The sequence below is a fragment of the Scardinius erythrophthalmus genome, assembly GCF_964197995.2.
Source record: "Scardinius erythrophthalmus genome assembly, chromosome: 13".
Classification (NCBI taxonomy): Eukaryota; Metazoa; Chordata; class Actinopteri; order Cypriniformes; family Leuciscidae; genus Scardinius; species Scardinius erythrophthalmus.
The window spans coordinates 19,107,682-19,351,474 of record NC_138233.1 but is presented as its reverse complement, the minus strand read 5'-3'; the positions used below and the strand labels follow the sequence as shown (position 1 = coordinate 19,351,474).

Below are 243,793 nucleotides of genomic sequence, written 5' to 3'. Positions count from 1 at the left end.
ATTTAGACAGATCTGCCAACTTGTTTGATGAAGTCTTTGAACAGAATCGACTCAAAAGAGTCATTCATTTGTGAATTGAGCATCGCTCAAGTCCAGAAAAAAGATACAGCGCGCTTGGAATAAACTACGCATTTAACAACACATATTGCATTAAAATAAAGTAACGAGAGGAACGTCGCCCAATGTAACGAAGTAAAAGTACAGTTTTTTCATTAGAAATGTACTCGAGTAAAAGTAATAAGTACCCACATTCAAATCTACTCTTAAAAGTACAATTTTTCTAAAAAAGTACTCAAGTAAATGTAACGAAGTAAATGTACTTCGTTACTACCCACCTCTGATTTTGATGAGCCTCCAGAAAACTTGTAATGATCATGTTTGTGGTGGAATTATGTTTCAGGTGGAAGCAGACTCAGTCAGGGCCCTGTACAAAAGGAGTCTTGAACTAGACTGCACACTAAAGAAGACTTGAACTAGACTGCACACTAAAGGAGCTGACTGTGAGCTGAGGAGGCTCCAAACAAAATCAAACAGCTGGATAAAACTGATCTCAGTATATATATATATATATATATATATAGTATAACTTATTTAACCAAGTAACACTTTAGTATGAATATTTATTAATGCAACTTTCTATTGCTCTCTTTCTCCCTCTCATCCCACAAAACCAATAAAACAGTTTGAGACATATCTGCAGTTTCAATGTGCTTTTATTAAGTGTAATATTGTATGGTGATTGCATCTACATCTGCACCAGCTGGGTGGTCAAGTGTGATCGGGTCAGTTTAATCGGGGAGAAGCTGGTTTTGTGGTGGTTCTCGCTCTGTTCTAATGGTGGATAATGTGCAGAATGGCACATGCAGCCACTATCTGTGATGCCCGCTCTGGTGACTCTTAAGTGCCGAACACAGTTGAAATGTGCCTTTAGGAGGCCAAAGGTCATCTCTATCTTCACTCTGGTTTTACTGAGGGCCACACAGAAGCGGTGCTGTGGCCCTGTCTGAGGGTCGTGATAGGGGGTTATTGTGTAGGTTTTTCTAGCTCAGTTCAAATTAACAGTGTTTTGTATTGTACCAAATTTAACTTGCTTTCCTCAAAGTGCTGACACAACACAGAATCATGGAAAATTTGTGAGACAAGCACTGGAGCCAGGCCATTTGGCATCCAAACTTGATCATATATGTTCATGACCACAAGTCGTCTGCAGATGAAATGTTTAGTAAATCATTATATCTGTTAATGTTACTATTAATTTAAAGATTCATCTCACAGAAAATAATCATCTCACATATTCACATCATCTCTACCTGAACTGTGATAGGACTTCCTATTAACATAATCTGCCTCATGTTCCCCTAGAGCAGTGGAGATTGGAGCAATAGACTGCATACATGTTGCAATGACTCTAGGGAATCCTATCATAAGATTAACAGAAGAATAATAAAAAAAAGATTCAAAATAATTCTTAACATGTATTATATTGTATAGTACACTTGTGAAATTTGCTTAAAAAAAAGTGTTCATGTGATGTCACCCTATCAATATATCTTACTGGCAATTTGATAAAAGCCCTCTTTTATGGACATGGTCGATAAATGTCTGGGGAACACTAATGAAACTTTTCATGTACTCCTGCAGAGCGAGGACCACCTTGCGAATGGTTTGACAAACCGTGTTTTCCCCTATAGCTTCTGTGCGTCACCCACCGTGCAAGAATGAACCACTTGCAAAAAAGAAAAAAAAAAAACGCAACGGAATACCATTTCCGGTACAGTAAGTGCATGAATTCGACGTGTTAAATTCTTTATATGCGGCTCAAGAAGTTCGCAAAGATAAGAAATTCCTTCCGCGGAAAATCGGTATCTTTCATTCAAGTATCAGTTAAGGCAAGGGGATTTTGTCTGGCTAAAAACTCTTTCTCTACGAAGTGCTCGTCTAACAATTTGCGCTGAGATGTCCACCGGATTTGGAAGAAAAGGTGAAGTCATTGTAACAGACGCTGGGAATAAGTTACGTCACCTATATGTTTCTTTGCTCTCAGCTGATTGGTCAAACTTCAGTCTGAGATCTTGAATCCAGAACATAACCTGCCCCGGAGCAGGTTAGCCGTGCAGCGTAAGATACCATGGCAACGAACACTGATTAAAGCCAAGCTACTTTCATAGTACCTAAAACCCAGGGTTGGCGGAAACTAAACTGAAACATAGCTGACTAGCCACCTAATCCGGCTTCATGGTACAGGCCCCTGTTTTCAGTCTGTTTGGCCAAATAATCAAAACCCAAACAAATAGTGTTCCAACCAATCACCGACAGGGGCGGGTGTTGTGAGGTTTTCGCGTGCAGCCGTCATAGGCAGCCGTGCACGAGCGCAAAACCTCACAACACCCGCCCCTGTCGATGATTGGTTGGAACACTATTTATTTTGGTTTTGAGTGATGTTGATACCAACTGTTTATGTGTGCAGATCTCTGAGCCTAGGCTACCTAGAGAGACGCGTTTTTTTGACAGCATGCTTATCGGGCGTGCAGCTAGCGAAATATTAGATGAATGTGATCATTTATGTTTGGGCCTGAAATCGCTGATACCACCTTTAAATATGCGCCCTGTCACTGATCTTGCACACACAACAACTCGCTGTCCCCAAATCGTCTCCGCTGTCGCAAAACCTCAAATGTGTGCATGCGTCAGTGGAACCAGACGATAGGTTTAAATGTTTCGCGGCTTGACTGTTAAAAGCAGATGATTGGCTTTCCAGTGGGAGGGGCGGGACATGTTCATACAACCGCCATCTTTGCCGTTACGGGTTTTCCTTATATAGTTCTATTGAGGATTGAGGAAGTGGCATGTCTCATATAAATTGTCTCTGGCCTCGTATACAACGTTATATATAAAGCTTGCAGGACAACTTGGTTGGCATTGCCTTTTCAGCGTGAGAAATACACGGTGTGGCGTGTGGGCTGCGTGAGACTTGAATGGAACCCCAGATGGAGGTGGACGCTGAAGTAAAGCTTGTTTACAAGCCCAGCTTGGTCCTTCTCCAGTGTCTCCTCTTGGAGTTGTATCTGCAAAAAAATTTGCAAATGTAAAGCATCACACAGGATTGCAGCCATTAAAATGAATTACACTAGAATCCTAAGCTTTTTCTAGTAAACTGCACTGCTCTAAAACTAAGAATTGTGTGGCTCAGAAAACCACGAATAAGACGTTTTAAAGTATAAAAAGTACCAAACTTAACGAACCAAGCAAATGTAAGTTTAAATGGTCACAAAATCAAGTCACTACCTGTATCACTTAAATGCATTGTTAACATTATAGCAGCAACAAAAGTACTGATAACAAGCAAGCCAAAGTTGCTTGATATGCATTTACATTTCTAATGAGGACTTTAATCTTTAACTTTATTTTTTTTTTATAATCCTATGAAATGTCTCCACATGACTCTACTGCAGATGATGCTCTCAGCAGGATAATGGCAGTACTCCCACAAAATTGAGCACTGTAATTGCGTTCTGCTTTCGTTTGGCTACTATAAACTACAGGGCAAGAAAACTAAAGGGCTACTAGCACTTTGAGACTGTAGTTGCGGGTGTAGTTTAGCAGCGGCAAATAAATCCTACAGCACAACCATGTCAACATACCGGATCTTGTTGCCAGTTTTCATCCTGATCCACTGTGGAATCGGCCTGTTCTGCTTCTGCTTCTTGGCGAGGAAGCGTTTGATTCTGAAGGTCTTGTGTGACGCCTGAAATATAAATGTGAAGCACACATGGTTATCTGCGATGGCTTAAGTTAGTCCTCCCACAAAACATCGTCGGCGAGATATTTCATTATTTATCGAACCGTAATCTGTTTAATATTAAACACCACCAACTAAGAACTTCAACTTGCACAGAAAAATGAAGAGTTGTGCTCTCCTGCAGGGCCTGGCGCTCTCCCTGGCAGTGGCAGGTCGGGTGGCAGCTGCCAGCTTTCTCTACGGGCAGCTGCCAGATTTCGTGACTGTTTCTGTTTAAAGTTGAACTAAGTAACTTTTTTTTACCTTAACTGAACAGCTTCGGAGTCATTGGAATGGTTATATTACTTATTTCGGGTTGAATGGTGGTCGTTTCGCACCCCCCTGGTGCCCGTGAGCGGAAAATACGCACTTGCAACTTTGAGCCGGCGAGCCGCCGGCCGCCGCGTCAGGAAGTCTCGCGTGATATCAGGTCTCGCGATGTAAACAATTGCTTTACGGCCAAAAGAAATCGGCTAAAATGCTGTCATTATTGCGCTCCCTCACGCTGTCCGAACCCGAATGAAGAAGACGTTTTAAAGAATGTCCCATCTGCTTTGATGTCGTTGATCTACTAGCCTCTAGTGTCTGAGAATCACCAACGAGTTTTTACCATAGACTGTAAAAAATAGGTTTTTACAACAGTGTTGTCAAATATCTATTCCGAAGCTGTGGGGGGAGCTCTAGAGAGAAACCTGCGAGCAAAAAGCGAGAATACAACGAAGAAATCCCAAAGTTACTGAGTGCTGACCTTACAGTCTATGGTGCTGACGGGCTCTGGTGCTGCTTTAAAACTACACTGTTCATAGTGGCGATCAATTTTGTTTTAATAATGCAAAGTTCACACAGGTGTGTTATTTATTATGATTTTTTTTATTATTATTATAATACATTTCTATGTATCAGCTGCCAGAGTTCGTATCAGGAGTCACAATCGTTTATCGCCGTTTCTGCTGTAAACTACAGTTTTATTTTTAAATGAAAGATTTGATGATGCATACTACATACCAGCAAGCAGATGCGATCAGAATATGAACCCAATAAGCTAAACAGCATTTTCCCATAAAGAACACATAAGGAGTGTTTAGCTGTATAAACAGTATGCACGTGTATACTATACACAGGTGCATAGCCAACATTTCAGAAGTGAGTGGGACAAAAATGTTTATGTGTGTATATATATAGGATATATAGGATTTGTAGTAGCTATTCACAAAAATGTATATAGGATACTGCTTATAAGAATATAGAAACTTTATTTTTTTTTTCTCTTATGTCTTTCTTCTAATTGGCTTAGAAATCAGATACACTGTTGGACAATAACCAATAAATGATTTGTTAATGTACTACAAACACTTTTTTAATTCATTTTTATCAAATATAAGACAATAGTTTTTGTACTGTAATAAATGCTATGTCAGGTAGCACTGAATTGTTCATAAACTTACCTGGTAATTTACCATAAAATGACCTGGAGATGATTGAAAAAAAGTACAAATAAACCATATGGTCGCAATCGTGTGTTTAATGCCTTCATGTTTCCAAAGGTTTCTGCCTTTTATTCAGATCATACAGTGATAGCTGGATGCTTTTGTCCATATTAGGGATTTCCTGGTACTTTGTAAATTATTACTTCAATATGAGTCTGTCTTGCACTTTCTAAGCCCTCCGGCTTCGTGTATGTGTATATGTTGTCACATTTCCCTTAAATAAACAATACACTAAAAAGGCCAAATACAATTATATTTTGTATTTTTACACTGTGTAATATTCTGTTTATCAAAACCAATAAATGTCATCATGTTAGTGTTTTTACGTATTTTTACATTTATTCCAAAATAATAACAAAAGGCAGAAACAATACAAATATTTTTTTTTTGTCAACTGATGTTCAGCTGTTCTTTTTAACTTTACCAGCGGGTGTCGCTGTTGGACAATTACTTTATACATACTAGTGACCCAATCGTTTTGGCTGAGGGCAAGTTTCATAACTTTATAAGCTATTTAACTTTACCGTTGTATGGTTAGACTCGCGCTGACTTTGTATGTTTGACTGAATTGTTTGCTTTATTTGTATAGCTTCTATAGCTTTTACTTATACTTTTATAATGGCTAACATTGATAAAACTGAAATTTAACAAAAAGAGACTGGGTTGAGTTTTGTCATTTTAAATTTTAATATAACGAAGATGATATGTAATGTTTACTGCAAAATCTGTTGTTTAGTACAAATGCACATATTGCCTGGACCATAAAATGTTTAATATTTTTATATTATATTTAAAATGAAAAGAGGCAGGTTTGTGTTTTATATATATATATATATATATATATATATATATTTTTTTTTTTTTTTTTTTTTTTCATAAATAGGCAAACGTTATGTGCAGTTGAATATAATCAATATGCGTTGCCTGAACCACATTTGTGTGGCTATAATGTTTAAGATTTCTTTAAATGAAAACGAAAAGAGTTAGTATGGTGTTTTATAACATATTTCGTTGCCTGAAATATACACAGAGATAACCGGAGTAGCAGGCGAGCTGAGTGACGTGCGCTGCGTTAGAAGGTGGGCGGGGTTAGGATTTCCCAAGATTTTCCAAGATGGCGCCGCCCATACCCCCCATAAACGGCTTCAAACCCGTTCTTCAGAAAGTCTATGGGTGACGTCACAGACGCTTTGTCCATATTTTTTACAGTCTATAGTGACTTTTACGCTTTTAATGTTATATTTTGTAATACTTGCATTGATTTTTTTGTAATATCGATAATTTTCTCATCCATTTTTTTTCTCTAAAGAGTCTCTGCCTCCCTTGCCTTGACTGATGGCAGGCAACGACTGATGACAGAAGCCGTACAAACAAACATCAGAAATTCAGTATCTTAAATTACACAGCAAAAACTCCAGTGTTAAATTAACACTCCTGGGAGTGTATATGAGTCCACACTCAAGAGTGTAAAGTGTTAAAATATGAGTGTTTAATTAACACTCAAGATAATAATACAACAACTACAACAAAAAAACACCACCGCACGCCACTGAGAACAGTGTAGTTTTTACCGAGCAAACAGCAAAAACAGCGAGAAAAACCATGGCATCTGCCGCGAGAAATCTGGCAGATGCCACCGGAAGTGACCTGCCACTGCGATTTGCGCTTGCCCTCTCTCGGAAAACAATCACTTGTTGGACAATGTTTTATGATTCTCACCATTTCAGAGACCGCTATCCGTTCACCACTATTTAATACCGCTGTGGAAGAAGCAGCACTGCTCTCAGAAGATTCAGACTGTAAAGCCTCAGGCTGGCATGGAAGTAACTTAGGCTAATTACCATGGGAGCAGTGTTGCCAGATCTGGCGAGACAAATAAGCAAACTTAATATTCAATAAAACAATATAAAATATGATTCGTTAACAACGGTCTCCTGGTGTTCTTCTAAAACGAGGGCGAGCCACAACAAATCCGTGAGTACAGTTTACAAACCCGTGGGAACGGATTGCTAAAGCGTGGGCACGGTTTATGAATTTGTGGGTAGGCTACAGATTGCAAAAACTGAAGGCACGGTTTACAAATCTGAGAGCGCGGATAAGAAACTCGTGGGTACGGTTTATTAATCTGTGGGCACGATTTGTTAAACCGAGGGTACAGTTTGAGAATTCGTGAGTAGGCTACGGTTTATAAACTGAGCGGACGGATTGCAAAACCGTCACCACGGATTGTTTTTTTTTTTTTTTTCCCAGAGGTGACTTCCCGGGCTCCGTACTTTATTGTAGCGCGAAAGTACATTAATATAAATGCGCGCGCGGAATATAATGTGCCGAGTGCGAATCTCTCTGCTCGCGCACGAGAACGGGGCACGCGCTCTCGGATACACGTTGCTCTTGTAAGAATTTTCTCTGGGCTCGCTCAGAGAATATGCTTGCACTTAAAACGTGTCTTCGCTTAAAGTAAGCGTGTATGTGCTTAGACTTTGTACATTTTTTAAATAAATGCCAAGGTATCAAAAATATAACTTACATAGCAAAAATATAGGGTGGATTGCCCTAATGTGGGACACTGCCTAATGTGGGACGCCTAAGGTCTAGTGTTTGTAGGTCCCCCATAAATAAATGAATGACAGTGAAGCTATGGGTAAGACAAAGCTGTGTTGTCATGTGATCAAAATCACATGACCTATCAAATGTCCAATCATATTTGAGGGTGGAGCAATCATCAAACAGGAGGCATCTTGTGTGAAGACCATCCAAAGGCCAGTGACATATACCCCTTTTCCACCAACAAGAACCGGGTGCTGGTTCAGAGCCAGAGCCAGAGCTGGTTCAGAGTTGGTTCGACTGACGAGCTTACTAAGAACCGGTTTGCCTTTCCACCGGCTAGAGAGCCACAACAGAGCCAGATCTTACGTCACTGTATACGTCTCATGTTGCCCAGCAACCGCTAGTGCGGTAGCGCCAAACACAAACACGGCAGGCTTGTTCGAGATGCATCGGCTTCTCGCAGATCGATCGCCGCATGACATCAAAGCACTGCGATAGCGATCTAAAAGCACAAGGAGTCGTATGCTCTCCAAACACTCCCGCAGCTCCGATCGGTCCTTGCCGCTCCGATGCATCTCGAACAAGCCATCAACAATAACGGACGTTGCAATACTATGGATGCTCATGGGTTTGCAAAAATACATCGGAATCCAACGCGTTCGTGCAGCTCGCCGTAACTTACATAGACGAATATTATAATCGAGCTGCTATTAGCTCGACTAGCTGCTATTTAAAAATGGCGGTCACAAGTTTCTATTCGTCTTGTTGGTCACGGTAACCCCGCCCCCAGCCCCTGACGCAAGCGGTTCTTTCTTGGCTCCGTTCTAGACCCTGCAATGATTTGGTGCTACTTAAGAACCAGTTTTACTGGTTCGGAGCTGGTGCTTTGGCGGTGGAAAAACAAAGAACCGATTTGAAACTAGGCTCTGGCTCCGAACCAGCACCAGCTCTGCCTTGGTGGAAAAGGGGTAATAGAGTTTTAACAAATTTGATATTAAGGAGTTAAATACATTTTAAACAAACCAATCCTGCTACTTTTTAGCCTTATATGCTTATGAAATGTTTGTCCATCAAAAAATAGTCTAACTTTGTGTGTATAAACTATATATTTTATATTTTTATCAAATTTCCTAGTGTCCCACATTAGGAAATGTGGTTTCCAAATCCGGGACAGCATGATCAGCATAATGTGGGACAGTACTTAAATGAGTCAAAAATGTGTGGTGGGGCATGGTTTGTGGGACAAACATGGTTATTTACATGGTTTTAGTCTTGTAATGCAATATTACAATACTGTTAATGCAGATTTTTACAGTCATGTGAAATTTTTTATTCTTGGAGGGCGGTTTGAAGGCTCTTTTTTGTGTGTATGTGTATGTGTGCATGTGCATGCATACGTACGTGTGTGTGTGTGTGTGTGTGTGTGTGTGTGTGTGTGTGTGTGTGTGTGTGTGTGTGTGTGTGTGTGTGTGTGTTTGTGTTTGTGTGTCATGTGTGTGTAAAAGGTAGGTAGTTGACTTAACATGAAAAATAGCTCTGAATCTGAGCACAGAAAACCAATAAAGCCATTCCACTTTATTTTATGCATCTGATTAATTCAATGAAATGTATTTCAGATCAGAATGGCAAAGGTGAGAAAGACAGGGACAGATTGACAGATGCAGAAAGAGATGCAGAAACAGGGAAAGGATAAGAGAAAAAAACTTAATCAGTGGAGGCAGGAAAGGATGAAAAGAGCCATAGAGGAGTACAGGCAGATTGTTGAGGATGGTGGGGTCCCTCAGATGAGACTGTTGGCCAGGGCAGGGAATGTCCCTAAATCTACTCTCCAGTGAATCTAAAATAAAATAAGATTTTACTATTCTACATGTATCAATGTGATTTTTGGTCTTTTATCATAGATTTTTCAGTGTCCCACATTGGGGGACACAACTGTCCCACATTAGGAAGCTGCAGATTTTCTCAGACGACTTTCAATAAGAGCACTAATATGTCTATAATTTCTCTTATGAATGGGTTATCTGAATTTTCTCTTTTGATTTGATTAGAAAACCCCCTGAGGATTCCAAAAAGGTATTGGATGTGGATTTAATGTATTGTCTTCACATCGTAATATTCTAGAAAAGTCTGAAAAGCAAAAAATGTCCCACATTAGGGCAATCCACCCTACAAATTATATACATACAGCCTGTATATGCTCAGGCCTCCACGACAAGTCACCTTTTCCGTACGCCTGTGCATATACACTCACCAGTACACACACTCACACCACTCAGCACACCACCCTCGTGAGGGAGACCACCACCAACAATCCGCCCCTGCTTTGTGCACTCAGCTCCTGGAACAGAATTGTCACTGTTGAAACACACTCAGAATTGTCACTGTTGAAACACACTCAGAATTGTCACTGTTGAAACACACTCAGAATTGTCACTGTTGAAACACACTCAGAATTGTCACTGTTGAAACACACTCAGAATTGTCACTCCAAGAGACAGAAATTGGAGTAGAGATGTTCAGTTTCACGTTAAACATTACAAAATTCTGAGTCAAAATCCAAAATAAAAACTAATACAAATGAAAAGAAAACTTTCCTGGTGTCACAGGACACAGAGACAACCCCGAAATAAAGGGCTCACATGAAGACACACACTAAAATAAACACAAAGGACAGTGTTTTCAGTCCTTTGTCCACAGCGGATCAAAGTAACAGCAAAAGCAGCAGAGCAGCAAAGCAGCAGAGCAGCAGAGCAGCAGCGCCTCCAGAAGTAGTCCCACGCAGTCAACCGCACAGAAACTAATCGGTGGTGCAGACAGAGCCGGTTCTAGACATTAGGAGGCCCTAGGCAAAATTCATGTTGGAGGCCCCCCACCCCCAATAAAAAAAACACTTGAAACAAATATGATTCCTAACCTTTTTATTTATACAACATTTAATTTTAAAAGCAGTATATTTTTACTTACACAGTACATAAGTTTGGACACATTACTATTTTTAATGTTTTTGAAAGAAGTCTCTTATGCTCATCAAGCCTGGATTTATTTGATCAAAAATACAGAAAAATAATATAGTGAAATATTATTAAAATTTTAAATAATGGTTTTCTATTTTACTATACTTTATATTTCTGTGATGCAAAGCTGAATTTAGTGTCAAGTGATCATTCTGATTTATTATCAAATGTTAGAAAGGGTGCTTAATATTTATTTTATAATCTGTGATACTTTTTTTCAGGATTTTTGATTATTAAAAAGTTGTTTTAAAAAAGTCTTCACTATCATTTTTTATATATTTAACACATCCTTGCTGAATATTCCTGTTTTTTTCTGTATTTTTGATCAAATAAATGCAGGCTTGTAGAGCATTATAATAAACTTCTTTCAAAAAACATTAAAAATAGTAATGGGTCCAGACTTTTACCGGTAGCCTACTGTATGTACATATTAATCAAACTTTATCTAAGGTAATCTCTTTTTTGTTTAATGAAGATGTTATTGTTGTTGTTGTTATTTTGCTGTTTTATTCAATTTATTCACAGTTCCAGAATCCCACTTCAGTAAATGAGCATAAGTGCTTTTATATCGCATTGCTACTTTAAATATGCTATACACAAATCAAGTGGAAGAGAAAGACACGATCGCTACTGAGCAGAAGAAAATGTATAAACTGATATTATTGGCGTAATGTCAGGGTATAATCTAATCATCAGCAGAATTTAGAAGATAGACCCATGAGATCCTTTATTTGAAACATTTAAAAATGTTGTAGTGTGTTGGCTTTTTAACTTAGAATACAGACGCCTTGTCTTTTAATTTTGTAGCTTTTTTACTAGTCAGCTCCCGACGCGATGTTATTCATTCATTGTACGCGCAAATTCAAAGCGTCGCGTCTGGGCACGTTAATGACGCTCGCGCTCTTTTAAACTCGTAATAAAGCGGTGAATGATTTTTACAGAAATGACGCTGATCTACAGGACAAGTTTATATTTAGAATACATTGCAATCACTCCAAAATAGATGACGACAACTCACACACCTGCATTTTGAGCTGTGCTTCTTTGTGTGCTTAGGCTTTTGCCTCGCAGCACCTGATGGATGCGTTCGTTACACATACTTTCAGAAGCCGGCACCCGCTTTGTAACGGACACATTAATTGGTTTAACTGCAGTAATGTAACAGTCTATGGTGAAGATAAACATCGTCACTATTTTTAGTTAATTAATAAATATTGAAATAAATTGTAGATAGGATATTTTTACATTATATTATTATTATTTTTTTTTTGTCCCTCTGTCTGGGCCCCATCCCGCCAATCGGGCCCTAGGCACGTGCCTAGTTTGCCTTTGCGTTAATCCGGCTCTGGGTGCAGATGCGACCCGTTGGTCCGTACTACATCTATAAATTTACAAATAAACAGACAAACTCTGATTTAACTGCTAACAATTAATAAAAGCTGTTTCTCTCAACAGATTGCCATTTAACGAAGGCGCAAATTTAAAACTACATACCTTTTAGGTGCGATCTCTGGGGACTAAATCAGTCAGGCAGACAACATGCATGTGGGCTCATCCCATCTATCAGGTGAACAGCGTGCGCGTCGGCAATAACTAAGCATTCCGGACATGAAGTATAAACAACCATACTCTGACCATCAAGAGTACAACCTCAGCCGAATGCCAGCCGCGAGAGCTTGCATGTCGCCCTGGAAATAAGCTAATGTTAGCTACAATATGCAGAGCCGGATTAACGCAAAGGCAAACTAGGCACGTGCCTAGGGCCCGATTGGCGGGATGGGGCCCAGACAGAGGGACAAAAAAAAAATAATAATAATATAATGTAAAAATATCCTATCTACAATTTATTTCAATATTTATTAATTAACTAAAAATAGTGACGATGTTTATCTTCACCATAGACTGTTACATTACTGCAGTTAAACCAATTAATGTGTCCGTTACAAAGCGGGTGCCGGCTTCTGAAAGTATGTGTAACGAACGCATCCATCAGGTGCTGCGAGGCAAAAGCCTAAGCACACAAAGAAGCACAGCTCAAAATGCAGGTGTGTGAGTTGTCGTCATCTATTTTGGAGTGATTGCAATGTATTCTAAATATAAACTTGTCCTGTAGATCAGCGTCATTTCTGTAAAAATCATTCACCGCTTTATTACGAGTTTAAAAGAGCGCGAGCGTCATTAACGTGCCCAGACGCGACGCTTTGAATTTGCGCGTACAATGAATGAATAACATCGCGTCGGGAGCTGACTAGTAAAAAAGCTACAAAATTAAAAGACAAGGCGTCTGTATTCTAAGTTAAAAAGCCAACACACTACAACATTTTTAAATGTTTCAAATAAAGGATCTCATGGGTCTATCTTCTAAATTCTGCTGATGATTAGATTATACCCTGACATTACGCCAATAATATCAGTTTATACATTTTCTTCTGCTCAGTAGCGATCGTGTCTTTCTCTTCCACTTGATTTGTGTATAGCATATTTAAAGTAGCAATGCGATATAAAAGCACTTATGCTCATTTACTGAAGTGGGATTCTGGAACTGTGAATAAATTGAATAAAACAGCAAAATAACAACAACAACAATAACATCTTCATTAAACAAAAAAGAGATTACCTTAGATAAAGTTTGATTAATATGTACATACAGTAGGCTACCGGTAAAAGTCTGGACCCATTACTATTTTTAATGTTTTTTGAAAGAAGTTTATTATAATGCTCTACAAGCCTGCATTTATTTGATCAAAAATACAGAAAAAAACAGGAATATTCAGCAAGGATGTGTTAAATATATAAAAAATGATAGTGAAGACTTTTTTAAAACAACTTTTTAATAATCAAAAATCCTGAAAAAAAGTATCACAGATTATAAAATAAATATTAAGCACCCTTTCTAACATTTGATAATAAATCAGAATGATCACTTGACACTAAATTCAGCTTTGCATCACAGAAATATAAAGTATAGTAAAATAGAAAACCATTATTTAAAATTTTAATAATATTTCACTATATTATTTTTCTGTATTTTTGATCAAATAAATCCAGGCTTGATGAGCATAAGAGACTTCTTTCAAAAACATTAAAAATAGTAATGTGTCCAAACTTATGTACTGTGTAAGTAAAAATATACTGCTTTTAAAATTAAATGTTGTATAAATAAAAAGGTTAGGAATCATATTTGTTTCAAGTGTTTTTTTTATTGGGGGTGGGGGGCCTCCAACATGAATTTTGCCTAGGGCCTCCTAATGTCTAGAACCGGCTCTGCTCACAGTTAAGACACTTGCGACTGCATTTCCATTAAGTGTCCCGCAATGAATGTAGCAAAATGCAATGTGCAATTTGAAAATGCATTCTGAGCCGATCACGTGCCCGCCCCGCCCCGCCCTGTCAATCGCTGCGTGAAGTTGGCCCCGCCCCCAACACAAAAGGCTCAATCGTTTTTACTTAGTCTGTGCTGTAATTTTTGTTTGTTTGTGCTGCTTCTGTTTTTTAGATAGTAAAAGAATATTTATAGGTAATTCTGTCACCCAGGCCGCCACATGCTCCAAATAAAATAGATCTTGTTCGGTTTGTGATGCTTCAGTTTTTGAAATATAGACCGAATTATAGACGATGACGTCACCTGCTCAACGTTCACCCAAAATTATCATATGTTTGTGCTAATTTGGGCAGATAAACGTTAATTTTGTGCTGCTTCGGTTTCTTAAATATTAAAATAATATTTATTGTAATAAACCTCATTCTGAGGTCACTCAGCCCCCCTACTGCTCCACATTCACCCAAAATAGTCTCGTTTGTTTGTGCGATCGTTTGCCGGTTAAAGTTTCGTGTGCTGCTTCGTTGTTGAAAATATTAGACACTGAATTATAGGCGATGACGTCACCAGCCCTCGACCTGCTCCACATTCACCCAAAAAAGGCTAGGTCGATGAATTTGACCCGTCAGATTCCGTGACCCTGTGTATTAATACCTTCAATATGCTTTATAAAATAGAAAGGGGATTCGCATGTCTGCCTCATATTTTATGATTATACAGCTGCAAACAAAGATGGTCACACACATCACATTCATCACTTTATTGAACATTACAGTCAGTTATTAAAGAGCGTTCGCGTTTTTCGGTAACTATTAATACAGAATACCAATGGAGCTTTGTCATATTATGTGATCACAGAGTAACAGTTAATAGGCCAATGCATTTGTAAGGAAAAACTAAAGGATCTCCAACATTATTGGGTATTAAAGTTAATAGTAATAAGAATAAAGATAAGCATGTATCAGACAATGATAATATTTTATACAAAACGAAACCATCAACACAGTCCAGCATCAAACAACAGCAGCTCAGCATAATGTTGACGCCTGATAAGGCAGAACATTCTCCCAGACCCAGATGGTCCAACATTGTACTGGTTCTATCACCTGCAGACGCGTAATAATCTTCAGAAACACTACCATTTCTCTGTCCACGCTCCACTTCATCTGCTAGTGAATGTAACACTCGTATCAGATCTGCCGCCGCCGTGTTTCCTTCCAACACCTCAAAATATGCACCATAGCCTATGTTTACCTGTTGCCGAGCAACGCAGTGATTGACAGGGCAGGGCAGGGCAGGGCGGGGCGGGGCGGGCACGTGATCGGCTCAGAATGCATTTTCAAATTGCACATTGAATTTTGCTACATTCATTGCGGGACACTTAATGGAAATGCAATCGCAAGTGTCTTAACTGTGAGTGTAAATGCAATTAAGAAAAAATAACATTTAAATTACAATTTTGCTACAGTTTTTGCTTGAACATGTTAAACATATCTAATAATTTCTGTAATACATTTTAATTTTAATTTTGCAACTTATAAAGCGTTAAAATATGTATTCAATTTGCATATTAAAACTAGTGTATGAAATGGCAAATGTAAATTATATAATTGAATTTTCATTTTCATTTTGCACCAAACGTTGCACAAATGTAATGGAAAATTTTAATTTAAATACAGAAATGCATTGCCATTTTACATATTGCATTGTCATTTTGCATATTACATTTCAAATTGAAATTTGCTACCCATATGCTTCCATACTAACGTAATGACTGTCTCTCATGCTGTCACTGAGCAAATATGAAACTGGACAATAGCCTATGTAAACCCCCGAAATTATAAGTTGCTTTAATTAATTGCGCTTTGGCTTTGCATATACTGCATACATACAGCCTGTAAAAATAGACCTTAAAAATAATCTAGCCTACAGAATACATTTCTTGCACACTGTCTGCATGAGACAACGCGTCTCAGGCGCGGCTCGAGCCATTCAAGCTAGAGCGCAGAACAGCTGAGTTTGTATGGACCGAAGTGCATGCCTGAGCTTGTGTTTTGGGTTAAGCTGCGTTGCTTTGACATTGTGGAAAATAGAATAATAGAAACAAAATGTATTAGCCTTTTTTACCAGTTAATTTCCCGTACCCGTTTTTCTTTATATAAATTTCGTTTTTCTTTATTAAAATTTCGTTTTTTCTTTATTTAAATTTCGTTTTTCTTTATTTAAATTTCGTTTTTATTTATTTAAATCTACCCTTTACTGTGTCAGTAATTTGTTAGTCAGAAAAATATTAGACTACCTTAAAAGTATTGCTTAAGTTAACAGACCTGTGTGTGTGCGTTTTATATCACTAATGCAGTTTCCGTTCTCGGAGCATATAAGCCCTGCCCGCGTGAGGCGCGCCGCTTCCCGCTCGCGCTGTTCTGTAGTTTACTAAAAGTTTATTAATTCTGAACGTGTCGCGTCTCGCGTGTCCATCTATATTGCACCAAATGCAACACTGCACTCCCTTGTGAACGGTTCTCGAAATAATCAAAATGCAAACGGACAGCCTTTATTAGAGAGAAGAATATGTTCAGCCCCCTCTCTCCGAAGCTTCGAATATTCGATGTTCATTACTACTGAAGCTTCGAAGCTCAAAAAATGGTATTCGGACCAACCCTAGCATAATGTTAAAAATTTCTTTGACTGAAAGTAAATTGTTACTGTAATAAAAAAAAACTCTTCGAATGATCCCTTTATTTACATAAAATGGTCTGGGCTAAGCCCCAGATGCGATATTTTTTTCCCAGGATGGTAGGGGAAGACTCATGAATATTCATTAGGGAAGTCATCCCTGATTGGTCTTAACCCCAGTGACGGGTAGGTTTAGGGCGGGGTTAGGGGTAGGTCATCAGATCCCCAGTGGCGGGTAGGTTTAGGGGTGGGGTTAGGGGTAGGTCATCAGACCAATCAGGGATGACTTCCTTAATGAATATTCATGAGTCTTCCCCTACCATCCTGGGAAAAAAATATCGCGCCCCGGGTCCTTCAATGCTGGAAATTCCCATGCAGTGTTGCCAACTCCGCTTATTATAAGCAACTTTGGGCTTGTTTTTCGCTTACAAATGTTGGTAGTCGCGGGTCGCGTTTTTTGGGGCTTGTTTCTAAAGTGTAGTTGCTTATTTGGGCTTGTTCCCAGCTCCATAATAAGTTGTCAAGCAGAAATTTTCGATATGTTTTTTAAACGTGGGAGTTTGTCTTGCCTGTTTATTATGGCGTTATTTTCCAGTCAGATGTCGAGAGCGCATTATTGTAGCGCGAAAGTACATTAATATAATGCGCGAGCGCGAATCTCTCTGCTCGCGCGCGGAATATAAATGCGCGAGCGCGAATCTCTCTGCTCGCGCACGGAATATAATGTGCCGAGTGCGAGTCTCTCTGCTTGCGCGCGAGAACTGGGCACGCGCTCTCAGATACACGTTGCTCTTGTAAGAATTTTCTCTGGACTCGCTCAGAGAATATGCCTGCACTTAAAACGTGTTCAGTGCAATCGCGAATCTCTCCTCTTTGCTTAAAGTAAGCATGTATGTGCTTAGACTGTGTCCCGTGCGTTCGCGCATACCTAAGTACTCTTCTCTTTAATTTTTTTAAAAATTTTATTCATTTTTTTATTAATGCCAAGGTATCAAAAATATAACTTACATAGCAAAAATGTACAAATGACATACAACGGAATAAAGAAAGCAAAGCAGCATATATATATATATATATATATATATATATATATATATATATATATATATATATATAGCCAAATACATTCATGTAGCCTGTACATATGCTCATAAAAAAAAAAAAACACAGAACAGAACAGAAAGCTTTAATGAAATAAATTAAAAAGTTGAAACAAGTTTATTGTCTTAAGAGCTTTAAGATTCTTAGATAACAAAATGCTTTGGATTGTTGGACCTCTCTTCTAAAAACAATGAATAAGGGATTCTGCTGAGTGAATTTACTAAGGTGAATGTGAAATTTTGCAAGGAACAATAATAGATTAATAATAAAATACTCATTAAATGTAGCTTTTGAAAATGTGGCAGGTCTAATGAGATATATCCTGCCTGCAGGTGGCTGATTAATTCATTTGAGCTCGTCCTATCAGTGAGCTGTATAAAAAAGCTGGTTAGAGTGTATGGTGCCATGAGGCACCGCCCCTTCCCGTGTCGTCATTCAGGTATGTTGGGTGTTGTGAGCTGGCCGATCAATGGCATATTGTCAGAGCCGGTTCTAGACATTAGGAGGCCCTAGGCAAAATTCATGTTGGAGGCCCCCCACCCCCAATAAAAAAAACACTTGAAACAAATATGATTCCTAACCTTTTTATTTATACAACATTTAATTTTAAAAGCAGTATATTTTTACTTACACAGTACATAAGTTTGGACACATTACTATTTTTAATGTTTTTGAAAGAAGTCTCTTATGCTCATCAAGCCTGGATTTATTTGATCAAAAATACAGAAAAATAATATAGTGAAATATTATTAAAATTTTAAATAATGGTTTTCTATTTTACTATACTTTATATTTCTGTGATGCAAAGCTGAATTTAGTGTCAAGTGATCATTCTGATTTATTATCAAATGTTAGAAAGGGTGCTTAATATTTATTTTATAATCTGTGATACTTTTTTTCAGGATTTTTGATTATTAAAAAGTTGTTTTAAAAAAGTCTTCACTATCATTTTTTATATATTTAACACATCCTTGCTGAATATTCCTGTTTTTTTCTGTATTTTTGATCAAATAAATGCAGGCTTGTAGAGCATTATAATAAACTTCTTTCAAAAAACATTAAAAATAGTAATGGGTCCAGACTTTTACCGGTAGCCTACTGTATGTACATATTAATCAAACTTTATCTAAGGTAATCTCTTTTTTGTTTAATGAAGATGTTATTGTTGTTGTTGTTATTTTGCTGTTTTATTCAATTTATTCACAGTTCCAGAATCCCACTTCAGTAAATGAGCATAAGTGCTTTTATATCGCATTGCTACTTTAAATATGCTATACACAAATCAAGTGGAAGAGAAAGACACGATCGCTACTGAGCAGAAGAAAATGTATAAACTGATATTATTGGCGTAATGTCAGGGTATAATCTAATCATCAGCAGAATTTAGAAGATAGACCCATGAGATCCTTTATTTGAAACATTTAAAAATGTTGTAGTGTGTTGGCTTTTTAACTTAGAATACAGACGCCTTGTCTTTTAATTTTGTAGCTTTTTTACTAGTCAGCTCCCGACGCGATGTTATTCATTCATTGTACGCGCAAATTCAAAGCGTCGCGTCTGGGCACGTTAATGACGCTCGCGCTCTTTTAAACTCGTAATAAAGCGGTGAATGATTTTTACAGAAATGACGCTGATCTACAGGACAAGTTTATATTTAGAATACATTGCAATCACTCCAAAATAGATGACGACAACTCACACACCTGCATTTTGAGCTGTGCTTCTTTGTGTGCTTAGGCTTTTGCCTCGCAGCACCTGATGGATGCGTTCGTTACACATACTTTCAGAAGCCGGCACCCGCTTTGTAACGGACACATTAATTGGTTTAACTGCAGTAATGTAACAGTCTATGGTGAAGATAAACATCGTCACTATTTTTAGTTAATTAATAAATATTGAAATAAATTGTAGATAGGATATTTTTACATTATATTATTATTATTTTTTTTTTGTCCCTCTGTCTGGGCCCCATCCCGCCAATCGGGCCCTAGGCACGTGCCTAGTTTGCCTTTGCGTTAATCCGGCTCTGACTGTGAGTGTAAATGCAATTAAGAAAAAATAACATTTAAATTACAATTTTGCTACAGTTTTTGCTTGAACATGTTAAACATATCTAATCATTTCTGTAATACATTTTCATTTTAATTTTGCAACTTATAAAGCGTTAAAATATGTATTCAATTTACATATTAAAACTAGTGTATGAAATGGCAAATGTAAATATATATTTGAATTTTCATTTTGCACCAAACGTTGCACAAATGATGGGAAAATTAAAATTTAATGACAGAAATGCATTGCCATTTTACATATTGCATTGTCATTTTGCATATTACATTTCAAATTGAATATTGCTACCAATATGCTTCCATACGTTCGGGGCTTGACTCAAAACATTCGGGCTGAAGCCCCGGCAAAATCGGCTGGCGTCGCCCCTTCCGCTCAAATCTTGAAGAGCGATTCTCAAGACATGGTGCTCGACCCGTGTCTCCTGCGTTCAGCAGCGCCTCCTCGCGCAGATCCAGACTCCAGAAACAGCTGGAGGTCTCCAGTGAACCGGGCAGCAGCAGCAGCGCCTCCCGCAGACTATCCGTCGATGCTTCGGAGAAGGGCTCCCTCACGCCCGCCATGCGTAAGAAGTATTTAAAAGAGCTGCTTCTGAATAACAGATCTGGATTGTCAAGTATTTTATCATCCAAACACAAATCGTCAAAAGAAGAGGAGGATGAGGCACCGAATGGAGACACTTTAAACTGCGGCACGCTCTGGGCTTTGGATCCCATGGAGCACGCGTGGATGCTCTCTGTTGTGGATGGGAATTATGAGACCATAGTGGAATTTCTCGCAGAAGATCGCAGTTTATTGAGCAGAAAAGACTTTATTAGTGGTTTTACAGCTCTCCACTGGTTGGCAAAAAATGGAAAGGATGAGACACTGATTAAGCTTCTCAGGCATGCTGAAAAAGAGGGGCTGTCAGTGAATGTGAATTTGAGAGGCAGTGGAGGTCTGACGCCTCTCCACTTGGCTGCCATGCATGGCCAGTACATGGTTATGAAGATTTTGGTTGGTGCGTTCAGTGCCGATGTAGACATCATGGACTACAATGGGAAAAGAGCATGGCAGTATCTTAAAGATAACACACCAAATGAAATTAAGGAGCTTCTGGGAGCCTGTGATGATGAATACTTCTGGTTTTTGAATGTGAATAACAGTGCAAGTCAAGCACAAGCAGTTGAAGAACATGCTCAAGAAAATAGAGTCGAGGTGGACGGCTCAGGAGGAATTGTACGCCAGCGGTTCACATCATTTAAGAGGCTGTTGTATAACGTTGGTCTACTTGAAAAGATCTGAGACTAAAGCCAAAAGCATGTTTGTCAGGTCATTAGTGTTAAACACCAAATGTTTTTATTAGTAACAAGATTTGTATGGTAATATGACAACTATTTAACCTGACAAGTGTTGTGTACAGATTAATTTTAATATTTTTAATAAACCAAATTGCAAGGAACTTGGGAGACTTATTTTTTATAAATAATGTTTATCCTTGGTAAGATTGAGCCTAAATGCTCAGAGAAAGACAATGAAAGGTGTTGATAAAACTTGATTCTTGTGCAAGACGACAACCTTTTGCAGAACCAACAATTGGAAAACTTTTGACTATGGCATTTTGCTTTTTAAAAAAACAGAAGGATCCACATAATTCTGGTTCGATGACAAATCTTTTATTTAGGAAGGACATAACCAGAACATCTGTACAAAAGAGACTGTTGTTCCAGATAGCATGGCATCTCTCCAGCTCTGGATGAGTTGGTGGTCCTGGCAAAGAACAGATGGAGGTGGATGCTGAAGTAAAGCTTGTTTACAAGCCCAGCTTGGTCCTTCTCCAGTGTCTCCTCTTGGAGTTGTATCTGCAAAAAGATTTGCAAATGTAAAGCATCACACAGGATTGCAGCCATTAAAATGAATTACACTAGAATCCTAAGCTTTTTCTAGTAAACTGCACTGCTCTAAAACTAAGAATTGTGTGGCTCAGAAAACCACGAATAAGACGTTTTAAAGTATAAAGAGTAGCAAACTTAAAGGAGAACTTCAGTCAATTTTAACATTGAGCTCATTTTTTTTGTACATTTGGAGTGCTGTCAATACAGAGAACAACGACAAAAATCGGTGTTGCCTACACCGAGTTATTCTATTTTTAAAATTTGCACCCTGTTGACTTCAATGGGGCAAGTATTAAACCTGCTTTTAGCCTGTTAACATCCTTTGTGTCATTACAAGTGCACAGAAAATGTGAGTGATTCCTTCTGAGTGAACACGAGTGAATCTGACTGCAGTAGATGTGAAAGATATGTATAAAAATGATGTTATTTAAAGCTGGTATCAGCGATTTCAGGCCCAAACATAAATGATCACATTCATCTAATATTTTGCTAGCTGCACGCCCCATAAGCATGCTGTCAAAAAAACGCGTCTCTCTAGGTAGCCTAGGCTCTGAGATCTGCACACAAAACAGTTGGTATCAACATCACTCAAAACCAAAATAAATAGTGTTCCAACCAATCATCGACAGGGGCGGGTGTTGTGAGGTTTTGCGCTCGTGCACGGCTGCCTATGACGGCTGCACGCGAAAACCTGAATGTGATCATTTATGTTTGGGCCTGAAATCGCTGATACCACATATGCCAGCGCAAATACCCGTGTTTACATCCTGTTTTCAGTTGAAGTCCAAAGTAGTCGATTGTCGAGTTCACGCGCGTGATCATAGGTAACTAAACCTATGGGTGTGAACTCGACAATCGATTACTATGGGCTTCGACCGAAAACAGGAAGAAAATACAGGTATGTGCGCTGGCTGAAATAATTTTTATTAATATCTTTCACATCTACTGCAGTCAGATTCACTCGTGTTCACTCTGAAGGAATCACTCACATTTTCTGTGCACTTGTAATGGCACATCAAGGATGTTAAGAGGCTAAAAGCAGGTTTAGTACTTGCCCCATTGAAGTCAACAGGGTGCAAATTTTAAAAATAGAATAACTCGGTGTAGGCAACACCGATTTTTGTCGTTCTCTGTATTGACAGCACTCCAAATGTACAAAAAAATGAGCTCAATGTTAAAATTGACCGGAGTTCTCCTTTAACGAACCAAGCAAATATAAGTTTAAATGGTCACAAAATTAAGTCACTACCTGTATCACTTAAATGCATTGTTAACATTATAGCAGCAACAAAAGTACTGATAACAAGCAAGCCAAAGTTGCTCGATATGCATTTACATTTCTAATGAGCACATTAATCTTTAACTTTAGTTTTTTTAATAATCCTATGAAATGTCTCCACAACAAAGCATTCACACGTCATATGGGAGATGACAGTACTCATGACTCTACTGCAGATGATGCTCTCAGCAGGATAATGGCAGTACTCCCACAAAATTGAGCACTGTAATTGCGTTCTGCTTTCGTTTGGCTACTATAAACTACAGGGCAAGAAAACTAAAGGGCTACTAGCACTTTGAGACTGTAGTTGCGGGTGTAGTTTAGCAGCGGCAAATAAATCCTACAGCACAACCATGTCAACATACCGGATCTTGTTGCCAGTTTTCATCCTGATCCACTGTGGAATCGGCCTGTTCTGCTTCTGCTTCTTGGCGAGGAAGCGTTTGATTCTGAAGGTCTTGTGTGACGCCTGAAATATAAATGTGAAGCACACACATGGTTATCTGCGATGGCTTAAGTTAGTCATCCCACAAAACATCGTCGGTGAGATATTTCATTATTTATCGAACAGTAATCTGTTTAATATTAAACACCACCAACTAAGAACTTCAACTTTCACAGAAAAATGAAGAGATGAGCAGGAAAACAATCACTTGTTGGACGATGTTTTACGATTCTCACTTACCATTTCAGAGACCGCTATCCGTTCACCACTATGGCGGTAGTCGAAGAGAAGGAACCATGGGAAACACAAGCGCTGTATATCCGAGTCATGAGCAGAGCTACTCCTTCACACCACAGCGCCGCCCAGTGGCTCCACGGCGCTCAAGCTACTGAGTAATGCTGACATTTCCCAATATCAAACTCGATGTTTCGCCTTTTGAAAAATAGCAGCTGTATATGCTATTCATCCAGCCAATTAATGTCTCTTTAAAACCGTAAAACCTCTGGCTCATTCCACGAAAAATATGCATTTTTCACTCCCTTATTATGTGTAAACAAACAATGATATTAACAATGGAAAAACTGACACCAACGTATATGTTATTAACGCCATTTTTCTTTTATATTTCATTAAAAATATAAAGATTCCTATGAGTCTCTTCAAAAAAGCATCTTCTCTTTTTTACCACTTTGTTGTTAAGCTTCTGTCAATCTTGTTACTGTGATTTTGTGCAGTAAACAACAAATAACTGAAACTTAATCATGTATAATAATCAGCAATCAACTTTAAATGATTAGCTATATTTCACCCTAAATATTAAATTTTACATTTAGTTTAAGATGATGTAATTGTAAATAACATTCAAAGACATCTTTGTCTGATACAATCTTTTAAAATAAGGTTTTTTTTTTTTACCAAACAAATGTAATATACAAATAAAACGAAACACCTGAAGTAACACATTGGTTGTTCATTTATTGTCTTTTTGGATTTCTCTACACATTTTGACAAAGCTGCAACTATAAAAGAAAAACAAGCTGTTTCGAGTTAAGGATTGGTTACAATGAAACGTACAATTGGATGACAGCACGTGTGACCATTTCCTAACCAGAGGATGCAGAGTGGTAGGATATGCTTCAATTCCAAAACTATAAAAGGCCACATCTGTTTTTGCATATAATTTAATCGACTTGCAGAAAACTAACAGTGATCAAGGCATCAGCATCATAAAGCATGGCTTTTCCCACCTGACCAATCCCAGATCAGAACAGAAATGGCTGCAGGCTACATCCATGCTCATAGAACACAAATTAATTACTGATTGTCTGAAGTGAAATGCACTGTATGATACCAGATAGAAGGGTTCAGGTAAGGCGTGAAAGATCTTTCTGAAGCGGAACAGTGAGAAATACTGAGCGAGCCAGATCACATGAGACCTTTTATTAACTATGAAACAGAAAAGCAGGTGAAGTAAAACAAGTTTGACTGTGTACCAAAAGTAAGGCCACTTTAAGTTATCATGGTCCAATCACTTCTCTCGTGGTTATGCCCCGTTTCTCAAATCTAACCGTCGGTTAGGACTTGCCTTGCTCATGAACAGGAACTCATTCAGGCACTGGAGGGCAACAGGTATGTTCTCCCGTGTCAGTGTGTTTTTATTTTATTTTATGTGTGGGGATTTCTTTTGCTGGCAGCACCATGTTTTTGAGGTGTTTGTCCTGACTAGAACAGATACCCTCCTCTCTTGAGACATCATTTCATCCTAGCATAGCTGCTTCCTCACTCGGCAGCTTTCTCCTGGCTATTCTTGGACTCCCGCTCAGCCCTCCTGTCCCCTGCCTGTCCATCTTCACCTCCTCCTCCTCGGGTACGGGTCCTCGCCCCAGGCTGGTACAGCTGAATCGCAGGCCGATCCTAAGTCAGAAATGTAAAATGAGCTATTAGCCATATGTAAATTAAATCAGTGATAAAGGATCAAAAAAGAGCAAGTACCTTATTTCTCAGACGATCCTTTTTGGCATTGTCTTCCTTTTTGTTGTCCTTTGATGGCTTTTCAGGATGAGTATTAACTGAGGACTCTCCAGAGTTGTCATGCTTTCTTTTCTCCCAAACACGCTCCTTGTCCTTCTTCCCTTCCTCCTCTCTCTTTTTGTAGGTGTTTTCTCCATCCTGACGTTCCCTTCTCCTCCTTCGTTCCTCATCCTGCCTTCTCATACGTTCTTTTTCTTTTTGTCTTCGCTCTCTGTCTCTGTCCCGGTCTCTCTCTCTGTCTCCATCACGATCTCTGTAATCTTTATGCCCACTATCCTCTGATCTGCATATTGACATAGTGATATGAAAATAAGAGAAGACGACTTGGAAAGTCAAAGATGGGTTGAGTAAGGCTGGGAATGTTTTTCATCTAGTGCAACCAAACTTACTTGCCCCCCTTCTCCTCTCTGTGTTCACCATTCTGTCGCTTCTTCATCTCTCCTCCTCCAAAAGGTCTATCTTCCTTTTGTTTCTCTCGGTCTAGTTTCTTAGGCTTGTCTTTTAGCTTCTCAGTATCACCGCTGTCTCCTTTCTCAGGTTTTCTTAAGAGCTAAAGGACAAAAAAACAGGACCTTATATTACTGTTCAAAAGTTGAGGTCAGCAAGACTTTTTTTAAGGAAATGAAGACTTTTATTCAGCAAGTAATCAAAAGTGACAATGAAGACTACTAAAATCTTACAAAATATTTCTATTTGAAATAAATGCTGTTTTTAACTTTTAATTCATCATGGTTTCCACAAAAATATTAAGCAGGACACATTTTTTTCAACACTGATAATAAGAAAAGTTTCTTAAGCAGTGAATCAGGATATTAGAATGATTTCTGAAGGATCATGTGACAATGAAGACTGGAGTAATGACGCTGAATAATCAATATTCAATCAATATTTTGTGCATAAAGTGTGTTCTTTTAGTAATAAAACTATAGAAATGAATCAAGGTAGTCAATAATATTTACATACCTTGATTTTTGGCTGTTCATCTTTAGGTTGGTCCTTATCCTTATCAGATGCCTTTTCTCCCTTTTTCAATTTCTCAGCCTCTTTTCTTTTTCTTCTGTCCTCCTCTCTCCACTTACGCCGTTCTTCATCTCGCAAGCGTTTGCGTTCTAGCTCTCTCCGTCTCCTCTCTTCTTTCTTCTCTTCTCTAATCCGCTGTGAAAGACAGGATGAGAGTGCATAAACACACTACACATACAGTATGGCATATTATACGTTTGGAAACCAAATTATCTGGTGAAAGGCTAATGAAGTATGCAATTACATCAGTAAATATTACACCCTCACTTTACCTGTTTGTTCTTAAGGAAGTCCAAGAGAGGTGTCGTTTTTTTAGCTGGGGAAAGAATATTTTAAAAGATTATTTCAAATGAAGAGTGAAAACTATGTCAAGTTTTTTGGTTTAAGAATGGAAGCTTGTTTCAATACGAAAAGTAATTGCGACTTTTTATCTCACAATTCCTACTTTTTTCCCCGCAATTGTGAGTGTACATCTTGTAATTCTGACTTTTTTTTATTTTTTTATCAATGCGATGCGAGTTATATAAAATTGCGAGTTAAGGCCAATTCACATTGCACAGACAAACGCCAACAATCTATCTGCGTCTGTTGGCATTGGTCGGGGTTTGTTTTCACCCGAATGAACATGTTCAATCAGTGTTTGTTGGTGTCTGTTGGGGCAGTGTGAGCATGACAGCTATTTTTCATGAAATTCTAAATCCAACTGCAGACTTGTTTGATGTTTTTTGGCATTCGTCTGTGCGGTGTGAATTTTTGGCCTTTATAACTCGCAATTGCGAGTTAATATCTCACAATTCTGACTTTTTTCTCAGATGTACACTTGCAATTGCGAGAAAAAAAGTCTGAATTCTGAGATCACCAAGAATTTTGCAATCACCAACTACCTATTTTTAGCCTGGGTTTCCACATACTGCCTTGCTCGCAGCGCAATTTTATTCACGCTGCTAGGCAGTCTGGACACCATGGACCAAATTTTCCCCTGAAAAAGGGAACCAATCACAGAACGGGGAGGGAGCAGCAAGACGATGACGACACCGAAGCAGTTTGTTTATATCTATGGAATATGGATCCAACATGGCATCAGACTCGACGTTACCTTCTACCATCATGTTTATCTTGCACAAACGGTAATATTCGCTAAACGCCATCGTGTACAAATAAATGTTTGACCCATCGTCTTTTTCCTCGTCGAATTTCTGTCACTCTACATTCGTCATCTGGTATAATTGAAGCGATTGGCTATGAGCTAAGCACAGGCGCATATGATAGACATTCATAGCGCCCAATAAACGGCTCTGGGCATTCGTAAACCACGCCTCAAACACGAGAAAATGAACACGTGGTTCCCAGACCAAGTCTCAAATGTGACTTGGTCTGACGTGAGCCAGGCTAACCTATTTTACAAGTTTCCATACTTTTGTGCTGAAACTCACCACTGAGTTCTTTCGTCCTGGCCTCTATTTCCTCAAGTAAGGTCTCAGGATTGGAAGGAAATTTCTCCTCATCACCATTGTAGAACTCCAAAAACTTTTTGTAATCAGCATCTAATAAGAAACAGGTATGAATCAGCATGAATCTGAAATTCTCATCATCTTTTCTCCCCTATTGTGATGTATATCCAAATGAAGCGGCTTCTCAAATGAGAAAATATTTTTACCCTCGGTTTCACAGACAAGGCTTGAATCTAGTCCCAGACTAAAATGAATCTTTGAGCTGTTTTAACTGAAAGCAACTTGCACTGACATATCTTAAAATATGTCAATGCCATTGTTTTGTCTCAAGATAAACACCAGTAATGTTTTTTTTTTCTAAGGCACGTTTATAAAAGCTACTTAAATATCCTAACTGAACTAAGGAATAATCCTGGATTAATCTAAACCCTGTCTGTGAAACCAGACGGTAGTGCGGAAATTGATTATGTCCATCGGGATATTGATTGGATCATTGCTGTTTGTGAAATGCTGCGATCTTGTGATAGACAGGTTGCTGGAGGGGAGGGGTTATTGTCCAGCCATTGCACCAGTGCCCACGTAAAAGAAGAGAAGAAAAGAGGTGTCACTGTGAGGGGAGGGGACTTTAATGCATTTGTAAGAATATTACGAGGGCACATCGATAAAAAAAGATGTAGATGGACAGATAATTTATAAATAAGTTATAAACACAGCAATATGCCATAAAAAAATAAGAATTGTCAAATTTGATTTCATGGTGACTAACATCTTCCCCGTGTTAACTTTTGTTTGCAATGATTACCATCTTCAATTGTTCCACTTTTGGCATCCTTCTTCTTGCTTCTTTTCTTAGCAACTTTCTGGAATGGTGCAAACTCAACAATGGCAGGATATTCTTGTCCTATAACATGCAAAAAACAACAACAAAAAAAAAAAGAAAAAAAAAAAGTTTTGTAGGAAAGGTTCACCAGCATAGAGAACATCTCAGTCTGAGGCATACAATTCTATAATAATAATAATAATAATAATAATAATAATGAATTATTAGAAATCTTTACATTTAAGGTAAAATGTCGCAAAAGTTTGATTCCTAAAACGATTAGTGAGTAAATAGTGAATGCTGGAAATAAAAGCCAAACCTCGATTATCAATGAAGACGTAGCCATCAAAACGGTCTCTGAAGAGAAGTACGTCATCTTGATTTTTGAAATTCAGATATGCTCTTGCAAACAGATGAGGGAAAAGACTGCAGATAAACAAACACCTTGATCAGCCATATAATACCTTTTATTTGTGTCACTTTTCTGCTTTCTTTTATGAAATACAGCACATACAAACCTAGTATCACTTGAGAAAAACTCCAGGTAATCTAGCTCTGGAAGAGGCTGCAGTTGTTCCTCTAAGTCTTCTTTAGTTAAACTCGGAGGCAGACGTCGGATCACAATCTAAAATAATGGTAAAGTAATAATCCTAAAAATTACCAGCATATGTTCAATTCATATATTTGTATACACTGACTGTAGAACCCATACGACACATAAGTCTACGTGGTTAAGAGCGAAAGAGTTAGAAGTGTTAACATAACATGTTGGAATAATGGAATAAAATAATGTCCATCTTACTTTACATGCCAGTGTATATATGATTCTTCTCTATTAACGTTATTGTTTTGGCCAAATCCCCGCAGTGATACTGATATAGGAAACTTTGACAGGAGGATTTGCTAACTAGACAGTTCAAGCAAGCATTTTCATCTGCAACGTTTAAATCAAACAGCGCCTAACATGTAAACATATTAGGCTACTAGAAATACAGCCACATACAGACATTTATAGTATTTCAAATGAAAGCGCCTAGCTGCTTTGTTCGTAGGATATTTGTAGCAGGAATGTAGCCAGCTAGCCTGCTAACTAACTAACGTTACCTTTGTCATAGCTTCCTTCTTCTCTTTATTTGGCTTATCTGGTTTGTCGTTTTCATCACATTTTATTTCCACTTTCCTTTCTCTGGGACGCGTGTTTTCCTTGTCCTCCTTCATGATCCCTTGTCAACTTTTGCAACGATGTCTGACTTCGTTTGTTTCTTGTTGTCGTGTCTGCTATCTCTCCAGTGCTCAACTTTCCGCAGTTGTTTCTCTGTAACACCAGCAGGAGTCTCTGATTGGCTACGGCTCATGACGCAAAGAGTCGCTTCAATTTATATCTGAAATAATTGTAATATATTTTTTTTTATTATAAGCATAAGAGTATATTTCTGGAAAACTTTGTTTGATAAGGTGATCCTTTTGGTCGGGCAGTTGTTGAATTCTCAGGAGTATTTAATGACTTATGACTTTTAATTTCCCTGTATCCCCCAAAGAATGTGCCTCTATAATTGGTGCAATCTCTCCCGGTGTCTTTTCCTTATGTAGAGATATTTCATACTCTACACATGTTTCTTTATTACATCCTTCTGACACTTTCTGGTGTAAATTTTATTTATTGATTGATTGATTTATTTATTTTTTTGACAAGAAAAACAATAATAAGGCTATATGTTCTCTATTTCACCTAATAAATGTCTTATTACAAATAAGATTAAGGAAATTTTACCTTGCTAAGCACAAATTTTACCCTGCTATTTTTTTTTTTTTTAATTAATCTTGAGATTATACTTGTTAAATTTCATATTCACCAGTGTAAATTCAATCAAAAATGCATCAAAAACCTCTCTTTTTCTGTGGTGCTGAAAGAATTAGAAAACGATATAGTTGCCATTATGGAGAGTAAAAAAAAAAGCAAGGCCTTTTATTATTTTGTTTATTTGTGTTATATTGGGAATAATATATCATTCTGAGCTACGCATGTCCTAACCATAGACTGGCCATTAATCTGTAGTAGTTCTTCAGGTAAGAGCCACCATGCGGCGCTGCAGTATTGCAGGCGAGCTTCTCACACGGTTTCACACGCGGAAGTGAATTATACACTTCTCGGAAGTTGTCTATGTGACCGTCATATCGTAAGGGCAGACATTTTGGCCCATGTAAACGACAATTTTGCAAGATTTTTTGGAAAACATTAAATAAACCGTGTCCGCTTCAACAGTTTCTTTGTGTTTTTACACTCATATTTCACCACAATCATGTGGTATGAGATATTGCCCGGTTTTGCCATTATGACAGTTTGTCTGATCATTCCTGGTGTTGCAACTGCTCAAATCCAGAAGTTCACAAACGGTGGAAAGGTGAGCGATAATGATGAACAATGTTTTGTTTAGTCTTTGAGTATATGCTTTAGTTAATCTTTTAATAGTTAGAAACGTTTATCTGTACGTTTATACGTTTATCCTGACATATGACAGAAAATTCTGTATGCCCTTGTGATGTCTGCAACACTTAATCCACTTGTTCTTTAACTCATAGGAAAAGCGGATAGCACGGGCTCCCTATCACTGGTATTTGATGGAGAGGGACAAGAGAGTGTCTGGAAGTGGTGAACATTACCGACCCAAGGTTAAAAAATATATAAATAAATAAATAAAAGTATTGTGTAAATATGTATCAGTATTGGCAATATTCTCACCAAACAGGTGTTGTAATATTTTTCTGTTTATTGTTGTTTTTTCACAGGGACTTGAAAACATCAAGTGAGGAGCCACCCAGATGAAACTGAAATGTACATTTTGTCCAGCCGTCTATTAAAATTCTGTCTTTAAATTATTAATTTGCTTGCTTTTGTCATCTTTTTTTATCTTATCTTATTTGAAATAGTTTCATAAGAGTTGTTACATTGTTCTGTTTTGATGCTGGTCCACTGCGGTGTGAATATACATTTCAATATGATTGTTTTGCATGGTTTACAGTATTAGATTTATGGAACGGGATCAGATTTGATTCCTTGACCCAATTAACTTAGATTTTTAGTTATTAGTAATTGAGTCTAATTTTGATGCCAGAATTCAAGTGGCACATTAAAAACATCTAAGTAAATAACTTTTTGTCACTTCACCGGTTACTCCAGTTTAATGATAGTTAAAATAGTGCATGGTCCAATCTTTGCAGTTTTAAGAGAGCGTCTACACACATTCTGCATAATATATACTCCACTCCACAGTCTACAAAATGTGCAAAGTACTTAAAATAATTATAATTGATCGATTTAAATGCGTCTACAGAATGCTTGAAAGTATACGAAGTACATGTAATGTGCGTAAACAGGTTGTAATAAGTTTATGTGCATAAACAGGCTGTACGAAGTCCTTTGACAGCTTCAAATGGAGTATCAGTAGACAATATACAGCATGAGATGCAATAAGCAGACAAATTGTGCTGAAGTAGAAACACTTATTTTGTAAAGAGAATCATTTATGCTTTTTACATCCATTTAGAAGTCCAGTGGAGACTATAAAAATGACGATCAAGAAGCAAGCAAGCACATATTACATATTATTTTCCAAACCACAATGCTTACAGCACTCTTTGTGGCTCTTACTGTCAGATAATTGTCACTTCCAGGCCTGGAAAAGTCATAAAAATGACTATTGTGAATGTGCATTTCCAGTTAAGCTCAGCTCTACTAAAAAATATCATTGTGTGTATATCGTTATTTGTAAATGCAATCTTAGATAAAACCCATTTTTAAAAATCCTTATCCAGCAGCTCACATGAGTTATAGAAATTTATTGGTCAAATAATAATGGAAACTTTGACTTTTATTACAGGGACATTTCCCTTTGAGCAGGAGTTTGTGACCTGTACATTAACTGATCTTGAATGTAAAAATCCAGTATTTTATAGTATAGAGAGGTGGACAGTAACAAATTTCACTACAGTTGAAAGACAAATATCGTACTTTTTACTCCACAACAGTTTTGTCAAGGTCCTTGAGTTGAAAGTAGTAACGTCAGTCAGGGGATGATTTTGGTTGGAAAATAAAGTCGGTTTGACGTCAGACAGACTTTGGATTTTGGTTGGAAATAATGGTTTCTGACGTAAACCCGATTTTCATTTTCAACCACAATATGTCTGTCCAACGTTAGAGATTAATGTCAATCTGGCGTTGGATTCTGACATCAACCTGATTTTCATTTTCATGGTTGGGTTTGGTCTTCTAAATGCAAATTTTGTCATTGTTTTGGAGCACACTAGCTTATAGATAACAGTAAGGCTAACATATTCACACTTAAAGCCAAAACACTATAAATAGGGCATTGTTTGAGGGAACAGCCATTTGGGTGTCTGAAGCCATTGTAGACGTTGTTGAGTGCACTTATTCAATCTCACATCTCATTTGATATTGATATGAGGTTAGGCAGGCAGGCATAGATTCAGAGGCATAAGGTATTGTAAGTAGTACATACAACAATGTAACAACAACAATAAAACAATGCATTGACATTTACTTTTAATAAGTAGGCCTACTTTTAAAAACAAGTAACTGTACTTTTACTTAAGTAAAAATAGGTCTTTTCAACTTTTACTTGTAACGTTTATATTTTAATATTTGACCAGTAGTATCTGTACTTTTACTGAAGTATGGAAGTTGTGTACTTTGTCCATCTCTGATAGTATATACTTATGTTGCCATGTAAAATGTTTATATGGGTGGTTAATAATACTCTAAATGCACAACATACTCAACTTAAATTCAATTCTTAAGAAAATGAATAGTGTCAAAGTACAGATCTTATAAACAAAGACTATAGTTTAACTAACCTCACAAGGTTAACACAGGGCTATTTATTACTAAAAAAAAGTAAATTCACATAGTTAATGAAAGTTCCAGCATGACAGTGGATCACATGACCATTCTGTTTATTTAGATGCAAAAACACACATCACATTAAGGGCAGTGGGTAATCATTTGAGTTCTACTGGTCACAATTTATTCCTTGCTTGTAATTAAAAATAATTTTACACAACAATATTAGTTCACAAGTGTATTACACAGGATGTTCGAGCAGAGAAAAAATGATTTCAGTAAAATCTTTCTTAATCATTTTTTCTTTAGTTTAAAAAGAAAAATAAGGACAAACAAACTGAAAATATAATTCTGCAGGACAGTCTACTTCTCATCTTTGCCTTTAGTTTTTCTGTACACCATTTCTCTGAAGCTTGAAAGGATTTTGCTCTCCCTCTTTCTCCTTTCCTCTTGGTTAAAGGATGCAAGCGCTCTCTTCTCATCAGCACTATAGATCTGGTTTTCCTTTCTCAGACGCACAGCCTCCATACGCCGATGTCTGAGGGAATAGTAGCATATAAAAATGTCATCTTTTCATCTTGTCACCTATTATAAAAGTGTTATCTTTTTAAAGGTATAAACTACCATTCAAAAGTTTGGGGTCGGTAATTAAGTTGTTTAAGTTTTATTACATTTATTTGATACAAATACAGTTAAAACAGTATTATTGTGAAATATTTTTTACAATTTACAGAATACCTGTTTTCTATTGTAATATATTTTAAAATGTACTTTATTCCTGTAAAGGCAAAGCTGAGTTTTCAGCATCATTACGCCAGTCTTCAGTGTCACATGATGCTTCAGAAATCCTTCTAATGATGATGATTTGGTGCTCATGCAACAATTCTTATTATTTTCAATGTTGAAAACGGTTGCGCTGCTTCATTTTGTTTGTGTGGAAACTATGATACATTTTGTCAGGGATTTCTTTTAAATAGAAAGCTCAAAAGAACAGAATTCGTTTGAAATAGAAATGTAATGTAACATTATACATGTATGTACACTTTTGATCAATTGAATGATTCCTTGCTAAATTAAAGTATTCATTTCTTTCAAAAAACTGACCCCAAACTATTGAACGATAACGTATGTACGGAAATGCATAAAAGCTTCATACCTGCTTCCACTCATGACAAAGCCAGATTTTTCAAACTCCGCAATCTCATCACTAGTCAAGCCGATTTCACCTCTTCTCGGAATACGTTTTCCTGCTTTGACAAACTCTGCCATGGCAGCACCTTCACCTGGTAGCAAAGCGTGGCCAAAACTATGGAAAAAATGATACATTCAGGATCAAACATGATATAAAAGCAGCGACTGTTATAATTAAGCAAAAATGTGAAGGAGGAATCAAATGCTTACTCTAAAGGTTTATCATCTTGGGACAGGTGAGTGAGAGGAGCTTCAGGCCCAACAACATTTTCTCCAACACCAGTCTTCTCCACCCATGAGATTTCATTGACATCCTCCTCTTCTTCCTCTGAATGTTCACTGCTAGAGCTACTGGACTCCTTGTGATTCTTCTTCGCCTTCTTCTTCTTTGACTTCTTCCTGTGAGGACAAAATCATGCAACTGTATAAAACGATTCAAGCCTTGCTGATTCAGTACACTTACTACAAATGAAAGCACGATTCTTACTTTTTACTTTTCTTCTTTTTTTTCTTCTTTTTCATCTCTTCTGCAAAACAAGCAAGAAAACATTTCATGTAATCGTACATATCATAAGAATAACACGCTTTAGAACAAAAACGTATGCCCCAAACCTTCCGAATCACTTTCTGACTCGCTGTCCTCTGAGTGCTTCCTATTTTTCCTCTTCTTTGATTTCTTCTTCTTCTTCTTTTTCTTTTTCTTCTTTTCCTCTGTGGGCATGAAATCAGTCATTTAGATGATTTATTCAACAACAACTTCCAGGTCACGTTCAGTTAACATGCTATAATGCAAAAACGCATTGTGATTTCAAAGAATCATTTACCCTCTGAACTTGAATCAGAGCTGCTGTTCTTCACGTCCTCTTCTACAGGAGTGTGTTCGTCTGAGCTATTACAAGAGATCAGATGAAAATGTTGAAGCACATGGAGTATATGACGAATATTACTGTGAATACACTATTTTAAGGTTTTAACTAAATTCTTGCTATTGTGAAAAGGTATTAAATAACTGATGGCAGATGTGGCTAGCATGAGTGTCAAAATAAAGGCGCATTTTAAAAATGTATCTACATTTTTTTGTTGCTTTGATTCATCATATTGTCATTTGATTGATTGACACCTATAATGCTTAGTGACACGTATATTAAAACAGTATAGACAGTGAGCAATGACATATGTGGTATTCAGTATGTACTCACTCAGGTTCTCTGACTCTTGGAGAATATCCCCAGACCTCAGGACATCCCAGTTCACCAATTCTCTCGCGTTCCTGCAGACGCCTTGATAGAGAAAACAGAAGGAGAATAAATGCCACCGCCTTTGTATGTTACTACAAACAATTTCTTGCACAAGAATAGAGAACATATGTGTCTAACCTTGCGATGAAGGCGTCTTGTCTCTGTCGTTGGACATCATCTCTCTTATCATAGTAATCAGATCTTGATCCAGCACCGTGTTCTCTGTCTCTCTGATCTGACCAATTTATCCGATCTCTTTCCCTTGACCTCGAGCGACTGCGAGAACCGCCAAATCGAAACCGGTTTCTGTTCCTGTCTTTATCGATGTATCGCGATTTGTGGTCGTCTTCGTGGTCGTGTCTGTGGTTCTTCAGCCCTCGGTTCTCCGGGGAGCGGCTGTTGGAGCGGCTGTCTCGGCGTCTCTTCGGGCTCACGGGGCCTGAATATTTTACGTCCAGCTCGGGCATTACTTTAATCTGTCTTATTAACTTTAACGTGTTAATTTAAGTTTTACTTTCTTATATAATGTTAGGTCAAAAACGTCGTGTTAATTACATTTTGTTGTAATGTCGCAGTTCACCAAGAACTAGCAAAGCTATTCTCGCTAACGTAAATCCGCGAACAGCGATTTCAAGTTCTTTAACTACTGAGGCAAAAAAATGAAATTTATATAAAGTATGGTTGTGTTGAGACTCACCACGAAACCTGTGAATAACTTAAACGCGGGCCATAGGAACAAAATTGCGTCGTTGCTTGTGTTTACGTTTCCGTTACGCTAAATTCTTCTATCATGAAGAATTGTGAGAAGACACACGCAATATCGCCCCCTGGAGACCTGGAAGGTGCGCATCTGGACAAAATGGCACTCCAATCTGTTCCTGGGAAATGCCCCATGGGAAATGCATGTTGATTTAATAATTTGTCCTTACAAGTATTACTATGACAGATATATCTGGGTTACCTTATAGCGTATTTGACAGGATGGAAGCTTTGCTACATGTGAAAAAAGATTTATTTCGTGGAAAAAAAATGAACAGACCTGTGTGTTCTCCATATTTTTATTCAAAATTGCATTTATTTATTTATTTATTTATTTTTGAAGCACCTGGCAGCAGTGTCTGAACGTTTATCTATGCTGTTTTATTCTGTTCACTGAGAATTTTAGTTTGAATACAATTATTTTAATATAAGAACAAGGTTTTTGAAACCAACACAAAACTGCTGCTATAGATCAAGCCAAAATGGGGGTCAACCTTGAACAAATTGCAACAGAAGCAAACTCAAGTGATTTTGTATACTCAATATGTCCTGAGTAAGGGGGGAAAAGCCCTGAAGAGTTAAGGTCTGAATGGAACCCATTTAGGCTACCCATGAGCATTAATACATAGAGGCAGGACTTTAGAAACCAGCCTTTACTAATTATTATTGCAGAGATGGGGTTTGGGGCTGGGTCCGTGGGACTGTTTCTGGGGGACGAGTCTGAGGCAAGAACAGGAGACAAGGGTAAGGAGAATGCAGAAGACAAAAGGTACTAAGCAAAATAAAAAGTGAACCCCCAGAAACAGTCCCACGGACCCAGCCCAAACCCCATCTCTGCAATAATAATTAGTAAAGGCTGGTTTCTTTCTGCCTCTATGTATTAATGCTCATGGGTAGCCTAAATGGGTTCCATTCATACCTTAACATTAAGTATTTTACTGTTATGTGTCAACAATATTCAAAAAGACATTTTCACCTGGCAAGACCCAATGTTTAGACCTGTTGTGGTATTTATGCAAATTAGCACATACATAATTAGATTATGCACCGTTTGTCCATGTTAACAAACCATTTAAAAAAACTTGTAATACATTTTTTTGTTTGTCTTGATGCAAGTAATCAACTCAGTAATTTTCATGGTGATATCTAAAGGTTAAAATTGTTACCCTATATTCACGTAAGAAAAATAATGAATAGGCGTATGAATAGGCTATATTTGGGTCTTTTTTGAAACTTTACCCTAATGGGATTCTTCGGGGCTCTTTTTTCTTTACTCAGGACATATTGAGGATACAAAATCAGTTCAGTTTGCTTCTGTTGCAATTTTTGTCAACTTTTTTTCATAAAATGACTGGCCTAAATAAGCATGTTTGTGATTTGGACTTTTGACTCAAAAGCTGATAGTTACTGAGAGATATACTCTGAGATTGTTAATAGGCCTACTGTAATAAAACGTTTACACACTATATAAGCCTATTGTGGGCTATACTTTATTGTCAATAAAGAATTTGGTAGCTTTTTAGTATTATATATATATATAATAATATTATTATTTGATTATTATGATTATGTTATATAGTACCTTACTCAAAACCGAAAATATAAACATACTTGGTTATTTTGTTTACAAAATGAGACTAGTAAAAAACTCTTGTATTACACTAACCTGAAAAATTATATGGAAAACAACAATGTAAAATCCCTAAAGCTTTTCAAATGGAGTTTTCCCTATTTTGCATATATTCTTAATCTTTCTTCGCTATATTATTGCATCATGTATTTGTTCTCTTGTCTCATTAACATTCATCACGCGTATGTTGTGGCAGACTGTCGCGCGCGACTCCTGTCGGCTGGTAGAGGCGATAGCGCGAGACTCGTTCATCTCACACAAGGAACTCGAGCTCCGTTGTGTTGTCCACGGCAACCGACTCTGTCATTATTGTTTCTCAGCAAAGGGAATCGTGGATTTTAACTGGTCGCTTTTGCAGGTATATGATTTTAAGAATTTAATCCCGAGATTGTGGTAGATTAAAACTTTAATTCATCTTTTTTTAGTTACATACGCGTTGTTCTGCATCATATAGACAGATAGGCCGCGCGCTGCCGCCAAACCAGGAAGGAGGGTTGCATTGAGCCATTTGTTTTTGTTTTCACACTGACCGCTGCCCACCGGTGTCCTAACAGTTCTGAGTGCTATCATCAAAAAGCTGTGGGCTCACAGGAACAATATTTAGTTTAATCACGTCAAACTAGTCAAAGGCATTAGTTTCATATTACTTTTCAAGCCGCATGTCTTTATGCTTGTCTTTTGTTGCTGTACAATTAGCCAGCTAGCGTGCCTTCGATTCTCGTGCTTTTGCAGATTCCATATTATGCTGCCGTGAATTTAGAAACAAAATATAGTTTTATCGAACTTTTAAAGTATGTTTATAACGACATAACAATATGAGAAAAAAGAATATATGAAAATATGATTTATTTTCCATTGCCAGACAGCTGAAATGTGTCTAAGAGTATATCTCTTGCATACTTGACAGCACTATGTAGAATGCTTTGCATAGTTCATTTAATTACATTTTAAGATGGTTTATAATAGATTTAATTTGTTATTAATACTAATCTTTTCAAAATGTCAAATTAAAGTACATAAAATTGTATTATACCCTTTTCCTCACAGGCATGTCGAAACTAAAGCTAATATCTGCCGCGGACACTCAGTATCCAGCATCACTGTTGAAGTCCATCAATGATGAGCGACACAGTGGTTTATTCTGTGACATCACCATAATCGTGCAAGACCGCAAGTTCAAGGCACACAAATGTGTGCTGTCTGCCTCGAGTACCTATTTCCGCCAACTTCTCTCCGTTGCTGGAACAGTTGTAGAGCTGAACTTCATCAAGGCAGACATATTCGATGTGATTTTGAACTACATGTACACTTCAAAAATCTACAGGGTTCGATCTGACAGACTTGAGGATCTCATCAGCGCTGGTAACGCTTTAGGCGTGGCGTTCATAGCCAATTTAGGAACGCCTCTCGCACAAGTCAAGGGATTACCCGGCCTGTCTAAAGAAAGTGACAACAACTGTGTCAATTCCTCTGAGAAAAATGAGACTGGAGCCGAGAATATGCCTATTATTACTGAGACTTTCTCACTGTCTGCTGAAGAGTTCAACATGGCAGGTGGTAATGCAGAAAAGGAAATGGACTCGGACGATGATGTTCTTTTTGTCTCAAAAACAGAGGCCCCGCAAGCTCAAAAGTCCAAGATATCCCATGTTAATGACACAGAAGGAGGACCAGAGGCTAAAAAACAAAAAGCCACAAACGAGGAAGGAATTGCCTCTAAAGATTTAACAGCCCAAGTTGGTAATGACAAGCTTCCTTCTGAAAAAAACACATCTCTTCAAAATAACCTTGATCACCAACCAGATGTTGTCCTTCTCTCGAACCCAGAAACCAGTAGCAGCATTCTCACTTCACCAGTAAAAACGAGCTCACACAGTGAGCCCACAACCCCATCTTGCGTGAAAAGCCTCTCTTCAGACGCTCATAGCACCTCGCTGCCTCTAGACAACAACGAAATACTTGGTGTCCAAAAGAAAAAGGTCCTTCTAGAGCTATCGCCCGATCATCCCGGAAAAATCAGACTGTCGGATGTAAGGCCGACATACAGCACCAATAATGGACCAAAACCTGCAATAAACATGGTCCCAGTAGTGTCGGCGAAAAAGACGATAACGTTAGACAAAGCCTCGGAAATCGATTCGCTATCGCCGGGTTGTAAAGTATATGCCAACATTGGTGAAAACACCTACGACATCGTTCCAGTAAAAGAGGATGCCGGGGAGGGAGTGGCTCCCGGTAGGAAATCGCAAATGCCACACGATTCTCCCGACATGACCAATAACTCGCCTCAAAGAAAGAAAAAATCAAAGCTGGATCAGGAGGATCACTATGAACTTATCATGGATGGAAAGACCTTTTATGTGTGCATTGTGTGCAAGCGTCCTTATGTGTGCCTGACGAGCCTCAGGCGGCACTTTAACACTCACTCGTGGGAACGAAAGTATCCGTGCCATTACTGCAGCAAGGTTTTTGCCCTGGCCGAGTACAGAACCAAACATGAAATCACGCACACGGGCGAAAGACGATACCAGTGTTTACTGTGTAGTGAAATGTTCCTCAATTATCAGATTTTGTCCACCCACTGCAAGCAAATGCACAACCAAGATCCTTCGGGAAGGAAAGAGAAAGATGACTCTTGCAACAACTTGTATCGTCTGTTGCCTTGTAAAACGTTGCAGTTCAAACCATATTCCTTTGTGTCCGAGGAGTCGGGGGGGATTCCGGTGATCAATGAAGATGGGATTGTCCAACATGTAAACCCTGACAAAGAGCACTTTACCAACCAGCCACTTCCATCTAGCCAAAGCAAAGCACTGAGCTGGGATGACATCTTTGTAGAATCCGAAGCACAAAACAGACCAATGGCTCACGTTCGACCAGGACCACGGCCCGTCGACCAAATAAATGCCGAAACGAACGAATTTGAGTTTGTTATACCAGAGACGTACTGAGCATGCTTGTTCACTCCTCTGGCTTAGGTGCCTTGTTCATTTGTTCGTGTTTAAGTTTGAGGTGCAGGTGATCTTGGTTCTCTGGAAACTCAACTCCAGTATCCATCAACTGAGGAAAATTGTTTCAAGGTGCTTTAATGTATATTTAGAATCATTTGCTACTTAGCACTGGATCACAGTTCAGTTTCACAGTCCATTATTGAATCGTAATAATTCTTCGTCAGGTAGATAATACAAATTTTATGTACAGCTACATTAGATCTGTGTAGAGCTGACCTGTTCCCTTTTATGTTCTGGACAGTACAACCATGTTGGATAAAATTAGTAGGGTTCAAGTACAGACTGTTGCAATTTATTACAGTTATTATTTTCTTACAGTTACGTAACTTTAATGTGTAAATTCTTTTTGTGTTTCATAAATCATAATTCCAAAATCAAATGTAACAGTGAAATCATCGTCACACTAAATTATTCGGTAACACTTTATTTTAAGGTGATGTAGTTACATGTTTCTACATGTACTTACTATAGTAATAACAGTATTTATGCATAATTACAAGTAACTAACCCTAAACCAAGCCCTAACCCTATTATTACTCAGTACTTATTTGAGTAAGTACAATTTAGTACAATGTAACTTCGTCACCTTAAAATAAAGTGTATCCAATTATTCCTTTCATTTTCGGTTTCATTTGAAAGAGACGCTAACATTGTTTAAATTTTCTTGTCGGCTTCTTATTGTAGTTTTTATATAATTGTTTGGTATTAGATAGATCAGTGTTAATGGCAGGTTCTGGTCCTGCAGTGAGAAATGGTTTGAATGTTTGTATTTATAGTTTTTGGTTGATTGTCAACAGTTTTTAAGAAGGATGGAGTAAATACATGAAATGTTTATGTCATCTGTCCATTAATTATGTTTTGAGGTTGTTTATTTATATTACATTATGAACATTGGGACCTGACTAGAGAAGTCTAGAGAAACAAGATACTGAAATGACCAGGGTATAAAGGGTAATGTTGGTGGTAATACAAAGGACCTCTCTTTTTCAGTTGAATATTTTGTATATACATATATATCATTTTTATGATTATTTTTTCAGCATAGTTTTATAATTATTTAGCTTTGTGGGCTGTGAGAAGAATCTGTGAAGACAAAGAGATTCCTTCAGTCAGAACTAGTGCTCTAACACCATAATCATGTATGGTACATAATAGTACTAAAGGCCTTCATTTTAACAGTTTCTTCTCTTTTGTAAACTATTTATTATTAGGTCTTAGTGTGATAGAATGAAATAAAACTTTGAAGAACATACACATGTATTTCTTTTATTTATAAGAGCATCGTGAAATTGATTAGTATTTTCCAGTATGATAACCACCACCAGTCACTGATATAAGCATTCCTGCCATTCTATTATCAGAGTGGATCTTGTCGACGATCACAAAGCACTAGTTCATGATTATAACCTGTTATGTGCAGGTTCCAGGATAAAATGGATTCAATGGTCAAATGCCGGTGGACATATTTGGAAATGCATGTGTGATAAGAAGCAAAAAAAAAAAAAAATCTATTCCAGCTGAACTATCAGTCTTTCATTTTAAGATTTTAACATCAAAGGTAAACAATGCTATCATATAACATGAACAATTGAGGCAAAGATCTTACTTTATAGCATGTGGCTGTAGAATAATCACCAGTTGCACTTAAACATCAACCAGTCATAAAATAGTTGAGTTTGTCGTAATATCTCTACTCACTTCAGTAAAGGACAAAGCTATTGATATAAATCAAGCACATCAAGTACAATGTATTGAACTGACACTCACAGTGAACACAAACGGATAAAAAGGAGAACACTATAAGTCTTACGACTCAATTACGAGAAGGCGGTTCGATTGTTCGGTTTATCTACAACATGTACAGCATTGCACACAGAGACACTGATATCATATTTGCAATGTGAAGAGACTTGTTGTAGTTTAGATCCATGTACATTTATACAATGGTAACTCCTTTTTTACATTCGGTAAGTCCTGTCATTTCTAGACAGAAACGACGGCAGCACAAAAGTGGCAGATAGGTACAGATTTCGAAAGTCCTCCTATTCTTGTAAGAGCTTATTAAAGGATATTGTTGTGATGAAAGATTATTTGAATTTGTGACATGATTGTGTACTTGACATAATGGAATAGAAACACCACATATTACAGGTTCGATCTTTGATCCTAATGAAGCACTCAGGACAAAAAAAATAAGATTCAGCCTAAAAATATGTTCTATACAATCTAGCTGCCTGAAACAGTTACAAATAACTCAAGTAATTACGTAGAACTGTGTGAATACAGTAAATTCTGAAGACAATAAAGTGCAAATCAATTGCAAGATAAGATACGAGACTCATCCTCGTGCTGAGGGAGCAGAGGCGAGGCAAAACACTTCGGGCCACTTAGGAAGGGAGAAGTTCACATTATGGACTTACTCAGAGGAATCACATGTAGGAGACCCACAGAGGTTACTTTTAAGAGGAAGAGGCTGCGAACCAGGTGAAGCTGTACCGGAAGCGGACACACATTTTAAGGCTTATCTGTGAACAGTCTTGATCTCATAGTCAGGCTAGTTGTTATAGTCCTCCTGGATTGAGGCTATATAACATGAATATTTTACACATCAGGTTTGTTGACTTGAGCGAATCTTGTAGGGGTTTAATGTTGCATATTACAATTGCTGTTTTGGTGATGAATGCCTGTGGTTAATGCTGTAGTCTCTCTATACTTAACCTGCCGCACAGGTGAGCCTCTTCTGCAAAGGTTGTTCATTCTGAACAATGATTGTTCAATGAGGTGGTACACTAATATCCCAAAATACCCAATGCCAGTTCTCTCTTGGCAGAAAAATGTCTTCCTCAGACTGGTCCCTTAGGGGCTGTATGGCGGGGGCTTCTCATCAGGTGGGTAATAAGGAGGAGAATAACGAGGTGGGATCATATTTGGCCATATGTGACTGGCTCCAGACTGGGAATCATCAGACAGACCTGAAGAGTCAGGAAACAAGCTGGCACCCTGTAAAGACACATTAGCAGATGACATGTTCTTAGCATACACACTCAAAACATATAAAAGTAAAATCTATAAGTCAACTGTAAAAAACGATCCAGCCTCTTCAGAAAATTTGGACTAAACCGCTCAATTCATATGAATTAATTTTACGATCTCTTTATGAACTTTTTGAAGTTTCAAACTGGTAGTTGCGTAGCTGTCAACGGAGGGAGAAAGCTCTCAGCTTCCATCAAAAACATCTATGTGTTCCGAAGATGAACAAAAGTCTTGCAGGTTTGGAACATCATGAGGGTGAGTAAATTATGACATTTTTTTTTCATTTTTTTAATTATTTGCACTAAGGTCACTAATTAAACTTGGTAACTGACAGGCATAATAAATAAAATTATATACTGTATATATATGTGCCCACTAAAGCATGAAACACAGCGTGGGCTGACAGCTCAAAGTGAATGCGATTACCTGAAGGTCATAGGCAGTGTATGGAGGTAAGCAGGGGGCAGTGTTGTAAAAAGAGTTGTTGGAGGTGGTGGGGCCAGGAGTCTCTCGGGGTGGAGGAATAGGGAGAGGTTCTGGCTCACAGGAATCTGGTGCTGCTGGCATCTTCATTAAACAGAGGCTCAATTTATGTCACAGGTTCTCAGAAATCATACAAAATGCAATACTATATGGACAAAAGTATTAGGACACCTGACCATTACACCTACAGTGACTTTAATGGCATTGCATTCTAAATACATTGACATTAATATAGAGTTGATCCCCCTTTGCGGCTCTTACAGCTTTCACTCTACTGGGAAGGCTTTCCACAAGATTTTCGAGTGTTTCTGTAGGAAACGTTTGCCAATTCATCCAGTAGAGCATTTGTGAGGTAAGGTATTGATGTTGGACTAGAAGGCCTAGCTCGCAATCTCCGTTCCAGTTCATCCCAAAGGTGTTAGATGGGGTTAAGGTCAGGGCTCTGTGCGTGCCAGTCAAGTTGTTTTACACCAAACTCCAACCATGTCTTTATGGACCTTGCTTTATGCACTGGGGCAAAGTCATGCTGGGGTAGACAAGAGCCTTCCCACAAAGCTGGAAGCATTGTGCAAAAAGTCTTGGTATTCAGAAGCAATAAGATTTCCCTTTAGTGGAAGTAAGCAGCCTAGCCAAACCCCTGAAAACAGCTAATATCTCTCCTCCACCAATCTTTACAGTTGGCATAACGCAGTCAGGAAGATAGCCTTCTCCTGGCACCCACCAAACTCAAACTCTCTCATCAAACTGCCAAACGGAGAAGCGTGATCAGTCACTCCACAGAACATGTCTCCACTGCTCTAGAGTCCAGTGGTGGCGTGCTTTACACAACTCCATCTGACGCTTGGCATTGTACTTGGTGATGCGAGGCTTGCATGCAGCCGCTCAGCCACGGAAAGCCATAATAATTAAGATTTGTGTTCCAATACTTTTGACAATATAGTGTATGTAAGTTGTTTGCACTGCATTTCAATCTTACCATATCCTTGAAGCCCCCCAGCACTGCGGCAGTGATGATGCCCAGAAACAGAGCTACGATGTTGAGGATAGTTGCAGACCACAGCAGGTGGTAAAGGTGCACAACATCCTGGCAGCTCTGCACCTCTGTGTACTCATGGTACCCTCCTCGCAGTTCCACACGACTGAGATGGCGAGGAGAAGAAACATTATTATAACAAGACATTCATGAAATAAATAAGACATATATGGTGAGAGGCAGAGCAACAAAAGAGGTAAAGCATGACAGAACAGTGACTCATGCAAAAGAATAGAACAAAACCATCTGCATACCAGTGCACATCACTCTTAAGAAGAGCATGAAATGGATAAATATATCCAATCTTCTTATTTAATCTCACTGTCATCAAAGACTCTTTACATGTAAACCTAAAGTATTGCTGTCTCTCCTCACCTGTGAAACAGGAACCAGAGAACACTGAATCTTAGTTCCTTTCATTTCATCAGTAAAGTAACTGTACATAAAGTACAGCCACTGTATGCAGCCACACTTAGTACTTTAACAACAACAAATAATGGGCTGTCAATGTCACTGAGGGGCTAAAAGTGGAAAGACCTACTTCCAAATCATGGAGGATTTCCTAAATTTTTTCAAAACATCTTTATTCTGAAGTCCCATAAGAGGATGCTCTCTGAAACATAAATAAACACAAATGTTCTTTCGAACAGAGCTGAATTTCAGGGATAGAAGCACACACCATACAAGCAAATATAAACCAGATCTTAACCAAGGTAAAACAAAGCATAGTAGTTATTTTTTAATAAATCCGCTTGTTTGGAGAAAATATTCTAGGAGGGATGTATCCAAATGGGACTCGCTCACACACACATACTTGCCACAGTTGTAAAGGTCGCAGCAGTAGCAGGTGTTGCTCTTCACACGCAGGTTACAGGAGACCCGAGATGCAGTTTGACAGTGGACCTGCAAGACAGATGTGTTTTCTAAATGGGATCCCACTATACTAGTACATAACCCTCATTCAGATGCTTGTAAGTTGGTGAAAGCACTTCTCTCAGGTTGGCGACTCACATCCAAATCAAACGCAGTCCCACTGGAGTAATATTCACATCGGCCAGCGTATACAGGTCTGAGGTCCTTTGAAACAACAACATCAGTATGCCATGACAGAGCTTTCACTGCAATGTTTATCTGAAGAAATGCATTTTACAATAAAATGGTGTGGAAGCACTTACTATATGTCTTGCAGCAAAGACGCCATCCACTATAGCACAACAGAAGGCTGCCACCACACCGAAGCTGATGAAGACAATGGAGGCCACCAGCTGTAAGCAGAACATCAATGTCAACCCATTCACCTGCTGTAGTAGCTCAAAGCACGTGCATTCACACCTGGGCACTACTATCTACGATTTTCTTATACTGTAGATACATATTAAAGTGGTTTGTCTAAGATCTTGTAGATGCGCATATTATGGGACAAAGAGAGGGTCTGCTTGGATTTTTCCTTAGTGCCACTTAACTTCACTGATTTATCTGCCTTTTCACAACCAGACATTTAGATACCAATCACACAATTCTGCCTGTAATCTAGAGCACTTTGCAGAGGCGAGGATTTGTATAATACAGGACAATTTAACACATTTAATTGCCCATATCTGATCAATGAATGATGCCATTTTGAGTGTTATTCTTCATATAATCTAATATAAATCAATCCATCTTAAAATAATGAATTCTCTCCTAGAAAGAAATTTTAGCCTATAATTAAAACTTTTGTTTCAAATAAATTAACTTTCTATTAATCAAATAATCCTGAGAAAATTGTATCACTATTTAAACAAAAATATTAATTGTTTTCAACATTGACAATAATAAGAAATGTTTCTTGAGCATCAAATAGGGATATTAGAATGATTTCTGAAGGATCATGTGACTCTGAAGACTGAAAATTCAGCTTTGCCATCACAAGAATAGATTACATTTGAAAGTTTTATAAAATAGAAAACAGTTATTTTAAATTGTAATAATGTTGCACAATTGTACTTTATTTTTGATCAAATACATTCAGCTTTGGTGTGCATGAGACTTGGTCACAAGAGATTATTTATATTGGAATTATACAATTTATGTTATCATTGTAACAATATGAGTGAAAAGTTGAATAAAAAATAATTATACATCTCATAATGTCTTAGCATTTGGTTTGTCTCCCTTTTGCTTTAATGACAGCAGCATGAACTCCACAAGCCTGGGTAAAACCTGATGATCATGTTCTCCAGCATGATTTGAAAATGATCTAAAGAACATCTTGTGCTTTAAAGGAAACAAGAACATCTGACCGTCTGTAGAAAATGATTTGACATGCTCAATTCTACAAATTTGCTTATTTGATTAGAGACCTAGAAATAGTACAGAAACACCACGTTCAAAAACCAAAGATTGTTTATATTCAGCAGTAATTATTCCTGTGTGTCTATGACCTGGCCAGCCATGCCATCCTCATGCATTCTTTATTTGGATTGTGGCACCAACGATTCCCTCTGCACTGCAATGGCTTTTGAACATTCCTGCCTGGACATCCATCCCACTCCCCTTACACTGAGCTATTTCTGGGTGCATCTCACCACAAGGCCTGCAACATGCCCTGCTATTCGAGCTCAAAACCATGCGCCCTTTCTGCCATTATGACACGACTAAAAACAAGCTGTTTGTGTGGGCATTTGGTTAAAAATGTCAATTGGATGATGGAATGCACAAGCACAAAATCCAATATAAGCAGTGTAATGAAAGACTCCTTACCATCTGCCTCTTATTCTCTATCAAATGGGCACCAATGATTCCCAGAAAGGACCCGAAGCCGAGCTGAAAATATCACAGGGTGAAACTCTGTCACGATGCAAGTCTATGTAAAATATGAACCTATTTCAATGTTTTAAAGGTAGATGACCTCACTCAATTACGCTCCCACATTCAATCTCCCATTGCCACAAAGCCTTTTATCTTTCTCCAAGCAGTAGTTAATTTTATGGTGTGTTCAATTGCCAAGTTAAGAGCTATATATGCAATCTGGCCACGTTACTTGCATATAGTATTTCAAAACAGTCAGTCCCTGTGGAATACCAGGAAAACACCTGTTACATGTACAAAACATTCTGTAGTATTAGTTAAGCTTGCATGTTTCTCCAAGAGTGTAGAACATAATGATACTTGCTGTTGAATAATAAATTGATGAGTTCACTCAATTCAACCTTACAGTAATGAGGTAATGGCCAACAGTCACCATAATGGTGGGCCAAGTGGAAAATAATTAAACATGAGGCCTTTTCCTCCCCAAAGTGCTTTACATCACAAACTCATTTATAGACCAATAGGATGGTTTGCAGTCTGTTCAGCACACGGCTATGAACATTAGCAACATACTCACAATGACTCCCGGATAGTAACCACCAACAGTGATGTTTTGTGTCCTGGTGGTAGCAGCCAGACCAAAGACCAGGATGAGTATGGAGACAATTAGGAGCAACACTGTTACTATGATGGACTTTCTTTTCCTCCTCTTAAATGATCCTGAAAAAGACAATGGAGTTGGAAGATGCTACAGCACAACACGCCCTTCCCTTAGGCAACATTTTGTTACTCATTGTCTTATTTTAGGCACGTTTGTTTTGGGGTAATGCAAAGCAAAGAAATCAGTGTATATGACCTCTTGTATGTCTATAGTATCTACAGCTGCAAAGGCACCCAGAAACCCAGATAAATATGTTAAGTAATATGAGGGTTTTCTATCACTAAACAAAAGACATTTTAACTAGGTCGCATGCAAATAATATTCCACATATGTTTGTGTATTTTCATTAACATTATCAATAAATGTTCTATCGACATTCTTTGAGGACATCCGAGACACGTACACGTATGAATGTAGGTTACGGGACGCTTTCTCTGTGGTGCAAGCCTGTTCTAATAATTACTAGTATGAATAAACGTAGCTAATCCAATTTAAACGAAAATACAAGCATGGATTGTGCTTCGTGAGACCATAATGGTCTGTAGACGCAGTGAATGCCATTGACCTTGTACTTACCCATCGCATCAGAGATAGGTATACCGCTGCCTTGCGCATTCAGCCCCGCTGGCATTGTAACGTCAGGGTCTGCAGCATTAGCTGCAGTAATTACTTCAAGTCAAAAACAAGAACGTAGCCAATGAGACAATGATGCCTTCCCTCTGAGTTAATGACTGGAAACTATTTTCTTGCCGTGGCATTCTCTGACACCATGCGTCGCTTTTCTTGCCGCTCTTCTCTCATCAGCATCTAGGTCTGTTGTTCTTGAATCTACTGCCCTCATCCCTTCAGCAGAACGCCGCACGGAGCACAGCACTGCGCATGCGCAAGGCAGAACCCCTCGCTGTTCGAGTAGGGCAGGAGCAGTAGTGATTGGGAGTGCGGCTCATGTTGATTCGGTTCTTTCGAACAGTCCGTTTCAGATAACTGGTTCAAAAAATAGATTCAGAGGTTCTTTACGCCATGTCGTGGTCACTGGCATTCATAACACGCTTTTAAGTTTCCAGCGAAGTCAGGCATGAATTTCTGTTTGTAATAATTTCATGTTTCTTATCAATAATTGCAGCCACGATTCACCTAATAAAAACTCACAAAGTCTTTCAGAACGTAAATATAATTTGCACTCACAATAAACAATATCAATGTACGTATATCTTGGGAATGTTTGAATAAAATGCTATTTACCAATAATAATACAAATATTTTGTATAGCCTAATAAAACTGTAAAAAAAAAAAATTAAAAAAAGAAGATATTTCAGCCTTATCAGAAAATCTCATGATTCACTTTTAAATGCTCTTATATCTCACTCATCGGCATTTCATAAACACTTTGACTTTGAAAAACTATTTCCCCTGCAACAATACAAAAACAAATCAGAGGTGGACAAAGTAGGCCTACACAAGGCTACTTGAGTGAAAGTACAGATACTGGTCAAATATTACTCTGTTACAAGTAAAAGTTGTAAAGACCCATTTTTACTAAGTAAAAGTACAGAAGTAGCCTACTTGTTTTCAAAAGTATAGGCCTATCCTTAAGTCAATGCATTGTTTTATTATTGTTGCATTGTTGTATGTAATATTTACAGTAGGCTACCTTATGCCTCTGAATCTATGCCTACCTAACCTCAAATCAATGTCAAATTTATTTCTAGAACACAGTTCTAGTAGTGGGATTGAATGTGAGATTGAATAAGTGCACTCGAATAACGTCCACAATGGTTTCGGACACCCAAATGGCTGTTCCCAAATAGTGCATGCCCTATTTATAGTTTTTTGGCTTTTAGTATGAATATGTTAGCCTTACTGTTATCTATAAGCTAGTGTGCTCCAAAACAATGACAAAATTTGCATTTAGAAGACCAAACCCAACCATGAAAATTAAAATCAGGTTGATGTCAGAATCCAACGCCAGATTGACATTAATCTCCAACGTTGGACAGACGTATTGTGGTTGAAAAGGAAAATCGTGTTTACGTCAAACACCAACATCAAGCGGGTTCTGAGGTCAATCCTTATTTTCATCAAACTTTATTTTCCAAAATCCAACGTCTGTCCGACATTGGATGTTGACGTCAATCTGACGTCGGGTTCTGATGTTTTCATTTCAAACCAAAATGCAACCAAAATCATCCCCTGACTGACATTACTGCTTTCTACTCACGGACCTTGACAGAATTGTAGAGTAAAAAGTACGATATTTGTCTTTCAAATGTAGTGAAGTTAAAGTAAAAACTTGTCATAAAAAATAATACTCAAGTAAAGTACAGATACTCAAAAAGTGTACTTCAGTATAGTACTCAAGTAAATGTACTTTGTTACATGTCCACCTCTCCAAATAGGCCTAGGTCTACTTAGCATGCAAAGAAAAGCAGGCTACAGACTAAGCTACATGAAAATACTTTAAGAACATTCAATAGGCCTATAATATATAGAACAATAATTTTGTGCAGCTATAGCTTTCTTGACTATTTTGAAAGTCTCCTCCTGAACCTGAATCAATATATCAAAGTAATGAAAGTGCGCCATCAACTGGTCTTGTGGACAAACACAAATAAGTTTAAAAATACAAATGAAAGTTTCTGAGGGGTTTTACAATAAGTTCTGAATACGTTTTTTTATAGGCCTTGGCTATAGGCTATTTAATTTTAGAAACCCGAATTCGTTGCAGATCTGCTGCATTTTTTGTTTATTTTACTGTCGCTTGACATAGGCCTACAAATTGTTCATATTAATAGTTGTATCTCTCACACACACACACTCGCATGAATAAATTATAGTCTGTTGAGGTGATGCAGATTTCAAAACGTGTGGAATTAAACACTGCGCCATATTTAAGTGATTTCAGTTTCATGGGGCTTGCTTATTTAGCCTACTATACTTGTTAGGCCTACCGAGTAACGTAAAATACATAGGCCAATAGTTGTATTTAAGTAAATGGAATTGAATGGAAGCTTCGATCACCCTTAATTTTTTACACAAGCAAGCACTATAGGCCTGCTTGTTTCTGTAATGAAATAAAACGCGGCGACATTAATATAGCCTATTAATCTCTGTTCTTCCAGCTTAGTTTTGTCACAAAGTAAATGACTGCATTTGCTCGTTTCAGTCCTTGATGGTCTTTCTTTGAATGACCTGCTCTCCACAGAAGAAGCAGAAAGAACCAGACAAGACCGAATTTTCCATGACGCGAGTTCTTTTGAGGTTTAAAAAAATCAGCGGGTTTAGGGAGCGCAACGTGATCTGTGTACAGATATTAAGCTTGATGACAACTTTCTGAATTTATTACGCTTTTGACGCCAACACAAGACCAAAGCGGATCCATATTTCACAATTTTGCGTTTGTCTCCTTAATGCGCGCGAATAGCTCATCTTTCTCCAGTTTAAACAGCCCAGCGAGTCAATGGGGGATTGTTTAGTGAAGTGCCCTGCATATTAAACCTCAGTGTTCTAATGTAGACTAGTTGCTGATGCAGTAGCCTACTTAGTGATTGACAACGGCAAATGCAGAACAGAACAGAAACTTATAAAGCTGTGGGTCTTTGCATAGAGCTTGTTTCAGTAGACAATGAGACTATGCGGTGTGCGTGTGCAGAATTCCACACAACACCAAACGAAGCTTCTGCCAAAAAACTCCACTTTGTATCCCACCCCCACTTTCGCTGTCCAGCTCAACTCCATTCACTATGATGCTCGACTCCTAGCGAGAAGCTCCTCCACACCCGACATCCGTTGTAAGGGGAAAACTCCAATGAAATTCACGACCAGTTCTTGACCAGAATTAACGTTTGTTCAGCCAGCGTAAAGTGAACTTGAAGACATCACACCAGTGCCTTCATCAAGAAGTTATTTTGGGGGGCACTTTGAGCATTAATGTTTTCCTTCCCCCCCTTTTCTTTCCTGAAGACATCGAAATATTATATTATCTTCACTTAAAAGAAGAAGAAGAAGAAGAAATAAGATTGAGCAATTATTTGACTAACTTTGGACGGCTGCAAACTTAATTCGTGGACTGAAATCTCTCAGTAAATCGCTTGGACCGCTCGTATATGTGATTGGTTTAACAAGTACCTTTATTCTTCAGTGAGAGATCATGGAGCGCGACTCTACCGCGGGAGGGGCGGAGGACCTGCTCCTGGAGGACAAAGTTTCAAAACTGGCAAGTGACCATAACCACAATGCATCAGAGTAATGTGGTTACTTTTGATTAGGGATGAGGGCATTGCAATGACCATATCTTGCTGGATTTAGTGCTCTATAGACTACAGTATAAACATTATAGAACCTAGATAACGCGGTTTTGTAGGTCATTTTCTTTTGTATCATTTTTAAAATTCACTTTTGGTACAGAAGGAGTGTCATCAAAAGCGTTTCACCTGTTCATAACTATTTTGGTAAATTTACACTGGCAAATATTCATCATTAGTAGCCTATACTATTGATATATTGTAGTGGAGGCACTTGAAATACCACTGGTACCTTAAAGGGATAGCTCACTTTTTTTTTTTTTTTTATTCTGTCATCATTTACTCATCCTCAAGTTGTTTCAAACCTGTATGAATTTCTTTCTTCTGCTGAACACAAAAGAAGATATTTTCAAGAATGTCGGGAACCAAACAGTTGATGGACCCCACTGACTTCCATAAAAAAAAAATACTATGGAAGTTGAGGTAAGTAGCCTAAATGATGACAGAGTTTTAATTTTTGGGTGAACTATCCCTTTAAGGAGCTGTTTACACCTGAACTGTTAAAAAAATAACTATTATTGATGTAATCTAATGTAGGCAGTTTGATTCAATTATATTAAATATATTTATTTAATGTTCGCTCACAATGCAATGATATTGAAATTTTTCTCAATGCAGAAATTAACACGAACCTATATTAATAAATGCTGCGAAAGTATTTTTCACCAGTTTTTAAAGTGTATTTTATGTGTGTCCTGATATTGAGAACGAGTGTGTAACATCTGGCTGAAGAGTGACCCTGCCGATCTTGTGCAGCTGTGAGAGGTTAGATCTCCCAACATGGGTCAGCGAGTGTGTGGGTCCTCTTCTGCCTCTCATAGATCAATGGGATTCTGAAACGTCTTTCATTCACACTGAATGAGATCCTACACTTGCTTTTAACTGTTTTGAAGATACATATTTGTCTCCTGGCCTTTTTTAAGAGCATCAGACAATATTATCCACATTAAAGTGAGTTTTTACGTTTAATGCTTGTTGCAGGGATCTGATTCAGAAACTTATTTGTGAATACTATTTTTCGACTTTCCATGTTATCTTTAGCGTGCAGGATCACTTCATAAACACGAACTAGCTGAGGCCATGGAAGTGGAACAGGAAGGACTGGTAGAGCATCAGCCTCTGGAGCAGGATGACCTAAACTTTGAGAAATGGAAGCCCAAGCCAAAGCCCAAGAGGACGCTGCATGAGAAAATCGACGACCTAAAGACTTACCTGTGGAACGCCGAAACGAAGGAGTTTATGGGCCGCTCGGGGAAGAGCTGGAGTGAGTAATGAGACAAAATTATATTTGAATGTGCACAATGAGATACCTGTTTTAATGGCAAAACAGAGGGTATTTGTCTGTGGTTGAGGGAGTGCATCTAAATTGTACTTGGACTGTAAACAAAGTCTTCAATTAGTGAAGTTCTGTCTGGCCGTAGAAGCAAAGGCAAGTGAGACCATTGCTTATTGTTTTTGCTCATTATTTTCCATGTTTAGTGGAGTTATTTGTAGTGGGAATGAGTTGTGGGGATGAAGGGGGGATGAATTGTGCTTCTGCTCGCTCAGACAGAAAGTGTGTGTGTGTGTGTGTGTGTGTGTGTGTGTGCGTGTGTGTGTGCACGCTGTCACTGAGGGTGCATGTGTGTGTGCATGTCCAAGCTTACTGTTTACTTAGGTGCACAGAATAGCTTAGAGACATCTTGACAAAAACAGACTGCCTGGGGAATGGTCCTCAGTGGGAGAGCGAATGTCACAGTCCCTTTGCTGGCCCGGGATCACATTCCATTTACCCCTACCGTGCTTTCCTCTCCCTCTTTCCCAAAGCCCCCTTGACCTCCAGATCTCCTCCAACACGCTCTCAAATCTACAGCGCAATTTAACATGTAGCGTTTTTTGTGTGGGTCCGAGCTCAGAACTTTTTTGGCAGTGAGCATTTCCTGAAGAAGTCCGATGATGACGGAGCGGCCAATCGCTGCAGCTAAACGTCCGGTTGCTGAGCAACACGGCAAATTCCCATTGGGACGAGTACTTTAAACAGCAGTATGGGGGTTTCCTGGGGATGGCAGAAGAAAATGTCAATGCACCAATGTCCTCGTATTGAGTGTGGATGTAATGCAACATCTCCACGCTTTAGATGGGCATGGTATGATGGGGAATGTGTTTGAGGTGGATTAAATAAACAGCCGTAGTCTTCCTTAGAGCAGGGGAGGGGCTGCTGGAGTGCTGTGATGCGTGTCCCATGAAAGGAGAGTGCAGAGGCCTCACAATGCCAGAATGGGGTGATCGGGCTCCTTGGAGCTGGCTGTGGCTCTGTATGGCTGCAAAAGACCGTCACTATGATGGCAACCGGAGGTTCACTGTGTTCCTGAGTGAAAGGACAGCTGGGAGAATTTTCACTAGGCTCAAACAGAAAGGCCTTTGTGGCTGGGGGCTGCAGCTAGTCCCTGCAAAATTGTCTGCGCAGCAAAAGCCTCCCCGTTTGACGACCCATCCCATTCGGTCAGCTGTTAATGGAGTCTTAATTGAAAATTAAAGGACAATGGCTGTGCCTCATTTTTTTTATTACTCTCAAAGGTTCATTGACTTTAGTGTCTTGAACTCTTCCATAACGGAAAGGTTATGGAAAAAGAATTACTAACAAATGAAAAAGTTTAACGTATTGGAATGGTCACTTGATTAAAATTCATTATTTTAAGACAAAATGTGTTAACCTCATCTCACATTCTATTTATGCAATTCCTCAATATGTGAATCAGTTATTTTAATAAACACACACAAGGGGTTTCCTCAATGAAATCTTGCTTTATTCATCTTTTTTTCAGGCCTTATTCTGCTCTTCTACTCAGCATTATACATTTTCCTCGCGGCCATGTTTGCTGGTTGTATGTGCTGCCTGATGTGGTCGATTAGTCCATATGCTCCCACCTACAATGACAGGGTGATGCCACCAGGTTGGAAAATCTGCATTTTACTTTTTGAACTTTCAAAAAGTATGTACAGTACTGTGCAAAAGTCCTAGGCACGTTAATATTTTCACCCAAAAAATGGTTTTAAGCCTGTTTATATATTTTGCTGTAGTATATAAGTAGGAAATATCAGTTTACATTTCCAAACATTTCTTTTGCCATTCATTTTAAAAATCCAGTGAGATTGTGTTTATGCACAAGGAGTCTGACAACAGCCGGTATGATCCACACTGAGATCTGATCTCACCATCATGAGTCTGTCTGTGATTACATGAAGAAACTGAGACAGACTAAATCCAGAAGAACTGCGGCAACGTCTCCAAGACGCTTGAAGTCAAAGCTACAGTACTGCGAAAGGTTTTAGGCACTTGCTGTAAATGGACGGTGCTTTCAAAAATAATATCATAAATAGATTTTATTTATCAATTAACTTTTATAACTAAATCAAATCAATATTTGGTGTAGCCACCCTTTGCGTTTAAAACAGCTTTTGTCCAGGTACACTTGAACAGTTTTTCAGATAGCTTTGCAGGTCGGTTTCTTCAAGCGTCTTGGAGACGTTGCTGCAGTTCTTCTGGATTTAGTCTGTCTCGTTTTCTTCATGTAATCACAGACGGATTCATGATGGTGAGATCAGATCTCAGTGTGGATTATACCAGTTGTTGTCAGACTCCTTGTGCATACAAAAATCTCACTGGATTATTACAACTAATGGCAAAAGGAATGTTTGGAAATGTAAATAATATATATATATATATATATATATAAATATATATATATATAAATATATATATATATATATATATATATATATATATACACACATATATATGTATATATATATATATATATATATAAATATATATATACACAGTATATGTATATATATATATATGTATATAATTATTTTTATTTTATTTATTTTTAATAGAAATGATTTAATATGTATATAATTTAAATTTGGAGATTAGATGTATGGATGGATTATTTAAAATTGCACTTCAATTTAAAATAAAAATCATTATTTCAATTATTAATTGTATTATTCCTAACTATATTATTACATAAGTACATAAACAAAATTCTAATCTTCTCTGTCTCCTGGCAGGTTTGACAATGTCACCTCACGTAGAACATGTTGCTCATGGGTTTGACATTGCTTTCAACGCCTCTGACCAAAAATCGTGGAAGAAGTATGCGAAAGCACTGGAAGCCCATTTGAAACGTAAGTCTTGCATGAGAGAACTAGTTGAACAACTAATTTAATAGGGAAGTTACGATTTCTGTTCAGCGGGCACAGATTCAAATCGCCCCAGCACGCTGTTTAACATGTCCTGCTGTCTATAGAAATACTGACAAGGAGGGAAACCCTTTTATTCACTCAGTGTAACTGTTCAGTGCTGCCAGGGCCCCACTTTTTGTGCTGGCCTGTAAGTTGTAGAGGCCAGGCTGGGCCTCAGCCATTGTTTGCTTAATTTATGTTCTCTCTCTCTCTCTATTTTTCTCTTCCATGTCTTTTATCACGGTTTCCCGCCATGGCCACGTCCAGCCTATGATGATAAAGTGCAGGAGAGGCGGAACATTCCATGTGAAGGAAATACGTATTTCATGCAGGACGACTTGGAGGAGAGTGCAGAGCGCAAGGCATGTCAGTTTAAGAGGTCCATGCTGGGCGAATGCTCCGGCACGCATGACAGAGATTTCGGATACTCTAAGGGAAAACCCTGCATCATCGTCAAAATGAATCGGGTGAGATTATAATAGTGTGGAACATACTATACAAAAATGATTTTGGTGGCAGAATCAAAAAACAGAATAAATAAAGCTCTGAAGCTCTAGTGCCATCTTGTGGTTAATATAAGCGATGACTAAATGAACACATCCTGCAGTTTCCAGTCTCAATAGCTAGTTGAGTGGTATGTAAAACGCTTGACTGTTTTCTGACAGATTCTCGGGTATCTGCCTGGTCAAGGCACTCCAGTAAACGTTACATGTGGAGTAAAGGTAATAATGAATGACTAGCATAATCCATTTATAATGTATAAGTTAATATTTAATACATTACATAACCCAATTTCTTTGCAGTATGTTATTAAACAGTGACAATTTTGGTTCTTCTCCAATGATTTTCCAGAAAGGGTCAACTGAAGTCCTCGGAGATGTCGAGTTCTTTCCAAGCAATGTCTTCAACTTGCGGTACTATCCCTATTATGGGAAACTGAGACATGTAAGTGATCCTATTTCAAATCTCAGAATCCCTAAAAATTCAATAGCATTTCATCGTTTTTTTTTTACCATTTCTACAAACAGGTAAACTACTCTTCCCCATTGGTGGCTGTGCGCTTTTCTGGAGTCCAGTCCGAGACCCAGCTACATGTTCAATGCAAACTAAACGGCAAGGGCATCATCAACGATTCAGCAACCGACCGTTTCCTGGGTAGCGTGTCTTTCACTTTACAAGTGGGGGCGTAGGATCGCAGTAGACGTAGAGAAATTGAAATGAAAATTCTCAGAGTATGTTATAATGAATGAAATAGCACACTGGGTGCTGTCTTTACCCATTAGCCCTCCGATTATGCCTCCGGCAGCCACTGTGCTATTCGTGTCAGAGCTGTGTTACTTCACTACTTTTTCAAACAAGGGATTTCCCAGTAAGCAAAGACTGAGATTTATAGATCACATTCAGTAACGTAACACATTCAGTACCCAGCCACTAGAGACTCACACCTGCCTTTGTTTCGTTATTGGATAAAATAAAAATATGAAAATATGTCCAAATACGTTGGTCACCATTATAGCTACTGAGGCATAATCACTCAAACGAACAGTCTACAGTGAGACGTAGGCGAAACAAATCTCTAGATCTGTGTAGATTATAGAATTAACATGTATTAAAACTTATATTATTTTGGTAATTCAGATGTGTATATAACACATTAAAACAACTTTTTTTTCTTTTTTTTTTAAATGTTTTTCTCCGTTAAGTCACCGTCTCCATTATATTCCCCCTCTGGATGAAAAAAAAAGGCAGAAAATGACTTAACATTATCTTTTTACTTGCTCATTTAATGGAATAAAAATCAGATGTGGTTTAGAATTAAAAACAGATTGTACATTTTTGGACTAAATTTTTTTTTTTTTTTTGGGATACTAAATTTTGATTCCAGAGGCAAATGTATTTTACTGAAATCCTATTTCATCATTTTCAGAGCTTCATAATTAAATACAAGTTGATCTTTCTTTTGTCGAGCATGCAACCAGCACTTCTTAAAAACGAAAGAGTATTTCACATAATTCATCTGAGTGAAAAAATCTGCTCAGTTACCTGTAAGAAGGATTTCAACAGTATTATTTATTAATTGTATTTGAATATATTGACATGGTAAAAGCAGTGTAATAGTGAGATGGAAATTGGTAATTGCACATCTTTGTTATTCAGTAAATACAATGAAATATCCACTGGCTGACAAAGATTTTCCAGCTCATGTTTTTAAACGCACTCATGTTCTAGCATAAACAATAAAGATGGATGAGAATTAACCGGAATCAAACCTTTCTGCTCAGTTTTCCATTCTCTTTAAAGTAACATCAGTTGTGATGTGTTTTGCAAAGAACGTGTCTTATGATAAATTGCATGTGATGATCCTTTTTGTAGGATAAATGACAAAATGTTAAACCCATAAATCATGCAAACAAAAACATCAGCACTACACACAATCTTCCATGCGGTCATGTGCATCTGATAAGCAGTTCTTACTGTAATATGCAGGTCAAAGAGAGACGCTTCTATTACAGTAAGAGAATCATTTATGACATTTTATAGCAACACTGCTGATCTAAGTCCATCGGGGAAGCTTGGAGATTATGACAGTAAAAGTCATGTGAACCATGTAAAACTACAGTTGTTTAACATATCAGGTCTAACTTTGAGAAATGTTGATTTCTTTAAGTCAGAGAGCAAGAAAGGGAACAAACAGAGAGGAAGAAAATACTGTACAAAAACAAAAAAGCTATTTTATTGAATTTTTTTCCACTCTGAAACTTTAACCAACATTCTTAGCTTGACAGATATAGGTCCAATAGAAAAAAAAAACAGCAACTAAAAGGCACATTATAGTACAATGACATTCTGTGTTTAATTGTGTTTGTTTTAACAGCTAAACCCTTTGGGCAGGAAAGGAAAAAAAATTATATCCATGAAATGGTCTGGACACATTAATATTTTCACTATTCTGAGCAGGAATTAGACTGAAGATGCACTGGGAACGGTAGCTTTGGTCTTAGAAACAGTGTATTTTGTACATTGTGTGTGCGTCCAGAGAAATGACCAACTAAATTCACAAACCCCATGTACTAACAGGCCTATTTGATCACTTCCAACATTCCCTGAGAGGGACCTAATGAACCAACAAAAGCATAAATCAACATAATCCTCTTTAAAATGCTGGTAAATGTCACAACAGCAAAAAAAAGTGTCCCTTTATAATACAATGTGCTAAGTGCAAGAGTGTGACTTATTAGCTCTGCTAATTAAGAGAATGTGCCAGTATACTTTTCACCCCTAATTTCGTCCACAAACAAACAAAAAAACCCCGCAAAATTACAATTACATAACTAATTGAGCATTTACATTCAATGGTTAATAAACAAAGGATTCCTAATTCTAAAATTATAGTAATAGTTCACATGAATTTAAGTCACAGCAACCAGAACTGAGCATCCTTAGAGCAAGAAAATGCATCAAAACTCCCATAAACAGGGGAAATCATCTTTTTTCTTCATGCATTTAACATACAGCACAATGCCAGGTTATTTAGACAGCCTGTGCTTACACTAAAATGAATCATGCCAGTTGACATTGCTTTGAGTGTGATTAAGCAGAAATATACCACATTCATAAAAAGTTTAAATCGTACACAGGAAATTAAATGATTAGAGCAATCAGACATGTTAGAAACTGGTGTCATCAGCAGTTAGCACCGGCAAGTGAGGAGGGTCGAGCAGTTTGCAGGGAAAAAGAGGAAGCCAACAGGACCAGAAGAGAGAGGAGGAGGAGGAGGAGGAGGAGCAAATATAAGTGGCAAAGGACAAGCCGGGGTTAGAGGTAAGATGGCAGCAGCTTGAGTTATACAGACTGGTAACCAGTGCGACTCTTCCGCCGGCCAATCAGGTAAGAGATAAGCACTAGGATGATTAGGAAGCTGAGAGCCACACCCACAGCAATGGGCACGAGAAAACTCAAATCAGAATCCAGAAAGCATTCCTCCGCTGGGAGAAAAGGGGAGAGAGAAAGGGGTGGTGAGTGACAATACTGCTGATTTTATTCAGAAGAGAACTAACAATTCAGTCAGACTGATGCAGAATAGGTGTCATTATGTGCCATTCAGTTATGAATCACCACATCATGTTATAAAGTGTATTGGCAAGAAAATACAAGCTCATATAATACGACTCATTTCAAAATAATTTTCATGTGCACAAAAATACTGAAACTGATTCCTGAATTTCCGCAAGATTTGTCAGCACTTGCATGGACACTTGACATTCTTTGATTATTGTTATGAATCAAATTGCTCATAGCCAGAGGTTTGACTTCTCTTTCTTCCAATCAGATAGGCCAGTATGACAATAACAACGAGGACAGCCAGGGCAACTCCCACCGCTATAGGGACAATGAAGTTATCAGGCTCATCGGCTTCGCAATCCTCAGCTGAAAATAAAGAGAACGAGTAAGGGGAAAAAACAGCCAGTATGTTTAAAAAGTGCAATTGAATCAAATTCTGACATTTGCATGATGTTTGTGTTAAAGGTTGAAAAGATGGCCCACACCGGTTTTAATGTATACACAATTGTCTCTCTCCATTTATTGCAGCTAAAAGCCGATTAAAACAGCCATTTCCATTGCAAAACAAAACCTCAAAACAATTTTAAGGGGAAATTGAAGCGAAACACAATCCCTTTTTACAAGTTTGCTGGCAGAACAGTCACAAAAGTATGCTCAGACAAAAAGACAAATAGATTCATTTTATTTAAAAAGCTATTGATAAGTGATTGGGTGGCAAGCAAAAGTAATCAAGCAAGGCACAAAATTACCAGTAACCAGTTTTGAAGGTTTAATTTATCCTGGCTATTGTGAAAAACATTTACACAAGATTCTGTGCGGGTGCTGCATAGACTAAATTAGAAAGGTGCATAAACAGTAGAAAAATTCACCACAACTAAAAGGGGGAGAAAAAACACCTGTGAAACCTAGAGAGCCATTATATATATGTGATAAATGATAAAAGAATAAAGACAGAGAAAGCAAATAACTTATTCTGAAAAGGCTCAGCAACTCCAAACCAAAACAAGTCATGTAAAATGAGGGGGGGAGGGGAGGGAGAATTGTGGTTGATTTAAAAAAAAAAAAAAAAGGGATCCACAGCCTCTACCAAAGAGGGTTCAAGCAGGTGCAAAAATGTATCTTGCAGCAAATACAATTCACAGTAGTATTAGCAAAGAGCAGCATGTGTCTTTTAGGCTATAGTAGCTGTAAAGAATTCAAAAGTACGGCAAAAGAGAAGCTGACAAGAAATTTAATTTAGAACTCATCTTCCCTTTTTAAACCCAAAAAAGAAAAGAAAACAACCCCACACATTACCAATAACTATTTAGTCAGAGCATTTATAATGCAAAAAACACCAGGCCTACTTTATTACAATGGTTTGCATTTTTAAAATGCTTGTCATGAAGTTTAAACATTCAAGCTTTTGTTTTTCTGTTCTAGAATCAGTTGTTTGAAAAGGCCATCCAGCATGTTTAGATGTTTTCTCAGTGTAGCAATCTCCCTCACAGCCACTCGAAATACAAGATGGCCAACACATTCCAAAAGCACATGATCTCAATAAAAGTCAGTTGTCCAGACACTATAGTGCACAGTAACAACCCGTTTCTGGAAGTACTTTTAATATTTAACCAGAATGCTACAAGACAGGTGGATAAAACACTTTCAGTTTAAAGCGGTGGATACAGTAATGATGGGCACAAAATAAAACAGACCAAATTAACAATTAGCCTAAAGGAATGTCTAAGTGAAGCAAGTGCAGGGTCTGATATGGAGCAATGAAACTTTAAATTGAACTTTAAACAATACTATGTTGTTCTTGCATATGAATATTTTGAATAGCATGATACTATAACTTAGCATTAATTTGCATTTTAAGAGATAGAATAGAGAAACACAAGACCATGCACTTCCTTCTTACTTGGGGTGGACACACAATTAATTCACAATAGGGAGCTCTGGTCCTGGAGTGCCACTGTATCTTCAGATTTTAATGGTGTTGCAGTTTAAGGGCCAGTGGATTATGATGAGGACAAATGTTTTTTGACTCATGTGGCCCCGAGTCAGTTGCCAATTGAGATTGCACAAAAACCCACAATATTTACAATGGTCCAGGAACAGACTGTGCATCCCTTAAAACACTCAGGATTTGATTCTTTGATTTCGTTGCATTACAATGTCTGATATCCAACATAGGTCCTTCGTCGACCAATCACGTATGCAATCACAACAATGAAAATCAAACCAGCCAGAGCGGCACCAACAATGATTGGGATTAAGAGGCTGGTGTCATCCATTGAACATTCATGGGCTGCAGACAGAGAGAACATGAATGAACACAAGATGAAGCTGCCATCTTCTCATTAATACCACAGCAGATATTCTCAACACTTCAGACAAATCAGACACTTGATCTGGTAATACTGGGCCATTTCTTTGAGACCTCATATATAAGCTGTACAATTAAGCATTTGTTATTAGACAGGGGGAATTATATATATATATATATATATATATATATTAGTGCGTGTTTGAGCAGCAAATCAGTATATTAGAATTACTTCTGAAAGATAATGTGACACTGAAGACAAATAATGGATGCTGAAAATTCAGCTTTGCCATCACAGGAATAAACTACATTTTAAAATAGAAAAGTTTACTGTATTTGATCAAATAATTGCAGCCTTGGTGAGACACTTAAAACATCCTTTCCTCGCAGTAAGCATACAAAATTAACTTATATTCAGATCTATCAGGATTGATTTTGCAATAAATTTCAGAGCTCTGTCATTCATCTTTTTGTGTTTAAGTCAAGTAAATTTTGCATTTACATCCTTCTTACTATCAGTTATCTTGGTGTAGCTAGTCACAACCATTTTGATATGATCACAGAAACAATGGGTCTCATTCACAAAGCATGTGTACGCATAAATTTGTGTGAAGCTTAGCCCAGTTCATTCATTAGGGAATAAACAGAGATGAAGTTAGAAGCGACCAAACACATCCACGTTTTCCCAATTTAAATACAGTTACACGAGTAGTTACACGACCAAGAATGGTGACCCAGAATAAAACGTGGCGCTTTTCTAAGCGGGTAAAAAGGATAACTACAACGTATGGCGGAATAGCACTTGGGACTCAGGAGCACTTCGACTCGGCGCAGTAAAAAGTCACATTGGTTCTAATGACTGAAGTGAGAGGGAGAGGATTTTTCAGGTGTGACTTTACTGCGCCGAGTCGAAGTGCTCCCGAGTCCCAAGTGCTATTCCGCCATACGTTGTAGTTATCCTTTTTTAAAAAAAAACCCGCTTAGTAAAGCGCCACGTTTTATTTTGTGTCACCATATTTGGTCGTGTAACTACTCGTGTACAGTGTTGGGGGTAACGAGTTACAAAGTAACGAATTACAGTAACGATATTACTTTTTTGGGTAACGAAGTAAAGTAACGCATTACAAATATTAAAAATATATTAAAAATATCAGTAACTACACTACTTTACTAGACTATAGGAACGCGCTTTCCTGCGTTACCCAAGCCATGTTTGCCTGCGTGTAAAGCTCTGATCTGTTTAAGTGGTGCGTGCATGCCTGTGTGTGTGTGCTTGCACCGTTGTCATAGAGATCGATTTGAGTGACGTAGCTGCTGGTGCGAAGGGGAGCGGGAAATGGAGACGGAGACGGAGACAGGGGGTTTCGGCCAGTGGCGATATTCACATTACTTTCAGTTTATTGCTCGAAAGGACAAAAATATTCACGTGCAATGCACTATGCCCAGGCAGCAAGTACTTGCCATCGGGACTACCGGGAGATTGCCAGTGGGCTGACGTGCTTTTGGGCCGACATCTCATACTTTTTTTCTTTTTCTGTTTTTTGTCTTAACGGACCATAAAACTCGTACATCGGCGGCCCATTCGTTTTGCTTAATCGGCGGCGCTGGGTTAAGTAAGTGCGTGCCAGTGTAATGCATTAGTTAAAAGTTTACGTCAGTTTTTTTTTCCTGATAGCTGACCGGCCCATGAAACACCTTGGTCCATAGAGCTGGTAAGTCCCGCCCATCCGTAAAACCCCAAGTGGACCTCTAGGTTGAAAAATCATCAATGCAAGTGAATGGGAGAAAATTATTTTCTGGTCCCGTTTGAATTGTGCCATGAATGTGTTAACATATGTTCTTTCATATGGTTTCATATGGTTTTACATGCCATTTTGTATAGGCTACATTTATAAACACTATGCGGACAGGCTAAGTGATGATAGGGCTATGATGTTTGTCCATGTATCTACACGGTAAATTAAGAAATGGGAAAGTAAAGTAATAAGTAGTGGTTACTTTTCAAATGCAGTAACTAGTAAAGTAATCTCATTACAATTTACAGAAGTAACTAGTAACTGGTAACTAATTACTTTGAGTAACTACCCCAACACTGCTCGTGTAACTATTTAAATAGGGAAAACATGGAGTTTGGTCGCTTCTAACTTCATCTCTGTTTGGTCCCTAATGAATGAACTGGGCTAAGCTAAATGCTATCAAAGTGTCACCGCGCGCCAGAGCGATTGAGTGCACGTGCTGAGACGAGAGAGGTCTGCATCAACTCGTCTTAGTTAAGAGAATAACAGTCTAATATGAAAAAACGGTGGAGTGTTCCTTTAAGAACAAATCACGTTTTACCAAAATTGTTATTTTAAGTTACCAAAAAAAAAAAAAAAAAGATATTGGAACAACTGAAACCACACATACGCAAAAAGCACTTACTCTATATGGCCCTATAATCGTATTAAGTTATAATTCATCCTAAAATGACTAATTATATTGAAGTCATCCATATAATCCAATTCCATCATATACAGTTAAAGAGTAAGAAAAGCCGCAAGGTTTGTCTGAATAACGCAGATATACACGCCTGTACAGCTGGCTAATGAGAGGTCTGTATAAAAAGGTGTTTGTGAGAACTAGCAAGAATGGCACACTTGGCATTGCTCAAGGATCGGGCGAGAACGCGTCTGCAAAAAGCGTCAAGTTTGACAAGTAATGAAAGGCTGTAAGGAAAGGTGAACGGAAAACCCTTATATGAAGATGGTTTGGGCACGTTTTATGCAAATGACTAACCTTGTGCACGCATTCACTCATTTAGATATAATCTAAGATAAGAAATAAGAAATAATAAGAAATAATCTACACAATTATTAGTGAATGAGACCCAATGGGTTTATCAGACTGCAGTGCCTGCATTTCAAAATTCACACTAACAAGTGATTGACACAGAACTGCTTTGGTTTTGCAGTGGTCACAAACCACTCTGAAAAGCAACGCGCATTGAAACGTAGTGGGAGTAGAAAAGTATCTGATAAGTTACAGCACTAAAGGACACAGTCCAGTTATGCATTATATACATGCTGAAGAATTACCTCCGATGAGGAAATTAGCTCAGCTTCATTCATTAGAAACACAAATGCACACAAATACATACCTGTGCCAAACATGTTCTTCTGGACTGCGAAGGGCTGCACTTGTAGCTCGAACGTGTTGACGGTAAGCTTGTCGGAGATGTTGTAACTCTGCTCTTTCCTGCACATGTATGAGCTCCCAAAAGACGCCTCCCACAGAGATAGATTATAATTGGAATCCTTGAAAATGCTCCCTGTTGAGGTCACAAATCAGAAGACAGAATATGATTACATGAGAGGAAATGCAGCACCTTTAAAGATGCACAATATATTGGCATCATATTGCTTGAGGCTGATAGAGAATTTCTGTATCGGTCGATATTGGCCATTTCATTGTCAAGACAGTGGAAATTAGTGTACACATTTGAGCATGATCACCAATTCAATACTGTTAAATGTAATCTTCAGCAAATATCCATTTCGAACACTGTACATTATAGCGATGCCTAAATTAACTTGTAACATTAAAACAAGTTATTTTAGGGGTTGCATCAATTTTTTGGCCATTTATTGGCTACAGTTTTCACATTAAAAATCTTACCATTTCCAAAATCAACAGAGAACGTCAAAGCATGTAGATGAAACTTCTGTGAAACCTGTAAAAACAAATATAGTAACCTGATATCATGTGAATGTAACATGTTGAATTGGCAATTTAGTATTAATTTGTATGAAAACTTAATTTTGCATGAAGCATGAAGGACCAGCCCAATCCAATCCCATCCCTAAACCAAACACTCAGTGGGGCATAAGCAGACCATGCAAAAATGTAATTGTACAAATTCATAAGAAATCACCACAGTGTACAATACTTTTAGACCCCCTGTGGTGAAAATCAAGTTCATGTTTATAAGCCCATGTGGTGTTAAAATACTTTAAGACAAACCATGATGTGTTCAGTCAACACAGGGCTTTTCCTATTATTCTTATGTTTGTTTATAGTTTAATGCCATGCCAGCTACCCTGGCTATATTCATGGAGACAAAGATAAAAATAAAAGAGAAAAATAGGTTAAAATTTTAGCATAGATTGAACTCTTTTAGACTTTTTCAGTTGAGTCAATCAAAATATGCTTCAGTGATAATTGATTCTGGCACAAGGGCATCATGGAGGATCTTCACCCATTACCAGAAGCATGAGTTAGTCTGGACTGCCCTATTTGACAGTGTGTAGCTAATATCTATTATTCTTATGCTCTGTGGGCATTTTAACACATTGAGCAAAAGAGATAGAGAGATATGGATTACGTACATGATGCGTGTTACGATGTTATGAATTAAGTCTTTTTCCACTGACTTTCTATGATGTTTAAAGCATTAAGGCTTTAAAAAGATGAACAGGAACATGGTTTGTAATATTAGCTACACATTATCAGCGGTTTAATAACGTAGTCAAGCAGAAGGCTAATCATATCAATTACTGTTATGTGTCTGACGCCGTAGAGAGCGATTTATAAAACGCATTACCATTCTGATACATCAACTTTTAGACAAGCCTGTATAATTCGATCTTCCTCCTGAATCAGTTTCTGGTTCAAACATATATGGCTGAATTAAACCAATATTTCCACTTGCATTTACTACAGTTGAGCGAGTGGATCAGGTAGTCCAAGTTGGTGTAATTGAGTGGAGGCGGGGACTAACTTGCATTTTCATGGTTCTGCATATACTAAAATGCAACAAGGTGTAGAGTTACATTTAAGCCATTTTAAGGCATGAAGAAATTCACAGAAAGATTATCAAAGATGAGTTCAGGGATAAAATTGACTGCAGGGGGACTTTAAGAACTGCCATGAATGTTCATTAGTCAGAAGACAAAAACAACCCAACCCTGAACGTTTACCTCACTTTTGACAATATATTTGACTCGCTTCTTTAAAGACTTACGTTTGTGAAGACAAAATGAACAGTCATTTCCTTTGACTTCAGTACAAGGGAAGAGTCATTTCCACCAATTCCACAGGTTCCACTTGCTTCCGTTACATTAGGACTTGGGTCAAGATTAAGAGTCTGAACGCTGCCATTCTAAACAGCAAGAACAAAATAAGACTAGCAGTGGCGTGAGAGTTTATTACAACAAATTTGCAGCAAAAGATAAAAATCTGCAGTCCTCTATATAGATTGTTTCATACATACCCCACTTATTTTGAAGCTGAACTGAAGTCCCATCTTTGCCAAAAGACAGGCTGAGACGTTGTCAGACTTGACGCTGTAGTTTCCAACAGTTGGGTTGGGGACAGGAGGAGTGGTCGGGGGAGGAGTCGGGGCTGTTGTAGCATTTGTGTGTGTGGTAGTTGGAGGTACTGTGGTGGCATTAGTCGTCTTGTGTGGTGTGGTAGTTGGAGGTTCTGTGGTGGCATTAGTCGTCTTGTGTGGTGTGGTAGTTGGAGGTTCTGTGGTGGCATTAGTCGTCTTGTGTGGTGTGGTAGTTGGAGGTACTGTGGTGGCATTAGTCGTCTTGTGTGGTGTGGTAGTTGGAGGTTCTGTGGTGGCATTAGTCGTCTTGTGCGGTGTGGTAGTTGGAGAATTAGTCGTCTGCTGCCGTGTGGACGTTGAAGTCTCACTGGCACGAGTGAAAACTAAGTATTCGGAGGTGGTTGGAGGAGCTGTAGTAGTCGACATGCCTGGGAGTTTGCTTGTACTGGACTCTGCTGCTGTAGTTAGCGGTGATGTCACCAGATCATCAGCATGCACAATACCTGTGGAGGGTGAAAGCAGAATATTATAGATGAATGCACTCATTTCCACATGCTTCACATCGTTGTGGGGTTTCCCCCATGTGACACTAGGAATGCACAAACCCCCCCCCCCCCCCCCAAAAAAAATAAAAATAAAAATTAAAGTTATTGTATAATAAACGCCATAAAATACATGAAGACAGTTACTTGGTTCATTATTTTTCACAAAGTGAAAGAATTTAAGCACACCAAAGTCTTTCAACCACCTCCATGCGTAAGGAAATAAAAACTGCAAACCAAGCACATTCCAGAAGCTTTCCTGACTTCCCGACAGCAAACTAACACTCCAAAAGATTGAATTTTATCTGCTGTTGTCTAGGACAACTGGCTGAAATACACAAAACCACTTTTTACCAGGTTTTTCTTCGATCTGCAGATTTTGGCCAGTCAAGAGTTCAGATTAAAAAAAAAAAAAAAAACGTACAAGATGGGGACAGATTTTGTAGCTTCAAACTATGAAGTTATGTAAATCATATCAGACATGTTTGATATTGAGCTGATTTTAAAACATGTTGCATCCGAAAACATTTGAATTTACTTTCCGACAGTTAAAAAAAAAAAAGAAAAAAAAAGTACGCTCTATATTGTATATATTGGTAGTATAGCATGAATGAAATTTAGAGGTACTAGCCTACATCACTTCCATTCATAAATCCTCTCTCGTGGCCTCATGGGATGGCAAAGTGTCAATCAAATGCGCACTTCAGAATATCTGTGTTTTGTCTGTGACAATTGCTCTTTTGGCATACCGTTTTTCACATACTATATAACAGGGAAGTATTCAATATTAATGCAGCGATCGTCTTCATTTGTCATTGATCTCTAAGCAACAAGGCGCACATTTATCCACGAGTTTGTGTTCAGAACGACCTTAAAGCCTGGTAGTGTGTGAACCTCAATCATTTAGTGTATGATGCCCAGTTTGTCTCTAACCATTTACAAATCTGGCAAGTACATGATGCCTAGTGTTTTAAAATGTACTCAGATTTTAAAAGTTGTGTAACCCATTCCAGCTTTAAGATCATGGGCACTGGGTGACTGTCCCATCCCATAGTTTGATTAAATCATTAACCTGGTGCTTTCAGCAAAGGGAGTCTCTGGTGCATCACACACAAACCCATCACATGATTATGAACGAGTGTGGCAGAGAAATACACCAAATAAGCACTTCAGGGTCACATGCTTGTAAAGTTAAATGAGTCAAGTGAGAGAAATCTATGGCGTTATTTCCTTAAATTTCAGCTGAAGAATCAAAGTCATTTTTTTTTTTCATCTTTAAAATGAAAGTTGCAAAATCATTGAGGGTTAAAGTTTGCATTTATAAATATTTAAACGCGCCAGTCTTCTCAACACAAATGATCTCGGTCATAATGCATTTCATTTAATCTAATCATAGTTAACACACTTTAGATAATATAACTGCACATGATTTACTGGCTTTATTACTACCTAGCTTGAATTAACCGGGCTGTGTCTGAAAACCTAGTGAACTTCCAACCTAGAAACCGTTAGCTGCTACTGGATATCAAAACTTCACATGTTGAGTCCAGGATGCCCATTACTGCGGTCCATGTATACAGCGACTTGGCAGAGACACGGCCAGGAGTTTTTATATAGCTCAATGCTCACAGTTTTACTAATTACACAACATATTCAACGTTTCCAAAACATATTTTAGCTGTTTTTTGTTTTATTCTAAAATCGCTGGTAATGCTCAGGGTATCTATTAACGTATTTTTTGTAATTTATCACTTTGATTTGTATGAATGCATTTAAAACAAGGCAAAGACTGTAAAACCTGTATCCCACAAGCTGACAGTCTTTCTGATTATCTAACGCGCTTCTACTGGCGTAGGTAAGAATTCACGCTAATGCTAATGCTAACAGGCTCTCGCGCTCCTGTGGGCCTGCGGACACCTCTCAAAAATAAACTTCAATATCTGCTTTTGTAACGTGACACCGTCTGAAATAAAGTACTCAACAAAATAGTCGTACGTACCACTCAGCAGAAAAAAGAGCAAGGTCACACAACCGCGGACAGCCATTGCGACGGGTGGATGGTTCCTCGGAGCAGCCAGACAACAGTGAACGACGCTCGGACTGAGTGTGTGTGACCCGGTTTAGCACTAGCAGCTGCTGTGACTGTGAGCTCAGCCTCAACCTGCGCTCATATAAGTCATATGACACGACTGCTCTCCTCCTCCTGCTAGTGCCGAGTTAACGAATTACTGTTGATTTGCCAAACATGTGTGTAATTAATAAATCAGACGCAGAAAAGTGTTATTCCTGTATCAAGTTTTTGTTCTGTGTGAAGGTTTTAATGTCCTGATCACACAAAACTATTATAAATATAAATATTATTATAGACATTTTATTATTAATACCAAAATATTATCCATGTAAGAGCTGATTTCCTTCTGACAGTCAGATTTAAAACACATTTTAGCATCTTTTATTTTGACACGTTGTGCATCAGTTTTTGTTAGCTTTCATGTGTGTGAACATTTAATTAGAGTAAAGTCCTCAAGCCACGTGTCAAATGCCATTTCTGAGGCTAGCTGTCACATTTGTTTCTACTTCTGTGGTGAATAATTTATGGTTAGTTTTGTATATTAACTGTTTGTTCATGGTTAGGATCCTCATTATTGAGGTCAAATTTACCCTAATTAGATTCAATACAATTCACCAAAAATCACACTACAAAAACAATCCTCTGGTAAAAAGAGCAAACCTTGAACACCGATACCTCTCACACATTCCAAAAATAAATAAATAAATGAATAAACAAACAAACATGAGAACATATGATTCACAGTTTTCATATAGTATTGTATTTTAACCGTAAATCAAAGGTTAGCTGAACATATGTTGACCATTTGTGACCCAATAGTGGGAACATTATACAGTAGGCCTGTGTTATACACTTTTTGTCATCTTAATGAAAACAGTAAAACATTTTTAAAATCTCAAAGCGAAAAAATCAAGGAAAGCGGAAATAAGGCAGCAAAAAATCCAGTTTACATACAAATTGTAATTAATCAATTGTATGAAATCACGCATTTGACATCCTGCCCCCATTACAATCATTTAAAAAATTTCAGTAAAAATAAAACTTCATTATAGTTGGCCACACAAAAAAATGTAATGATATTGAAATTTAAGCTTGACGTATATAATTCACAAACATTATTGTCATTTAAGGCAGTCTTGAGTGAATAGACTGGACTGCGCATTATGAATGGGCGCCCCCTGGTGGAGGATCGGAAACGTCAGGCCGCGCGCCTCAACTGCAGCTGCGCACAGCAACGGTCGAAAGTACTTCCGGCGGGTCAGCGTCTCCTCTTAGAAAAGTTACTATTTCCCCGCAGACTTGTCCTCAAACCGAAAATACCAGCCTATTTCCCGAGCAGAAACACAGTGTTCAGAAGAATGCTTTAACGCAAACAGCCCTCGGCGAAAAGCAGTTTGTAATCCAACGGACTTTGTGCAGCGCGCCGGAGTGTGTGCTCGAGCGAGAGGAAGCAGTATTCAACCATCTTTCCTCTGTTGGCAATAACAAGAGCAGAGAAGGGTCCAAGTGGGGCTGCACTTCTCATTTTATCCTCTTTTTCTCTTTAATCACACACACGGAGTCGCGAGGTTGCACTTCCCCCGACCGAGACCAAGGAATATAAAGCGTCCAAACCGGGGATCGTAGCATTAGTAGATTAGCGATTTGATTTAGTATTTCTTTTTTCATGTTTCCAACAGGTTTACCTTCCCCTAATCCCCCACCGCCAGCCCAAGAGCCCAAACCGGTAGCTTCTGATGTCCACAACGACAGTAGTTTAACGTCTTCTAAGAAGAGGAAAATTAACAGTTCAGAAAAGGAAGATATTGATTCGATATCTTCGTCTCCTAAAGCCATTTGTAATTCCTCATCCACAACGTCCTGCTCTTCCAGTTCACAGCAGCTGCAGCAGCACATCCAGAAGAAGTTGAGGTTCGAGGACCCGCTGGATTTGATCGGGCTGGATGTGAAGATGGCCGAGGAGTCGTGTAACCCTGCCGAATCGTGTTCAAAGGCGAGAAATGTGTTCCTGGCTGGAGGTGTTGGGCATCATGCGAACGGACTGACCAAGTCTGTGGGCTCCGCCACCTTCTCCAACAGTAAACCCGGTGCTGCGAAGAAACTTGTTATCAAGAACTTTAAAGGTAGGTGAAGAATCGTTGGTCCCCCTCCTCTTCTTTATAAAAGGCAGTGTTTGTTTTAGTTTCTCAACTTGACGAGCCTTGACCAAACGCACATGTGTTGTCCAGAAATGATGCCCAGTACAGCCACGACCAAATTCAATAGTATACAACTTTAATAATTGGCTTATAAAAGAAAAATGCTGTGCTAGTGTCACGACTGAGACCATCTTTTAGTACGCACTTATATTTTTTATAGACATCTATCAAAATCTGACTGCTTGAAACACGTGTTTCTTTTGCATCTGTTTGTAAACATTCTTTTCTGTTACATATGATGTTCATTTTTCATATATACAGTTGTTTTTTAAAGGAAGCATTAATGTAAATGTTTTAACAAAAACACCAACCTCTTGTATCTGCTTTTACACTCTTACAACTTTTTTTTTTCAAACTGAGTGATGTCAAATATTTTCAGTAGTTTTCATCATTGCCAATCATCAACATTACACGCCATTTTGCATCTTTATATTTAGTCTCAGTGGCCATCATTTTTAAACTCATGTTGCATATTTTAAAGCATTAATGAAAGTTAATTATTGTTTTAATATACTTTAATTAAACAACAATTGTGTCAGACATACAGCTAATACAGTGGTAAACAACTTATCTTATGCAAGGAAGTGCTGCTGTTATGAATAAGACCAGATTTTGATCTCTACGCTCTTAAATATAGACTTTATGTAATTTGCATTTGTGTATGGAGGTATGCCACTTGTGTAAACCAAATCAAAACCTGCACGTAATTGAAACACAACTAGATGTAGTTTCTTGTGCAAGCTAACAGTACATGTCCTTTTCTTTTGTTAAACTTTATCAGAAAAGCCAAAATTACCAGAGAATTACACAAATGAGACCTGGCAGAAGCTGAAGGAGGCAGTAGAGGCCATACAGAACAGCACTTCAATTAAGTACAATCTAGAGGAGCTCTATCAGGTACGCTCTGTGTTTTATGTATATATTTGTTTTGTCATTTAGTAATATTATATATAATGTTATTTATTCCCTTTTGTCTTTCCAGGCTGTTGAAAACCTGTGCTCCCATAAGATATCTGCCAAGCTCTATAAACAGCTCAGAGTGGTCTGTGAAGACCATATCAAGGCACAGATTGACCAGTTCAGAGAATATCCTTTTCCTTGCTACACATTTATATTCAGTTTCTTGCTGTATTTTTAGGTTGAGAGAGTGAAAGTAAAGAGCATGAACCAGGGCTCAACATGAAGATTATTTTTCTGCAGGTTAAAAGTTTAGATTTTTTTTTTTTTTTACTTATCCTTTCTGCGCCATGTAGCTTAATAATGGCCCCACCAAAAAATGTATAAGTTTATTAGAAACACAATATACACTGGCCTTCTAATGTTTGAGGTCGGTAAGATTTTTTTAAATGTTTTTGAAAGAAGTCTCTTATTCTCACCAAGACTCCATTTATTTGATCAAAAAATACAATAAACAGTCATTTTGTGAAATATTATTACAATTTAAAATAACTGTAAATAAAATATAATGCTTTTATGTTTCATTAGACATTTTCTTAAAGTGATCTACACCAAAATTGTTTTTAATTTTAAATAATAGCTGAAAGTTTGATATGAACTCCATCAACACTTTTGCTAAAAAACAACAATGATGGCATGGTGCAAATGAACTAAAAATATGAGGAAACATTTTGAAAAAATTATGAGAAGTTCAGTCACTGGTAAATAATAAGGACTGTCTGGATATAGACTGCTAATCACAATTGTTGCCATTTAACTTAACCTTTGTCCTACGGATGCCCTAGACAGTGTTCTGTTCCTCAAGAAAATAGACAAATGCTGGCAAGATCATTGCAGACAAATGGTTTGTAAAGTAGTCTAATCTAGACTATTTACTCTCTACATTTATTTTGAATAAGTTGAAAGTTGTCGTTTGTATTAAATGCTCCTATGTTTAGTTATTTACCTGTTTGCAAAAATGCTTTTTATACAAAACATTGTTTGTCTTTTCTTGTAGATCATGATTAGGAGTATATTTTTGTTTTTGGATCGCACATATGTTTTACAAAATTCAATGCTGCCATCAATCTGGTAAGTGTCCATTGAATTTAAGATACTGAACTTGTAATGCTGGCACTGTCACTCTTGCTGTCTTTATTTACTACCAGTGCTTTGCTGCTCCTTCCTCTTGTGATTAAAGATACCCTTGTGTTTCGTCTTCAGGGACATGGGTTTGGAGTTGTTTCGTTTCTATATCATCAGCGACCTGAAGGTGCAAAGTAAGACAATCGATGGGATTCTGCTTCTTATTGAGAGAGAGCGGAGTGGAGAGGCCGTAGACCGCAGTCTCCTGAGGAGTCTTCTGAGCATGCTCTCAGATCTGCAGGTTAGGTCACCTGCTTTCTCATTTGTGCTCGAATGAATGTTCCCGGGTTTATGATGCTTTTATGGCATCATTTTAAAAAAATAATCATTTAAGTGCAAAAAACTTAAAGTAAGGAGTTGTATTTCTTATTGCCTGCTCAATTTCAATGCAATAACCATATAAAGTCACTAAACCTATTAACTCTCACATGACAGGCAATGATAAAGTATTTTGTACAGTCTGGTTAGTTTGGCAATGTATTTTTATATTTGCTAGAAATATGGAATATTTAGATTTAGATTAATTGTTAACTTTTCCTTAGAAATTGTTTTCACAAATGTTTAACAAAACATTTGCTTAACAGTAGTATATGATGCAAAACATTATGAATAATTATGCGTATTAATACAAAAAAATCTAGGGACGTATTAATGTAAGTGTTCATAATTCACATTTTAAACCCTCAAAGTACACTGTCCCATTTATCTACAAGGTTATGTCTTTACTGTAACAACTTTTATTTTCTTAAACCAAGAGATTAATCAAAAATATTTTCAGTATTAATCAACATTGTCACAAGCTGATGTTTTTTTTTTTTACTCTGCATTGATCATGTAGCAGTGTTAATTTTGACAGCAAATTTTGATTTAGTTTTAGTCATAGTCTTTTGACTAAAATGCCATTTAGTTTTAGTCATATTTTAGTCATCTGAATTGTTTTAGTTTTAGTCTAGTTTTAGTCGACGGAATACAATAAGATTTTAGTCGACTAAATCTACAGTAGATTTAGTTGACTAAAATATAATGGGTTTAAATTGAAATGCATTAATTTAGAATTTCTCTAAAATTCCCAAACCCATATAGGCTACTCCTGGAGAAAACATATATTAACCTGCTAATATGAATGATTTTAAAGTTTTAACATGCAATACAGATACAGATTTAACTACTGTAACTTTAAAAAAATATCTTAAAATTAAATAAAACCACTTTTCCTAAAGTAGAACACAGTCTTCTTTTCAATGAATGATATATGCATTCTTTCTAACTACTTGCATACATCATTCTCTATTCTTTCAAGCAGACATATTTATTTAATATAATTAATCCTTATTAAAGCTATTAATGAGCAATGAATGCTTTTCTCTTTTGCTTTTGTTGCTTGATCAATATTAAGGACACAGACCGCATTAAGTTTATTACTCACTGTCACTTTAAGACAGGGGTGCCCACACTTTTTTGCTTGATGATCTACTTTTAAAATGATCAACACAATGAGATCTACCAACTAAAAAACACAGTTTAATAAATAAAAAAAAATAAAATAAAAAAAACACTTCAAATGCTTGTTGCTACTACAGTAGTAGTACTGCATGTAATCTTGTAATTAAGGAGAAAAATAATAATACATGTTCATTGTTGATATTCAATTTTAACACTAAACTCAAAATACATACAACATTTTGCCTTATTCTGATGACTTGCACTGACTGGAATCAGACAGTAATCCGGGCAGAAGCTGCTGATAGCGAATCTTAAACAGGCCTCCACATTGTCATCAGTCATGGTGGACCGGTGTTTTGATCATTTTCAAACAGTTTATTTTCAAATGGTTGGAATTTATGAATGAATGAATGGCATTTGTGTACGCTACCGATTCCGAATACTGTTAGCTTCACAATTTCGCGCTCTGTTCTCCGAAGCTCTTGAGCTGGAAAGCAGAAGCAGGCTAGTTGTCATGACAACCGAATAAACAAAAATCGCGCCTGGTAAAAATTCATTCGTCAAGTGCAAGTTATACAGAAACTAAAAGAAGGAAGGACAATGCTATATTTATTTTTATTCAAATTTAACAAAAGCATATTTTAAAATTATTTGCGATCTACCAGCATTGTCTTTGCGATCGACTGGTAGATCGCGATCGACCTATTGGGCACCACTGCTTTAAGACATCGAATCGTGTCCAATGACCAGTGTTGGGGAAAGTTACTTTTAAAAGTAATGCATTACAATATTGCGTTACTCCCCCAAAAAAGTAACTAATTGCATTACTTAGTTACTTTTTATGAAAAGTAATGTGTTACGTTACTTTTATGTTACTTTTTCTTCTCACCTGGGCTGGGCTTGCTTGTTTTTTTTTTTTAATAACAAGACCAACAAAAAAGTTATATTTTTGGCAAATGTTAAGGCCCTTTCACACCAAAAGTGAACTGAATAAGCCTCAGGCTGAAGGAAATGTATATTTACGCTTGTACAGTAAAGGGTGCCGCTCAAACTAACCTTTCAGCTGCGCTGCTGTTCTGGATTAAAGAACAATAATATACAGGAGAAGGAAGTTCAACACTCTTATTTCTAAATCTTATAAAGGAATTTTTGCTTATTAGTATGGTTGAATTAGATCATTGAAGGTCAGCAGCAAAGACATTAATAAAGTGAGATTAAATTCACAAAGTATATTTGTGTAATTTAATAGTTAATTATAAAAGTTGAGTAAATTCTGAGATTGCATTTTACTGTTTTTATTTATTTTGAGCAGTGAGATGAGTAAGTTCACATTTACTCTAGAACTACAATAACCATCATGTTTACACAGCGCACACACCACCACCTCACTTTGTTTCTCTCAACATGGGGACAGGAGAGCTGTCAGTCAATAAATGTGAAAAAGTAACTAGTGTTACTTATTTGGAAAAGTAACTTAGATATTTTATTGCAAATTGAAAAAGTAATGCATTACTTTACTAGTTACTTGAAAAAGTAATCTGATTACGTAACTCAAGTTACTTGTAATGAGTTACCCCCAACACTGCCAATGACATGCGGATCCAATTGCACTGATGCACATGCGATACATACACTCACAACTGTTTAAGACATAACCGACATAATTTATGTGAATACTTTCCAAAACTGACATTTAGAGATAATGTTGTGTGTATTTGTCCATTCAGACACGAAAGAGAGCTCAATTCTGTACTCGCGCGCTGTATAGGTGTCTATGTGAATGGCTGCACGCTTCGGGTCGGGTGTGTGCGCACAGAAAACCGTACCGAATAGAGCTCTTTTTTGCGTCGTCACTCTTATTCAGATCTACATGTCTGCTCTCCTCATTCTCCCAGACGTGTACATGTTTTAACGTTTTATGAGACATGCAGCGCATGCCAACTCGTGTGCCGCTGGGTAGATCAGCACGTCACAGTACAATTGTGCGCATCTACCACAAATGCAGGACATCATACTGGATCGCTTTCCAAATCGTCACTAACATTTTCGTCTAGTTTTTTTTCGTTGACGAAAATGTCAATAGATTTTCGTCATAGTTTTTGTCATTCAAAACTAGTTTTTATTTAGTTATCGTCTCGTTTTCGTCTGTGAAAAAATGTCGTTGACGAAAATAATGACAAATTATTTGTCAACGAAATTAACACTGTCATGTAGCATATTTTAAATCATTAATGAAAGTTATTTATTATACTAATTTACTTAAAAATTGCTGTTTACTTTAATACTACAGGCCAGGGTTAATTTGATTTTCTGTAAGTGAAACAAAACAATGGCAAATCTTGTACAGCTCTTGTGAGATTTTGTCTTGATTCCTGATATCATTCAGCCCTTAGATTGTGTGGCCAAACCTGTTATTATTGTTGTAATCACACCTTTGCTTCTTTTATGACAGATTTATCAGGATTCATTTGAGCAACGCTTTCTGGAGGAGACGAATCGATTGTATGCTGCAGAGGGCCAGAGGCTCATGCAGGAAAGAGAGGTGAGTTTCACATCATAGTGTTGATTTTGTTTTTTCCTTGTTTTTTTCCCCCCATCATTTTATCACGATTCTGTGAGAAGTAATTTTTTGGCATGTCTCATTAAGTAGAAGTTAGTTTGAACTGATCTGTATTTGTAAAAAAAAAAAATATATATATATATTTTCTTTTTTTTTTTTTATGTACTCTCACTTGGAAATAGTTTAAAAATCATTTACACCCTTACTTGGATATGCTGTCATTTTTTTCTGTGGAACACAAACAGAAATTAAAAAATCTTTTTCATACAGTCACAGTTCATTGTGACCAACGGGCTGTTAAGTTCCAAAAAAGACAAAAAAAAGTAAAGTATTCCAGGTGGTTTGTTCTTGTCTTCTGTAGCCAAATGTTTTTCTCTTCTGTTTGCTTTGCTCTCTGGGAACTGTGATTGTATGAAAGAAAAAAAAGATGTAATTGAAGATGTTTCACCAAATAGATTTATCTATTTTAATTTAATTTTATCCCCTAATCCCCCCAATTTTTTTTTCAGGTGCCAGAGTATCTCCATCATGTCAACAAACGTCTGGAGGAGGAGGCAGACAGAGTCATTACTTACTTAGACCAGAGCACACAGTAAGTATGCAGAGAATATGACTAATGAGAGTCCTTTAATTGGGAAAATTAGATGTGAATGTATTATCTTAATTTGTAGAAAACCCCTCATTGCCACAGTTGAAAAGCAACTGCTTGGAGAACACCTCACTGCAATACTTCAGAAAGGTATGACCCTCATAAAATGAAAATGAATGACATTGTATTTCTTGTTTAAATGGTTAACCATTCCTCAGAATTAAAAGCGATTTACATTCGTAATTGTTTTCTTGGCAAACTCTAGGTTTAAATAACCTGCTGGATGAGAACCGTATTCAGGATCTGTCTCTGCTGTATCAGCTCTTCAGTCGTGTAAGGGGAGGTGTCCAGGTTCTGCTGCAACATTGGGTTGAGTACATAAAGGTGTGCAAGGGATACATCGAGATGACTAACAAAACCATGATATAACACATCTGTATATTATTTGAACATTCAGGTTCACAAGTCTTGTTTTTTATGTCTCAGGTCTTTGGAAGCACAATTGTAATCAACCCAGAGAAAGACAAGACGATGGTTCAGGAGCTTCTGGATTTCAAGGATAAAGTCGATCACATCATCGATGTTTGTTTCTTGAAGAACGAGAAGTTTGTAAATGGCATGAAGGAGGCCTTCGAGACCTTTATCAACAAACGGCCGAACAAACCTGCAGAGCTCATAGGTCAGTTCACAAAAGTTGTTTTCCCACCAATCATTAGCTATGTTTCCATCCAAATGTAGTTGAGAATGTAACTTTTTGGCAAATTGGATTATCACATTGAACATTTACGAATAAAGCAGCATTCCCATCCCATGTGTTCAAGAGAACAAAATCGTCACTTCCTGGGAAATTGGCGCAAAATGTCTGTAATTCAAATGAAAGTTGCTGCAATTTTTTCCCAACATCATAAATGACTTGCATCTCAGAGCGTGCCGACAAAATTCGTCTGGATGCCTGGTGTTTGGTAATGCAATCATGTGAGACACTTTTGGGTGGGATTTAAACCAAATTATTCTGATGACAGACTTTGATTCAGGCATTCCAGAATGATGAAACCAACATTTGAGATGCTGTGCAATGCGATTGGTCCACTGCTTAGTTCAGTTATCCAATCACATCCTCTATTGAGGCAAAGTAATTTAATCAATAAAAGTTGATGGTTGATTAAGCAAGGTCAAAATATTTACTTTACCTCCATATTACGGAGATGCATGCAGCTCATGAGCAAAACACATGCAGAAGACACGCGTGGAAAAATCAAGCAAGGGTGCCGTAGTTACGTATTACGCAATCTGCTCTCTAATCGCTCTCGTGGTACTTTTATGTCCTACACCGATTGGTCTGTGCAGTGCCGTTTCAAGTCAAACACACCTAATGTATTCTAGCCATGCAATAGATTAGATAGGCAAGCCGTTTATTTAAAAACTTAATTAACCAAGGGTCCAAAAAACTGAAATAAGTGATTTTACTGAACATAAGAACTACTTGTGTAAAGGCCACAATAAAAGTACATAGAATAAACAAGTAATAAGATCCTAGTGGGTGAGAAGTCCTATAGCTTTAGCTAAGCCGCTTGTCATGTCACTCAGTGATCTAGGCATTGTCTTATGTTGTGATTGGACTCGATCAAGACCACCTGCTCTAAATAAAGATATGCGATCTACTATGGTTTACTAATGTTTCACAAAGTTACAATCAAAAACATGTTGCAAAAGCATCGTGTGTATACTGTTTACTTGTGCGTCTGCAGCGCTTTTTCATACAAATGTTGGTTGGTTAAGGATTAATTGATCGGTAATTTAAACAACGATCGATTATGAGAATTTATGTAAATTGAAATCCCTAGCTTCATCTGAGCACATAAGTTTATGCACATCTTGGTGTTTCTATGCAGCATTTTTTTAATGCAATATCCAATATCTGCGCATAATAATAGGTAGATGGAAACATAGCTATTGAGTTTTTTTGTTTGATTGAGAGCTTGCAGCTGTTTGGATCAAGACAAATATTAATATTCACTAATGTTGTGATTTTATGTTCTGTAGCAAAATATGTGGATTCAAAGCTCCGTGCTGGGAACAAAGAAGCAACTGATGAGGAACTCGAGAAAATGTTGGACAAGATAATGATCATATTCAGGTTCATTTACGGTAATACATTTAAAATTAATGCTCTATTCCAAAGGCCTAGAGAGTTTTCAATTATTAAACCACTGTCTAAGCTTCATAGACTTTCTCATTTCTCTCTTTTAGGGAAAGATGTTTTTGAGGCCTTCTACAAGAAAGACTTAGCGAAGAGGTTACTGGTGGGAAAGAGTGCCTCTGTAGATGCAGAGAAGTCAATGCTGTCAAAACTGAAGCATGGTAAATTACATTTTTCCTTTCATGTTTGATTCTTAAACCATACTCATGTAATAGAGGTTTCAACAAACTCAATTGTTTTTTTCTTGTAGAATGTGGCGCTGCATTTACTAGTAAACTGGAAGGAATGTTCAAGGACATGGAGCTGTCAAAAGATATTATGGTGCAGTTCAAACAAGTAATGATATCTTTTTTTATTTTCTTTTATTTCTGTTTTCTTTTTTGTCTAGTTACATCTTTTAAATCTCTCTTTTTGAATCTGCCCCTCAGCACATGCAGTGCCAAAATATTCCTGGGAACATCGAGTTGACGGTTAACATCCTCACCATGGGCTATTGGCCAACATACGTCCCCATGGAAGTGCATCTGCCTCCAGAGGTCTGTTCTGATGAATGTTGAAAGATGGGAGCTTGGATCAGATATTCTTTGTTACTTAAAATCAATAATATAATTAACCTTAGTAATACATAATAATTAATAAATAATATATTTTTTAATACCCTTTACTCTTCAGATGGTAAAATTGCAGGAGATTTTCAAAACGTTTTACCTTGGCAAACACAGTGGACGGAAACTACAGTGGCAGTCGACGTTAGGACATTGTGTTTTAAAGGCAGAATTCAAAGAGGTAACACATTTTTTATTTTGAAAATAGCAACTAGGCGTGAATAGCAGGCTATCAGTGGCTGATCATTATATATATATATATATATATATATAAAACAAATTTAACTAAATGAAAATGAGTTCTTCAAAAGGCTTCTCAGAGAAACGTTTTTCTTGGTTTTCACAGGGCAAAAAAGAGCTGCAGGTGTCTCTGTTTCAGACGCTAGTTTTGCTCATGTTTAATGAAGGGGAGGAGTTCTCTCTGGAGGACATTAAACTGGCTACAGGCATTGGTATGGATAATTGTGACGAGCAAGCTTTGTCTTGTGATTTGTCTTGTAAAATTTGTGTTCTTGTTGTTAAAAGACACCATTCCATTTAATGTTAATCTTTTTGTTCATATTTAAATCTCACAGCCTTTTACAAACTTTTAAAGTGTTTAACAAATTTCACTAAAGAACCTCAGATAAATGAAAATACACTCATATTTGCAGAGGACGGTGAGCTGAGGCGGACTCTGCAGTCATTGGCGTGTGGGAAGGCACGTGTCCTTACCAAAACCCCAAAGAGTAAAGACGTGGAAGATGGAGACAAGTTCTCATGTAATGATGATTTCAAACACAAACTCTTCAGAATTAAAATCAACCAGATCCAGATGAAAGAAACGGTACTGTCTTGCACACCTGTCATTTGATTGCTGTTGTGTGAAAGGTATTGGGCACTTGGTCTCATCCTTGTTTGCTGTACCTCATAGGTGGAGGAGCAAGCCAGCACTACAGAGAGAGTATTCCAGGACCGTCAGTACCAAATCGATGCTGCCATTGTTCGAATCATGAAGATGAGGAAAACTCTCAGCCATAATCTTCTGGTGTCTGAGGTGTACAACCAACTTAAATTCCCAGTAAAGGTGAGATCACAGTTTTGCTTGCACAGCTAATCGAAGTTTCACTTCAGTTTGTGATGGCACATGGTAATAGATGTCGTGTAGCTAATATATAAACTGTAGAATACTGTCGTATACACAATTGAAATAAGATTTAATGCACAATGTAGGCCGCTTTTTGCATTATAAGAGCATGTTGCACATTAATTGTGTGTCAGTTTTTTTTTCTTGCTGTTAAGAGGGGCAAGTATGTATTAATGATTATACACTACTATTCAAAAGTTGTTGTTTTTTCCCCCAAAGAAATTAATATTATTCAGCAAGAATGCATTATTTTAATCAAAAGTAACAGTAAGGGCTATTTCATAAATGCTGTTCTTTCAAACTTCATATTTATCAAAAGAATCCTGAAAAAAGAAAGAAAAAAGGTTTTCATCGATAATAATAAATAATACTTCTTGAGCAGCAAATCAGCATATTAGAATTATTTCTTAAAGATCATGTGACACTGAAGACTGAAGTAATTATGCTGAAAATTCATGTTTGCTATCACAAAATATAGTAAAATGGGTATAATAAGAAGTTATTTTAAATTGCATTAACATTTCACAATATTCCTGTTTTTACTGTATTTTTGATCAAATATTTGCAGCCTTGGTGAGCATAAGAGGCTTTTTTTCTCAAAAACATAAATAATCTTATCTAATACCTACCCAAAGTTTTAAATGGTAGTGTATAAAAATGCAACGAAGTACTACAGGAACACCGTTTTCAGCTTGATGTGGAATCTGTAGCCTACATAATGAATATGATATGCAGTTTAACGTGAATTCTATTTAGCAAAAATAATCATAATCACAGTCAAGGTAAAAAATTAAGAGTTATGATTTGTCCTAATCATTTAGACAACACTTACATTTTTGACAGATTAATCTTTTTTTCTCTCTAGCCTCAAGATTTTATGTATTATGAATGTATTATTAGCCCAAGACTCACTGTACTCGCAGCATACAACATATGCCACTGCCACTAAATTTTGCTTCATCTTTTTGCAGCCTGCTGATCTGAAGAAGAGGATAGAGTCACTTATTGACAGGGACTACATGGAAAGGGATAAGGAGAATCCCAATCAATACAACTATGTGGCTTAGATAGAGAGAGAATAAGAGGGGATGATGAGGGATGGTAGAAATGACAGGAAGAGGATGTTCTCAGTGACGTTGTTTACTTCCCTTAGCACATGGAACCTCTTGTTCCAGTTTTTGTTCACTTTACCATCATCACCACAGTGACCAACAACTGAATCAGTTTTCTCTTCATGGATTTGACAGGGTAGGGTGTGTTTTATTTCCCTCAGAATGGAATGTCCAATAAAAAAAATAAAAAAAACAATACAAAATTATTTTGTTACAATGCTTCTAAGAATTGGACTATCCTGAGCTTAAAAAAAGTTATTTATTTTCAGACTCGGTTCCATGGCTGTTGTTTGTCTCTTTTTTTTTTTTTCTTCTTTTCTTCATTGTTAACCCATGAAAATATCATAACATTACATGTGCAAAGAAAACCAGACTGATTGAATTTGACCCGTTTGTTCAGTCAATGTTGTATTGGATACCAGTGTATGAACATTGAAACAGGTTTTCTTTTTGCCCATGTTTGATAAATTTGTACAATGAAAAGAAGGTTCAGCTGATTGCTCACAAGCAATTTATGTTCTGTGAATGTGATTTATTGATAAATGGAACAATTGAGGCTGATTGGAAATTTCACAGTATGTGCCAAGATTAGATAAAACCAAGCACTTGTTTTGTTTGTAGGAATGTTAACGCTGCTAAACACTAACTTGTACATCTTCCTTCTTTTTGTCCCTCCCTGCTTACACCTCCTCACTTTTCCTCCTCTTGTTTATTTTGTATATACATTTTACACACAATTTTGATGTTTGACACTCGACTACATTGCAACTGCATTCTTTCTGTGGAAACTCCGAACAAGCACAGCAGCCCCATTTTATCATCCTAGTGTTTCCAAGTTTATATATCCCTTAAGTTCTGAATTAGGCCTGTTTACTGAGAAGCTCCTCTGTGTGGCATCACTGGATCTGTCTGTGGAAATTTTGGCAGTGGTGTTTTGAGAAATCATACTAAAGTGGACAGTCGTCCAGTGTCTGGAAAAAGTATGCTTGTTTTTATTGCCTCAGAATAAACAACTGTATGTGTTTCCATGATCTTGTCCCTGTAATCAGTGATTGTGATCTTTCCTAAAAATACTGGATGATGAGAAATGGATACTTGATTCTTAATAACGGGGGTAAATGAACCAAAGAAGCATCAGACATCATAAATTGGTGGTCTTTCATTGTGTAAAAAAAACATTGAACTATGTTAGGTATTTTAACTAGTAATAACTATACAGAACTTAACATTGTTGGATTTTTTAAATTATTTTTTAGATGAATATTGAATTTGGCTTAAGGCAAGACAATAATAAGTAAAACCATTGTTCTTTCATGCACTGGTCAATTTTGAGATTTTGGGCTACTTTGCTTCCATACCATCTTTTGAGACTATACTGGGAAGAAAACATCCAAAATACACATTTGAATGTGCTAATTTTATTATCCTTTACTTTATCTATTTGCACATGTGGAGTTCATATAGCATATAATTTATCTACTTTATATAACATTTTATTCCTAAAAAATGTTCACAATGTTATCTATTTTTTTCTGTCTGTTGAATTTTCTCATTTAATTATGGGGTGATAAAAGAGATATCCAGAACACCGTCTCTAAAAACCTTTAAACCTGTCAACCAAATGAAACATGAATTTTGAAACTTGTTTCATCCAATGTTCAGATTTCTGTTTTGGAAAAGTATGGAAATCAGTGCATTTTGCATACACATACAATTTCAGAAAACAACGCATAATACAAAACAGTTACAAAACAGATGATCAGTTACGTTATTTTTTTTACGAACTTTGCATTGATCATTATCGATATCACTAAAGTCTTAACCTAAATTTCAAAGTACATAGCAAAATACTGTTGTTATATTTTGTCATGCTGTACTTCCACCCCTTGCCGTAAAATGTTTACCACTGTCGTAAATGAAACGGAATCACCTGGGTTTAACGTGAAGCGTGGAGTTAGTTCATTTAACCGTCGTACACTGAAGATTTGTTTATATTTCTTCGTTCTTTAAGATCACTTAGATAAGAAGACAAGAGTGACCGATTACGATTCGCAAGGATGTTTAAAAAGTAAGCTTGAGCCGTTGTCAACCTTATAACGTTACATAGTAGCTGACGCAACTTAGCATTGTTATAGTAATTGAGTGTTTCGTTAGCTCAGTAGCTTCGCAGAAGTAATATATATTTATATCGCATGTATACGCTTACCAGCTTAATATGGTATTATAACTTAATATGTACCCTTAATTCTGCAGCCGAGACAGTGACATGTTTAGCTACACTGCTAACTTGCTGTCATAGCTCACTTTTATGGTTCATTAGTAATGATCCATCTATGTTCCTGTGTTTTCACACTAAGCTTTGATAAGATAGCGTTACTTCTAATATTTATAACTTGAAAAGATAGTAAGCAAACTGCAAAAATCGTATGTTTAATTAAGTGATGGATGTGAGGTTTTTAAAATTCAAGGAACCAAACTTGATACAAGTCAATCATAAAACATTTGAGTAATTATGTTATATCAGACCTCTGTACTAGACTAATTTCTTTATTTTAACAAACTTTTTGAGAGACCTGCATCTGTGTCATCTGCATTATTAGATGTTATATTTGCTGATTATTTTCTTTTTCTTCATAGATTTGATGAAAAGGAAAATGTTTCGAACTGTATTCAGCTGAAGACGTCTGTAATTAAGGGTATAAAGAATCAGCTGTTAGATCAGTTTCCCAACATCGATGATTGGCTCAACCAGATAATGCCCAAAAAGGACCCAGTCAAAATTGTGAGATGGTAAGAGTTTCACAATATGGACAACTGTAATGCAGTACTAAAGCATTAACTAACTGTCATATTTTGTCTATGTTTCCAGTCATGAGCATATTGAAATTCTTACAGTAAATGGAGAGCTGCTATTCTTCAGACAGAGAGAAGGGCCCTTCTATCCCACCCTCAGACTTCTACACAAATGTAAGACAGCTTTCATTTTAGCAGTGTAATGCTTTCTCTGCAGAAAAGATTTTCTGATTATGGAAAACTTATTATATACACTTGCAATTCAACTTGGTCAGACTAATGCCTGATACTCGCGTGTCTGTTCTCCAGATCCCTTCATCCTGCCACACCAACAAGTAGATAAAGGAGCCATCAAATTTGTTCTGAGTGGAGCCAATATCATGTGCCCAGGCCTTACATCACCAGGAGCCAAACTCTACCCTGCTGACACAGACAAAGTAGTTGTATCTTTCCAACTGAGGTATTCATTTTTTGTTTCTGCAATATTTTTCTGCACTTGAATAATAAATCCTATTGATTTATTGTAAAGAAATAGTTCTTAAAAATAATAATCTGTCTCTTCACACAACTCTTTTGTCAATGCCAAAAAGGACACAAAAAGCACCATATTACATTTGGTCTGTTGTTCATCACACAAAGGAATCATATGACTTCAGAAAACGTCTTATGAACTACTTTTATGGTATATTTGTCCTTTTAAAATGTTGTATGTAAACTGAATACCTATTTTCAATTTTCATTTTAGTTTAAGTTTTTAGTAATTTTATGGTTTTTTTTATTATTATTATTATTATTTTATTTATATTTAGTTTTTTTTAAATATATTGTTTATTTCAGTATTAGCTTTAATAATTCTAGTACTTAAACATAATTATTTCATGTAGTCTCCAAGGCAACATTTTGTTTTTTAACTAATATTTATTTTTAATTTTATTTCAGTTACTGAAAACAATAACCACACTACCATAAATATTTGTTTTTGAGTGAACTATTCACGTAATAGATTTGATTGGTGTGTGTTGCATAGCACATGTTGTTGTCCTTAAGTATTTGTTTTCAGGCCATAATGGCAGAAGGGAAGCAGCATGCAATCTGTGTGGGAGTCATGAAGATGTCTGCAGATGACATGTGAGTGTTTTATGCATTTGTATTCTGAATCCCCATTTGATTTTAAATTGCAAAACTACACACACGTCTACAAAAACACCTTTTTAATCATTTTTAATGATCTGCACAGACATTCTTAAATGTTGAAATGTTTAGTTCATCTATCGTCTAAATCAGTGTTTCTCAACCGGTGGGTCGCAAGACCGTTTTGAGTGGGTCGTTGTTTGTAGTCAAAGAAACAACAACAGACTTAATTCTACCCCCCAGTTTCACAGACAAGGCTTAAGTCTAGTCTCAGACTAAAATACTATATGTTTGAGCTGTTTTAACTGAAAGCAGCTTGCACTGACATGTCTTAAAATATGTCACTGCCATTGTTCTTTTTCTAGGGCACGTTTATAAAAACTACTTAAATGTCCTAATTGAACGAAGGCCTAATCCTTGCTTAAAGTTGTGTCTGTGAAACAAAGCCTAAATGTTTTTGTCTGAAACAAGACATTGATTATGAAAGGCGTGCGATAGCTGTTGACTCTTCTATTTGAACAAGAATTAGTTTGGGACTAGTTAATAGCCTTATCTTATAATACTGTTTATTCATCAGTGTTTATGATATTCTTAATTTATGTGGATGTTAAAGTGGGATGTACTGATGGTGTATCAACCGTTTTTGAGAAATAAATTTGCTTGGTTCAAATGACTAAAACTTTGGGTTGTGGCTTAAAGGCTCAATATGTAAGATTTTTGGATTCAAATATCCAAAAACCACTAAAACAATGTTATATATTTTGTTGACTTGTTGACTTGTGTGTACTTACATTATTCGATACAAATGTTTTCAACCATGTTTAATCCAGAAAAATTAGCTATTTTAAGTGCAACGGGCCGTGCCGTTGTGTCGGCTTTCAATGATGTCATATCTGTGTTACCTTGATTTCCAGTTTTACTTCCATAGAAACCATGCAAACACCAAAGACGCTTTGATATTATGCGTTTTATTAGACAGCTGATACTTTTATTGACAGAAAACTAATCATTGTTATATTAGCTCAACACGGTTAGTCTTATTGCTTGTTTTCTTGATTAACCACGAATAACATTTTTGTACCGCGCCTCAGAGACAACACTATTTTGTCAAATGGCTAACATAGCGTAATCATAAAAAGCTTTATCTGTAGGAACAGTAATACAGCATTTTCTACACCATACAATATATTTTAAAATGAATTGCATGTCAATTAGCAACGTAAGTCATCCAGCTCTTATTATTATTATATTCTAATAACAATCTAGTTTATTGCAGTGTGCAACAAGTGTCTCATAGCAGCCGCCGAGCAAACGCAGAGTAATGTTATAACATAACTTTCAACGCACTCTAATGTATTTTAGTATGATTGTTTTGACCAAGTAAAACAGTGCTGGGTTACCCCACAATTTTAATTCGCTAAATAAAGTCACGAGTAACATTTCTGCACTCGCGGCTGTTTTATTAGAATGAAATGAAATAATGTTAATGTAAGGGATCAAACGCAACTGTAACAAAGTTGAAGTTCAGGGAAGGAGACGGACGTTAAACGTAACTTTAATTGTACAATATGCGTAAACAACAAAACGTAAGGAGCAGCAGCGGCTGTCTGTGGCATATAAGTCCAAGGTTCTCATCCCGTCCCTGTTTCATACCACAGTAACATTATTAAAACTTTAATACATTGGCTCCCCCATGAATATGATTTCTGCCTGAGTCCCGTTGGATTGCTTTCCATCGGCTATGGCCCTGTTCCAAATGGCACACTTCATATGCACTTTCGGTCTTGTGGACTTACAATGGCTGTCGCGTACGCGTGTCCGTTAAGTCCGTGAGACCGTAGAGAGTCCCATTTGTCATTTTAAGCCTCAGAAGGATGCTCGCGAGCGCCCCCTATGCGGTCGATATGCGCCCTTGATGCGCACTTATGCCGAGCCCGCACTGATGCGGATTCCGCCGCAGACTTCTTTCCGACAGTCAAAGCGGCATTACGTCACGAAAGTGCGGACTCGTAGGAAGACCACGAGTGCTTAGGGTGCCATTTGGGACAGGGCCTATGGAGGTGAAAACGACACCTCCCATGATTCCACGCTCATTCACGGCATCATCAATCTACGCCTTTGTTATTGTTTTGAAAGAGTGACCTCTAGCGGCGAACCTTGCATACTGTGCCTTTAATGACCAAATGGGAAAATGTGGGTCCTACGGCCAAACCAGTTGAGAACCACTGCTCTAGATTGCTGTGAATACAGCATGTATAAAACAAAACAATACATGAAATGAATATAAATCAAGCAGCATCAGTTTAAACATATGACTACAGTTTATTGGTTCTGGAAAACTAAATGATTAATTTACATTTAATTTGAGAATATTTTCTTGTCTCACTTCACTGAACAGAGAGAAAGTAAACAAGGGAATTGGAATCGAGAACGTTCACTATCTGAATGATGGACTGTGGCACATGAAGACGTATAAGTAATGACAGACATGAGGATGCGGTGGAATCGTCTGGACCCCTTGTCACCAGGCTGCTACTGTTTACATGAATGGACTCAACCGTCTACCATGCCGAAAGCTTTGAAAATGACCATTTTAATGCACAAATAAAATCCGTATTCAAGTCATTCCTAACTGAAATGGTCTGTTGCTACAGTGAAAGCTGAATTGTGTTATGGCTATTTAAAGAATATTTGTATACTTCTCACTTGCCCAAGACAGATTTTTTTTGTGTGTTTGTTTAGCATATGTATAATTTCCAGTATGATTCAAGGCCTATATCTGATTTTCATTGTTTTTTTGCACTAAAATCAGAAAACATAAATCAATGCCACTCTATGAAACTCAAAATCCCATGAGGGCCTGATGTTTCTTTTTATACAAATGCCTCTGCTGCTCTACATCCACATCATATTTATGTAAATTTAAACCACAAAAGCTGATCGTTTACGTCCGGATAAATTTACTCCGAAGTGGGAGGGGTTTGACTGCGGTTACAGAAAGTGAATACAAACAGCTTGTGGAAGACAACCCCATCTCAGTACTTAATTGAATTAAATTGAATTGAAAGCCAAAAATTAAAATAATATATCACTTTTCTACTGTAAAAGAAAAGACAACTTCCAAGTCGTCTTCAACTGAAGAACGGGGAAGGTGAGTGAATGTAACGTCGTGCTGAAATATATGCTAGGCAACAGGAAATGGTTTATAATTCAGTGGGGAAATATATGAGAGAATTGCTGCTGTACAATCATACCATAATCTTGAACTAATTTCCCTAATTATTTTAATGGTAGTGTCTCCACCATTGAATCAACAGTTCTCAACGAGGTAAAATAAGGGAAGACTGCAAAGATGGAAAATTTAGAACAATGTTAATTTAATGCACTGTACCATAAAGTTTGTATGCAGCCTTTTGGAAAAAATTGCTGATTTTGGTGTTTGGTAATGATTTTGCGATAGTTTCATCGAATGAGGGTAAAAAATAAAATAGCAGGGGAAGTAAAAGCTGCCTTTATTAAACTGAATGTCATATCAGATACAAAAAGTTAACTGAAAATTTATGATGATCATTAAACCGCTGTCCAAAAATTCAATTTTTACATTTTATGGCGACTTAAAGTTACCATCTATCCCGACCTCGTTTTGAAGATGCAGTTTAAAGATTCTCCCTAATCTTCTTCTCAATCAACTAGGAAAAGACAACAAATTGGCGGTCATAGTGAGAGTGTAGTCTCGCGTAGCCAGACCTTCAGACTGACGGCAGAAGGTCTGGAATCTATCGCAGCTTTTCTTGGCCAAGAGGACGTTTGACTGACATATAACGCAACCAATCACAGTTCGTTTTGTTCCGCGTCATGTTTAGGGGCGTGCCAATATAATGTCGATGTCCCTACAATAACAGACCGGCGTGCATTTAATAAATTATTCATTCAAGAACGTTGTGCAAGTTTACTGCAACAATGGAGCCGCAAACTTCACATACTTTGAAAATCCAGCGTTTAGTTGATCCTGGTAAGCGCTCATTTGTCTCAGTTGTAAACACAACGGCTTTCTTCTTCCACGAGGGGTTTTGGCGTCATGGCATTTGTTTCCAGACGGACCGTTAGAGAACGCGACACACACATCTCGCGGACATCCTGTAGAATTCAACCAATCAGGTCGCGACTTCGAAACTCCTGAAGTGTTTCCAGAAAAGTGTGCCATATGCATCAGACGTTTAGCCAACGTTCCGTGGGCGTGACGTCTGAGGCTGAGACTAGTGAGAGTGTGACTTTATCCTTTGGGCAAACTTTACTGAGGAGCTTTAAAACCTTTGCTGCATTTCAAAGTAAAATACTGGACATAACGCAAAACTGTTACAATTACGAGGAAACTTGGCTCTCTATTTTTGCCAAACGTGTGGGAACATGGTGGTAAAAGACATAGACACTGACATCATCAAAGTTATCAGAGGTATGATGATAATTTATGAAATATCAGCTGATAAAAAATATTTTTAAATGATTGATTGTAAATACATTTTATTCAAGGTTTTCATGAGCACTTTTTTTGGTCATGCTGCTCTTACACAAGAGCTGTTTGCTAAAGTCCAATCTAGTTTTTAACGGTTCCATCCTTCAATAACAGCCTATTTTTTTCAATAACAGTTTTTTTAGGTGGCGCCAATTCTTGCACACCTTTGAATTAGCAAAAATTTTCCTATACATTTATATCTTCCTTTAAAATTCCTCTCCTGAAATTTGGAAGACACTGTATAATATACATGTTCATAATATTCCCGTTTCTGAAAAGGCCTGGATTTTAAATCTCTTTGCAGACACTCATTTTAATGTCCTTTTGAGAACTAGCAACAACAGCTCATTGAATAAAATACAAAGCAGTATTACTTCAAATCGACAAGTCACAAAGTGCAAGATGTCTGTTATTTCTGAATTATGAATCAAAGTACCATCATGCAATATTAATGTTGCATTAGGCCTATGTGTTATATTTTCTGTTATATCAGTTTAAAAAATAATAATAATATATGGGTTGAACACCAAACCTGTATGAATATTAATACATGACTTCTAACCATATGATTCTCATGTGCCAAGGATCAAACAGATGACTTGTGTTTGAACATCAGATCAGGATGTGAAAAGGGTGAAACAGGAAACTCTATTCTAGGGCGAAATGAGTTCAAAGCACTATGAACAGTGATTCAGTGACAGATGTTTGTAAAAAGGTAGCTGTAAGAAGGGAGTTTAAGAGAGAATAGGATGATGAAGCATAAAAGAGATAAGTGAACGAGTGAAAGGAAAGAAAAACAAAAGAGAAACTAGGAAAAAAATTAATATCAGTGCCTGCTGATCGGCCCAGAGCTGTTTGAAACAATCTAATTTTCATTAAACCCCTGTCACACATTTGATGCTTATTCCCAAGAAGTGATTTCTGTTATGGGACAGCTCTTTCAGGGTGTAATAAATGACTAAGAAACATAATTTTCATTATTATTTATTAAAGATAATCCCAACCTAGCCACCAATAGTATTGTAATCCATTGTAAGACTAAATATCCATTTAATAAAGAGGATTTAATGTTTTATGGGTGTATTCATTTATTAATTTAAAAAGGTCACAAACCATTGTGTAATGAATTATAGAAACAATATTTTGATATGTAAATTGACAAGTTTCTATGCAAGTAATAGCACAAACTTGGATTACACTTTTAAACCACATTTACTTGACTTCATTTATATTAAGGACAATAGACCGTTTTCTTTTGCCATATCCTATAGAAACAACCTTTTCCTCTGATATTTTACATCCAAAATACTTCATTTTAAAAATCATCAAAAGATACTTAATTTTTATTCCTACCAGTGCCCCATGAAAAGAAAGAAAAATGTAAAGAATAATTAAAGCTGGATAAACAGTTATCATCAAATGGATCATATAAAGTATACACTTTGCGTTTTCTTATATACAATTAACCGGTTTTCTGTGGAATTGTTTACAGGTGAGTTGTAGAAGTGTATACCATAAAACTTCATAAAACATCACAGTGTATATCTGATCCATATATGTGGCATTCATAAATCTAGCAAATTTTTATTCAAAATCAAGTTCACAAAATGATCCTATATTGGCCCTCATGATTAAATCATGCTCATATGCAAACCAATATCTTTTTGCTTTTACCAGAGCACATTTTTAGCAGGAAGCAGGGTGAAAATCCCTCATCTTACACACCAGCATCAACCTTCAGCGCGCACAATCAGAAAGTACACATAACACATCACAGATAATTCAGCCCTGCACCCAGTATCATCAACATTTCAGCTCTGTCACAGTAACAGTTCCAATACAGAAACCATGAAGTGAATCAGTCATTATCGGAGTCTTTAGGAGGCAGAAATGTCAAGGAATCATGAAAGTCGTGTCCATACGGCCGGAGTCTATAGACGCCAAACATCAAGACCTGCATCTGGCTCGGAGACATACCTCCAAATGTGATGGCCATGTCAGAACAACAGGCCTCCACGACGTCGGCTGGGTTTTGGCCCATGCTGTCGGAAATCAAAGAGCTAGCGCTCTTCTTGTTAAAAAGCCCTTTGCCTTGCGCATCCTCTCCGTTTTCAGCAAACACCCCACTGTACTTCAGACAGGTGGCGAGCTGCTGTTCTTCAGACATCTTCCACAAGGCACGTCCTCGCTCTGGGCATTTGTCCTCATCTTTGAACATCTCTATCAGCCTCCTAACTGCCTCGTAGCTCAGCACAATCCCGCTGTCGTACTCCACATAATCCAGCTCTCCTGACTTTTCCGTGTGGCCAATGTAAAACGGCTGGCTTGAATCCTTATCCAAAACCAAATACTTGAGGTTCTCTATAATTGCGAATGTTGTGGGCCGGGCCACGAAGAACCAGCGTAGGTCTCCGGCATTCTCATAGGCGTGTTTGATGGCTTTGCGCAGCCTAGCCCACTCATCCTGCTCCTGTAGGTCAAACGCCTCTAGAGCTTTGGAAGATTCGGACGTGTAGAACACGGATTTGTCGCAGTGTTTGCTCCAAGTGTCATTGGCTGTCGCCCAGTGGATCAGGAGCTTGGGAGTGACCATGATGAGACAGTACACTCGAACCTGCAGGGTGAGATCAGACATCTGACTCTCTGATAACTTTTGTAGTTCATCTTTGCTGAGGGGTTTCAGATGATGGTGAAGATGCTGATGACCTTTTGAATGGACTCCTGGATTAAAGGTCTCAAAGTAAGTCATCACCAGGCAGAATATACCCCCTAGGATCAAGCCTTTCATAAAAGAACTGCACTCAGACAGCATGCTGGAATGTAATCCTGTTATGATTAAAATATGAATAAAGATATAATGATTAGAACAAAACAAATGGCAGTTTGTGCTCTTATGACATATGTTCAGCAATAATAACAAAAATCCGTTATATAATACAAATAAATACGTTGTCCGGTGTCAGTTTTGTTCCTAGTGACAATACAAAGCTATTTTCACAAAGCAGCCAGTCAAGCAGTCAAGTTTACTGAATACTGTTTACTTCACACTCAAAAGAAGCTAACTTTGAAAACAACCGGCTACATCTAACTGCAAGAACACATTAAACGATTAATAAAAACTAACGTTACACATTCAAATAATTAATTAGATATAATCTGGATACCTTTCAAGAACGCAGAATATTGCTCACATTTAGACGTTACCCCTTCGCATTTACTTCCGTACACACAACCGGAAAACAAAAAACGTAGTCCGTTCTGGAGTCAGTGTTACCTGTCCACCTTGCAATTAATTTGCACGTAATAAAGTAAGAAAGCTGGTCGCAGTCCAGTGCGGCTTCCTCCATGAACACGGATGTTTAAGCGGATGTTTAATCCGAACGAAAGGCACTGTGGGAAATGTTGTTCATATGTGCTGTCTCGCTGAGACGAACACGGTGGTAAAAACTACAAACGTCGTTTTCCTGTAAGTAGACAAGGGCGGAAATGATTTGTGCGTCTTAAAAGTTTTTACTGATTATTTAACCACTTTTATGTTATTAAAATTGTTACATATATAAATATAATAATATAATATATATATAATGACAAAAACAAAGGTATGACAAAATCAAGCAAATTGTTTCAAGTATCGCTTAAAATATGAATTAATAAATTATCAATTTAATTCAAATATAAAATTTGACAAATAAATGGGTATATCTAAAACTCATTTACTTTATGTTTACAGCTGTAGTTACAGTTAGTGTAAATAATGCATTAAGAAATCGATTTAATTCATGTGTAAGATGTTATTTAAAAAACAATAAAATAATGCATTAATTACGAATTAACTATTACTAAAAGCATTTTATAAAACACTTTTCTTAATATATTTACCAAAGAGCTTTTCTGTTTTTCACTTTTTTTGATTTGTAAAAGTTTTATTCCTTGATAAAAAAGAAATGAAGTGTTGAAATTAAGCATATTGAAACCTCAGTTGCTAACTGAATTATATAAGACTTTAGTGAGAACGATTTCTTAAAATAAAATGAAAATGTTTGGGCTACTGACTGTGGAGCCACATGAAAATGGAGTCATGACCCATGACAGCACGATAACTTACTAATATAAACTATAATATAAAAATGTATTTCTTTATCAGTCATTTGTGGCTCTTTTGTGGCTCATCAATGGAGAAAGATGCTTTGAAGAACCAGATGGTGCAGCTACAGAATCCACCAGTAGAGGCCAGGCCAATGGGTCAAGAAGATTGGGATGGTTTGCATGGCTCTGTTAGCCCATGATAGCAGATGTCAGTATATCTACACCTTCTGGTCCCAAAAAGCATCTTTCTCCACTGACTGCCAATAAAAACTAGCCATGCATTCTGTCAAAATATTTATTTATTTATACCATGGTTTGAGGTAGTGCGCTTGTGTACTGAAGCCACTTACAAAATTTTCCTCTAAATTTCTCTCTAAATTTGCCACCTCTTCTCACTTTTTATAAAGACAGATAGAGAGAATATCTTTCTGTTTTATTGAAATAATCTTTGCTATAGCTCTTATTTCCTGCCCACTGTCTCTAATGAACCCCTACTCATGAACTGGCTGAACTCATGAATCTCACATGAGCTAAGCTTTAATGTTGAATATGCAGCATTTTACATATTTACGAGATTAAACAGGCAAGACGCGGGCTTTCTTTTTCATGCAAGATCAGAAGAGATAAATTACTCATGCGATCATCACTGGTGCATAAACAATCGAATAAAGCATCTTTTGTTTCTCACCTGCCATCTCATTTCCTGAATACTCCAAAAAATGATTTAATTACAACAAAAGAAAGAGAGAAAGCAAGAAAGAAAGAAAGAAAGAAAGAAAGAAAGAAAGAAAGAAAGAAAGAAAGAAAGAAAGAAAGAAAGAAAGAAAGAAGCGACACTAGGTAATGTGCTATTAATTAGTCAAAACAGGTTTGACTAAAAACATTGTAGCACAACACATAACGGACAATAAAAACAGACATTAGACAAAAATAACAACAACAACAACATGTTTATCATGTAAAAATCAAACAGGTAGGCTATACAAGAATTATGGCTGGAATAGGCCACAAAATTCAATAGACTTAAGAATTAATGTGCTCAAAATATCACATTCCCTTAATGGGCTCAGAAGTTATTTTGAATATAGGTTTGATATTAGTATTATGAGACAAAATTCCTTTGTTCCCTGTACAGTGAGACGCTGGCCCTTTAAGACGAGACATTTAAATCTAGGCGTGTTTCCTGCTCCCGATGAGAATCCAGGCTTGCTTGCATCCTACGACGCGAAATTAGAGGAAAGATTATCTTACACATTACACAAATAATTACACAAAAAGCGACACAGGTCACCAAAGGCTTTACCACATTTATTTTGCATCATTTTAAGAGAAAAGGGACGGATACTCCTCTCGGGATAGAAGCTCAACCTAACAAATGACATAAATGTCAGTCGGTCAAGGTCCACTCACTCTCCAGATGTGCTTTTAGCATTTACACGTTTATTTCACGTCAGCTTCGCTTTCTCAATCGAAATCTGTACAAATTTTGAACGGAATCACTTTCATATTGTGCCAGTATGGGTCATCTCCGCTTCTGGATGAGGATTTTGCTTTTTGGTTTTTGATTTTGGACTTTAACCATGGATTTAAGTACAGAAGAGCAGATATGTAGAGCTACAGACTGATGGTAACGATTCATGAGGAAGCACGGGAAGAAACCTACAAACAAATCTTTCACGTGAAGGAAGAATTACATTCTTGGAAAGAAGCTCCTGTATTTTTTTGCTGATAACTTTACGCATTCGTAGTGTGGACACGGTTGTGGTTTTAAGACAGTCCGATTGTACATTCGCTACCATGTCGGCGGTGATGATATCACGGAAGGTTACTCGAAAATGGGAGAAATTACCTGGGAAAAACACCTTCTGCTGCGATGGACGGGTAATGATGGCTCGCCAGAAAGGAGTATTTTACCTGACCTTATTTCTCATCATTGGAACCTGCTCTCTGTTCTTCGCCTTTGAGTAAGTGCATGTTATTGGTGATTATTACAGACCTCGTCTACACTGCCAGCGACACGACTAAAACCATTAGAGCTGTCGACACTGCACGCGCGCGATGTCAGTGTCAGTCGTTTTCCCCCCATTATAATGGGGGTTTTGCAGTGTAGACTGTCTTTGTTTAATGCCATTGTAATGATGGGGAAAAAAATAACAATAAAAAAGTGTCCGTTTGAAATGTTGAGGACCGAAGCGCTCCTGATTATTATATATATATATTTTTTTTGTAGTAACAGCAAGCCATTTCTCAGTTGTGCCAGCTGACATTGAGGTAGGCTACGCCATGGCTGTGTTTTACAGTAGAAATGTCCGATTCGTAAACGAGTCGTTCTTTTAAATCTAATTGGTTGGAGAGGTCCAACGATTCGTTCACGACGAATCGCTCCCAGCAGTTCTTGAGTCAACGACTCGTCGACTATTTAAACCGAAAACAGATGATTTCCGTGTGTGTACAGAAAACATATATTACAAATAAAATGTAGGCTACTGGAAATATGTTTACAGCTAGTTCATCAATACAGATACACACCACAGTTTGTTTTGAGTAGCATTTTATTAAAACGTGCAAACCATTTTAGCTAAAAGATGTAGGCCTAAGCCTAAATTATAGCTATCTATTGTTTTATAAATGCAAATAAAAACTAATTTAGGTTCTACATTAGGCTACTTTTGTATGAGTTTAACCTAAACTTAACCGATATACAAACACAAATTAATAAAACTAAACATAACCTTAAAACGTAATATTGGCAATATTTGCTTACATGTGTCTAGATTAGGCTATTTCAGATCATGTAATATATCGGGCGATGTCAAGGATGATGTAATGTAATTATGTCATGTTGCAAATTGTTTTTATTTGACCGGCTTGTGAACTGATCGAATTAATTAGGCTAATTTGCAGAATTACTTACCATCACTATATGACAGTTGTAATAATATTTCAAATCAACTGCTATATATTTGCTACAAAATATAGACTGTGATTTAAATATCGCATGTAAAAGACTGTATGGTTTCATCAATGGAATGAGATATGAACCTTTTTGGATCTCCAAGTCTAATATAAAAAAATAGATAGCTACTATATCTAATCTGCTAATGATTGAATATACAGTTAGGCCTATATTTTCAAATTGTATGAGATCCTTCGCCTGTTGATGGATGGGAAACAATTAAAAGCTGTGTCATTGTTACTGAAACCCATTTTGACAATAGCAGATTGCTGCATGTTGATAAAGCTGGATGTGAGTGAGTTCTTTTGGGTGGATATGGGCTCCCTTGTGTGGACAATGACGTCTGTGGTCTGTGTTTCCTGAGACTCCAGTGCTGTGCTCCACCATTAGGCCTGATCATCAGCATGCAGGAAACGATTCCCTCCGCTTAGTCAGAAACTCACAGTCATTTATTGAGTTGCTGGCTTCTTTAGTAGGGTTTCACTGCATGCCATGTTCATATATCGCTGTAACTGATAATTAGTCCTTGTGGGGCAGACATATTAACATAGAAACTGGGCTGAGTGCAAAAGTGTGAATTGTTTCTTGCATGACAGGCTAATAGAGGAATTAAAATGTTTTTTTTCTTTTTTGGCACTTACTCTTTCATTTTAACAGTCGATGGAAATTCTGGATATGCACATCACAAAAGAACCACTATTATTAAATATCATCTGAGGTTATTCATATGGTCTCATGAGATCTACAGGGTCTTCAGTTTCAGTAGTGCACATTTATTTTATGTGCACTTTATCTTTTATTTAATACAGAGCATGAGATATCCAGAAGAGACAGACTGTGTTTATAGAAACGCATTGCTTCCAGCTGTTCTGAATTTACAGGGAATTATTTATTGAGTATTGCTGGATTCTCACATTATTGCATTCTGTGTCTGGACAGTTTATTCCTCTGCGGGCTGAGTGAGTTTCAAGCACAAGACTGATTAGCAGGGCTGGACTTTGCACTGTTTTCTCTAAAGATCTTTGTCTTTTGCTCTGTCTTCTCGAAGAGAGTTTATCGCACCTCCCCTCCCATTCCTCTCCATGTGTCCCTGTTTGCTGAAAGTCTATGCACTTATATTTTAATTTTTGGCTGTATGTGTAAACAAGACTGCAGGTTGCAATGCATTTATGTTTGTCTTCTGTTTGGATTTCAGAGATGAGAGTTGACTGTAAAGGCTTGAAATTCTGTGAAAAATCTGCAATGTGTCTGTGTATGTGTGTAAAGCTGGGCGTACGCACACGGTGTGATTTTTTTTTTTTTTTTCTTACGAGCTCACTGATGGTTTTCTCTCTGAGGAAATTGTCTGGAAATCGTTGACGCTCCTATGGTTGCCGATCGCATTGTGTTAGAGCAATTGTGAGCCGAGCCGAGCCGAGCCAAGTACGTTACGAGCACCTCCCAACCTCCTGATAATTTTGAAACGTTTGAAAATTTCTTGGATTTTGACTAGTGCAGGCTGTCCCTCTATTGCCAAATCATGCACAACCATTTCACATAGGCTACAATAGATCATAGATCGAGCACACACACACATACTTGTATATGTGGTTTACGGGCTCTCCATAGGCGTATTTTTCCTACTGTACAAACTGTATATTCTATCCCCCTACACACCCTACCCCCTAAACCTACTCATCACAGAAAACTTTTGTCATTTTTTAAATTTCAAAAAACACCATTTAGTATGTTTTTTTTTTTAAGCCATTTGGTTTATGAAGACACAGGAGATGTCCATATAAACCATGTTTGCATTGTAATATCATTATACACATTGTGTCCTCATAAACCATTTATACAAGAACACACACACACACACACACACCAATACACTGTTTTCATTGTTTTATTGAAATGAATTGCAATGCTGTTCTCTGCTTTTCACCAAGTAATTTGCACACTCGTCTTTTTTGTTTTCTTTTTTTCATATCTGAAGCTATAGCAGCAACATTGAAAGCTCCAGTCTCTCTGTTTAGTGCGAAAGCTCATGATTGTCACCGACCTCGTGGTGCAGTACAGTTGTGCCGTGTACCAGCTGTTTCGAATACAATTATCAGGTTAACTGACTAGCTCGTACAGTGTACGCCCGCCTTAAGACATAGGCCTAGTGCTGAGACCTGCACTCACTTTGTCAATCCACCATTGGCTGAAAGGAAGAACCACTTGCTATTAGCCTGATATCGTCATCAATGTGGAAAAAAAATATATTATTTTAATATTAATGCAAATATTAGATTGTTTTAGTAATATTGTAATGTGCTTTGTCACTTTTTTTGTATTTCTAAATAGCTTTAATTTATTTATACTTCAATAAAATCTTATTTTATTTCTATTTGCAAGGGAGCAATTCTAGTTTTCTTTTAAATTTGTAATTAAATATCTATATTTTATTTTAGCTTTATTTCAATCAACTTCAACTTTAATTCAATTAAAATTTATTTTCAAGCAATAAAAAAAAAAGTTTAAGATTATTTAATAACAACACTGAAAAAAACCTAACAACAAGTAGAAACAACTTCAAGGAAGACATTTTTAGACCGACTTCCTGAAGTGTGTAAATACTGTGACTGTAACAACCTTTGGCATGAGTTTGGTGCAAAAACTGTCTGCGCTCCAATGCCAGGCAGAGCGTTCAGGAAACCTGTTTAAAAGGGTCATATAATGGTACATGCACTTTTACTAGTTGATTGTACTGAAATGTGTGTTGGCAGTGCCTGTACACAACCATCATAAAATGATAAAAATCCATCCAGTGGTTTTTTTTTTTAATCTCCTTATATGTTTTCCAATCTCTAAAATCAAGCCGTTCGACCTAGTGACGTCACACGGTCGGACGCCCCTCCCACGATTTGTGATTGACAGCAGCGTTTCAAATCAGACCCGCCCTCGCTCGTGAGAGAGCTGTCAGTCATCGTAGTCTGCGCGTCTTTGTTGATACTGGAGCACTGTCTATGAGCAGAATGGCGTCTAAGCGATTGTGGTGTTCTGTTCTTGGGTGCAATAAGGAACACAGCGGTCATATTGATGTTCCTAAATCCGTACAGCTGAAGACGCAGTGGCTGAGTTTTGTTTTCGAAGGGAATATTCCCCACGATCAACGTCAAGCTTTCATGTTTGCGCGAATCATTTCACACCAGACTGCTTTATAAACGAGGTCAGTATAAAGCTGGTTTTACTAAGAAGCTGCTCCTGAAAAAGGATCGGTACCAACTTCGTGTTCCTGCTGCACCTCCAGAAGAACTGAAGTGAGTGTAACGTTTTATTAACCTTTATATTCATATTTATATGAATCTTTGCAAATAGCGAGCACGCTTCACGATGAATGCGGCTGTTTACACTCAGGGTACATTATGGCATGTTTTCTATGTACGACGTTATCAATATATAATTCATAATCCCACGTTTATAATGAACAGTGTATGCACAGAACAGAGGGGCGGGATGAGCAAAGCTCATTATCATTTAAAGACACATGCACTGAAACGGCGTGCTGAAAACAGAGCTGTGTTTGACCAGGTAAAATTAGTGTTTTCTTACAATACTAATGAGAATTTTTAATTAAAGTATATTACAAACTTTTAATTTAGACCCTAAAGAATCATATTAGCTTGTACAAAAATGGCATTATATGACCCCTTTAAAAATATTATTTTTGCAATTTTGTATTGTATGCTAGTGATGCAGACTTACAGACTTTACCTTACATTACTGAAATAGTTTTACACCAGGGAAACTTTTACATAGTAGCACTTCATATATTGACAGTCTTCAGATTCTGTTGATTATGTTCGCCCACTCATTCTTTCACATTAGAAATACAAGGTTCAGGTTTCAGTGGTTTGCCTTTGTCCTGTATGTTTGTTTTATGGCTTTGTTGCTCAGCAGTTAAATGTCTATATATTTTATGCGTACTGTATAATTGAATGTTGGATATGTTGTTGTTGAATTAAGTGTATGACTTGTGGTCAGTGTCACGGTGTGTGAGCTCTCGAGGGCTGCCGTCTGTGCTGTCCCTCTGCAGAGGTCGTGATAAAGGAGAGAAGACCGTTTATCCTTTTGGATTTTTGTGTCCCTGTGTTATGTGAATGCAAAACTGGAGCGGCGGCAAATTTGTCTTTATGAGGGATTAGGTTGCTGCTTTTTTTTGACAGTAATGTTTAATAATTAATTTGCTTCGTGAATCACTTGCTCTTAAATTGGTGAACACTATATGAGAATTAACAGAGGCTGTTGATTACAATTTTCAGGCATAGCAATGTCACGGTACATTACAAAATTTTTAAATCTGTATGAAACAATTGAAATTACCTTTTGTACTTTATCAGATTATCCTATTGTATTTTTAGCTTTCCTGAAAGACTTTAACACAGAGAAAGCCATTATGAGATGGCAGTTTATTTGTTCTCTTGCAAATTCTTTCCCCGCTTTTGTTTTTGTTAGCGCTATTATTGCATACTACTTTAATATCATATCATCAAGTTTTGCAATGCAAAATTCAAAAGGATAAGGTGATTATTTGCATGTTGAATGTTTCCAGGACTTGCAGGACCATTCACGCCTTAAGAGTTTGACCTACTTTTTGGTTTTATTTATTTATACATCAATGCATGTTTCCATCCTTAGAAGTATAACAAGTAGAAAATCTTTCTCTCAGAATTTGGTGTATCTGTTATGGAAGTTTGTTTCAGAGTTTGTTTCAGAGTCAATAATAGAAAAGGTAATTGTATGATAAAGATTAAAATAAGGAATATTTGTTGATATAATATATATATATATAATATACACACACACACACACACACACACACACACACACACACACACACACACACACACACACACACACACACACAAATTCTGTATATAAAGATTTTTCAGATTTGACTGGACCACAATGAATCTACATGTTGTTTTTAGCTATCATCCATATTTTTTCTCCCCTCATGATACTTTCCGGTGGAGTACCGGATGTTTGCGCTGAATGCTATCAGTTATGATAATTGTCAGCCTCCCTGCCCCCACCGATCTCCACCGAGAAACCAGCCAGACCGATGAAGCAGCTCTATTGATTTTACCAACACACAGATAAGCCTTTCCATATAGCCAGCCATAAAACTCTGCAGTTGTGCTTCAAGTTGTCTTAACTGTGGAAAACAGTCCTTTTCGCTTTGTTCTTTGTGCAGATAATTCACTAAGGACAAGCTGTAAAGGCAAACTGAAGGGTGGAGATGCAAGTATACATGATTTTGAAGTGTTTAATTTTCTTGATACCATCTTTAGGAGTCTTCCACTAAATTTCCCCCATTTTGTTGCATATAAGACCACACGTTTTACTTTAGTAATGCATGTTTCTGATTCTATTGTTAACTATTCATTTTGTGTGTTATATCAGACACAACAATGGTTTTTCTTTGTACCCTTGAATTAGAATGAAATAAATTGCACTGATACTGATTGATAATGTTAACCAGTAGCCAAATGTCTATTTAGGAATTGTTTTGCAAACTCTCATTCAGATAGCTCCATTGTGGTAAATGTGGTATACGCCCATTTTTATGTGATTCAATTGATTACCGCCCTACATTTTTTGCAGTTGAATATCCTGTTCCAGAACCGTCTCATTATGGTTGCCAAATGGTTTGCAAAAGGAAATTTGTGTTGATTTTCAACAGTTAGGTGTTTATTATGCATATTGAGTCACAATAGGCTACTTGCTGTGTTTTGTTATATTCTTTTATGGAGGAAGTTAAGTGATAATTATGGTGCTTAAATAAACCTTGTACGTCAGTAGTGACAATAACAGAATCTTTAATATTGGTTGCTTAGCTGCTTATCTCTGGTATTGATTATGGGAAGAGAAGTCACATCCAGCACTGCATGATGGGTAATGTCCGGGAAGCTCAAGGCTGTGATAGGAATTGATGATGGCACAGGTTCAGGATGGTTAAAGTCATCAACACACACACACACACACACACACACACACACACACACACACACACACACACACACACACACAGTTCTCCTCAGTTTTGCTCCTCTCCGCCCCAATACAGCTTTCAAAATAATAAATGGATTTCCCTGCAGCCTTCCACTCATGATCCGGGCAGTGGAAAGTTTTATCGACCAGCTCTGCTCAGGATTTTTTCTCGCTCCTCTTTATGTTTTCCAGTCTCATAGTTTAAAATGGATCAAACTAATCTGACCCGTCCCACAGGTAGAATTCCAGTGTATTGACGGCTCTGGTATGCTGACACACCAGTGTGTGAAACGGCTCTAATTGTACCATGTAGTCTCTGACTGGAAATGATCTTTCTGTTGCAAATATTTCTTACAGCTGCAATCTGTTGTACTGTGTGCTGGTCCTAAAGCAGTAAGTATGACGTGTGAGTAGACAAACCCTGCTAGTAGACAGGTTAAACCGGTGCTCTATGCATTGTAGGAAGATTAGATTGGCACATAGTTTGTATGAAACTATATGCATCTTGTGTATTATAAGTAGTGCTTGATAAGTCTAACTTTCCAAAAGTACTTAACTTCAGTGTGTAAATCTGTTTGTGTTAATGATGCTTGTTGAGGAAAAATGTGCTACTATTGATTTGGATGTATGAATTTCTGCCTTGCATACTACAGGGAATAAATGTAAGTGTCTTAGACTTGCGACAAATTAAAAACATTATTAAAATATTATAAATGTGTAAAATATTAACCTGTGAAATATAAACTAAAGTTTGTTTTACCATCAGAGCATGTACGCATACACTGAAAACAATTTGTAGAAACTGCTAGTAAATTTCACAATTAAATTGAAAGAAATGGCAAGTAACACATTTAATTAATCAATTAACATTTAGAAATAGAAAGACTGCAATAGTTTCTTGTAAAACATACTCCAGTGTTTAATTTAGAACTTAGAAAAATCTTCTTCTTTTTTTAAGTGGACCTTATAATGCAGTGATTTTCAGTTTGCTATATTCTCTCTTAATTAACACCTGATTGGATGGGTGTCCCGGACCAGAATTGAAAACTAGTGTCATAATGGAACCTCTTGTGGTCCCCGAGGGGTCCATGGCAGTGTTGTTATTGTTAACAAATACTATTAAAAATCGTTTAATGAAATAAAGCTGAAATAAAGGAAAATATAAATATTACATTAAACATGTGAGCAAATATAAGAAAGGTTGCCTTGGCACTCAAATAAATACATTCAAGTTACGTACTGGAATTGCTCTGTTTATTTGTACTAAAACTGAAACTGAAATAAAAACTAATGGAAGCTCTATGTAGAAAAACTGTAACTTAAAATTACCACATAACAAAATTACTAAAAACTACACTGTAAAAAAAAATGTTGGTTTAACTTAAAGTAAGTTACCTGGTTGCTTTAATTTTCAAGTTCATTGAAATAAAAAATTTGAATTAATACAATGGAGATTGTTTAATCACATTAACTAAGTTCTAAGAAAAAAATGATTTTTTTTTACAGTGTATAAATTTACCATGATGAAAACTGAAAATCTAAAAGTTTATTCAAAATTATTAATAGTAATATAATAGTATATAAGCAATACTAAAATAATACTACTCCCTGAACCCCAGTTTGAAAACCACTGTCTTAAATTGCATGTCAGCAACCTCTCAAAATTCCATAGTATCATACTATGCAACTTTTGCACAGGCAAGCACACCAAGTCTACTTCTTTGTATTGTTGTATTGTCTGGACTAGTCAAATCCTGTCTTACTGTACTGTAGTGTTAGTGTAAAGATGTCCTTTTCACACACAGAATGTTAAGTGTAGCAAATTTCCCCCTGAGAGGGAATGAACTGTACCTGTGATAAGATGTACCATTATAGTGATGTATTAGCCATACATTAGTATAGCAGGTCTACATTGCAGGAGGGAGTGGTGGAGGAGAGCCAGGGTGACCCTATTAATAGCTCTATGCAGTGGCCTGTGGATCCGACCAATCTGCTGCAGCCTGAGCATAGGGAGGCACTTTTACAGGACCCAAGTCATCCGCAATTTATGGGAGCAACCAAATTTATTGCTGTTTGGCTGTGTGCCTGCGGGAATGGAGAAAGCACAGTCAGTCATAGTAAACATCCGCCCTGACTGCTTCATTGTGGGCTTAGAAAAGACTGTCTTTAGGGAAGAACTGAGCCAGACAGATATTACAATCCCTCTTCATCAATGATCTCCTCTTTTCTCCACACACATCTTCTTTTTTTTCAAGAAAAGCCATGATCAAAATGATTGCTAACTAACGCTTTTTGTTTGCTAGCCACCATTTTTATCCCGCATGTAAATGCAGCTCACAGTCACCGAACATGACACGGAGTGATGTAAAACTCTCTTGTTTGCGTCCATTTTTAACTCTTCTTGACTGCCGTACAGTCTGAATTTAATGACAACTGAGATCCTACAGTGGGGATCATGTTTGTACAATCTGAGAAGCAACAGTCGCAAAGTACTATTATTAATCGTACAGTGTGCACCCGGCTTTAGATGAACAGATAGTCCCATCCCCAAACTCATTGGCTGAGCCAATGTTGCTGTTGGGTTGCTCAAACAGTTTTCTAATTTGTTTTGTGGCATTAATAGCACAGAAATTCCACACTTCACTTTTTGAAACTAGAGATATAGCTGTTTAGCTTTATATGATCATTTAACCTCTGTGCTGTTAATTTCATGTTCTCCTTGTCATCTTTTGTAACCCTGCTTGTTCTCTTGTCCTGTACAGGTGCCCGTACCTGGCAGTGCACCTGTCTCCGGCCATCCCTGTGTTTGCAGTTTTGCTCTTCGTCTTCGTGATGGCCATGCTGCTCCGAACCAGCTTCAGTGACCCAGGGGTGCTGCCACGGGCATTGCCGGAGGAGGCCAACTTTATTGAGATGGAGATCGGTGAGTGTGAGGCTGACTGAGTTTAGGGAAGGGTATTTGAGGTTTAATGCCATAGTTTGGACCATTAGTGCCGTCTGCGGTTGTTTTGACCCAGCGAGGGGAAGAACATGTATAGTGTAGCAGGCGTGTGGCGTAAGTGGGACGGTGTAAGCCCAGACCTGCTTATTAATTTATTGTTTTGTTTTGCATTAAAAAGCTGAGTGCGTTGGACCATGAACTCTGAGTTAATCTGGGAAACATTGTGTTCTTCTTGACTTCAAGCTTGACGGTCTGTATATACTGTATAATTGCCCCCTCCCAATATCTGATGTTCTTGATGCTTCTCTGCTGCACTCAATTACACAATACACTGTTTATTGTTTGGATGACAAAAAGATTTAAAAGTTATATTTTTAGGCTGGTCTGCCTCAGCAGTCTATAACAGTACTTGTCAATGTCAAAATAATTGAGATCCCCCTGGAAACTTCCCTTTAAATGTAACTACTCTTATTTGTACATGTAAGAATATTCACATGTAAGAAAATTGTACATGTAAGAATATTCACCTTGCCAACTCAAGATGCAACGCACCAATTTTTACATTATCTGTTCTCCGAAGTCGAAAAATTGTCCCACATACATAATTCTGAATATGCACAAGTGAGATTTCACATCTACAGTGGACTTGAGCTGCACCAGGAGAGTGCAAGTTTGAGTCATATCCATGCATTTCTGATCCAACCACATTCCTCCCTCTCTCTCTCCCTCTACACTTTCCTGTTTTTCTTCACTTTAGTATTCATTAAAGGCACAAAAAGTTAAATAAAAAACAGATATTTTTCACATGACTAGTGCACACCCACACAATTGCACATGTCAACTGCCATGAACAGAAACCAGTGTTATCACTATACTGAGTGAAAGTTATATCTTTTGCAGTGGTGTTTGGCAGAAACTGTTAAGGCTCATTCAAATCCTAGGACTTACCGGAGACATTTGTCTTGTCTTTTCTTAAATGGCAAGGATTTTTCTTGGACTCAAATTGTCTGCTCAAACATTCATTGTTAAAGGGTGAAAGAAATTGCCTTAGTAGATTTCTGCAGACCTTTTTCAGTCGTCTTCCTCAGTGATTCAAGTGAACTAAAATGCCCATTCGATTTTATTGCAAGAGAGAGAGAGAGAGAGAGAGAGAGAGGCAAAAATGCCCATTTACCCTGCAGCAAAAATATAAATTTTAAGAAAATAGGACTATAATAGGGAATTAATGTGTATTTATAGTTTTTTTTTTTTTTTTTTTTTTTTGGCAAATGTGTCCTACTTTGAATGTCACAAAGGTTAACGTCACTGCGTCTGACTAATTAAATGCAATTAGATTAAATTAACTTGCTGCTGTCATCTTGATAATTTCGCTTCTAGTGATTCATTTGTGTGGTTGTGGCTCTGTGGGAATAGTGCCATGTCTAGTTCAGTCACCAGAGTGTCACCGTTCCCTGTACTGATTACAAGATCTGGGCTACAGTTAAGATGAACTCATCTCCCTACACACTCCACTCTCTCTTCTCTCTGTTCCACCTCCCTCATCCCAACTCCCCTCCCTGGATTACTCTTTGTGTAACCGTTGTTACACATCAGCACGTCCGCTGATGCTCAGAGGTGCCTTTGGGCGGTGCAGCATTTGTTATTACTGATGTTCAATAAACCAGGACATCATTTCCTTTAACCCTGATAACTCACAGTAACCTCTTGTATTATAATATATACACTAACCCCTATTTTCACTGATTTTTCTTCAGCTCTCTCTAATAGGGTTGTGTTGTATAATGGTACTAAAGACATTAAATGGTACAATAAATATACAGCACTATGATAACATCATATTGCAAATTCAGGCATAAAAGCATAACAATGAATTGATGTAAATGAATGTTGAAGTTTAGAAACATCTAAAAAACATGTCCAGTATGAACAGCTCCTAAGTTAGTGGTTTTCAACCCTCTGTGTTGATATTGGAAGGCCCTATGACTTTTCCAGTTGTTTGTGATTTACTGGATAAGGATTAAAGATAAAGATTTTTTTCAAGGTCACTTGAATTAATTCGATTAATTAATTTAAGTAGTTTAATTAATAGCCCTATTTTTGTATTTTTTTTTAACAAATTTATTAGATATTTTTCATTCTGTAATTTAAGTCAAAGTCAGTAGTTTAAGTTAAATTGATTAAATCATTTTATTTTGTACATTGAGTCGACAGAGACATTTTTGTAGAAAGACCTTTTTAAAGAAAGTAGTGTGTGGTATTATAGCTGGTAAGTAAAAAGGAACTAAATGCATTATCAGGTCAACAACAACAATGTTCACAAATTATTTACATCGAATTGTTGAATGTGTTGAAAGCCCTGGTTTAATTTCAATTCTTTAATCACTCAAGGCTGTTTTTTATTTTATTTTTTATTTTTTGAGACCGCTATCGCACCAAAGCCAAAATGTTGGTATTTATTCAACTGTACCCTCTCTCTTAAAACAGGGCAGTTATGTTTGAGTACTGCAGCAGGGCAGAGCAAAGATTGATTTCTACAAATTTCCTCTGCCGTCTCTGCTCGATTTCAACATCCCAGCTTTAATATGCTATTTTTAGATGAATGTCTGTGTTGCTGATTAAAAGTGGCTAATGCTGGATCAGATGCAAGTACGGATGTGCAGGTTTAGCCAACCCTGGCATGTGGATTAGAAGGCAGTGTAGTTCTGCCTCCTGAGCAAATGCTAATGCAGCCACTTCCCCGGAGTATAAAAGTACAGAGCTGACAAATGTAAGGAAATTAAATGACCTTTTTCCACTGCATGATGAAATTCGAGTCTTGTCTTGCAATGTAAACAAAGTGCTTTGCCTTCATTATTGTACAGATGAAAATTAGTCATTTTGAGAAAATGCAAATAAAGGTGAGGGAGTAGAAAAGATGAAATTTTTATATCAGTGGTCTGGATCTGCATTCAAAGCATTCAGATCCAAGGAGACAATAAATCATGAAAAAGTTTTGTGTTAATATGTACACCCCCAGTGCCGATAGCCTCGTGGGCAGTGCGCTGACAAATACCGCTGTTGCGCTTCGGGCGACCCAAGTTCAAATCCCGTCTTGCGGACCTTTCCTGTTCCTGTCCTCCCTCTTTCTCTCACCTCGCATCCTGTCCACTCTATACTATCCTATCACAATAAAGGCAAAAATCACCAAAATAATTTATCTTTAATATGTACACCCCAGAATTTATTACATGCCTTTTGCATTGGTCAATTGCATCATTTTGTGGTCAAATATGTAAGGTTTAATGCCCTTTGAGGTGTCCATTGTCAGGTATTAATGGACGACGGCGAGGCGTGAAACGGTTGCCTCCGCCGAAGTCCATTAATACCTGACAATGGACACCTCAAAGGGCATTAACCCGCTTATACCATGGTCACTTACCAAATAACACATTTTTAAAACGTTAGTTTATATTTTAATTAGTTTTACAATCGAAATCTAAAGTTTTTACAAACAATAACTTTGTTTCCCTGGTTACGCCTAACCGGAGATATTTATAGTCCGCTCAGCTCGTAGAACCCTTCAGTTTACTGCCTGTTGCTATGGTTACTCACAGCTGATGTAGCCAGCGCATTTATTTATTAATTTCGAACGGTAAACAGTCAGTTTCACCAGAACTCCTTTACTAGGTGTCCTCTATCACTTTTTAATGGACACCCTGCAGCCAATCAGAATCAAGTATTCACCCAGACCATGGTATAATTTTAGATAATGATCACCAAACTGTAAATCAAATCAAATCATGATAATTTAAATTAATATTTCATGTAGATTTGGTCCTGACTGCTCTTAAAGGTTTATTTTGTGATAATGACTGGCTTAACCCTTTTCATGTTTTCTAATAATTTCCTTTGAAATCCTTTTTTTATATTCGCATTGAGCTGGTTAATCTTTACTCTAAGAAAAGCATTTTAATCTCTTTCATCTTAACATTTCACTTTTGTGCAAAAATCATTATATTTGAGGGTGACCTATTCCTATAAAGTGTCTTTGTGTCATTGAGTCATACTGCTTGGAGTGCCCTTGAGCCTTGTGAGTCCTCCATCAGTGGCTGTGCCATGTGTCATGCATATGGAGAGCTTGGCTGCCACGTTTATTGTTTCTACCCAACTCTTGCAGAAGCGGCCAATGGGAACGTCTTGGCTGGACAGCGGCCTCCGCCTCGCATCAAGAATGTGCAAATTAACAACCAGATCGTCAAGCTGAAGTACTGCTACACCTGCAAGATCTTCAGACCCCCTCGTGCTTCCCACTGCAGCATCTGTGACAACTGTGTGGGTGAGTGTTTGAAACCTTAACCTATACACCAGCTATGAGTGGTACCTCAAATAGTGTGGCTTTTTCAAGAAGAGGTTTGCTTTTATGGAAGTAAAATAATAACAGCCCATAAAAATGCAAGCCCTAAAAATACAATGCGTTAAAATGCAAGCATGGTTAATGCAATGCATATTTTTTTCAAGTAGTGCAATTCAACAAGCTTTTTTGTTTCAAAAGCATTTGTCATTATTTTACTTCCATATGCTTTTTTTCTAAATGACTGAATTTTGGTAGTCAGTTATTAAAAAGAAAAAGAAAAAATAAATGAATACTTTTATTCAGCAAGGATGCATTACATTGATCAAAAGTGACAATTATAGTCAAGTCACCTTTTATTTATTCATCACTTTATACAAAACTGATTGTTTCAAAGCAGCTTTACAGTGATAAGTGTCTTGTTTTTAATATTGCAAAAGATTTATATTTTAAATACTATAAATACTGCTCTTTTGAATTTTCTGTTCATCAAAAAACATTGATGATAAACAAAAAAATCTATTTATGATATTATTTTTGAAAGCATCCTCACTTTACAGCATCTCTACACAAGTGCCTAAAACTTTTCTCAGTACTGTAGCTTTGCAGGTAAGTTTCTTCAAGTGTCTTGGAGACATTGCCCCAGTTCTTCTGGATTTAGTCTGTCTCAGTTTCTTCATGTAATCACAGACAGACTCATGATGGTGAGATCAGATCTCAGTGTGGATCATACCGGCTGTTGTCAGACTCCTTCATTGGATTATTAAAATTAATGGCGAAAGGAATATTTGGAAATGTAAACTGATATTAACTACTGACACACTAAAGCAAAAGATATAAATAACTGGCTTATCTTGTGTGAAAATACTAACGTGACTAAGACTTTTGCACAGTAATACATGTAATGCTGTTTATATATAATGTCTACACCCAAGAATTCTTACCTTTTGATATAGTTGCACCTGTACGTGCCATTTGACACTTCAGTATAATAGTGAATTGTTGAGAGATGAGTCAGACAGCACACTCACTCGCTCACACATACATAATGCGGATATTGGAGAGTTCACCGATGGCTCAGTTTTGCTCTCTTTGCACAGTCATCCTGAACACAGGGCCATTTGTTTGGGCGGCCTGCACCTGCCGCACATACAATCTCTGGTTTGGGTACCATCTCCAGATATTTTTAGCAGCTAAAAATATCTGCCCATCTCTGTCAGTAGATCCACCATCACTGTTAGAATGTAGAAACTGACTTTCAGGCTTTCACAAATTGTTATGAGAAAGTTTGTTTGTAAAGTCTCAAGATTCTGTGCGTCTTCCCTCAGACCGGTTTGACCATCATTGTCCCTGGGTCGGAAACTGCGTAGGAAAGAGGAATTACCGATATTTCTACCTGTTTACACTCTCGCTGTCTCTACTCACCATCTATATCTTCGCCTTCGACATCGTCCATGTGGTTCTACGTGAGTATCACAGCAAGAAAATGTGTTTGTGTGTGAGTGTATAGGTGTGCATATGTATCTTTAGTGTAGACATCCAAAAGCAAATTATTTGAAAGAGGGAATTAAATTTTCATGTTATCGATACCATTTAAAATGCACAGACGGTACACTGGCTTAATGATCGAGGTTTCTGGGAAAACAAGTGCCTTTAAGCGACACTCAATATGTACTCAAATGCTGTTCTCTTAGGTGTGGTTCTATGCTCTTGTAAATGTCTGCTCTCTTTGATCTGTCCCTTCTCAAAGTGCATCATAGACTGCAAGGATGAGAGAGCAGCAGAATTCACATAAATGCCTGGACAATTTGCTCCGAGCCTCTGATCTCAATATCAAAGTAAAACGCATCATAATAGAGATATAATTCAGTAATTCGTTTTTTTATGACACTATTTACGTGCACAGATTTTAGTCTGAATAACTTCGCACTTACAAAATCTGCAGTTTGACTGGTTTATAGAATATGACTCTGTATAGACAGAAATATCTGTTTACTGTGCATGTACTTTAAACAAAATGCTGCTACATTGCCATAGCAACAAGAAACTTATGAGTCTTGTCAAAGAAAGCCTTACTCACACATCATGTAGACATCACCACCCAACAAAATTAGATCTCTCTTATTATAATAAACAAAGCTGTCTACACTATTTCCATTTTGACTCTTTGAAGAGTGAGGCCAATCACTTTATTTCCCAGATCCACTTGAAATACACAACTTTTTTCTCAAATATCATATGTGCTTTCATTTTTCGTTGTTTTTAAATCAGTTCTGACCTTTCATCGAATCCAGCTTGTGCTGTTAACGATGTCTGGCCTATTAATTTAAATCATTGAATCTAATATAATTCTTACCATATGTGTCTGCAGTTATCGGTCTCTTCCATTGTAGACACAGTAGGTAACTCCAACCCAGTGTGTAACTAGCATGTTTGCATTTCTAACATACAGAATCTAAAAATATGCCTAGAAAGCTTTCTTCTCATCAGGTGGGAGAGAGTTGTATTGTGCTGCATACAAGGTACTTTTTAATCTGAATGTGAAAGCTGCTGTATTTAAAGGTTTACATAGCAGTTATTGTACAGGTTAAGATATACACCACCTCCTACAATCTGTCTTTAAAAGGGGGGTGAAATGCTCATTTTCACTCAATCTCCTGTTAATCTTGAGTACCTATAGAGTAGTATTGCATCCTTCATATCTCCAAAAAGTCTTTAGTTTTATTATATTTATAAAAGAAAGATAGGCTGTACCGAGTCTTTCCGGAAAAAAACGAGCGGCTGGAGGCGGGCCGTGTGGGCGGAGCTAAAGCTGTGCTAACGCGCCGAGCTAACAACACACAGAGACATTTGAAGCAGTTTTACTCACCGCTCGGTTCCAACGCACGACCGCGAACCTTTATCATTGTGACTGCTCGATCCTTAAGCATTGGACGATCTGCAAATCCGTCGATATGGGCTTTGTTTATAAAACAATCATCGTTGAAATGCAGGGAACAAACAGTCTTGCACAACCTCCGTTGATGCTCAGAAAATACAAACTCCATCCACTAGTCCCTTAACGCCGGGTTCTTTGGGAATCTGTGCAGGGTTGTCTTGCCCTGGCAACCAAAAACCCATTTCTTTGGTGACACTGACTTCCCAAAAGCCGAGCAGAGCGCTTTGATGAGGTACTGCTTTCGCTTTCTTCTCTCTCTGGTCTACGAGTGCGCTCGCGCCCGCGAGTGAGAAGTGCCCTTAGGACCCATATTAGGAAATTCCGCCACATCTGACGTCACACATGCCCATACTCGAAAAAAACTTTCCGAAACTTGTGACAAACCGGAAGGAGTATTTTTGGAACAAAAATACTTCAAACGTACAACTTAATTTTTGAAACTTTGTCCATGTTTAGCTTGGGAATCCAACTCTTTAACAGTGTAAAAAACTCAGTATGCATGAAATAGCATTTCACCCCCCCTTTAATTTAATTTGGATTGATGACAGTCAGATCATATTTTCAGACTGAGGTGTTTACTTAAACACTTCATTCTAACTGAGATATCAGTATCATATTTATTAAAGGGATAGTTGGCCGAAAACTAAAACTTATGTTATTATTTACCCTCATGTCATTCCAATCCGGTATGCTGTTATTTTCTCCCGTGGAACACAAAAATAGAATTTTTAAATAATCTTCACAACATTTATTTCTTTCAAGATCCAATTTGTTTTAAAAACCACTGCAAATTACCCTAAAATGTGTTCTGTATTATACAAGTCTCCTGAGGCCATATGATTGATTTGTATGACGCACAGAACGATATTTAAGTTTAAATTGCAGGTTGGACATCAATAACATAACAAAAAACATCATTGGTTCTCAATTATCCCATAACCAATGACATCATGCCAAACCTTCACCATAGGTGTCATATTCAATTTAAGAGCTACTAAGTAGGTTAATACATTAGTGAATAATGACATGCATTTTGTTATGTTTCTCACCTAAAATCTTAGTGTATATTTATGTATCAGACTACTCTCTGATGCTTTTTATAGTATGTCTTTTATCCTTTCAGTTTGCTAGCCTGTGATGGTGATGAATAATGACAAATTTAAAATTTTTGGGTAAACTATTCCTTCATCACATTGCGAGGCTGAATGCAAACGTAGCTACTGTGATTGAAAAGGTGAATGTAAACGAACAGTGCTAACTTCTCAGCACTGGCAGAGTGTGGGTGGATGTGTGAAAATCTTCTGAACATGTAATGATGGGAGAGAGAATGTGAGATTCTGAGACCTCTGATGCAGTGAGTTACTGATTGCAATGCATGCATGGATACATAATGTAAATGAATACAATTTTGTGTGTTTTATAGGATCTGTGGACTCAGGATTTGTGAATACCATTAAAGAAACTCCTGGAACATATCCTTTGATTTTAGCTCCAGAGCCACCAGCTGAAGACTTGAAAACAAAATGAGCTCCTGATAAACCTGCCATGCTGTGAATGATATATCAAGCTAAACATAGTGTTTGCATACTATTTGTGTAACAGTTGAACAGGCACATAGCACACACACACACACACACACATATATACACATATATATATATATATATATATAATAAATAAAAACCTTTTGTATTGCTGAACAAAGATATTTCAAAGTTCAAACACATTTTTTTTTCAGCATATTGTAGATATTTTTGAGCATGTTGTGTCCTTGACTCCCCGTTGCACTGTGTTGGAGGTTCTGGTGTGTTTTTTCACTCTCTGGTCTGTGGTGGGATTGACTGGCTTCCATACCTACTTGATTTCCCTCAACCAGACCACCAATGAAGATGTAAGTCTGTTTCTTACCTGTCTGTTCCAAAGTCTACTGTCGGTTCTTGACTCCTGCTGCTGTCACATGGCTGGAAAGATAAACACATGCCCAAGAGCATTTCAGCACACTAGATCCAGCAGTCACCTTGGCAACAGTGCCTTCTCTGCGATAAGAAAGCACAGAGAACATCTCAACATGAGTTTTATGTACAGTATATACAGTATTTATGGCACTGTTTATGAACAGGGTACACAGTGGTGTCTCATTACGTTTTTAAAGCACTAGAGGCATAAATCCCATGTTTTTATGTTTGCTGTTAGATAAGCTATTATGTAACATAAGATTAACCTTGCATGAAAAGAAGCTTTAAATGCATCAGATGTTTATGCACATCATATTATGACATTTTTGGCCTCTGATTTCTTTACTTTTGTGACTGTATCCAAACTGTTGAACTGATATTTAACTCGTATTAAAAATATATTTTTTTATCTTTTTAATGCTAATTTTAATTATGAACTATTAATTAATTAAAAACTATTAAATAAAATAAATAAAAATAAAATAAAAATATGACATTTGAGTCCCACATTTTGCTAATGCTGTTACCACGTAAAGTTCCTTATTATTGGAATGAAATCTAAATATACTACGTCTAATAATTAAAAATGTAGTCTAATTATACATTTTAGGCTTCATTTTAATTTGCTAGAAAATCACAGAAATCAGGGTTTATTAAGGATATTTAGTTGCAAAAGTCACACAATAATTAAGTAATGGGTGCAAAAATTCCAAACCCCACAGAAAATAATAATAATAATTAAAAAAAACTTAAATGAAAAAAATAATAATAATTTAAACTCCGATCAACATTTTCTAAAGGTTAAGCATCTCCTTTTGGTGATCATTTTACAAAAATAAATAAATAAAAAAAACGGAGAATTTCATATCCTGTTGTGTACCCTATTCATGAAAAATATCTAAAATGTATGCTTAAACAAATTCATATATAGTGAACAAACGCACACATATATAGTGCATATATAGTGCTTAGATTTCCTGCAGCAGTTTGAGTGCTCTGATTTAGTTTAGCATAATCTGTAGTTCTGTGGCACTTTCACACTTACCCCTAATGATTAATTTAATGTTTTCTTGGCACATTTGCCCTCTGGCCCTTCTTTTCCTGTTAATGAGGAAAAAAGAGAGAGAAAGGGAGGAAGCTTCAGAGAAGGATGCAAGTGCTGCAAGTAATATGATGTGACATGATGGTTGTTCGCCTTTGATTTTGTATAAATTGGATCCTGCTTATAATAGATTCATCAATACCTGCAGATACAATTCGGATACAACTAAACTACATACTGAAACCCGAAGCTGGTAACATTTCTGTTGGGGAATACCATGCATGAAATCTTTTTTAGATTTGCCTGTGATGCATACATACATACATTTCTATCTAGGAGCAGATGAAACAGTAACAGCATGACTTTTTAAGATGAAGAACCTTGAAGCGCTTGACTAGATCAAATGAAATCCATAGGGATGGCTAGAACTGAAACAGCACTTTTGAATAAAGGATAATAAATAAGAGATTCTTTTTTATCAAGCCTCTCATTTGCACGGACGCTTTAAAACATAAAACATCAGAGTTAAGATCCAGTTGAAGGTTGAAGGTTGAAGGTTGAATCAGAACTTGACAGCTGTTCTGACATTGTGCTGGTTTTCTTTTCGAAGTTTTAAGTCCTTCATCTCTTCTGCACAGATCAAAGGTTCGTGGTCGGGAAAGAACCGTGTGCAGAACCCCTACAGTCACAAGAACATCTTTAAGAACTGCTGTGAGGTTCTGTGTGGCCCTGCTTACCCCAGGTAGGAAGATTACTGTAGTTTTGCTTGTATACAGTGGCTCCAAAAAGTATTTTGGTACTTTGGATGTCATTGCATTAGATATGAAGGCCTTTACTGGTAATTTTAGTTTTGGGAAAAGCTCCATCATTTCTTTGCAGATGCTACATGGTTTGTGCCACTTCTAAACACAAGATTATATATCTCTGTCTTTCTCTCCTTCCAGTGTGTTGGACAGAAGAGGTGTGATGCTGGAAGACTCGTCTAGCCCCGCCCCTTCCGATGCGTCTGCTGCTTCTACCAATAAGGGCAGCAACCCTGTTTCACAAACCACAGTAAGTGAACAAGCCAGTGTACATTAGGCAGAAATGTTGCTGGCTGCTTTACTGTGCGTTGAGTAGTGAGTCTGCAATAATCCTAAATCAATTACCCTAAGAGCTGGGAGGGTTAGAAGGTCAGGGAAAAGAACCAAGTGGAGTAAATGAATGAATTAAGCGGTTTTAGCTTGATGTGGCTTTCATAAGGCAGATAGTCATAGTGCTGAAGTTTGTACAGCTCTGCATGTCCATTATATCGGTAAAGACCCTAAACATATATCAGTAAAAATTTAAAGGTGGATCAGGGTTCCCATGAACATAAAAAACATCAGGGAATTTTAAAACTGATATTTTTAACCATTTCTTCTATATATTTTTCTAGTTATGCTTGGCTCTAAAATATTTAATTGGCTAGAAATTGCTTTTTGTTAGTGCAGTCTGTATAAGATGATTTTTGTCTTATGCTCTCCCATAGAAGCATTTTAACTCCTTTTTTCCTTTAAAATTGTATTATAGTGAAGACAATTCAGAATTATCATCAATTGGCCATGACCACTATTATGATGATTCACCTAAGAATCAATTAGTTTCCTCTCTCTTTAATAAGCTTCCCAAAGTATAAATCCTATTCATTGATTTTTAATGATAACATAAACACTGTTGAAGACAGACCTACTGTGAGCTATGAGGGTGTAAATTGATAGCATATATATTCCACGGTTAAACACGATTATATGTATATATTGAGAATATATGTTGTGAAATGTGTGTACATACACGCATTTCACAACATATATTCTCAATATATACATATAACCGTGTTTAACCGTGAAATTATTGGTGAAAAACTACATTACCCATAATTCTGCAAAGAAATCTCCACCAACCAGAGAATCGAAACAAGCAAATTGCACCAAAATAATACTGTGGCAGCTTCCAACTCCCATGAAGCACTGCAAATGATTTAATTGAGTTAGTCTCTCTACACACTCACACTACTGAAAAATCTGTTTGCAAATATGCATGTTTTTCAATAAACTTTTTTCAATAAAATATTATATATTGAACTATTTAAATCAATAGTTTTGTATTTCTCAATAATTGTAATATGATTCATCATTCACAATGCTTTTTGGGATTGTAGTTCTTTCCCTCATTAAAGCCGTTAAAGGGATAGTTCACACAAAAATAAAAATTCTGTCATCATTTACTCGCCCTCAATTTTTTCCAAACCTGTATAAATGTTTTTGTTCTGCCTATTGTATTGTTTTCCATACTATGCAAGTCAGTGGTGCCCCATCAACTGTTTAATTAGCCATATTCCTCAAAATATATTCTTTTGTGTTCAGCAGAACAAAAAAAAAACCTCATACAGGTTTGAAACAAATTGAGGGCGAGTAAATGATGACAGAATTTTCATTTTTGGGTGAGCTATCCCTTTAAGTACACAGTCTTGTACTTAAAAATAAAAATAAAAGCTTTTTTTAGCAGTTTGTAATGATATGATTGGGTGGGCACTGTTGCACTTTATTAGACACTTTGGCTTTACAAAATCTTTCCAGGTTCCCTCTGAAACCTGTTTAAGTACCTAGTGGTGTACATTTAACCCTGGTTAAGAACGATGGCACTCACACATTCACATTGATGTGAATATCACTCTTTAATTGATAACGGTGTGTTTGCACTTCCTGCAGAAATCCTCAGCTCCCCTGATTCCCAATGAGCACACCCCTGATGAAGCCAAACCTGGCATTGGTGCAGGTACCCAGAAGAGCGCCAGCTCCCCTAAAGATGAGAAACCCCCCTCGCCAACTTCCCCCAATGCCGTCGTCCCTGGGGTCATCAAAGAGTCGGCCCACTAGCTTTGGCCGCGTTCTCCAGAATTCTCTCAAACCTCTGAATGTGTTCACATGAAGGAACACACACAGAAAAACTGTTTTGACTCAAAAACAGTGACTTTAAAAACAGTGGCCTATGTTCTCTGATACTCTTTCGCAGAGCGAGTTATCCAGCCTGAATCCTGCGCTAGCACTCGAGACTAGATCTGGAGGTCTTGAGACTCTCCTCTCTGAATCACAGCATGATGAAACTCACAATGAGGGAAATGTGGAGCCATAGACTGAGACAGATTAGAATAGGCTACCCTTAAACGTAACGAGGACATTATTTCCCTTGAAAGAGCTTGTGAAATGTTCGGTTGTTTTTTCAGTGTCATTACTCGTTTCTGTATAGCCTGCCTCCATTATTCCTAACCATTTGTGTGCCCTGTAAAACCCATAACTTGCTTCTGTAGTAGTTTGTGAAAAATGCCCTTTGGATTAGACTTTCTTTTTTTTTTTTTAAAGTGTGATAAGGAAAAGTGCTTTAGTCATAAACTGACGTTAGGCCCAACAAAACCGCTTTATTCTGTTGATGGGGTCATTTGGATCAGCTTAGTAAGTCAGTCAGTTATAAATGTGATTTAACTCAGAAAGTTAAGCTCAGACTTGATTTTACAATCAGCATGGATGGTAGAAAGCAGAGGCTGTCAGATGTATGTGCCAGTGAGTACAGGCCGATTTGCATCAGTAAGAGTGCCTTATCTATGCTCTACCATTACATCTACAGAAGGCTCCATAATGCCCCATACTACTCATACCTGTACATGCAAGTCAATGTCATTTTTATACAATGCTAATGATCTGTCAGAACGCAAAAAAGCCATGGAGTTAATGTACATATTGTAAAGGTAACTGAGAAGCTGCAAATTCCCTATAAGAAGTGGACAACATGCCTGATTTGTTATGATTATTATTTTGATCTTTAAGTTAATACATTCCCTCCATATTGTCTTATTTAGGGAGTTCTTTACACAACCGCCTGACATTTGAGCATCATACGATCTTTCCACATCTTCCTTTTTTCTAAGAGTTGGATATTACATATACACAGAATAAATTAAAGATAAAGTTTACATCTGAAAATGAACCTTTATGAGTCTAGGCATGGAAACGGCTAGTTGACCAATCCATCTTCATTGTCATTTAAGCATGCTCTTGCATTCAGTTGAGAAATATCTTTAAATTGTGCTTGTTTTCCACACATTTTTTTTAACCATGTTTAAGGTAGCAAAACTTGCCCCATTGTAGAAGCGAATGAGCAATGTAGTCACCTTTACTAATTTCACTGTAGTATGTTAATGGCCACTTGTAAGGGACACATCTACAGACTTCAGGGACCGATAATATATTTTTACATGCGTTTCTCATCATAACCAGCTACACAGGGCAGTATTGATAAGTGAATTAAAGATTTGGAAAAGCCAGCTTAAAATGGATACCCGTTCAGTGCCATCTCAAAGCATTTGGAAGTGTATGAACTGGAATGTTTGTGAGATGCATTCATTTGTTTGGTGTTGAAAAATGTGTTGAGGGTAAAAGTCCGTTATTGCAGGAAATGTAGTCCTACATAACTAACAGAATGTGCTTCAGATGTTTAGTTGATAGCAAACGAGTGCAGTGGTGTGAACAATTGTGATGATTGTTTACACTGTTACTGTGTATGGAAGATGTGAATATTAATTTGCTAGGCTGAAGGTATTACTGAGTATATGGAAATGTGCTTAAAGTTGCGCTGAATCAATCCCACTACTTTGTTTTTATCATGAATTTTGTGTCATATGCTAATATGCTAATTTACTAAATGAGGCACATAAATAATCAAAATCTTTAATGCCAAGTCAGTGTAATGTGTAAGTTTGGAATATTAGCAAATGATGGTCTGCTCTAGATATGTGGATGCGATGCATAATGTACACATTGTACGTCATCACGAATTGGGTTATGTTCAGTTTGCTTGGTAATAACACTGTGATCATGTATATCCTCATACTCTCCACTTTCTACTTTATGAATTTGTGTGTAAATGTATGTTCATTAAATTATATGGTATTATTACAATTTCTTTGTGGTTATAGTAGTTTCAAAATTTCGTTTTTTGTTTGTTAAAAAAGCAAACCCTGAAAGTACAGACATCAATATCAAGACAAACGGAACAGTAAAAAGGAAATACAAATATTGAATAAACAACAATAGCTTTGAAAAAAATAAACCATATTATAACAAACAGGAACCAAAATCATTGACTATAGAAGCAAAAGAATAATATGCAAGTACATGTGCATTGACTAAACAATGTGCCTTTCCTCTTTCATTCCTGGCAACAAAAGAAAAGCAAAAAAATGAGTGCATTAATTGCGTATTACTCTGTACATTCATCAGGCCAGAAACGGAAGAATAGTAGTCTATAAAATGCTACTTCATAGCTAAAGGTATGATGATGATGAAACTTCTCAGATGTTAGAGAATCACAGTTAGATCACACATATAATTACATGTCATTTACCATAATAGATGTCTTGAATATTTAACCTTGTGAGTAAAATCAATATTTGGGGCACCACCATGCTGCTTATTTTATGATGTAAGAACATAGCCTTAGGTTTAATCCATGGCATATTGCTTGGTGTGAAGTCAGTTTTTCAAAATCCCTCAAAAAACGTTGTTTCAGTTAGATTTCAAAGTCTTTTGAAGGTATTTAATGTGGTGTCAGACGTTCTGACCAATAAAGTCAAAGAGAAAGACTACGGTTATAGATGATAGTACCTACAAGACCTTTTAAGAGGACCTACTGGCTTCTGTATGGGCTGTGCATATAAAATAGTTTCCTTCGTGGAATTCAATCCAGCATGTGGTTATGAAACTCTCGATCCATTATAGAGAGGTTAAAAGTTTTAGAGAAGCAGGAACATTCATCAAAAGAACATTCTGATGGCTTCACTCTGTTTGATTCTCAGAGCTTTCCTCCACCTTCATCCCCTCCAGTTGTTCCTGAACAGCATTGAGCTTTGTTTCTGTGTCCGGATCTGTTTCTGGCTCCGGTTGGGATTCCACCTGTGGCTCCTCACGTCCGTTTGACAGATTCTCTGTGCTCTCGTAACAACCCGAGTCCCGTGGCATTTCAGTCTTTTGCTCCTCGGTATCGGATTCGTCCTCCGCTGGAGAACAGAGTGGATGTTAGTACATCAAACAGACTTCAATTATAACTATGTTGGACACAATTACAGTCTAGACTCAATGGCTCTACTTGGACGTACAGTCATGAAGCAGTTCTGCTGCTTTCAATATCTTCACACGTTGCTCAGGGTCTGTAATGTTCAGCTCGTTCAGGTGAGACTCCTTCAGGCCGGTGAAGTCCTCCAAGCTCTGGAAGCCATGCATGGACAGGAGAGATCCCAGTTCCTGGGCACACAGTGGTCAATCACAAGAAGTCAAATAGCAGATCCTCTTGCACTATGATGAAATGACACACAAATTTAAAAGAAAAAAGCAATGAAAGTAACTTGAGGCTTACAGTTAGGCCTATTCTCTCCAGAACTTCCTCCAAGGTTTTTGGTTTTGGTTTCTGGCGTCCGTGACTGTGGCATCGCTTCCTCTTTGGCGGCGTGTCCTCCTCTGGTAGTATTGTGACGTAGATGAATTTAAAGGAGCCCACTTTGTTATTGAGTTTACCAGTCCAGGTGCCTACTGGTGGCTTCTCAATAATCTGGATGATGTCTCCTTTCTGTGTGTTTTGAAAAATATCAATGCACTGCATACAATATACTACAAATATATATATATATATATATATATATATATATATATATATATATATATATATATATATATATATATATTTTTTTTTTTTTTTTTCAAGGATTAGTAATCCCCCAAAATTATTTTGATTTTCACCCATGCAGTTTTCAAGCTTCAAAAATGATGTGCTATATTTTCTAAAAACATTAAATGTGTGGACCACTTGCTTGAAGGCTTGAAAGCTTGAAGGCTTCAGTGCATTGTAACTGTATAGAAAAGGACAGCCAGCACTATATAAAAATATTTTTTTCAAAGTTGTAAATAAAAGATTATTGATGTATGTTTTGAATAGAATATAAAATACTATTCTATTATTATGAAAGTCTTTCTTCTTCAAAATGCCATGTAAATGCCATAATTTATGGGTAAAAAAATACACCAATTTTTATAATAGTCCTTCAGAATTACTCTTTTTGTGTTACACAGAAAGCAAGGAAAGTGTATTTATATAGCACATTACACAAGGATAATTCAGTGCTTTTCATAAAATGAATCACAACAGATGCATAAACAAAAAAAAAAATAATGGAAAAAAAATGAACCAATTGATTTAAAATGTATTTAAAAACAAATAAGAAGAGAAGAATACATAAATAAATGACTACCATAATTTTTTTTTTTTTTTTATAAACTCATCTTTTATGTCGACATTGTTGATAAATGTGTCCAAAAACAGCACATTTTAAAAAACTGACCTGTAGTTTGAGGGATTCCATGTCATATGGACTGGGGGTGAAGTCAGTGTGGACAAGGGCTCTGCCACAGAAGGGCCCTGCGTAGCTGTTGTCCTCAAGTCTCATACTGTCTCTCTGGCTGAAGCCACTGTCCAAACTCTGTCTGTCAGAACCTGCACATCAGAAAAAAAGAAAAATCAATCAGCCTTGTATGATATTGGTTTAGCCAAGATATTGTGCTGGTCTGAGATTGCTTACATCCAGAGAGCTGGCGTGAGAGAGGGCTGTGCATGGTGTCCTCTGAGCTGTTGGAGCACACAGATGTTCTGTTCCCAGCACTGAGATCTGGCATCCAGTCGCTCGGAGACATGGGAGACATAGAGCCGTCCTCCCCACTCTCATTCTGAAATCAACAAATGTAACAATTTACAGTTTATTTGAATTCATATCCTCATGAATTTCTTTGTGACCTATCTTTAACCACTGGAAACACCCTGAGGTGCTGACTGTGTAACATATCCTGATTTCATCCACATGGGGGAGACACATTCAAGCTGTTATTAAGTGTTTCTTAGATGGTTGCTTAGATTAGAAAATTACTAGTAAAGTAAAGGTAAGGTAAGGTAAGGTAAGGTAAGGTAAGGTAAGGTAAGGTAAGGTAAGGTAAGGTAAGGTAAGGAAAGGAAAGGAAAGAAAAGGAAAAAAACAACAACAAAAAAAAAAAAAACACACCGTTTCTGGGACTGAGATATTTTAAATGAATTTTACCACAGATTTTAAATGTGAATTTAAACATGGTAACTTGGTTCAGTTAATTAATGCATTAGGTATCATGCACTTTTATAGCATTTACTACTATAGTTTAAGGCTATTTTATAAATGCCAATTAAACATATAATTTATAAAATAATGTAGCCTATGTAATTTAATTTACACAACTTGAAATGCTAAAAATAATTTAGACTCACCCCCTCCTCTGCAAGGGCTTTCTGCACCATCTTGGATGTTTTACGGGTCATTGTGCGAGATATGACATTTCTCCATTTCTTTCCAAGTTTTCCGTTACTTTTACCTGAATCCTCTGGTGGTGCACCCTCAAACTTCTGTAAGAAATTTCACACAAAAAAGATGCTCTCAGTAATTGTCAGTTGTTTTTACTGTGCACTTGTTCAGTTTAGCAACTATATTTGTCTTATCGACTCATCAAACTTCCCCTTGTGTTGTCTAAAAAGAGCTACCGGCAATGAATAATTGTTGCTAGACTGGCTGTTCTGTTTCCTAGCTCCATGGTTAAAGAAACTGAGACAGAACTCTGTTAGAACTAATTGCCTTGATTTACCTCAAGTAACCTCACTGTGACTTTGTTTTTAATTTCGGTTTGCAGTTTTTTGATGTGTTATTCATAACCCATTTCTAATCTGCCATGGTTCAGCAGTGCCATGTTTGTCCTGGCTGAGCTGAATCAGCACACATTTGTTTGCGGTATAACCGCAGTATAAGTAGTGTTAGTTTTAAAGCGGTGGGCCCCTCTTTTACGCATGATTTCCAGTAAAGTTTGTGACGGTGGTTTTTGTGCCAGTGAGTCAATGTGGCTCTGGCTCCTCCTCTATGAGCTCTACCTCGAAATGTCAGAGGCTCTTGCGTTTGCTGTGAGGACAGCGTGTGCTGTTATCAAAGGCACAGTGAAAACAAAAGTACCTGTCAGCGTCACGGGGATTTTACATCAGTCTGTTACATTATACCTTTGATTTGATTATCCCTGAACTCCTCCACAGAAAGCTATTCCACACTGTTCAACACTTTTGTTATCAAACAGACAATGGACATTGTTTTAACAACAATATATAGGCTATTATAAAATGTATATTATTTATTTTTATGTAAATTTATTTATTAGGCTATGATAAAATAGTGTCTTATTTGATAGTGAAATAATATACAATATTTTTCAAATGTTTGGAGTCGGTAAGATTTTTGAAAGAAGCTCACCATGGCTGCATTTATTTGAGCAAAAATACAGTAAAAATACAATTACATACACTTTAAAATGAGTTTTCTACTTTAATATGTTTAAAAATGTCATTTATTCCTGTGATGGGAAAGTCACATGATCCTTCAGAAATCATTCTAATATGCTGATTTGATGCTCAAACATTATTACCAATGTTGAAAACAGTTGAGCTGCTCAATATTTTATTGGAAACTGTGATGCATGTTTTTTTTTTCTTCAGGATACTTTGAATAGAAAGTTCAAAAGAACAGTAAAATTGTACACTCTAAAAAAATGATGGGTTGTTTTAACCCAATTTTGGGTCAAATATGGACTAACCCAAACATTGGGTTAAAAATGCAATTTAAAAATGTAACCCAACGGCTGGGTTTGTCCATTTTTTAAATTGCATTTTAACCCAATGTTGGGTTAGTCCATATTTGACCCAAAATTGGGTTAAAACAACCCAGCATTTTTTAGTGTAAACATTAATCTATTGTAACAAAAAACAATAATCAATTTAATGCATCCTTGCTTAATAAAAGTATTAATTTCCTTTAAAAAATAAAATCTTACTGACCCAAAAGTTTTGAAAGGTACACTCTAAAAACTGCTGGGTTGTGTTAACCCAATTTTGGGTCAAATATGGACTAACCCAACGTTGGGTTAAAAAATGCAATTTAAAAATGGACAAATTGCATTTTGGACAAAATCAAAATGGACAAAAATGCAATTTAAAAATGGACAAATTGCATTGGTTACATTAAAAATGTAAACCAACGGCTGGGTTTGTCCATTTTTAAATTGAATTTTTAACCCAACGTTGGGTTAGTCCATATTTGACCCAACATTGGGTTAACACAACCCAGCAGTTTTTAGAGTGTAATGTATATACAAATATGTATAAAATATTATTAAAATGATACCACTGTCTACTCTTAAAAGCAGACAGAAGGTTAAGCAGGCTCTCTGCTTGAATGGTTAATGAAAGTATGACATCCTGTCTGGATATTTTTAAAAGCGTGGTTTTAGAGATGAACCAGTTATTAAGAACCATTCTAGCAGCTGAATGTTAATGCTGACTGCAAATGAGTACAGATTCTGTTTTTCTCCTCTGAAACAGCAGATATTGGTCAATTTGCACAGCGACACATGATCTAATATTTTGATACCCATAAGCTTGAGTACAGCAACTTCATCTCCATATAACAAACTACTGCACTTACAGTTTCATCCAAGGTAGCCTCAGGGCACACTACAGGTGACGATGGCTTTGGCTTCATGAAGTCTTTGAAGCTGCTGGATCTTTGCAGAGACAGCTACGAAGACAGAACAGTTTCTCATCAGAGACATTTAAAGTCACAGTAGTATTCAGATACAGACAGACGGACGGATAGATGGATGTAGGTCCTATGCATTCAACCATAAGGCCGTTGGGTCATGAGCATTAAAAGGAAAATGTGAACAGCAGAGTCATCCAGCATTATGCTGATGAAATGTTATCTCTACGCATCATGAACAAATCCAGTTTAGTTTAACCGATACTGTATAGCTCATATTATAATGGCCATTAAATGCTATTGTATTTCCACAAGCATATATCCTGATCAATATTTGGAAGCATTATCAAACCTCCAGAGCAACATTTGGGCAGAAAAATCCACACTATCTTTTTCAGATCCATAGACCAGACGTAATTATAAGCATGACTCGTGAGTGTTTTGTAGGATGGAAAAGCTTTTGAATCGTCTATGAAAAATAAGCTGTCATGGTCAGGTTTTCACAGATAGGAAAATGTGTTTAGTGACACTTTACAGTGTCAAGGTCAATGTAACAGCTCAGTGTAAATGAAAATATAGCAATAGCAATGTGCCAGTCTGTATCAGATCTGCCCATACTTCCAACTATCAAGGGACAAAAATCACACTTAGCCTAATTAAGGGCCATTGGAATGAATTTGAATTATATCCAACTGTATTATATTAACATAAAAAAAAATTCTTTATTTCAATGGTCCACTAGACATTCTACTAAGTAACTACTAAGTTACTACTAAGTAATTACTTAGTTACTTATTAGTTACTTAGTAGTAACTTAGTAGTTACTTTCTACTAAGTAACTACATGTCAACAACCAGCTATTAGAGTATTAGTAGACTGTCTGCTTAATATCTGCTAACACTTTATTTTGATGGTACGCAACAGACATTCTACTGACAATAAGTAACATGTCAACTTTTTCAAACCCTAACCCAACCAGTCTACTAATACTCTACTAACACTCTAATGAGAGTTTGGTGACATGTAGTTGGACTGTCGAAATAAAGTGTAACCATATTCTGATATGGCATGGTGGGCCAAAGGTCATCATGGCCTGGTTTGGGCATTTCAAATAAAGTAATTATTTATCACATGATGTTAATTTATAGGCTAATATACCTATGCATTTAAACTGTAAGAGACACTGTTTTGCAAAGTGTGGCTTGTTAGAGTTGAACCAGAGTTGATTCATTCATAATTGAGGCACTTTTTTTTTTATAAATGATCAAATCCTTCAGTGTGGGTTCTGTGGGCTGCTGTGCATATTTGTTCCAATTTGACTTTTTCTGTTATCTAAACCTTTCTCTGCGCCACTTTTCTTCAGCACAGGAAGTGGGCATGTAACAGCCAATCCCTGCAGAGCTGTGCAGACAACACACAACAGACTGCAATCTGCTAAACCAACCAAATGCGAGAAGAGATCGTTCAGCTGGTCAAAACTAGTAAAATGACAAGAGTTTGCTTCTCTTTGAAAATCATATTAAATGAAATAGTTACACTGTTGCGGAAATCATAGTGTAGCATGTACCTTCCCTATTAATTTCCCCAAAACTGTGACAACATTCTGCCGCATCATCATAAGATGTTGAAATGTATTTTTGACAGATCTCGGGCTGAAATGATTACTCATAATCTAAACCATGACCAAAGAGGAAACTGCAGCATTTTGAGATTGGTGAAGTGTTTTCATTTACACCATGCAAATGAACTTCAACCGAATGCTACATCCTCTGCTCTGGATAAGAATATAAGACTTTGATTTAAAACTAATGTCATCAAAGTAACCGTGATGCACAACAGCGAGATTTTCCGATCTCGCTTCGCTTGGGTTACATGCATTTATGAAACACCTGCAGTTTCAGAGAGGAGAAATATCGAAACTGCTGGTTATCACACGCAAGATGCGAATCAAATGGAAAATAAGAGTAATGCTATAGAAGCAGTTAACCGCTGAAGGAGAAGTTGAGTGGATCGGGCTGTGAAGACGTACGCGAGCGTCACTTTGAATTCAGGAGATGTGTTTGGATGCTTTGCACTGATGAGGTATGAACTGCTTCAGGATGTGTGCTGCGGTCTGATGTGTTTCTACAGGAACTGCTGCAGCCATGCATAAACCCAGAACAATCATACAGTTTCAGTTCTTAATGTTAAAAATGACAGGTCTGAAGACAAACGGGACATATTACAATAGGACTATTATTCACATTAATGAATGAAAGCATTTGAAAAACCCTACTGTTGATTCAAACGACCAGCAACAAAAGCACATGTTCTGCTCTGGTGCATCTTTTCATTTACTCTTTGTGTTTAAACTTCTTGGGAATTTAGACCCCCAGAGGGGTCCTCCAAAAACATCATTTCTACTCAGGCTTCAACTCTTCAAAACCGGGCCGCAATTAAGGCACAAACTCTTACCTTCTTCTTTTGCACCTGAGCCTGCTCTTTTTCAGATGCGTTGGATGGTTTCCGCCGTAACATGTTGGTCCAGCTGTGGGTGGGCAATATTCTCCTGACTCTGAGGACCACAACTATAGATGTGGCAGTATGACACTCGACTGTGCTCAACTAACTCCTTTCTGTCTCGCTGCCACGGTGCTCCACTCACAGAACGACAAAAGCCACCAGAGGAGGAAGAGGCAAAAGAAAAGCTCTTCTCTGATCGCTGGAGTGGAGAACTAAACGCTTGAGGAAGTCACATGACTAGACAGGAACTTCTTTTTTTAAGAGCTGCTTTGGTTGAAATGGTTTATATCAGATAAAAACAAACCAAATGACCTATTACTTACACACTCAGTGATACAGAACATCTTCAACCTGAAGAGCACAAGGAATTATTTTGTATTTCTTGAGATAAACAATAACTTAAAATACTGATACATACATACATTCATAAAGCAGTTAGATCAGTAATAATTCCGGTAACACTTTAGTTTAGGGTCCAATTCTCATTATAGTTGCTTATTAGCATGCATATTACTAGGATATTGGCTGTTTATTAGGCTAGTACACTGAAAAAAATTATTTGTTGAATTTAATTAAAAAAAATTATCGTAAGTGGTTGCAATTAATTGATTTTACCTACATTTAAACAAATGCATTAAGTTGAACTAAAATTGATTAAGTCAACTTTTTATTAAATTCAACGAATCATTTTTTTCAGTGTACTTATATTAATGCCTTATTCTGTACAACCATATTCTACATCTACATTAACCCTACCCAATACCTAAACTTAACAACTTAACATACCAACTATTAGTAAGCAGTAATTAGGAGTTTTTTTTTTAGTTAGTTAATAGTGAGAATTGGATCCTAAACTAAAGTTTGACCATAATTCCTATTAGTAATTAGGCCATGTCTAAATTATACTACTGATTTCTAAAAGTTATAAAGTCAGTGTGCTGAGACCTGCATGTAAGATCAGCCAACTGAGACAGACAGTGGAGTGTGAGTTGGCAGAGAGTTATTTTTGTTTGTTTGTTTCATACCACATGGCCTTGGCCCACATGGTTTCACTCCCTCCAAAACGGGCCTGTATGAGTATGAAATATTTGGACAAAAGAAGCCAATGTTTTCAGTACATGTAAGATGCAAGTCATATGTAGTACATGACTTTAGATTAAAATGGTAATTTCAGCTGTACAGGCAGCGGTCAAGCACACTGACGACTGTAATGAGGTCACCGTTTTCAACACCTCCTGTTGCTGTAGTTCCTCTTTAGGTCACGCCATACACAGAGCCTCGACTAAAACATGACAAATGTAGATCAGTACTACTATTGTGAAGATAAGGAACAATATTCAAAGTTGTTTTGAGCTGAGTTGAACAGGCAAACAAAAGAGTTCAGAGAGAGAGAGAGAGAGAGAGAGAGAGAGAGAGAGGGGGAGAGAGAGAGAGAGAGAGAGAGAGAGAGAGAGAGAGAGAGAGAGAGAGAGAGAGAGAGAGAGAGAGAGAGAGAGAGAGAGAGAGAGAGAGAGAGAGAGAGAGAGAGAGAGAGAGAGAGAGAGAGAGAGAGAGAGAGAGAGGGAGGGAAAGCGGACGTCTCGGAAACCACATTCACACCTTACTGTGGTTCTGACGGAACTGTTGCCAAGCAACAACACCTCTGCAGGCATGAGCCCTTCACATGCAGCTTCAGGCCTGTGACAATTAAAGGGTATTGGAGAAGCTGGTTTCTCAGAAAGCGATGTTAAGATGTGTGACTGCTATGATATCGCGATAGGGCAGGACTTAGAGCATTAGGTGCTTGGTGTGATACTGTCATGCCAGTGTCAGCGCTCTAAAAACCATGCCCTGCTATAAAACAAACACACACAAATGAAATAAACAAACCAAACATGACATATTGTGTCAATATTTTAGAAAGGAGTGGTCACAAGTCATTTTTAAACTGAACAATTTCCTTCAGTTTGCTGTGGGATTCATGGAAAACATTATGTTGTTAAATGATTGGTGACAATAAAGTGTATCTCAATTATGGCATCTGACATTAATGCTCATAAATGTGAATTTGTGGCAATGATAAATGTTATAGAAATGACAAAGAGGTATTATAAATACCATACTATATAAAGATATGCTATTTCAAAGCGCCAAAACAAGAGAATAAAATATTATGTTAGAGTCGTTCATAATCTTCCAGCTGAATAAATGATTGATGACTACAGGATGATTATGTAAAGTATTTAGCTCTAGCTTTGCTGAAAATTTCTCTGTGGAGTTGAGTGACAAGTATTTTTTGATTTGGACTCACAGATAGTCACAATAGATTTTACTGGATTTATACTGAAGTTGTTATCTCCACTTTAGCCTTTTTCAAAACACATTAATGTAAGCTGGATTAGTATTTATATTGATAATGTGCAAAGTGAACATGATTTTTGTTGATCCTGGAACAACATTCTAAACAGAATCAGAATTGAGGGACAAGTTTACAGTTTATGTCAAGTTTAAGCTTTCAACCAGGGTTTGGTGCTTGAATTTAGGTACCCAGCAAGCAATAGCCATCATTTCACCGTCTAAGTTAACTATAGACCCGATATTGTCCGAACCTACTTCTAGCCAAAATAACCTTGAATTTGGTTACATGTCTTTTTTTTTTTTGTCAAAATAACTTGCGAGATGTATGGTATTCCATCATGTAAGCAAAGTCTATTCTTGGACTATGGTTAGACGTCTATTAAATTTTCAGTGACAGCCCAAATTTTGCCTTGTTTTAGCCAGACGTCAGGGCTGTGTTTAGACGTCTATTAGACATCTTTTAAAAGCAAAATTGCTTGCTGAGTAGGGTTAGGTTTGGGGTAGGGACAGGGTTTGGACTACATTTTGGACATGAATGTTGTTCCAGGATCAGCAAAATATGTTAACTCTAATGCATAAAATGGGTTGATTATGAACTAATCAATAGTGTTGGGGGTAAAATATTACAAGTAATGTCAATGTCAATGTCAATTTTATTTCTATAGCACTACTAAACACAACACCAGTTGACCAGTGTGCTTTACATCAATACAAAAGACAAATATAAATAGGCCTACAATACAAAAACAGTACATTTCATCCTTAGCCATATGCTAAATCAAAAGGATAGGTTTTTAGCCTCGATTTAAAAACAGACAAGGATGGAGCAAATCTAATACTAAAAGGTAACGCATTCCACAGTCTTGGAGCCGCAGCCGAAAACGCGCGATCACCATAGCAGCGGAACGACAACCCATGTTTCCTGAAAATAGACCCTAATGGAAGCATGTATAGTGAAAAAAGAATTGGAGCTAAAATGGATCCCTGCGGAACACCACAAGACAGAAAAGCAGCCTTTGACGAATATTCCCCAATGTTAACGCTAAACTTCCTATTTGACAAATAAGACCTAAACCATTCTAAGGCAGTAACGCGAGTTAGGTAATCAGATTACTTTTTCCAAGTAACTAGTAAAGTAACACATTACTTTTAAATTTACAACAAAAAATCAGTTACTTTTTAAAATAAGTAACCCAAGTTACTTTGTTTTCTCCTTTATTGACTGACACCTCTCCTGTTCCCATGATGAGAGAAATCGTGAGTGCAGAGGCATTGTGTGCTCTGTGTAAATATGAATGTTAGGCCTACTGTAGTTCTAGACTAAATGTGAGCATTAAAGGGTAACTAAACCCTAAACCAACTTTTTTTAGTTAATGATCTGTAAGAATGGGGCTTTATTAATGCTGTTCATTGATTCGAGTAACTTTTTTGACATTTGGGTATAAAGTGTTTTAATTCTACAATATATGGTGTAAAAACGTCTGAGTGCTGCCCTCTTCAGGTTGAACGGTGGCTACTGCAGTTGAATTTTCCTATTGGATGTTGCGGTACTGCGTGACGAAAGCGGTACTGCGTGACGTAGGCTGGTTCCAGCTCACCACGCCCTCCCTTGGTACGAGCTCACCACGCCCTTGGATGAGCTAGCGTAGATTTATCTGTATTTAGTACAGTGGTAGGTGTACTGTTGCTGGTTGCGACAGCACTGCTGGACTGCATAGCTTTCCAGCAGACTTGGAAATTAGGCGCCAGTGTTTGGATGCACTTGGCCTGGAAGACCGTGAGTGTAAAACCTGCATTTTACGTGGAATTGCTTTTCCAACGCAATAGAGGTGGAAATGGACTTCTCCACACAGCTCGCGCTGAACAGCGACGCAGTGCCAAACGCTGCTCCTCCTGCATGGACTCCACCACCGCAGCGGCGTCTTGATGTGAGTGATCATATATATTTTAATCACAATTTATGGTTAGGCTAAAGTTAATCCTCTGGGGTCGACAAACGCGTCGGCGCATTTTGCTGGATTTTTTCACATAGCGGCAAAATGTGAATATGCCTATAGAGAGCGCGCGCTATTGACATCAACTCAATAAAACTCATCAGATGCATATTTACGTCGTCTTGCGACCCTGTGAGCAAACTATCCATTTTAGACAGTCTGTCAGCAGGACTCTCAGGTGCACGCCCTTCCGCTCACGGTTCGTCCCCTGTATCTCCGCTGGGGTCTGCCCACTTTTCTAGCATTTTTCAAATATTGTCAGTGGGTGGAGTCAGGCTCTGACCAGGGGTTTAGTTACCCTTTAATTTACTCATCTAACTTTGAAAAAAACTGATTCAGTATTCCTCACAATTATTAAAAACAGTGAAATTCAAACTCAGAATATTACGCAAACCTGCCATAGTAAAAAATGTTATAACACAATTAGACTATGTATTTAATCTCACTTTATTAACCGTCTTTGCCGCTGACCTTTGTTGATCCAATTCAACCATTTAAGCAAAATGACTTTAGATAAACATTTGTGTTTCATTTTTTTGTTTTTATTGCTGAAGAGTGCTGAAATTTCAGTGCACAGCTGAAAGGTTTATTTGAGCTGCGCCCTCTACTGTACAGGCGTAAATTAGAATTTTCAATTCACCTTTGGTGAGAAATGGCCTTCACATTTGACAAAAATAGAATACATTTTTTTGTTATAAAACAAAACAAGCAAGCCAAGCCCAGATGAGAAAAAGTAACTCAGAAGTAATGTAAGTAATGCAATTAATTGGGAGTAATGCAATATTGTAATGAATTACTTTTACAAGTAACTTTCCCCTACACTGCGAATCAGTGTTGTGCATTGTACTATATGCCAAAAGTGTCTATGAATATACACTCATGGAGTAATGTTTCTGTATTTTTGTGCTGAACAACTGGTGCGAATGGGGCAGCAAAAAAAAAAAAAAAACCTTAAAGTCGAGCCTTGTATTAACAAATTAAATTGGATGTTTCAAAAAGAGTGGATCTATTTATGAAATTTTGAATTATTTTTGTGGTAGGTGTCATTTTGAGTGTTAGGTGTTGTTGGTGTCTGCATAATATTTCCACTCAGTGGAGTGGACATTATTTGATTCCTACAACTATGACTGTTAAGTATGAAAACATAAAACATAGAACACATAGAAATCCAATGTAGTGGAGATACTGTAGTAATCGTATTTTAATAAACTATACATCAACAATGATTGTCTTAACATATATTCTGTATACATTTACCAGAAATTCCTTTATTTTTAAATAAAATATTTTAAAATTAAATATGTGCAAAAACTTTTTCATAAAATACATTATACAATACTAACACTAGTTTATATTAACATAGACCAAATCCTAACAAGGTCTGGTAAATCCACTGAAAAGGGCTTAAAATTACCAGATCAAAGAGAAATAATAGGAGAGAGAGAGAGAACACTGTATATAAAAGACAACTTTTTTTAAGTAGCCTATTCAACATTGGAGCTTTTCAGTTTGTGCCTGAAAGTGGGTTTGTTGTACCAGCCCACAGTAGGAGCAGAGGCAGAACTGAATGCTGTGGAGTAGGTTAGGCTCTTCAGTACGTATTTACAGCACAACAGAAGCCAGCACTGTGACTAACAGTGTGACTGAGGAGATGACAGCTGAAGCTCCAGCTGTAAGGAAAGGTGCCGTGTGCTTCATCATCCAGTCATGCTCCTCCTTCAGCCCCTGCCTCTGTAGCTCGGGACCCACCACGCTCCGGATGGTCTCATAGTACGAGTTCAGCCAGTGCAGCTACAAGACAACAACAAAGAAAGAGACATAATCTGCACTGCAAGACATAATTGAAATCAACAACTGATTTTTGTTTATGAAAGTAAAAATAAGGATTTTTTTTCATTTTCAGCGAACCCACAACCCCCCTCCCAAGATGTATTTCTAGTGAAGAGCGTCTGTGGGTACTTTTTCAAAAGAAAACCAACATATTTTTAAAAACACAAAGCTGTGGTTTTTAACTGGTTCACTACCCATATTTTACATGCAACCAAATAGAACCCAACGCACACATAAGTAAACTTGTGAAAGTAAACTAAATTTATATAAAAAAAGGGTTACACTTTATTTTAAGGTTATGCAGTTACACTGTACTTACTCAAATAAGTACTGAGTAATACTAATTAACTGTACTAAAGAATTAGGTTTAGGCTTAGATACTTGTAATTATGCATAATTTACTGTTGTAATTACATGTAGTAACGTCACCTTAAAATAAAGTCTCACCAAAAATAGTAATATATAGAGAAAGATTAAAACTGGTATTATTTCAAATACCTGCTCAAGACTTAGAAGAGATGTGTTTATCAATTTTCTGATTTTCTGTCATAAGGCACCAATGAGACGGTTTCAAATGTCAGGTAATTGCTGCTATGCTAGTAGGGGAAAACAGAGAAAAAAATGCACATATTTTTATTATTTCGTTAGGCTATAGCTGCACTGGATTTACATAGTCCTGGAGTCCAATTAGTTGGATGTACCTTTGTAGTAGCTGGAACAGTGACAGCAATGTCTTCTATCCGTATACCAAATTCATTCTCCTTGTAATAACCAGGTTCTAAAGGAGAGTTTGTCAGTTTAAAATTGAAGTATCAAACAAAGGCAATCATAATGAGCTGCTTAATGATTCCTCACCAATTGATGTAAACATCCCCTCTTGAAAAGGAATATTATTGGACTGAAAACCCACAGGCCCTATCAGAGCGGAAAAAAAAGACATTATGAAGAGATATATCACATAGCAGAGGAGCATATATTATTATAAGCTCACCAAGGCTGCATTCATTTGATCAAATGCAGAATTTTCAGCATAATTACTTCAGTCTTCAGTGTCACATGATCCTTCAGAAATCATTATAATATGCTGATTTGATGCTTAAGAAACATTCTTATTACTATCAATGTTCAAAACAGTTAATATTTTTGTGGAAACCGTGACACATTTTTTTTCAGGAGATTTCCATTTGGCAAAGAACACCATTTATTTCAAATAGAAATCTTTTGTAACATTACAAATGTCTCTACTGTCACTTTTGATCAATTTAATGCATCAAAATTAATGCAATAAAAGTATTCATTTATATATATATATATATAAACATACTGACCCCAAACTTTTAAACAGTAGTGCATTTTACTTTTATCAACACAAATGCATCTATATAACAAGATTACTAAGTCAAATATATAAACGTCAGAGAACCAGACTTACATTCATGGACTCCAAAGTAGTTCCCCACACCATGACCAGTGCCATGACCATAATTTAAACCAACTTCCCACAATGCTCTTCGTCCCAGCATCTCCATGTTCACGCCTATGATGGGAATAAAAACAAATGAATGGTAAGCACATGACAGGTTTTGTGGTGGTCACTGCTGTGGATAGTTCGCCCTCTTGTGGAAGTTACATGACATGGTTGCTTGAAGGGAGATTGTGATTGAAGAAGAGGAGATCCTCACCTCTAGTTCCAGCAGGAAAGATGGTTCTTGAAATCTCAATATTTCCCATGAGCACCCTTGTGTAGGCCTCCTATCAGAGTAAAACAGGGAGAAAGCAGATTTATTTTTAGTAGCCTAAATATATGCTCTGCATCATTAGTATCTCCCTTTGTCTGTTCAGTACCTTTTGAAAGTCAGTTGGTTTACCCCAGTGCACAGTACGTGTTATATCAGTGGTACCATCACTGTAACAGAGAATGAGATAACTGGTTTAGTGCTTGATTTGTTGGTTTAACTTAAATAGTTAAAACTTGGAAACAAAACATTTGAGTTGGTACAGAGAAAGAGATCCAACTCAAATTTTTTGTTTCAATGAACTCAACATTTTAAGGAAACCAGTTTACTTACTATTTAAGTTAAGCTCACAGTGAGATTAGTTATGTATCGTGTTTTTGCACACAAACAGACCTATGTACTAATAGTACTATGAAACTCACAGGTACTGTCCTCCTGAGTCAACAAGATACATCTCATCCACTGTCAGCTTCCTAGCAGCTTCAGCAGATGGACTGTAATACATGAGAATAGTGCAATGATTATAGGTAAATAAATTGAATGTAATTAAATAGTGAAGAAACGAAATTACAGGAAAATTTAAAATCATCAGAGGGCAAGGAAAAAGAAGACATATTTATTACCTGTAGTGAGCAAGAGCAGCATTAGGTCCACTTGCGGAAATGGTCTCAAAACTCGGCCCTCTGCTGTTCTTTTGCTTGCTGCCAAAACACAATGAAGGGTTTGTGTTTCTCAGGAAAAAAGGAAGTAAATGTGTTGTAATACACCACAAAGTAATTTACACAAGAATCCATCTTTTAAATTAATATCATTGATGTAGGAACAGGTTACTTGTGCAAATGATGGTATGCCTACAATGAATGTTTAGAAAGACGGCTAATATAGAGTGTATACAGTCTGTTTCTGTAAGTAAATATTCATTTTGTTTTCTCCATAAACTAATATTTAGCCATAATGTATAAATCTTTCAAGAAATAAGCATTTTATAGCATTATATGTAAAAAACAAATATAAATAACATTCAACTGCCAAATTTAGTGGGAATTACACAACCCACGTGTATATCATAATATAAATGAATAAATAAAATGCCATTTAATTGCAAAATTCACTGTGAAGAACTATGCTATAACCATGTGTAGATGTATACATTTTTTGCAAAAAAATGAAAACACATTGTTTGGTAACACTTTAGATCAGGGTCCAATTCTCACTATTAACTGACTATTAACTATGACTTTTGCCTCAATAAACTCCTAATTATTGCTTACTAATAGTTAAGGTAGTTGTTTAGTTTAGGTATTGGGTAGGATTAAGGGATGTAGAATATGGTCATACAGAATAAGGCTTTATTAGTACTAATAAACAGCCAATACCCTAGTAATATGCATGCTAATAAGCAACTAGTTAATAGTGAGAATTGTACCCTAAACTAAAGTGTTACCCATTGTTTTGTACTTATATTGAATGACTGTAAGTAGTTTTGTCCATCATTTTTTACATAGTAGATAGTCTTGAACTTTTGAACTCTTTTCTCAGATTTTTGGAACAACTTGAGGGTGTGTATGATGACATCATTTTCATTTTTAGGAGAACTGTCCCTTTTTAGCAGTCCCTGGTTTAGCTCCGCTGTTCTGTACCTGCGACACTGATCAACAAATTGTGCTGCTGTGAGCTCGGTCTCTGTGCCTTCTGGAACTGTCTTTTCGAGCCACAACAGAAGCTGCATGACTGCGACTGCGTCCCTAACCTGTGGGAAGCCAGAGAGGATGTTCACCCATCGTGGCTGAATGCAGTCAACTGAGGTCTGGCTCTAGGCCATAAAACACCAGAACAAAGATGTTTGTCCATGCATGTTATCAGATGCAGTTGTTTTAGATTGAAAAACTTATTTTGCAAAATATGTCAATAGACCATTAAATACAGCAAACATCAGTAAAAAAGATCCCAATATGTTTGATGGAAGTTCTACGATAAGAAGAGATAACACATTGATTGAGTTGAATCAAGCTGCAGTGAATGGAGCCTGTCTGGCCTCCTAATGTGGCTTTACGGTGTGATAAAGTGCCCCTCAATCTAGAAATTATGATAATCCAACACAGGTATCAGTAAACAGTGTCCATCAGGCTGATGGTCATTTGGGGAGAATACTGTGTGTAAGGTTACATTTGTTAACATTAGTTAACTACATTAGTTAACATAAACTAACAATTAAAAATACTTCTAAAGCATTTGTTATTCTTAGTTAAAGTTTATACATTATTAAAATCAAAAGTTTTATCTGTTAATATTATTTAATGGAACTGAGCCAACACGAACCAACAATGAACAGTTGTATTTTTTAACTAACACTAATAAAGGTTAATGCATACTGTAACAAATCTTTTGCTCATTGTTAGATAATGTTAGTAAATGCATAAACTAATGGGACCTTATTGTAAAGTGTTACGGTATCCTCTTACATGAGCCTCTTTGAGAATACGCTGCTCTGTCACATCTTTCACTGCTTTGGTGGTCAGTACCGGAGAGTAAGTGCTGGTCAGTAGTTTGTCCTTAAAGAGATAAGAGATAAGTTCATCTGTGGTAAAATATTGTCTTCAACTGTACTGTGTGTGGGACACAAGCTGAATTATGAAATCAGTTTCAGTCCATCCATCCATCCATCCATCCTGCCGTCCATCCATCCATCAGCAACTTGTCCTATATCTACCACACTGTTCTGCATGTTTATTTGACTAACAATGTCTAGGATTGTATTTCTTGAGATCTGCAATTTTCCTTGCACATCAGGAACAGTTCAGTAATTTCACTTAAATGGCAATTAAAATGACCTATTAATTGTCATTTAAGTGAAATTACTGAACTTAAATATACGAGCTTGATAAAAATGACCATTCTAGAAGAAATTTTCAGATGGCACTTAGAGGCTTTTGCATCTGAACTCTTCACACATATATATATATATATATATATATATATATATATATATATATATATATATATATACATCTGTTGATAAAATAATTTATTTTTCAGTCAGACTTGGAAGGGCAAAATAAAGTGGCTGAAATAGCTGCACCGTCTCAAAAATAGAAACAGCTCCACTGGTTATAGCAATCTAATTTTGTCACACATGCCTGACGCACAGTAGATGCATAACTAAACTTTTTCAATAGACGCAAGCACATAGGCTTGTTTTTTGCCTACTACAGTTACATATTTACATTTATGTTTTAGGCTTTTAAAAGCCATATGGGAAAAATATAGAAGACTACTGTTTAAAACTTCTTGAACAGAAGTGCAGGATAACATTAAAGGCCAAACTAACTGCAGAAAGTGAAAACCGATTATTAGTACTAAACACGAAGGGCTGTGTATGGAACCGTCTCAGCCATATTCAGCCTGCAGATAGTTTGAGCATCCAAGCTGACAAGCACATACCAGTAGTCTATAATTTGGATCTAGGTCTTACCTCAGGAGTGATGAGCTCATATAGGGCTTGGTTGGTGTACTCTGTACCCACCCACACCCTCACGCTGGAGCTCTTTAGATAGGACTGCAGGTAAATGCGCACAGAGCTGTATTCAAGCAGCTGAACACAATAGGCCTGGTAGCACGAAGCATTCAGGTACAGCTTCAACTCTTCCGATATTCGTTCAATGTGCACAAAGAGCCTGGCAAAGGAGGTTAGTTAGAAACTGCACACCAACTAATTATAGTGCTGTTAATATGAAACAGAGGAACTTGCCATATCTCATCCATTGTCAGCAGTGTGTAAGAATAGAAGAATGGATTAAAAGGGATGTCGTTGCCTCGTAGATTAAACAGCCCTGAAAATAGAGATGCAAACTTAAATGGTTTGGCCTGAAAAGAGTTTTACAGAACGATTAAGAGAAAATCTCCAGCATTTGGCATTGTGTTGTGCATTGGGGTGCTCACATGCGGTCTCATCCAAAGCTGAAAGCAGCACAGCGGTGGGCTTGTATGGATTGTCACTCATTTGGGCTCGTATATGATCTACTTTCATTGGCCAGGTCCTCTCTGAACAAAAGAACAAACACACACATGCACAATGTCATCTTCAACTACATCAAAACCTTAATAAAACATAAAAAAAAGATTGAATGAATCATGAATTGTTATGAAAATGAATCATTATTTTGAGTCAAATCTTTCCAATGTTTTACTTTGTCCACTTCAAAAATAATTTAATGATACTGGGTTTAAATAATGAATCAATCAGGCTGATTAGAGACCCTAAAAGATGATCTTCCTGTTGGGACAAAATAGTTTGATCTGTTTCTCACGCAAAGCTATCATATAAATTCAGAAGACTTGGAATAAAATGCACAACTCATTTTAGAATACTTTTTTGAAGCTTGAAAGCCTATTTTATGAGCAAGAGCGACAAGAACAGAATTTCTCCTTTTATGTCCCACAGGAAAAAAAAAAGTAATGCATGTTTTGATCAACATGAAGTCATTTTTAGGTGAACTATTCCTTTAATCAAGCCTCATTGACTTTCTCTTTTGACTTTCGCACCGGATGAACTAGAATATCCCCTCTGTCTACTGTCACTGCCTTAAGTTATATCACTGGTCATTAAAGATTAAATAAGAGCTTTATTGCTCTGTTTGTCATGATCTTATGGTCCTCTGCGCTGTTCGCGTGGCACTTATCAGTCAAGTGATGCTGATAAGACATGCACACACCAATGACACTGTCAGGTAAGCGCATGAGGTTGTCAGGAGGCAGAGGAGGTCGATCTGTCCATATTTGATCCACCAGGTTATCAGGAACAGACTTCAGGATCAGGCCCGCTGGAGCCAGGTTGGTGTTGTAGACGCCAAATGTGTCTGCAGTAACAAAGAACAGTGACCAAATGATTCAGCACTGAATTTGATGATCATTTTTGTTACTACATTTTTCACACATACTTATCATCATGCCATCATTTTAAGATATTTTATATATACACACTACCATTTTATGCTAACAAAGGCAGCATTTATTTGATCAAAAATACAGTAAAACAGTAATATTGTGAAATATTATTGCATTTATTATATATTATATTATTATATATTATAACTGTTTTACTTCACTATATGTTAAAATGCGTCACATGATTCTTCAGAAGTCATTTAAATATGCTGATTTGGTGTTCAAGAAACATTTTGATATTAAAATATAATGATATTTTTGTAGAAACCGTGATTAATTTTTGTCAGGATTATTTGATGAATTGCATTTATTTAAAATAGTTATTTTTGTAACATTACAAATGTCTTTAATGTCACTTGTCACACAATATATCTTTGCTAAATAAAAATATCATTTTCTTAAAAAAAACAAACAATTTGTTTACACTATTTCGATACTTCTAAGTTACTTTGCAGCTACATGTCAACTAACTCGCATTATAGTATTAGTAGACTGTTAGGTTAGGGTTAGTAGAAGAATAAGTTTATTATGTAGAATAAATTGACATGCTAGCTGACAAGTAGCAAAGTTACTTAGTTAGTAGAGTGTCTAAAGTGGACTATTGAACTAAAGTGTTACCAAACTTTATTGTGCTTTTATGTTTAGTTTGATTTAGTTTCTTTTTTCTGTTTGCATCTGTGTCTTCTTAATTTAGTTTTCCCTGTGTAAATAAGCCCCAGTGTTTGCTGTATTAAGTTTTTCAGTTGTTCCTTGTATTCCTGTTATTTGTTTTCCATGGAATCTAGTTTTGTTTTGTTACTTCCTCTCTGCCTGCCTTACTTGCTCTCCTTGTTACATTATTTACACATTAAACCAGAATATGAAAAAAAAAAAAACAGCAACATTTGAACAGAAAACATTACACAATTCAACATAACTTAGTTTATCTTATTTTAAGAAAATTGCTCACCTACAGAGAAGAGGAATGGGTCAAAGCCCACCTGATCTCCCATAGGGATCTCCAGGATTAGCCAGTTGGTGATGCTGCGAATGGAGCCTGTGATCCAGAAGAGTTAGACCAGGAAAGTGTTAAACACTCAGATCAGTTAATACATCAGAGGAAAAATTAGGAGAAAAATAAAACAATTTGCAGTAATTCATATCATAAAATGTTTCAATGCATAGGATATTAATTGTAATATGTGCTAGAAAAGGCATTCATGCTTTAACTTCTTAGACAAGTTTAAAATATTAATTTCACTCTCATAATTTGCTCCTCACCATCTTGCACTAGCTCCCAGTTACAGTCCATTTGTCTCTCTGCTTGAATCCAGTAGCGGCTATCGGTCCACAAAACAGCCTTGTTTTGAGTAATTACAGCTGTGCCTAGGAATTAGAAACAGACTCTTGTAAGTTATAATAGAATACAGGAGTGGGACATTTGTTAAGGTCCAAAGTGACAAACGTAATGTGACTGAGAATGATGCCGTATACAATATAGCAATATTATGATGGGTTGGCTGTGAAACACACCTGCAGAGCCAGTGAAGCCAGACATCCAGGCCATCCTCGCATCTCTGGGGGCGATGTACTCACTCTGCCAATAAAATCACAGTCAGTTACTGTCACAGAGTTCATGTCTGAGAATGAAGAATATTGAAAGAGGAGCTGAGGTTTAGAAGTTTGATATATTTCATATTATTCTATTCTGTTGACATAAGACCTGTAGCTTTCTCATAGTGTTGAGCTCATATGAATGTATAGTTCTTATAAATAATATAGTTTTTGATTAAAAATTGCATTTCATTATAACTGTTAAAATATTAGAATTTATTTTGACACTGGCATTTATTAGACATCCGAGCATAGAATGTTTTTTTTTATGGTTAGGGCAATATTGACCCTTAATATGAAAGTTAAGTTCTGACACTGGTTAGCGGTTTAGTACCAGATGAGCATCTGTGGCAGGGATGATGTAGGCAGAGATGTTCAAACTGATCATGGACTCTCTCAAGTCACGAAGCCTCAGAGTTGTGTTTACAGCTGTTGATGGCAAATACTGGAACAAAAGGAATGAATCATTTAAATATATTGCATCATAATGATTTACTGTATCCATCAAGGAAATGTAAAAATGTAATCCTCAAAAATTTTAAATACCACAAATTTAATGCATTTACTCAGACAATGCATAAAAAAAGAAAGTAAACGTTCACAGAAAACAAACACACACACACACACGCACACGTCTGGTTCGCTATTTTTGTGGGGACTATCCATAGATGTAATGGTTTTTCTACTGTACAACCTGTATATTCTGTGCCCTTACACCAACCCTACCCCTAAACCTACATATCACTGCATTTTTACATTTAAAATAAATAAATCATTCTGTATGATTTATAAGCTGGTTTCCTCATGGGGACGTCAACATAGGTCCCCACAGTGACACAAGTCCCCACCGAGATCTCACACACACACACACACACACACACACACACACACACACACACACACACACACACACACACACACACACACACACACACATCAGATTTGGGGTGTGCATGACCTAAAAAAAGCTCTTATCAGAGGAGCAGATTTCCTCTCTGAGATGCCAGATTATTTTCTCTTCCCACTTCTCTCCGAGCTAAAGACGAGTCCTAGCAGTGGGCTGAATATGATGCGTGGATAATCAGTGGAAAACACGGACAGAGTAAGGATATATGTGGAACAGAGTACCGGAGGAATTGCCGAACAGTTCCTCTCGCTGCCTGGCCCTTCTTCGGCCCGCACCGCATGTCTGCCTCCTGTGATGACACACAAGAAGAAACACATGCAGGACAACAGAATAACTGCTTTAAACTCACTGTAAGCACATGTGCTGATCAAAGGGCAGCAACGGTGGTTAAACTTATATCTTTATAATTCAAGATGACAGTGCTTTTACTGTTTCATGATTTATAAGCTAGTTTCAGTTTAACGCACAGTCCCTTACATAATCATATGTAAACATTTGTTTTGTGGTTAGAATGAGCAAACAAATGACATTTTACAGCAGAATTCATTTTAAGGTTAATGACATGCAAATGTATTCCCATAAATAAACCAACACACATGACATAACAACAAATGGTAATGAAAGCCTTACTCATACAGTGCACGACTGTCGCATTCTTGCATAGTTACACCACACCATCAAACAAAGTCGCCATCACGTACACACAATATTTTTTTTTTTACCTCCAAGAACCACAAGACACACAGCCAGTATCCAGCCTGAGGAGCTCATTTTAGACCATCTGCTCCAAGCAAGTCCACACACAGAGTGTGACGGCGGGGCACAAGTGTTTCTGTCTTGTGAGTCCATGTACGTGTGTGTACGAGGGTGTGTATGTCCTATCTGAAACTACATGCATTATCTCGACTCAGAGCCGTCCTAACCAGAGCCATGTGCAATAGCTAAGGGGGAGGAACTTTGGCTGCGACTCTAATCTTTACTACAGTAATAAAAGCATGGTGTCTCTTCTCTCTATGCCCTTCTATAATGTGCAGTGCATTTACCCAGGCATGGCAAAGCAATTGCAAGTCACATATAAATAATAGCCAATGTCTCCTGAAACATTCTGTAGTCTAGCATGAACCCCACTTCACTGCAATCTAAGCTAACAACATCACTTCATTGCCAGGAAATTTTGCAAGAAAGGTTTTATTGTGCGTCCACTTAAAGGGATAAGTCACCCAAACATGAAAATTATGTAACCATTTACTCACCCTCATGTTGTTCAATGTCCTTTTTCTTCAGTGGAACATAAAAGCTGAAGGTTGGCTGAATGTTCAGACTGCACTCTTCTATACAATTAAAGTGAATGGGGATGATGTTGAGCTCCGAAATGACCTAAAAGGACTATAAAAGTAGTCCATACAATTCAAGCACTATATTACAAAACTTATGAATACATATGACAGCTTTTGGTAAGGAACAGATCCAAATTTAATTATACACTTAAAATGTCCCATTCTGCAGTAGATTTAAAATCTCATTTGCACTTTATTTAAACTTACGAGATGCTAGAACAGTGGTTCTCAACCTTTTTTGACTCAAAGGCCCTCATTGGCCAATACAATATTCAATGCCCTCTCCCCAATATTGGATAAGATGAGGGTAATACTTTATTTGGATGGTCCCTGATGTGATGCTCCCCCTGAAGACATTCTACTGACAGAAGTACTGAAGTAACTTTACAACTACATGACAACTTATTCTAACCCTAACCCAACCAGTCTCTACTAACACTCTAATGAGAGTTTGTAGACATGTAAGTGCAACTATACTTATAGTCAGCAGTATGTGTTAAAGAGACCATCACAATAAAGTGAAACCAAGATTATTTCTTTTGGTATTTCTGCTTGTTTTCACTATTAAATAATTTAACGCTGATTTCTTTTTTGTGATTCCAGAGAATTTTTAATATATATAAAATGATTTTAACTAACTCTGTGGTCCCCTTGGAAGTTTGCTGAGAATCAATGCGTTAGACCTTGTCTTGACGTGTCATATTTGAATATAGGCTACACAAGAGCTGCAGTGGAAGAGAAGATTTTCTCCAAATAACAACTGAAATTTAGGTCTGTTGCTCACAACAAAGGTATCACATGACTTCAGACAGTTTGGATAATGTCATTCCTGAGTCCACAGTGTGCTTTGTCAAGCATTTTTGATTTAACACCATTTCCAACAGTAAAAAAAATAACTTTCTTTTCATATCTAATAAACAATAAACTCAGAAAAATCTAATAATACTGCATGTCTCTTGATTGTTATATGAAGACAATTGTCTAGACCGATATAATTACTGTGCCACAGTCAGATCCAGTGAACAGCTGAGATGCATGTCTGGTCGTTCCTCTGCCACTAAACTCATTACTGCATAGCAACAGTGTCATTTGCAGGCTAGGAGGAGATTTACCTCCTTAAAGAGATGTTGTATTCTTATGAACAGATTATTAATGCAAAATGTCTACATTTATGTGTTCAGAGTTCCTACACATGACGCCAAGGTCAACATGTTATCAAACTCGACCCTGTTTACTAATGAAGTAAACATTGCTGTGTTATTTCAAATTATTAATCTGTGAGTTCATAATCTTTTATCAAAAATGTATTTTTTTTTTAAAAGTATAAAAAATATTTTCTTTTCCAGTGACATCACACATAAATAACAGCATCAAATGTTGACAAACAATAAAACCCAGCAAAAGGCAGTTACTAATTAACACACACAATCAGTGACGATAAGATAAAACCACAGACTCCACATTTCAGAGCTCCATTATCAGGGCCGTCTTGTGAGTAAATTTACACAAGATTAAAAAGACATACACTATTTTGTTACACAATATACACCCAGAGCTATATCTTCATCGAATATACGTGAAACAAATGAACCAGCAGGGGGCAGGGTTGCACCATTATTTTTTTTGCTGGCTCCAACTTGATATGTGGGAAATATTATACTGCATTAATGTTATTGATAATATTATTTGCAATTATATTGAACCCTAAAACACAGATAACTTGACACATGAATATTCAAAATAGCCTATCTTAAAAACGACATTCTTGTTTTATGTTGTGATGCAACTGGAAATATGAATTACAGTGATATGAAAACGCTACATGGCTGATCAAATTAATCCAAGCAGTAAAAGACTGGAAAGATTAGAAAAAATAAAATAAAATAAAAAAGCAAATAGAACGCTTTTAACTAGAAGCTAAGGCCACATGAATTATAGGCCTACATTCTTCTCAGTACTTTTAAAATAAATTTTTGTTGATTGTATTTACCTGGTTAATACTTTGCTATTGCTGATTTTTTCAGAAACACAAACATGCGATTGCACATACTTTATGCAATATTTTATTCAATTGGACCCTTATTTACAAGCTCGTAAACACACCGACAGACTCCTGTAAGTATGCAGATTTGCGTGCTCAAATGCCGGCAAACCTCCCCTGGAACCAGCGGCTGTCTTCATTATTTGCTCAAATGAGCACAGTGCTCAAAGTTATAGATAGATATTAATAAATGGTAGCCCTGGCAACCGTTCCCTGGTAATGTGGAGCAGCACGGGGAGCCACAAGCAATACCTCCACTGACACAGAGCAGCAGAGCTCAGACGGCCTCGCACTCACATCCATAGATCACTGATCTCAGTTCAGTCATGAGAGCAGCTCAATGCAGTCACACACTGCATTTCCCACAGTAATCTGAGACTCAGGTAACACAGCACAGTCAAATGACATGTGTGTCAGGTCCCACACATGTAAGCCTGTTATAACAAAAGAATCTATCCTGTTATATTTATAGTGGATTGATGAGTTATGCTATTACTTTTGATCAGACATACAATTTCTGCCTGGTGGATAATAAAATAAGCATAAAAATGCCATAGACTGACATTGAAGAAGGGACCTGAGTCATATCTAAGGACAAGAATATGATACAATGAAAGAATATGAAAAAAAAAAAAAAAAAAAAAAAACAAAACACAAAGCTAACCAGCAAAGCAAAACAAAGCAAAACGAAAATAAAAAATAAATAAAACAAAGCAAAACAATACACAAAAATCAACAAGGCTAAGCAGCAAAGCAAAAAAAAAAAAAAAAAAAAGAGACTCGACACATAAAGCCAAGCAGCGAAGCAAAATGAAGCAAAACAAAGAAACAAAACAAAACACAAAGATAAGAAAAACAAAGCAACACATAAAAAACAAGGAAACAAAAAATTAATAAATAAATAAAACCAAGCAGCAAAGCAAAACAACGAAACAAAACAAAACAAAACAAAGCAACAAAACAAAACACAAAGCTAAGCAGCAAATCAAAATAAAGAAACAAAGCAGAACAAAGAAATAAAACAAAACAACAAAGCAAATGTTGATTTTTTTCAAAGCAACAACAACAACAAAAAAAAACAACAAAAACTAAACAAAATGAAAAATTGTTTAAATCTGGCTGGTCTGTTGGCTGGTTTTAGACATTTTTTGGACTAGAAGATCTCTTTGCTGCAAAGCTGAACCAACTAAATCAGCTAAGACCAGTGAACCAACTTAGGCTGGTTTAAACTTTAAAAAGCTTTGTTTTTAAACCAGTTAGAGATCTGAAGGTGGGCTCTTCTGACTTGGTTCAGTATGAAACCACCTACTGTAGCAACAGCTCATGTCACCCCTGCAATGCCCTAGCGACCATTAGAATACCATATTTCCATCAGAAAGTGTAAATATCTCTTGACACTGTACTGCTCTTCACATCGTTTCCCATGATGCTGACCATGTTCCTCAGCTGCTCACTGTAAGGATGCACTCACGCTCAGTCAATCATTATCTATGACTACAGTAGTTACTGTCAAATGCCCGGAAGGTGCTGGTACGTAAATCAACACTAGTAGTAGAGACCAAGGACACACAGCATGTTTGCCACTTGAAATATGTTATGCCATGTCAAATGAGAAGGAGAAAAAAAGAGATAGAGCTAAGGAATGTGCCTACAGAAACAATGAGAAGTGTGCAGAGGAAATCCTTCAAGAGTAGCACACGTGATGCCTGGGTCACGTATCGAGTCTGTACCTCAAATTCAGTCCGCGGGGCCGAGGAAACAGAACCCATTGCACTACAGAGCCCCTTCTGTCAACACAGACAATTTTAGGTCCCAAAGTCACAGACTGTGAATACAACGATTTCCCTTTAGATTAGATCGATTACTCTGTTTTTGGCATGGACAAGCAGGAATTTCTCTTTCTAAATGCTAATTGCTGCAAACTTTGCTAAGTGTGCCAGATTAAAAGCAGGTGGAAGTTTTGTGAAAGCTTGGAGCATGTTTGAAGTTAGCTTTTAACATCCAATGCCAAACATTGTGAGGAAATATTTCGTCACTGCAAATGAAATACTTTCTGAATGTTTCTGTATAATACAATGCAGCATGCAGTATACAGTTTTCAAAGCTACAAAAAGAAGTAATGACAGTTGAAATCATCATACTTGGGCTGCAATACACCAGATTGTGCTGAAAGAAGACAGGAGCATGAAGCCAACACATGGAATGGATCACGAAAACCGGATGCATGTCATCGGCAGTGTGCGATCAAACCATATGGAGTGATCTCATTGACACGTCAAGCAAATTACACACGCTAAGCTATGCTTACTGACATATTAGAATTCAATTGAGCAAATCACATCTATTCTGTTATGAGATCTGTCCATTAATCGAACTGATATTCCTGGGAGTTCAATGGCCGAATAAACAAGATAACCTCAGATAGATTGTGATACTTTGAAGTGGATGTATCGGGGTGGGGCGGGAATGGAGAAGGTTCCAGCAGGCCATGGGAGCTGTCAGATGCCAGTCGGAGTGACTGATGATTGGGGCTGGTGTTGGATCCCGATGCTGGTCCCTGATCTGTGTAATCAGAACCTGAGAAACGGCGGGATTAGACGGGTCAGACAGGGTCAGGGGAGATGGATGCTGAACTTCCCTCTCGGCTGTGCTTAGACACTCATAGGCGGAGGAGTTTTACATAATCAGCGGGTGGTCTCCGGGGTGCAGGGGTAGAGCTGTACACACACACACACACACACACACCCCATGCTGCTCGCACCAGAGGAAGAGACCCCACTGTGCGTCTACTTCTCAGAATTAATGAAGGTATGTGGAAGTGCTCTAGTTTTGAATAACAGAGAGCGCTGAGCTCAGTGCTCCTCAAAAGAAAGAAAATATGGAGTGTATTCTGTTTAAACAAATGTAGGCACTGTCTATGAATTGGGTATAAAGTACAAAAACAAAAACAAGTCATTGACATGGGACATAATAACCTATATGGAAAATGTCACATTTTAATCTCAGGAGGTCAAAATAAATATTAGTAAATACCAGTCTTTTTTTAGCGCAATTTTCCACCGGACAAAATTGCGATTGTTAACTCATGATTTCTGTTCTGTCTGTGCGCGCCAATCTTGCACTTCTATCTACTCCTCAACCAGACCACCTAGAGACTTCGGGTTTTCGGCATTATGTTAAGGAAGGTCTAATCTCGGGAACGCACAAAAAAAAACAAAGAAAAGATTTACTATCTCTTAGTGTTGTGATCCCATGAGGTGAGAAAATTGCGCTAAAACACTCACTGAGTTTTTATTACTTGTTTTATGTCTTCTTCAAATAATTTTCTATGAGATATGCAATTTTCACAACCCTGTTACCAAAACATGCCTAAATCAAGAACAATAGAACATTTTGCGGTTTTTGCAATTGGGAGAAAATTATGCATAACAGAGTTTGTTGTTGTAATTAAACAACAAAGTTAGTAATTACAACCCTGTTAACTGTATAGATCAAAATTATGACATTGTATGATTTTTTGTTGTTGAGTACAGTAGAGAAACTCACTCTAAGGTGAGACAGGAAACCCTATTTCAAAGGTGGACACAGACATTTCTGTTTCATTGGTTAATTTTATGTTTATGAAACATATCCAATAGTACAAAACAGAATTTGTGCTTCTATACTGAAAAAAAAAAAAAAAAAAGTTGCTGCCTTAAATTTTTAAGTACAGGGTGGGCCATTTATATGGATACACCGTAATAACATGGGAATGGTTGGTGATATTAAAGTCCTGTTTGTGGCACATTAGTATGTGTGAGGGGGCAAACTCCTCAAGATGGGTGGTGACCATGGTGGCCATACTAATGTGCCACAAACAGGACTTTAATATCACCAACCAACCATTCCCATGTTATTACGGTGTATCCATATAAATGGCCCACCCTGTACAATCAGCTTGGATGTTTAAGTAATTTTAACAAATTATTTTGAACTGACTTAAAAAAAAGTTGAATCTTATATAACAAAAAAAGTTGCAATTAAATTGCTTAACTTATTTTGATGAGTTAAAGCAATGTAAAAACATATCTTGTCATAACTTATTGATCATATAATTTTTTTTTTTTTTTACAGGGTAATGCGTTATAAATGGTATTTATAGTTACCATTTATTCCAAAATAAATGGTAACTGCAAAGTGTTGGTGGAATGTGTCAACTGTCTTTAATGATTTCAGGTTTGCTAGTTATTTTTATTTACTTTGTAGTGGAAGTGCAATTTATTCTCTTCCTGAGATTGGTCCATCACATTAAATCACATATGCCCTAATAAAACTTCTCTCTCTTCACTCCCTTATAAATATTTATGTGTGAGAGAGAGAGGGTGAGGGGTGCTGAAAACAAAGTCCAGCCGAGGGTCTTTTGCAGAGGGAGAGGTGAAAGTGAAGTTTCTATTTAAGTCTGTGGTGTTAAATATTTATGGGTCAAGAGTTGCATTTGGTGATACCAGAAAGCACAATGACAAAGAATATCCTTCCAGATTCACAGGACAACCCCATAAGCCCTCTGTTCCTCACACATAGAAAGAGACTAAAACAAGTGTGTCAAGAACACAAAGAACCACACAACCTTTGTTTTGCTGAAACTCAGATTTTCCCTCAGAAGGCCCTCACGGTATATAGAGAGAATGAGAAGCAGCTGGACAATCATGTCATTACACTGTGTTATTTGAAAGCGAGACAAGAGAGAAAAAAGCAGATACTTGTTTGTTCATTGATGAACAGAAATAGCTGGTTGACCACAGAATGAGAAAATTTTCCTCTCTTTATTGCAGTCATATATTCAGTCTGAGAGTCATCCGCTGTCTCCTTCCCACAGTCCTAAATGGGCATAGTTCAAGTCAACAAACGTGCCTATCGATGGCCGTTTCAAAATCTAGTGAACTGCCTACCTAGACTATCTGAGTGTTGCCCATCTCTCCCCTGTTTTGGCCTGAACTAGATGCTTGGGCCACATGAAAAGTGAGTGTCTTTTTGTCTCCGGCACCCAGAGTGACACATTCCGATGCTCTGAGAGAAGAATGGGCGGTGACCTGTCACAGGGTCTGAGTGTTTACCAGGAGGAAACGCCACTCATTATGTTTATGAATGCGGTCAGTGTGGTTACCAGAACATGAGGTGCATCACTGAATATTAACCTACACTGAGGCTAAATTAAACTTTTAAGACATGCACAGATAAACACTTTCAAGAACATTTATTATGCCCTTTAACCACAAGAGGAACAAGGTCAAGCAGAAGCTATATTTACAAGACTGTTAATGGCTGTAACCTGCTGTGCATTAAGCCAAGCCAGCGCCTCAAATTACTACATATACATACTACTGTTCCAAAGTTTGGGGTCAGTATGATTTCTTTGTCTTTTTTAAAAGGATTTAAAAATAAGTAAAGTGTCATGGTTCTGTCACATCAGCCTGGTTATTAACACTTGGAAGCTTGCCCACAGTGATTGGACAGACTTCATAATATTGTTATATAGAAACATTGGCTCCTTATTTAGACATACAATTTAGGGTCCGGTTTGTAGGAGCTGCATATTTATTTGTTTATGGTGTTTATTTATTCTAATTTAAGTATTACATTTAACTTTCCTTAAAATGTATTTCTTTATTTGAATTCTTTTTTTATTTAACAATTATTTATGTTGATTTGAGTTTGTGCTCCCTCTGTAGGTAAAATGGTCATTGACCGTGCTTGCACACTCAAAAGAACAAACAAACTGATAGACATTGACGAAAGCCAGTGTTGATTGATCATGAGTCAAGTGGAAGCTCCCAACTGTCTTGTGGTACCTCTCGTTGGTTTCATACTGATTAAAAGAGAACATTTGTTTTCAATATAAAATAATTAATTTAATAGTAGACACTTCAAGCTTTCAAAAGACATCTCTCAAATCCGTGTGGCAAGTATTCGCTGAGTTTCGGTTCATTTTTGAAATGCTTTTCAGACAGAAGTTCACAGAGACCGAAAGCGCACACTGTTTGTTTTCTTTATTTCTTTATTTTACAAAAGCAAAAAGTTTTGCCATTATTGTGAGTGTACACAAATAAAAGTAGACCCAGTTTCAAATGATGTATTACTCGTTTCTGTATGACAAAAAATGGAGTATTTTAAGACGATTTAGCTGCTAAGTGGAAAGAATCCACCAAAACGTGCCGGCGCGTTCCTTGACCCCAAAGGGGTTAATAAAGATCTGTTATAAACTCACAGCTGTACTGCGTTTGGAATCTGTCTGCAATACCTGACATAAAGACTTATGACTGTTACTTTTTTAAAATTTTAAATAAATGCTGTTCTTCTGAACATTCTATTAATCAAAGAATACCAAAAAAAATGATCTTCTAGTCTAAAGCATAACTCTAAATCTACTTTGCCAGTGTAGGATGCATTTAATGTTCTCAAGCTCTGCATTAATCAACATATTCACCCATGCATAAAAAGAAAAAATGATAAAAAAAAATTATATTACAGTGATGCCAGTATTAAGGAGTAAATATCTTTGTTGGAGATAGTTCGTAAACATTTAATTTCAGTTAATTTAAAGAGGTAATTTCAGAAATCGTTTGCTGCGATTTGATCAAAAAGTGGTATTTGACCAGAAAATTCTGAGAAGCACTGAGCTAGTGGGCTAAACCACATCCCTGACTATATGATAAGTCACTCTCCATATCCAAACAGACTAGGCTGATATGAAGACACTCACCACATCTAACAGATGGCATTATTGGCCAGAGACCTGTGTGACCTTGTTCAAACCACGCTGCATCTGAGAGCTCCTCCAGACATGGGGGTCACGAGGTCACTGGTGATAAGACGGGAGGAAAGACTAATCTAAATGATACTCAGACTGTAGGCAGCAGACAAAAGACGGACATGCCATCACTTTGAGAGGTACAACAGCAGTGATTTTGGCATCCAAACACAATTGTCCAATGCTTCACATTCTTGCTTACACTCATTAGTTCACACTTATGTCTGACAGTTCAATTAAACAGTCGTTTGAAGGCATTGTATTATAAGGTTCAGGTCAGTTGCAAAAAATAAAATCCCTTCAGCACTTTCAAGTGGCATTAATTCCTTGACACTGAATTGGTGGAAAATCACAGCCTCTTTTAGTTACACACAGTCAAAATGAAGGGAAGATGAGATGAATGAAGCAAGATGAGACTCTATATATAAATATGATAAAGGCAGAATCCAAGGCATTTTCCAAACAATGCACCGCACACCAAACTCCATCAGACTTCCCGGAGTCGATATTCTGAGCCTTTTAATGACGTCCGGCAGCCAGACCGGAGCGATTAAGTCAGGTGAGTGGCCGTGCGCCACAGGAAGATATCGACTCGGGGGACTGAAGGAAAACATCCAAACAAGCAAACGAGCAGGTTGGTAAACAGGAAAATACAGGGAGGAAGGGAGGTATGGAGTGCATGCTGGTTTCAGGGACAGGGCCGCACTCCAATCGCTACTGTCCGCGCTTCCTATCGGCCGGCTCAAGCTTCCCCTCTCTTTGGCATCCTGTTTCTTGGCTCATTTGTGTATGTTTATGTCTCTGTTTGTTAAATGATAATGTAATTAATTGCCTCTTAATTTGCCATTGGACATTTTCCACTTTCCAATCACAGAGGATGTTGCTATACTCTCAACTGGGGAATTCTGCAATACTTCATGGTGACCATAATCAGACCAACGGCTCAAACACACACACACAAACTTTTTATACTCTACTGTACAAACTGTATACTCTATTACCTAACCTTACCCCTGCGTTTTTACATTAAAAAACTTCACTTAGTATGATTTTGCCCCACAAGTGTTTTCCTAATGGGGACCAAAAATGTCCCCACAAGGACAAGGATTTTTAGATATTGCCATCTTTGTGGGAAATATTTTCCCCCATAACGTAGAGTTGACCTGAACCACACACACACGTCTGGACCGTATAGAGGTTCACAGCTGGCCAAAAGGACTCTACAGCTTGATTAAAGCAGGATATTTTAAAATTCCTCCTCCTTTCCCTAAAGCCTAATCTTGGATAAGTGAGTACATATTCAAGGGACTAAGCATGTTAGCATGACTAACAATAAGGTGTCCCTTTGATTCACAACTAACTGGGTTTTATTGACACACAACACACCATGTGAGGAAGTTTTCACAGTGAAATATTTCTCTTAAAAAAATAATTAAAATCAATAGTCTGCATTGAACCCAGCACAGCGACAGCACAGAGTCTGATCCATGTATTCAGAGAACAATAATTAGCTTGAAGAGGGATTTGCTTGCAGCCTAACCCGACCTTTGTAAGCTTCGTGAATAATGGCCTGAGACTCCTACTAACAGACGGCACATGCAGAAAAAAATCCACTGCTGAAAGACACAATGATTCCCCCCCTCTCTAAATTCCACTGAGGGACTTTTGAGACTGTCCCAGCGGGCCACAGACTGGTCATAATAGAGGTACAAGACCCCAGGACGGCCAGTGAAGTGATGTGACTGAGACTGGCTGATTACTATTTTCTGTGTGTGTGAACTTCACAGTACCAGATGCAAAACATCCATAAAAATTTCACATTGTTGTATTATTGTGACATTAAGTTATTTTCCCTTCTTCTGAATTAAGTTTTACTCATACTTCTGGGAAAAGTAGAAATATCTCTGTACATAAGACATGACTAATTATTTTAATGAGTTCAGAGACTTAAAAATACTTTGGTAACACTTCACAATTCTTTGTTAACATTTGTTAATGCAATAGCTAACATGAAATAACAAGAATGAATGCAAATACCTTTAGAGAATGTTAATCTTGGGTAATGTTACTTGAAAACTTAATGTACACAACTCTTATTATTCCTCTCATTAGTGCTCTTACTTTTATTGTAACTACGTTTCTCTAACTCTTACTCTTTTTGATTATTTTCTGCGGTGATCAACATACCATTCAAATTTTTTTTTCTATTTTAATATACTTTAAAATATAATTTATTCTTGTGATCCTTCAGAAATCATTATAATATGCTTATCAATGTTGAAGACGGTTGTCTGTTTAAAAGAACAGTATTTATTAGAAATATAAATCTTTTAAACAGTTTTGTTAAAATACAATTTTTACATTTTACATTGTAAAATGAACCTTTAATAAATGCTTTACTTTTTATTGTAAAGTGCTACCAACATTTTTGTACAAAAAACCCTGACTACTAGTGATCCATCAACTGAAGTTGAAATCATGTTGCAGCTTTTATATTGGGTGGTACATCAATATCAAAACACATCCACTGCACTCATTTTGTTGGAAAATTGAGGCCTGCGAGGCAATATCATACTGACAGACTGGACACATTGCTTTTTGCTCTCCACTGGGACAGAGCGAATGAGAGTAAGAAAGAAACAACCAGACAACACAGAGAGAATTCAACAGATAGATGGACATGAAGGCAGAAGGATCGACCTGACATCCTGTCAAACCCTGAGTGTGCATCCCCGTTGACCTGGAGAAAGAAGAAGCACAGCCACTGGCACGCACACACGCACACACACACACACACTTCAAACACACGGCCGGACTGCTAGTTCTGACCCCTCTAACACTTTCTTTCCACTCATCTGGTGACAAACTCTATTTTTAGGCCATTATATTCCTGGCACTCGTACACTTCACCTATCAGTTTTCACTTGCTCATTTAACATTTAAAGACATTAAAAGTGCACTCCCTTCCTATAGCCTTTAATTCAACAATCTGATAAGCAAACGCGCATACGCAATGTCGATTTCAGATTAAAATCCTCAAAAACACATTTGAAGCACGAAGTAAAAGGTCAGTGGCAGATTGGTAAACACATTCCGTGTGCGGCGTGTTTACTTTTAGGTTTTGTGGCCTTGAGGGCTCCTCAAAACTTGCTAGGTTAAAGTAAACTGTGGTGCAAATGGGCCGTTGCGAGATGGCTGTAGTTCTCCAACTGTGTTTCTTGGAGAGGCTGAAGCATGCTGATTAAAGTTGATTGAACCCCTACAGCTCACAGACAGATGCTCATGCTGCATCATCCATCACATCATGTTTAAATCAGAACAAGTATGTTTATTAGTTTGCATGAGGCCGAGGTATACGTTCTGACCTGCTCTATCATCCTGAGAACATTGTGGTTACTCAGAGGGGAGCAGTTGTCCAGAAGTCTCCTGCCACTGGACAAATGGTCAAAGCAGATGACCGGTCAACGTAAGTGTCCCTCTGATGCCTGGCCTCCTCTCTCTGCTAGATGATTCATTATGTCAACCTGCAGTCTCTTAAAGACTAGCAAAACAAGAGAAAAGCAAAGCTAAACAAAGCAGAGCTCTAATAAGTCATGGGGATCGCTGGGTGCCGTGTGAATGAAAAAGGAAAAGGAAAGCTCCGGCATGGGAATATAGACACCCACTGAGGGAGCTGAAGCCATCACAGAGAATTTCCTGATTGTACATCTAACCTTTCAGCACCTCCTCCTGTGGCCTGCACACATAACCAAGGGTTGCCAAGTCTGTGTGAAAAAGACCAATGATCAACACAACCAAAGCAAAACGCAGCTCGAACCCTATAAAGCTTTTCTGATCATTTATTATGTAGGCCTACTGCTTATTATAGTCAGCAGGGCTTGACATTAACACCTGCCAAATGAGGGTGGATTTCAGCTGTGGTGTTTAACGCAGTCATACTAGCCACTTTGGCTGGTTGAATTTTATATATAATATATAGTTTTCAATTGTAGTCATTTAAAAGTGTGCACACATAAAGCCACCTCTCAGTATTGAGTTATTGTTCGCTGCTTATTGTGCTTAAACAGTCAAAAACACACAAAATAATGTAAAATGCCAGTCTTTGCGAGTATTCACGAAAACACAGTGAGTTATGTTTTAAGTGAACATAAACAGTTGAGAAAGAAAATGCATGTGTAAATGTATAATGGATCAGTGTGTCAGGTCTTAAAGTGACAGAATCCTAAAATACCTGCTGCCAAATTAAGAGATAATATTAAAAATATCTATATGGTAGTTTTCCCCCTTGGTATCGATGTCAAAATTGTGGGCAGTGAAAATGCTAAGTGGCTAGTAACTTTGGAAAACCACTAGCCAAAGTGGCTGGTGAGCAAAAAAGTTGTATGCAAGCATGCAATATGAGATATATAGAGCAGGTTTTAAACAAATGTATTCTTTACTTTAGCTCTAAATTCTGACAGACAGTTTCTATGTAAATTTAGTGTATTGTATTCATCAAACAGTTGGGACTGTGAATCAGAATATCACTACAGCATGACAAATAAGATCAACTGTGAGTCCATAATGACTGTACAGCAATTAAGGTACAGAATAAAAGCATAAGAATGACATAAGTGAAATGAAGCACAACTGGGCATCATTAATTGACACAGTCCTTCATCATATGCACAGGTTATGAAAAGCACAACACAATTAAACTAATAATATCAAATTAATTGCAAGTCTTCTCTAAGCCATCCAAATAATTAAAATAACAGTGGGATCCACAAGTCTTAGACCACATTAAAAATCTAGACTGCAATTTAATCCTGAAATTAATGTTCATTTTTCAATTTTAACTCATATTGCTATTTTATCATAACTATAATTATAATTAAAGATTTTTATCAATACAGAAGAATTATAACTATTATTTCAAATCTGAGCTTCCTAATAACAGAAATAAGCCTTGAAACAAAACAAACGAGGGAAAATGACCTTAAACGTTCCCCTTGATCTTTTGGCTAAAGCTTCAAGGTATAATGGCTGGGAGAGATGTCTGGTGCTTAGATTAGCAAAGACTTCTTTAACTTACACTGACACACTGACAGAAGTGGTTTACAAAGATTGTATATCATGGACAATCATGAGTGCTCAGAATACGCATGTTTTAGGCTAAAAAAAGTCAACCCATAAATTCCTGAGTCTTTTTTATTTTTCTCAGCCGTGCACTGACGCTAACTGCAATGACTCTGCAGTGTTTATGACATTTAAATCCTACAGCTGGACTTAAGAAGGATAATGGAGCCCTTTATCAAAAAGATGAGTTTGGGACTGTCACAGAATTGATACATGTTTCATATCTTTCTCATGGGAGCCACATTCTGCCTCTTTCTCATAATCACATCAGATTCAAAACACAAAATATGAACAGAGAAGAAAGTACTTAATAAAATGCCGAACGTTAACACAGGAATCATGAGAAGAAAAATGTGGTGTTCTACTCTGAACACATAAAAGTGAGGTAACAGTTCATAAAACACTCTAGCCTGAACAGAAAGACTCACAAGAAGAACACAAGAAAAAGAATGTGTGACAAGAGAAGAAAAAATATGTGAGAACAATTTCTGCAGACATAAGTTTGCACAGACCTCCTCATTCAAATCCATGAGGTAACACAAATGGAAGTATGGGAAATATGCAGTAATCCCACCTGGGCTGGGATGCTTTTTAAACTGTATTAAAAGAGGTTTTCATGCTGCCCACTTAATGGTTGCTTGTCCTTCACTATCTATTTTCAAAAATAAAATTTCAAAAACAAATAAATTAAATAATTATAATTAAAAATATAAACAATTACAAAAAATATTTTATTTTATTAAAAATATATATTTTTAAATCTTATCTCATCACAAAACACAAATATTTTATGAGTTGGCAATTCCATATGTATTTGTTCGGTTTGTTTTAATAAAAAAAACTTAGCATGAATGTCCATGCCTAATTCCACCCTTAAACCCTGACACATATGATCATATGAAAATTTATAAAAAAAGAGATTGTATGAAAGAATAGTAACAAATTTGGCATTTTTTCGCCAAAACAAAATTGTTATATATTGCCATAAGAGTGTTTTTTTTCAAAACCATTTGAGTCTATAAGTCTGAATTCTTGATAATACATTTGGATGTATTGTAGTTTAAAAGGACAGTTGATACCAAAATGAAAAATTCTGTCATCATAACGTCATTCTTAAAGGGTTAGTTCACCCAAAAATGCAAATTCTGTCAGTAATTACTCACCCTCATGTTGTTCCTTCCAACCCCGTAAGACCTTCGTTCATCTTCAGAACACAAATGAAGATATTATTGATTAAATCTGAGAGCTGGATCACTACTTCATTGGCTTCTAAGGCATTATAACTTGCTGGCCCAGAAAATGTATTAAAGAGATCGTTAATATAGTCCAAGTGACTACAGTGGCTCAATCTTAAGTTTATAAAGCGACGAGAATACTTTTTGTGTGCAAAAACCCCCAAAAAATAACGAACTTTATTCCACTATTCATTTCCTTCTCTCTGGACCTCAAGTTTTTTCACGTAGTGTAACAGCGCAGCGCTTCTGTGTTGTACGTCACACGCTTCACACACAGGACCAGCGTCGGCCAATAGTGAGCCTGCGTGTGACGTACAACACAGAAGCGCTGCGCTGTTACACTACGTGAAAAAACTCGAGGCCCAGAGAGAAGGAAATGAATAGTGGAATAAAGTCGTTATTTTCTATTTATTTTTTGTATTCTCGTCACTTTATAAACTTATGGTTGAGCCACTGTAGTCACTTGGACTATTTTAAACATTGTCTTTACTAACTTTTCTGGGACGGCAAGTTTAAATAACATAGAAGCCTATGGAGGAGTGAGACAGCTCTCAGACTTCATCAAAAATATCTTAATTTGTGTTCCGAAGATGAACAAAGGTCTTACGGGGTTGGAACAACATGAGGGTGAGTCAAGTCAAGTCAAGTCAAGTCAAGTCAAGTATATTTGTATAGCGCTTTTCACAATACAGATTGTATCAAAGCAGCTTCACAGTATTAAATTAAAATAATACAACAAGGTTTGTTTCTAGTGGAATTTATTGATTGATAAAATAAAATAAAATATCTGAGTAATTACTGACAGAATTTTCATTTTTGGGTGAACTAACGCTTTAAACTTCCTAGAAGCTTTCAGACTCCATTAAGGACAGACTGCAACATCATACCAGTGGTTTGTACGTTTCAACAGTCCACTAAAGGGTGGGTTAATCAGTGAATACGTTTCTGGATTTTTTTGAAGTAAACTAATTCTTTAAAAAGGTAACACATGAATGGTGTATAACTGACAGCCATCACAGATTGTACTTTGAACCGAGAAATCAAAAACCAAGTTTCATTCAACCATGTGCCGATCAGACATCTTTGAGATTGTGAAGCCTTTCTCTCTCCAGCCCAGGACTTCTGTCAAGTGTCCTCTTTGCTCATCGTGTCACCAATTATGCATTCTGCTGCCACTGAAGCACTCCTGGCAGCGTCATGCTACTGTCAAGGACATTCAGTCTGGCCTCTGTCACTTGTCAAGCTGCCAGTGCACCCGGTGACACTACCCTTCACAGCACACTGTCTGCTGACCGCAATGAATTAATACATAAACCAAAACCACCAATGAGTGTTACACTCCGGTTATCATGGAAGAGAGAGACCTCATGATCTCCTGCTTTGAGTGTCCCGTCAAAACAAGGGGAAAACCCTCAACAAAAGGCCCGTATAATTATATTAAGTTTACAGGTGTTTATATTAATGATTAACGGCACGGCCATTCAAACAATGCTGCGACGGAGGATATGGAAGGAATGGCTGCATTGACATTCCTGGCCATTTCCTCGACGCACGCTGTGCTGCCAAAGGGTCTTCGGCCGCCGGCATACTTTCCAGATCTTGCATCCTCTGTATCCATACAGAGATTCCACAGGTCTGGATGGACAGCAGGTGTACGGTCCAGGCGGACTTTCCAAGGATGTCAAGTCAACAGAAGACTCATTACTGCTCTTCCCTTACATCTAAAAACAAAGGGACTGGAATTCAGGAGGATGCATACTTACATGCCTGTGATTTTAAAGATAGGTTCCTCTGTGCTGGATCCTGACTGGTGTGCCAAGATATTGTGTATATTCATTCAGAGGAAGTTTTTCATCTGCTTCAGATAAACAGATAACTGTATTAGTCTAAGAGGCCTCTTATGGTGGTGTCCTTGAGAAACAGACAGAAAAAAAGAATTTATAATTTAAAGTTCCATATCATATCTGTCTGAGGTAGACTTTGGGGTCGTTCTGTGTGCTATGTTTTAATTGTTGGTCTATTTTACAGCATCTCACGCCACGAGTGCTGCAGTTTTTAGACCATGTGTCAAGTTAAAAGTAGTTCGAAAATGTATATCAAGACTCCATGTTTCTGTTCTATTCTGATGTGCTCCGTCCAGCTGTCTTTATAATAAAAATAAAACAGCTAATCTGTTCCAGTTCTGTGAAGATGAAGGAACATTTGTGCACGGAAGTACTCCAGTGTGTTTAATCACATTTAAAATATCACCATGGTGATTATGGGAGATGGGCTTAAAAGCAGAAATTACACATAATTGGTTCTTTCTCCGCATGAATGCATATGACACTGGGCCAAACAAATAAGACCACAGCATGCATAAATGGCTGTGATGACAGCAGAAAAGCCATTTCAGATTTACAATATATTTCTGTAAATGTATTGAATGGGTTGATTCTGAGTGGGAAACAGCAAACTCATTCAAATCAAAGCTTTATGCCACAGGAGGTAAACACCACATGTATACCGTTCTTTCTACTGTTAACCAAAAAACTAATTATTAATGGAGCACCTATGTGTTTTTTGGCCATGAGTTTGAAAAGGTATTGCTGGTAGACAGAGTAAACTCCAGGAAAACAGCATGGTTTGAAAATTGGACTTTGGACCACAAGGTGCTGATTAACAATAACAAACACTACAGTGGGCGGCCAACTTTTCACTCAGTCCAAAAGGAACTGAAATTTTGGAGTTTGATGCATTGTAAAGAGATAAATTATTATATTAACTAATGCTCGGTTTATGCTGATATGTCATAAATACACAATAGATAGAGATATGGATTCAAAAATCATGTCTATAAACCAAGCACGTTGTCTATATATTCTATAATAGGCTTCAAATATTAATATAGTTATAAATAAACATAAATATTTAAATTCTATACACTACTGCTCAAATGTTTGGGGTCAGTAAGATTTTTTTAAATTAAAAGTTGTCTTCAACTTTCTATTCATCAACAAATCCTGATTTTTTTTTTAAATTATGGTTGCCATAATAAAATTGTGGAAACCTTGATCACCAAATCAGTATATTAGAATGATTTCTGAAGGATCATGTGACACTGAAGACTGGAGAAATGGCAGCTGAAAATTCAGCTTTACATCACAGGAATAAATCCCATTTTAAAATGTACTAAAAATAGAAAACAGCTATTTTAAATTGTAATAATATTATACAATATTACTATTTTTATTTGATAAAATAAATGCAGCCTTGGTGAGCATAGCATAGGACACAAAAACATTAAAAATATTACCAGCCCCAAACCTTGAAAGGTTGTGTAATTATTTACATAATTATATATTTTATTAAATCATATTAAATTGAAACATTTAAGCTTTATTTATAATATATATATATATATATATATAAATAAAAATAAAAAAACTATATATATATATATATATATATATATATATATTTTTTTTTTTTTTTTTTATGCTAAAATGTATATTCCCTCCCCTCCCCCTGTCTCCATCCCTGTCCTTTGAGATTAATTAGCCATATTTGTGTTTCTGCTGCTTCGTTACCATCATGTTATCGGAAAAGATCTATTGAAGTATTAAAGCATCTCGGCTTCCTGTTTGTTGTCCAAAATGTCAACCTTGAATGTGGTCACCTTAGTCACTAGTGAAGCCTCTGCCAAGTTGTCACAGTGTTTCATCAGACTGTGTTGATTGATGAGCCCATTACTGTAGAGCACCATGCAGCATGTCCATCTGCAGCCGGACCAGTGCTCGTTCTGTCATAGGATGTCACCTAATTGTTTGCATTAGCGGAAACAAATACATTTGCAAAACAAACAAACAGAAATACCTCCCACCTCACGACTTCCTGACGATAAGAAAAGAAGCTGGCCTGCTCGTCAAGTGCAGATGGCGGTGTTCAGCCCGGTTCCTGTGGGACCGGCATCTTCCTGAGGTTTTGACATGGGGATCTACTTTGCGCGCCGGGGACTGGTGCATACATTCAAAGCATGGTGCGAAGAGGAGCAGCTGTTCTTTTTTTACATGCTCCGTCAATGCAGAGCGCTGTAGTTGAGGGATGTGGTCTCAGACAAGAGCTGCAACAACAAATATAGTGCAGAAATGAAGGTTTACCATCATCATGCAGCATGTTATATGAGCCACATTAGTGGGGCCTCTATATGCACATACACATGCACTCACACACACACACACAACAAACTGCTTTACAGCCAATAGAAATTCCGTGGCTTCAGGGAGGAAAACTACAAGTTGGTATGGTGGTACTTATGTTTAAAATAAGTATATACATTGGGTCAGCTTTTAGTAAAGCTGAAATTGGATGTATTGTTTTATGAGGGAAGGCATACCGCATTGGTTACACACTCAAGCTAATCAATGACAGGTGTGTCCAGCCCTGAGAGGTGTTAACACAGGGGCCCATGCAGTGTAACCTTAGGGGAGGTCTACGAGTTCCGGTCAAACTCTCTCTCTCACTCACACTCACACTCACACTCACACACACAGGGTTTCCATGTTTTATGGGGACATTCATACACAATATTTTTTACTGTACAAACTGTATATTCTATCAACCTACACTAACCCTAACCTAGAAAACGTTCTGCTATTTTAGATTTTTCAAATAATTCTGTATGATTTACAAGATTGTTTCCTCATGGGGACCAAAGAAATGTCCCCACAAGGTAAAACTTTACTGGTATTACTATACTTGTAGGGATATTGGGTCCCCATAACAAAGGGAATACACACACACAACACACACTTACTTTTTTGTAAGTGCGATTCAGGGCTTCCATAGTAACTAGTTCTAATGCAGTGGCAAAAGTTCGAGCAAAGCACGCAAACTGTTCTGTCGTTGGCTGCACAGCACGGCACACTGTTTGACCAAAAAATGTCACAGCTGTCTTATAAAGACCTCTGGGAACTGTGCCAACATGACTGTAACTTACATGCAAGTCGATGAGATGAATCAATGTAACTCCACAACAACTACACAAATGTATCCACTAATCATTCAGAAACGTCCAGGTGCAGTCTAAAAGTTGCAACCTCTTCCTGAGTCTTTCTGTAAGGCTGCACTCTGCTACTGTTATTTCTGAAATTTGACTGAAATTCATGTTTTGTTGTTATTGCTGTAGTATCTGAAGCTCGAAGGATCGGGCATCTTCTGAAGGGAGGCGGGAAGCAGCAGCTCATTTGCATTTAAAGGGACACACACAAAAACGGTGCGTTTTCGCTCACATCCAAAAAGCATCATTTGCTATTTTGGAGTACAATGTTTTCTTTTTGTTACGTAAAATGAAATTGGGTGTAGTTTAAAAAAGGCTTGATGGGGGTTGATATAAAAAGAATTCTGAAAAAGGTAATTTTTTATCGAAATAAATACATCATGTTTTCTAATAGTGCGACGGTACTGTAGGTTGTCGCAAAATCAGTTTTTGTACTTGACACTAAATGCACAGTTTAGGAGTCGTATATTCTAAAATAACTTAATGTTTAACAGACAAATGTGGCAAAATTATAAATAGTATGAAATAAATATTGCAAAAAAAATCAAGACAAATGTTCTGCAGTCGTGAGTTAGAGTGAAAAGATGTTCAGACAGGAGGTCATCCGAAAGGGCGCCAAAACAGAACAGAATACATTCTCCTTAACAGATCATTTGTAGTGTGTGGTGTGTTTAGAACGACAAACTTCACTTGTCTGGTAGGGCCATTGGTTCCAGAGAAACTCAACTCTTGACATGCAGTAAATCACTGAGGTCTGGTCCGCAGGGATTGATCAGACAGGACAGCGCTCACTCGGTGCGTGTGCGTCAGACGGCCTCACGGGACTGCTTGTGAGAATGTTAAGGGCTGGTCGCCGCCGGGTTGATACAGAACGCAGCACGCCATCAAAGGTCCACTGAAATGGAGCCATAAAAAATTTACCAACCTGCAATAAATTTTTCACTCCGAGAAAACTTGAAGTGGTCCAGTGAGTAACAGGCCAGGAAAAGAGGTTGAGACAGGGGCACTCGACATCCCAATGACTCACGAAGCACCAGACAAGTAGAGCAAAACCGCACATGAACCAAACACTTAACCGGTGCCTTCAAGAGCATTTAGAAACTGTGCATGGAATTCTCAAACTTATGTTGCGTTAAATGTTCCCAGTATCGCTAGTCATTTTTCATTTCTTAACAACAAAGGAACAAAACATGGTAAAGAGGTGAAATGCAATGCTAGACTATGATTAAACCTGCAGGAATAAAGCATTCCCCAAAGTTTTAGTCATGACAATCTTAAATTATGTGGATTCTGGTCATATTTGTGTGGTTTTGACTCAAGCCTTTAGGATCAGTCCCTTACTTAAAGGGCTGAAATTTATATGGGACTTTTCTTTGGAACAGACAGTCAATTAAACTGCACTGTACACATACAGCGCCAATGTGTTGCAACATTTCCAAACACAAGATTTGGCACTAACATCATAAGAGGAGTATTCATGACAGACAAAAAGCAAGACCTTGCTGAACCTTTCTCAGTGCCTGGGCACCTGTTTTCTGTAAATAGCTCTGAACATCTGCACTTCACCCAACGCCAGTATAATCCATCTACTTCTTCCCCTCTTCCTGGTTAAATCTCTGTCTCCAGGGAACTTTGAGTCCCATCACAATCCCATGGATCCTCTTCCATGGATTACTCCCATCCTGCGCAGTGGCTTTTGGGTGCCAGCGAGCCGTGGCTGTGGACACAGATGGGAGCATAGCCCTGTGATAGCTTCCATATGTCACAGTGCGCTTCTGAGGGCGCCTTTTTATTTTTTACTTTTCACATTTCTGTTTCTCTCTTTTTTCTCTCTGGTTTTCTCATCAAATGTTTTGTTCAAAGTGTAATAGGTGAACATACCCACAGGCAAATGTATTTGGAGCACAAAAATGGCAATTTAAAGGAACAGTTCACCCATAAACTATTAAAGTTATATGGGTTTGAAATTACATTGAGTAAATTATTCCTTTAATCATCCCAGTGGAGAGAAGCACCTTAGATTTGTTAGTTGAGTTATTATGCCCTTTATGAACCTATTACAATAAATTTTCTGGCCTTGCCATGGATGCTGAAAGCAAAGATATGATGATCTGGTTCTCCAGAAGGGCCATGCTGTGCCTCGAAGGTCTTGCAAACATGAATAATCTGTTTAGCATAACTTATCTGTCATAGACGTTAGGCTGTTTAAGTCCCCCCTGGGGGCAGTGACGCAGATCTGTATAGCTCTATGGTAAATAAGAACTGAGAGGAAACAAAAAATATCCTTTTGACACCTTGAGCCTGGGAGGTTCGCTCATCTGCGCTGACACATATGGTCAGTAATATCCCCCCTCTGATTATGATCCTTGAAGTCAACCTCATTAACCAGACATCCGCATTGAACCCTGACCGAAAAGGGGCAGAAAGTTTGCCTGTCAATCAACACCAACTTGCTTAAAAAATGTATGCAGAGAAAACGATCCAGAAGCCTCAGACTTGAGACCAGCTGCACTTTCTCACCTAAAAAGTCTGGCCCTAGGTCAGACGGAGACTGACATTTGCAAAAAGTTGCATGTATATTAATCATTTCCAAAAGTAAGGCTGTCAACTTAACATGTTAAACATTATAAATACTCACTTAGGCTACTCATACATTTATTTTTATATTTTAATATTTACAAAATTTAACAAGTAAAAATAAAATAAAACACTAATTAAAATAAATATTCACCATCAATTACTTAGGCCTCCTTTAGAAAATAACCAAAAAATATATAAATTATAATTTCTAAAATTTACATTTATTTAGCAATTTATTGATTATAAATCAATCATGCTTCCTTTAATAAATCTTAACAAAAAAATCAATTATGATTTATAATAATATGAAAAGTATTTATCAATGTATTTTTTAATTAATAGTGCTTTTTAAAAAGGTAATTTCAATGATTTTTGAAATCACTGAACTCATTGAAAACACAAAATAATTATAATACTGTGATTATAATTTTTCCATTATCAATTAATCATGCCCCCTCAACATACATTTTGAGAAATTTCTACCATTGGAGCAGAGCCAATGGCCAAATTTTTTATACTTTAACAATGTTTTAAATACAGTGCTTATGGCACAAAACACTGAAAAACAAAAAGACATAATTAATTTAAATGAATAGGTATTTTATCTAATTAATTCAATTACCGGTAAACTTTTTAATCAATTTATAGCCCTATTCAAAAGATATTGCAATGCAGCTCTGTACAAATCAAAGAACCCGTCAGAGCAATGCTGACTAAAGAGTAATTGCGATTATGCATGTAACCATGGCTGCTATTGTTTAGACTGTAAAGTGTTGTCAACTAAACCGCAGCATGATTTAAATGTCACTTCTGAAATATGTTTTTTCCCAAAAAAATATTCTATAATAACATTAAAAAGTGTATATACAGCATCCAAACCCATGAGGCAGGTCTAATACGCTAACACATGCTCAGACATTGCCACCCAGTTCATGGAGGGTTTTTTGACAGTCAGCTTCCCACGCAAGATCATCTGTAAGGAACATGGAATGCTTTCAGGAACACACTAGCAGCCTCCTGGAGGAAAACAGCAACATACAAAAGTGATGGTGCATGGCTGAGGGGAGACCTCAGGCTAAAGACCCTGTGCCAGACCCCAGACCCTGTGTTAATCAAATAAAGTGATTTATGACGCGCCTCTCCTCATCTCTACAAGGTGACAGATCCAAGAGAAACTTTGGTGAGCTTGTATTGAGGCAGCGTTAAGGGACCCCATTGACTCTCATAATATTCTTCTGATGTTTGCAAGTTATGTGCTAATATTATATACACTGCTGAGCAACTGACAGCTGCAGAGTTCTATAGCCAATCTATCCCGTGTTCAATCATCAGAGAGAAAGGCAGGGTGCTGACAGGAAATTAAGAGCAGATCTAGGAAATTCTACTAGATAGCAAAGAACTTTGCCCATCACACATCTTCACTACATTTCCAAGATTGTATTCCGTAACATAAGAGATCCAAACTGCTAAATCTTCATGCTATGTTTTGGACATTTTTAAAGAAGTTTCTGAAGAAACCAGTCCATGATAAAGACTAAAAGGATATATTTCACCCCAAAATGGAAAATCTGTTATAATTTACTCACCCTCATGTTGTTCCAAACTTATATGACTTTTTGGTTACACTTTATTTTAAGGTGTCAATGTTACAGTGTAATTATATGTAAGTACTGAGTAATATTAAGTAACTACATGTACTTACTATAGGGTTAGGGTAGGATTAGAATTTGGTTGAGGGTTAATTGCATGTACAGTAATTATGCATCATTTACTGTTATTACTGGTAAGTACATGTAACATATGTAACAAAGACACTGTAAAAAATGTTTTTTTTTCTGTGGAACATAAAAGATAATATTTTGGGTCCCACCTTATATAAGTTGCCTTTAACTACTATGTACTAACATTTAAATTAACAATTTGCTACAATGCAATTATTGTGTACATGTTTTTACAATGTACATATAACTTTTAAAAAATACCTGCATGTAATTACAGCTGTAATTAATCTTTGTCATTACATCTATAATTACACTGTTGACCCTTCCCTTAGCCCTCATTCACCCTTAAACCTACCCATACCACCAAAACGTGTCTTACCGTACCCATACCCCATCTCAATAGCAGTGTTTTGTGTTTTCCAATACAACATCAACCCAATAACTACATTGTATTTACTGTTTTATGTAAGTACATAGTAGTTAAAGACACCTAATATAAAAATTGAGAAAGGTGTCAGTGCTTCTGTCCATATAATGAAAGTCAATGGTAACCAAAACTGTTTGGTTCCCAACATTCATCAAAATATCTTCTTTTGTGTTTCGCAGAAGAAAGTCATATAGGTTCGGAATGATGATGAGTAATTGTGATTAAAAGTGATTTACAGAACATACATTTTTGGGTAAACCATCACTTTAAGTCTGTTTTTAAGTCCAAATTAGTTCTATTACAATTAGGGATGGGACAGAATGGATGACTAACCAACCGATTAGTGAGGTTGATAAGTTGATAAGAGGTTTAATGTATATCTTTCACAGTTTGTATGTAGGTGCTTTATAGGGTACGAATTGGGGCCCTTTTCACACTTACTGTCCATAAAACAATGCAAAAATGCTCACATAATCATGGCAGGCTACGTCCTGGCGATATTTTGCAATAAAGTTTTTGTGTCAAAACCACAGAAGGATCTTAAGGACAGTTCCTTTTTTTCCGGATGTCAAACACAACAAAACCAAAGATTTGTACCAACCACAACAAAACAAACCAGCTTTCCACCATTGCTGTGAAATTCCCAAGCATGAAGAACATTGTATTCCCATTCCAAAATCTCAAGGCTGTTCTGAACCAACTTCAGCTAAATAATGACATGGTTGTCTTCTGTAAAGCTGCTTTACAGCTAAAATTTAATTTGTACCATAATTGCTGAATTTTGCAACATTCCCACTGTTATTTTCTTGTTTATTATGGTAAGCTGCATTGAAAAAATCTGTAATGTATGAAGTGCTATATAAACAAATGTGACTTGACTTTGTGAATGCATCAAATATGAATATATGTAGATTTGCACATCCCTGCTTCAAATTCAAGATCTAACTAGGGGGCAGTGGTGAGAATCTACAGACATATAGAGAATGATGGTGCATGCAACCACATTCCCAGGTGGACGCCCTGTCGTACTCCTGGACTTCTGCCTGAGCGACAGATGGCAGGCAAATGCAGAGGAACCCGCCCAGAGCATTAACTTTGCTGGCTAGCGTTAGCCTGCGACAGTGCCCGCTATCTGTCTGTCTGTATCTCCAGCGAAATACCCCCATTATCCTCAGAGCCATCATGAGATTAAGAAGGGTATGTCAGAGAAACCGACGGGACAGCTGAGTCTCATTATCCAACATATGCTGTGATGTTTTAACAAGGCTTTGGTTTGTATCTGGTTAGCTACACAAAACGTGTTAAGTGAATGAAGGTTGAACTGGGCCTCACCTTTTAGGCCAGGACGAGGCCGTTTCAGATGAATGGCACGCAGCATGTTCACACCAATCAGATTTAGGCAATTAGCCATCTAAGAGGGATCAATGGTCAGAACTCATTTGCTCTTCTCAGCTAGATTAAACGGGGCACATACCCAAACAGATTTAAGCAGTAATCCTCTCTCGAACTAATACAATGACCATCATACAACATCTGAGAAGATCTGTTCTTCACTGTATCAAGTTCAGTACTAGAAGTGGCCTAAAATAGCATACAAACATATTTTTTCCTAAAAGGAAGAAAATCCTCCAACAAATTCTTTATTAGTTCTTCTGAGATATTTTGCCACTGGTTAATCTTTTAAGAGTCAGTGTTCTTCCATTCATAGAGGCTTGTCTGAGAGGATGAAGGCATTTTAATATAAGCTTGTGAGCATGTTTCATACCCCCTGCTAACATGTCTAATCTGGTCGGGAGGAAATGATTTGATCTTTTGCAGGCATGGGGCATCTCAGAATCTAACAGACTGAATCACAAAGACCAACGCTCACCAGCCAGTTTGGTTTTTCATGTAGACATATGAGGAGCTCCCCGTTGAGCTTTGGAGCTTGTGGAGCAGCGTTTTGGGCTTCTCACTCTCTGATCTTCTGAAACAGCCATCACATCTGTCTCTTCTGTGATGTCTGCCAGGGTAAAAGGACGAAATATCACATATCTTCAGGCTGTTTTGGAGGAAGGAGGAGAAAAGAGAATAGTCAGGTTCACTATATATTTTTGTGGGAATTTTTTGGGGATTTGCTAAACTATACATTTTTGGAAAGGTTATTGTATAAGGAGTCAGAAAATCAATGTTTGCATTTGCCCAGATGTCTATGTGGTGGCCATATTGAATTTTTTAAAAATGGTCGCCGTAAAACTTTAATTTGTGATATCTGGGCTTCTGAATATGCTGGAATATTGATTTTAACTGCTAAACCCACATTTTTAGGGTCAGGGAATCCAATGGTGCTAGTTAAAAAGCTACAAGATGTTACCACATTAACCCATAGATGCATAAGTGGGTCAAAAATGACCCGGTGTGGTTGTTTTATTGCAATATCATTGTAATGAAAAGTTGTTAGCATTTAATACTCCATGTTCCTTAAAAACCATGTTTTTTTACCATCCCATTGAAATACATCCACAATATGGGTAAAAAAACTACACATTACAAGCAGTTGGTCAGATAACTCGGAGTTATTTTTATTGAAGAGTTTAAAATTAGCTAATGTAAAACGTGGATGTTCTGGAACTATCGACATGCACATTTAGGTCACAGTATGATTAAGCAACCTTTTTAATTAGACAGTTTCTATACATCATCATAATCATCATCGCTTTCATACATCACGGCTTGGGAATCGTCATCGTTCTGGCACTGGCTGCTGCACTGACACATGTCAGTACAGGCTAAGTCCTTAGCTCTGCAGGAGCACCTCCCAGAAGAGCAGTCAGATTTACACTTGCATTGAACCAACTCAAGGATGGCCTTTGGGGCTGGGAGGACCTCTGTGGTCACTGGTTTGAGCATGCCATCCGAGTGTTTGAAGTATCCGTTTTGCAGAGGATCCAGCTGTGGATCCTGCAGTGCAATGGCTGCCTGTGCCCATACTCTTGTTTGGACATGGACTCTCAAGATGTGCTGCTTCAGAGCTCCAAGTGTTGGAGGGAGCTTGTCACTTTCTGCCCTATGTTTGCAGAAGAGATGCCATCGCAGTTGAGGGATTGCTTTGATGTTGATCCCCTTGGGTGAGTAAGCTGCACATATAAAGGATTCCAGGGCTGACAGCATTCCTTCTGTCACATCTGCTTCATCCAAAAGCATCTGCAGAGCTTTGACAATATCTTCATTTGCTTTGAGGTAAACCTGCAGCCAGGTTGCCTTGCCTATGCGGGAGAACCTTCCTGTGTTGTCAGCCCCAGTGAATGCATGGAAGGCTGGCAAAGCCTTTGCTCTTTCTTTACCTAGAGCTCGCCACAGTGGTTCAATCTGCACAACACCAGAAGCCATAGAAATGGACGTGTTCTTCAACATGAGATCATAGTTTGCTGTGACAAGCACCAAAACATCTGTATCTGGTGAGAAAAACACCAACTGTGCATCATGTGGGTTTCGCTGTGAAGCCAGCACAGCCTGGTGGATCAGCAGTGTGTCTGCTTCTTCATGGTTGTTTTCTTCAAAGACAAGGTCTTTGTTGCTCCTAGTGAGCCCAGAAGCAGATGTGATGATCAGCTTGGAGGATCCCTTGTTGTACTCCAGAATTTTGGCAGCAAGATATTCAGTCAGATCACTCTTAGTCTTGTCATGGGAGAGGAACCTGCTCATTGGGATGTGTTTGATGCTGGTGTCATCTCTGACTTGATACTGAATAGAAGCTTTTCCTTGTCTTCGTTTATCTCTAGTTGCACTCTTCAGAGAATCTGCCCTATATGTGTCAAACACTAGGATGATTTCATCATAATCTCGTGTTAGTTGCATCAGTCTGTCATTGAAGCAGCCACTCAGATCCTTGACTGTCAATACAGTCGCTGGTTTTTTGCTCAGCTTCTGCACAAGCACCATACCATCCACCAGTGCTATCTTCCGACTTGGCTGATCAGTTGATGTGAGGTCTGTGAGTCGTGAATGCATTGCATCTTGGTGAGTAGAACTTCCAACTTGAGGCGGTTGATGGTTTTCATGGGGCATGTCTTCTTTTGTCAGCTTCTCAAGTAGATGGATTAACTTGGACTTGTCATGGCATGGCAGAATTGTTCCATCAGGAGCGAACAGTGACCTTGGTGTCAGAGTGAATTCATAGTTTCCTATGGCCTCTTTCTGGTTGATGTCTCGATTTGACCTGGCAAGTACCATCAGCCTTGCAAACAGGTCCTTGGTCTCCTTCAGATCCACAGTATTGTCTCTGAGTTTCACTGTAATCTTCTTGTTCCCAGAAAGGAACATCTTGTTGTTCTCTTTCTTCACAGGGGCCCAGAGGCTGACATCTCCATTGATACGCTCTGACACATAGTCTTCATATAACTTCTGGCCAGTGGCATCAGCATTCAAGATCTGTTGTACATACTCATCTGGGATGTAGGCTTGCGTGATCACATTGTGCAGGTTGTCACCTTCATTGGTAAAGGGGTTTCCATGGCTGAGTATGGCTGCCTTGATCTTGTCGATTGTACAATGTGCCCTCTTGACTGCACTTGGCCCAAGCTCATGATGCTCTGTGATTCTGTCAGCTTCCATGTCAAACTGACTCTTGAACTCTTTCGACAGACGAGAAAGTTCTGGGGTGACCATGAAAAATCTCTGTCTGGCATTGGCATTGTTGGAGATGCCAATGATCCCAGAGCTAATCTTCATTAGCTTGTTCAGGTGTTCGCATGCATGGTCTGCCCCAACAGACACAAAGGGAATGACACTCTTGGTGACTGATATATTGCCTGCTCGTAGTTCCTCCCATGTCTGAGGGTGATTGGTCCTCAAGTCATGCATGTCTGCGATGTATCTTGGCCAGAGTCGCTTGTACTTGATGCGGTCCATGGCAAAGAACAGCTTGCTCAGTGCTTCTCCAGCTTGTAGATGGAGTTCCAGGTCAGCATTTCGAGTTGCTGCTATAAAGGACAGGATTGTTTCCACACGATGTAGGTAATTCATCATGGCCTTGAACATTGCATTCTGGGATTTCTGTTCCTTCCATTTCTGGAATGCTGTGATGACCTCAGCAGTAGCCAATGCTTCCAGGAGGGTGCTGTTTGCTTTCTTCATGGATTCAGCCTTCATGTCTTTCCCTTCAGAGCAGGCAGCTTCTACTCCCTCTGTAGCCTTCAGGCACACATCTTTCAGTTGCGAGTTGTCCTTGAAGAACTCTTCCAGAGCCATTTCAGAGAGTGCTACATATGAGTAGATATGGGCATGGAGAGCTCGCTTATAGTGTGTGCATTTCAGGATTTGCCTTGTCGTGGCAGGACCATACACATCAGCTTCCACCCAGGCATCATCTATGCCCGAGTTCTCCATGGAGGCACCAAGAGCTCTGAGGGCTGCCATAACAACATGCAACTCACCCAGTCTGGGAACAACCATTTGTTTCAAGTCAGGTCTGGCATCTAGGAGCTTCACCACTTTCTCATAGAGAGCCATGTCAAAGGTAATGACCGTGGGGTGATCTTCCCCAACTGCCAACTTCCTCAGCTGATTTGCTTGCATGATCACAGTCAGCAGAGTTGACCACTCGTGTGCCACCTCTGGGAGTAGTGGCAAAGCTCCGACCTGTGTCAAGGGAAGGCTTTCAGACAGCAGTGAGTTGTATCCTGCCCAGCCTGGAATGTTGCTGGAAGTTTCTTCTGCTTTCATTCTTGATAAAGCAGATGCAAAAACCCATCCTAGCTGTGTCAGCTGATAGGATTCTGAGATCCCCTGGTTGATGGCAAACTGTTCTGACCTCTTGGTAAGCTGCGGTTTTGGCTTGTCACAGTGAAGCATCTCTACATGGTAGGGAGTGACTGATAGACTCTGTGCATCACCTATGATCAGAGGTTCTGCAACAGGTTCTTTAGAAGGATCAACCTTCTGGTACACTGCAGTGATCGTTCCATGAGTGGTTCCTTTTCCATCAGGAGTGTCCTCTGCAAAGTCTGTGTTATCTACTGCAAAAAACACGAAGGTCCCCTTCTTCAGGAATGGTGGTACATAGAGGCCTTGGTGCGCTTTGATGTTTTCTACAACAGCATTGGCCAAAGCAGTTTCCATGAGAAGGGCACGGCCATGTGAAACAGAGTAGCCATGAGCATTGAGAAGATTCATCAGCTTCTTGTTGCGTGTGTCATGGTGGACAGTCAGTGCTAGTCCCAGAACCTGTGGGTTCTCTCGTGCTTGGGGTGACCTGAATGATGCTGATTCACTGCTCGGCATGTACTTTACCTGTGCACAGGATTTGAACCCATACATGATATTCTGGCTCACCGTCAGTGTTGCTCGGTCAACAACTCTGGTTCTCTTTTCAGTTTGCAGCTTTTCAGCAGGCCCAACCATTATCCAATATATTAAGGTGTGTAGTTCAGCTGGAACATCGCCAATGTCACTAGATACCTTTATGACATTTCTCTCCTTGATTTTGGTAAAGGTTGCAATACTTTTCCTTATTAGCTGTGCTGCTTTGTAGATTGTCTTCATGCTGTTCTCCTCCTCCTTGTCAGCTGTCATTGTGTTAGTAACCATGTCCTCTTCACATGCATATGGGGAGTAGAGGACTGCTGGCTTCTTTCTATTTGGACGAACAGACACCAGGTGTGGCAAATCAGTGAGGATTCTTTCTTTCAGCCATTTTCTGCTGAATGCAGGTACATGAGTTTCCAAGACTTCTGAACCAATCAAATTGAGATAAGTGGTTTCAATGTCATCCATATGAAGGTACGCTTGGTTTTGTGTTTCCACATCAATAAGGTTGATCAGCTCAAGAAGACTCGACCTTTGTAGAAAGGGTTCTTCGGCAGTTTTGCTAGTGGTAGTTTCTCGAAGAGCATGGAACACATTTTCTCTCCAGCAAGATTTGTGGTATTTCACATCGATTGCATGTGCATCACCAGGTGAGATGCAGGTGTTCAGCCTAGTCTTCAGTGCAGTATTATGGGACCTTTCCACAGCATCTTTGAGATCTTTACCAGCATTCTCAGTCCTGATCTGGTACAGTGGCTGGCCATTGTCCTTTTGGCAGAAGAAGCACTCTTCCTTATCCAGTGGATTTGTATGGGATCGTGTGAATGGCAATGAAGAACCAGATGTTGAGGGGTCTGGCTCAGCCGTTTCTGTGCTTCTTCTTTTCTGTCCACGCTTTTTGGCAGTGTAGTGTCCTGTAGCTAAAGCATGTGCATTGCGGTCTCTTGCACGTTGTATTTCAACCTTATTAGTTGCACTTGAGTGACAGGAGCGATGCCAGACTGCCTTCTCTTTGCACATTGTTTCTGGTGTGCATTTCTGCAGTCGCCTTTGTACTTGGACATAGACCCCATCATTCAAACTGGCCCTCTCTTGAACTACCTGAAGAATGAGCCCATAGGACTCTAATCTAGGGTGTTGGACCAGGACTCCTTTCTTTTTATCATCAGACTGGCAGAAAATGCACTGCTTCCAGTTAATGGACTCCTCAGCTTGACATACCCCTTCTTTACCTTGTGACTTGTCACTCATGCTTGGCAAAGACTAGAAATACTAGATACTTGACAAAGCTAGCTAGTTAGCTAGTGTTAGCTAACTATAAAGTAGGCTAATTTGTAGGGGGAAAATACTCTTTCAAACAATCGTCATTTATGACACTGACACGTGCTATACAGTAATGTTAGCGACCTGTTATCAGCTGTCATAAATGTATATGTTGTTGAAATAAAACATTCTGAGGAAAAAATCAAGATAATAGGCTACCTACTATACATGTACCAGATGCTCTGTAAAACAATGTTCTTGAGGGATGACACAGCTGATATAATATGTTGTGTGTTCCACAACAACTATCCCTGTATATCAGAAGTCTGAGCAAAAATCATATATGACACACACTATACAGTAATATTAGCTAGCTTAGTTAGCTGTAGTCATATATGTATAAATATGTTGTTGAAATGTATAACATATTTTCTGAGGTAAAATGAAGATGATAATACTTACTATACATGTGTTAGATGCTCTGTAAAACAATGTTCTTAAGGGATGACACTTCTGAAATAGCAAGTCTGAGGAAGAGCCATTGGCTCAAAACATCACTGCAAATAAAATCTTTCAACAGGAACTACTTTGTGTGTGGATCACTCTCAACACCCATTCTAGTAGGTTTGCAATGTGCATGTCTTTGTAATCATTCACACAATAAATATTAAATGTTTTAATGAGTGATATAAAAAATCTTTATTTTTTGAAGAACAGCTGGAATATAAAATGATAACTTTTCATTACAAAAATATTGCAAGAAAACAACCAAACAGGGTAATTTTTTACCTACTTATGCATCTATCGGTTAATATGGTAACATCTTGTAGCTTTTTAACTAGCACCATTGGATTCCTTGACCCTTACAGTGTGGGTTTAGCAGTAAAAATCAAAATTCCAGTTTATTCAGAAGTCGAGATATTACAATTTTAAATTTTACGACGGCCATTTTTTAAACTTCAATATGGCCGCCACATAGACATCTGAGCAAATGCAAACATTGATTTTCTGATTCCTTATACAATAACCTTTCCAAAAATGTATAGTTTAGCAAATCCCCAAAAAATTCCCACAAAGGTTAAAATCTGAATATAATGAACCTGACTAGAAGGTCAGCGAAAGAATTATATGGATCAAAGTTTAGAAGGAAACATTTAATTTAGCTTGTGTATTTTTTTATTTTTGAGTGAAAAAAAAAAAATCTTTAAATCTTGTTTTAACCAACTGAAAAAAATTAAGTAATTAAGTAAAAATTAAGTAGTATGTATGTATCCTCTGTCATGGTTTGGGGTTGAGGAGATGAGGCGAGGACTCAAACACAGAAGAAATAAAGGCTTTTATTAAGCAAAAAATAAAACAATACAAACAAAACTACCCCGAGGGGGAAAACATGAAATACAACGTACATGACAACGAACCAGCACAGGACTGCAAACACAGGGAGAATACATAGAGAGAGCAAACAAAGCAGGTAACGTGGGAAGACAGGTGGGGCAAATAAATCAATCCGGTAACAAGATGGGAGGGGCTAGACAATCGACAGGAGAGCACATGGCAGAAGGAAACACATGACAAGCCATGTGCTCACACCAAACATGAAAAAAAAAATATAAAAAAATAATAATAAGCACATGGCCAGTAAAACAAATCACAAGCCATGTGCTCACACAAAACGAGACACGCAGCCAATGAGAACACTCATGAGCCACGTGTTCACACAAAACATGACATGAAAGCACGTGGCCGATGAAAACATGAACCGCGTGCTACACAAAACACAACAACAGATGCAGACAGGAGAGCGTACGGTCCAAACGAACTCGAAACCGCACGCTCACACGGCAAGACAGAGCACATCCAAAGCTCATCCTGTGCGCTCACAACAGAGGACAAACACACGGAGCATGAATGTCCGAATCACGACACAGAACCGAAACCAAACTAGACAGATGTGCCAGGACCCAAACAACACACCCCGCACATATAACAAGGCATACAGACAAGAGGACGCTCGAAGCCGTGTGCCCACACAAATACATGACAAAACAGGAGTGTCAGAGTTCTGTCACAGAACCAAGAAATACACTAGACAGAAGTGACAGAACCCTGACATCATCTGGTATAAACCAAATTCTAGATTTAAAATAATAATAATAATAATAATAATAATATATAGTTTTATTTTTTGTTGTTTTAAATAGAATTTGATAAAATATATAAAATGTACAGTTTAATTTGGATATGTATGAATGTATGTATATATGTGTGTGTAAAAGCCATAACGACTGTAAATAAGTGACACATTTCTACATAACACGAAATATTTAATTATATTCCCCCAGTTTCACAGACAGGTAAGCTAGTCCCAGACTAAAATGCATATTTGAGCTGTTATAACTAAAAGCAAATTGCACTGACATATCTTAAAATATGTCAGTGCCATTGTTTTGTCTCAATATGCACAGTAATGTTTTTTTTTTTTCTAAGGCACGTTTATAAAAGCGACTTAAATGTCCTAATTAAACTAAGGCCTAATCCTGGCGTAATTTAAGACCTGTTTGTGAAACCAGGCCTATATATTGCATTACTCTACATCTGAGTGACGTTAAAGAAATACCTCACTGCACTGCAATGTAACTCAGTGGGGAAAAACATTTCAAAGGTGACATGAGCTTGACCTCAGTTGACTTTGATTTGCAAATCTGTCTTATGCATTATGTTTATGATCTTTGACATGTTCCATAGGTTTAATCAGCGTTTTGGCATTGGGCTGTAATATTGCACACCTCTCTGCACCTGGTCACAAACGCCTGTGATTGAATGCCATGTGTTTTAAACATTCTTTAGATTCTGTTTGAAGTGATCACCCACATCACTGAGGCCTGGCCTCTTGCAGTTGGGGTGCTGATGGCTTTTGGCTCAAGTTCTAGTACCTGTGTGTGTTTACTCTCTCTACTGGCCAAAGACACCAGGAAGCACATTCACAGCTTGGCGGACATCCAGCTCCCCTGATCCAGTGAGAGAGAGAGACTGCTACATCTGTGTAGTGCGTAACGTAACTTACGTGATACACCCAGTATTGATGTTCAGTATGGGCCACAATGATCAGAAGTAAAGAATGTCTACTGGAGGGAGGAAATGGTGAAACAGCGTTGAAAATGAATTGTCGACAATTTTGTTCTGATTCAAATAAGAGGTTATATTAAAAGGAAGAAATTGTTCTCTTTGTAGTTTGTTCCAATTAGATTAATCACATATGAACAATTAATCAATGACAGTCAGTAAATCAAAAACATTGTCATCAACTCTACTGTTGTTTCTTCTAGGCTGAAAGATTCAACAGCTTAACTTTTCATTCAATGTGTAAATAAAGTAAACTCTCAAAACCCCAATACTGTGTCTGTCTCTTTCACCTTGACCTAAGTAAATTTCAATAATAAAACAAAATATTACATTCAATAACCCAAATGTGCAAAAATAAATGTAACTATATATTCAATTTCACCCTTCACAGATTAAGATTCACAGTGTTCAACAATATGAATTGGAAATACAGAAACCAACGAATTTGATTCAGTTGAACAAAGTTCATGAATCAAACGACTCAATTGATCAGATTTCGCGAATCAAATGTCTCAGTTCAGAGTTGTGTAACTCTCTTTTGATCAGTTCAAGTTCCAAAAATTAAGTCTCTCCTTTTCAAAGGCAAAACTCAAACAAATTTGATTTATCCTACCATTTGATGGTTTCAAAGCACAGTTCAAAGTGGAAACAGGTCCGTGGGCAGCCAGCTCGCCATTTGTGCACATATAATCGTGTCATGTAATCAGACGATTCCTCTCCAGGAGATTATATTTTGCACAAAGCAGGAAACTCTCGCAGGAGATCACGTTCACATAGACAGAAACAGAACAAAAAAGAACAAAAAAACAGCCTTGCAAAATACAAGGCAAACACAATAATTAATCTCTGATTCAAACATTCCCGTAACAAATCATATACATATCTAAAATAACACATCAATCTGACTTCTTGAGTTATTAAACTCATCGACGCTTATAAACCAATCGCTCACATTTTACGACACAATTAGCATGTTTACATGTGGTAAGTTTAGCCCACGTGCTATTCAGTTCAGCTCACGCATCGCACGCAGCCTACTCAAACTCAGCTCTTACTGAATCATTTCAGAAAATTTGCCATATCTTTTATATGAATCAGATTAATATCTGAATTTTCACACACCAAAGCGATATAGAATCACTATCTCACACAAGGAAGATAATTCACAGCGCTTCACTCTGAGATCCGCTCCATCTATTCTCGAGTGCTTTGAAGAGGGTGGAAGTCCTGATCACCTTGTGCTGGAAGAATCTCACATTCTCCTAGTGCAGGTAAGTTAAGTAACTGCTGGCCATCAATGGGCTAACATGCCACTGCTAGTCACTACAGCATTTTACTCCAAATCCTTCCATCCAGGCGGAGGAGTGCAGTGGGTTCACAGAGTCAGCCATGTGTAGCCGCCGCCTTCAAGTTTCCACAACTGACAGTGAAAGATGCACTAAAAACAAATCTGCTAGGATTAAGTCAATTGTTCTTGTGTGTTGTAAAAGGACATTGAAAAAGAAACACCACATATTCTGGCCTATACAGTCATCTAAAGGTAAATAGTGCTCTCATGTCTCAGCATGTGCACTGGGGAAAATTTAAATCTGTGGAGGTGTTAAAAGATGTTAAAAATAGAAAAACTGTATCCTGAATAGCACAAACTATGACACGTTCACTATAAATAGATAGATGTGCTGTTTTAGATGAGACTGCATTAAATTAAGTGGCATTCTCAAACTAATCAGCCATAAATGCCTGTATGAAGAGCGGATGAGTCCAAATATAATCACGAAAGGATAAAACATGGCATTTTGAACAAATTTGAAAGAGATAAACCAGATTATGGAAAATGATTTGATTTGGCGTACAGGCTTTAGCCTTGATTTAAAACTAATAAAAGCTGAAACTCTTGCAAATCATCTTCATAAGCAGTGATGACTCCAACAACTGTCCCTCACACACACATCTTAAAGGAACCGTTCACCTAAAAATGAAACATTCTGTCATCATACACTCACCATTATGTCGTTCCAAACCTGAGTGATACTTTCTTCTGTGGAAGACATAAATACATATAATGTTAGGAAACATGCAATATATATATATACCATTCAAACATTTGGGGTCAGAATTTTTTTTTATATATATATATACAGTGTGTATGTGTGTATATATATATATATATATATATATATATATATATATATATATATATATATACATATATACACACACACACACACACACACACACACACACACACACACACACACACACACACACACACACACATTGATATATATCAAAAGACAACATGTCAAATACAATAAAATCTTAATGACCCCACACTTTTGAACAGTACTTGTCAATTCTCATTATTTTCTTCTTTACAGTTAGAATTGAACACATGATCTTCTACATGTCTACATATCTGTGAACAAGCCCATTCCGGCCACACTGCTGCACGTAAAGTTTTACTGTGAAGATCTAATAACCTACTGCCACAATGAACCCTCCCTAATCATCTTTAAAAACCACACAATTACACAGATGATGAAGTGTGCTGCCCTAAATTAGAAAATATGTAGGACATTATTGTCTGCATTTTCACAGACCTGTCTCTACATAGGAAAAAGACTCAGTTGGGGACGTTTAGTCAACAGTTGATAATGTGAGCCATAAATCAGTCATACGCAGGATTATGAACTGAATCCTATGGTGCAGACGTCTGGCCTATAGCCAACATGTGAACAAAAGGTTACCTCTCTCCACTTCTAACCAGAAACGTTTCACTTGGTGAAACCCTTGTGACTGGTCCCCTTTAGTATCCTGTAGTTCCTCTGTATCCGATTTTTAAACCATCCTTCTCCAAATGATTTTTAAGTTTTTCTTACTCTCTCTCTCTGCCTCCCTCCACCTTTTTCTAATTTGCTGGCCACAGTTAGAAATCAGCCGACTGGGACACGCCAGTAATTGAAGTCTCCACAGTGACTGCCTTCAGCACAGCTTTTAGTGATTCACGGGGGAGGTTTCCTGGGGGAAACTCAATAAGCTGCTCAGCGTTAACTATAGTCATCATCAGACTTTTTCCACCACAGGATGTAGAACAACACTTGTTGACAGCATCTCAAAATAGCATCAGGAAGCGTGACCTATGACAAAAATGATAATACCAATACAGGATTCAAGGAGCATGTGGGTAATTCATTCAGGGGCAGAGATGCTCACAGAACATCACTCAGATTAATAAAAGTCAATGTTTGAATTGAGAGAAGGTAGTAGTATTATGCTGGTGATAATACCAGACTGGAGTATTCTGAAAATAAAGATTCATTTAAACATTTTTTAAAAGTACTATTAATTTCCTTATGTGAAACAATTATTATAGCGAGAAAAAAAAAGACCTTTACCTTCTTAATCAGAACCGGTTCCTAAATGGATGACTCTTAAGAGCTGGTCAAACATCCAGCATAACTAGTGTTTCCCAATTCCTGATTGAATCCATATATATAATCCTGAATATGCCTGCTTCCACACTATATACTAAGCAAAAACAGTACAATATGTAAGATAGTAGTATGTCAGAAATCATAGTATTCATAAAACAGTAGACGAAAAGTACCTATTTTTGTAGGATGACCTACTACTTCCATCAAGATTCTGAAGTGTGCATCCACTGGAGACTTTATTATCCCATGAGGCCACCGGAGAGGACTTGTGAATGACAGTGAAGCAACACAACTGACACCATGGGTCACATGACATTGACAACACAGCGGATGTAGTATATCCAATACTCCAGATATTCATACTATATAGAACATACTTTTTTATGGTCAGAAGTTTCAAACTAATTTAGCATACTATATAGTATGTGATTTTGGACACAGCAAATGACTCTTATAGACCTTATTCTCCGCAGTGCCATCTCTATGATTTTTAACAGGAACGAAAGCGAGGCTGTGAGGGATAGACATACAGTGAGGAAAATAAGTATTTGAACACCCTGCTATTTTGCAAGTTCTCCCACTTAGAAATCATGGAGGGGTCTGAAATTGTCATCGTAGGTGCATGTCCACTGTGAGAGACATAATCAAAAAAAAAAAATCCAGAAATCACAATGTATGATTTTTTAACTATTTATTTGTGTGATACAGCTGCAAATAAGTATTTGAACACCTGAGAAAATCAATGTTAATATTTGGTACAGTAGCCTTTGTTTGCAATTACAGAGGTCAAACGTTTCCTGTAGTTTTTCACCAGGTTTGCACACACTGAAGGAAGGATTTTGGCCCACTCCTCCACACAGATCTTCTCTAGATCAGTCAGGTTTCTGGGCTGTCGCTGAGAAACACAGAGTTTGAGCTCCCTCCAAAGATTCTCTATTGGGTTTAGGTCTGGAGACTGGCTAGGCCACGCCAGAACCTTGATATGCTTCTTACAGAGCCACTCCTTGGTTATCCTGGCTGTGTGCTTCGGGTCATTAAGACCCAGCCTCGACCCATCTTCAATGCTCTAACTGAGGGAAGGAGGTTGTTCCCCAAAATCTCGCAATACATGGCCCCGGTCATCCTCTCCTTAATACAGTGCAGTCGCCCTGTCCCATGTGCAGAAAAACACCCCCAAAGCATGATGCTACCACCCCCATGCTTCACAGTAGGGATGGTGTTCTTGGGATGGTACTCATCATTCTTCTTCCTCCAAACACGTTTAGTGGAATTATGACCAAAAAGTTCTATTTTGGTCTCATCTGACCACATGACTTTCTCCCATGATCATCCAAATGGTCATTGGCAAACTTAAGACGGGCCTTGGCATGTGCTGGTTTAAGCAGGGGAACCTTCCGTGCCATGCATGATTTCAAACCATGACGTCTTAGTGTATTACCAACAGTAACCTTGGAAACGGTGGTCCCAGCTCTTTTCAGGTCATTGACCAGCTCCTCCCGTGTAGTTCTGGGCTGATTTCTCACCTTTCTTAGGATCATTGAGACCCCACGAGGTGAGATCTTGCATGGAGCCCCAGTCCGAGGGAGATTGACAGTCATGTTTAGCTTCTTCCATTTTCTAATGATTGCTCCAACAGTGGACCTTTTTTCACCAAGCTGCTTGGCAATTTCCCCGTAGCCCTTTCCAGCCTTGTGGAGGTGTACAATTTTGTCTCTAGTGTCTTTGGACAGCTCTTTGGTCTTGGCCATGTTAGTAGTTGGATTCTTACTGATTGTATGGGGTGGACAGGTGTCTTTATGCAGCTAACGACCTCAAACAGGTGCATCTAATTTAGGATAATAAATGGAGTGGAGGTGGACATTTTAAAGGCAGACTAACAGGTCTTTGAGGGTCAGAATTCTAGCTGATAGACAGGTGTTCAAATACTTATTTGCAGCTGTATCATACAAATAAATAGTTAAAAAATCATATATTGTGATTTCTGGATTTTTTTTTTTTGATTATGTCTCTCACAGTTGACATGCACCTACGATGACAATTTCAGACCCCTCCATGATTTCCAAGTGGGAGAACTTGCAAAATAGCAGGGTGTTCAAATACTTATTTTCCTCACTGTACATCTCTTCAGTGGGTTTTACTGTTATTTAATGTGTTTTTGGAAGAAATTTCAGCAAACAAAAAACTCCAGACAACATGAGCTGTGATCTTATAAGTGAACTAAGAGCCTTATATGCGATCTAAGAGCATTATATAGTTTTTTACGACGGATGCCAATGAAACACGGTAAGTCTGTCCCTCACAGCCTTGCTTTCATACATGTCATGAGACTTAAATCAGTGCTGGCTGTTTATATGACAATGTGTAGTAGTAGTAGTAATCTGTAAAGATAAACTAAGAAAATGACATTTCTTAAAGTTATAATTATGGATATATTTCTTACAAAAATGCATTGCTTTGCTGCAGAAGGCCTTTATTAACCCCAAGGAGCCGTAAGGATTACTTTTAAGATGGATAAATGAGTGCTTTGTGATGGATGAATGCTTTTTTGGGCTTCAAAATCTCAAATACTAATCACTCCCATTATAAAGCTTGGAAAAGACAGGGTATTTTTTAATATAACTCCCATTGTGTTTGGCTGAAAGAAGAACGTCATATACACCTAGGATGGCTTGAGGGTGAGTAAATACAATTTTTGGGTGAACTAACCCTTTAAGGAACTGGGATTGTCAAGAGGTATTGAGACTGGAACAGTTCAATTCTTTACAAATCGGTATGTGATACGCTACACTGAAGAAATAGGTTTGCACAAGACCTCTTACACAATTTGTACACTACATGCACTCAAATTTGAGTCTGAACCTGAACATCTCTTCAGTTCTCTTCTGCTTTGTCTTGAGTTCTGTTTAAAATCTGTCAAGAAGTCTTCTGAAGTTTTAAATGACTAAAAAAGATGAAAATTTACAGTTCAAAAGGTCTTCTCCCTTTAAAAGCATTCTAGACATATATATTGGGTCATACTCTTGAAGGTTTTCAGATCCTGGGTGAGGTTAATGCACACAACTACAGTGGAGCAGAAGGCAAAACAGATCTTTTTAGACCTTGCATATTGACCTTAAAACGGGGGTATGATGCATATTCTTTATGACATCCAGACTGCTCTGAATCACATGAAGTTGTGACCATTCCCTGATTTGTGTGCAGTACCAGTGCACCTGGAACTGTGTTCCGGGACTGTGAGTGGCGCACAGTGAGCGTGTGATAAATGACTCCATGATCGTGCACATTTAACAACCTCCTGATTCAGGTAAAATCAAAACCCCATGAGTGGAAGCAGGTTTATAATTCAGCAAGCTTCTAGAAACATCAACATGTTGAGCCTGGGTTAGCGAGCAAGGGCTTGATTATGTCTCAATTGGGGCCGTGTGAAAATTGTATTCCATTATTGCAGCTGTCAGAATACTGCACTTCTGAATTTATCATATTCCGGGTTCTGTGAAATATCTTTCACTTGATACTGGGAGCAAAAAAACAACAGTATTTTGCCTTAAAAACACAGCATATCTTACCAGTGTGGTCTGTGTGACGCAGTCCTCACTTTATAATCAACGCCTGGAAGGAAGCAGATGACATGATTGCCAGTTGAGGAGCTGATGTTACTAATTAAAACAGGAAAAGTGATGACTCCTCTCATCCTCACTGAATTATCATGCTCGCTGTTGGCTTTGGCCTTGACATAGCAACTGCTCCTTCCTTCTGATAACTGCAAGAAATACGCTTTAGGAGAAAAAAGGAAGGAAGGTCAAAGACACTATCACCTAGGCAGTTGAGGTTTTAACTCATGATGCAATTTTGAATGAGCAAACAACAAAGAAAAAAAAAAAAGCAGGATGTTTTGGATATTTTTTGTTTAAGGGATAGTTCACCCAAACATTTACTTACCCCATGTCTTCCCAAACATGTATGACTTTCTTTCTTCTGTGGAAGACAAAGAACATTATTTTGAAGAACATTGTGATTCACACAACACTGTACTTTTATTTGAAATAAATAAATAAAAATAAGGCTTCAGGAACCAATTTTCTTTTCCCAGAACAGCAAGAATAACTTTACAGGGCAAATGTGTATCACTCTTCAACTGTTTAAGAGTTTTCCCGTGGTCTACATAATCTTTAATGAATCACAGTGTATTTACGCAAAAAGGTCAGGGATGTTCCTCTAAGCACTCCACAGCTCCAGAGCTGTATCGGGAGGCTTGACATTAATCCTGAGGGTAATGTGGGCCTTCCTGTGGCTAATGAAATCTGAAGCCTGAAAATGGCCGCACCTAATGACACTCCCTGACAGTTTTTGAATTAAACAGCCATGGCTGCTGGGATCAATCTAAATAGCACACAGATGGCCAACACTATTTTTCTCTTCTTTTCTACCCCTAAGCACTTGCATATGGGATCTAGTTTACTATCTCAAGAACATTGCTCTCAAAACAGCTATTCTGGATATAGTACTTTTTGCCTGTTTGTTTCGCTTGGCCGCCAAAGGTTCACAAATGATTGCTGATCAAAATTAAAGGGATAGTTCAACCAATTATGAAACTGCTATCATCATTTACTCACCCTCATGTTATTCCAAACCTCTATGACTTTCATCTGTGGAAAATAAAATAAGATATTTTGAGAAATATTTTATTTAATGGAAGTCACTGGGTTCTAATGTTGTTTGCTTACCAACATTCTTAAAAAATATATATTTTGGGTTCCGCAGATCAAGTCATATTTAGAACAACGTGAGGGTGAGTAAATGATGAGAGAATATTTTTTGGGTGGACTATCCCTTTAAGTTGCCATTCATTATATTATGTCACATCATTATAAATATGAATTTCCTAATTTATTTTTTATATAATTATTTGCAAAAAATTAATAGGACAGACTCTGCGTATTCACATATACATACATAAAAAGTATTACAACACACAACAGATTTAAACCGGCCTGTTTCTCATGAGTGATGGTGCTGATGATCCTCAGCTATATCTCTTGCGATATTCTGTCACTCTGCTCATCTGCACAATGGAGAAAAACATAAAAACATAATTTATCTTTTTCTAAATGAAGCAAGTAAAATGGCCCTGTCTGAAATTAGACTTTTTCTTCAAAGTGCTCATGGAAAAAAATTGCATAAGAAGTTCATGTGAAGAGGGAAAAACCTTGAGAGTACTCAGACGCAAGCAAGGTACACATTAAAATAAATATTCATAAACATTATAATTTACTGTTTGAAATGATATGTACCGGTAGGTTTATTTATCCTGTTATGTGAGGGTAGTATATGAGGTGCAAAAGATGTGCTGATACATGGAAATAATTTATCATCTCATATAAATGGATTCTCTCTCAAATAATTCAATTTATCAACTGTTAGCAATACTGGGTGAAATCTCTTGTCAAGATATTTCATATTATTTGTGCCATCTCTAATCAACGTCAGCTAAAGCCTGGGACACACCAAGCCGACTGTCGGCCGTCGGGGAGTTTTAGCGCATCGTCCGACTAAGGTTTCTCAGTGTGTTCCGCACAGTCGGCTAAAATTCGGCGTCGGGCCGTCGGTGTGAGAGAGAGCTCTGATTGGCTGTTCAGCTTAATGAACGAGTCAGTGCACGAGAAAATAGCAAAACAGTGAGCAAAGAAGTCAAAACGGTACAGATAGAAGGCTGTTCCAATGTTACGTCATCTTACCTGAGTGTTCCTTGGCGAATATTTCATGAGCGGAGTGGAATAAAGAAAGTGTTTAGAAGGATTGATATTCAAAACGGTAAGCACGCACTGCTTTGTTTATGTTTTGTGTATCTGCAGCCTGCAGCGTCGGTTTCCCTTTTTGAATGATGAATATAGATTAATATATCTTCATAAATAGACAGTTGTCTCATTTACACGCAGACGCAGAACGCGCATTCTAGCTGACAGTCTGCTGTAGTTCTCTCAGTGTGTTCAAGTGCAACTTTTTTCCCCAGACGCAGGCGACAACACAGTCGGCTTTCATCAGCACTAGTTCTTTGGCATTGGTTTGGTGTGTCCCGGGCTATAAACAAACAAGACATTCTCATGTACGACAAAATAAAAATCACTTTGTGACGGTCCACTGAAGGGTACCTGAAGCACTCATCAAGGATCCCTTTGCTCCTATAATAGCTCACTCTCTTGGGAATGTTTTCACTTGAGTTGACAATGGCTTGAGGGATTTACTCACATTCAGACCCATGAGCATCAGTGAGGTCAGCCAGTGATATTGGGTGATGAGGCCTGGCTCAGAGTTCAGGTCTGGTTTTTGTGAAAGCCAGCCAAATTCTTCTTCATCAGACCCAGAAAACCATGGACCTCGTATTGTGATGTCAAGTCAAGTTACCTTTATTTATAAAGCGCTTTTCAAACAGCTTTTCAGTATTAACAGGAAAATAACAGAATCAATGACGCAATCTTGAACAAATATGAGACAAATTCAAATTCTGCTGTAAAGCAGCTCTAAAAACATCTCCTAGATGGACAGCTACGTCTTTTACCTCCCACATTTAAAACCTGTAGCCTCCCTCTAATCGCTGAGAAGCTTTATATGACATATTTGGCACTCATTGCCAGGCTAAGATGATGATACTCTGATAGTACCTCCCGTTGGCTCAGACTGTTTTGGCAGCTCTTAATGTGATGATCCGAGTTAGGAATGTGCTCCTATTTTTGAGCCACTCAGCACTCACTACTGTCCTGTACTGGATACTGTAGTGTGCTATGTAATGTCATGCTTCCCTCAGTCAGATGCTTCTGGGTCAGGTCTGGCTGTCAGTAGGGTTAGTGTCCAGGTCCACAATGCCTCAGAAAAGCTTAAGGACATAATCAATCAGCTCATGGCTGACTGGCGTAATGATTCATCCAGTGCACATCCCTTACTTAAACTTGACTGCTTTTCTGTCCCTGAGCTCAAATCTTCTACTGCATTTGGGCTGGAATGGGACAATTAGGAACAGCTCATTGATCCAAACTAAACCGAACACTGAAGTTCATTTGCAGGCTACGAGTGGACAAACTGTGTGTTATGATCCGGTGATCCGATGGCGGAGTGCCAATTCTACAACATGCTGAATCGGAGGAGAACGGGTCATCTTGGCCTGAGGCGAAATGAGACATGGCCTTTATGTTTGAAATCCAATGCAGGGTGATTATCAGACAGCATGAACACCAGCAGAAAATATTCACACACACATTGCGTTAGAAATATTAACATATTCAGTTGGGTCACACCCTTGCATATGAGTGTCCATGTGTCTGTCATTAATCTGAAGGATCTTAGGCGTTCCCTTACATCAGTACTAACAATCACAGTACAAAGGGCTCAGTGGGCGTTGGGGCCTGAATTCATAGTTTTGGTCAGAGATGCATAATCATGTTTAATGTGACCACATTAAAATGGTGTCCCGAACTATAACTCGATAAACAATACTCCCCTCAACCTCTTACAAATGCAGACTCAAATGTGAAGGTCAAAATTAAATGGACAATTTAATGTCTTAATAAATGTCTTATTTACAAGAATGATTTATTGTAAAGGAAATGTAAATTTATGTAGTACCATTCTTCACATCTGAAATCACTTCTTGGTTGGGGAAATACAATACATGAACTATTTCTTGATTCCAGAGTTTATACATCAGAGTTAATAAGTTTGGGTCAATTAATTGTTTTAAAAAAGAATTTAAAACTTTTACTTAGCAAGGATGCATTAAATGGATCAAAATCGATTCTGTTCAGAATCATCATCGGTCCAATTCATTTTAAATATTAAAATGTACAGTGACATTATTAAGCCATTCACTTCTAAACTGCCTCCTCGTCCTCATTAGTTACCCTTTAACTTATAGCATTACATAATTTATCACGAAGTACAGAAAGCTAAATTGTAATGGTTTACATAATCAAAATTGTGTAATTATTGTCTATTTAACATATAACTCATAGAGAGTTTTTTATGCCAATGAGTGTTGGCTACCACATCTATAAATGAAGGGGGCTGCTTTTATGTACCCACCAATGTCAAAATCAAACCTACACCCTTGATTGATGATAATAAAAAAATGGGTCCCACTTTATATTAAGTGGCTTTAAGTACTATGTACTTACATCTACTTACATTGAAATTAATCATTTGATACAATGTACTTATTGTGTAACTACATGTTTTTACATTACATTTAAAAAATTCCTGCATGTAATTACAGCTGTAATTAATTTATGTAATTACATTTGTAAATATAGCTGCGAGCAGCGATTACGGGCCCAAGCCGGTGGCACCGCAACCCCGATGCCTTTAGTTACCTAAAGGCACCGGGGTGGCGGTGCCGCCGGCTTTGGCCCTTCATCGCTGCTCGCAGCTATATTTATATATATATATAATCTTGAATGTATTTTTTATCATGTTGAAAAAGTTTGGTGTGAATAAAATAAACCACTTAGGAGGAGTAACTAAAAACTCAGAGTCTGACATATCCAAAAAATCCACATTCAAACCAAAATATCTGACTTCCTGTTGCTCGGAGCTAATGACTGTAAATTAGAAAGTTGTCCGGCTCGATGAGACCAATATGCGTACTAATTTTTGTAACTGTGGGTAAAAGTAACCCCCCCACTTTTGATAAAAGCATTTTGAAAGTGACACACTTCCTGCTACCAGTTGGTGGCGCTATAACTTTGACTCACAATAGTTACATCCATCTGACCGGCCTCTTACCATGAACACACTGCTGAAGTTTCATCAAGATCAGTTAATGTATGCAGAAGTTATAACACTTCGTGTTTCTCTTTTCTCGCCATAAATTTGTTTCCTCGCCACGGCCAAACCGTTCGAGATATCAAAAATCCGTCCGCAATTTAGCATCCTCAATGTCTTGACTTCATGCACACCGAGTTTGGTGGCGATTGGATGAATTCTCTAGGAGGAGTAGTTCACATTCCACAGCAAGCGTTTTCCAAACAACCCATAATAGCTGACTTCCTGTTGGGCGGAGCTAATAACTTAGACTGCGGAAGTTGTTCGGCCCGATGAGATCTATATGTGTACCGAGTTTCATATTAATTCATGCAAGTGTGTTTGACATATGGACCAAGTTTTCAGACCGTGTTCAAGGGGGCGCTGTTGAGCCCCCTGCCACGCCCGGGTACCAGCTTCAGCCCGGCACTGATGGCCGTGGGTTCTGACCTGTGTGTAAAGTTTCAAGAGTTTTTGAGCACGTTAAGGACCCCAAAAGCCCCTGAAACCTTGATTAACAATATAAAAGCAATAGTCAAATCCCCCCCTCCCCTCACACACACAGAGACACAGAGAGAGGGAGAGAAAATTCTTCAGAAAATCCACATTCAAACCAAAATATCTCTTTTCCTGTTGGTCAGAGATCGTTAATGTAAATTAGAAAGTTGTCCGTCTTGATGAGAACAATACACATACCAAGTTTTGTTGCTGTTGATAAAACTAACCCCCCCCATTTATGACTAAAGGTGGCGCTACTGAGCCCCTCACCACGCCCGTTTCTGAAACTTTGCACAAGTCTACGGGCTAATAAGTGTGATGTGTCTGTCGAGTTTCATTCAATTTCAAGTATGTTAAGAGTCTCAAAAGCATCAAAAAACAATATTAAAGTTTGATGCGTTGCCACGACAACAGTATTAAAGATATCAAAAATCCTTTCACAGGTCTACATCTGCCGTGTGTTTACATTATACACATAAAGTTTGAAGCAAATCGGGTAAAAATAAGAGGGTGATTTCAAAGCATTTTGAAAGTGACACACTTCCTGCTGCCAGTTGGTGGCGCTATAACTTTGACTCACAATAGTCACATCCTTGTGTTCGGCCTCTTACAACGAACACACTGCTGAAGTTTCATCAAGATCAGATAATGTATGCTGAAGTTATAACACACTTCCTGTGTCCCTTATTCGCCATAAATTCGTTTCCTTGCCACGGCCAAACCGTTTGAGATATCAAAAATCCGTCCGCAATTTAGCATCCTCAATGTCTTGACTTCATGCACACCGAGTTTGGTGGGGATGGGATGAATTTTCTAGGAGGAGTAGTTCACATTCCACAGCAAGCGTTTTCCAAACAACCCATAATAGCCGACTTCCTGTTGGGCTGGCGTGAAACTTGACAGAGGGAAAGTTGTTCGGCCCGATGAGATCTATATGTGTACCGAGTTTCATATTAATTCATGCAAGCGTGTTTGATATATGGACCAAGTTTTCAGACCCCGTTCAAGGGGGCGCTGTTGAGCCCCCCTGCCACGCCCTTCAGACCGTGTTCAAGGGGGCGCTGTTGAGCCCCCTGCCACGCCCGGGTACCAGCTTCAGCCCGGCACTGATGGCCGTGGGTTCTGACCTGTGTGTAAAGTTTCAAGAGTTTTTGAGCACGTTAAGGACCCCAAAAGCCCCTGAAACCTTGATTAACAATATAAAAGCAATAGTCAAATCCCCCCCTCCCCTCACACACACAGAGACACAGAGAGAGGGAGAGAAAATTCTTCAGAAAATCCACATTCAAACCAAAATATCTCTTTTCCTGTTGGTCAGAGATCGTTAATGTAAATTAGAAAGTTGTCCGTCTTGATGAGAACAATACACATACCAAGTTTTGTTGCTGTTGATAAAACTAACCCCCCCCATTTATGACTAAAGGTGGCGCTACTGAGCCCCTCACCACGCCCGTTTCTGAAACTTTGCACAAGTCTACGGGCTAATAAGTGTGATGTGTCTGTCGAGTTTCATTCAATTTCAAGTATGTTAAGAGTCTCAAAAGCATCAAAAAACAATATTAAAGTTTGATGCGTTGCCACGACAACAGTATTAAAGATATCAAAAATCCTTTCACAGGTCTACATCTGCCGTGTGTTTACATTATACACATAAAGTTTGAAGCAAATCGGGTAAAAATAAGAGGGTGATTTCAAAGCATTTTGAAAGTGACACACTTCCTGCTGCCAGTTGGTGGCGCTATAACTTTGACTCACAATAGTCACATCCTTGTGTTCGGCCTCTTACAACGAACACACTGCTGAAGTTTCATCAAGATCAGATAATGTATGCTGAAGTTATAACACACTTCCTGTGTCCCTTATTCGCCATAAATTCGTTTCCTTGCCACGGCCAAACCGTTTGAGATATCAAAAATCCGTCCGCAATTTAGCATCCTCAATGTCTTGACTTCATGCACACCGAGTTTGGTGGGGATGGGATGAATTTTCTAGGAGGAGTAGTTCACATTCCACAGCAAGCGTTTTCCAAACAACCCATAATAGCCGACTTCCTGTTGGGCTGGCGTGAAACTTGACAGAGGGAAAGTTGTTCGGCCCGATGAGATCTATATGTGTACCGAGTTTCATATTAATTCATGCAAGCGTGTTTGATATATGGACCAAGTTTTCAGACCCCGTTCAAGGGGGCGCTGTTGAGCCCCCCTGCCACGCCCGTTTCTGAAACTTTTCACATGTCTACTGGCTAATAAATGTGATGTATCTGTCGAGTTTCATCCAATTTCAAGCATGCTAAGAGTCTCAAACGCATCCGAAAAGAATATTAAAGTTTGATGCGTTGCCACGGCAACAGTATCTAAGATATCAATAATTCTTTCACAGGTCTACATCTGCCGTGTGTCTACATTATACACATAAAGTTTGAAGCAAATCGGGTAAAATTAAGAGGGTGAATTCAAAGAATTTTGAAAGTGACACACTTCCTGCTGCCAGTTGGTGGCGCTATAACTTTGACTCACAATAGTCACATCCATGTGATCGGCCTCTTACAACAAACACACTGCTGAAGTTTCATCAAGATCAGTTAATGTATGCAGAAGTTATAACACACTTCCTGTGTCCCATTATTCGCCATAAATTTGTTTCCTCGCCACGGCCAAACCGTTTGAGATATCAAAAATCCGTTCGCAAGAATTCATCCTCAATGTCTTGACTTTATTCTCACCGAGTTTGGTGGCGATCGGATGAAATCCCTAGGAGGAGTATTTCACATTCCATTGTATGCGTTTTCCAAACAACGTATAATAACCGACTTCCTGTTGGGCTTTTGTAAAACTTAGAGCACGAAAGTTGTTCGGCCCGATGAGATCTATATGTGTACTGAGTTTCATATTATTACATGCAAGCGTGTTTGATTTATGGACCAAGTTTTCGGACCCCATTCCAGGGGGCGCTGTCGAGCCCCCCTGCCACGCCCCGGTACCAGCTTCAGCCCGGCCCTGATGGCCGCGGGTTCTGACGTGTGTGCAAAATTTCAAGAGTTTTTGAGCATGTTAAGGGCCCCAAAAGTGGCAAAAAGGCAAAAAAAAAAATAATGAAGAAAAAAAAAAAAATAATCCTTACGAAAACAATAGGGCCTCCGCCCTTTCAGGGCTTGGGCCCTAATTACACAGTTGACCCTTCCCTTACACCTTAAACCTACCCAATCCACCACACCTGTCCCTAACCTTACCCATATCACACCTCAATAGCAGCAAAAGTGTTTTACAAAACAACATGAACACAATAAGTACATTGTACTTATTTTTTGACGTAAGTACATGTACTTAACCCCACTTAATATAAAGTGGGACCAAAAAATGTTTCCAGAGCATCACATCAGCATATTAGGATATTGTGACACTGAAGACAGGAGTAATGGCTGCTGAAAATTCATCTTTGCCATAAAATAAATAAATTACATTTGAATATATCTAAGGTTAAATGCATGTGAAAAGCAATTACATGCAGTTTTTATTATTATTATTTTTTTATGAGTGCACATCATAATATTTTTTCATGTTAATCTTTTAGGAGACTGAGGAAAATCGATAACAAAAAGTGTCTTAGCACAAGACAGATGAAAGATTTCTCCATACTATTTTGAAATGCTGGTCAGTAGCCTTGAGTTGTGTGCTGACTTGTGTGAAATTGAAATATTTCCACAATGTGAAGCAAACCATTTAAGTCTCCCCCTTCGAATCACAGGTATCACTCAAAACAAAACAAAAAACAATTCTTCAGACTATTGCATGAATTCAACCTGAACATGAGAAAAAAGAATATATTAAAAGTTTGGTGGATATAGCAAACAGCCAGACAAATGCTATCCTGCAAGCTATATTTATATACACACAAATGCATGTCAAAAGACAGAAGAGATTTAAACATATTCCTCTAGTTTTGAGCTATGCGGACTATACTGATTCCTCCAGTGAAGGTCTAGTTGCTACGTAACAGAGAAGGGTCAGTGGCACTGTGAAGGGTGAATGGATTCCTCCAGAACAGTCCATTTATCAAGTGCTGCCAACATGCCAAACACACAAAGGACAACACATCCACCGCTAGATCCTGTTCCTTTTCACGGTTTCTTTCGAAACCCCTTTGCCCCTTATATCTGACAAAAAGTTCACAAATACAACTCAAACTACTTCGAAATTCCAGATGAGTTGTTATATGTTAGCTGAATATGGGAACGGGACACCAGGGATACCTTAAGATGAAGATTATTTTAAATTTCCATGTTTGGTCATATACAATCCCCCACTTAAGGTTGCCGAATGACCTAGCTAATTAGAACTCTGTACAATAGGAAAGAGATTTAATATCATATGTTCTCCATCGCTATGAGAGCAGAACAAAACCGCTGCTAATGAGTCCCTGATCACATGTTGAAAAATGACCCGAACTTGCACTCCCCCTTACAGGTGGAAACCGAGGCACAACCCACAGGAACGATTTATGATATGGATTCGCCGGCCTCTGAGCTGGTCATTAAGTAGTACGGGTCATTAGCCTTTTTGTTGCCCATTCCAGCTGATAACAATACACAGCTGGGGTAAAAGCACCTCAAGAACTATTGCTTTTGACTTTATGCGTGACACAAAATAAATGATATTTATGGCTCTGTGCACTAAGGCAACTTTACACGGTGAAGTGTGAATTGTTATGCTATTCTTCACAGACAGAGCAAAGAGAATTCATAACAGGGAAGGTGTCAGCGCATCAAAGGCGAATTTCACAGATATAAGAAACAAAGACGGGGTTCAAAACACTGCCACTCCACCATAGCTTTAATGGAGGCTTCTTATTTCCTATTCACTCAAAGCTAAAAGGTGGCATCCACCACATTTCCACACCTCACATTCTTCCCTTCATTTCTAAAACAGTGTCTCACCTCCAGAAAAAAACAAAAAACAGACTGAGCTTCTGACAATGACTTTGAGGGCAGAGAGTGAAAGAGTAATCCATCAGCGTGGCCATGGCGAATGTAGGGTAAAAACATGCTACTGCTTTTACGGCAGATGACCCTGTAACCGCACTTGATACATCCATTTCTTTATTGACTCCTCTCCTTGTCTTTTGTTCACCTTGGCCTGATTGCATCAGAGCAAATAATGACCTCTTCATGAAAATGACTGCAATTTTCCTGCAAAAGTCCCCTGTGCTGGCAGACTGCCGCTGCAATACACAGAGGAGAGAACGGCAGACGTTTAACTGATGTTAATGATGAAATTAAGAATGCAGACCACTAATGAGGACAGGAAAATTATCGGAAGATGAAAATCTTCAACATGCTGTAACACTCTTTTTAGCATAATTAGCACTTTCCTTTGTCGTTTAACAACTGTGCAACAGTTGCTATTTTTTGAGTCCCCTGACTGTAACCTCACATTTTCAGACACATTCCAGACTAAACACGAGGCACATAACACCTGGAATATCGGTTATTTAACATTAACGGGATTTAAGATTAGCTTGGCAGTGGAAACTGTAAACAGGAGAAATTTTCAAGGAAGGATTGCTTGGTCATTTGCAGATCATTCATAAAGATGAAGATCATTAGAGATTGGGAAGGAGCGGGCATTGTCCGACTTCAAAGTCCCGTTCAGGAACACCAAATGCCCGCGTGCCGCTCCCGCTCTTCCTGAAAACAGTCTCTTATCTCTAGGCTTGCATCAGTCCCATAGACCCTGATCCACAGCCAGGCTGACACTCTACTTTCCAACTCCGAGAACTTACAACCACCATCCATTCAAACCAAGCCGGCCATTTCTAAACTGCGTGCGACGGTGTGAACTGATCCAAATTCCGATTAGCAGAATATCATCAGGGAGGAAAAGGGAACGCACTCTGCTATGGCTTTCTCTGCGATCTCTCAATTTGTTTTGACTTCTTTTCCTCTTACTGCTACAATAAATGAACTCCGGATCTGGATGAACAGCATATCTCTTCTTTTAGATCTGTTTTTTTTTTTTACATGATAGAGACAGGAGAGAAAGCAGAGATGAAAAAACACTGCTAAAGGAAGGAAGGGTCTGGAAGAAGTGCATGTAGAAGAACAACAGCACCATTAGAAGTCCAAAGGACCATGAGAAAAGTTGGCATGTATCTCCAGAGAACACAAAAGTCCACTAAGCACACGGCTATAAAGGATCCCCGAGATGTATTCATCAGAGCCTTTGAGACAGAGACAGCTGGGTGACTTCAAAATCAGCGCTTGCATTATCTGGCACCTGTGAAACTATCCCAGAGATGCACATCTCTGATTAGATACTGGCTGCACTGTCAAAGCTGTTGTGAGTTTGTTTTTTTAAGGTTTCTGGAGTAAATCTATGACAAGGAGTATGTGGGCTTAAGACTGCATAAAGACATCTCTTTGTTTAAACGCAAGACAGCTCATTGATTATGCAAAAAGACTATTGTTTTTTTTCTTGTAACATGTCTCTAACTGCATTATGCACAGTCTGTACAAGAGCAATAAAATAAAATAAATGTAGATCTGAGTTGTTAAAATAAAATAGTACAGATCAACAGTGTAAAAGTGATAAAATAGTGATCAAATGTTGATCTCTACTATTACAAATCAACACAATGTAACTCAGTAACCATGCAAAGGTAAAAAAGGTTACACTTTATTTTAAGGTGTCCTTGTTACAGTGTAATTATACATTTAAGTACTTAGTGATATTAATTGTGTACTTACTATAGGGTTTTGGGAGAGTTAGGTTTGTTGTAGGGTTAGTTGCATGTAATTATGCATCATATATAGTTATTGCTATAGTAACTACAAGTAACATGTGTAACAAGGACACTGTGAAATAAAGTGTTACCTAAAATAAAATAAAAAGTTGATCTGTATTATTAAAAATAAAATAGTGCAGATTGACATAATGCAACTCAGTGTCTATGCAAAGGTGAAAATACCTGAGATTTTTGAATTCCTTATATTGTCTATAAAGTGAAAAGCATTTGAAAACTGCTCTATTGAATTGACAGTGACCCTAAACTGTCATCCCATGTTAGCTAAGTTAGCGTTTTCTTGCTGATGGGCCGGATAACCTGGATTACGGAGACAGCAGCTGCTGAGTCACGCAACACTAGAGCCAGTGTTCACTGGAGATAATTGGCTGGTCCAGGGTAAATAATGAGCTAGAAATTAACAACTGTCTGCAGTTCCTGCAAATCCTTTGCAATAAATTTCCATGAAAGCAACTCAAGGCTCCAGAAAAAAAAAGAAGACAAAAACAAATTGCACATTAGTAAAGTAAATCACTGGAACAAATTCGAGAGTGGTAGAAATGGAATGATTGTCTCAACTGAAAAGACAAGGTTATGGGATGAAAGTTTAATCCACTGCCCAGAAGTGTGATAAGGGCAATGTGTGTATTTTTCAATATTTCACTAATTAATCCTATTGCTGCCAAAAATAGCTAAACATTACAGTGAGCATAAACTACCATATCATTTAACTAGTTCTTGGCTTTCAGTGTTTACAGGCCTCGAAAACAGTACTCACTATATGATGGCATGATTCAGTAGCCCCGACTATTTTAAACCAGATCACTCGACAACACTAACAAACATCCGTCCACGTTTATTCAGGTACTGTGTGCTAAACACAGAAACAATTAAGAGGCGGATAACAAACAGGAAGAACATTAATCATGAATGGAGGCAAATAATAAAGTAAACATTTTATGTGATAAGCTGCCTTTTATAGCTTCGGATGAAAAAACACCTGTTGATTATTCCGTATTGATAGATATCACTAAACATGAGTGGGGGGACAGCTTTGTTTTCTATGATCCACATTGAATTAAGTTTAACTTGCAGTGAGGACACACATTCTTCACTATTAATAAAACGGTGAATCAGGAAGGGTTTCGGATGATGAATGGGATTGGCACGTAAAATGCATGGCATTCCTTTACTCTTAAAGCACTTCCTGTAAACATCCAAGTACTTCCTGTGAGGTCAGATATGCCAGGTGCATCAGTTATGAACATGTCTAACAACCAATAAGGAAAAATTTGCAGCTCTGAATTTTAAATGAAAGAAGCAGAAACTTAAATGCCCATATGCAAGGTACTTAAAACACCCAAAGAGGATTAAAGGTAATTTGGTGCAATTTTGGGGAGACTTTAAAACCTTTATAAGTCACAAATGCTCTTATGTATCTTTCTTGAGAGCATTACAACATGCCATTCATACTCTACTGGAAATTACAGTTTAGTTGCATTCTGCAAATTAATATAAATTTATGTTTACTGTGTGTTAAGTGTTGCATTAATCCTCTCATGAAAAATAACTAACTCGAGTCAAGCATGTTTTAGCAGATACCAGCCATACAAAAAAGCTGGACAGTGTTCTTCAACAAATTATCTCCAAGCTAAAATTAGGTCGGTGGAGGATAAGCACCTTCAGACTTTGCATTGGACAGTACCAGACGAGAGGATTACTTCACAAAGAGTGAAGGCTTCAAGTGGACCATGCTAAAATGGAAGGTGCTCCTGTTGTAAGGTCTGAAGAGGGTGCTACGGACATGCTTGCCTGGGACGGATGACCACAGAAAACAATGGCACATGGAGCCACAGTCCCAGAAATAATCAGAGTATAAATGAGCAAAATTCAAGTTATGAATGCTCAGTGACTCAAGCAGACACTTAATTTGTTTAGTATACTTACTGAATGGGTGTCAGTGGAATGTAGACTACTTCTTTAGTCCCTTGGAAACGAAAATGCCAATTAACAGTGGCAATAATTGTTTTATGAAAATATTTTTTAACACAAAGTATTTTGAATCATTATATTTAGTCTTGAAAGACAGAATGATGCACTGAGCTAGTGTACTAAGTAATGAGAAGCAATTTTTGTAACAAAACCATATGGTAGGCATTTTGATTAGAACAATACTGACAACAATACAGCACATAATACGTCCATCTGTCCTCAACTGCCACAGTTTCTTGGCCTCAAGCAACACTTGTATTTAATTCTCTTAGTGACTTGATTATGGGAACGTTCATTTAGGCATTGAAAATGAAGAGGGTGGGTCATAAACAGTTTAAATTGAGCTAGATTAATGTTACCAAAGTTTGTAAATACAAATACAAATGAAAACAAATATTTAAAGCAAAAAACATGAAATTACAATATACATCAACTTTACATCCATATAACTAATGGAAAATATATATTAAAACGTTTTACTGCTCTTAGGCTTTTTCATATCACTCACCATTCAGCATGAGAAATGAAACCCTTCCTGTTTATTGGACGATAGAAAATTCATGCAGTACCAAATGTACCTCCGCTCAGATTTTCATCAAATCTTTTGTTCTTGCAGAGAATGGAAATCTATACACAGAGCAAAACAAATGACTCAGAATCAGCAAATCAAACAAAACAACAGAGGACCTGATAAGTCTTTCTCTGGCAAAAAAAAAAAAAAAAAAGTGCCACCAAGGATATGGAAGTGAACTGTGTTGGTCTGTTTAACTCATCTACCTATGAGATGTTTGAGAGAAGAACACCATCTTTACTTCATGTGATGTTGTTTCCGGACACGCACAACTTAAACATTTCTGAGAAGGGTATCTGTTTGACTAATATCATAGAGCTACCCTCTTCCTCTTCCTCTCTCTCTTTCTCTCTCTCTCTCTCTCTCTCTCAGTGGGAGGGTTAATACCGAGGCGGAGGAAGCCCCCTTTTCCGTGACCCCCAGAGTCAGGGATACATAAGCAACACGAGGGACTTGGGCTCCTAATTCAAGGCAAACCGCCCTGATAGAAACAGACTCTTTTTACACTCATTCTACTGGACTTCCAATTCACAAAAGGGAAATTTGCACATTACGGCAGGATAACTCAGACAGAAACCTGCTCTAAATCTCAGCGGCGCTGTCACACACTTGCACACAGATATACAAACACACTCACAGCCACACACGCACGCAGCCGCGCACACACACATAGACACACGCGCGCACCGAAGAGCAAACAGTCTCTCTCCCTTTCTCTCTCACTCTCGCTCACCCACTCTCCTCTCCCTCCCATCCACACACACACACACCACTACAGTATATCAGCTAGCGACTGGCAGGGAAACGGAGGGGAGAGCAGAAATGAATGTGAAGATCTTGACGCTGGTGATTGTGCTGGTGGTTTCTCTGCTGTGTTCAGCCAGTGCTGGTAAGTACGGAGCGTGACGGCTGTTGCCTCCTCGTGTTTATCTTTTTCTCTCTGCTGTTAGCCTTGGGAACGGGAATGGGCAGCTGTAGTTGATCAGTTACCCAGCATGGTTAGCCTTCTGGGGCTGGGGAGAGGAGGAAAACGGCACCTGGCTGCGCGCTGTACTGCACTGCAGAGGTTTGGCTTGTTATTGTGCCCATTTAATGAAGTTAATTGTGCCATTGGTGGATTACTTGCTGACTTTACCATGACATATGTAGGAAAATAACAGCGATGATGATGATGATGATTCTTCCTGGTGTCATGTAACGCTTGGCTTTCTAGGATTATGTACTCCTGGATGTCGTAAATGTAAGGTGTTTTTCTATACGGTATTGTGGTGCATGTAATGAGGTGTTAAAAACAGCAGATGGTTGTTTAATTTGGATTTCACAAGGAAAACGCTGATATGCTCTTGGCACTTACGGTTCCTGTAGATGTTTAAAGGTGGATTTGATCCATGTCTTTTGGGCTGTGCCACATCATTGATGGATTCTCAGTCTCTCTGGGCTGAAGCTACATAGATCAGAGTTATTGTGCTTATCCCCCATATGATTTATTCCAAAAACAATCTGCTATTGTGCTGTTATGTAATTCTTGCTCAAACACCATGTTATTTTTCATCTACCTCCACAATAAAACCTTTTATCAAAGATGACATGCAAGTCTTAAAGCTGTGAGCTCGAGTCAGGTGACTGGTGGCCACCCTGCAGATGTGATGCAGGTAACAGGGTTGTGTTAAAAAACAACTGTGGCCCTTGTGTAAACGCTCACATCTCTCTTAAGTCCAACTGCTGGGAAGCATGTGTGTTTGAGAGTGTGTGCATGTTGAAGGGTGCTGGGTAGTGGCTACTTGCCGTATCAAACGGCCCCTTTCGCCCTGCGTTTCCACACACGTTTGTTACAAAGATGCTGCTATTTTGGTCTCTGCACGAGTAAATGGGAAGCAATTACCTTGCATTACGGTCAGTGTCGTTTTTCACTCTGCCTGCATGTGTGTGGAGCCTGAGCCTCAGAAGGACAGGCTACTAACGTGTGATCCAGGTCAGACTGCCTTGTTTGCGCTATTAGAATAGTATTATCTCCATCATGAGATGGGGGTGAGGGAGCCGCGGGGAGCCGGAGCTGCGCGCTGTCGCGGGAAGGTGTTGGAAGCGACTCTGTGTGTAGGCAGCGGGTGTGAAGCCTTTCATCTTCAGACAAACGCTTTTCCAGTACACTGGGAGTTTGCTGGAAATTGCCATCCGTCTCAACTGTACAACGGGGATGATCTGCGCACTGCTTTCTCTGAGGTTGAAAGAGGGTGGGGACGCAGAGAAGTCATGGTGCAACAGGCGACAGCGGCTTCGCCATCCGCAGGCATTGAGCGTCACCCAGCAGAACGGCTGCGGCCCTGCTAATCTCGTTTGCGCATACCTCAATCTGCTCTTCTTGTAATGGGCTTCCCCCTCAAGAATGGGCAAATCTTGAGCGCATTGAGCCACTCATAATTCATCCTGAAAGCAATCTGTCTTCCACTCTCAAGTCTGGTATGTAAACACTTCATATTGTGGAAACAGTTCAGCCACTCTGGGTTGTCAGTCCGAGTCCGGTATCGACGCCTCATCTTTCAAAGTCACGGAAGCACGGGATAAATCCTTTCAAAAATACAGTCTCGAGAGCAAACACACACACACTTACACGCACAGTCCTGAGATGGTGTAATTTTAGCTGCTTGGTTTGTCCTCTTCGTCCAGGTGACGGTGTGGAGATCAGATCTCGGGCATTATCTGTTTGAAATCAGCTCTTTGGAAAAGGGCGATTTCATGCGAGCTGTCAACAACGCTATTATTCGGTATTAAACTTTGAAGTAGCATTGGAGATCGTGCGTGGGCTTGTCCTGGGTCAGCGTGAGACCCCTACAAAACAAATATAAAGCTCATTAGGAAGTCTTCAGCCACACAATGTTTCTTTTTAGAAGAAATGAGGGGAAAGAGCAGGATATTTTGTGAAATAACACCAATGGCCATGTGCTAAAAGCATGCAGGAAGCATTAAATCATAATTCCAGGAGTTCACTTAACATGAAGGAGGTGTTTGAGGTTAAGCACTTGATTATATTGGCCATGGAGAGAACACAAACAGGCAAACTTTTCCAGATGTCCAGCGATAACATGATAATAGTGTCAAAGCAGCATGAAGGAGATGAGCACTACAGAAAGGTCATCACAGAATTATGAAGAATCATTCAGCGGTGCTTTGAGGCGTGATGGATTTTTGGCAGAGTCCCTATCTCTTTCACAAGCATGCATATGCACACACATACGTGCACATGCTCACAGACAGAGGGTCAGTGACTCAGATCTATTTTATGAGTAACCTGGATATCCTCTATGGCCTAACTGTAAAGTCTGCAGTGTGATTTGTCAGAGATATGCAAATAAACTATAAAGAAGAGTTCAATGTGGTGTACCAGTTTGAAAATATAAAATAATAACATCATTTACTCACCCTCCTGTCATTCCCAACTCATGTAATTTTCTTCCGATTCTGACTACAAATAAAAATGTTAGGTAGTGTTTTTCCCCATGCAATGAAACAGACAATGCTGTCAAACAAACAAAACAAAAATGAACACAAAACTCCACAAAATTATCATAATAGTAATCCATATGACTTGTACATTATATTTCAAGTGTTCTGAGACCTTTATATACTTCACTTTGAAAAAAGACTAATGTATGTCATAATTGGAATATATGCATATGTACAATATGTGCAAATGCACCATGTTTATTATGAACAAACATGAATGAGCTGTGGTGAAGAAGATTGTGTGTATACTTCATGTAGCTCAAACAGTTGAGTATGGTGCTAGCAATGCCAATGTCATGGGTTTGATTCCCAGGGAATGCAGGAACTGATAAAATGTCTACCTTGAATTAAATGCAAGACGTTTTGGATAAAGGTGTCTGCCAGATGCATAAATGTAAGTTTTTCATGAAAGAAAGAAAATCAAACAAGTTTGGAATGGCATGAAGGTGATCTATTGCCTGAACAATTACTACTTTATATTAATGCCCATTCAAACAGATCAAGCAAAGGGTCATTTGCAGTCTCTGAAAACTTGTTGCACCATTTTATAAATACTTCATAAATATCTGCTCGGAGCTGTGGAAGTGGTTATTTTTCCGGCAGAGCAGAACCAATAAAACAGTGCCCTTTATAAAACAACAGTACATTTTCTGAGCTCTATTATAACTCATGTGGTAAAGACATAGGGTAACCTTTGAGAAAAGCTCCCCTGATGCAGTACGGTGGATGTCTTGACATGTATGATTGCTATAGGCAAGCATAATGCAGTTCAGAGCACTCTGAATATATCAGATGCAGAGGAGAAATCCTGAAGGGTGCTGATGGAGGAGAAAGAAAAGAAAAAAGCGATTATACAGGCTTCTGATGTGGTGAGGAACACAGCCGCTAAAATATTAAAAGGTCTTTAAAACTTCACAGCTGGTGGTCTTCCCGAATTTGCAGGTGGACAAATGCGGTGAATATAAAGGGCCCTGTGCCAAAATTGCTTCAAATGGATGCTTGCTCACTGCTCTCTCTCAGAATCACACTTCTGCATCTGGCTAGCTACATGCCTCCTGTACCCACAAGCAAGATGACAAACCATTAGCTAGGCCCCTTCCTCTAAACATCAGAAAACATATCCCCTCAACACCCCCAAAATCTCCCTCTCTTTCCTCAACTTTTTAATTAAAGCCAGATATATCGAACGCCTAGCTGCGTCCACAGGGGCCCGATATTAACCTGATTTATAGCTCCCTTTTCAAATATTAAGCATTACGTTTATTGTGGTTGCTGATCAGATACGATCAGAGTGGACATTTTTATGAACAGCAAGGCAAAATGCTGTATAAATATTTCAAGTCGAGGAATAAATGTGCTTTAATTATTTTCATGCTCAATTTGAGGAGCAAGGAATGAAAAACACATTTGCAGCCCGGTTTTGTTCGCAGCTAACGGCAGAAAAATAGCACATTGTTGTTTGTACTTCTATTGTGAGCTTTCCCAGATTATTTCAGAAGTATATCACATCAAACCATTAGCCTGATTTAAGGCTTCTGCTGTGGGTACTTCACTAAATCTGTTCAGAAACACAGAGCCGAGGTTCTTATTGCTCCGAGCAGTATGGATGTGAGAAACTGACTGGATTGTTTATGAGAAGTGTTCAAGAGTTTTTGGAACACTTTACTGATTCCCCCACTGGGACTACCCATAATTCCAAGCCTCAAGGTACAAGATGTGTGTTATGCCTTCGGTTTTATTGCACTAAATCTTATACCGCCAATAAAAACTCAAGCCTCAATGTATTCTCTAATCTCTTTGATAGAGGGCAATGCACATTAAATGTAAATTAAGTGTACATTTATTGCTTATGAAGCTAAAACCAATTCTGATAAGTATAGTGAATGTCATCCAATTTGTTGTAAAGACACGGCTGCTGATAGGAAATAGTTTTTAAAATGTCCAGAAGGAACAATTCAAAACTGAAAGATATTATGTGTCAAAGCAAATCTTATCATGCTATATAAATTCCCGTCTTTCAGCTTTCATTATAGAACAAATGAGGTATATGCATGATAGTTTATATCATGTCTTATATCCCAAAGGAAACAAAAAGCATACTAGAGAAAAACATCATGTTGAATGAATAAGTCTTGTTTGTTAAACTAGCATGCAATTGGAACCGGATTCTGTAAATACATATACAATTCAGACAGAGAGTTTACTCAAAGATTGTGAAGCTTTACATTTAATCTTATTCTGGTTAAACACTGTGGTTAATATACCAACATACATAAACAAAAAAAGGTAAATGAACTGTCAGTAATTAAATATGGCCTGTAACTTGACACACAACGTTACTGTGAGAACCAGGGCAAATTTTCTTAAACAAAAACACTCCATCACACAACACAAGCAGCCATTCACATCTGAGCTGTTAATCATGCTTCATCAGTCCATTCTCATCCATATGACACATATGTGTCTTTTCATGACTGATTGTTTAGTGTGATCTCAGCTGGAAATATCCCAGCATGCACCGGTTGACACTCCTTTCAGTAGCTAGGCACTGGGCCCAAAGCAGGAGAATTGGAGCTATACCATCACACGTCCACTTTAAAGACAGTATGCATGCGGGCTCACAGCTCACAGCACAATAGTAAGGGGTGGATGTGGTTCATTACCGATTAGAGAGCCCTTGGAAAAAGACTGCCGGAGCATCCCGTAGCTAAGAGCTAGCACTTTCTTGACGATTACCAACATGCTGAGTTTGAGCCCATCACTGCTGACGAGAATATGCGGGTCTCGATCGCCCTTGCTGCCCGCCTCGGAGGTAAATCCTCTTTGAGACGGCATGCTGTTTTACCCTGGAAGCCAATTCAGAAGAAATCGCACTTAAGATGCTTTGCATGATCGGCTCACTTGATTTTCTTGTACTTAAATGTCCAACCTGCAGTAACCTCTACCCAGTGATTCACCCCTACCAGTCTGAAGTGCTGGTGCAAGAGCTTGAGCAAGTCTTAATCAGCCTTCTCCCCTTTTTTCCCGTCTTTTCTCTTTCTCTCAACACATCATTAGCAGTCAAGGCAGCAGCCGTAGCGCTTTGAACCTGCAGCTCTCTGATCATTCGGAACCGGGCCATTTCTAACCACATTATTATAGCTTAGCGCTAATTTGGGTCATGTGTAGTTTGCTTGCAAGGCTGCACACCATCTGAGGGTGTCAGAAACGATCAGAGAAAAGAGCAGTGACAAGAAGCTTCAGCCACTTTTATCAGAGCGCTGCTCTTATTTTCAGTAATGGAGCTCAAAGTGGAGGTGTGGGAAAGTCTGTGAACTTTTCATGCGATTTTGTTCCTCTGCGGAGTTGCAGAACACAATGCACGCCTTCATTTTCTCCTGCAAGCCGCGTGCTATCACAGCAGCACAATGCTGCATATCAAACAGCCCCCGATGTGATGAAATACAACGACTGGCCTGGGAAAGGGTTAAGCAATCTTACTGCCTACCTCCATCTATTAATGGACCTGTGCTGAAATTTGTAAACTGGGAAACCTGATCCATTCTAGCTGACAATGTCATTCTCTTGCTCCTCAGTGAGTGCCTTTCACAGCGGCTGCCATGGAAACGTGGTTTGAGAGCACGTTAGAGACTGGTACCAGTTTATGCCAAGGCCCTGTACTACTGGTAGGGATGCGATAAGCAGAGTCGCGACTCCAGGCTTCAAAAGGCCAGGCTGCTGATTTAAGACGCCGCTCGGGGAGTCTTGCTGGCTTCTTTAACATCATTTCCATATCAGAAGTAGTATATTTAGAGACATAATAGCACACTGTTAGGAAATTTAGTGTAACAGGGTCTTATTTATGAGCTTGGCAAGTGATTCATACTGGGGTTTCATGCTAATTAACGTGTCTCATTCTAAGCATAATGCTCATGATCAAGTGTGACTAGCTAAAGGATAGTCTTAGCGGGCATCAAATTGTCATGCCTGCGCGTGTGGCGGAGAAAAAAAAGCAGATAAGTGTGGAGCTCTCTCTCTCTTATTTCATTGAATGAATGTCCTCTGAGACACTGGGGATCACGCCTCTGACGTCACACACCGTCAGCCATGGTTACACCCCCATGGGACTCCACGCCTCTTCTCGCACATATGCAAGGCAAAACAAAGTACCAACAGTCATTCACAAAATGCTTTTGGAAATTATTTGGCCTCACACACAGCATAAACGCAGCACCTTTCTGTGTGTAATTTCATACATAAGCTAAAATGATTAATGTGTAACCGAGCATCAATTAATGTGTTTTTATGATGACAACTATCAGAAATAAGCTTATTATAAAAAAAGATAATAGAAGAAGAATTTAAATCATTTGTTTTTTTCTTTGGTTTCTCTGAAACATGGACAGATATGCATACAATATGTGCGTGCATTGAGTAAGCCACCAGGACACAGAACAGAGAGGCTAATCTGACCAGCCTGATCTCATTAGTATTTATAGGTATTTGTACGTCATGTTTGCACATATATTATTGTATGTTTGGCCATTTCTGTAAATATTAACAAACATCTAAAGTACTCTAAATGTATTTACATATACACAGCTTAAAATCATTATGAATACTTTATATTAAAAATACATTTGTACAGACACATTTTACATTTTTTTTATAAATTTTGAATATCATATTTCACTGATTAAAAACAATAAAATCTACTTATTACTTTCATGAATTCAATATTCTATTAACCTAAAATATATATATATATATTTATGTTTCACACTTTTCACTGTATGCATGCCTTCTAAAACCACACTTTATCTAGCAAAACCCCTATAAATCACAGTTCATACATGTTACACCTTACACATTGTCTGCTTATTAAGTGTAAGATGCATGTAAACACACTCAATTTCATCTAAAGGCCTGTTAACTTTTTACATTTGAAGTACAGTATAAACAGGATCTGTTTAGACATGCTCTAATTCTTTAGATAGAGCCACACACAAAACCTCATTAGCTTCAGGCCGCTATTAAAAACAAAAGATAAGAAAATACACAAACCTCCATAACATTTTGTGTCACCTTTGACTTATGATGTGGCTGCGTTGCCGGTATCCATTATGTATGTTTGTGGAGACGCCCTTACAAGTGCTGTTATGACTGCAGTCTCAGGCTGTGGAGAGAGTGAAAGGCTGGATGTCAGACAAACACCTAGGCACCGTTGCATACATGTCTCCACAATAAATAGATGGGGTACGTCAAGCAGAATATTCTGTAAGCAATGACAAACAAATCAATTCTCCTATAAAACGTTGTGCAAACAAACTAACCAAGCAAGACGGTTTTGATTTGCATAGACAGAGCAATTATATTACACATTGATTGGTCGCTGAATGTGGTTGATTTAAGATGGGAGGTGGTGAAGGCGCTAGAAGGGCAATTGTATAAGCAGAGATAATGCATGTAGTACAACCAGCCATAAATAAGTGTTGCCCTCTCCTCACCTGGTTCTGCTTTGCGTGTAAGTAGATCTAATCTCTCACTTCCTGGAGTAGTGAGTAAAAGATTAGATCCATCTGGTGCCCCGAGTTTAAAAGGTCTTCCGACTAGCCTAAACTTTATATCTATTGGAAGCCTCTGCTCTTTATTTTTCATGTTGTGTGTTTGCACTGGGAGTGTATTGTAAATTTAGGCCAGTCAGAGAAATTCGGTGAACTATTCATCAGATTGAGCGACCCTTTATAAACGTTGCCTAGCCTGGGCCTCTCTCTCCCTGTCAGGAAAGTGCTGGGTGATGGATAACTCTCTCGGCTAAGAGGCAGCCCTGGGATTTACAGGGACACACTATCAGACACAAGGTGTCCAGCGGAGGCGAGGCACGGCGAGGCAGTCGTGTTAAAAAGTCAACATAATGGATGAACCTAAGGAGTGTGGTACTAGAGGATGAGATGGCAACGATCTGGCTATTTATCATTAGCCTGGATGAATTTGACCAATCTGAACACTTCCTGTCAAGCCACCATCTCCGTGTGAGCAAGCTGTGGTGACTTCAGCATTTTAGTGCCAGAATTCTCATTTTTTGAAACTCGATCAAACACCTCACAAAATGAAAATTTCAGCATAGGCTTGTAAAAAAGCGCCTAAAACTTAAAAAATATAACTATACAATTCACTGCAGTTTCCAGCAGTAGTGGCAGTAAAACAACAACAACTTTTATTACTTTTCACACAAATTTTGTGTGTGTACAATTATGTACCATAATGCATGATTTGTAAACTAGTACATTTTGACATCTGCATCACATAACGAGCTCCTGATGCAGTAAACTTGCTCGGTAGCTCACCTGGTATAGTGTTGCACTCAAGTACACGACACATCACTTGATAAAAGAGATCAAAGACCTGTAGAAGTACAGTAAGCTAAAATGGCATGGTTAGTTTAGCAAATGCATTTTCATCTCATATGCTTTTGCTCAGACTGTCAGTTACAGTAGGTTTAGGGCAGGGTTTAATGTAGGTGGTACATTATTTTAAAATTGTGAATATGTGCCGCAATAAGTACAACAACCAAAATACCAGTAATATAATTACGTGCCACATTCAGAGAAACTGAATTTTTTTTTACCATACAATGAACATCAATGGGGTCCAAATCAACACTGGACCTCAATTAATTTCATTGTGTGGACAAAAAATAAATAGATAAACTGAGACAGGTTTTTCTTGTGTTCCTCAGAAAATTAAGTGATACAAATTTGAAACGACATGAGGATGAGTAAATGATTACAGATTTTTCATTTTTGGATGAACTTTCACTTTAAGAGTTTGCCGTCTTCAGATAAGACTGCTGGTATCGTGAGAAACATCAAGTGGAATATTACTTCCTCCTGACTTGCTTGTTATTAGGTGGTGAACCTGGAAGAAATTATGTTGGTGAGAAGGAGGCCCACTATCAGCGCCATCAGATCTAATGCAATAAGGGGGCTAGAGCGTTTTCATCCCTGAGTGGGTCTGGTAAACAAGCAGCAAGTTAGAGGAAGATCCCATCAGCATATGCCATCTATCCCTTACGAAACAAAAATATATTGCAATATACTAGAATTTATATTGCAATACATTAGAAAACATATTTCAATGTATCAGAAACTTCCTCATATATTTGAAAATATATAGCAATATATGGATGGACAACCTATTGCTATATATTGATTCATATATTAAAATACATTGATATACAAACAAAACTGTATTACATTTATTGCATGTATGTTTATTGAAACAAAGTATTTTTTATGAGTTAAGCAAGCTCATGCATAGGTTTACAGAGAGATTGATTAACAATAGTCCAAATCAAATTTTTGCATGACATTCATTATATTTTACATTATATAGCCATATGGATGGGCTATGTATTGGCTATGGCTATGTATTGATTCATATATTGTAAAATGTAGATGAGAGTATTATAAATTAAATGATCATTAACAGCAGCAATACAACATTTTTTTTTTTTTTGAGTCCACTTTGAATTCCCCCACATGACATTTCATCCTCAACATGACCAAAGTCCAACTTTCCAAGCGCACTCAGGCTACGTTTACACGGAAACGATCTGAAGAGAAAACGCAAAAGTGATCACTTTTTATTCTGCGTTTAGACGAGCGTTATCGGGGGGGAAATCTGCGTGCATGTGGTGACGCAAAAGTGTGTGAAATTCAATTTAGTATGCACTCCAGGCGGCTAGGTGGCAATGTAAAGGACTGATCGGTGCCTTCACTGTCTAGCAAACTTTTGCGTTTTTACCATTTAGACGGAAACGCGACGGTGGAGCGTTTTTAAGATTTCCACTATGGAGGGTGGTTTCACTTTTTTGCGTTTTTAAGCCCCGAAAACGCCGTCGCCGTCTAAACGAAAGGCACATCTGATAAAATATTTTTACGTTTTCACCCGCGAGCGTTCTCGTGTAAACAGGGCCTCAATCACAGTTTTTGTTAAGAGAAGAAATGCTTTGGAGAAATGCTCTGTGCTGCTGCCTGCTGTTTCATCAGATCTGCTCTCATCTGACTCTCCCCTGCTCACACTGGCAGCGGCGCCAGCGCGATCTGAATGCGCCACTCCTAATGGCTCTTAGCACCATAACATAACACTGCACTAAAGGATTGTTGTCCTGTTTTTTCCACTGAGGGATTGTTCTGTTTTTGTTGCACTAAAAACTGTTTTATTTTTTTTACAATGAAGAACAGTTGTCCTTCAGCTGCTGCTTTTGAAATAAACCTCATTCAGTTAATGTGAACTATCGATTTCTTATTCAATCTATTATATTTTAAAATATATGACAGACATTGTACACTAGATTATTTAATATTTACCATGTATACAATATATAATATGATAATTATATAATATATTATTATGTAATATAAATCAATATATTTTTCAACATATTTAATATATGTTCCCATATAAATCTGATTATATTATCTTGTACATTGAGGTATATTATTGCATATAATTTTACATATATATTTACATATATATACAATGCCTCTTCCAATATATAATTTAATATAATGTGGGATATATTTCAATATACATAACAATATATTAAATAGTATAATAATATGTATTTATTCAATATATGAAAACGGCAATAATTGCAGTATTGTCCCATATATTGCAATATATAACTTACGTATATAATATATTATTATATAATATATCATATGATATATTACTATGTCAGTTTCACAATATATGGAGACACATGAAATATATTGTCACGTAATATATTGAGAAATATATTTTTGTTGCGTAAGGGATTATAGTATATCCACAGTTATTGCTCCTGTCACTTTGTATTCGCCACGAAGCGTGGAAAGATACGACCCCGCAGAGTCACACAAGGAGCTATGCAGATTAAGAAGAAGCCAAGAGTCGTAAAACAGACAGTGATTCTGAGTGCTTAAAATAGACCTCCCTCTTCATCAATCCAATGCATGTCTTGAGTTGATTCATAAATGCTGTTCTTATCACAACCAGAGATTATTTTTAGCAATTATTCTTGTTTGCGGCCTGTGATGACAATTTTCTGAGCGATTTGCTCCCCTCAAAGCTAAGCGGGCAGCAAACGCTGCCTGTCAGATGGTGATGGCAGGAAACATCTAAATTGTGTCATTATGGAGAGGTTTATGACAGACGCTGATAGTAGAGCTGCGGTGATGTGCTGCGTTCAGCTCAGCCAGGTGTAATTACAGCCACTTCTGCCTGCCTGGCCGAAAAACATTGTGTTTTTGCCCCCCACATTTCAAGACTATTCCTCACGCTGTAGAGAACAATATACTGGGTTGAGTGATTATGGTACTGAAAAAGCAAAAAGACTTCTGGCCTGTTTCCCACCGCTGATCCTAAGTGTTTTAAAGGACCAATCAGGTGGGGAAAATGTCTGATCACATGGAGACTTTTTAAATGTTAAACCCCTCAGATTAGAAATAAATGACTTGAATGCAGACAGAATGTGTAAACTTGCTTCATTCATTTGTGGAGAAATAACAGGAGGTTAATGCTCGGATTAGCAGGCCTGGTGGATAGATGGGTTTTAGCATGGTTTCCTTTTTCCATGAGATGTTGAAGTATGCAATGAAGTCTTTCTGTGGGGCAAATGAATTAGTCCACTGTTTCGTCGAATCAGTCCGCTGTGAATGTGTAATGTGTCAGCTAAAGGCGATTAGTTTGTAATTGTAATTTGAGCTGTCAGGAATTTAAAAATATAGTTTGAGGATATTTAACTCATAAGCAGACTTACAGGCGACGTGTTTGGCCTCACGTCGTCCAGTCACTACATGTACTAACCGTCAAAGATTTAAGTAATTTCAAGGCTGTATGATTACAAACTCAAACCGTATGGCGTTAGCTGCTTGATCCTCTCTGTGAAAAAAAACAGACTGTTATAAAGAGAAAGTAGCTGTAAGCTATTAGTTATTAATTTAAGTTTTCCTGCTGAAAAATCCATATTAAGCTAATAGATGTGTTTTGTAACGTGTTTTGCTAGTTTCTACCAGGTCCAAGCAGGTTTCTAGCTTCTCCAAGCTTTTTGTTTTACATCCAGGATGGTCTACCAGCCGTTCGAAGTTGGTCTATCAGCCTGGACCAGCTAAAAAAGCTAGAAACCATGTTCGGCTACCATGTTCCAAAACAAGAATATGTCTATTGGATCTAAAATTGGGTTCATTCTTACAATGACTTTTTGTTTAATTTACAAGAATTGTTTGTGCTATGATATTTAAAAAAACAAAAATAAAAATCTGCTCCCTGTTGTCTTCTTAATTTAGGTTGTCTGTCACTCCCCAGGGAGATGTTAGGAATGTCTTGACCCAACGAGAATAATCTCATTCAAGTTCTTGCTGGGAAAGGTTAATGGGATTCTCTGTTTACTCTGTAGGATAGGCATTTGTTGAGCTCTCACTGAAAGATTCCTTTTTTAAGACATTTCTGGCGGCGGTTTTTGAATGTGTTGGAGTTAAAGACAAACACAGACAAAAAAGGCAGAAAGACGTATGCATAAAGGGGAGATGAATTTGGAAGAACGGGGTGAATTATCTTCATGAGCTTCAGCGGAAAGAGGATAGTATGGCATGTGTATACTATGGAATGAAGGATTGGAGAGCAGTGGCCTGAAACGGGAAACATAACTGATGATTGACCAAGTGTGTTTTCCCATTCATCCCCTTCAATAATGTAGAAAAAAAGACGGGACTCATTGATTCTTGCTTCTGTCATTAGGAAGACTAGGAACTTTCCATGTAAAGACATCCAATACCTATGATGAACTCAAACAAAACACCCTTAGAAAGCCAATTCAGGACTTGAATGGGAGATCACTGACATCAGATAGTGCTGCACAGATCAAGGTCTCCCCAAAACCTCCCAGAATGTTTGCTCTCCCCGGAGGACTTGTTTGATTTTTCTAAAGAGGTTAGAGGTTAGAGACGCACTGATGTGGATCAAGCTGTGGATATGAGATGGGTTTAAAGGATCTACTCGCACTTATTGAGAGATGACTGGAAACATCTGAGCACACTGACAAGCGAGCAGCGTAGTGCACATAGACGCACAGACAAATATGTGTTCAGGACAAGCGTCTGTCCATTGTTCTTGAGACAGATACTCTTGATGTGAGAAGTTCAAAGATTTGCATGTAAACAATGTCTGTGATAGTGCTGAGGGACTTTCTGGTGGACTTTTTTGCAGCAATAAACTATGCTAATACTAGTGAAATATGTAATATGTAACTCTGGTTCAGCCAATGTTGTGATTTTGGGGTGGGGCTAAGTCTTTATCCAACCACTGGAAAAAATTCAGTTTGAAGACATTGTTTTTTGCAATTCAGTTTAACCAAAGTGGCCAAGATACTTTGAAAATAGACAAGTGCATTGTCCATTTTATCATTTTATGTTGGGTTTCAGAATTCACATGTACCTTTTCTGTCCGCAGGTCCAATGGCCTCCACCGAGCATAGCAAAGAGCTGGAGGAGGTGGGCAGCATGAGGACTCCTTTACGGCAGAATACTGCTCGAGCCGGTCGGAGCCAAAGACCCTCGGGCTGGAGGAGGAGACGCCCTCGACCCCGTCTCTCCCATAAGGGGCCCATGCCATTTTAGAGCAAGGTCAGTTTGACATTACTGTACCAATGCAATAGCCTGAAAGCAACAATAAGCAAAGAACAGAATATGAGTAACCAATAAGAGGGGAAAAAAACAATCTAATTTTCATCTATAAATGGAGCAGTTCTAGATAGGCCTTGAGGGAAGCACCTGTTTCAATCATCGAGTGCATACTGAGGAAGGTTGGAAAAGCAGGAGAATAACATGAAAAAAGGGAGACTGTGATTGACAGAAACCTGCTCGCTCATTCACTTCTTTCATGAATTATAGATTACTGCTGGCACAGAAAAACTGCATGTCTTTATGAGATTACTGGACTTTAGACTGCCAGCTTCTGTGGTCCCAATCTTCTCCAGCAGATCTACAAAACCCATTCAGAGTGGAACATAATACAATGTAAATGTTGTATTTAATCTGAGTCAACATGTTTCCGTTATCCTAATAATGCCAATTAAATTCCCTATCAAAAGATAATACTCCAGATTCTCGTCTGAACCGCTACAGCTAGTTTTTCCACATAAAAAGGATATTTAACTTAACGTCTAGATAAACAATTCCTCCGGCAACATTTTTTTTTATGTTTAATAAAAGTTTTTTTCTCTTCTTACAAAGAGAAATTTTCAGTGATGCAGCAACAAAGCCTATATTTTAATGTGGCCTTCATTAAGGAAACATTCAAGTTACAACGTCAATAAATAAAAGAGAACTGTATCTGACAGATGTTATCAGCACGTTTATGTTTTATTACTTGCAGGCTTCGTGCTGAAATACTGGCTCACAGTTTTTCCCGAAAACTGAGTGGCTTTTATTAACAAAAAAAAGATTAAAAAAATTTTTGTGGATGGCAGAGAGAAATTCAAGAAGCTTTTTTACATAGTCCACAGAGTAAGATGACTGAACAGGGTACAATGACCCCACAGGAGTTCACAATACAAGCCTGCAGAGTCTTGCCATAAATTAACTTTATATAGGGACAGAGTCTATGGAGAAGGACATGTCAGCTCTTTATGGCACAGTTAATCGTCTTTAAAAGCTGATAGATGAAGGCAATAAAAAGTAAGAAATCCCAAATCCTCCTATAGCAAATTAAAAAAAGTTCAATTTGGTAAACAATTACTATTAATTTGCTTCATCAATCTAGAAGAAAACAAGTAATAAAAACTCAGTGAGTGTTTTAGCGCAATTTTCTCACCTCATGGGATCACAACACTAAGAGATAGTAAATCTTTTCCTGGATTTTTTTTGTGCGTTCCCGAGATTAGACCTTCCTTAACATAATGCCGAAAACCCGAAGTATCTAGGTGGTCTGGTTGAGGAGTAGATAGAAGTGCAAGATTGGTGCGCACAGACGCACAGAACAGAAATCATGAGCTAACAATCGCAATTTTGTCCGGTGGAAAATTGCGCTAAAAATCTAAATGTCTAAATGACACAAAGAGCAAGGCCTATGTATGTACTCCCATCCCGACCAATAAAATGCACAGATTATTTGAGTGATTTAGGCAGTCGATGCTTGTTTTGATCTCCAGAATACTGGCAGCACAATGAGGGGAATTGCAGGAAGTTGTGTAGCTCCATTAAATGGAACGGCTCAGTGACTCACAATGTAGAGTCCACAAACAGCACTTCAACCCCAAACAAGACGAAGATTTCTCTTTCATTCGGCTCCTTCTTCAGCTCCCTTCATGCCGTACTAGGGTTCAAAGTTCACGTCTTTTAGCACATTCACCCACATTCCTTTGGGCCCGCTTTGGTGAACCAGTTCATTTGAGGCGACTAATGTGCCAATCAATCCTGCGGTACCAAACCCCAAAATTCTTCTCCTAATCCACTCACAGTTCATTATATCCACAATGTAACACATTTACATTAATATTCATTTCCTTGACAGACATTTTATCGCTAAAGAGAACATGTTGTGATAATTACTGTATGACACAGTACAGTAAATCAGTCCATGGCCCAGATGGGACTCCCACTAAAGTGTTTGACCTGCATCTGGCTTGTGTACAACATCTCACATTTTGTGCAGTGTGAGAAATGTAGCCTCACACTTCATCATCTATGGCTAAAACGGGGCACAGACTGACCGGGGCAATTAACTCTACTCAAGGGCTGATAACAGACAGAGAACCACCGAATAAGGCCACAGTGGAGGCACTTGAAAGGCCTTTTCTCTTTTTTCATTATGCAGCACCACCGTGCTTGCAGATGAGAAGGATGTCAGAGAAGGAAATCATTGCTTGAGTAGAATTGAGAACTTAAGTTAACACCAAGGGGATGTCTTGGAATTAGACTGACTTGTACGAATAAGTGTTTTTTTTTTTCATTCTCCTTTAAGGAATATTCACAGTTTACCATAAAATAAATAAAAGGAAAAAAAGTAAATGGAAATAAATGGGGCCAATTTCTGCAGAATTATAATGCAAAAATATCAAGCTACTACATTCATAAAAGCACTTGTATTAATTTATCTTCTAAAACTTGTGTATTATTTTAGCTATAAAGCTGTTCTCGTCGTTGATTTCCTTTTTCACACAAAAATCTTGTTAACATTCATATTGTTTAATCTTGTGGCTGTACTATTGAAAGTATTTTAGCATTTACAGATTGGCTCCATTCACTGCAATTGTAAATGCCTCACTATAATCCAGATGTTTTTTTTTTTTTAAGAAAAGGAGAGGGAAGTTAAAAATAAATGTTGTGGTAAATCAGCATTATGCCACAAGAGTTGTTGATTGAGCTTAACTTGCCTGACACTCTGAATATTCCTTTAAGACCAACCAGTCCCAGCAAGCAATTTTGCATTCAAAAGACGTCTAATAGCGTCCAAACACAGCCCTGACGTACAGGCTAAAACAAGGCAAAATCTGGCTATGCATAGAACATGTCAAAGAAATTAAACCAAATGCCTTGTTATCACTGTTGACTTTGCTTACATGATGGAATATCATACATCTTGCAAGTTATTTTGGCAAAAAAACGACATTCGACCAAATTCGAGGTTACTTTGGCTAGAAGTGGGTTACTCATAACCAGACTATAACGGGTATATAGTTAACCTAGACGGTGAAATGACGGCTATTGCTTGCTGGGGTCTAACTAAACAACACATTGGACAGGGCTTCTTCATTGTGAATGCTCTGGGAAGTAAATGGAAAAGGAGGTTAAAAGCTCAGCTGAAGATTATGAGAACTGAAGGTTGTGGTAATAGAACACAAGCAACACAAGAATGAATAACCCGTTACAAGATCCAGATGCCACAACATATAAGAGGAACAACACATGTTGAGAGACCTCCTCTTCAAAGACTTCCTAACACAAAGGCATTGCACTGCGGAGAGCTAGACATTGAAAATCTGCCTCAATAAGTACCAAGGGGCACACTGGATGATTAGAAAACAACTGCCTGACACAGCGTTTCTCTTTTAAAATGCACGCAGCTCGCTGTTGTTGGAATTTTCTGACAATCAGCATGATGTCATAGAGCATCACAAACGTGATGAGTCACAAACAAAACATGGTTCAGATAAGAATCACTGTACATTATTCAAACACAGAACTATGCAGGTGTAACACAGAGTAAAAAGATGGTTCTTATCGCTCAATGGGCACTGTTGTACTGGAAGAATAAAGCTAATTGACAGCTACAATTATCTGAAATCATTGTGAAGTCATGAACCAACACTAAAAGATGACCTCACTGATTTACATAGATTCCTTGCTCAAAGTGAATAGGAACAAAATTTTAGTGTTAAAGTCCAGATGCATGAATTTGATAAATTTATAAAGGCAGAATCCTAATCATACATGACAGACTTGACTCTGCCATTCATTTCAGTGGTTTGGCATAATAATTTTGTTAAGCTAAATAATGATATAGCTTAAAGCGATGGTCCACCCAAAAATGACAACGCTGTCATCATTTACTCACCCTCATGTCGTTCCAAACCTGCATGACTTTCTTTGTTTTGTGGAACATAAAAGAAGACATTCAAAATATCTTCTTTTGTGTTTTGCAGAAGAAAGAAATGCATTCAGGTTTGGAACGACATAAGGGTGAGTATATGATGTCTTCAATAAGCTTAAAAATACATACTGTTGGACAAATAAATATAGAGTAAACAAACAATTTGACTTGCACTGTTTTTATTGATACCTTTGAATACAGAATGAAACATTTCACTCTACCATCTAGTTTTTTTTTTTTTTTACTGAGTTCATCCAAATGCGTTATGCAGCTGCCTTTGCACATTTTCCTTAAACAACGTATCTTGTAGTTAGTTCACCTAAAAACAAATTCTGTCATCACTTACTCACCCTTATGCCATTCCAATCCTGTATGCATGTCTTTCTTGATGATCCATACGGCATACTGAAATAACTAGTTTGATGTTTTTTGAGTAACCTTTAGGATATTTAAAGACTTGCTCTAACCGTTCTTTTTTTTGGCTGTGTCATACGTTCGGTACCCACTACCTGTGGCAATTAGTAAAAGTACAGAAAACCCCTGCATTGTACCTTATTCATGTCTCTTTTCTTTTGTCCACAGGCACAGCTTAGAGTGCCCTCCCCCTTGGTTCTGATTTCTATGCTCTTCCTTTGCCTTGGGGGGCCTTGCAACAAGGGGCCTTTGCTAGCCCAGCCTGAAGAGTGATGTCCATAGCACCTGCTGGTTCTTCAAGCAACTCTTCTTCTGTCCACAAAAAACCAGGACAAGCCACTCACCCTCAGCTCTACGAAGAAGTGTGGGCCGGGAACGGGGGTGGGGGGGTATTGAGCCCGAGCTATCAGATTCTGTCTCTCTCTGTCTGTCTCTCTCCTCCTGTGGTTTTTTCTCATTTGCTTTCTAGAGCCCTTTCATGGCCACACTTTGCATGATGTGTGAGCAGTGGGGAGCCTGGTCCAAACAGTTATAGTCCGAAAAGCATTTCTTCTCCGAGGTGTGCTAGTCCCATTCTCTCCAGCGTGAAGGTGACCACGGCGCTTTTTCATATTGCTACTTGTTGGCAACTCTTGGCTTATAAACTGTGTTTATGAGGGAAGAAAGTGGTAGGGAACCTAAAATAAGGCACAACTAACAGCTCAGGCCCATTATGGCCAAGTCAGCAACATTAATCTTTCACATTTGGCACAATTTTTATCATCTGCCAACTACAAAAAATGGACAGTTAGCTTAATAATATCATGAGTGCATTTACATGAAAACCACTCACAAAAAAATTACTTTCTAGAAGCCTGACAATGCAAGAAAACATGTTTAAATGAGATCAACTGTTTAAATAGAGTTTTGGCGCCAAAATGTTAACACACACGCGTGCACAATAAGTATGCACCTCCAGAAAGCAGATTGTGCATGTAAATGCATTCATTGGAGGTTCATTTATAATTACCTCTAAAATATTAAATGAATATAATTCATTGGCACATCCATGTAAAACAGCTTGATTGCATCTCATTGTGCTGTCCAACGGTCATTATACTTCATCCTACCAATGAGCCTAAGAGTTGTCAGTCATCCGAAGCTTAAGGATAAAGCCACAGTGTCATTATCAAAATCACACTCCACTTCCATGAGCGTGAGATCATCGGTCCTGAGCCCTCTTCTCCTCCCCCATGACACACGCTGCTTTACAGCAGAGATACATGACTGTTAACTGGCCAGGGTGATCTGCGTCATATGGCGGATCATCTCTCCTTTTAATGAAGTGCCAAATAGCAAATCTACTCCACAGTGCTGCCCGGAGAAGAAAAGTAAACATGTTACCTCTTATCTTAGGGGAAGCACAACATCTAACCACATGTATGCATTTTGCCATTTGTTTGAACATCCAATGTAAAGGCAATGGTAGCATGGTTTGAAGACATTAGACCAAAAAGAGAAAAAGAAAATTCCATACAGATCTGATGATTTAGCCTGATTGTCCCCTTGACCAGATTCTTTGAATGACAGAACTCTATGCCTTTATTTGACATCATACTGGAAATGATTTCTTGTTTAGTCCTCATTCTTTTGGCGTTATTTTTGTTATATTTCAATTCATTTCTCAGGGTGCTGTGACAGAAGCCTGTATGGTCTATATTACATGCATTTATTTAAGAAACACACATTATTTGTATCTGCACCATTTAGCTTCATGCTTATGTATCCACCACTTTAGCTACATATTCAGACTAAGTTTTTACAAGCCATTATTGTTCTCTCCACAGTGGGAGCAGTTGCCTTTTGAGTTTGAGCCTCTTTAGCACAGACGGCTGTGACGGTTATTAAACCCCATTGCTAATCGGTTTTAGATTGGAATCGCTAAAATCTCTTTCAAGTCTGATAGAGCTCACAAGTCAAATTGGCATAGAATGACCACACTACCTTAGCGTTCGACTGATTAATGATGTAATAATCTATAAATAGGAAGAATCCTTGGCTTGGGCATCTTTAAACTTTCATAACTTTCAGTCAGACACAAATTATGAGGCTGAGATTAGAGGCTTTTATGACACTGTTAGCTACACTCATTAATTAGACAACACAGCAAGTAATTACAAATTAGCATTTGAGCCCCTCCCCCGATTTCCTGTTCACCGTTTGTCTGTGGAAATGGAAACAGAGAGCCGCCGCGTATATCAGCAAACACAGCCTCGCGGCAAAATCAGATCTTCATAAGAGAGTGCCTAAAAACCACAGCGGTAAAACACCCAGCCGAGCTCACCTCGATTAAAAATGTATCGAATCTTAGGGCACTGTGAATACTAATAATTCCAGTCACGCCATAATTATTTTATACCCTCTCAGACAGAGATGTGGATTTCATTAACACTATCTCAGAACGATAGTGCTCCCGAGAGCTCTGCTTCATGGATCAGTAGGTCAGAAAGCAGAGAAGATCTAAGTTTGGGCGGCTGAGTTGCCGTACACTCCGTCTGAAGAGTCTGTTAGAGGTGCAGAGTAATGCCTGTATCCACACTGTTGTTCATGAATGTATCTTCACCATCCTCACCAGACCTGAGCTGCCCCTCCAGGGAGGGCCATCGAGCAGTGTTTCAGTTTAGTTCAAGCCTTGAATCTTGAAAAATTAGCCCGTCACTGCTACTTACGACAACCGACCCCCCTTCCCACCGATGGTGATGGTTATCTGTTTCATCAAACATCCAAAGACAAATATGACAAAATCCAAAGCTCGCTATAGCAGAGACCCCTATCAATCACTTGGCTTTCCTCCAACAGTTCTCTTTACGGACATGCAAGGCTGCACTTTTGCAATTCCATTATGCTGCTGGAAAATTAAATCCTGAAAACAAGTCTTTTGGCATGTAATGGTTTTCCAGTGTCTTGTGACAATTTAATTGACTGATTCTTGTCTAGCTGGTTGTCCAAAGCTTACTTTTCGATAGAGTTTGGAAAGCTGTATTTTATTTTTGTGTGTAAGGTCGTAAAAAAAAAAAGTGTAGAAAAAGTAGTCTGCTGCAAAACATGTCGTGGACACAAAAAAGCTTTCTCACCCTCCTCCGTAGTCGAACTCGGTCCATCGTCTCCGTCAGAACATCAGGTTAATGGAGCTTGCGGCACCAAGAGTACAAGCACGTCCAGACTCAGTACTGAAATGGCAAACACATGCATTATACTCACAGAGCACAAATCATTTTGTACAAATGTTTTGCTTTTCTTTAAAGAGCTCACATGAGAAACTCATTCCTAATCTATCATGTGTTTCTGCCCAATTTGGCTTCATCTAGTCCTATGCACTTGTATGCACGTTCCACTTGATCATTCGGAGGTCTTTTGTTTGAGTACAGACTTTTGCATGGGAGAAAGGTATTCAGAAGGTATTTGTATGTTGAAAACAGAGCTGTGGAAAGTGAAATGAGTTCCCTTGCATCTTAATCATTTAGAGAGGAAGGATAAAAGCCCCGAAAACAATACAAAACTCCTCTTTACCATTGTGATACATTGGTTTTGCCAAGACATTCATTGGGGCAAACTGCTCTGCTTTCATATATTTTCTCACAAGAGAAAATACCCATTTGGCCGCTTGTTTTCAATTAGCTTGTCACGGTGCATGTAAAATGTGGCGACCAGATCAAGTAACAATTCACAAATGTCCACCAACTGGTTGGGATGCTAAGAATGATCTGATTATTATGTTACTTCAAATGAGATTTCACACCCATAAAGAGCTCTAACCTCTATCCAAAACATGCATCCATACACATGGCCTGTTTGTTCAGCACACTCATCCATTTCAAATCTCAAAATCTGTAGTCAGGCCTGGCATTTCAACAGTATTAAGTGGGCCATGTGAAAAGCAGCGTAACGGCAAGGTATTATTCCTCCTCTTTATTCCTGTTGGAGGTGTGTGCTCATCAAACTCACCTGGCCAAATGTACAGTCCCTGTCTCTGTTTTGATGTTGACCTGGGCAAAAACAAATGAATAAATAAATTAATTAAACAAGTGTATCAGAAATGGTTGAAATACTGTGTACATATTTGAACTTTTGGTTTCTAATTTATAAAAGATAAGCTTTAGCTCTTGGAGTACTTATTTTATTTTTTTTCCTTTCATGCGTAGCTTTGTGTTTTTATTTTCTATTTCTGTAAAGTGTGTAAATATATCTTTATGATAATAAGTAATATTAAAAATCTTATTTTAAGAAACAAGTGTGAGTTTGTTCTTTTTATAAAAATGTTACAGAAAATAGTCATTCATAATCATTTTCACAATTTAAGACAAAAATATAAAGAGATTTTTTTTTTCTCCCACGTCATATTAATACATGACAAGCTGAACTAGCATTATCCAGTTAATAATGACAGTTTAACCACAGGTCACTTTAGAAATCTTGATTGGTCAGACTTACTCTAAGGGATAATTCATCTAAAAATGAAAATTCTGTCATAATTTTCTAATCTTTTCCACTAAGAAAATAAAAAATAAAAAATCACACGTAGCATGCTAACTTTCTTCTATGGGACACAAAAGAAGATATTCTGATAACACTTTATAATACAGTGATAAAGTATTTCCAAATTATAGTTAATTCATATATTGTAGTGTCTACAATGTTAATACATTAATAGGTATTACACACACATACACACTTTCCTACTGTATACTTAAAGTGTTTGCCATAGATTCTTTTTTAAAGAACACAATACTAATGCAGTTAATATCCAATAAATGTTGGTTTAAAGCACTTAATGACATTTTCCGTGACCTAATCTAAAGTGAGAACTCTTTATGGTTAATACTGTACGTATTTAAAGCATTAAAAAAAACGTTATCCAACTCTTTACATATGATCTAATTAAACAATAATTATTGTGCTAATTACAGTGACAATGAGTAAAAAACTATATATATAGATTATTAATATATTAACAATGTAGAGACTACAATATACTAACTATGAATTAACTATAAACGAACAGTTTGCAAATGCTTTGTAAGTACTTTATTAATGTACACTGATTATAAAGTGTTATCGATATTTTTTTTAAAAGTCTGTTTTTTATCAGACAAAATGTCAAAATCAGTCAAAATGGACAAATGTTGATTTACACTACAGTGACTAAAGTGTGGACTAAAACTTTCTTCAATGAAAAGAACAACAAAAACAAACTATCCTTTGGTAAATCATAATAATGACAAAAAGTTGAAATTATGAGATACAGTTTTATTATTATTTTTCTTATGTGGTGGAAATGGGCTTCCATATGCATGACTTTCTTCTGTGGAACACCAAATTTGACATTTAAAAAAAAGAAAATCATTTTGTCAATACAATGAAAGTCAGAGGGGTCCATTATACTTTTAGACAATGAGTTTTATTGTATGAACAAAAACATTTTGCAATAAAAAGAACAACAGAAACTTAAACATGCTATAACATCAATAATATTTATGACACAAAAGTTGAAATTTTGAGATACTAAATCATAATTATGAAATATAAAGTAAAAGTTAGGAAATAAAAAGATTAAATTATGAGATGCCAAGTATGACTTACTAAAATTATATTAGGATTTGATAAATTATGATTTACCAAAGAAAATGTTTTTCTTATGTGGTGAAAATGGGCTCCCATACTGTACGTGTGCCTTTCTTTCTTTTGTCCAACACCATTTTTAAAAAGTCTGTTTTTTATCCATCTAATGTGTCAAAGAGGGTCCAGTGTTGTTTTGCACCCCACTGACTTTCAAAGTATGGCTATGGACTAAAACTTCTTTAATAACAAGGACAGAAAATGAACCCTAAAACATTAATTAAAAATACAAATATTATTGCAACTGCTTATATGATTGAAAACAGAAATGGAGGGAGAAAAAAAGAAAAAAAAGAAAAGAGAAATCGACCAGAAGAAATGGTCCGTCTGCAGCCCTTCATTGCTCCGTCCATTGGGAGCAGCTCTGGGAAGTGTCTGCTTAGCATGGTGAGCTGACATGGGCTGACAGGCAGTAGGGTACCCCACGAGGTGATCGCACCCCGATCCGGAGAGGTTATGTCATCAATCCCGGGTCAGCTGTATAATTGGGCTGGGGGCCAGTGAGGTGATATGGAGCGTGACAATGAAGCTCTAGAGTTACAGTGGAGGTGACTCCAAGAGGCAGTTATTTACCCCAGACTGTTCAGGGATCAGCAAGGAGTCTGCTCACTCTCACTGCAATAAAAGGTGTCACAGAATCCCATTAAAGCTAACTCATGGAATGAGTTGACAACCCTGGACCCATGAAGACGTAAAGTCTGTTAGACGCTTATTAGCTATCACGTGGTGTTCTAAATGATCAATAACGATTGAGGTAATGGAAAAATAAAAGCCATGATGTTACAACACGAACTTCAAGCCAAGACACAGCAGTAACATCTGGAGCGGCCCTGGCAACAAGCCTCCAGTCTCTTCTGCCACACCATAAAAGCCTTATTATTATCAACCGGCTGTCTGAAAGTACCACCAGCGGTAATATTGGTGGGTGTTTTCTGGTTTCCAACTCAGTCATTTCTAATTAATCAGCCACACTGATACATAGTGGATCTGACAGCATGTTGTCAAATCACTGCCATTCCAAACGTCAAAACTGCAGAAAGAACAACATCACGGGCAATTAAACGCATTACAGCCTCCAAGAGCTGCCACTTGGACTCCTGCGCGGGGTCTGCGGCTGCACTGAAGTGGAAGGAAAAAACAGGGGACAGCAAACAGAGCCTGGAGTCAGGTAAGGAGCAAGAACAACACAGGCCTAATGCACCTCAGCTGTGTTAACAGTGGCCATCCTGCGGAGAGGGTGGATCACTGACGTGGACAAAAACAACAAAAGCAGCAAATGCTAAAGGTTGTGGGTGAAGGGGTTGTGGCGAGCCACCAGGGAGTGGTGTAGGAGCGTCCGTGCCATTTTGAGAAGGTAGTACGCTTGTATTCAGTTACTGCTCTAATCAGGGTGCCAAATTCTTGTGATTTGCTCAAAGAGCCCCCTGGGGAGGACCTACTCTGATGGACCAGTAAAGGAGAAGGTGAGAAGGAGAGAAGAGGGAATTTATCTCACCACTGATCCAAAACCATAGTCCAGGATTAAACACACAGGGAACGACTTCAGCTTGATCTCATTAGTAATCATAGGTACTACTGTGTTAAGTTTTTGTACATTTGGATATATGTTGATAAGTACAATATGGATGTTTTGACAGGATCTACACCTAAAAATCTTTATGCATTAAACTGATAAAAAATTACAGTAAATTTACATTGTTACAAAAGATTCCCATTTCAAATAAATTAAACGCAGTTCCTGTGGACATTCTATAAATCAAAGAATCCAGAAAAAAAAAATGTCATAACCCTATAACATGGTTACATTTATACATTTATAAAATTACAATATTAGAAGCATATTAATCAAATAAATTAATTCAATGTTGACACTTTCGTGTGTATTCTAAACTCACCAATCAATTTGCAGATCTTTCACGGATCTCCAGTGGTCTCTGGTTTCGAAGCACTGGTTCAGAGGGATGCTTGAGATTGTTATGGGAGTGGGGAAGAATGGAAGCTCTACCTCAGTCTTTATGAGGTAGAGCTTCCAATCTTCCCCAATCTTCCAATCTTACTGCTTTGCATTTCAAGCAGTAAACAAGACTCTGCCCACGGGGATCCAGTGACATTGTAAAATGGAGCAAGGGCTTGTGCTTAAGGAACTTTTATTGAACCATTTACAGTTGCTTTGGCCTACACATAAATTAATTATGGCAACACTTTAAACGTCAGCATATGCTTGAGCACTTCTAAATGTTAACTAGCACTCAATGTGATTTTACACCCAGGAACAAGTCTCACGAGGGCCCAAAGGAAGCAGATTAGGAGGAAACCACCCCAGAGAGAAGGTTATCAGTGCTGCGCACCATGAGAGATTGTCAGATATCTAACAATAAAACATCCTGATCCAGGAAAGACCACTGATGAACTTCATTGAGGGGCACCAGAGTGCGGCTTCTCCAAAAAGCATAGAGATGCACTTTCCAGCTTATCTCAGAACAAGTGCAAAATTATTGACAGCTAAGGAGAGTAATTATCTGTAGGGGGACGCCACATCTTGAAGGGAATGTCAGGCCCTGAGGGAGGGTTGTGGTTTGCGGCTGCAAACCGGCAGACGTTAACGGCACAGTCACCGCTTAGTCAACAGACAGATAGACAGCAGCACAAGTCGCTAGTACCCTCAAGGTATTCAACTAATCTTTCAACTAAGTGGGAAATTAATCTTCCTACTGCTCAGAGAGAAGAATAAAGGCCGTTTTGTCTTTAAAGTAAAGTTTACCATAATTAGAAGCGCAGCTTAACTAAAGTTGGTAAGTTTGAGTAGACAATGCGGTGAACTCTTTTCTTATTTACATTTTTCCTTTTTTTGCCAAAATTACATAAACCATCTGACACAAGGAGAAATTTTGTGTTAAAAAAGTAAAATGATTGGGCAGATGAATTTTATTTCCACAACTTTCATATAATAAAACCATAGAACAGGACCATATACTCACAACAGAGATAATCCCCAGGAGCAACCTGGGGTCAAGTACCCTACTAAAGGCACATTGGTGACTGTTTTGTGCCCTTGAGAAAGGCACTTAAATGGTGAACTTGAATAAAACCAGGACCCTACCAGTTACTGGCCCTGAGACTACACCACACCACCCAAAAAACAGAGCTGTGTGCATGAGGAATTGGCCATCATTTTTCAAAAGATCCTTAAAATGATCTCTAATTTGATCCCATAATATTAAAATCAACTCAACGAAAGAGGTAAATGCATAAAGTGGTGCTATGATACCCTTTCTTTGAAACTTTATTGATCAGTGATTGATTAATAATGATTGTCAATTAATCAATTTCAGCACAAATGCGCTTAGCAATCATGCGAGCAGATAGCAAAACTACACAACACTGAGTAAAAAAAGTGAAAAGTGAGCAACAACAGCTTACTAAATAAAAATGGTCATCTAACACTGTACATGGAGACAAAGTACACTGCAGGAAAAGCTGAATATAGATGCCATGATCAAAAACTTCATCTGCATTTGGGGTTAGATGCAAGTTTTACTAACTCTAATAGAATAGCAGAGTTCACACCACACCAATAACAACGAGACAAAGGAACAAATTACAATAACTAGATTCAGATTTTCTTTTCTCCAGCTGATCAATGATCAAAATCCTTGTTGTTTTAAAGCACGCACTGTAACTATGTTCATGGCGCAACATCCATCTAGTGCATATATGCATTTACTTCTCTTTTCTGGGGGGTTCTGTGCACGAAAATTATGTTGAAAATTTTTTTTTTTTTTTGTCTAAAATACTGATATCACTTGTTCACATGTTTACAATTGGTCAGTATATGACAATAAAGCTTTGGAGAGCAGAGGTCATCCTGAAATTACACTGGCTGTTGAAATCACTGTGATAGTCCTATGTCAAACATAAAGAACAACAGAAGCATCAAGGAATGCTGCAAGTTCAAGGAATGCAGAAACAATCTTTTCTGTAGAACATTACATATGTCATACATGAAACATTACAACAAACTGAGCTCAATGAGAAACAGACCTGTTTTTGGAGGAGAGGCACATTAAAGCACAAACTGCACTGGCTATATCATCCTTTACCTCTCAGAGCTGGAGGAGGTTCTGATGTAATGGCTGGAAAATCTTGGCCGGAGACGCTTCATTCATGCGATAAGGCTCACACTGACTGCCTTTGTGAACACTACACAGCTTATAAACGCATTAGTATACAGAGATGGAGATGTCACGGAGCAAAAGAGATGGTTTTTGGGAGGGGGCCAGACTGCTATAATTTGCCAACTCGGATTTGATGAACCCCATTAAACGATAATAGCTGATTTTCTAAATCGCTGCCAACGCTCCTCTCTTTAACAAGCTTCTGAGGATGTTTGCCTGTATCCATCCTATTAACTGCCCAACTCTTCCTGATGTCTTAATGCAGGTCAGCTCCTCTGGGTTTTAGAGAGAGAAATGGATAGAGCAAGCTTTCTGTTCTCTTTTTCTTATCTTATAGCACAGCCAGCTGAGCCCCTCTCAGACACCGCCGCTCAACAACCAGCCAGGCTTTCTTGGCACAGTCTATACCACATAGAGAAACAGCCCCACCACAGACTAAATCTTAGCACATCTGGAGCAAACCTGTTGTCTGGATGATTACAGAAACCTGTATCGTGCCATGCGTACCCAGAATATCACGAGGAAGTCAAGATGTGCAGTGATGCTGACAGATATGCAAATCCATCTGCACTGTCCTTCCCTCAACTCTCCCCGAGGAATAAATCTGCATTTCATCACGGTTCCTTTAGGTTGTAAATGTATTAAAAATTCAGGATGTATATTAAAAATGCAGCTGAGCTTAGAGAAGATATGTAAAACTTCACCTCCACGCTGAATCAAAGCATGCGCCTTATCAGCTAATTATTTTTCAGTGGATTGTTTATTAAACATGAACCCGAAGACCTTCCTTTCTGCTTTTTTGGAGTGTGTTGTGATGGCAGGCAGGGTCTGGGTCTGTTCGAGACAGCCTGTAAACAGAGACAAGGGAAGTATAAAATGACACAGGCAGAGTGGTGCTGAGGACCTCCACCCCTCGTCCTGGTCTGAGGAGCCTGCTGTGTGGATTACAGCATGCAGTAGACAGCACCACAACAAGACCATGAGACAGGAAGGGAGCACCAGAGAAAAATATTAAGGGCTGCATTGAAATGTAGAGACGCCCTTATTTCCAAAGGTCAAGTCAAGTGGGAGTGCACAGTGTTAAAACTTTACTATTAGGGCAATATTTTCATAAATTAACTACATTTTCAATCTGAATCTCTTTTTAAAATCGCTATTTAAAAAATATTGTACAAACTAACTAACTAAATATGTTTTTTTTTTTTTAAGATAGGCCAATTTTGAAAACAATGTTAGAATAACATTAATTTCCTTAATGACTTTGCACTGATAAGGGACAACACACTATTTTATAAAAAAATATATTTTTAACTGAATTCAGAACATTATCAAAATTAAAAATAAAAAACATTATTGTTTCATTGATAATTGAAAGTCACATCTAGTGTGTTTAATCTTAATAAAGTACATATAATCTTAAAGAATGTGAAAACAGATAATTGCTGTGTCTAGGAGTAGGTACTACATTTGAATTTGAATTTACTTTGCGAGTATGCTCTATGTAGTATGAATATGGGTAGTATGAATGAAATTACTACATCTGCCATGTTGTTACTGTCACGTGACCTAGCAGCTCTTCATTTCTATTTATAAATCCTCTCCTGCGGCCTCACGGGATAGTAAAGTGTCCTTTGACTGCACACTTCAGAATCTCAGCGGAAGTAGTAGGTCATCCAGGGACGTTTCGCCTACTGTTTTTTAAATTCTAAGCATTCAGACATACTACTCTTTTGGTGTTTTTCGCATACTATATGGGAAGTATTTGATTTTGGATGCAGCGATTTTTTTCAGACTGTAATGAGAGAAACTAGGCCTATTTAACCTTCCTACACTACCGATCATAAGTGTTTTGGGCGTAAGATTTTGTAATGTTTTTGAAAGAAGACTCTTCTGCTCACCAAGCAAAATACTTAATATTGTCAAATATTATTACAAATTTAAAATAACTTTTCTATTTTAATATATTTTAACATTAAATGTATTCCTGTGATGGCAAAGCTGAATTTTCAGCATCACTACTCCAGTTTTCAGTGTCACATGATCCTTCAGAAATCATTCTAATATACTGATTTGCTGCTCAAGAAACATTTCAGATTATTATCAGTGTTGAAAAACGTTGTGCTGCTTAGTATTTTTTGAAATCATGATACATTTTGTTTTTGTTTTTAACAATTCTTTGATTAATCTAAAGTTCAAAATAACAGCATTTATATAAAACATATATTTTTTAATTTTTTTAAACATGTCTTCACTGTTACTTTTGGCTAAAATCTTTTGAACAGTAGTGTAGTAGATCCTCTCTTTCCCTGAGAACAGTGGGTACTTTCGTTATTACAGCTACTTTGAGGCATATAATTACAATCCAGATTTATTTGCCTGGATAAGAGTCTTGGCTAAACTATAAGTAATCAACAAAAAAAGGTTAGCTCTCTGTGTTTAATGTGATGTTTGTGTTCTAATCTCAGCCAGAATCCACAGAAAGCAAGTGAATCTTCAAACTACTACCACATGTTTGAGTGTTGCAACTTGCAATGATTGCTTATTTTGTTATGATGATAACAAACAGCTGGCATCTGATTCATCACCGATAGGCAGCGGAGTTTATATCAGCATGATCAGCCATGATTACCACTGTGGTTGTTGCCATGACTACAGTTTGGCGGAGTGATGCAGTGACCCCAGCTCCCCTTGCTACTGGCCGTAGCCCTGAACAACAAGACCAACTGAGAGCCTCAGACAGTCGAGACATCTTTGACAAACAAACAAGCCAATTTGAAGTAGCCAGACAACATCTGCTGCAAAATAATTTACTGTGCTTTGCCTGGCTGGAGATTTTCAACACTAAATGAGCCCCATTTGACACGGTCCATTTCTTCTAGTCAACACGATGAACCGTAACTTACTTGAAGTGTTAACTGCAACAGAGATGATAACATCGATTCTAAACGTACAAGCTGGGCAACAATCTGCTAAACGAACACTGTATGACTATGACACATTGAACAAAACAAGTGAAGACAAAAACTAACAAATTTAGTAGGCCTAGAAGTGAAAAAATAAATCTTGAGAAGCTTGTTGACCAAAATTGTAATATTTGGTCAGAGTTTTTACAATATAGCGACGCGACAAACTTACCTGTTTTCGGTAGCTCGGTAATTTTCATAACAGTTTAGTTTTTCCAGTAACTAGCTACTTTATCGAACTAATTGCGCGTTAAAACGCTAACGAACATCGCTTTCGAAATAAACAAACGTGCTCAGTAAGTGCTCACCTGTTCTCTCCCTCACAGTAGGCCAGTGCAGCACAACGACCGATTCATTCTATTGCATCAGTTTATCCTAAACGCTCCTCCCGGATACATGGGAAAGTTTGACTCATTTTAGTGAATCACTAAAATGTCTCTGTCATCTCGAATATTTACTGTAGTGTTGGAAAGACCGACTCATTGCGGTCAATCTGTTTATACTCTAATGAAACGGTCGCGGTCATCTCTTCTTTCATTTTTAGAGTTGAAAAATCCAATTCATTACAGTGAATCGGTTCAACTCGGTCAAACAGCGGAAGGGATGGCCTACCAGTTAATTGGAATGAACAGATTCACAAAAATAATTTACCCTAGTTATGCAAATTAGCCCAAGGTGTTTTTGTTGTATTTAGGTTAGGATAAATTTTCCTGTTCCAAGTTTGATACTGAAACTGAGACTGTTCATTCAAAGCAAAAATATAGTTTTTATTAAATTATAAATTAATAGACAGTTAGGTTATAGGCTACTTTTTCATTATAAAAAACACATTGCCCTCTCTAAAAATCAAAAGTGACAATGTTGCAATAAGTCGGTTGCAGCTTCCAGTTCATGTAAACACACACACAAAAAAAACTTTTTGTTTGCTAGTAGCTTGTAGTGTAGCTATAACTAACTTTTCAAAACATTCGTTTTGAATTACTTTAAATTATGATTAGCTTGTAGCTTTCAAGATAGCTTCCACAGAACTGGTTTTGAGAGCTGTTTCAGAGGCCCCAAATGCGGTCAGTTCTCTCAGCTGAACAACTTCTGCATAATTAAGTATGAAACTATGGAGCCTAAATACTCTTTACATGCTCTCCCAGAAAGTCAATGATGCTTTTTAAAGTTATTAACTATCAGTGGAGCCTATTTTCTTTTCTAACTAGGAAATATCACGTATAATGTCCAAGAGCCTGACTCTGCATAAATCCATATTTATCTGTGCACTCTATAAAGAGTACAAGTCCCTAGTGGACTTCAGAAGTAGCACCCTTGCATGTTCTTTCCACATTTACCCTGGGAGAAAGTGCATGATGTTTATGTAGTTGCCATGACGAGAGATGTCCCTTAGAGAGAGACTGAGGAGGTGTTTAATGATCTTCGCCACCCTCAGGTTTAGACAACCATTATAGCATCAGTCTCAAACATACACAAGCGCTTCTCTCTTCTCAGCAGGATAACCAATGATCGTTGGCTGAGGACCAAAAAAGGGATTTTTTTTTCAGCTTCAATACCACCCAGAAGCCTAATACCATCCTGATGATTACTACTGAAGCTGTTGACAAAGAGATAATGTTCTCATGCATATGAAATGTCTTGAAGTCTATACATATCAGACTGGTTGCATTATTTAGGTTACCTTTCTTTATTTTCGGTCTCTTGAGAGACATGCATTCTTAAACTTGGATATCAGATTCATGAGAAAACCAAACACAGCGTGTAAAGAAAACAAGTGCTCCTGAGAGACATCCATATGCGTAAACAAATTATATTCATCCTATGTGGAAATGAAACAATGAGCTTCTATTGCTTGGAATTCAACTCGCATCGTTATGGCCATCAATCATTAAATATTCTCATATTCAAGTCAAACTGCACTACTCAAGTGCGTCTAACAAGGTCAATGTATTTGGCTTACAGTAAAACATATGGGAAGTGTTTGTGCAGTTTAAAAACGGCAATTAACATTGTTTATGTCACAATTCCACATGCAAGTAATTCCCAAGCATGCCGTGAATCAGCTCCATGATTTTAACAATGGCAAAATAATATCTCTTTTCAAATGCAGTTCACATGCAAACAATTAAACGCATTTAAAAGCTCTTCAGTTGTATTAACGTGCCACCAAAAGGCTTGGCGAATTTCTTCGTGAAACGCGCACCTACGCTATGCCGTTTCATGGAGCGTGTTTGCCTTTTGCCCCAGCAGCTCCGCAGCACATTTGTCTTCATCCGAGGCAGCTGCTGAGCTGTGTCTGGCGGACAGCTCCTATTCGTTCGGTTTGATGATTAAATAGATTTTGATTTGGCATGCTGCTGTGTAAACTTCCTGTGTGGCTAACCCTCGGGTCTGGCCTCGCCTCTGGGCCCCCCAAGAGGGCCGAGCACCATTGCAGTTACCATCCGTCCAAATTACCAGAGTTCAAAAATTCCTGTTTAACCCCCTCGTTTCTCCAAGCATCTGGGTGTTCTTCCAGGTCGTTCTCCTGTTTTTAGCACCAGCCGGATTCCAAAGACTTTGTGAATATTAAACAGCACTGACTGCAGGAATGGCTCCCAAATGGGCAGCAGATGTTGTTCGAAGGAGAGGTGAGATTGTTTTGTCTTCAAATGGAGTTTGGATATTGCCAGTTGACAACACTTCACAGCAAGTTACCACTAAAGATCAGTGACCAGAGTTTTCACCAAAACATAATGGTTACAGATGACTTTGACCTCATCAAACCCTTTTATCGAATATTTACTAACCATATGGTAACTGCATAAACCTCAGAGGTTGAGTGTAAGTATCTTTTCATCTGTTGGTAATCACTATAAGCTCCATATGTTGTTAAAGTTCCTTAGGAACATTATCCTGCAGATTTACTCTGGTAATAGGGGA

The 243,793-nt window shown here is 37.8% G+C and overlaps 17 protein-coding genes across 21 annotated transcripts; 8 read left to right on the top strand and 9 right to left on the bottom strand.

Annotated features, from left to right (window-relative positions):
- Positions 1-2,984: 2,984 nt before the first annotated feature.
- On the bottom strand, positions 2,985-7,010 carry rpl39 (ribosomal protein L39). The gene is made up of 3 exons (XM_081381996.1): positions 6,985-7,010; positions 3,642-3,745; positions 2,985-3,065 (listed from the first exon to the last, which is right to left on the bottom strand). Exons 1-3 carry the CDS (start codon positions 6,985-6,987, stop codon positions 3,017-3,019), a joined length of 156 nt encoding a protein of 51 aa, XP_081238122.1. The 5' UTR covers positions 6,988-7,010; the 3' UTR covers positions 2,985-3,016.
- A 2,460-nt stretch (positions 7,011-9,470) lies between these two features.
- On the top strand, positions 9,471-21,364 carry LOC308700462 (ankyrin repeat domain-containing protein SOWAHA-like; the record flags this gene model as incomplete). The annotated part of the gene is made up of 2 exons (XM_081382096.1): positions 9,471-9,643; positions 20,331-21,364. The coding sequence occupies 2 exons, from the start codon at positions 9,471-9,473 to the stop codon at positions 21,271-21,273; spliced, it is 1,116 nt and encodes a 371-aa protein (XP_081238222.1). The 3' UTR covers positions 21,274-21,364.
- Positions 21,365-21,622: 258 nt separating this feature from the next.
- LOC308700797 (large ribosomal subunit protein eL39) lies at positions 21,623-23,903 on the bottom strand. The gene is made up of 3 exons (XM_081382584.1): positions 23,828-23,903; positions 23,508-23,611; positions 21,623-21,830 (listed from the first exon to the last, which is right to left on the bottom strand). The coding sequence occupies exons 1-3, from the start codon at positions 23,828-23,830 to the stop codon at positions 21,782-21,784; spliced, it is 156 nt and encodes a 51-aa protein (XP_081238710.1). The 5' UTR covers positions 23,831-23,903; the 3' UTR covers positions 21,623-21,781.
- A 639-nt stretch (positions 23,904-24,542) lies between these two features.
- Positions 24,543-30,262, bottom strand: upf3b (UPF3B regulator of nonsense mediated mRNA decay). Its single transcript, XM_081382583.1, has 10 exons — positions 30,014-30,262; positions 29,428-29,534; positions 29,229-29,335; positions 28,892-28,990; positions 28,072-28,182; positions 26,911-26,954; positions 26,582-26,773; positions 26,008-26,168; positions 25,580-25,901; positions 24,543-25,501 (listed from the first exon to the last, which is right to left on the bottom strand). The coding sequence occupies exons 1-10, from the start codon at positions 30,125-30,127 to the stop codon at positions 25,367-25,369; spliced, it is 1,392 nt and encodes a 463-aa protein (XP_081238709.1). The 5' UTR covers positions 30,128-30,262; the 3' UTR covers positions 24,543-25,366.
- Positions 30,263-31,066: 804 nt separating this feature from the next.
- On the top strand, positions 31,067-31,790 carry ndufa1 (NADH:ubiquinone oxidoreductase subunit A1). Its single transcript, XM_081382341.1, has 3 exons — positions 31,067-31,311; positions 31,490-31,579; positions 31,697-31,790. The coding sequence occupies exons 1-3, from the start codon at positions 31,210-31,212 to the stop codon at positions 31,715-31,717; spliced, it is 213 nt and encodes a 70-aa protein (XP_081238467.1). The 5' UTR covers positions 31,067-31,209; the 3' UTR covers positions 31,718-31,790.
- Positions 31,791-33,863: 2,073 nt separating this feature from the next.
- On the bottom strand, positions 33,864-37,080 carry nkap (NFKB activating protein). The gene is made up of 8 exons (XM_081381911.1): positions 36,335-37,080; positions 36,158-36,238; positions 35,783-35,847; positions 35,571-35,669; positions 35,446-35,485; positions 35,169-35,357; positions 34,924-35,073; positions 33,864-34,305 (listed from the first exon to the last, which is right to left on the bottom strand). Exons 1-8 carry the CDS (start codon positions 36,661-36,663, stop codon positions 34,131-34,133), a joined length of 1,128 nt encoding a protein of 375 aa, XP_081238037.1. The 5' UTR covers positions 36,664-37,080; the 3' UTR covers positions 33,864-34,130.
- Positions 37,081-38,769: 1,689 nt separating this feature from the next.
- Positions 38,770-42,877, top strand: zbtb33 (zinc finger and BTB domain containing 33; the record flags this gene model as incomplete). The annotated part of the gene is given in 6 exon segments (XM_081383114.1): positions 38,770-38,785; positions 38,788-38,818; positions 38,820-38,858; positions 38,860-38,935; positions 38,937-38,943; positions 39,633-42,877. Coding segments are annotated over 6 exon segments (2,073 nt in total). The 3' UTR covers positions 41,537-42,877.
- On the bottom strand, positions 42,849-50,468 carry tmem255a (transmembrane protein 255A). 2 transcript variants are annotated; one of them, XM_081383115.1, is made up of 10 exons: positions 50,173-50,468; positions 49,513-49,655; positions 48,888-48,950; positions 47,321-47,410; positions 47,157-47,222; positions 46,960-47,048; positions 46,687-46,758; positions 46,089-46,251; positions 45,056-45,196; positions 42,849-44,596 (listed from the first exon to the last, which is right to left on the bottom strand). In XM_081383115.1, exons 1-10 carry the CDS (start codon positions 50,225-50,227, stop codon positions 44,453-44,455), a joined length of 1,026 nt encoding a protein of 341 aa, XP_081239241.1. In that variant the 5' UTR covers positions 50,228-50,468; the 3' UTR covers positions 42,849-44,452. The 2 variants fall into 2 exon arrangements, with proteins under 2 accessions (XP_081239241.1, XP_081239242.1); XM_081383116.1 differs by lacking the exon at positions 46,687-46,758 and having other exon boundaries at positions 44,304-44,596; positions 50,173-50,366.
- Positions 50,469-53,612: 3,144 nt separating this feature from the next.
- atp1b4 (ATPase Na+/K+ transporting subunit beta 4) lies at positions 53,613-60,120 on the top strand. Its single transcript, XM_081382752.1, has 8 exons — positions 53,613-53,810; positions 54,940-55,162; positions 56,703-56,831; positions 57,955-58,071; positions 58,396-58,595; positions 58,794-58,850; positions 58,981-59,073; positions 59,157-60,120. The coding sequence occupies exons 1-8, from the start codon at positions 53,745-53,747 to the stop codon at positions 59,316-59,318; spliced, it is 1,047 nt and encodes a 348-aa protein (XP_081238878.1). The 5' UTR covers positions 53,613-53,744; the 3' UTR covers positions 59,319-60,120.
- Positions 60,121-60,178: 58 nt separating this feature from the next.
- On the bottom strand, positions 60,179-72,559 carry lamp2 (lysosomal-associated membrane protein 2). 2 transcript variants are annotated; one of them, XM_081382750.1, is made up of 6 exons: positions 72,348-72,551; positions 69,747-70,309; positions 69,498-69,635; positions 68,153-68,207; positions 67,635-67,805; positions 60,179-62,556 (listed from the first exon to the last, which is right to left on the bottom strand). In XM_081382750.1, exons 1-6 carry the CDS (start codon positions 72,391-72,393, stop codon positions 62,405-62,407), a joined length of 1,125 nt encoding a protein of 374 aa, XP_081238876.1. In that variant the 5' UTR covers positions 72,394-72,551; the 3' UTR covers positions 60,179-62,404. The 2 variants fall into 2 exon arrangements, with proteins under 2 accessions (XP_081238876.1, XP_081238877.1); XM_081382751.1 differs by lacking the exon at positions 60,179-62,556 and adding an exon at positions 62,856-64,480 and having other exon boundaries at positions 72,348-72,559.
- A 1,012-nt stretch (positions 72,560-73,571) lies between these two features.
- Positions 73,572-87,365, top strand: cul4b (cullin 4B). Of its 2 annotated transcripts, none has more exons than XM_081382700.1 (20): positions 73,572-74,542; positions 75,399-75,514; positions 75,600-75,703; positions 76,349-76,418; positions 76,572-76,645; positions 76,778-76,940; positions 80,595-80,684; positions 81,212-81,294; positions 81,374-81,441; positions 81,557-81,675; positions 81,778-81,970; positions 83,335-83,439; positions 83,542-83,652; positions 83,742-83,827; positions 83,920-84,027; positions 84,164-84,277; positions 84,443-84,548; positions 84,750-84,922; positions 85,010-85,162; positions 86,194-87,365. In XM_081382700.1, the coding sequence occupies exons 1-20, from the start codon at positions 74,086-74,088 to the stop codon at positions 86,287-86,289; spliced, it is 2,589 nt and encodes an 862-aa protein (XP_081238826.1). In that variant the 5' UTR covers positions 73,572-74,085; the 3' UTR covers positions 86,290-87,365. The 2 variants fall into 2 exon arrangements, with proteins under 2 accessions (XP_081238826.1, XP_081238827.1); XM_081382701.1 differs by having other exon boundaries at positions 73,611-74,542; positions 83,742-83,812.
- An 806-nt stretch (positions 87,366-88,171) lies between these two features.
- On the top strand, positions 88,172-92,883 carry mcts1 (MCTS1 re-initiation and release factor). The gene is made up of 6 exons (XM_081383396.1): positions 88,172-88,402; positions 88,972-89,124; positions 89,204-89,301; positions 89,437-89,570; positions 90,188-90,255; positions 92,657-92,883. Exons 1-6 carry the CDS (start codon positions 88,392-88,394, stop codon positions 92,736-92,738), a joined length of 546 nt encoding a protein of 181 aa, XP_081239522.1. The 5' UTR covers positions 88,172-88,391; the 3' UTR covers positions 92,739-92,883.
- A 2,863-nt stretch (positions 92,884-95,746) lies between these two features.
- Positions 95,747-98,191, bottom strand: c1galt1c1 (C1GALT1-specific chaperone 1). 2 transcript variants are annotated; one of them, XM_081383394.1, is made up of 2 exons: positions 97,936-98,191; positions 95,747-97,597 (listed from the first exon to the last, which is right to left on the bottom strand). In XM_081383394.1, the coding sequence occupies exon 2, from the start codon at positions 97,581-97,583 to the stop codon at positions 96,630-96,632; it is 954 nt and encodes a 317-aa protein (XP_081239520.1). In that variant the 5' UTR covers positions 97,584-97,597; positions 97,936-98,191; the 3' UTR covers positions 95,747-96,629. The 2 variants fall into 2 exon arrangements, with proteins under 2 accessions (XP_081239520.1, XP_081239521.1); XM_081383395.1 differs by having other exon boundaries at positions 97,963-98,144.
- Positions 98,192-100,049: 1,858 nt separating this feature from the next.
- On the top strand, positions 100,050-126,008 carry zdhhc9 (zDHHC palmitoyltransferase 9). The gene is made up of 9 exons (XM_081383393.1): positions 100,050-100,821; positions 110,594-110,754; positions 114,929-115,087; positions 116,431-116,568; positions 119,464-119,512; positions 119,829-119,931; positions 121,676-121,779; positions 121,982-122,090; positions 123,767-126,008. The coding sequence occupies exons 1-9, from the start codon at positions 100,655-100,657 to the stop codon at positions 123,932-123,934; spliced, it is 1,158 nt and encodes a 385-aa protein (XP_081239519.1). The 5' UTR covers positions 100,050-100,654; the 3' UTR covers positions 123,935-126,008.
- On the bottom strand, positions 124,450-134,402 carry sash3 (SAM and SH3 domain containing 3). The gene is made up of 8 exons (XM_081383392.1): positions 134,146-134,402; positions 131,638-131,730; positions 129,390-129,524; positions 128,680-128,824; positions 128,443-128,594; positions 127,464-127,673; positions 127,207-127,351; positions 124,450-127,107 (listed from the first exon to the last, which is right to left on the bottom strand). Exons 1-8 carry the CDS (start codon positions 134,206-134,208, stop codon positions 126,887-126,889), a joined length of 1,164 nt encoding a protein of 387 aa, XP_081239518.1. The 5' UTR covers positions 134,209-134,402; the 3' UTR covers positions 124,450-126,886.
- A 5,583-nt stretch (positions 134,403-139,985) lies between these two features.
- xpnpep2 (X-prolyl aminopeptidase (aminopeptidase P) 2, membrane-bound) lies at positions 139,986-150,415 on the bottom strand. Its single transcript, XM_081382062.1, is given in 22 exon segments — positions 139,986-140,315; positions 140,853-140,884; positions 140,887-140,950; positions 141,056-141,132; positions 141,210-141,269; positions 141,787-141,891; positions 142,037-142,106; positions 142,200-142,260; positions 142,513-142,584; positions 142,714-142,791; positions 143,731-143,840; positions 144,553-144,642; positions 145,563-145,764; positions 145,839-145,920; positions 146,030-146,131; positions 146,803-146,946; positions 147,984-148,070; positions 148,295-148,399; positions 148,547-148,610; positions 148,962-149,072; positions 149,756-149,823; positions 150,257-150,415. Coding segments are annotated over 22 exon segments (2,100 nt in total). The 5' UTR covers positions 150,384-150,415; the 3' UTR covers positions 139,986-140,126.
- A 58,557-nt stretch (positions 150,416-208,972) lies between these two features.
- On the top strand, positions 208,973-232,339 carry apln (apelin). Its single transcript, XM_081382798.1, has 3 exons — positions 208,973-209,440; positions 223,525-223,697; positions 228,247-232,339. The coding sequence occupies exons 1-2, from the start codon at positions 209,374-209,376 to the stop codon at positions 223,689-223,691; spliced, it is 234 nt and encodes a 77-aa protein (XP_081238924.1). The 5' UTR covers positions 208,973-209,373; the 3' UTR covers positions 223,692-223,697; positions 228,247-232,339.
- The last annotated feature ends 11,454 nt before the right edge of the window (positions 232,340-243,793 follow it).

What these genes read in the sequence shown, in the direction of transcription:
- tmem255a (XM_081383115.1), bottom strand. Translation starts at nt 50,227, where the DNA reads ATGCCAGCGGGGCTGAATGCGCAAGGCAGCGGTATACCTATCTCTGAT. An exon ending in GGACTGCGTTTGATTTGGAT is followed by an intron (nt 47,049 to 47,156) that starts GTGAGTCGCCAA and finishes TCTGTCTTGCAG; the next exon opens with GTCCACTGTCAAACTGCATC. An exon ending in GACCTTTACAACTGTGGCAA is followed by an intron (nt 46,759 to 46,959) that starts GTATGTGTGTGT and finishes TTTATGTTTCAG; the next exon opens with AGAGCATCCTCTTATGGGAC.
- sash3 (XM_081383392.1), bottom strand. Translation starts at nt 134,208, where the DNA reads ATGTTACGGCGGAAACCATCCAACGCATCTGAAAAAGAGCAGGCTCAG. An exon ending in AGGCTACCTTGGATGAAACT is followed by an intron (nt 129,525 to 131,637) that starts GTAAGTGCAGTA and finishes AATTTCTTACAG; the next exon opens with AAGTTTGAGGGTGCACCACC. An exon ending in TGGAATCCCTCAAACTACAG is followed by an intron (nt 127,674 to 128,442) that starts GTCAGTTTTTTA and finishes CAAAACACACAG; the next exon opens with AAAGGAGACATCATCCAGAT.
- mcts1 (XM_081383396.1), top strand. An exon ending in CCTCAGACTTCTACACAAAT is followed by an intron (nt 89,302 to 89,436) that starts GTAAGACAGCTT and finishes TCTGTTCTCCAG; the next exon opens with ATCCCTTCATCCTGCCACAC. An exon ending in CTGACACAGACAAAGTAGTT is followed by an intron (nt 89,571 to 90,187) that starts GTATCTTTCCAA and finishes ATTTGTTTTCAG; the next exon opens with GCCATAATGGCAGAAGGGAA.
- c1galt1c1 (XM_081383394.1), bottom strand. Translation starts at nt 97,583, where the DNA reads ATGCTGTCTGAGTGCAGTTCTTTTATGAAAGGCTTGATCCTAGGGGGT.
- upf3b (XM_081382583.1), bottom strand. Translation starts at nt 30,127, where the DNA reads ATGAAGGAGGACAAGGAAAACACGCGTCCCAGAGAAAGGAAAGTGGAA. An exon ending in TTTTTCTCAAGTGATACTAG is followed by an intron (nt 29,336 to 29,427) that starts GTTTGTATGTGC and finishes GTTTATCTGCAG; the next exon opens with TCTTTTCCCTCATCTGTTTG. An exon ending in CAGGACGAAAGAACTCAGTG is followed by an intron (nt 26,955 to 28,071) that starts GTGAGTTTCAGC and finishes TTCTTTCCCCAG; the next exon opens with CTAAAAAAACGACACCTCTC.
- cul4b (XM_081382700.1), top strand. Translation starts at nt 74,086, where the DNA reads ATGTTTCCAACAGGTTTACCTTCCCCTAATCCCCCACCGCCAGCCCAA. An exon ending in TGTTATCAAGAACTTTAAAG is followed by an intron (nt 74,543 to 75,398) that starts GTAGGTGAAGAA and finishes AAACTTTATCAG; the next exon opens with AAAAGCCAAAATTACCAGAG. An exon ending in AGATCCAGATGAAAGAAACG is followed by an intron (nt 84,923 to 85,009) that starts GTACTGTCTTGC and finishes TGTACCTCATAG; the next exon opens with GTGGAGGAGCAAGCCAGCAC.
- rpl39 (XM_081381996.1), bottom strand. An exon ending in AAAACTGGCAACAAGATCCG is followed by an intron (nt 3,066 to 3,641) that starts GTATGTTGACAT and finishes ATTTTTTTGCAG; the next exon opens with ATACAACTCCAAGAGGAGAC.
- ndufa1 (XM_081382341.1), top strand. Translation starts at nt 31,210, where the DNA reads ATGTGGTATGAGATATTGCCCGGTTTTGCCATTATGACAGTTTGTCTG. An exon ending in AGTTCACAAACGGTGGAAAG is followed by an intron (nt 31,312 to 31,489) that starts GTGAGCGATAAT and finishes TTTAACTCATAG; the next exon opens with GAAAAGCGGATAGCACGGGC. An exon ending in GTGAACATTACCGACCCAAG is followed by an intron (nt 31,580 to 31,696) that starts GTTAAAAAATAT and finishes GTTTTTTCACAG; the next exon opens with GGACTTGAAAACATCAAGTG.
- LOC308700797 (XM_081382584.1), bottom strand. An exon ending in AAAACTGGCAACAAGATCCG is followed by an intron (nt 21,831 to 23,507) that starts GTATGTTGACAT and finishes ATCTTTTTGCAG; the next exon opens with ATACAACTCCAAGAGGAGAC.
- atp1b4 (XM_081382752.1), top strand. Translation starts at nt 53,745, where the DNA reads ATGGAGCGCGACTCTACCGCGGGAGGGGCGGAGGACCTGCTCCTGGAG. An exon ending in CCGCTCGGGGAAGAGCTGGA is followed by an intron (nt 55,163 to 56,702) that starts GTGAGTAATGAG and finishes TCTTTTTTTCAG; the next exon opens with GCCTTATTCTGCTCTTCTAC. An exon ending in ATTATGGGAAACTGAGACAT is followed by an intron (nt 59,074 to 59,156) that starts GTAAGTGATCCT and finishes TTCTACAAACAG; the next exon opens with GTAAACTACTCTTCCCCATT.
- zdhhc9 (XM_081383393.1), top strand. Translation starts at nt 100,655, where the DNA reads ATGTCGGCGGTGATGATATCACGGAAGGTTACTCGAAAATGGGAGAAA. An exon ending in CATCGTCCATGTGGTTCTAC is followed by an intron (nt 116,569 to 119,463) that starts GTGAGTATCACA and finishes TGTGTTTTATAG; the next exon opens with GATCTGTGGACTCAGGATTT. An exon ending in ATTAAAGAAACTCCTGGAAC is followed by an intron (nt 119,513 to 119,828) that starts ATATCCTTTGAT and finishes TCCCCGTTGCAC; the next exon opens with TGTGTTGGAGGTTCTGGTGT.
- lamp2 (XM_081382750.1), bottom strand. Translation starts at nt 72,393, where the DNA reads ATGGCTGTCCGCGGTTGTGTGACCTTGCTCTTTTTTCTGCTGAGTG. An exon ending in GCTCTTTTTTCTGCTGAGTG is followed by an intron (nt 70,310 to 72,347) that starts GTACGTACGACT and finishes CACCCTCCACAG; the next exon opens with GTATTGTGCATGCTGATGAT. An exon ending in TTCATTTTGTCTTCACAAAC is followed by an intron (nt 68,208 to 69,497) that starts GTAAGTCTTTAA and finishes TTGTTTTTACAG; the next exon opens with GTTTCACAGAAGTTTCATCT.
- apln (XM_081382798.1), top strand. Translation starts at nt 209,374, where the DNA reads ATGAATGTGAAGATCTTGACGCTGGTGATTGTGCTGGTGGTTTCTCTG. An exon ending in GCTGTGTTCAGCCAGTGCTG is followed by an intron (nt 209,441 to 223,524) that starts GTAAGTACGGAG and finishes TTCTGTCCGCAG; the next exon opens with GTCCAATGGCCTCCACCGAG.
- nkap (XM_081381911.1), bottom strand. Translation starts at nt 36,663, where the DNA reads ATGCCCGAGCTGGACGTAAAATATTCAGGCCCCGTGAGCCCGAAGAGA. An exon ending in CAAGACGCCTTCATCGCAAG is followed by an intron (nt 36,239 to 36,334) that starts GTTAGACACATA and finishes TTCTCTATCAAG; the next exon opens with GCGTCTGCAGGAACGCGAGA. An exon ending in GTCAGAAAGTGATTCGGAAG is followed by an intron (nt 35,486 to 35,570) that starts GTTTGGGGCATA and finishes CTTGTTTTGCAG; the next exon opens with AAGAGATGAAAAAGAAGAAA.